This window comes from Geotrypetes seraphini, chromosome 7 (assembly GCF_902459505.1).
Source record: "Geotrypetes seraphini chromosome 7, aGeoSer1.1, whole genome shotgun sequence".
NCBI classification, from domain to species: Eukaryota; Metazoa; Chordata; class Amphibia; order Gymnophiona; family Dermophiidae; genus Geotrypetes; species Geotrypetes seraphini.
Window position 1 is genome coordinate 117,502,151 of NC_047090.1, and position 269,576 is coordinate 117,771,726.

Genomic DNA, 269,576 nt, shown 5'->3' on the forward strand with positions numbered 1-269,576 from the left:
ATGTGTGGACATCGTTTTGCATCTCTGGAAGAGCTTTCTTCCGTCGGTACCCAAGCCATTCGGCAACTGAACAAAAGTGGTGTCTTGGCTGGAATAAGGGAAGCTTCCCAGACGCTGGGACTCAGTCATTGCAAAGCAGAGAGACTATATTGAAGGATTGTAAAGAAATATTTGGGGAAAAAAAACCCCAAATAAATTAAAAAAAAAAAAAATAGTGTGCATTATTTATGAAATGACCCTCGTATTAATATTGGATTTTCATTGTATCTATGTCATTTAGGTCAGGTAGATATTAATCTTCCATAAAGACAGAAACAAATAATATATCCTTCTCTCTACTATGGTCTTATCCATAGTAGTGCCCCCTTTGCTCAATATGATCCAATGGTCCCATGGATTCCCTTAGGGTTTCCGTTTCTGATGTGCCTGAAAAAGTTGTTACTATGAGGTTTTGCCTCTTTGGCAAGTTTCTCTTTATATTCTCTAGAAGCCTTCCTTGTCAATGCTTTCCATCTAACTTGCCAGTGCTTATATTGCTTTTTATTTTCTTCATTTAGATCCTTTTTTCCGTTCTTTAAAGGATGTTCTTTTGCCTCCAATAGCCTCTTTCCCCTCCCTTCCAAAGTAGTGCTACGTCATGGGTTGCTATATACAAATGGTATTGTTCATTTGACTGTTATCTGAAGATTTAAAAGTCACATTGAAAATATAAAACCTGTTACTATGTAACCTATCTTGTAAACAAAAAAGTCATAATAGCAGATAATTTACACATCGTGTCTTTCTCTGCTTTGAACAGAAGTGATGAGTCATAAAAAGATTATAAATCAAAAGGCCAGATGCCTATTCATTTCTACTGTACTAACCCCATGCCTAGAAATGAAAAGTATTAAGAAATTTATAAAAGCAGAAACCACGATGGAAGCTTACTTGCAATCTTATCACATTCCTTGATCAGGCAGCCACAAAAACTTCTGACACAGTTTAAATTATATTCCAAAACAGAGAAAGTGTGGTTATCTCAAACTTCTAGCCTGGGACTGGCAGTTACATAGTACATTTTTTTCAGAATGTTTATTAGCATCCCTTGATAAAATCCTTTGGAGTCCCATTCAGCATAGTTTACGAAAACAATGTGCAATGGTCTCAGCTCAGTTCCTGAGGGTAACATATCGATGCAGATCAGTAGGAGTCAATTGCTCGTCTTAGTACAGCAGGTCAGGAGTATGACAAATTCCAGATGTTGACCATCTTTCAAAGTAAAGTAAAGGCAGGTTCTCTACGCCGCATCCTTCTGTTCTTCATTCCATTTTCGATCTTTCAAAGTGTGTAATCATTCTCTCCTAACAAGATATAAAAACAGACTCATGAAAGGCTCATGTCTCACTTGCTTGAAAACAACTGGGATGCAGTAAAAACTTCCAGAGGAGCAGCAGCTGGTTAGGGTTTCAGGGTATCCACAATGCATATGCACAGGAGAAATCTGCTTGCAAATCTTATATATATTCACTGTAAATATACTGAAAATCCAACTGGCAGGTGCTCCCCTAAAAAGGAGTTTAAAAATCACATAAATTTGTAATGAAATGTTATACTTAATGTATTATATGAGAGTTAATCAAGTGTGTATTTTAAGTTAATATGAGTTTATCTGCTACACTTGTTGTAACATGCAAAAATTAATAAAGAATTTAAAAAAAAAAATCACTGCTCTGTGCTTTCAAATCCAGATGCTTGTACTCAGTGTTGTATGAATTTATATGATTAATTTTATCCACATTCAAAATACACAAGCATCAAACTGGATAGATATGTAATACCAGAGAGAAAGTGAGAGTTAGGGCTCCTTTTACAAAGGTGCGTTAGGGCCTTAACGCGCGAAATAGCGCACGCTAGCCGCTACCGCCTCCTCTTGAGCAGGCGGTAGGTTTTCGGGGAGCACACACTAATCCGGTGCATGCGCTAAAAACGCTAGCGCACCTTTGTAAAAGGAGCCCTAAATTAAAGTTCTTAGAGAGGAGGTTATCACAACCACAGATGAACATATTTTAAAAATAAATAAGCATCCTGGTCTGGACTATGTCCAATTCTTTCCAACCTCAAGCTGCAGATCACTCTGTTAGGGGGCAGGTTTACTAAAATGAGCTAAGCACATTGCAGGTTTTAGTGCATAGTAACTTTTTTTTTTTTTTTTTTTTTTAATCTTTATTCATTTTCAAAAATTACAACAAGTGTACAACAGTCATTCAGAAATACCTCAATTCATCACTTGACATTCTTATTTGTATTATTCCAAATAAATAATTATATAAGAAACCCACCCCTCCCGCCCATATACCAATAAATAACAACTATCAATTATTATTCGTCATAATCCCACCCCCCCTTATCTTATCCAATATTCTGGTGTTTAAGATGTCTGATCACTAGAATAAATCGTCAATGGCCCCCAAATCTTTTTAAACTTATTATAATTACCTTGTGCATAGTAACTTAATGCAGGCCTGCACCAACAGTTACCACAAAGAAAACAGTCAACCTAGTAAAAATCCCTTATTTGCAAGGCACGGATGGAGACTGACGTGGACTGCATAGAGTAGTTAGTGTATGGTAATTAGCGTGAGCTGTCAAAAGTGCAGATTACACAGTTGCACTTAGATGGCACTTAGATGACATTAGGTCTATTCATGCTAACTGCAATTGACATTAATGCAGAAGTAGGAAACTCAACTGTGTAGTAACTGCATTCTCTCTTACTGTCACATACAGTGGTACCTTGGTTTACGAGTGCACCGGTTTGCGAGTGTTTTGCAAGACGAGCAAAACATTTGCAAAATCGGTGCCTCGGAAACCGAGCATGGCTCGATTTACGAGCCCCCCCCCCCCCCCCGCAATACGGCACCCCCCCCCTGCGATCCGGCACCCCCCTGCCAAGATCCGATCCCCCCCCGACATGATTGGACACCCCCCTGCCACGATCCGATCCCCCCCGCCATGATTGGGCACCCCCTCGCCACGATCCGACCCCCCCCCCCCCCGACACGATTGGGCACCCCCCAGCCGCTTCTTACCCTCATCTGGGCACTCTTGAAGACCGGCCCTCGTCTGCTGGGCCTTAAGCATGCTCAAGGCCTGCGAGTTCACGTTCTGAACGTGAACGTGAACTCGCAGGCCTTGAGCATGCTCAGATGCTCAAGGCCCAGCAGACGACGAGTCCGATCTTCTAGAGTGCCCAGATGAGGGTAAGAAGCGGCGGGGAAGTGCCCAATTGTTTCGGGGGGGATGTCGGATCGTGTCGAGGGGGGTGCCCAATCGTGTAGGGGGGAGGTCGGATCATGGCGGGGGGTGCCGGATCGCAGGGGTGGGTGCCTGATCGCAGGGGGGGGGGCTTCGAGGGGAGCAATGCCGGTTCTCGGGGGGGGGGGGGAACGCATCAAAGCGAGTTTCCATTATTTCCTATGGGGAAACTCGCTTTGATAAACGAGCATTTTGGATTACGAGCATGCTCCTGGAACGGATTATGCTCGTAATCCAAGGTACCACTGTATTTAACAGCTAAAATTAACTTGTGCTAAGTGTAGAATTTGCACTTGCACCTTAGGAAGCATACCCCTTAGATCAGGGGTAGAGAACTCCGGTCCTCGACAGCCATATTCCAGTCGGGTTTTCAGGATTTCCCCAATGAATATGCATGAGATCTATTTGCATTCACTGCTTTCAATGCATATTCATTGGGGAAATCCTGAAAACCCGACTGGAATATGGCTCTCGAGGACCGGAATTCCCTACCCCTGTCTTAGATTATCATATTACAGTAAAAAAAATGTTATGTGGAAGATTAGGAGATTATGAATATATTAATTTAACTTTGGAATTATTTTATCATGCTTAATGTTTATTCTGTGATTCTTTATGTCCTGATGTTTCTCTTATGACTACTGTTTTACATTTAATTTCAGAATGGTTGGCTGATAATAAATTACATCTTAATTCTTCTAAATCTCTTTGCTGTTGATTACAGGTAAGAACAGTATCTCAAATATATCACCTACTCTTATGTCTAATCCACTTTCTATGGTAACTCAATTTAGGTATTTAGGTGTTATTCTTGATCAGCTTTCTTTTGAACGTCAAATATCAGCAGTAGTTAAATCTTGTTTTAATTCTTTAAGGCAATTTTTCTCAATTCATTCATTCCTTAAACAGGAATTTAAAAAAATAATTATTATTATTTATTCCTCGATTCTTTCAAAACTGGATTATTGTAACAATATTTATGCAGGTTTGCCGGTGGCTCAGATTCAAAGATTACAAATTGTTCAAAATACAGCTATTTGTCTTCTTTCTAACACATCACATTATGATCATCTTACTCCCTTATATCTTCAATACCACTGGCTTCTGATTCTGTTTTCTATTAAATTCAAAATTCTTATCTTGACTTTTATATCAAATCATTGAGACAATCCATCATATCTTTCCTTCACTTATTTGTCTTTATTGTTCAGTAAAGAGATTTACGCTCTCTGAATGATCAAAGTCTTTCTAATCCTTCTCCACGTTCAATTCACTACGAACTTACTAGAAAGCGCATTTTTCTGTCTTTCACCTTCTCTTTGGAACTCTTCCATCTTCAGTACGTCTTGAACTTTCGTATTGAAAATTTAGATCTCTCCTACAGCCTTATCTTTTTGAACAGGCCTTTTCTATTCAGTTGGACAGCTCTGATATGGTTTGGATTTACTAGCATTGTAGTCTGCAATTTTTAATTTTTTAATTTCTTTTTTATCTTAAATTTTTCAAAAAAAATTTTTTTAGAAGCTAATTTTATTGTATACTTTATTGATTCTGTGAACTGCTCTGTTATTGTATAAGGAACAGCAGTATACTAAATAAAATAAACCATAAACCAAACCATAGTATTAATTTGTAGTCTGAATTCTGGATTCCATATATTGTCATATTGTCTCTCTTTTGTGACCCTCCTTGAACCCTACTTGAGCTAAATAGGATATAAATGCCTCTGCATAAAGTGCTCAGACACATCAACACTATCTTGGCTAACATGCATAATTGACTAGTTTCCTTTCAAAAGTAAATGGTGTGGTAGCCATGTTAAGGAAATGGAAATAAAACAAGACAAAAAAATATGTATACCTCTTTTAATGAACTAACTTAATACATTTTTGATTACCTTTCAGATCATGAATGAGCAAATGTTGACAAATATCAGAATATATAAATCAGGAGTGTTCAACCTTTTGGCTTCCCTGGGCCGCACTGGCCCCAAAAATTTTTTCTGGGGCCACACAAACGCTGCAGCAAGACAGAGGAGGGAGCCGGCAAGACGATAAACACCTGGGGGCAACAGAGGAAAACACTGCATCGCCCTCAACCGGGACCGCACAAAATATTTCACGGGTCCGCAGGTTGGACACCCCTGATATAAATGAAACATAAAAGTATTCCAAAGACAGTTCACAGGAAAAGGGCAGGGGTGGGTTATATAAGAAATCAGGAGAGCTGGGTGGCTGAAAAGAGGGTGGCAAAGCAGTACAATTTTATGTTTTACTAGTGTTTAAGCCCGTTACATTAACGGGTGCTAGAATATATGCCTGTCTGTCTTTCTTTCTTTATGTCTCTCTCCCTGTTCCCGTCTCTTTCTTCCTTCCTTTCTGTCTCTCTCCCTCCTGCTATTTTTCTCTCTCTCCCTGGCACCCTTTGTCTGTCTGTCTTTATTTCTGTCTGTCTCTCCCTGGCCTCCTTTGTCTGTCTGTATTTCTTTCTGTCTCTTCCCCCCCCCCCCCCACTTTCCTTTGCAGAAGGAGCAGCGGTATTTCCGTTCCCCTCCAGGTCCCTGTGAAGCTCCCCCACTTTCCTTTGCAGAAGCAGCAGCGGTATTTCCGTTCTCCTCCAGGTCCCTGTGAAGCCCTCCCACTTTCCTTTGCAGAAGCAGCAGCGGTATTTCCGTTCCCCTCCAGGTCCCTGTGAAGCCCCCCCCCCACACACTTTCCTTTGCAGAAGCAGCAGCGGTATTTCCGTTCCCCTCCAGGTCCCTATGAAGCCCCCCCCCACTTTCCTTTGCAGAAGCAGCAGCGGTATGTCCGTTCCCCTCCAGGTCCCTGTGAAGCCCCCCCACACACTTTCCTTTGCAGAAGCAGCAGCGTATTTCCCTTCCCCTCCAGGTCCCTGTGAAGCAATTCCCTTCTCTTACGTGAGCTGTCCTGCTCCGTTCGGCCCCTCCCTTCTCTTCATGCGATTTGGCCTGCTCCGTTCGGCCCCTCCCCCTTCCCTTCCCACGGGCTGGCCTGCTGCAGTCGAAGGTTAGTTTTAAAAGTGCGGTGGCGGCTCCTCTTACGCTGCTGATCCTCCTGAAGAGCAGCCTGCGATGGTGGCCGGCTTTAGCAAACCTCGCAGGCCGCTCTCCAGCCTCGGTAGCACGTTCCCTCTGACGCACGGGATCGCGTCAGAGGGAACGTGCTACCGAGGCTGGAGAGCGGCCTGCGAGGTTCACTAAAGCCGGCCACCATCGCAGGCTGCTCTTCAGGAGGATCAGCAGCAGCAGCAGCGGCGGCGGCGAATGAGGGCCGAGGTGTGTTCCCTGCCGAGGACGCGGCAGGAAGAGAGCTTGCCTGGCTTCCAGCGTGAGTGAGGGCGGGAGGAGGGGAGTGGTCAGAGTGATCGTTGGCCGGGTTCTAAAATGGAACACGGCCACGGATCACACACCACAGCGGCAGTAATCACGCTTTTTTAAAAGCGCATGCGCCGCTAACCTTTTATTATATAGGATAATGTGATCGAAATCCCAGATTTTAAGTCTTGTCTGGTGGGTGTCAAAATATTTCAACATTTTGACAAAGGACTTAGGTTCCTGTGGGCTGATGCTCAGAAATTGGGTGCTCCAGTGCTGAAACACAGCCCAACAATGCTTAAAGTAAACTTTACTTTAATAAAAGTAAATTTTACTTAAAATTATATGTGTGCTGTATATGGGGGAAAAACTGCCTGGCAAATGTGCACAGGAGTTTTGCAGTTAACACAGCTCTTGTGAAGGCAATCACAAACCAATGGCACTCTCAGGGCAGGATTAATTCGAGGGCCCATAGGCACACAAGTACACTGGGCCCCCCTGCCCTGCCCCACCCCACCATGCGCCCAGGCGGAAACAGGAAGCTGCGTCAGAGGGAAGCTTTGGGCAAGTAGCATCACTTGCACAATTACAGTTCCCGTTGCCTTTCTTACCCACTTTGCTTGCTTGTCTTACTTTCCATCGATAGTGGGGGGGAAGCGTTGCCGATCGGGGTGGGGCCCACATTGCCGATCAATGCTGGAGGGGCCCATCGCTGTTTGGAAAAAACAATGTTGATGCCTTCCTTCATCGGGCCCCCCTGATCATTTCGGGCCCTAGGCACATGCCTACTTGGCCTATTGGTTAATCCTGCCCTGGGCACTCTGCTGATCAAGTCCACCCCCACTCAATTACCCTCTCTATACCAATAATCAACTTCACAAAAAAAAGGATGAAAATATAATGCCGTGTATCCTGGATGAGCTTTATAAAAAAAAGAAAAAAAAAAGTTTGCCAGCAATAAACACGCATATACACGTGCATGCATACTCCGCTCGGGCTTCCTTCTTCCAGCTATCAAAACTGTCAGATTTCAGAAGAAATTCTCTCTTGAAACACCCTAATACTAGCTCTAAGCTGGCATTAGGTTTCCAGCGGGAAAGACAGGGTTCAGTTTGTGCACTATTTGAGCCATCTTTGTCTTGCACTTTGTGCCCAGTGATGGTGCCCTCTGAACATTCTGCGCACCCTAATGCAGGCACTATTCAGCGTTAATTGCCTCTAGCATCAGTGTTAGGTTCTGAGTATTGGCCTGCTGGGTGGGTGAGACACAAGGAGAAACGGATGAGCAATAAAATTATACAGCTTTGTCACCCACTTATCACCCATTCAGCTCTCTCTGTTTCTCACATAACCCACCTCTACCCTCTTTCTACAAGCCTTTCACTTACATATTCTGATATTTGTCAACATTTACCCATTTCTGAAGAGGAAGGTATTGCCTTTGAAAGCTAATCAAAAAAGTATTAAGTTAGTTCATTAAAAAGGTATCATCTTATTTTCTTTTCTGTTTTATTTCTATTATTTTCTTCTTCTTTTTTTATTTCTTTATTTTCAAAAGTAGAACTCCCTGAGCATTTTGAGTAGTGAGAAATAAACTAAGGAGTTTACTGACCTCATCTGAGTCCAGAAGAGAAGGGAGGGCGCTACAAGAAAAGGAGAAAGATTAACCAGATTTTCTCAGGATAATATACATCGTTGGTATTTGACAAGTGGAACATATAGCACCTACAATTCCTCCCCTAGAATGGAATACGAGCGGTGGAAGTCAGATGCAAGATGACTAACTCTCATGGAATCATAGGATCAAACCATGGAGGGGGAGGGAGAGATGCCAGGGCATGGGGGGAGGGAAGGAAACTTGCTCAATACTAAATTTCAACTGTTATACTGCACCCTGCCCAGGAAATTTTACAATGAATTCAGTTTAACAATAGAAAATAAATACACTGCACAAAAACTATGTAATGAAGATTCTGTCTACAGCCTTGGTAAGGGAAGTAAACATATGAGTTGCCCATTTACACCTAAAAGTACAAACCCAAGATTAGTGGAGAGCAAGAATATCTCACTTTTCTCATTAGATGTGCTACAAAGAAGTCTATATCCTACCCAATAGGAAATCTCATGACAGGATGCGCAAGCACATTTGACAGAGGGCCACATTAAATGAACCAGGCATTGGAGAGGGAAATGCAAATTGGGAAGTGGGAGCGAGTCAACCTTAGATCAGATTACGGCAAAGTATACTGAGCAAAAACATTTCAGCTTTCCTTAAAATCTTAAATTCAACAGAAAAGGGACTATACAGAATTTATTTTAGACAAACTAGCATCATAGGCTACACAGGAAAGAAACCCACTAAAGGAGATACTTAAAGTGTATTATGACCATATAGTGCACGCTTTGTCCCTTCAACATGTATAAGTAACAATAATGTGCGTTATATTACTGTAATGCTCTTTAAAGCACAGTTACTTACCGTAACAGGTGTTATCCAGGGACAGCAGGCAGATATTCTTAACGTATGGGTGATGTCACCGACGGAGCCCCGGTACGGACCTTTTTAACTAGAAAGTTCTAGTTGGCCGCATCGCGCATGCGCGAGTGCCTTCCCGCCCGACGGAGGAGTGCGTGGTCCCCAGTTAAGATAAGCCAGCTAAGAAGCCAACCCGGGGAGGAGGGTGGGACGTAAGAATATCTGCCTGCTGTCCCTGGATAACACCTGTTACGGTAAGTAACTGTGCTTTATCCCAGGACAAGCAGGCAGCATATTCTTAACGTATGGGTGACCTCCAAGCTAACAGAGAGGGAGGAGGGATGGTTGGCCAATAGGAAAATAAATTGTGCAACACAGATTGGCCGAAGTGTCCATCCCGTCTGGAGAAGGCATCCAGACAGTAGTGAATAGTGAACGTGTGAACTGAGGACCAAGTGGCAGCCTTGCAGATTTCCTCGATGGGCGTGGAGCGGAGGAAAGCCACAGAAGCAGCCATAGCTCTGACCCTGTGGGCCGTGACAGCACCTTCCAGTGAGAGACCGGCCTGAGCATAACAGAACGCAATGCAGGCAGCAAGCCAGTTGGAAAGCGTCCGTTTAGAGACAGGACGACCTAGACGGTTAGGATCGAAGGTCAGAAAGAGCGGAGGAGACGAGCTGTGAGCCCTGGTACTGTCAAGGTAGTATGCAAGGGCACACTTACAATCCAGCCTGTGTAACACCTGTTCCCCAGGATGGGAATGGGGCTTAGGGAAGAAGACAGGCAATACAATGGACTGGTTGAGGTGGAAGTCCGAGACCACCTTAGGCAGGAATTTAGGATGGGTACGCAGAACCACCTTGTCATGGTGAAAAACAGTGAAAGGTGGGTCGGCAATCAGTGCATGCAGCTCACTAACCCTCCTGGCAGAGGTGATGGCAATGAGGAAAAGCACCTTCCACGTAAGAAATTTGAGTGAAGTTGTGGCAAGAGGCTCAAACGGAGGTTTCATGAGGGCTGACAGAACCACATTCAGGTCCCAGACGACTGGAGGAGGTTTCAGAGGTGGTTTGACATTGAAGAGGCCTCTCATGAACCGGGAAACCAGGGGATGAGCCGTAACAGGTTTTCCGAGGATAGGCTCATGAAACGCAGTGATGGCACTGAGGTGGACTCTGATTGAGGTCGACTTGAGGCCAGCGTCGGAGAGAGAGAGTAAATAGTCCAGTACAGTTTCCACCGCCAATGAGGTGGGATCGTGATGATGAAGTAGACACCAAGAGGATAACCGGGTCCACTTCTGATGGTAACATTGGAGGGTGGCCGGTTTCCTGGAAGCATCCAAAATACGACGGACAGGCTGAGACAGATTCTCTGGAGAGGTCAGCCCGAGAGAAACCAAGCTGTCAGGTGGAGCGAGGACAGATTGGGATGCAGTAGAGACTGATGCTGCTGCGTAAGTAGAGTAGGAAACACAGGAAGAGGAATGGGCTCCCTGGAGCTGAGTTGGAGCAGGAGGGAGAACCAGTGTTGGCGAGGCCACCGAGGAGCGATGAGAATCACGGTGGCTCTGTCCCTGCGGAGCTTGAATAACGTCCGCAACATCAGAGGCAGTGGAGGAAAGGCATAGAGGAACTGATCCGTCCAGTCGAGCAGGAATGCATCCGGGGCCAGACGATGAGGAGAGAAGAGTCTGGAACAGAACTGGGGCAGCTGATGGTTGTGAGGAGCTGCAAAGAGGTCCACCTGAGGAGTGCCCCACCGAGCAAAGATGGAGCGGAGTGTGGGAGGATCCAGAGTCCACTCGTGAGGTTGAAGGATGCGGCTGAGATTGTCGGCCAGGGAGTTCTGTTCGCCCTGGATATAGACAGCCTTGAGGAAGAGACTGCGGGCCGAGGCCCAGGTCCAAATGCGGATGGCCTCCTGACAGAGGAGGGGAGATCCGGTGCCGCCTTGCTTGTTTATGTAGTACATGGCGACTTGGTTGTCTGTGCACAGGAGAAGGACCTGAGGGCAGAGAAGGTGCTGGAAGGCTTTGAAAGCATAGAACATGACTCTGAGTTCCAGGAAATTGATGTGATGTTGACGCTCCTGAGGGGTCCAGAGTCCCTGGGTGCGAAGATCTCCCAGGTGGGCTCCCCACGCATAAGGGGAGGCATCTGTGGTTATGATCATGGAGTGAGGGGGTAGATGAAAGAGTAGACCCCTGGAAAGATTGGAGGAGTTGAACCACCATTGAAGAGATTGCCGAAGAGACGATGTCACAGAGATGGGATGAGAAAGAGGATCGGTGGTCTGTGACCATTGGTTGGCTAGAGTCCACTGAGGTGTCCTGAGGTGGAGTCGCGCCAGAGGAAGTACATGGACCGTCGAGGCCATATGGCCCAGGATGATCATCATCTGTCGAGCTGGAATGGAGTGATTAAGGAGCACCTGACGGAAGAGGTGGAGCAGAGTTCGATGACGGTTGGAGGGGAGAAATGCCCTCATTAGAGTGGTGTCGAGAACTGCTCCAATGAACTGAAGTCGCTGTGTGGGAAACAGATGCGACTTGGGGTAGTTGATCTCGAAACCCAGAAGATGGAGGAACGAGATGGTGTGGTGAGTGGCTTGTAGCACAAGCGGAGACGTAGGTGCTTTCACCAGCCAATCATCCAAGTAGGGGAACACCTGAAGATCGTGAGACCTGAGGAAGGCCGCCACCACAATAAGGCACTTGGTGAACACTCTGGGCGATGATGCGAGGCCAAAGGGTAGCACTTTGTACTGATAGTGATGGTGCTGTATCTGAAACCGTAGATAGCGACGTGAAGTCGGATGGATTGAGATGTGAGTGAAGGTCTCCTTGAGGTCTAGGGAGCATAGCCAGTCGTGGTGGGAGAGAAGAGGGTAAAGCGTGGCCAGGGAGAGCATTCTGAACTTCTCTTTGACTAGACACTTGTTGAGGTCCCTGAGATCGAGGATGGGACGAAGGTCTCCTGTTTTTTTGGGAACCAGGAAGTAGCGGGAGTAGAATCCCTGACCCCTTTGGTCCGGAGGTACTTCTTTGATGGCATTGAGAAGAAGGAGGGATTGGACCTCCCTCAGGAGGAGGGGGGTTTGGGAGGAGTGAGAAGCAGACTCTACGGGAGGATGGTCTGGAGGAAGAGTCTGAAAGTTGAGAGAGTAGCCGTGGCGAATGATGTTGAGGACCCACTGGTCCGAAGTGATGACCTCCCAACGGCTGAGGAAAAGCTGAAGACGTCCTCCGATAGGTTGAGGGAGAGGTAGCAATGGTGGAAGACTGGCTATGCTCTGGAGAAAAGAGTCAAAAGGGTTGAGACGGCTTTGATGAAGGAAGAGGTTTGGCAGGTTGAGTCTGTGGGCGAGCCTGAGTCTGATGTTGGTGGCGAGGACAGCGAGACTGTTGTTGAGGTGGGTTGAGAGGTCTGGCCGAGAACCTACGCTGGTAAGAAGACTGTGGTCTGTAGGGACGAGCAGGTGGAGTCTTCTTTTTAGGTTTGATCAGAGTGTCCCACCGGGTCTCATGTGCTGAGAGCTTCTGGGTTGTTGAGTCCAGGGACTCTCCGAAGAATTCATCGCCCAGACAAGGTGCGTTAGCCAGGCGGTCCTGGTGGTTAATGTCTAGGTCAGAAACTCTCAGCCATGTCAAACGGCGCATGGCCACCGCCCTGGCAGATGCGCGAGAGGTCAGCTCAAATGAGTCGTAGATGGAGCGAACCATGAATTTCCTGAGTTGGAGGAGGCTGGAAATTTGTTGCTGGAAAAGAGGGACCTTACGTTCAGGAAGATATTTCTGTAAGGAGGAGAGCTGTTGCACCAGATGCTTCATGTAGAAGGAGAAGTGGAAGGTGTAGTTGTTGGCTCTATTGGCTAGCATGGCATTTTGGAAAAGTCGCTTACCAAATTTATCCATGGTTTTTCCCTCTCTGCCAGGAGGGGTGGAGGCATATACACTGGAACCCTGAGATTTTTTCAAAGTAGATTCCACCAGGAGGGACTCGTGGGGCAATTGAGGTTTGTCAAACCCTGGGATTGGAATATCCTGGTACAAGCTATCCAATTTACGAGGGGCTCCGGGAACAGTGAGGGGAGTCTCCCAGTTCTTATAGAAAGTTTCCCGTAAGATGTCGTGGACGGGCAACTTTAGAAATTCCTTGGGAGGTTGCTCAAAGTCTAGGGCATCAAGGAAAGCCTGAGACTTCTTAGAGTCGGACTCTAAGGGGATGAAAAGAGCTGCTGACATCTCCCTAAGGAATTTAGAAAAAGAGGATTGCTCTGGTTTTGAGACGGTGTCGGTCATGGAGGGTTCTTCGTCGGTTGACGAAGCGTCCTCTTCAGTACTGTGAGGGGAGTCTTCCCACAAGTCTGGGTCCCTAATGTCGGGGTGCGTACGTTTGGACATCGGCGTGGAGGGCTCGGCATGGCGGGTCTTTGAGAGAGATTTGCCTGAGCGCATCGAGGCGGTACCGGGTGAGGAAGACCGATGTCGATCCTGAGACCGGACAGGGTCGGCAGCAGTACGGGTATGCACTGTAGGTGTTTCAGCCAAGAGCACCGGCATGGAGGTATTAATCGGTACCGAGGGGGTCGACACCGATGGAACAGTGCGAGGCTCGGACCGGTCCTGTACCGGAAGGTGCGGTGCCAGCAACGCCGGTAACAGTTGTTGGAGTTGTTGTTGCAGCTGCTCCTGTAACTGTGTTTGGAGTATGGCTGCGATGCGGTCATCCAGGGGAGGCACCGGTACCACTTTTTTCTTCTTCGGTACCATAAGTGCCGCTCTACGCTCCGGCGATGAGGAGGCACTCACCGAGATCAGAGCGGAGCGTTTGCGGGGCCTGTGCGGTGCCGGAAGGGCCGGTGTCGCAACCGTGGCAGGAGGGCGCTCGAGGGAAGTGGAAGGCTTCTTAGCCGGCTTACCTGGCCCCAACGACCCCGAGGAAGGGTCCGGTGGTGTCGACGTCGTTGGTGTCGACTTTTGGGGTGCCGTCAACGTCGCGGCAGGTTCCATGGCAGATCCGGTACCAAACAAAATATTTTGCTGGATCTGCCTATTTTTCAAAGTGCGCTTTTTAAGCGTAGCACAGCGGGTGCAGGTGTCAGCCCGATGCTCTGGACCCAAGCACTGCAGGCACCAATTGTGCGGGTCGGTGAGAGAGATCGGGCGTGCACACCGCTGGCACTTTTTAAAACCCGGTTGAGGGGGCATGAAGGGAAACACGGCCTCCGCAAAATCAAAGCCGGAGGCCTGTATGGTGACAACAGGCCCCGCCGGGGCCGGCGCAAAAAATAATGAAAACTCGATGAGTTTTTATTTTTTGTTTTTTTTTAAACAAAAGCAAAGGAATCCGAAGGGAAAAAATTCAAAGAACAAGAAAAATTACGCGAGCGGGAAGGCAGAAACTAGTTTTTCAACGGCCGTTGAAAACACATGCGTCTTCTTCGCTCCGCGGAAACGAAGAAACTGGGGACCACGCACTCCTCCGTCGGGCGGGAAGGCACTCGCGCATGCGCGGTGCGGCCAACTAGAACTTTCTAGTTAAAAAGGTCCGTACCGGGGCTCCGTCGGTGACGTCACCCATACGTTAAGAATATGCTGCCTGCTTGTCCTGGGATAATATTAGTTACCATGGCATAAAAAAAAAAGACACAAATCCTACAAATTCATGCAAAACACCTCATTATTATGCAAATTGAATACTGCTGCAAGATGAGTTATTCCTGGAAAAATTCCTGTTCAAGAACACTGACCTGCAAAGCTATGGCCCAAAGCTTTGGGGCTGCATTTAGTTAGGCCCCAATGCCTCCCTAATATCTGATCCCCTTCCCCAAAAGGGTTCCTCTCTCTATTCCCAAGCTCTTTCATTCTCCCACAGTCCCTCCCCCCCCGACCTATCTTTAGTAATCCCTGGATGTCAGTGGTTTGGGGCAGGAGAGAGATTCCCAATAACTCTTGTCCCTGCTGGCACCATCAAGTTCAAAATGGTATTGGTAACTCCTGGTACTACCACCAGGGGTCATCTTTATAAGAAAAACTTTAGCTTCTCCCTGGAAATTAATATCATCTATTGCAGCGGTCTCAAACTCGGCCCTCTAGGTGCTATTTTGCGGCCCGCGGTCTGCACGCGATGATCAACTGCTCCCTTGCTGCAGTTGATTTTTCCGGTCAAAGCTGCGGCGGCGGTGGCTCCTCGCGCCATCTACACCTGCATCGGAAGCCTCTCTGATGTCACAACATCAGAGAGGCTTCTTACGCAGGCGCGGATCTCGCGAGGAGCCACCACCCGCGGCTTTGAATGGAATGATCAACTAAGCAAGGGAGCTGGCCAGACGTGCTGCTGCTCCACAAGGAAGGGAACGGAAGGGGAGGGGAAAGAGAAATGCTTCTGCTGCATATGAAAAAGGGGACCCTAGGGAAATGCTGCTGCTGCTGCTGCACAGGGAAAGGGAGAGGGAGGGAAGGGGGAAGAGAAATGCCTCTGCTGCACAGGAAAGGGGGAAGGGAAATGCTGCTGCTGCATCCAATTGGGGAAAGAGAGGAAAGGAAGGAGAAGGAAGACAAGGGAGAGGAGAGGAACAAGAGATGCCAAGTTCATGGGAAGGAGGGAAGGAAAGAAGATACCAAACCATGGAGGGGGAGGGAGAGATGCCAGGGCATGGGGGGAGGGAAGGAGACAGATGCCAGACCAGGGGAAAGGAAGGAAGGAAGGAGGGATGGAGAGAAAGGAAGGAAAGAGATGTCAGACCATGGAAATAGGACGGAAGAAGAGAGAGATAGGAAGGGAAGGTAAGACATGGAAATGTAGATTTTGATAAAGCAGAAAAATTGAATATTAAATTAATGCCAAAGATGAAAGGCAGAAAGTGAAGATGGAGAGAAAAACAGTCAAAGGACAAGAAGGCCCTGGAAACATAGTTAAAAGCACAGAAAAATAAAGTCACCAGCCAACAAAGGTAGGAAAAATGATTTTATTTTAAATATAGTGATTGAAATGTGTCAGTTTTGAGAAAGAAAAGATATTAAACTTTAAATGTGAGGGCTGCAGAAAAAATAGAGTACATGGAGGGCCGCAGAAAAAATAGTTAATGTCTTATTAAAGAAATGACAATTTTGCATAAGGTAAAACTCTTTATAGTTTATATATCTTTCCTTTTAACTGTTAAAGGAAAGTTTTATAAACTATAAAGAGTTTTTACCTCATGCAAAATTGTCATTTCTTTAATAAGACATTAACTATTTTTTCTGCGGCCTTCCAAGTACCTACAAATCCAAAATGTGGCCCCACAAAGGGTTTGGGTTTGAGTTTGAGACCACTGATCTATTGGAACACTAACTTCTCCAAATCCTTTTAAAGCAGCTCATACTGCCCAGGTCTTCCTATTTTCCATCTGCTTAAGACTAAAATACTGGCTAGATGCAGATGCTATTGAGTTATGTCATCAAACCAGAGGTTCTCAATTTGTCTACTGAAAGGAATGATCTTGGCTGAAGGGATGATTTTTCTGTATTAAAAGTCTGATTTCACTTGCAGTTTAATGAAAAAAATATATATATAATACAATCTTGGTCCAGCAACACAAGGTTTCTCACTAATTATTGAACATTCCCATAAAGCCAGCTGCTAGTTAGTACAGCACTTTTGTAAGGAGTTAGATTCCTAAATTTAAGGGAAAGGAAAAAGGGATTGGGACTTGTATAACGCCTTTTTGTAGCTTTACAATCATACTCAAAGTGATTTACATGCAGGTACTTCAAACATTTTCCCTATAAATTTAGGAGCTCAGAAGGGAGGAGATTTTCATAGAATTAGGTTCAAGGTATTGCTATTAACACACAAGGCATTATATAACGTATTTTTCACTCTATGATGCACCCACCTGTAGAGGAGGAAAAACCAAGAAAAAAAAATTTGTTTCAGAATTTTTTTTTCTTGTTTTCCCTCCTCTATACGTAGGTGGTCTGGTGCTGGGAAGCCCCCTGGTATCTTTTTTTAACTGGTGTGGTCGGTGCTGGATGGCTGCCTTTCTCCCTGCAGAGCAGCGCACTTTGTACTTCCTGCCTGTTCCCACTCCGCTCCGTGATTGGCTTGCCGTCAGTTCTGACGCATCGTGAGAACTGATGGCAAACCAATCACAGAGTGGAGCGGGACCAGGCAGGAAGCGTAAAGGTCGCGTTCCTGCCTTATGCGCCACTCTGCAGGGAGAAAGGCAGCCGTTTTTACAGAGAGCAGAGTACTTACACATCAGTGACTGAAGAAGGAACATTCTCTTCCACCCACTTTAAATCATCCTCCTGCAATAGACACCAAACGAGACATTGAATATCAGAATAATAATGCGTAACAGCATTAAGCAATGTTATTAATAAAATGAGGGCATAAGATTTTAATTTGATGGAATACAGGAAAGCATTATGTTGGTTTCACGCTCATCCCCCAACCCCTAAAGATACAGTTTCCACTGCACCTTAATTTCTGAACTGCAGCCACCCCTTGGGCCTGCCAGCAAGTAAAGTGGGTTAGAAAGTCACTGGACAAATACTAGTTTAGAAGAACTCCCTAAATATATCAGTCCTTATTCCACTCACGAAAAACAGACTCCATAGAAACAAAAAACTCTGCTCTTTGTCCGGGTTTTGAAAAGCTTCAAGCTCGGGACCATATTGGGAGGGCTTCTGTGCATACACAGATGCAACGTGGTGATGTCATGTGCATGAGTATGACGTCATCACATCACACTTGCACATGCTCGGAGGCCCACCAAACTCAAGAAGAGGAGGTTTGGGGGGCAGGGCTGGGGCAAAACAGGGCGTGACTTGGGCAGAACAAGGCAGAGCTGGGGGGGCGGAGTCATGTCTCCAGATTTTACAGGCCTAAAATCTGGTAACCCTAGCTTAACCGAACAGGAGAGGTTCCCTGCCGAGGTGGACAAGCTGCTGATAGTTTCAGGTTTATTTAAAATTTGATAATATCGCTTATAATACTTCTAAGCAATGTACATTATAAAAAACAAGGATACCATATTACAGGTTAAAAACATGAGCTAAATCAAAGACTAACATGATACAAGAGGGACCGGATAGAACTATAATAATTATAAAAAAGATATAAATAAGGGAAATACAAATAGGATAGCAAAGGAAATAACTGGAACCTCCTATAATTTCAAAGGAGTAATTATATTTCTTTTAAAGAATGAAGAGCTAAGAATAGTGATTTAGTCTTCAAAAGCGTCTTTATACCCAGTAACCACCGCTAACCAGCCATTTCCTAACTGTTATGTTAGGGGCTGTTTGTGGCAGAGTTTGGGTGGGGCCACAACTTAGCTGGTTAGGTGGTGATATTTGGTCTGCTAACTGGCTAATTATGCACTAAATTAGGTTCTTAACTTTGCTAATTTTCTTTCTTGTAAATCTACACTTTATTCCTACAAGAGATCTCGCAAGAATAGAGTGGGATTGTACAAGTGAATATTGGCAATGCACAGTGAAATTAAAAGGAGATCGATTCAAAAGTAATCTAAGGAAATACTTCTTTATGAAAAGGGTGGTGGATGTATTGAACGACCTCCCAGTGGAGATGATAGATATAAAGACCATTTCTGAATTCAAGAAAGTTTGGACAGTCATGTGGGATCTCTTAGGGTAGGGGTGTCAAAGTCCCTCCTCAAGGGCCACAATCCAGTCGGGTTTTCTGGATTTCCCCAATGAATATGCATGAGATCTATTAGCATACAATGAAAGCAGAACATGCAAATAGATCAAGCATATTCATTCGTGAAATCCTGAAAACCCGACTGGATTGCGGCCCTTGAGGAAGGACTCCGACACCCCTGCCTTATGGTGGATGATATGTTTGGGTAGACTGGATGGGCCTTATGGCCTTTATCTGCCGTTATTTTCTAGGTTTCTATGTAGTGACTGCTGGATACCTTTAAGGCAATAGAACAAATCATAAGAATTTATTAAGGCTTATACTTTCTTCTTCAACACCATATTAGAAGATATAGGTTTAAAGCTTCTTAGTTTTATTGCTGCATTAGAGAGATTGTGACAGATAGGGGAAAATGCTTGAGTACCTTAATAAATTCATGTAAACTGTTCTGAGCTCCCTTGGGAGAACGGTGTAGAAAACTGAATAAATAAACTTCCAGGTCAGTGCGCATACCTGGATATTCAATGCCAGGAGCCACACATTCCCCACCAGGGATTAACTAGAGTTTGTTCAGCCTGTGGCTGCAAGTGGCTGAATATTACCCACAAAGCATATGGCCATTTTTTGCTCCCTAGATATCACTCATTCCTAGATATAACATATTCCAAACTAGTCCCAGACAGTTTTGAACACAGATAATGTCCTTGGCCACAACTACAAAGCTTTCTAAACTGTTCCCTCACCTATGCACCTGCAATCACATGAAGCAGTCTCAAGTTATATGAAGAAACAAGAGTTGGTTCACTCTATAAAAACAAAAAACTTACAGCTTTGCTTGATTTCACATTTCCATTTGTTTCTTGTTTGGAGCTTCTCATTTTCATTCCTTCTATACAGAGAAACAGAATAGTACTAGAAAGTCAGCTTACAAACACAAGAGATATGCAAAGCCACTAACATTAGCAAGAATGCTTCCTGGCAGTGCAGTTATTGCCCAGTCTGGAGGTGGCACTCATCTTGGACCTTTAACTCAGAACAAAGCTTTAATCAACTACAAATCCCTGGCCCACAGTAGGTTAACTGCTGCAAGCTAATATTTTATTTAGGGATTTTTTTTTTTAAAGGTGTGAAAGGTAATTTTATAAGTTGTTGCCTAAATTTAGGCAGTACTATAAGCTGGCACCCATATTATAGAATAGAAGTACTTATGTGCACGATCATTGCCAATAATTGGTAGTTACACATGTAAATGCTAGGAACTATTTTATAAAACAGTGCACCTAAATCACTTAGGGAGAAATTCTAAAACTGGCACCTAAACGCCCTGCTGATGCCTAAGTTAATTAAAAAACACCATTAGAAATGGTAAAAAAACATTAAGGTTTAAGCGTCTACCGGCACTTAAATAAAAGGCGCTGGAATCAAGACTAGGTAGCCATTTTAGGCCGCAGAATGTCAAAGTAGGTGTGGCCAATGCCAGAAGTGGCATTAGGTGGGCTAAAGCGGATACCTAGTCACGATTCACACCAAGATAGGTGGCTGAAATGTAGGCCCAGAAAACTCTGGCCTATATCTCAGCCACCTGTCTACGCCGCGAGATTCTAAAGCCAGCCTGCAGCTGCCATAAGCTGATCATGACAGGGGAATTGGACATGGCAGGACTCCCTGAAGCACCCGACACCTTCTTCCAAAAATTTTTGAATCCTATGGCCAAACTCTAGCAGCACCATAAAAGACATAGTGGATGCTGTGGATGGGCAGAATGGATCGGCCATTTGGCCTTTATCTGCCCTCATTTCTGTGTTTCATAGATGCTGTGGATCTCAACCTGAGAAGGCAATGAGAAACTAAAGGAAACGACGACTTCTGTTCTACAGAAGGTAATGCATAGCCAAGGTTGAGAAGAGAGTACAGATAATACTGATGGCCAAGACAGAGAACATCTCAGATGAAAGAAAAGGTGGCAAAAGCATAATAGCTGAAAGAGTGAAGCCTTCTGAAGCTCTGAAACTGACCGTGCAACTAATCCCATGAAGCAGAAACGAGATCTGTGCTCCAAAATAGTTAGGGATGGTTCATAGCACAGGCTTCTAAATCATGTTCATGCAAAGCCACCATAAAGTGAAAACAAAAGAGCCGAAGCTCTCTACAGTATAGGTAGTGAATGGTCACAGAAGGAAACATACCTGAAAAGTGAAACTGAGAAGTTGCAATAACCTCAAAACAGTCTATATCACATTAAAAAAAGAAGTCAATAGCCCTATGAAGAAACATTTAAGAGCAGCTTCATATAAATTACAGCGGCAACCAGCTAATATAACAGAAGTTAACAGAAGACATCCAGTGTTGAAATAAATACTGCTCACACAGGTGAAACAAAATCTGGCTTGTACCAATATAGCTCCTGGTGGCAAAGGAAACAACTGCTGCTACTTCCTGACAGGATAAGCGACAGCTGAAATCAATGGGATACAAGTCACTTGAAGCAGACTACAGTATAAACAAAGCAGGATGATGCAAAACAAAAATTCAATATAGCGACAGAAAGACTAGATGGTAATATCATGAGTATCTGCCACTGAAACTCCCGCAACAGAAGAGAGGGCAAACCTCACACGTTGTTATGGAAACTAAGAGAAAACACAGAAGGAAACACACAAAAGCAAAAAAAAAAAAAAAAAGTTCAACTTAGGAAAGATCTGGAGCTCTGCCCTTTAAAAAAAAAAATCACATAAGCAAACATCCTTCTAGCAGGCTATAGATATCACTAGACCATTATATGAAGGAGTTAAAAACACTCTGAAGTGTCTGGCAAAAAAAGTTCCCTCCACCCCAAGATAAGCACCTTTTACTTTTACTAAGGTGCACTCGTAGTGTGCGCTAAATGCTAAGACACATAGGAAAATAAGAGGCATCTTAACATTTAGCATATTCTAATCATTAACATGCGCTAAATCGGTTAACACATCTTAGGGCTCCTTTTACAAAGGAGCGCTAGCATTTTTACCGCGCGCTACGCTTCTAGAACTAACGCCAGCTCAATGCTGGCGTTAAGATCTAGCACACGTGGCAACGTAGCGCGCCCTATTCCGTGCGTTAAAGCCCCAACGCAGCTTAGTAAAAGGAGCCCTTAGTAAATGGGCCCCCCTCCCAAGAGAAGAAATACGCTCTGAAATGAGTGGGAAAGAGCAGTCAGCTGAAGAGGCTTGTTAAACCAAGCACATACAATAAAGAAAATAGCAGACAGGAACTCGGAATTCTGGCAAGGAGGAGACAGGACAGAAATAAGTAATGTCTGCATTGTGAGAAATACTCTTACAAGCAACTAAAAAAGGAAAGTTGCTGCTTTAGACTATTTTGGTGTCGGGTCAAAAGCGCGCCGGGACAAAGGCGCGCGCAGACAATTGAGCGCAGCGCGGAGGTGCGCGCCACAGAAAATTACAGTTTTTATGGCTCCGACGGGGGGGGGCATAGGGGGAACCCCTCCACTTTACTTAATAGAGATCGCGCCATGTTGTGGGGGGTGTGGGGGGTTGTAACCCCCCACATTTTACTGAAAACTTCACTTTTTCCCTGTTTTTAGGGAAAAAATTAAGTTTACAGTAAAATGTGGAGGGTTACAACCCCCCAAACCCCCCACAACGCCGGCGCGATCTCTATTAAGTAAACTGGGGGGGCTCCCCAACAAAACCTCCCGGAGCCCCTAAAAACTGTAATTTTCTTCAGCGCGCGCCTCCGTCTTGCGCTCAGTTGTCGGCGCGCGCCTTTGTCTTTCACGGGGTTGTCTATGAACCACTATTTTTTCTAAAAACAAAAAAACCCCCACAAAACCCAAGTAGTACCAAAGTGATTGCTTTGACAGAAGAGAGAGGAAGAGCCACAATGCTAAGCACACCAGCTGACATAAAAATGAGCAAACATTGAAAACGAGAACAGAGTTAATATACATCCAAATCTGAGTGTACCTCACTCTACATATTTAACCTTGAAGTTTCAGAAAACAGCTTTAGATGGGAGCACTTCAAGGCAGTAGTAAAGAAGGAATCTCAGCATCACTGAGTATTGCCCTCAAGATATAATAAACTCCAGTAAAGAACTCCCTATACTCAACTAGGTTCCAGCAAAGAAACTGGTTCAGGAGTAACCCTTAGATTATAAAAGTCTGGAGGTTTTTCAACCCCAAGGGACCTTCAAGTTATTTCCTAAATGCTAATGCCTTTAAAGGCCACAAGAAGTTTTAGCTTTTGAAAGCTAGAATATAGCTCTGGATATCAGGACTAGGTAGCCAAGTAATTGCACAGTCCACTATCACCATCCAGTTAAGATGGAGAAGTACTGAGAGTTCTATGACTGCATGGTACCTTTAAAAGGCAAACCTCTGTCTCCATCTGCTGACTGATGGACATAATCTACAAGTTGTGGACTGATCTGTAGGATGCTAAGGAAGCAAAGATTTACAAGACAGGGTTTAAACTAGCCTTTCAATCACCTAGAAATCCCTTTCCCAAGGGTTCGATAAAGCAAAGAACCAGCAATGCACTGCAGTTTGATAAAATTATTTCAAGCCATTATATATGAAATTTAAGCAGCTGTAACCCCCTTCCCCCTTCAATTTCTCTTAAACTTTTGAAGTAGTCAGTTAGCATAGGTGTCACACACTACCTTACAGCCTTTGTCAATATGGTTTACGGTATCACAGGGGAATTCACATCCATTGCATGATATAATCGCAAGGTAATGGTGGAATAAGAAACACTAATGTAATGTAATGTAATAATCCACCCCACTCCATATAAGGCTGTGCCCAATGGTTCAGACATGTTTGTGGGAACTTACATTTCTAAAATTAATGATTTAGCAGAAGCCTACAGCATTAGCATTATACCACTGTGTGTATGTGTGAGAAAGAGCTTAAGAGATTATTCCTTTTCCTTGCTTGACTAGTCAAATGTTAGCCAACAGAAGTATAAAAAGGAAATTTGTGAAATCCATTTTTTTTTATAAGGACGAGTGTTGTTCATGCTTTGGCAACCTTTTTTAAACACATTATCTCCAACAGCAAGAAGTCGTGTTTTAATTGATCATTGTTGATTTTTTAAATTATTTTTAGCAGTTCTGGGAGAGGGGAGGGAAGATGATGTAGGTATATTATATTTTAATATTGTATTGTTATAATGTTTACATTTATAATGATTATATTATTATAATGTGTGTTTTGTTGATATATTATATATTGACATATCCTTATAATGTTTCTAATTACATTTGAAAACTAATAAATATAAATATAATAAGGAGGATTTGCATATCCTACCAAAGCTTTCTGTTAGCATGGGTTCTTTCTGTTCATCCTCTTCCTCTTCCTCAGTGAGTGGTGAGAAAGCAAACCTAGTGGAAGCATAATGCAGATACTAAATATTTTTTAAAAGTCAAGATCTGATAAAATGCTTTTTCCTTCTTTTGTTTAGGGCCCTTTTATCTATTTTAAATCTTTATTCATTTTCAAACTTTCATCAAGTGTACAGGCATTAAATAAACAACATTAAAGTACAGCACTTGCAACTCTTATTACAGTATCTAATAATATGTTTAATTATAATTAAACCTCATCCCATCCCCCCTACCCATTATTCTTTTCTGAGATAAATAAAATGTGACCCTCCCCCTCCCAGCATTAGCTGGTGTATCTTTCAATAGATTTAAAAAAATGGCATTTAATCATTACAATAATTCGTTAATGGCTCCCAAATTTTAATAAAATTCTTATAATTACCATGTTGTATAGCTAATGATCTCTCCATTTTATATATGTGACATAGTGAATTCCACCAAAACTTATAACTTAGTCTACTATGATCTTTCCAATTCCTAGTAATATGTTGAATGGCGACTCCTGTCATTATCAATAAAAGGGCCTTTTATCTTGTCTGCAGGAGAGACTTTACACTTAGCAAAAATGTAAAGACTACCACCTATAGCTTGCTTTCAGCCCTGTATCATCTCCAGTTCCAAGAAGGGCTGCTCCCAGAACAGAAGTACCTTGAAAAGAGCATCCTACAGTATAAGGCCAATGCTGAAAAGCTAGAAATTAGCCTGTGGTTATTTGCTTAGGCCTGGATTCTGTAACTGGCACCGTGGTCGGCGGAAGTAGGGAAGGAAAAACAACTTACAATTACAGATTTCAGACTTCAAAGACAAAATACAGGTTTTGCATCCTAACCAAGCTGGCTTTCGCAAAAACCATTCCACAGAACACTCTCTTCTAGGATTAACCACAATGATACATTACTACCTTGATCAACACAAGACTGTTCTACTTATCACATTAGATCTTGCTGTCACTTTTGACACAATAGATCATCATTGCCTTCTTCAACGACTCGCATCCATTGGTAAATCAGATCAAGTCCTTCAATGGTTCAAATCGTATTTTTCTGACCGATGTTCCTCCGTACATTTTAATAACTCAATCTCCAAATCTTTCAATTCGAATTTTGGAATTCCACAAGGTTCTATATTATCCCCCTTACTTTTTAATGTCTATTTAGCCCCTCTCTTAACCCTCTGTCAATCGATAGGATTTACAGTATACGCTTACACAGATGATCTACAACTTCTGCATACCCTCGACCCCACCTGCCAAAATGATATTTCCATCATCAATATCAAATTAGCCAATATCCACGATTGGCTAAATGACAATATGCTTTCTTTAAGCATCATCAAAACCAGTACAGTGTTCTTTCCATGGAAAGATGGGTTACAGTTAATAGCCCCAATTTCCATTAATACTGTTCCTCTTAAACAAATCACTACAATAAAAATACTAGTATTTTAATTGATAATAAACTTTCATTCCGTCCCCAAATTAGTGCACTGGTTAAAAATTGTTTTTATAAACTAAGAATGATTAGATCTTTAGCTCCTCTCCTTGACGCTAAATCTCTTAATGTGTTAATTCACTCGCTCGTAATAGCTAAAATAGATTATTGTAATTCACTATTAAAAACGTACATGTCTAAAAGATATAAAACATCTCCAACTCATTCAAAATACGGCCATAAAAATTATAACGGGTTCAAATAAATTTGATCATGTCACTCCACTATTACAAAAAGCACATTGGTTGCCCATTTTACACAGAATAACATACAAAATCACCCTCTTGATTTTTAAAACTCTACAAGCAAACTCCCCGGCATTTATGGACAGACTTTTGATCCCTTATGATCCCCCTAGAGCCTTAAGATCAGCATCCCAGCATACCCTCAACGTCCCATCTCTGAAGATAATTGGCACTCGTTGCCCCCTTATTTTTTCAGTAACCGCCCCTTTGACTTGGAACTCTCTTCCTTTATACCTAAGAACAGAATGTAATTTGCAGAAGTTTAAGAGTGGTTTAAAGTGTTTTCTCTTCAAGGATGCATATAATTGCTAATGAGTTATCTCCTTACCTTAATAATTCCAAATGTTTTTTTATTTTCAGGCCACTAATTTTCTAATCATTTTCATGATTTTAATTCCCTTCTCCTATTGTATTTTCCTTTCCTATATTCTTTCTATAAAATTGTATTTCTGCCCCTTCTCTTATTGTTTCAAAGATTAGTGTTTCTGTTTAGTCCTGGCTTATCTAATAATTTAATACATATATGTTTAATATTGCAGATACGTCTGTCTTTCTGTAATTTTTAAATTTTGTTCAACGCTTTGTACTGCTGGATAAGCTTTTAATTAAATATTTTAAATAAAGATAGAATGAATGTTAGAAATATTCAATAAATATGGACCGATGGAAATAGAAACAATCAAAAGAAATGTGTGCCCGATTGTATTCTGAAGGTCCATACAATAAAAATAAGGATACCAAACTATAAGATTTGCCCTATAGTTTGGAAGAATGGATTCAGCAGTACAATTTTATACGAAGCCGCGTTAGCGGTTTAACGTGCGTAATAGCGCGCACTAATTTGCCGGCCGCGCTAGCCGCTACTGCCTCCTCTTGAGCAGGCGGTAGTTTTTCAGCTAGCGCGGGGGTTAGAGCGGGCTAAAAAGGTGCTTCGTAAAAGGAGCCCATAGTATGTAATTGAGAGTGATTGTACCAGTAAATAGTGGCTCTAATTTTCAAGCAGTATCTTCTGATCAAATACAACATATCTTCACAGAAAAAAATGTACTGGTATATGAATTAGCTAAATGAACCTGAACCTTCAATCTTGCTCTTCCAACATCTTCAGTTACTAACATGGGCTACCCAATTAGTATATGCTAAGTCTCATTACAAAAAATGGGATATATGGTACACAAAATTAATTAATATTTTAGTGCACATTACTAACTCTGAAATGAAGCTAAACATACTACAGTAGAATCTCAGCTATCCAGAACCCACGGGGATTGGTGGATAGAGAATGACACAGGGACAAATTTTTCCCCGTCCCCGCGGGAACTCATTTTCCCGTCCCCGCGGGAACTCATTTTCCCGTCTCACCCCCGCGAGTTCTTTTCCTGTCCCTGCCCCATTCCTGCAAGTTCCAACTTCATCTGCACAAGCCTCAAACACTTTAAAATCATAAATGTTTGAGGCTTGTGCGGTTAAGGCAGAGTTTACAGGAATGGGGCAGGGACAATGACGGCGACAAAACTCATGGGGACGGGACGGGGAAATTGAGTTTCTGCGGGGACGGGGACAAATTTGTCCCCGTGTCATTCTCTATACTGGATAACTGTTTACTGGTTAATTGAGAATGTGTTAGAAACCTTGTCTAACACAGTCAATTCCCTTCCCCCTCCCGCCCCAAAGCACAGGCAGTCCTGAGCCGCAAAGCCCTCCTCTCAAGCCCCAAAGTGGCAGAAGCAGGCAGTGTCCTAAGTGAACCCCCTTGCTCCCTCTCTTACCCGAGTGTAGCCTGTCAGGAGGAGGCAGCATCAAAACAGGCTGCTCACTGCCAGCCCCAGCAAGGCCTTTCCTCTGACGCGTCGAAGTGATGCGTCAGAAGAAAGGCCTTGCCAGGGCTGGCCGCAAGCAGACTATTTTGAGGCTGCCTCCTGCTGACTAGCTGCGCTTGGGTTAAGAGAGGGAGCAAGGGGGTTCACTTAGAACACTGCCTGCTTCTGCCAGTAAGGGGCTTAAGGGAAGGAGTAGAGCTTCGCGGCTCAGGATAACTGTCGTGCTGGTGCTTCAGGATAGCAGGAAGAGGGTGGGGTTGTCTCTCGGCTGCTTTGGGGCTTGAGGGAGGGAGTGGGGATTTGTGGTTCAGGATGTTGCCACGCTGGGGCCTCAAGTCAGGGGGGAGATGGGGATCACGGCTCAGGACTGCCGCCATTTGTAGTTCTTCGGGGCTTGAGGGAGGGAGGTTTGCAGCTTGGGACCACTGCCACTGCGGGGGACTTTTTTTTTTTTCACTGGCTAATTTTTTTTGCCGGTTGGGTGAAAATACCGGTTAACTGAGATTCTACTGTAGTTGCTGAAAGTGGGCAGGATGATCTAGGCCAGTGTTTCTCAACTCGGCTCTGCAGTACCCCCTTGTCAGTCAGTTTTGCAGGATATGCACAATGAATATGCATGAAAGAAATATAATGGAGGCAGTGTAAGCAAATCAAGTTTATGCATATTCATTGTGGATATCCTGAAAACCTGACTGTCGAGGGGGTACTCCATGACAGAGTTGAGATACACTGATCTAGGCTATACACATAAGATCAGAACATATCAACATGCGACTCCTTTGGCAAAATGAGAAAGGAAATTGAAGTGCTGTGGAAAAACTTACAATGTGCAACATGTGCAGAATGAAGTGGGCATGATCATTTCAAAATGGTCCCATTCTAATCCCATCCCTAGTGTTGCTCCTTTTTCCCTGCAAGGGCAAATAGTTGAAGGGTTTTGGGGGTTTTTTTTTGGGGGGAGAGGGTTTACACATCAAAATCCTATTGAAAATTACTCCCATAATAAGCTGCACCAAAGGGAGCTGGAAGATAACTATGCTGTACTTATTTCCTCTTTAGTTTATGGATACAAACATGAGTGAATATGAACTTTCTAATGTATAGATTGAGCTTTCTTAAATCCTGACCTGGTAACACTATAGCCAGCTGGTTTTCAGGACGATTGTGATCCAATCTACTAAACCTCACACTGATTTGCACCAAATGATAGAAAACCTTAAATTGAGAAAAGCAGATATCACACCTTTGATTGTTTGCAGATGGTCTCCAAAGAATCATAATCACAAAAAGTATCATGGAGAATAACAATCGCCAGATAGCATCATCTACCCAAAGTTCCTGCCAGTCCTGGCGGAGAAAGCAGAGATAATACGGTGAGAGAGAAACTCACTGTCACACATACACAAAGAATTTGCCTTTCAATTTAGAGAGAGATTTCTATTGTGATCACTAATATTTCATCACCTGACAACAGACCTCCATTCCATAATATTAAAAAATCCTTCTTTTTTTCTAAATTGTTGTCTCTAATAATACTTTCTCCTTAAAAAGAAATCAAATTTAAAAAAGGGATTTCAATTCAAGACAGGGTGGATTTGATTTCAATCACTAGTCAAAAAGACTTGATTTAAATCATGTTTTTATACAGAAACATTTGCACTGTGAAGAAAATGGTTTATCTTGCACAAATTCATAGAGAAATGCAAAACCAAGCATCAGTGATATCTCCTAGATAGAAAAATTGCCTTGACACTATGAATGGATTAATGGAATTCATTTACCCCAAAATTTAAACATTGCATAAATATACATTTTAAAAACAAATCCATATTTCATGATGAATAGCTTTTGGACTGTAATAGATATTAAATAGAAAACTATCTTTAGATAGATATTTCATCAAAAAAGCATTTTATTTACAACAATCCAATTTAAAAGATCAGATTTTTTTTTATATATATTTTTAAAATCATTCCACCCCCCCCCCCAATAAACACACACATTTTTACTAAGCCACGGTAGAGGTTTCTACCGCAGCCCGAAGCACTAAATGCTCCACTGCTGCTCTGATGCTCATAGAATTCCTATGAGCAATGGAGTATTTAGCACCCTGAGCTGCGGTGGAAATCTCTACCATGGCTTAGTAAAATGTAGTAAGACGCTGTTAGCTCCTGAAAAAAATTGCTCGGTTAAAGTCATCTTTAAGGCTCAGGATTGTTTATCGGTGCTACAAAATTTGTTACACTGTTCCTGAGGAAGCTCTATTGATTCTAACAGAGCGAAACGGAAATCTTCCGTCAGGTTGGCCGGGTTTACTAAGACCTGAGCTAAGTGTCAGCATAGCTATCGCTACCATTCAGCATTTTTAGTTGGCATTACTTATGTCAGCGAAGGCCTATGGGAAATTATATCAATCTGACTCTGGCATGTGAATGCAGATAGACCCTGAGGGCAGGGAAACTGTTTTAAGTAGCCCTGATTGAGGTGAATCTTCAGTGAGGGAACTGAACCTAGGACTGGGCGTTTGTCAGGGCGCCTCTCACTTAACCCCTACCACCTAATATTGTGGGGGCCACTAACAAACCTGACACTAAGTACCTTTATATCACTAATAGATGAAAAGTTCTGAATGAAACTAGTGATTATGCAGTGCAACATAGCTATAGACATAAAGAGATATATATATATATATATATATACATACAGTATATAAAAATATAAAAAAATTTTTTAAAGTGTTTAATAAAGGAGATTTTGAGAACATAGTTCGAGTTAACAAAATCTTAACAATTCTATGGACCGATGATAGTTCACGATTCAGTCTTACGCCGGGACATGTTCTAGTGGTGTTATGACTGAACACTTGAGATCCATTAAGATTGTTATAGATAAGTTAAATCTTATATATATTTGAACTGGTGACTCTGCAGTAGCCTACATATAGTATTTTTTAGTAAAAGAGAGCCATTGATTTTTTTTTTTTTTTTTTTTTAATCTACCCCGATTCAAGAAGCACAGAATTCTACAAAATATCACAGAATGAAGTGGCATTCACCACCTCTTTCACAGAGGCAGCTCTTTGAGAAGACACAGGCAGTTTATTCTAAAACTAATGTCACAAAAGACCACATCTACAGCAAGAACTCAACAGTCCACCATTGACTCCGAACCAGTATGGCATTTCCATAAGCAGCTGGAAGGGCTGCAGTGGAGATGCTTTTTTATTTCTATGTTCTGAGCTGCTAACTTACTGACTGGCAATCCACTAGCCGAAACTTCATGGTGGTCCAGATAATGAATACGATTGAAGCTGAAAAGGCAAAAAAATTTTTAGCAATCCGCTCAGATTAATTCAGAAGCATAAAATGCACCAAAACAAACCAATAGTATCTCCCTATAAACGTTCAACAACTTTGAATTATGTATTCATATTCCAAGACAAAGCTCTAACATCTCACTTAAGCTATTATGCACAAAAAGAAGCCCTGTTATAAAAATTAGGTTGATGCACTTACCATGCTTTAACTGCAAAAATTAACAGGTGGTAAGTGCATAGGCTATACAATAACTGTTGAGGATCTGTTCTCTGCAGTTACTGCATAGAAAGTTCAATGCACAAAGCAATAGCATGGCTTTAACCCAGTATTACTGTGAGCTAAACCAGTGTTCTTCAACCTTTTGACACCTATGGATCAGCGGAAATAAAATAATAATTTTGTGGACTGGCACCGGTCTGCGGACTGGCAGTTGAAGAACACTGGGCTAAGTCGTGCCCATCTCCACCCCAGCGCCCCCATAATAGTACTAATTGTAACACCATTTTTTCCATTCATTTTTCATATATACACATACACAATATAATCGTACTAATAATACATAATAGTTAACCACACAATTAAAATACACAAAGCACACTGTGTGCTTTTCAACATTCATTCTTACCAGAAAACAGATAACCCCATGTAAATGCAGGACCAAAAACTAAAAGTACTAATATTTACAAACAAACCCTAAGATGCAAGACTCTGCAAGCAGTACAACCCCAGAGGAAAAGAAACAAATGCATTTCTTCCTGAACAGACAGCAGATGTAAATCAATCACTAAATAAAAAAATAAAAGCATTCCCCCTACCGTAGTCTCTCTCCCTCCATGCTGTGCCTTGCCTTCTGGCCTGCCCCCTGATATTATCTTCGTGCTGGTCCACAGTGCGATCAACGCGGTGTCTTTGGGCTGGCTCCCTGAGTGCTGCATTGCACAAAGCTGTGGGCAGCGTCCCGCGCCTTATCTGGAAGCCTTCCCTGACGTTGCGACATCAGAGAGAAGGCTTCTGGTTCACGCGCAAGACACATGTAGGAGCCTTTTCCCATGGCTTTGTGCACTGCAGCACTCGGAAGCTGGCCCGAAGATGCCACGTTGATTGCACCGTGGACTGGCGGCTGAAGAAAACTGTCTTCTGCCTGATGGATATGATGGCCCTGTGGACCGGCAGAAAATTTGAAGAACACTGGGCTAAACAATGTTCAAATGGGTTCAGTGAAGGTATTAACTTGTGCTGAAAGAAGCCATTATCACAGATTTCATTAACAAATGGCCCGAAGGCTGCTTCAGGAGCTTGAAGTACTCGGTAGCTACCTGGAGCCTGTGAAGGAGAGCAAATTTTGGCCGGTTCTGGTGTAAGCACTTTATATACCAATCTGGTCTTGTTTTACAGTACTTCAAAAGCCCAAGGCAGCCTTTGAACAAAACTTTACCGTCGAGCATGGTTGGGGTTTTTTTTAACCCCTCTAAATCTGCTGCTCAAATAAAGTGTTTGGACCTTTTTGGATTGCTTATGATTTTCTCCAGTCTTATAAATTTTGCTGTTCTAGCTCTTGTGGACTAGTTGACTATCAAATGGTTACAACAAACATAGGCCTCAGCCAGGCTTTAAAAAAAAAAAATAAATAAAAGGGTTCTCCTGCACAGGAAACTTTTTGCCACATCTGGGGCAGCATATAAGGGTTGATTCCTTCTCTCCTTCCACCCCACCCAGGACTAGTTCATGTTCTGGCCCCAATCTTGACCCTATTCAAAACACTTCCTCTCCCATCCCCAGCTTAACCATGGTTCCCCCCTCCTTACCCAACCCCCCTAAAATAAATCCCCCTGGTGGTCTAGTGTCCCTCTCTAGCCCCTCCTTCATAAATTCCTTGATTGTTTAGTAGTGCTCTTCCCCCAAGTCCCCCCCCCCAAATCCCTGGTAGTCTTAGCAGGACCCCATCCACCACAAGTCTAACCCCCAGATTCTGTAACTTGAACAAAGCAGGAACGATGCCTATTCTCTCCTACCTCCAGGTGCTGTCATCTGTAAAATAGTGGACCACCACCCTGCTATGTGTGGTGCACCTTCCTCTCAGTCGCCCCACCCCCCCCCACACACACACACTGCTTCCGTGCCTCTATGCCACACTCGCACCCTCCCTAGACCTCTTTAAATCTTCACCAGCCCAAGCAACTTCTTCAGCGCTGGTGTTGGCTTTCCTTCTTTGGGTCCTAGACATTTTATCATGTGGATTAAAAGATTGTATCTTCAATAAAGCCTGCATCTTGGACATCTTCTCCACGTTGTTTTTGTTTTCACCTGTCCTCATCACACATAGCTGTAAGTATGGGTAATTTAAAAAGGAGCACTTTATATACTGGCACATATGCATGAAAATGCTTTTATGAGATTACCCTCCTACTGGCTATTCTTGCAAACAACTATTTAAAATATTTGTCCATTATGAACAGCTTAAACTTAGTTAACACAAGGGAGAAAATCCCAGATCTCTTCATAAACTCTCTTCAAGAACCAATGTAATTTCAAAACCAATTCCACAAAATCCTTTGTCCACTGAATATTAGTGCTTGCTACTTTTCACTGCTGGGAAGGACGCCATTTTACATTTTCTTTAGTGTTGCATTCATCTTAACAGGTTATAACTTATTTTTATGCTTTTATATTGGGTTAATTTTGGCTTTGACTGGCATTTGATTAAGTTACGATAGATGTTGAATTATGATATGCATTTATTGTAAGCCACCGCACAGAAGAGATTCTTACTGCAGACTGGTGAGGTAAATGCTCTGGCGTTCATGGGAATTGAATGAGCATTGGAGCATTTACTTCACCGGCCCGAGGTAAGAAGCCCTTCCGCGGTTTGGTAAAAGGAGCCCTAGATCAATAAAGCAGCCTATAAGAATCTTTAAATAAATAAAATGCCATTAACAGCAGACAAAAAGGACATTTCTAAACGTTTTCAGAATTTTAGCTCCGGCACTTCTGAGCACATACATAGCTGGAACTCACCTCCCACTGCTAGTATAAGCGTATTGGTGAAATGCCGGTAGAGTGACAGCTTCACAATGTTCCTCCGCAGCCTCAGGAGCTTCATAGTTTGAGTAAGGCTGATGAAGATGTGCAGAGGTGGGTTAAGGAAAGAAAATAGCTTAGAGGAAAACTAAAGAACAGCAAAAGGCTATCCTACTGCAGACAAGTATGTGTGATCCTATGGATCTGTACAGAACCATCCTTCCATCACAATGGAAACACATCCTCAATGTTACTCTCTCATTATTTGTGCATTTTGAGTAAGCATAAAAAGCTGGTAATCATGATTTTTTTTTTTTTTTACATATTCTCACAAAGGTCCTGCCCCTATGTTCCCTCTAAGCTGAGCATGTGAGCAATTGCTCATACATTCTAGGAGTGTCACTCACAGATTTTACATGGTCGCTCACAAAAATACTTGCAAATTTGGAAAATTGCTTTTAGATCTTGTTACTCACACAAAAAAAGTTTTTAGAACTCGTCACTCACGTGAGAAAAAGTTTGCACACACTCGGCCAATCCTTAGAGTATTGGTCCTGCCTCAGAGGATATTTAACTACATCTGCATTAATTTGGGAATCTAAACATGCCGAACTTGTTGAGGAGTCCTTATTGAAATGACTCTCTGTTGCCAGCCTGCGCTTACAGTTCCTGCGACTGGAGAGTAATCTCCTATGGATTTAGCAAAGAGCTGCTTGCAAGCTCTGACAGTAGGCCTCACTGGTTCATATTCATACAATAAAAGTTTAGTTTTCAGTTTCAGGTGAAAACAGGCAAAATGTTTCTGCTGCAGTTTTGATGTCAGAAGAAAGTGGTTAGATGATTTCAGCCAAAACTGTAACAACTGTTACTATTTTAGTCAGCCTCAAGAGCTAATTGACGTTGGCAATGCCAATCAGACATTTGCTGTCACACAAAAATCATATGAAATACATCCTAAGTAATGAGAGACAAAAGGCAGACAAGAAATACAGTGGTACCGAAGGCTGGCTGAAGATGATGGCACATTGGTAAAACTGTCTACATATCATCAGGAAGGATTAGGTTTGCATTAGATAGAGGACGGCAGGTATGGATTAGATTTGAAGTTTGAGTTGTGTTTATGATGTTATTGCCCATGACCTGGTTATGCTATTTGTTTGATTTATTTAGAATGTATTTATGTACCAGTTTGGGGGTTTTTTGTGGGGGAATCAGGAAAAAAATGGAGAATAAGGTTACTTACCTGTAGCGGGTATTCTCAAAGGACAGGATACAGATTCTCACAAACTGGGTGATGTTATCTGACAAAACTCAGTGCAGGAGCTATACTCCAGGACTAATATACAGAACATTTGAGTCGGTTCAACCTTACAAGCAAGCCCATTTCCTACCTGCTGCTGTCCTATAGGATCGCACCAGATGATTTACTAGCTTAAGGATACAACACTTTGTAATGAGGGAAGTTATAGGGAAATTTAACACACACCTTTTAAATTTTCTTTCCTTGAGTCCTGCCAGACCAGTTCAGACAAGTGGGTTATGTCCCCTTGCCAGCAGATGGAGATAGAGAACAGCTTAAAACTACCGCATTTTTCGCTCCATATGACACAAGAACTGAAGGCAAGCCAATCACAGAGTGGAGTGGGACCAGGCAGGAAGTGCGAAGGGCGCTTCTGCCTCATGCAGCGCTCTGCAGGGAGAAAGGCAGCCGTCCAGCTCTGACCACGTCAGTTCAAAAAGGTACCGGGGGGCTGCGGGCATCAGGAGCAAGCTGCAGGTTTCCCAACACCAGACACACCAGACCACCAGATGCACCTACATGTAGAGGAAGAAAAACCAAGAAAAAAAAAATTCTGAACCAAATTTTTCTTCTTGGTTTTTCCTCCTCTACAGGTGGGTGGATGCGTCTTATGGTCCGGTGTATCTTATGGAGCGGAAAAATAAGATAATTTTTTTGTTTGTTGGTTTTATATTTTTTTTGAGAAATATTGCTGGAGGGCTGTCTGGTAAGTTTTATCTCTTTGCAGATACCACCAAAATCTGCAATAGGGTAGACACACCTGATAGTATAGAGAACATGAGGAAGGACCTAGAGAAGCTTTAACAATGGTCTGGAATCTGGCAGCTAAGATTTAATGCTAAGAAATGCAAGGCCATGCATCCAACTACTCAGTGAGAAGACTCCACATGATTCCATGAAAAAGCACAGCCACAATGCAGCAGTTTGCAATAAGGGATCCATTCCAAGCAAATCTTCTGTCCAGGGAAGAGAGTTGCTACCTGTAAATTGGTGCATCAAGACCCTTGAAACATAGGGGAACAGACAGGGGTGTCATGGAAGTTTTAGCAATCGGTAGAGAGTTGTGAAGTGACTCTGCCCCTGCCTGTGATGATATCAGCCTTTTGGAGAAAATAAAACCCAGTCTCCCCTGAGCACAGCATTGCACCCAAAGGGGAACTTAGAGTTCAGTGCCAATCATATCAAACAAAGATGAATTCCATCCTTTCCTCAAACTTCATCATGAGTTTTCCCTTGAAGACTGCCACAATAAAAGGTGTGGGCTTCATAGTAGAAATGGCCATATCCTCCTGAGATACTTGGAGAGCATCAGAAGTGGAATCTCATGTTCTTGGAGGCTGCACACTCCTTCTGATAACACGGATAATGAGCAGTCTTCATGTTGGGGGTGCTTGGAGGCCACCAGCAAATTCAGTGCCTCTATACTTTTGGAGCCATGCTTGGCAACCAGCATCACTATCTTTGCACCTCTTTTTTGGGCAGAAAATCAAAGACATTGGATTGATCCTGATGGACTCGATCAATCTTCAAAATGTCAAGGAAGGGGTCTTTTGTTTGAGATATTTTATCTTTGAAAACAACTTGATGATGAAAAAGGAAAAAATATCTGCAAATCCTAACTAGAAGAGCTATCAGGTAGAGTAACCACAACAGAAATATGAACTTACACAATTTTGTGTACCAAACTTTCAGCAAAATCAAAAACAGGGATGAACAGAAAGCTGAAGAAAGAGTGCTATCATGGCTATGCAAAAAAAATGAATGGTGTGATCTCACGTGGTAGACAGGAAATAGCATATGTATAGCTGAACCAACTCAAAAGTTCTACTGTATACATTAGTACAGGAGTAAAGTTCCCACGTTAGGCTTTGTCAGATGATGTCACCCATGTTGTAAGGATTTCAGTATCCTACTTGTCCTTGGAGGTTTAATGAATCCACAGAAGTATAAATATAGCAATACAGAACATGCAGAAGAGGGCTGGAGAAAGCATCTGATTTATATAGGTCCTCATTTGAAAAGGCCTAAAGACATCTTCCATAGATAGGGTCAAGATGCTAAATCAAGTCTGAAGACTGTTGGTTATGCAAGAGCCCATCACAAAAATATAAACCTCCCACCAAAAATTAAATTAAAAAAGATCAAGAAAATGATATATAGAAGCTAGATAAATATAACAAACTAGAAAGGATATCCACCAGCAGAGAGCAATGTCTAGAAAAGCCAAGGGGATAAAAGCCAAGGAAGCAAGATCAGTCTGTGCCTAGAAATAGTGAAACAGACCATGAAAAGACAGATGCATGCCACCTCAAACATGTCACTAATATCAAAGGAGGTATACAGACTCCATATATGATCCTTATTTTGGTGAGATTTTCTTGCACTTTATTTCTGCCCCACTTTTCATGAATGCTCTAAATTTGTCTTATGTAAGGTAGCAACAAACCGCACAGCAGGCAAAAAAAAAAAAAAATGAATACAGCAAGGAGCCATGAACAGGTACCACTCTCCTGAATACATACGAGTAGTGGCATAGTAAAAGGGGGCGCAGGAGGGGCGGTCCAGCTCGGGCGCAGTCTTGCTGAGAGTGCGGCACCTCTTCTCCCCTCCCCCACTCCTCTCCTTGCTGGGCGCGGGCGCCCCTTGCCTTCCCCTGTACCTTTTTTTAACTTCCCCGGCACGAGGTTGCTGCCCGCTTCGGCATCAGTGCTCTCCCACATCACTTCCGTGACCTGCACCTAGGAAGTGGCATCAAAGGGTGAGCCAACACCAATGTGAGCATACTGTTAAGCTGGAGAAGTTAAAAAAGGTATGGGGCACGGAAAGGATGCACGCGTGGCAGAGGGGCATGGAAGACTGTGTGGGAGGGGGGCCACCACCCCATGAGTCTCTTACCCTTACTACGCCACTCTATACGAGACCCAGAGTTTAGGACTGTTTAAATATGCAACATCATACATTTACCAAAACAAAGAGGGTTGGGTTTTTGGGTTTGTTTTTTTTAACAGTTTGAGATACTCCCTCTTTATATAAATAGTACATAGATGCAAGGATCAGGCACAAGAATTATATATAAATGGCAATGTTCAAAAGGATATCCACAAAATAATACAGGAATCCGTCAGAGAGAGGCCTACATCTACTACCACAACTGTAGTGCTAGACAAAAACTAGAGCAAGAGCAGCAAATGCAAAATAAAAATAGAATGTAAAGGTCTTTAATTGTTATGATAATGGGTATGATGAGAAGAGGCTTAATATTGTGTAACAGTAAAGACAATTGCCCTAATTGGAATTCAGTATACTGAACCAAAGGTTAGCGCTCATTCTACAAACCAAGATAACATACGAGGGTCATTTCATAAATAATGTACACTATTTTTTTAATTTACATGTTTTTGGGGGTTTTTTTTCAAGTATTTCTTTATAATCCTTCAACATAGTCTCCCTGCTTTGCAATGATCGAGTTCCAACATCTGGGAAGCTTCATTATTCCATCCAAGACACTGTTTTTGTTCAGTTGCCGAATGGCTTGGGTACTGGCGGTTGAAAGCTCTTCCAGAGATGCAAAACAATGTCCACACATAGGTTGTTTCAACTTTGGAAAAAGGTCGAAGTCTGGTGGACTCATGTCTGGACTGTAGGGAGCATGAGGTAACACCTCCCAGCCGTATTCGTGTAGTTTTTCAATGACGAGTGGAGAGCTTCATTTTCCCCATGACCAAAAAAAATTTCGACGAGCTCAAAAGTCAAAAAATGATTTTTGCTTATGATCATGAAGGCATCATCATCACAGACAAAGTTCCATGTGGAAGAAGTGTCACAGCAGTGTATTATCATGATTTTTTGCAAAAAATGCACAAAACCAGACCTCAGTTGCTCTTGGCTGGGCCACTCATTCCTTCACGACAACGTTCGCCCGCACATAGGGAATGTCGTCCTTGAAAAACTACGCAAATACGGCTGGGAGGTGTTACCTCATGCGCCCTACAGTCCAGACATGAGTCCACCAGACTTTGACCTTTTTCCAAAGTTGAAACAACCTATGGACATTGTTTGCCATCTGAGAGAAGAAGATAACCTAGTCAGATTCAAAGGAAAATTAAAATGTTTTCTGTTCAAGGATCATTTGATTCATAAAAACATTAATGACTAACTTATACAGTTAGGGCTCCTTTTACTAAGCTGCACTAACGGTTTTAGCGCACAGTACAATGCCCCGTGCGCTAGACACTAACGCCTCCATAGAGCTGGCGTTAGTTTTTCTGCATAGCGCGGGGGTTAGTGTGCGCTAATCTTCAGTGCACGCTAAAAATGCTACTGCAGCTTAGTAAAAGGAGCCCTTAGTCATAACCTGGTGTTTTTTTCTTTAATGTTCTCCTTTCCTATATACATTGTAGTTCCTCCCACTTCCCTTTTTTGCTTTTTGTCACTGTCTACGCATTGTTTGTATTTATGTCTTTTGTTCCCTAAATACATCGTTTGTCTTTCCCTTATTTTAAATTGTACATCGCTTGGAATTTCTGATAATGCGATTTAATCAAATTTTAGTTAAACTTGAAACTCTAAACTTGATAAGATGACATATGTAAAAAAATTAGAACATTTAAACCACATCTCTATCAGGCCAATACAAAACTCAAATAATGAGAGCATTTAGCTTCACAGCCAAATGGTATCTAACCCCTCAGGCAAACCTTCAGCCAAATGTCTACCATCTTCCCTTTCCCTTTCCATCCCTAGCTGCATGACCCCCCTCCCCATGTCCACCATCTCCCCTTTCCCTTCCTAGCTGCATGCCCCCCTCATGTCTACCATCTCCCCTTTCCCTTCCTAGCCATACACTCTATGCCCAGCATCTCTCTTTCCCCTGAAGCATCCACCTTACCACTTCCCAGCTGTTGCAGATGTGCTCAGTGTCGGCATGGAATCTTTCAGTAGAGAACCAAGCTCAAATACTACAGTGTCCTGCCCTCCCCCCAAGCATTTCCTGTCAGGGGAAGGGCAAGATGCAGCAGTACTTGAACACAGGCCTCTACTGAAATGTCTTATGCTGGCACCGAGTACCTCTGCAGTGGCTGGAAAGAGAAGGCATCTGCAAAAAGGGAAGAAGGGGGAAAAATGAGATACTGCTCTACCACCTCCCCACTTCCAAAATGTTGCTGCCCTAGACAGATGCCTAGTCTGCCTGGATATAATTGTCCTGTGTTTCAGTAGCTCTAAGCTCTATTAAGTCTATTTCCAATCCTATGACAGTAGAATAGAACATAACCACCACACAAAACTAGTTTCTAAAACTTAGGGCTCCTTTTACAAAGGTACACTAGCGTTTTTAGCGCGCACACCGAATTAGCGCGCGCTATAGCACGTGCTACCCGAAAAACTACCGCCTGCTCAAGAGGAGGCAGTAGCGGCTAGCAAGCGCATTAAGGCCCCAACACACCTTTGTGAAAGGAGCCCTTAGTGAAGAAGTCCTTAACCAAAAAGGGTTAAAAAAGCATATTCAAAGTGGAGGGGAGGGGGGGTGAAAGAGAGACCTAAGCTACTAAGTAGCCAACATAAGCAATAAGCTTTACCGGCAGCTAATCAATGCCCAAAAAGCAAAGGCAGAGAACTCACTGACTAAATCCACTGGGAAAAAAAAAAAAAAAAAAAAGGCGGTGAATCACATATCCAAGTTGAAAGTTGCAATAAAAAGAGCTACTGACATTTATGTGAAGAAAATAAAAATAAGAGAAAAAAGAAAATGATATGGTTCTCCAAACTAGTGGCGGAAAAAATAAAGGCAAAATAATTGGCATTCATGAAATATAGAAAAACTCAAGAAGAGTACAGAAAGAAATAATCAGATGAAATTGAAAGAGGTCAAGAGAGATACGTCTGGCAAAAGTGCAAGCGGAAGAGCAAATGGCTATAAATATAAAAACGGGAGACAAAAATTTTCTCAAGTATATTAGTGATAGGAGATGGAGAAAAAAATGGAATTACGAGACTGAAAGAATGTATGAACCGCTATGTGGAGAGTGATGAGGACAAAGCAAATGTGCTAAACAAATACTTCTGTTCGGCATTCACAGAAGAAAAACATGGAGAAGGACCGCGATTGGTTAGCAAAGTTACACCTGGAGTGGATTCCGCACTGTTCACGGAAGAAAGTGTTTATGGATAACTTGAAAAACTAAAGGTGGACAAAGCTATGGGACTGGATGAGATCTATCCCAGGATATTAAGGAAGGTCTGAGAGGTTCTTGCGAGTCCTCTTGAAGATTTATTCAATAAATCTTTAGAGACGGAAGAGGTTCTGCAGGACTGAAGAGCAGATGTGGCCCTCTACACAAAAGTGGTTGAAGAGATGAAGCGGGAAACTATAGACCAGTAAGCCTCACTTCAGTTGTTGGAAAAATAATGGAAACATTGTGAAGGAAAGAATTAAATTCTTAGAATCTAATGGATTGCAAGATTCAAGGCAACATGGGTTTACTAAAGGTAAATTGTGCCAAACAAATCTAATTGAATTCTTTGACTGGGTGACCAGAGAATTGGATCAAAGACATGCACTAGATGTAATTTACTTAGATTTCAGCAAAGCCTTTGACACGGTTCCTCATAGGAGGCTCTTAAACTCCATGGGCTGAAGTTAGGGTCCAAATTGGTGAACTGGTTAAGAAGCTGGCTGACAGACAGATGCCAGAGGATGGTGGTTAATGGAGTTCGCTTGGAAGAGGGAAAGGTGGATAGCAGAGTGCCTCAGGGATCGGTGCTGGGACCGATTCTGTTCAATATGTTTGTGAACAGATGTGGGTTTATCGATTGGACACTTTGGAGCCGAATGGTCAGCTTATATATATAAAGATTTTTTGAAAATTTTGAAGACCCAATGATCTTCCTCTTTTTTCCAACCCTCATTGGTGATTGGTGGTTGTGCATTCAAGGTGTGGCCATGTAGTGTTTTAAATTACATGGCTCTGGGTTTAATGCCACTCTTCCCTGTGCTGCCATGGTACAGGAGTGAAAAATTTCCTTGACACAGGTAATACAAAATAGGGATTCCCTGTCAGATGATTGATCTCTGGCAAGTCATGTGAGCTCCATGAAGAATCCTGTAGGCTACTGGAGGTGAAGATAAGTGATTTTTATAATTGTTAGATGTGTTATTTACATGAACTTTGTTTTTCCTGTGGCTATAGCGAATTCTCTGCCTTTGCTTTTTGGGCTCTGTATTTTGATTAAGTGGAGTTGTTTTTTGGGGGTTTTTTTCAGAAACTTTGACGTTTTTTTGGCTGCCTATTAGCCGAGGTCTTTTTTATTCTCTACTTTGAATGTGCTTTTTTAGCTCTTTTTGGTTGAGGACTTCGTTGCTAAATTTTAGAAGCTAATTTGTGTGGTAGTTATATTTAGGCTTCTTTTTCCGTGTATGTTTTGTCAGTAAAATAAAACAAATATTCAGACAATAAACAAAAATATTCACTAACCAAAACTTTGTGAACTGCTAATCAAAGCATGTCATTGTAAAAAGGCTACCCATAACTTAATCTGGGAAATATATAGGAAACAATTTCTTCTCTCTGCAGTAAAGGATCTATAGCTGAAAACAAGATAACAAGATAAACAGCTGTCAGACAAATACAATTAGACATTTGATCCACTTGTACAACTTCCGTTGTGATTACTAACCCCAGTGACTCGGAGAACACCCTCCATGCCAGAGAAAAGTAGATAAAGAACTCCTGCTACAACCACTTTATGAAGCACGGCTCCCAGTCGAGGCCTGTAGAAAAAAAAGGACAAATATTAAAATGCAAGCACTGAAAACAAGCAAGAATTACTACTATGACTTATTTCTATAGAACTGCTAGTCAGTAAGCAGAGAAAGAAAAGACCCACAAGATGATGAAAACTATGCTTCTGGGAACAAGAGTCATTATGATTGAATATGTGAGATGAGCAAAAGTGGCAGGTACCCAATTTCAGGGATAAGACATTTCAGAATGTCATTAACATTTATGCTCATATTTGATCATTTTACTATTGTTAACAAAATTGTAAATTTTAACGCCAAGCTATATTTGTTGTATACTGCCTTCTATGACATATCTTTATAAACGCAGTTAAGTCCTAATAAAAAGTCCCTGTTCTATTATGCTACACTACAATTAAGACCTCTGACTGTGCTCATAAAATTTTAAAGGTGTCCAGGGGAAGAGACCTAAAAACTCTTTGAGAGGAAGATTCTCAAAACTCACTGGTAAAATTTGATGAGTCGATGAAGTGCCCGTATTGGAAGTGACTTATTTTATGGGCAATTCTCAGCATAATAGCATGCAAATTATATGCACACTATTTATGCTGAGAATTGCCAGTAAAGAGTGTGAGGAACTGTGCATAGCGATTGCTCTTCTGAGCAAGCGCCAAGAACAGCTCCTCCCTTCTGTCAAAGCTGCTCTCCCTGCCCCGATCAACTGAGCTGCAGGTCTCAAGTCCTGTTGGCTCAGTTGATTAACCAGCAGGGTGAGCAGCAAAACGAAGAGTCCCCCATTCCCTCCCACTGCCATTCCCTCCCACTGCCAGCGCCACCCCTCCTGCCGCTGGTGATCCCCGACAATCCCTCCACCCCACCCGACAATCCCAACAGGATGTTGACTCAAATATCCCCATCCTGTCCCAGTGAGTTTTGTCACTGTCCCTTTCCTATAAACTCTGCCTTAACCGCACAAACCTCAAACACTTATGATTTTAAAGTGTTTGATGCTTGTGCAAATGAGGACAGAGCTTGCAGGAATGAGGCAAGGACAGGAAAAGAACTCGTTGGGATGGGAAAATGAATTCCCGGTGTCATTCTCTAACTAATGCATGTTTACTACAGCATAAAATGAATTACTATGGGATAAGCCGAGGCATCCTGCGATAATTTCAGGATGAAAATGTTATAATGCCCTTGTATCGCTCTATGGTATGGCTGCACCTCGAAAATTGTGTGCAATTCTGGTTGCTGTATCTCAAAAGAGATATAGCGGAATTAGAAAGGGTACAGAGAAGGGCGATAAAAATGATAAAAGGGATGGGACGATATTCCTATGAGGAAAGGCTAAAGCGGTAGGATTCTCCAGCTTGGAGAAGAGACGGCACAGGGGTGATTTGATAGAGGTCTATAAAATACTGAGGGCAAGATTCTCAAAAGTTTTGCGCCATCGCTAAACTGTTTTCTGGTGGTTTAACCTGTACGCAGTTTAAGGGCGGATTATCAAAGTCTATAGCAGGGATCTCAAAGTCCATCCTCGAGGGCCGCAATCCAGTCGGGTTTTCAGGATTTCCCCAATGAATATACATTGAAAGCAGTGCATGCACAAAGATCTCATGCATATTCATTGGGAAAATCCTGAAAACCCGACTGGATTGAGGCCCTCAAGGAGGGACTTTGAGATCCCTGGTATATAGCGAGGTTTCTAGCAGTCTCCAACACTGACATTGAAATGAGCCCTCCGGTCAGTGGCATACCTAGGGGGGAGTGTGGGGGGCGGTCCGCCCCAGGTGCACGGGCCCAAGGGGGTGCACAGCTGGCCTGCCATTGCCGTCATCAGAAAGAAGCCAGCGCCAGTTCTCCCTCCCTCCGAATTCGCCCTGCTTCATTTCCCGCGAGCCGACCAACTATAGCCGTTCGACATCAATTCTGACGTTGGAGAGGACGTTCTGGGCCAGCCAATCGCTGCCTGGCTGGCCCAGAACGTCCTCTCTGACGTTAGAATTGACATCGGACAGCCAGAATTGGTCGGCCCACGGGAAACGAAGCAGGGCGAATTCGGCGCCGGCCTGTTTCCGATGGCCAGTGGCAGCCTTTCCCCGGCGGTGGTGGCAGCATGGTGGTGGTGGCAGCGGTGGCATGGGGGAGGGCAGGGAGAAATAAAGAAAGGGGGGGGCAGGGATCCAGAAAGAAAGAAAGGGGGGGACTGGGATCCAGAAAGAAAGAAAGGGGGCAGGGTGAAAGAAAGAAAAAAAATGGGGCATGGGGAGAGAGAGAGAAAGACAGACATAGAGAAAGAAAGGGGGCATGGAGAGAGAAAGAAGGGGGCAGGGTGAAAGAAAGAAAGAAATGGGGCACAGAGAGAGAGAGAAAGACAGACAGAGAAAGAAATGGGGCATGGAGAGAGAAAGAAGGAGGCAGGGTGAAAGAAATGGGGCACAGAGAGAGAGAGAAAGAAAGACAGACATACAGAAAGAAAGGGAGCATGGAGAGAGAAAGAAAGAAGGGGATAGGATGAAACAAAGAAAAAGTTGGGGGAGGGAATGAGGTCTGGAGGAGAGGAAGCATACAGGAGGCTGAAAGAAGGGAAGAAATATTGGATGCACAGTCAGAAGAATAAAGTGCAACCAGAGACTGATGAAATTACCAAACAAAGGTAGGAAAAATGATTTTATTTTCAATTTAGTGATCAAAATGTGTCCGTTTTGAGAATTTATATATGCTGTCTATATTTTGCACTATGGGCCCCTTTTACTAAACTGCAATAGCAGTTTTTAGCGCAGGGAGCCTATGAGCGTTGAGAGCAGCATGGGGCATTCAGCGCAGCTCCCTGCTCTAAAAAACGCTATCGCGGTTTAGTAAAAAGGGAGGGAGTATATTTGACTATTTTTGTATAGTTGTTACTGAGGTGACATTGCATAAAGTCATCTGCCTTGACCTCTTTGAAAACCCGCAGAATATAAATGATAATTAACATTTTCTCTGCGTACAGTGTGCTTTGTGTTTTTAAAATGTTATTGTTGGTAGATCATTTTGACTTGGCCACGAAGATATGGGGGGGGGGAGGGAGGGGAGCTGCTGAAAGACATCTAGTAATCCTTGCAGGCTTGACTGTGCAGGGAATTATTTTTGTAAAATCATGTTTTGTTATGTGATTGGCATTATTTAGACTTTAATTTCTATGAATGAATAGAATGAAAATAATATAAAATTATTTGCTTGTTTTTATGTGCGTGCGCTGAAGGAAAGTGGAGAGAGAGTGGGCTGAGGACGCTGAAGGGAAATGGGGAACAGAGAGTGGGGAAAAGACGCTGATTTATAAATTGACAATTGTACAGAATATTGTTTCTTTTTATACTTTAATATAATAAGTTCAATATAAAACAATTCAAGGCTTGTGTGGATGGAATCAGGTGGTTTGTGGGGATGAGGACCGAGCTTACGGGGATTAGTCCAATAAAATGGTATTTTCTTATTTCTCATTATTTGTTTTATTTTTATTTGTTAATTTGTAAAGTGGTGATTGTTATGTATCAATTTTTTCAAATTTACATCTACTGTCTTTATATTTTGCACAGTATTAGTGGACATGTATTACTGTTTTTGTGGTGTTGCATTGTATGCAGAGTCTGGTTTCTTGGCAGTTCAGTTTAACTTTTGTCTACATATTTTTATTTTTAGTTTGTGATTATTCCATATTGGGCAAGGGTGTATCTGTCTGTGTGTATGAAAGGGACATGGCTTTCTGATAGCATTGACTGTATAGGATCAATTGACTGTGCAGGATCTGGTTTATTTAGTTTTACAATGTATGTGTTGGTGTTCTAGTGCTCACTGCAGTGTTTAAGATGCTGCCTTTTCCTAGGTACACTCTTGCTGTGCGATATGTGGATTATTACTAAAAATCATATTTTTCATATAGATGTGGTGTGTCATAAAATGATGGGCCCCGGGTGTCACATATGCTAGGTACGCCACTGCCTCCGGTGGATTTTTAAACAATGCCGAGCCATTTTAAAAAGCGACATAAAAAGCAACTGATCCAGGGGTGACGGTCAGTGTCAGAGACTGCTAGAAAGCCCTGTGTTGTGATGCAGCAGGAGAGATGCCCACTAAATTAAAAAAAAAAAATCCTGCAGTGACCTGACTGCCCCCCCACCCACAGCAGGAGAGATGCCCACTCTCTCTTGCTGCACTAAATTTAAAAAATCCTGCTGCAACCTGACCCTAATGCCCCCCCCCCCACACACACACACACAGCAGGAACGATTGACTGAGCACCCCAGGATACAGAGGGAACCAATCAGGGACTTCCTTAGGCTCTCACTAGTATCTGGAATACAGAAGGAGCCTAAAAAATTCCCTGATTGGCTCAGACACCGAGGCGTCTTAGCCAATCAGGGCCTTAGGCCCCTCCCCGTGCATCACAGGATGCACTGGGGAGGGGCCTAAGGCCCAGAATTGTCTATGCGGCTAAGGAACAGGAGGTACCTAGCAACCCTCCTGCTCCCAACTAAAGGTAGGGGGGAGGGGATGTTTGGGGGGGCCCTCCAGTGGCAAGAGGGAGCAGGCATCTCTCCTGCCATTTTGCGGAGGGGTTTGAGTCGGGGGGGGGGGCAAGTCAGGATGGCAGGAGGGAGTGGGCAATGCAGAATATTGGGGGAGGGGGAGACAGAGCAATGCCTGATATAGGAGGAACAAGGCAACACTAGATGGCTTAGAGTGAGGAGAGAGAGAGATGGGGTGATGCTGGATGGTGGTGTGTGAGATAGAAAAAGATGGGAGTGGAAACAGAGGGGTGATGGTGGACACAAACAGAGGGTAGGAGAAGGAAAGAGAGGGGAAATGCACATAAATGGAAGGGAGAATATGCTATCTATGTATTTGAAAAGGAAGCAGAAAAATGTAAGGAATTTGAACTTAAATGGATAAAGGGAAGGGCCTGAAGAAGAAAAGAGGAGAGTAAAGAAATAGTGAATGGACAGGATGTCCTGGAAACAGTTCAGAGCGCAGAGAGAGAGAAGTAGAATAAGAAAAGGGAAACAAGATGATTAGAAAAATTAAATCACCAGACCAAAAAAAGAGTTAAGAAAAATTATTTTCAGTTTAGTAATTGAAATAGATGTATAGGAGGAAATGTGAGGACACTTTATGCAATCAATAGTGCGATTAACAATCAACGTGCAGCCATAATAAAGCCCCACAAAGACACAGAACACAAAAACAGTTAAGAACCTTAAGTCCCACTCTGTTCCTGCAACAGTGCCATAACTGATAGGTACACAAGCCACCAGAAACGGGCAAGACAGATTCTTCTTTGAGCTACTATATGCCACTCTGCTTTATGCCTCTTTCTGAACTGAAGTTGTTGCACTTCCCTTGTGAACCAGGTAAAAGGATGTCACTTACTTGACAATGCCATATCCCAGGCTGACAATAATCACCAGGATGCGGGCCAATGAGCGCTTTACTGCCGAAAGCAGTTCTGCCAGAACAGCAGCTCCTTGCACTGTCAACAGCAAAGAAGAGGAAAGAAAATTGTGAAGGCAGCAACAAGAAAACTATTCCTGCAGTTAACTAGTGTTGGGTGGATTTCCCTCACTCCTTTCAACTAAGTGGTACGTCCACATTTGCACACAATGAACTCTGACTCTCCCAAGTCTGGATCCAATTTATAAAAAGACATGATGCAACATTTTCAAAAGATTAACCAGACAAATCTTAGGTTTTTTAAATTGCAGCTCAAAGACTACATTTTATCTGGAGAACTCACTGGCTGGACAAAATATATCCAAGAATGGGAGAGGAAAGCATGCTAAGGGCTCTGTTAATTTTACCCTGACTTTGCTATATATCTGTGCTGTGTAGGTAAAAGTTATTTAGTTAGACAGTTGTTTATGCACGCCAACTTTATATTTTTAATTTTTATTGGGCCTTATATCTTAATACTCCAATCTAATCATTTCAACATACATGGCTATCCTAACTTTAACCAGAGAAAGTGAGGAGTGGCCCAGTGGCGTACCAGGGCAGGGGGTCGGGGGGGAGTCCGCCCCGGGTGCAGGCTTAGGGGGGTGCACAACCGGCCTGGTCCGGAAAATTCAGCGGTGAATTTGAAACAGCTCCCTTTCTCCCTCCCTGCCCCTTACCTTCGTGGCCGCGAGTCTAAATTACCTTCTTACAACAAGCTGGAGTTGTGTGTGGCTGCCGTAAAGGTCATCTCTAACGCAACTGGAAGTTGCATCAGAGACGACCTTTACGGCAGCCATACAGCAGCCGGCTGCTGTACAAAGGCAGTTTAGACGTCGCCGGCCACAGGGCAAGGACGTTTGTCGGACCGTGCCTGTTGTCCGGGGGGGGGGGGGGAGGGAGGAGAAAGCGCCACGAAGGTAAGGGGCAGGGAGGGAGAAAGGGAGGAAAGGTGGGGTGGAGAGGAAAAGACGCTGAAGAGAAATGGGTAAAACAGAGGGGGGGAGAAGGATGCTGAAAGCACATGGGGAAGACAGAGTGGGGGAGAGAAGGACGCTGAAAGCACATGGGGAAGACAGAGTAGGGGGGAGAAGGACGCTGAAAGCACATGGGGAAGACAGAGTGGGGGGAGAAGGATGCTGAAAGCACATGGGGAAGACAGAGTGGGGAGAACGCTGAAAGGACATGGTGAAGAGAGAGTGGGGAGAAGATGCTGGCAGGGAAGAAGACAGAGATGCCAGACTATGGGGGGAGCAGAGGGAAGAAGATGGGTGCCAGACCAATTTGGAAGGGGGGAGAAAGGGAGAGGCACAGTAACAGAGCAAATGGAAGACGCAGAGAGAAGAGAGACAGTGGATAGAAGGAATTGAATGAGAAGATGAGGAAAGCAGAAACCAGAGAAGACAAATGTAGAACAAAAATTTTCTATTTATTTATTGCTTTAGGAGACATGTGTCACTGTTTCTGTGGTGTTGCACTGTATACAGAGTCCAGCTTCTTGCTGGTTCTATTTAACCTCTGTCTATGTATTTCTATTTTATCCCCCCTTTTACAAAACTGTGGAGCGTTTTTTAGCGCCAGACATGGTGGTAGCAGCTGTTACCACTGTGGCTAAAATCCACACTATAGTTTTGTAAAAGGGGGGAGGGGTTAGCTTGTGATGACATATTCCATATTAAGCGAAGGTGTTTTCTGTGTGTTCGAAAGACAAGGTTTTCTGTTAGGATTGATCTGTACTAGTCTGGCTTGTTTAGTTTTACAATGGGTGTATTGATGTTGTACTGCTCACTGCAGTATGTAAGATGCTGCCTTTTCCCATGTGTGACGTGTGGCTTGTTACTAAAAATCATGTTTTTTGTACAGATTGGGGGGTGCCAAAAAATGTTGGGCCCCGGGTGTCACATATGCTAGGTACGCCACTGGAGTGGCCTAATGGTAGGGCTGCTGTCTCAGCACCCTAAGGTTGTGGGATTGATCCTAACTCTGCTCCTTGTGACCCTGGGCAAGTGTGACAAACTGTGGCCAGCTTTGTCCCTGTAAGGGATAAAAGCAGAACACGGTCCTTGGTCAGAAGGGCTGACCAGGTTAAAAGTAAAGGTTTGGATTTGGCTGACTACCCCTCAGACATTGAGGTAGGGCAGGAGAGACAGGAATATAGGTATACCCAGCAGAGAGCGCTATCTCAGTACAGGTACTCCAGAAAGCCTGATAGGACTCTTATTGAGAAGTGGAGTCCCAATGCTGGAAAGTATGCTCATTACCAGCCTAGGAGAAACCTGAATTATTTCCCTAGGGATTTCCTGCCTAAAACAGCTGTTCCTAGGAGAGAGGGGTGGGGCTTTAACCCACATAAAAACAGAGTATGGGATCTCAGTAGGGGGAGCAGGGAGAGCCGGGACGGAGCTAGAGCTAACGAGCTCAGGCAGCGGCAGAAGCAGCAAGGCTTGGAGGCAGATAAGGGGAAAAGTCTCTCTCCTCCAGCCCGCAGCAGTGAGGACGTGGAGATGACCGAGGACTACCTCAGCTCCACCCCAGAGGCTGCTGAGCAGACAGAGGCTATGGACGTCTCTGAACCACTGCTGGAAGCTGGCTATTTCCCCACTGACATGGAGGTTAGTTGCTAAGGGGAAGGAAGCAAGGCTGTGTTTGTGCTGGCTCCTGTAGCCCAAGCCCAGCTGACAGTGATTAGGGGGAGAGCAGGAAAATCCCTTGTTACACTGTGTGACTGCCCGGAGAGCATTGTTTGTTCAAGGAACTTTATCTATAGGGGTGTGAAAGCTCCTTGGGAAAAACCTAAGTAAAGTTCACAGCTTATCTAATGCCATGCTGTGTTGTTTGAGAAATTCATTGCTAGGTTTGGGAACTGTAATTACTCTGGCTGTGTTCACAAGGTGTTTGCAAAGTTTGAAAGTTTATTTTCCTGATATTTTTCATTTACCTTTACCCCTGGTGAAGAGGACTATAGTTAGACTGAAAAGTCCAGGGTATTGAACTGTATGTGGCATTTGTAGCAAGCCATTCTGACAACTACAAGCTATTTTGTGTTTTATATTTTTACCATGACATGCGGGTGGCTGATGGTATTCAGACCCCCCGGGTTCAATAAAGTACAAGAACATTCTTTTGTAACAAGACTTACCTGTGTGGTCTTCTCTTTACAAGCTACTCTCAGTGTGGCCTGGCAAACTAGGCAGGCGCCTAGGTCTGTTATAACCTGAAAAGCCTTCCTCCAACCTGAGGAGGCCACGCCGACAGGCCAGAACTCAACACACCTAATCCCTCTGCTGGTTAGAGCAAGGGATAAGTGTGTCACACAAGTCACCTAACATTCTATTGCCCCAGGCACAAAATAAGTACCTGTATGTATATAAACCACTTTGAATGTGTAACCACAAATATACTTTCTCTAAGTATATTCTACAACCTAATATCACCACATAAACCTCAGTAAAGCTTGTCAGGTTATTTTATCCAGATACTGGGCCACAGATCGGCCTGCAAATCTGAGACAACCAACAGTGCCAGCTGGTTACTGTAAAATGAGTTTATCTGCATTATCCCCCCCTCACACACACACACCTCCCTTTTAAAATATTTTAAAAAACCAAATAGTTAAATAAAGGAGAAAGACCAATGGACAATGGACTCATAATCGGGGGAACACTGTTCAATTCTCACTGTGGCTACCATGAGCAAGTCACTTAACCCTCCACTGTCCCAGGTACAGAAAAGATTGTGAGCCCACTAGGGACAAAGAAATTAATATGTAAAATGTTTTGGTTGTACCATAGAAAGCTCAAACGTTATATAACCAACACACAAACAGGTTTCAAAACACAACTGTGATTAAATACTAAACGAGAGGAAAAGACCTCAGATTCCTGCACCAACATGGAATATAAATTCAAAGTGGTTTAAAGCAGGGACAGGTTTTCTATCATCGGTCAAAAACCTCTCTTAACTAATCGAAAAAAAAATACTTAAAGCCAGTGAATTATACACTCTAATTGCTCATACGATCAGCTATAACATTAATGCACTTATCTTTGATGCTGATAAGAGCCCGACGGGACCCGTTTCGCCAAAATATTTGGCTTCGTCGGGGGACTTTTTTGAAAACTGCAAAGAAAAAAGTGCAATCACACATAATGTATGAACTTAACAGTTGTTAAATCATTCAGAAGAAATAGTACTCACTGCGTTCAGTTTAACTGCTACTGCATATCAAAATGGCGCCGGTAACTTACTAAATGCCATTTTTGATATGCAGTAATAGTTAAACTGAACACAGTGAGTACTATTTCTTCTGAACGATTTAACAACTGTTAAGTTCATACATTATGTGTGATTGCACTTTTTTCTTTGCAGTTTTCAAAAAAGTCCCCCGACAAACCCAAATATTTTGGCGAAACAGGTCCCGTCGGGCTCTTATCAACATCAAAGATAAGTGCATTAATGTTATAGCTGATCATTTGAGCAATTATAGTGTATAATTCACTGGCTTTAAGTATGTTTTTCGATCAGTTAAGAGAGGTTTTTCCACTGATGATGGAAAACCTGTCCCTGCTTTAAACCACTTTGAATTTATATTCTATGTTGGTGCAAGAATCTGAGGTCTTTTCCTCTTGATTAGTATTTAATCACAGTTGTGTTTTGAAACTTGTTTTTGTGTTGGTTATGTACCATAGAGAGGCAATTTATCAAATATATCAACCATTTGGTAAATCCACGGGGGGATCAGCACCAGGGGTGAGCGACCTTGAAAGAGACCTGGGAGTGATGGTAGACACAACATTGAAAGCGTCGGCACAGTGTGCCACGGCCTCAAGGAAAGCAAACAGAATGTTGGGTATCATTAAGAAGGGTATCATGACCAGGACAAAGGAAGTCATCCTGCCACTGTATCGTGCTATGGTGCGCCCACACCTGGAGTACTGTGTTCAGTTCTGGTCGCCGTACCTCAAGAAGGACATGGAGGTACTTGAGAGGGTCCAGAGAAGAGCAACTAAGCTAATAAAGGGCATGGAGGACCTCTCATATACTGACAGACTGAAAAAGCTAGGACTTTTCTCCCTGGAAAAGCGGAGACTTAGAGGAGACATGATAGAAACCTTCAAGATCATGAAGGGCATAGAAAAAATAGACAGGGACAGATTTTTCAAATTAAGGGGATCAATAAGTACAAGGGGGCACTCAGAGAAATTGAAAGGGGAGAGGTTTAAAACAAACGCCAGGAAGTTCTTTTTCACACAGAGGGTGGTGGATACATGGAACGCGCTACCAGAGGATGTGATAAACAGGAGCACGCTACAGGGGTTCAAAGAAGCTTTGGATAGGTACTTGGAAGACAAAGGGATTGAGGGGTACAGATAAGAGTAGAGGTAGATTATAGGGATGGGATTAGAGGTAAGTTACAAAATTAATCAGGGACCACTGTTCAGGCACTAGGCCTGATGTGCCGCCGTGGGAGCGGACCGCTGAGCAAGATGGACCTCTGGTCTGACTCAGCGGGGGCAACTTCTTATGTTCTTATCTCTTGGGTCTTATTCCTGTCTATAATTGTGCCGTTATAAAGTTTTATGTTTCTGGGGAAAACAAATCTATATCTTCTACTATGACAAGAGCCCTGAATCTGAAAATTTTCCCTTTTCAGTCCGCTCTTGAGGTGCTCAATTATAACCTTACATTACATATGGCAGTAATGCTTGCATAGAATTCAGATACAGATCAGCAGAACTGTAACTTGATATAGTTTCAAGTTTCAAGTTTATTTATTCTTAATGAATCGCCTATTTTAAATCACTAAGCGATGTACAAAGCCTTAATACATACAGATTGAAACCTTAACACATGCAAATTAAATGTTATTGACAATATAAAATAAAATTTTCTTAAATATTAAACATACTTAATTACATACGTATATTAAAATGTTAGTTAGGGTATAGAGACATACTTGAATTGTGAGGATAAATAGGGAAGAAATTACAATAATTGGATAGGAAAGGAAGAGTAATAACAAAGGGAAAAACAAATAGGAAGGGGAAATAAATTTATAGATGAATAAAAAAGCATGATAAACTATTAAAAATCATATGCATCTTTAAAGAGAAATGTTTTTAGTGTTTTTTAAAAAATGGATAAATCTTTTAATTCCCTAATGTGTTGCGGTAAGAGATTCCAAGACTGAGGGGCAATAACAGAGAACATGTCGTTACGCCTAGTTCCAATCACCTTCAGCGAGGGGACCGACAAAAGGTTGGAAGAAGATGAGCGAAGTGAACGAGACGTGTTATACGGGATTAACCATCTATTAATGAATTGTGGCTCGTTGAAAGTGATGGTTTTAAAAACTAAAAATAAAAGTTTAAACGTAATACGGTGTGTTACCGGTAACCAATGAGATCTGATAAGAAGGGGAGTAACATGATCATATTTTTTTGCATTATAGATTAATTTGACGGCTGTATTCTGAATTAATTGTAGTCTTTTTTTTTCCTTTTGTGTAATATTAATGAAAAGGGAATTACAGTAGTCCAATTTAGAGATTATCAAAGAATGAACCAGGATATTTAAGGATTCAGGCTGAAGGAATTTGGAAAGCGAACGAATGAGACGCAATTTGTAAAAACATGTTTTAACAGTATTACTAATGTGGTTATGGAATGTAAGTTTATCGTCAATCAAAATGCCTAGAATTTTTATGGTAGTAACCAGGTCTAATGCGGCGTTATTAATAGAAATTGGAGTAATTAATTTAATATCATTTTTCCAAGTAAACAACATTGTTTTTGTTTTTTGAAGGTTTAAAGCTAATTTGTTTGAGAAAAGCCAGTTTTTTATCGAAAGAAGTTTATTGTTTATACTTGTTATATGGTCCAAATTTTCAGGATCCAAAGGATGAATTAGTTGTATGTCATCAGCATAAGCAAAAGTGGTAAAACCTAAAGACTGTGCTAAGTTTAAAAGTGGAGAGAGAAATATATTGAAGAGGAGGGGTGAAAGTATTGAACCTTGTGGAATTCCATAATTTGTAGAATAACATTTAGAAATATTATTATTAAAGCTGATGACAGTGGATCGATTTGTAAGAAAAGAGGAAAACCACTCTAAAACTTACCGGTACTGCCTTTCCGTGATGACAATGAAAGTGGTTTACAAACTGGTTCTTATATCCGGAGCAAATGGAGGATTAAGTGATTTGCTAGAGTCACAAAGAGTGCAGTGGGAATCAAACCCGGTTCAGCCGGTTCTCAGGCCATGTCTCCATTCCAAACCAAGTAATTATTTTCTTCATTCTAGTCCCTTTCTTTCAAGTTTTGGAAACTTTGTTTCATCACACCCATTACTCAGGCCAGTGCACTAACCATCAGGTGATGTGGCCTGATGGTTAGTGCACTAGCTGAGAACCAAGTGAACTGGGTTCAATTCCCACCACACTCTTTGTGACTCTTGCAAATCATTAAACCTTCCATTGCTCCACACAAAAAATAAGAATCTGTATGTAAGCCACTTTCATTATAACCACAGAAAGACAGTATATCAAGTCCCATTCCTATTCCCCTTTCACCTAAACAACGTTGCCCTTGGTTCTATAACTCCAGTAAGCTTCATTAATGGCTAAGTATTTCAGACATCCTGCACATCACATATGTAAAAGTTATACATTAGCCAATATTTTTCTTTCCTTTAGTCTCAACCAGACCAGTCCAGAACCTGTGGGTAATGCTTGTCAACCAGCAGATGGATATAGAGAACAAATTATTGCGAGTCTTATCCTAAAGGGGCTTCATAGAAGCTTAGTTGTGGATGCTATTTTTTTTTTTTAATTCTTTATTTATACCATTCTCAAATACAAACTGAACACTCAAGTCAAAACACAACCAGCAATCAAAGAACAATAACAGAATATACAACTTGAGATGCACCAAGAATACAGTCCTCGGCCCCTCACCCCTCTCAGAACCCCCCCAACCTCGGCCCCTCACCCCTCCTCTATAACCTTCCTCAAAGTTCCAACCCTTCCTCCCCCCTCAAGACAGCCAAGAGACTCCACACCTCCCAAACTCCCCATCCTATACCAACACAAAAATCTACCCCTCCTCCAATTGATATTGATCCTGAAGATCAGGAAACACTTTGATATTGTCCCCCTCCTGAGCTGACCAAAGCACTGTAAGCCCCGACGGTCCCACTGCCTAAAACTACCCCCATCCCTGCCCGGTTGAAAAGATGGCGCAAACAAAATCAGAAAAAGTGGACCCTCCCTGGGCTTTACCCACCAGCTTCGTAAAGTCCCCTTTCCACACCCTCAGGGTCCACCTAGTAAACGGATTAGATACCGCCCCCAGTTCCCTCTCCTCTAAATCCACTCTAAATCTAAATGCGCCAGGGTCCCCTTAATAACCCTTGTTCTACCTGTACCCATAATTTAGTTGGAAAAGCTTGCTAATCCACCACAGTCCATAACTTGGCCACACGCTAATAAATAGCCAAATTAGGAATTCCCAGGCCACTCTTCCTCTTAGACTTAAACATGGCATATCTGGCCACTCTGTGGTGTTTACCCCCTCTCCCCCAAATGAATCTCAAAATACTCCTATGCCAGCATAGGCAGAACTTGAAATAAGTTTAGAGTTATGTCTGTTTAATATCCATGACAATTAATGTTATGTTTTATTGATGATTACACTTTTGGGGTTTTTTTTGTATATTGCCTAGAAATCGCGATAGGTGGTTAATCAAAAAATTATAATAAACTTGAAACTTCAACCTTTACTAAGGTGTCCTAATACTAAGCTACAGGAAGCATTAGCACGTGCTTACCACAGGTTAAAATAGATTACCACAAGACTCGCTCACACGTCCTGCAGTACGTTTTAGATCCATGTGTGCAAACCACATTAACAAATTTTAAATTTTTCTGGGAGGGAGGCATGTCTGAGCTAATCAGCTCATCTGCATACTGCACACTGATTAGTGTGGGATTGGATTGGATTATTACACTTGATATACCATTAAGACAAATGTATTAAGCGGTTTACAATAATACTATATCACAGCCAACAATTGCACAAAATAATTAGAAAAAAACTTCTTCATATACCCCAAATCAATACATTTTCAGATCCATAATATTACTGAAATAAGATCGACTTCAATTGTTTACAAAAAGCACAGCAAGACCAATCATAGAAGCCATTATCAATGAGTTCCATAGAGCTGGCCCAACATTTAAAAAAAAGCTCTCTTTCTGGTTAATGTCAGTTTGATTTCTCTTGGACCAGGCATCCTAAATTGATCTCTTTGTGGCAATTGCAAAAAATCTCCCAGTTGAGTATTTGGATAAATTTCTTACACAAATAATCAGGAGACGAAAAATGCCATGCTTTGAAACCAAACAAAGCAACTTAAAACTCAGTACAAATAAGACTGGAATAATATGGTCTTTTCTTTGCACACCAGTCAAAAGCCTAGCAACTATATTTTGAATCAGCTATAAATGATGCAGGTTAACCTTACTCGATTTCCAAAACAGAGTATTACATTAGCCTAAACGACAAATGAAAGCATGGTTCAATTTAGTGAGATTCTCCATTGTCAAAACTGGCTTTAATTGCCACAGTAATTTTAAATGGGGAAAAAAAGCATGATTTTACAACATGACTTGAGGTTTATAACAATTCTGAATCACAATGCACTCCCAAAGTTGTGATTTCAAAATGGAGCGACAACGGTTTACCACCTATCTCTGGTATTATTCTCAGATCTGAATGTCTACGAGAGAGCCACATGGCTGTGGACTTTTCTGAATTTAAAATGAAATGATTTCTAGCAAGCCAAGTGATCCATGGGAGCCTTTACCACCTACAAAATAGGAGTCAGTAAGTGCTCATATGCTAATGGCAAAATTTATGCATGGCCATCAATTCAACAAATAGAAAAATTGGCCCATTTTCGATAGTAGTTAAAAAAAAAAAAAAAATGGCCTCAGCACATGAAAAAAAATGTGGGTAAGGTAGCGCCAAAGCCACTTTTTTATTGCAGCTTAGTATAAGGACCCCTAAGTGTGCTAAATACATCGGATTTAGCATGTGTTGCTGGCATGGGACCACAGAATGGCTACCACATGCTAAGAACAGTATGCTAAAAAAAAATCTCATGTTAACTACTGAGGAATAGGGTGAGAACAGTATGGGGAATGGATAAGGATTGTACATTGCAATTAGAACACAGCACTCGCAAGATGCTGTCACTTCTGGAGTTAACATAGGTGCACTTATTGATTAAGGCCTCCTTTTATTAAACTGTGCTAGCAGGTTTTAGCATTGGGAGCCGCGCTTAATGCCTCGCAATGCTCCCGACAGAGTGAGTGTCGGGAGCAGTGCGAGTTCCTCTGAGTTCCTAGAGTTCCTGTGAGTGTTGGGAGCAGCGCAGGGCATTCAGCGTGGCTCCCCGCGCTAAAAAACTGCTATTGCAATTTAATAAAAGGGGGTATAAAATTTAAATGTGTAGTAAAAAGTCAACATTTCTGTGCGATAACTACAGGGAGCATACAGGACATGCCCCCAGTAGCACACAGCCTTTGCACTTACACTAATTTTGGTCTTAAATGCAAAAAAACAAAACAAAAAAAAATGCCTACCCACACTTTAGTAAACATGCCCTAATCTAAAAACCATTCAAGACACATTTTAAGTCTTCTACGCTCACTCACCAGACTCTCCCTTGTACTGGATGTTCTGAAATTCTGCATAGAATACCGCTTTCTCCAGCATTCCCAAGAAGATGACAGCACCAATCCAGAAATGGATTCTGAGCAGATCCCGCCAGTAGCATGCAGACCAGGCTAGCCAGAGAACGCCAAACAGCACATACACGACACACATCACCATGAAGAACTAGAAGAGCAGAAACCAGCATCAGTGTCACAGCCCATTCCAAGTACAAACTTTACAGGGGCAACAGTTTTCCTGATGAACTGCAGCTCTCAAGGCTTCAATATTTTGACTAATGACACGCCACAAAAAAGTACATTTATGTGTGCCTATTTATTAGATGTATGGTGACAGCAGCAGGGATGAAATAATTGGAAAATTTAGGTGCCAGTCAAAACATTTGATCGGCTAAGGAAAAATGGTTTTTTTCATTTTATTTTGTGTTTTACAACATTGAAAATACTGGAAAGAATTATTTTAGGTGCCAATAACTTGCTTCCAAATTTTTCCAGTCCTTTTCAGGCAGAATTCCAAAAGAAAACAATTTTCATGTCCAAACATCAAATTGTCTACAGAAGGAATGATACATATTAAACACGGTATGTAAAGTCCCAAGATAGTGTTGCTCATTTAGGACACAACTATGTAAAATTTCATTTCACTAACAAAAGATATGAAATAGAAACGGGAAAAATACTTGCACAAATATAAACAATCTCTGCCACCAGGGCCATCTTGAGAGCTGTGAAAGCAATGTGACCTCACTAGGCGCAATGTGGGCAAGGTTGTAAAAGTTGCTCCTCCTCCATTGTCGCCCTTATTTGGCCCACAGGGCAGGGCAGTTCAGACGTGATTCCAGCTCAGAACACTGTCTTGCCACGCAAACACATACCAAGCAAAAAAAAGATGGCACTGGAAAATTAATTTCCACACTTCAAAGACAAAGGAGTTTAAACACAGCCTAAGTGCTATTAAAATTGTTTTCTTTACACAAATCCAGATCCAGATGCAAATGCAATATGAAAATCACTGAAGAATCACTGTTTACTTACGATCATTAGTGGATATTCTCCAAGAGAGAGATAATTGTATGGACCTTTCACTTCCACCACCACTGCCAAAACATAAGAGAGCAACTGGTTTGCAAAAAAATAAAAGTAGCTATCATGGAGACTGATTTCATTTATGCCTCAACAAGGAAGAGGAAGAGATTGCACAGATCTTCCCCACAGACAGAAATGTCAATAAGAGAAGCTTAAATCCAACATAACCCTTTTCTCAGTTATAACAGACAAAAATCAATAAGCAAACATGAACTTTCCAGGGACTGCTAAGAATGAGTTGGCTGTGTGTGACTTCTGCCTGCTCAATACTAATTCAGTAGGGCACTATGCAATTCAAGCTCTCAGTATTTTTCTATCTCCAGCAGATGGGAGGATAGATTTCTGTGCAGCTCCTGGGCTGGTTTGCTGAGGCTTGCTCTTGGACCAGTTAAGTAACTGGTTTCCAGTAAAGCAAAGAGTTAATTGCTGGACCGGGGGTCACGATGGCTGGTTCACGAACGGACATCTGTTCGCTCAGCTCTGCGCTGCCTGCCTGATCACCTCTATAATTACTATGGTTAGACCTCGCACATCTTTTGTTATTTGAGACCTTACTGTTATTTCTCTTTAATTTGTTATTGTGGGGTTTACTACTGTTCTTGTTGTTGAGAATGTATCGAGGTGGTCGGGGATGACAGGGGTATGAGTGTGTCGAATGGGGATTCTTTCAGTGTTATGACTGTTAGCGTGTGTGTGGGGGTGGTTTGATACTTGGGTTGTGTGTGTTGGGCTGGGGTGAGTTGAAGGTGAGGGATGATGATTGGGGTTGGGGGAGGGAGGGATGGGGGGGCAGGGACCTGGGAGCTGAGTAGGGAAGGGAGCTTATGAAGACTATTGTTCCTGCAGAGCCTAGCTGTGCTGCACCATTGCAGGGGGGGTGGGTTTCCAGCTGGGAGGCCGACCCTTGCATTTCTTCTTGGTTTCATTTTGGCTGTTTTTAATTCCTTTGGCAGGCTTGGAATGGCTGACCATCTCGGGATAGCCTCCCTGAATGTCAACAGCCTTCATTCCCCTGTCAAATGCACTAAGGTGCTTGCCCATTGTAGAAAATTGCATATTGAGATCTTGATGCTGCAAGAGACACATTTTCGCCAGGTTGAACATCTCAAACTGAAAGTGGATTGGGTGGGGGAGTTGGTGTCTTCCTCCTTTTCTGGCAGGCAGCAGGGAGTAGCCCTGCTGTTCTACAAGCACTTGTCCTGTACGATCCATAAAATGTTCCAGGATCCGGAAGGGAGATATGGAGTGTGGTAGGGAGAAATCATGGGGAAGAAATTTTCTGTGTGTTCGAGCTATGCCCCCAACCTGTACTCTCATCAGTTTTTTTCCCAATTGATTGCCAGGTTAACTGGGAGGCAGGAGTACCAGCTCATTGTTGGGGGGAGATTTCAATATTACCTCAGACCCCACAGTAGATTGCAGCCCTCCTAAGCAGAGATCGAAGGGGATGGGAGAGAAGGGAGTGAATTTCCTTATGCATGAACTTGAATTGATTGATATTTGGCGGGTACTCCACCTGGAGGACTGTAACTTTACCGACTTCTCTCATGTACACAAAGTTCATGCTAGATTGGATTTCATTTTGTTGGCACAGCCCTTACTGGCCCACATTAGAAGGATTGATATTGAGGCTGAAGTCATCTCAGATCATGGGTTGGTATGGGTAGATTTGTGGGTGGTAGAAAGTAACATTACACGGGCATGGAAAATGAACCCCACACTCTACTTAGACAAAGACTTCCATGTCTTTCTCCAGGAGGCCTGGACCCAATTTTTGTCTGACAATCCTACAGAAGGGATTCACCCTGTTGCCTATTAGGAAGCCGCCAAGGCCTTAATGAGGGGCAGAATACTAGAATACCCAGTCCGTACTCGGAAAGCTCGGGATGCTGATTTGCTCTCCCTCTTTCAACAGTTGCACTATCTCCGGCGATCCTACTTGTGGCAGCCACAACCTAGCATACATCAATGTTGCGTTCAGGTGCAGAAGCGGCTCAACGAGATCTTGGACCAGCAGGCTCAACGGGACATCCAACTTTACAAGTACTGCCTGCACAGATGGGGCAATCGAGTGGGTAAACTTCTCGCGCATCTTATTAAACCTAAATCTTCCAAGCAATTTATTTTGAGGCTGAAATCCTCTTCGGGTGCCCCCCTAACGGATTCGTCCACTATCCAAGCAGCTTTTTTAGAGTTCTACCAATCTTTATATGATGCTGGCAGTTGTAATGTGGAAGCGCGGAGTCAGTTTTTTCGGAACCTTTCACTCCCTTCGTTGACCCTCGAACAGACGTAATGGGCCAGTACAGGGCCTGGAGATCCAAAAAGCATTTAAGCGACTTAAACTTGCAAAGGCGCCCGGTCCAGACAGCCTGGGCCCAGAATTTTACAAGATCCTGGGGACACACCTGTTTGGCCCATTCTGGGACCTTTGTGGGGCCTTGTGCACACCAGATATGGACGTGGATCGTTTAACTCATGCCACGATAGTGGTTCTTCTGAAGCCCGGTCAAGATTACGAGCTGGTAGGGGTCCTATCGTCCCATTTCCCTATTGAATCAGGACATTAAACTCTTTGCTAGTATACTTGCTACTCGACTGGGGGGATGTCCTCCCTTCCCTAATATGTCCTGACCAAACTGGGTTTGTCCCTGGACGCTTGCCTCCACAAACGTGCTTCGGGCGCTGCAGGTGCTGCAAGCTGGGGGAAGGGGTATCCCAGGAGATGCCATCATTACCAGTTTAGAAGCTGAGAAAGCATTTGATAAGATACTCTAGGATCACCTCTTCTGGCTTCTACTGCAGGTCGGCATCATGGGTACCTTTTTAGCAGGCGGGGCGTTCTCTGTATTTAACCCCATGGCACAATTTTGATAAATGGTGACCTAATCTCTTCCTTTTCCTTGTACAGGGGTACCAAGCAAGGGTGTCCACTATCTCCCATGTTATTGGTACTGGCTTTGGAACCCTTGGCTTGTAAAATTCATCAATGTGATGACCTGCAGGGGATAACGGTGGGCTGTCAGAACTATAAAATTAATCTTTTTGCAGATGACATGCTAATTTTTCTCAATTCTGCAGTCCGTGATGTCCCCATTCTTGTTTCCTTGATTCAGGACTTTGGATCCTTTTCGGGTCTGTGAATTAACTTCGAGAAATCAGAGGCCATGCTTGTTTCTGCCTCTAGTAGGGGAGGGGCCCTGCTTTCTTGTCTGTTCAAATGGCTGCTGGGTTCCCTTAAATATTTGGGTGTTCACCTACACAAAGATCCTTTAGTTCTCTACTGCAAGAATGTACTTGATAAATTGGCTCATATAAAACTGTTATGTCAGAGGTGGAGGGACCTGCCGGTCTCTTTTCTGGGGCATGTTGCCTTAGTGAAGATGGTCTTACTGCCCAAGGTGCTCTACCCCTTATAGATGTTGCCCCTCCGGGAGTGGCGCAAGGATGTCGACGTGTACTGTGACATCATCTCCTCATTTCTTTAGCGTGGGCGTCTGGCATGAATTGGTTATCATAAGTTGATAAAGGATAGGCCTCGGGGGGGGGAGGGGAGTGTGGTTGCCGGATCTGCGTTTATATAATGTAGCGGCCTTAATGCACTGGCTGCATGAACTTTATATGGTGTATTACAAGATTGCCCCCTCTCACATGTGGCATCTGGAGGCTCACCCGCATTCGGTGTTTACTGTCTTGCATATGCGAGACCGCCGGATCCAACTCACACCTCTGCTTCGTGCCTTGCAGAAGGCGTGACATAAGAATTGTCGCTTTAGGGTCAGCAGTCCGCTCACGCGGCAGCCCCTAGGTCAAAGACCAGTGCTCCAAATGAGTCCAGCCACACCTGCTTATGTTCCGGTTCAGCAGGAACTTGTCTAACTTTGTCTTTAATCCCTGGAGGGTGTTTTCCCATACAAAAGACTCCAGAAGAGCGTTCCAGTTTTCTACCACTCTCTGGGTGAAGAAGAACTTCCTTACGTTTGTACGGAATCTATCCCCTCTATCCCCCTTTGTGGAATTTGTGGGCAATCTGGCTTTCCCAGCTGGCCTTTCCGGTTCACCGTTTGAGCTGTGGATGCAGCTTGGGTGTTGATTTATCGGTCAGCTGACCCAGGTGGGAAGTGGCACTCTTCTTTGTTTCTCTGCCTGTCGGCAGACTTGGAACATGCCTTCTACTCACTTTTTGCTTACATGCAGGCCATGCATTACATCCTGTCCCTGGGCTGGGGACCTGATACTTGCCCCATATTTACAGAGCTAGATCAGCTTTTTATGGGAACTCCAGCTTCTCATAACAGATTGGTGGTGTGGGTCAAGAGAGGTGCATCGTTACCTTTTTCTCCACTTTGGTGACTTTTTGAGGGGGTGCCCTGGGAGAGGAAGTCTCGAATGGTGATCTTGCCCTTAGCTTCCCAAGGTCCTAATGTAGGTCTTCAGGACCTTCAATACAAACTTCTTCATGCTACTTATAACAGCAGATGCCGGGGTAAGCAGATGGGACTGTAAAATGACGACAGTTGCATTAAGTGAAAAACTGGTAGGGGGAACTCTCCTACATCTTTTTCTGGAATGCCCTACCTTGGCGTCCTTCTGGAATGGGGGTCTTTCGGGTGCTGGGGACAGTGGTGGGAACTTCCTGTGAAAGGTCCTATCAGATTCTTATGTTGGGTCTCCCTTCTGAATTGGAACAGCAGGATTACAATGACAATAATGCTGAGTTCCACTTCCTCACAGTGGGCACCCTTCTGGCTAAAAAAACATTTTACAAGTATGGATGAACGAGGGGCCCCCAGTTTTGCAACTCTGGACTATCACCTTGCTTGAAATGATGAACTGGGAGTGCCTCCGTTGTTCACAGGGGGGGGGGGCAGTCACTTAATGCTTATGTTTCTCTCTGGAAGCGGTTTAGGACTCTGAATACCTCTCACTCTACAGCTCCTGGGGGGAGGAGGGGGGGAGGGGTACATGTGAAAACCTGTCATACATGCAACAAGTCCTCATGCTAGTAATGCTTTTGTTTTCACTGGTGTTCCGACCTCTGTTATTCATGTATTGGTTGCTGTGTACTTGCACTTGTTGTTTTTTGTACCTTGTTTCGAGTTGACTTAAATAAAGTAAAAAAAAAAATAAAAAAAATTTGCTGGACCACTTTTAAGTGTTAAGGAGTTATCCAGAAGACTCTGGTTCTCCCCCACCCCATCTCCTTCCTTCCCAGAAGCTGCACAGAAATCCAATCTATTTAAGCCCCAGGGACATAAGTGCAACTTTGTAGAGCTATATGAAGTGAGAAATAAGGCTTACTAGTAATGCCAACATTTTCCGGCATAGTGGTGCTATCAGAGCTCTTGACTTTGCCCATAGACTCTTTGGGAGCACTAGATGAAGTCTCAATTTGCAATATGAAGTTGTATGGCCCATCCCGCAAAGTTTTGGTCACAGCATTCACTGCCTGAAAAGCAAAGCAAAAGATATAAACATTAGAATTTTTGTCATTTGATGTTTCTTTGTTGTTATATGTGTTTTGTATTTCCCTCTTTATGCTTATTATTTATGTAAAGCCACTTTGAAATTTGAAAAGGCGGGATAACAATTTTAATAAACTTGGAAACTTAGATTATTCCAGGGTCAGAAGTCCATTTGATTGGATATAGGTCAAGAAACCTGTACTGTCCTGCTAAGACATATTGCACAGAACATACCTTTTCAAAGCCCATGAAAATTACAATTACATGCTGGAGACAATAAAAATGGCTTCAAACTGTTCTGTAAATACAAAACATGGGACTCCTTATAGAAACATGATGGCAGATAAAGGCCCCTAAATTGTACAAATACTAATTTATGTTTCTCAGACCCGCTACCAACCCCCTACCCCACGTTAACACTCATTAGTTCAATCTTTGTTATTAAAAAAACAAACCCAAAAACCCAAAAATACACCCGCACCTGTGGTTTCAGCAGCTCAGTGCAACTAGGAAAGAAAAGTGAGGCCAAGGTATAAGATTCAGGTCCTGCTGGATGCTTCTCTACACTGGATGTGAAGTAGTGCCCCGCTTGCTCATCCTGTGAAAGAGGAAAAACCACCAGCTTTAAGATGGCAGTGTGCCAAACAATACTGTTTCTGAAGAAGGAATAGTGAGAAAACTGCACCTAAAGATTTTTTAGTACTGACCAAAGCACTAGCTGGGTTACATGTTTCAGAAGTACAGTGGTGTGCAAAAGTCCTGCATTACATGGTGAAATTTGAGTATTTAGTCATTTGAGACTCAGCATAATTTAAGCTATTAACTGAACATAATTTTGTCTGAAAAGTATAAGTCCATGTAATTTCATGAAATTTCTGGTAATTCCTTGATAACTGACTATTCAGTTACATCAGATTGATCAGAATGATTTTGATAACAGGCATAAGAGTTTGTGTGAAAACTGAATCGAAATTCACCAATCAGCAGTGTAGCATTTGCAGCAAATCAGAAGTGATATTTTTGCAGCCAATCAGCATTAAGCTTCACTATATGTCGGGAAGTATAAATTTCTGGGATTCCTGCAACTGGTATCATTCAAACTGATTGACCAGCGACATCAATAGCAATGAAGTCCAAATTTCAGTTCTTGTCGGAGGAAAAACGGGTTCAAACAGTGGTTTCTTGGTAGAGTATTCCAGCAGGCAGATTGCACAGAGGGTGTGATGCAATGAAAGTACAGTTATCAGGGTGCTTCAGAAGAAGGAGACAGGAGGAACACAGGATAGACAGCATTCAGGTTGACCAAGACAGACAAGATTGAGTGTTGAGACACACATCTCTTGGCAATAGGAAGCGGACGTCACCTCTGTTGCTGAAAGTGGCAGAACAAGTGCTCAGCCATGGTAAGAACAAGCACAGTGAGGTGCAGGTGCCTGGAATTTAGTTTTGAGAAGATGTAAAGCTAAGAAAAAACCACCAACTGTGCAGCAAAGAAAGCTAAGAATGGAATGGGCTGTGAAATACGGCAAGTGGACAAAGAAAATGTAGAACATGTTATTTAATGATGAGAGAACTTTCTGCATCTTGGGTGATCAGTGCAGAATGTATGTATGCAGATATCCAGGAGAAGAATTCAAGCCTGAATGCCTTAACCTGTCGGTTAAGCATCCTACAAAGGTCATGGTATGGGGGGATGTATGGCAGTAAGTGGTGTTAGTTGGCTTCAAGTTGTAGAGGGCATGGTGAATGCAGTAAAGTACGTTGAAATCCTACAGAAATGCATATTGCCTTCATCCGAGAACTTGTTTCCTGGTGATTACTTCTTTCAAGATAATGCACCATGTCATCGAGCAAAAACTGTACTCAAATGGATGAGAAAGAAGGGAGTGAAGACAATCGATTGGCCTGCTCAGTCACCAGATCTCAATCCAATTCAGAACCTGTGGCACAAGCTCTCACTGGAAATATCAAAAAAAGTCAAAAACAAAGGAAGAGCTGATTGTGTCCTTGATTGAAGCTTGGAATAGGATTATCGCCCACGAGCATCTGGTGAAGCTGGTCCACTCTATGCCCGAAAGGTCGGCTTGTCTGCAAGAGCAAAGGCTGGCCAATCAAATATTGAAAGCAGTAGACAGGACAAAACAGTCCTCTTCAGAGCTAATTATAGAAATAAAAGTAAAACTAATAGTAATAACCAGAATCTATTACTACAATTTAATATCATAGCCAATGTTCAACATCATTTCTCTGGACTGAAAATTTATTTAAAGGCACACCTTTATCAAATATACATGTACATTAACTGAACATATGATAGTGGAATGGATAAATTAAATAAGATAATACATAACAAATGGTTACATAGCTTAAAATGCATTAACCAAGTCAAGTGATGCAGGACTTTTGCACACCAATTGACTTGGTTAATGTGTTTTAAGCTATGTAACCATTTGTTATGTATTATGTATTTAAAAACCACTGAACACAAACAGGCCAGGCTGATGATCGTTTCGTGGCCTTGGTGCCAAATCCAGGCTATCCTATAACACAAAACACAAACCCAAAAGGGAAATGAAAATGCTCACCTGCTGAAAGTTGAAAAGAGCATAAGTTCATTCAACTACTTACAGTACGCAGATCCTAACTGCTGCTTGCAACCACAACTTCCAAAGCACTGTTGTCGGGAGAAAAATCACATGACTGGTCAGCTGAACGCGAACCAGCCAATCCAGGCAGACCATTTTAGTTTTATCTTGTCTGCAGCATTTCTCTAGTATGCTCTCTTTTGTGTATCAGCCGTTTTTAACTCATGTGATTTCAATCATTCTGTTTTGAGAATGAGCCAACATGGTCTGCCCGGATTGGCTGGTTTGCGTTCAGCTGACCTGTCACGTGATTTTTCTCCTGACAACAGTGCTTTGGAAATTGTGGTTGAAAGCAGCAGTTAGGATCTGCGTACCTGTTCCCTCGGGTTTTTGCAGCCCAAATGCATGACTTTGCATTTCTTAGCATTAAATTTTAGCTGCCAAATTTCAGACCATTCTTCAAGCTTCACCAGGTCTTTCATATTATTCATATCATCTGGCATTGTCTACTCTACTGCAGATTTTGGTATCATCCGCAAAGAGGCAAATCTTACCAGACAACCCTTCAGCAATATCACTTAAAATCTCTAGGCCACAAAACAGATCCCTCCTGGGCCTTTTTGGATCTCGAATCCACAGTATTAACAAGTGCAGGGTAATCCCAAGAACAAGACTGTAGTTATAGAAAATGATATGCTTGGGGGAGGGGGTAATTTATTAATAGTTAAACACATGCTTTTAGTAAATGAATGAAGACAAGATAATTGACCCAATGATCTCCACCGACAAATCCAAGAAGAAACAAAAACAAAGTGGAGAAATGATATTCCCGAGATGGACTTTATTAATATTAAAATATTATTAAAACTTAGCAAACCACATAAAAACCTCTAGGACGCAGTTCGCTGAAAAGCTTTGGACCCTGGACCCAACACGGTCCGTGTTTCGACAGACTGTCTTCTTCAGGAGTCCCTATGAAGTCCTATAGTAAAGATAAGTGGATAAAAAATGCCAGTCGGAAATAAACTGTTGGGTCCAGGGTCCAAAGCTTTTCAGCGGACTGCGTCCTAGAGGTTTTTATGTGGCTTGCCAAGTTTTAATATTATTTTAATATTAATAAAGTCCATCTCAGGAATATCATTTCTTCACTTTGTTTTTAGTAAATGAACCCCTTAGCTATGCAACTAATGATACTTGTTCACAGCTACCAACGCAGAGCACTGCATTCCAGACCTCAGTACCAATCTGGGAATTTCAGAAAGCAGACAGGAATGCAAGGGTGGAGATTTTTTTCCTTATGCTTGTGAGAACGTACAGAGATGTAGCAGAAAGCAGCACCATGAAAGATGCTTACCCCAGCATTAGAAACGTCATTGTAGCACTCCAAATATCGAAGAGACCAGGTGAGATTGTAACTCAGGGAGGTATCACAGTTCTTCTCATCTTCAACTACAAAACAAATATGGCTTTAGAAGAAAGCTGGGCTGGTTGATCTCTAGCCTTCTTTCAGCCCGACTAGCTATGCAACAAAAGTGCTTAAACATTATTGTAGAAAATGTATAATAGATCTCCAATAGCTGACAGGAATGACATAATCCAAACTAACCGCCTCTTTTACTACAGTGCACTAACCAATTAGCACATGCTAAACGCTAACATGTCCATAGACTAACATGCACGCGTTCGCTAATTCGATTAGTGCGCACTAATCAGTTACTGTACCTTAGTAAAAGAGGGCCTAAGTGAAAACCTCTTGGCAATACTAAATGTTACTTGGTGCTTTAAAGTTACCTTTTAATCTGGCGCACTGTCCTGCACGCATTTGTCTTAGCGTCTTTGTCTGCGCGCGATTGTCCAGCGCTGCTTTCGTCCAGTCACCTAAATTTCTTATTTCACATATAATTTAATTAACCCATTTGTTTCAGAATATGTTTTACTTTTAGAATATATTTTCATATCAAGTTCATTGATTATTACAAAACATAATATATTTTATGATATTTATATTAGTGAAAGTGGCACCTAGAGAATGACACAGGGACAGAGTAGATCCCCACCCCCATAAACTCCTATATAGATATACTGTATAAATAAAGGAGCTGAAGTGGAGATACCATAAATACAGAAGTCGAGTCAGAAAGTTGTGTGCATCAACTCCAAAGCCCTGGTTGTAGTGCTGGTAAATTTTCCAATTTCAAAAAGACAAGCGATACTGTAAAAATTGCATGCAAATGAGATCCATGGAAGTACACAGAAATTCCATCAAATCATACGCAGAATAGTCCACAGAAAGAGGAATAAATGTGAACATATGTCCATAAATGCTACGTTGTAGGCACACACATGAGCATCAATCACAGGCATGCCTTATTGTAGCGCATCATGGGCACACGTCATAAGCATCCATCGATGGAATCGGAAGAGGGGAAGAGTGGAGAACTACCAGCAAACCATGCAAATGCTTTTTTTCTACTCTGCTTTTGTGGGACAGATACACTGCCCCTGTATTATTTTTTTTAGTGTCACGTAGTGGTTAGAGCTACAGCCTCAGCACCCTGAGGTTGTGGGTTCAAACCCCACGTTGCCAGGGCAGGATTAACCAATAGGCCAAGTAGGCACTTGCCTAGGGCCCGAAATGGTTAGGGGGACCCGATGGAGGGCATCAACATTGTTTTTTCCAAATGGCGATGGGCCCCTCCAGCATTGATCGGCAATGTGGGCCCCCCCCCCGGGACCCCTCCATCGACGGAAAGTATGACAAGCAAGCAACACAGGTAAGAAAGGCAACAGGAACTGTAACTGTGCAAGCGGTGATGCTTGCCCAAAGCTTCCCTCTGATGCAGCTTCCTGTTTCCGCCTGGGTAGGGCCTTGCTGTTTACCACCCAAGCTAAGTACTAAAATATGCATAAATGATACACCTGAGAATTGGTGATAACATTACTAATCTCATTTTTGAGTGAAAATCTATTATAGTATGACCCAGTGAAGATTGAATGTGTAAAGCCAGTTGTTATGAAAGCTAGTTGAACAACTGGTGGCATTTCTGAGGGCCAATTAAGTGATTCTAATAGAAGGTTTTACGGAGAGCTGAAAAACACCTTCTATTTTAATAGAAGTTTGTTGAACGCCACATATCAAATTAAAAAAATATTGGCATGTCTTGCATCATGATGAGGTTTTTCAGACACTGTCTCGTTTTGCATTTTTCCGCAGCAAAAATTTGTAGAAATTACCAGATCTTGTTTGTTTTGAGTCAGCATGAGAGAGACCACACAGTGAAGGGTCACAGCAGGTGTGGGCATTGTTCAATATGTTGTCATGCTATGGAAATCCAATCCATTATACATCGAAGATTGCAACGTGAGCATTTTTTGACAGCCCAGACAGGCTGAACTATGATTGGGGTAGTGTACCTTATAAGGTGTCCCTGTGAGTTATGTTGGCTTAGCACCAGGGCCATTAGGACCTGAATAGTTGGACATCTCAGCAACACTCAGCAAGCAGACATTACAGCTCCATTAACTCAGCATTGGCAAGAGAAACAGCATAGTACAGCAGATTGGCAATTTGTTGTGTTGGAGGCTCCAGTTTTGCATCAGGGAGGAAATTTGCTGTGGAATAGGGAACAGTAATGGATCTATCAGTGGCAGACAGCGATCCCTTTGGGTCTTAAGCATGAGGTTGAATGGTGTGCTGTCTTGAACTATTACATTTTTTTAAATTTCCTTTTCTTGGTGGGGATCTAGTAATGTAATTTCCGGTTTCGTCAGCTATTCAAATAGAAGCGGGGCGTCTGATGGCAGTTTGTTGAAAAAGATACTCAATAGTTTAAGTGTGAGATACCACCTGAAGCCTCCAAGAAAATTGATTTTTGAAGGGAAGATTGTACTTTTGATCTGGATATTGTTTCACAGGTTTTTCTTTTTTTCACAGACCAGAAACTTAATGCAGTAAACGTATGGGTTCTTTGAAGCAGCCAGTGGCAAAATACATCAGAATCCAGAAACGATGTAGAATAAGAAAGTACATGAAGTTTATATACTGTACTTATTTTGAAGCATTTGATTTGGACACTTTTTGACACATGCAATGATTGAGAGAAGTTGCACAGACTTTGTTCATGTTTTAACCGATGTTTGGTCTGGTTATTATAACCTCTGAGTACAGTTCAAAGAGCATTTTGTATCAATTGGGAGCTATTATCAAGCCCATTTCTTCTTTGGCTGGAGGAATGTACAGCCTTAGCATACACAAATTCTTATAAATGAGTTTATGTACATGAAGAAGTTTTCTTTGTACATTCCCTCGTATATGGCCTTATGGGGATTAATTGAATGGGAAAGAACAGTATGTAGGGTACAGAAAGGCACCTTTACAAGTAGGAAAAGATAATCACATCCCTCTAAAACTTCTGTAGAAATAAAACTGATAATCAAAATTTTTTATATACCTACCATAAGCAGAAATTAGGTCTTACCAATTAATTTTCTTTCCTTTAGTCACATCAAACCAGTCCATAAACCTGTGGGTTGCATCCATTGATCAGCATATGGAGAATACAACTGCAAGCTCTGCCCCATAAAAGAGCCCTCTGCGGGTGCAGCAGTTCAATATTTTGTTAGCAAAGCAGTCTAATTTCCCAAAATATGAACACACTTCCTTCCTTCTCAATGCCTCAAAAATAGAGACATGTAAATCGGGTTTCTAGTTCCTCCTTGATAAGTCATGATCAGGATTAAATGACTCCAAACAGAAGACTGATACTAACACCTTAAGAAGTAATCAAGAGCAGGAAGTGGACTGGTCTCGTGCAACTAAAAAGGAAAGAAAATTAGCAGGCAAGATCCATATTTCTCCTTCCCTAGCATCCACATATCCAGTCCAAAATCTTGTGGGGACATAAATCAGTGATCGAGTTGGAAGAGCAGACACTCCAAAGGAGGCTTCTGCTCTTGCTGCCACATCTAATTGTTAATGCTCTGTAAAGTATGCAAAGTAGACCATGTTGCTGCACAGCAGATGTCCATTGCAGAAACTACTCAACTCTGCCCAAGAAGTAGCTACAATTCTCATGGAATGGGCCTTCAAAACAGAAGGGGCTTGTTTCCCATTAGAATATATGCTAAAGCAAATGTTTCTTTGATCCACTGTACAATAATCGCCTTAGAAGTCAACACTTCTTTCCTGGAGCCTCCAAAAAGGACAAAAACAGCCCATCAGAAGAATGGAATTCTTGGTAATTTCCAAATATGAGGACAGAGTGCACATCCAGAAGTTCATTCATGTATGAGGAAACTACCTTAAGCAAGAAGGGACCATGCAGATAGAAACTCCTGCTTCTATAACATACAGAAAAGGATCCCTGAAAACGAGTGCTTGAATTTCATATGCTCTTCTGGTAGAACCAACAGCCACCAAAATAAAGCTATATTAGGGAAAAATCCATAACCACAGTTCAGTGGTGTAGTCAGGGTAGGAGGCTCCCCGCCATCCCCACTACCTCTGCTGGCATGAGCAGCATATCCATCTGCTGCCAGCACTGGCCTCAGCTCTCCCTCTGATGTCACTTTCTAGTCCCATGGCCAGAAAGTGACTTCAGAGCTACTAAGGCTGGTATGAGCAGCAGGTTGGAAGAGCCAAAGAGGTATGGGGTGGGGGAGGGGGGAAGAGAAGAAGCCAACTGACAGCTTTCTTGAGCCCCTCCTTTGACACCTCAAAAAAGAAGTCTACATAGGCAGCAACATGCCCACTGAAATGCACCAGATTAAAGAGGGGCTAAATTTCATTTTGAAAACCACTTGAAACCTGAACCAGATTGCAAGTGCATTTTTAGCTGAAACCAACCCCCCTTATTTCTCACCCACGTGATCACTCTCCACCCACGTGATCATGCTCCCTTCTCAAAACAGCAGCCATTTTTGCTGTGGTACCAGAAGGGGCAAGAGTGACTGGGGATTCCTTTTGCCCTGAAAACCCACTAAACTACCAAGAGGTTTAAAGGCAGGCCCTGGGAAGGCCTTTGGGTATATGGTGGGAGATAAGGAGGAGTGCAGAAAGTGATTGCAGGGGGTGGGGAGACAGGCTATACCAGCAATGAGAGTGATTGTAAGAAGGTGGGGGCTGCTGAGAGTGATCATTAGGAAGGGGGGGGGGGGGTCGTTTAGGTCGAAATTAAACCACACATTTTGGTTGCTGGTTCAGTTTCAGTCAAAATCAAGAATCCTGGTTCCAGGTCAGTCTCTATACCAGATCACTCTAGTTGATACCTTTTAGCATTCTTAAAGAGTTGGTGACTAGCAGAGATGACACAGGGACAGAATTTGTCCCCGTCCCCAAAGTTAACCATTCCCAAGTCAATCTTTAAGGAGAGGGAAGAATCAAGAGTATGAATGGGCATCTCTTCTTTGAAAACGCACACACTGTTGACAACTAACTTGAAATACCTAATATCATTAAATCCCACACACTACTCAAATGCTATACCAGTACAGCCATAGAACCTCCTTTTCTCTTCCCTATTACTCTATTCATAATTCTGCCCTTCTTAAAACTGCTAAAATGTAGCATATACATTCTGTAATTCTTTATATTTTAAGTCACTTTGAGTCTGTTTAAGCATAGTGCGACTCAAATACTAGATTAGAATGACACAGGATGGCTTCCTGCGGTTATTCATGGGGACAAATTTAGCGCCCGTGTCATTCTCTAAATGTCAGGAAGAAGCTCTTGGTTTAACTTCTGGAGGTCTTTGAGGCTTCATTCTCAATAATGTCCTCTTAAATCAGTGGTCTCAAACTCAAACCCTTTCCAGGGCCAAATTTTGGATTTGTAGGTACTTGGAGGGCCGCTGAAAGCAGTGCAACATGCAGAAAGTGAAAAACTATCAAAGTATTAATTGCATGAGACAAGATTTTGGACCAACTATTTTGAGGCCCTCAGTATTATAAAGAATGATTCTTTATGGAAATCTTGTGCCTTAAGTATCCGGTGGTCTTGTCTGCAACCGCCTTCAACTCTCACCTCCTCCAGCACCGGACACATGCACAAGCTGCACTGCCTCCAATGGTTATCTTACGTTCTGGAACATTGCTCGCCTCACTGCTGTAACCTCATGCAAGCGCTTTCCTGCATCTGTACGCGATTATGAGGAGGAGTGGAGAGGACAATCACGTATATCAAATTAATAAATCCAATCCATAAACATATTTACCAGATATGTAAGGCATGTTTCCAGGCAAGCAAGATCTCCTGGCAGGCTGGCAGTGTCCTATGGATTCAACGCACTCAATTGCTCACCCCAGCAAAGGCCAGCTCTAACTATATAGGCACTACATAACAAAGCTTGTAGTGACAGTCACCATTTCAAATGTTTGTATCTTGCGATCTTGTAGATCCTTGGATGCAATAGCACCTCCTACTGGAATGGCAGTCTTCTTCATCTGGGAAAAGCTGCCCTTCCTCAAAGAAGTCTTTCAAACACAAATTCCAAAACAGTAAAGGGGTATGTGTGGTTGGGGGGGAGGGGGAAATCAGAGCCTCTAGTTGAAGTCACTGCAGAGACCAAAAAGACTCTACATCCCATTCCTCCATGTTATCTAACCCGCTATGTTTGGTAAATGAGGGAAGGGGTGATCCTGTGGAGGCCTGTCAGATGAAAAGGGTTTCTGTTTGTGCTCTGCCCTATATCTACACCTGCTGATCAACAGAGACAATCCACAGATTTCTAGACTGGTCTACTGTTGACGATAAGGAAGTTGTTAATCTTACAATAGTACTATATCATAGATAGGTTTCAGCATTTTTTTTTTGTATCATGATGTAAATGGATCTGATTAACATAGTAACATAGTATATGATGGCAGATAAAGACCTGAATGGTCCATCCAGTCTGTCCATTAGTTATTCGCATTAGCTGTTTTCATGATATGAAAAGTCTTTATTTTGTCGCTGAAAATTTAACAATCTGATTGACTTTTGGCTCAACAGTAGTTGTATTCCTGAGCATTTGGATAGGAGAGATCTTGAGTGATGAATATTAAAAGGAAAGGAATCCAACACTAATCATCAACAACAATATTCCACAGATCATAAAGTGCTGAGGGTCCCCATGTATTTCAGTTTCACTCTCTTATTACATCAGTTACTACTTATTCAAATATGATTATCTGAAAGTGACTAACTTGAGGGATTAAATCTCTCATATAAAATCAAATTACCCTATGGAAAGTTCCTTTGTGCCTCTTACCACCTTATACAAGAGGAAGGATACTAAAAGGAAATCACCACAGAAATTAAGACCGCATTTCACTTATTAACAAAATTATATGCTGTACTAGCGTCCTTCATAGAAATTAAATGCTCATTACAACATGACTTTATTAGTATGCTGTTGTATGTCATTTGCTACTTATGACACTTACACTTAATGAAAACTGTGGAGTTGCTGAAAAGGATCTTCCCAAAGCTGAAATATTTCTTTTCCTGTGAGAGAAGATGGAAGAGAAAGCTAGTAGATTGGCACTGTGCATTTCCAGTAGTTGTGTGTTTTCCTCATGTTTAGAAAAATTTACCAGTGAAACTGGTAATACACACCTCATAGATAGAGGAATTTGTAAACATTAAATATAAATCGTTTATTACCAGGACTTAATTTCTAGGGGAATGGCCTGAAGCAGTTGTACTATTGTTTTCATTTTCTGGGGCAGAAGGGTGTTCTATACCAGCCCCTCTTTCAGGCAGCCTTCAGAGGGGGGGGGAAGGTGAATTTGGAGCAGAGCAGAAAACAGTCAGGTTGCTCCCTAATCTAGAACCTCTTCTCTTGTTGCCTGCCTGCCCCAACTCCAGAGTTCCACTTCCTTTCAATCTAGTCCTGGCCATTACAGTTATTAAATATAGAAAAATATGGGATGGCTCATTGTCATTTAGGTGGTGGTCCTCAGTTCAATCCCCAAGTCAAGGCTTCTGCTCATTTGGAGATGCTATAAAGGTAGTCCTCGACTGTCCTCAGGGGGCAAGGGGGAAGAGCAAGGGATTCCCGATTGTCACTTAAGGGAGACTTCTAGGGTTCCAGAAGAAATCTGATGCATGGCTCCGTTCTTGAGGCAGCCATGTGCAACTAGTGAGAACAGCTCCCCCATCAGAGAGAACTTTGGTTTTGGAAAGCGTCCACAACGGTGAGGGGAAGGGAGAGAGATGGTCCGATAAGGGGAAGAGGTTGAGTGGCATTTTAGGTTTATTGTGTGGAGAAAGAGGGGGACAGATGCTGAATGGAAGTGGGGGTTGGGTGAGAGAGGGGGGACAGTTGCTGAATGGAAGTTGGGGTTGAGAGAGAGGAGCAGATGCTGGAAGTGGGGAGGAGAGAGAAAAAAAGGGCACATGCTGGATTGGGGGTAGCGGATAGAGTTAGATACTGAAAGGGGTGGCAAGCTGTAGGCAGACACAATGAAAGAGGCTCAATCTGCAGGGACCCCAAGAGAGACAATGAGATACCCATGTGAAATACAGGGCACTATCTTACTGCTGATCTCACTGTGCCGTGATTTACCATACGTCGACCCAGTCCGGAGACAAACCGAGACTGGGTGACCTAGCACAGGTCAGAGTCTCTCTAGTAATCCCCTTGAGTGCTAACCCTAGAGTCCGATAAACTAGCAGCTTCCTTCAAGTGAATACAGCAGGAACACAGACATAGACATATAAATCTGCCCAAGCTTGTCCCAAAGCTGGTGAAACATGTACAACTTATCTGAACCGGAAAGGAGAGAAGCCACAGCATACCCTGACCAAAGTCAGCTGGAAATAAACTAACGGAATGCTGTAGCTCTCCCGCCATCACCGGAGACCCAAACGAGCGCCTGATTCTCGCCAACACATGGCCGCTACATCAACACTCCTAGAAGCAAAGTCGGATTCAAGCCCTGAAAAATTTACCCTGCCGTGGCCTGCATAGAAAGAAAATCAGACTCAGGGAATATCTAGAAGAATGGTGCGGTGCTTCCCACAGTGCCGGAAAAAACATGTCCCATCTCATGTGCGCTGCTATAAACCGGCACCTGCACAATCAGCTGCACATGGCCACGAAAAACACCGACGAAAGAGAGCCTCAGAATAAACAGGACTACTACTGCTGCACTGAAACCCAACGAGGAGAACAAGTGCGAACATGAAATTGCACCGCTACTGCAGCACTGTAACCAACAAGGAAACCAAGCGCATGCATGCAAAAGGCTGGAAAGTTCCAGCTCCCTCAAGGGATTTCTAGTCATAAAACTTAGCCTCAATAAAATATCCATTCCTTAAACGTATGTTAACCGAAAACCACAGTACTAAGACTCCCAAAAAGAACCTGAAGTTCAAACAACAGTAAAAAAAAAACACATACATACTCACAAGCTTGTTGTTAGGGCCGGTTGAAGCCAGTAAGAGCTGGTTGTGCAGCACTAACAGGGCAGAATGTAGCAACTGTGGTCCCCTTTTTTTTTTTTTTTTAAACAGAGAAGGGAAAGAAAAAAAAAAAAAATCGAGACCCAGTTGGGAGGGTGAGGCAGGGACCTGGGGGGCCCAGGTGTAACCCGTAAAGCCGGCACCGTTCAGCCGGACACCCCTGTCTCACTGAAGAGAAACCTCAACAGGAGAATAAAATGGCCATCTCATTGAAGAGAAACCTCAACAGGAGAAATAGAATGGCAGTCTCACTGAAGAGAAACCTCAACAGGAGAAAATAACTATCCAGTCACAGCCAGAATTCAGGAGCTAGTTGAATTGCGACTATCACCTGCTGGGAGATAGAGCATACTGAAGATACAGGAGGAGTGCCAGCCAATAGGACCACCTGTTAATCAGTTTCTCTATCTCTGCCTGCTGGTAGATGTGTGCTATCCCATTGGTCTCTGGATTCATCTGCTGCTGTTGCTAGGGAATGGTATTTTTTTCTCCTTTGGTTCCTGTCTCATTTAATTCACAAGAAATCTCTAATTCTAGGAGCTCTCGGAAATATAAACTTAGTTTTCCCACTGTTAAAGGAATAAAAACTATGGCCAATTTTTGTTGATCATTTTCTTTTTTTATTCGTAAAAGTTTGGAATGAGCTGCCTTCTCTAATTAGAGTTCTCTCTCATATACCCACTTTTTATAAAGTACTGAAGATATATTTATTTCTGAAATTTACTAATGATCCTTTTTTTTTTTTCAAATCAATCATAAAAGATAAAATTCTAGCCTAAAAATATAGGGCTCCTTTTACTAAGCTGCGTTAGGGCATTAACACACGGAATAGCGCATGCTGAATTGTCGTACGCACTAGACCTTAACGCCAGCATCGGTATAAAAAAAATCAAAGATTAGATTAGATTAGCAGCACCTCTCTGTTCTGCTGCTCCAGTGGCAAGGCAGCCATGGCACTGGCTGGAACTTGGAAGCCAATGTTCCTCTTCGCCAATGATGCCCAAGCGACATGTTATTGCAACAGCAGGACCTGGCGTAGATGTGATGTCATCTGATCAGCACACTGGACCCGAGCCAAATGCTTACTTTGCCTAAGCATTAATCAGGCCCTGGCCTTAACACACTCTTATGCGGGTCTTTCCCATGGACTAAGACCATTTTTAGTGCTGCAGTTAAAAGTCCGATGTTTTATATTTTCAGCTTTAATGGCCACATACTAATGATGCCATTAGCACATGGGCCTTTAACACCATGTATTTTGTAGACAAAAAGGGTTCATGTGCCAGCAGTTGGCACACAGAAATGCCAATACACTAACATCTGGTGACCCTGGGCAAGTCACTTAACCCTCCATTGCCCCAGGTACAAAAATCTAGATTGTTATGACGGAAAAGTACCTGCATATAATATGTAAACCGCTTTGGTTGTACTACAGAAAGGTGGTATATCAAGTTCATGACCCTTTACCCTAACTGATTAGCATAGACATGCCTCCTCAGTGAAAAAATTTAAACAAATTTTAGCAAGTGGGTAGCACATGCACATTTGAAACTTACTATGGAACGTCTCAGCGTGCTCCACAGTAAGTCCTTTGAAGCTGTAGTGAAACACATATTACTGTTTACAACAGCTTAGCAAAAGGACTCCCAAATCTGGCATCCTCTGGAAGTGTTACATTAATCTTACACTGAAAATGACAACATGGTGTCCAGAAGCTAGTCATTTCAACAAGTGAATTTCTTCCCCAAGATAAAGATAGTGAATATTATTGTATGTATTATGTATTTATGAAACCTTTGACTATGGTTAATTTGCAAATACAACAGTTTTAAATGCATAAATAAAAATTTGACTGTTCTGTTATGGACTGATTATTAAGGACTGGCATGGATTTCAAACCTGAAGGTATATCAAATTACTGAATAAGAATCATCTTCTGATAAATGCAAAGCAGTTTGCAAGAACCAAAATATAAATTAGGTTTACACTATAAATATGTTTCTTATATGCCAAACTGACTGACTGGTACTACCCAGGATGCACCACATGGAACAGGGTGCTGCCATTTTAAATTTGCCGTGGTGGAGGCAGAGGCAAGTGGACATTGCTCATGTCTCATTTTAAGGTACATGGTCTGGTAGGGGAGGAGTGAGAGGAGCTCCCACTAGATACTCTTTTTTTAGTCCTGTCCAGTGGGTTTGGTCTGGGGGTTGTTAGACAACAGGGAATTTTTCAAGGGTTTAGTGGGGTGCTACTACATACCAGGAATATATTTTTTGAGAGTGCCTGAGCCATTCAGGGATAGGAAAGGTAATCTTTAGTAATGAATTGCTACCAATATTAAGGTAGCAGTAATTTGCATGCTCACTGCTTACAGTATTTTTGTAGTGCCAATTTTGCAGTAGAGTGCAGCCTCTGCTACGAGGCTTTCTTGCATGGGCTCTTAAAAGGCAGATGCTACCATGAGAGGTGTGCCATTACCATGAGGTGTATTACATTTGTACATTATGGGTACACAATGTACAAAGGGGTTCAAAATCAAGTGCAGAGTTAACCGATTGGAGGAGGAATGGAATTGAGTTAGTCTAGAAATTTGGATTGTAGGAGAGGTTTGTGAGTTGAGTTCATAAAAATGAGGTTGTACTTTGTTCCCTCTATTCCTGCTTCAAAGTTTACCCTTTTATATTGGGATGGTTCTCTAGTTTTGTATGAGCACAGCCACTACCTTGTTCTGTTATGTTTTATTGCATTGTGCTGCACATCATTTCAATAGCAGAGCACACCTTGTTAAATGAAAGAAAATGGTAAAGAGACATTAGGTATTTTTCTGCAACACACATAATAGGAGATTCCAACACATGCACAATATGAAGAATCAGGTCAAAAGCAGTGTAGAAGGGTTGAGAGGACTGAATGACAGATTTGGGGATTTACCTCCAGTTTTGTTTTTCGGAGGTTTGTTTTTTTTATTGTGACTATAGCAAGTACTGTGCCCACAACTTCAAAAAGAAAGGATAAGGGCAGAGGTAACTGTTCTAAGAAAATGTCTGAAGGGAAAAGTACCAGCACATCTGCACATGAACCAGAATGTTGTTCTGCAAAAATTTTATGTACAAGAAATTTTTGTGAGGCTATTTATCCTATGATGAACTGGTGCTTTTATTTTCTTTAGACATGGTGAGTACAGTGAAACCGCCCTTATAGCGGAAGGGGTAAAGCCGTGTCCCCTGATTAAGAGAGCAACTTCTGCCTACTTTACATTTAGATCTCATTTGTTTACTGCATTGCTGCAGAAGTTATTGTCATTTATGTTGCAGTAAAAATCGCACACTATTGCATTTTCTGTCTACATCAACTTTAGACAAGCGAGAAATTAACCTCTAGCACTAAGGTATAAAGTGAATATGGATTTCCTTGTGTGTACCCCGTCTAACACTACACAGTGACATGACAGATCTGGGCAAGACGAAATCACACTATGCCTTTAGACCAAAGCCTGACACACAGCTATGCCAATAAAAACAGAGCCAAACCGCTGCCGACCGTCCAAACACACATAATTACAAATGCACTGAATCACTGGAGCTCGCCAACCGCAGTCAGCTTTAGTGTGTTAAGTGTCTGTCTGGGGAGCCGCTGGCCCTATTCCCCAAACACTGCTACTAGCCAGCAAGACCCCGCAGAGTGACAGCTTCCAAGAGCCCCAGCGCTCTCCCACTTTCCCTTCATTTGCTTACGTAGCACATCCTGCATCCGGGACGAGCTGAAGCAGCTCCAGCTGCTCTGCTGCCTGTCAGCAGGCAGAAGAAACCGAGCGCTACACCACAACTCGGAGCCTTCCCTTGACCGGACCCAAGACCCAAGACCCGAGGACGCCAAGACCCAGCCCCTCCCTCTCCAGCCAAGCTGGACAGACGCTCACCCGCAAGGGAAGGGAGACCCGCCACTTGGAAAACTCCGCAGCGCTGCTCGCCCCAGGCCCGGAGCCCGGTAACAATGGCCCCCAAAGAACGATCAGGATGAGCGCTACAGAAGCAGCGGACCCCGCAGAGGAGCAAAGAGCAGCCATAGCGAGAGCCGCAACCGGCAGTCACTGTTATCTATTCTAGCGCACGGCCGTGCGCCACGCCCCTTCCGTTCACGCCTACGCGTTCGGCTAGGTCTGGCTGCCAGGCAACGGCATCCAGCCTCTTCCTCCTCCTCCTGCTGCTGCTACTACTACTACTACTACTATTATTAATTACTGTATTTCTATAGCCTACCAGACATACGCAGTGCTGTACAGAGTCATGAAACAGTCCCTTCTTGAAAGAGCTTACAATCTAAACCAGTGGTTCCCAACCCTGTCCTGGAGGACCACCAGGCCAATCGGGTTTTCAGGATAGCCCTAATGAATATGCATGGAGCAGATTTGCATGCCTCTCACTTCCATTATATGCAAATCTCTCTCATGCATAATCATTAGGTCTAGCCTGAAAACCTGATTGGCCTGGTGGTCCTCCAGGACAGGGTTGGGAACCACTGATATTCTAAACAGCCAAGACAGACAAACAGGATGTCATGGATGTCAGCCTAGCTGTCGCTACCATTCAGCATTTTTAGTTGGCATTACTTATGTCAGCGAGGCCTATGGAAAATTATATCAATCTGACTCTGGCATGGGAATGCAGATAGACCCTGAGGGCAGGAAGACGTTTTCAAGTAGCCCTGATTGATATGTTTTAAGTATCCCTGATAGCCCTGATTGAATCATGACTAGCTAAAAGGTGTTAATGTCTGATTAAGAGGGTGCTTAGGACAATGGGTCCAGGTGCATGGAACAAAGAAGCCAGAGACTAATCCCATCACCATGCTTGCAAGTATCACACCCTCCTTAGCAATTAAATTAACCATTGTTTCAAACAGTTTGCAAATTCTAAAAGAAAGATACTAGGGCATACAGGTTTCTATATTCAGCCAAGGTATAAAAGCTCTCTGCTCTATCAATCTAGCTATCAATCTGTGGAGGAGAGGGGTCTTGGCTCTCTTTCTCTCTCTCTCTCTCTGCCTTTCCCTGAAACTTCACACTTTCTTCTGGACTCTGTAAGGCAGGGAAACTGCTCTGCTCTCTGCTTAATTGTAATGCTTATAAATATTGCTTTTCTGTAAGCCTATTTCTATAATATATTCTTTATGCAATCACCTCTGGCTGTGCCTATTATTCTACTTCCTGGTGAAACTTCAGTGAGGGAACTGAATCTGGGACCAGCGTTTGTCAGTACGTCTTTAACTTAACCCCTACCACCATACATTGGGGGGGGGGCCACTAACAAAACTGACAATGGATACAGTTAATCTGCTGGCTGGGTTGGAGGGCAGAGGAGTAGGGTTAAGGACTGAAGGCTATATCAAAAAGGTGGGTTTTCAGTCTGCTTTTAAACAAGGGAAGGGAAGGGGCTTGACAGACAAACTCGGATAAATTATTCCAGGCATAGGGGGCAACTAGATGAAAGGAATGAAGTCTGGAATTGGCAGTAGAGAAGGGTAAAGCTAAGAGCGGCTTATCTGAGGAACGGAGTTCTCTGGGAGGTGTATAAGGAGAGAGGAAAGATATTGAGGGGCAGCAGAATGAATACACTTGTAGGTCAGCAATAAGAGGGGGGTGACATTGATATAGTGCAGGAATCTCAAAGTCCCTCCTTGAGGGCCACAATCCAGTTGGGTTTTCAGGATTTTCCCAATGAATATTCATTGAAAGTAGTGCATGCACATAGATCTCATGCATATTCATTGGGGAAATCCTGAAAACCTGACTGGATTGTGGCCCTCAAGGAGGGACTTTGAGACCCCTGCTATAGTGCTACTAGACATTTGTGGTGCTGTACACATTCTTTGCAGGTACTTCTTCTATCCTTGGTGAACTCACAATCTACATTTTGTACCTGGGGCCATGGAGGGTAGGTGACTTGCCCAAGGTCACAAGGAGCTGGAACTGAACTCAGGCAGTCCTCAAGTTACAGATGCCTAAGTACGACTTGTACTTAAGAATGCGGTTGCGGCTTCATTTGATTTCACTGAGCAGTATTTCCAGTGGCATAGACTCCTACACCTCTCCTGCAGCAGATTCAGGAATGATGCATGGCCATATTAAGAACAATGTGTGGTTGTGCATACTGTACCTTAGGGAACACTGGTAGGGACAACTGGCCCTTTTCTCAGCTGGGAGCTGAGGGAAGCAGCAAGAATCTTAAAATCTACAAGTTCTGGGTTACATACAAATCCGACTTAAGAACAGCTTTAAAAACATAACTCATTTTTAACCTGGGGACTGCCTGTACAATTAACCCTCTGTTTTACTAAGGTGCGCTAAACGTTTTAGCACGCGTTAATGTGTCCATAGACTAACATGCACAGGTTAGCATTTAGCATGCGCTAAAATGCTTAGCACATCTTAGTAAAAGGAGCCCTAAGTATATGAGATGTTATAATCATAGACAGATGGTTCAATAGGTTTTCCCTTCAATTCACACCAACATAGAGGTTCACACATTTAAATATTTGTATTTATTTTTTGCATAAAATAAATAATAATTGAGGGTGAAAGAAAACTAAATAAGTTTGTTCATAATTGTTATCAGATGTTTAAACAAGGTAAATTTAATTTGCCACGTTGAAAATAGCACCATGTTTGTTAAAAATATGCCTTGCCATGTTGGCAATGTTTGCTTCCAAATAAAGTTTCTAACAGTTGCAACAGAGCATCAACTTGTTGATCTCTGTAATACCTACCCTGCAGTTTCATCAGCACTGTAGCAGGTTGTAGAAGAGGCCATCCCTCTCGTCCCTCTACACCCTGCAGCTGGAGAGTCACTAATGGGTGGCTGACTCATCCTGCTTGTCCATGAAGAAAGCAAGATTACTTACCTATAAAAGGGGTTCTCTGGGGACAGCAGGATGAGTCAGCCACACAGTCCCATCCTCCTCCTCTGTGCATGAACCTGCAGTCTATAGCCGGGGAAACTTTGAAGCAAGGGTTGGCTAGCACAGGACTAAGTAGGGCTACCAATGCATACTCAGAGAAGGCTCTTCGAAGACTTTCCTATGAGCACTGGGAGAACAAATTCATTTTGAGTTTGTCAGATGATGTCGCCTAATATGTGATGACAGGCTTCTCAGAAGATGTCACCCAGAAATGCAAGGTGGTCACTGGCATGGCAGCAATTCTCTAGCGCTTCTCCCACCTGAGCAATGTGTAGATGCACCTTCTTGCCCAATTTGTCTGTTAACTAGATAATAAGCTCTTTTGAGCAGGGACTGTCTCTTCTATGGTTTGATGTACAGTGCTGCATATGTCGAGTAGCACTATGGAAATAGTAGTAGTAGTAGAAGTAGCACTGCCCATAACCTCCTCGTCGCTATTCCTTTACTGTTGTCTGCCCCTCTGATACTTCCTGCTTCTGTTTGGGTGAACAGTGGCAGAGGAGGTCACAACCTCCTCTACATTTTTACAGGCGAGGAGAGCTTCAAAACTGGATGGGGAGTAGGGAATGACATCCCGGCCCATGGGAGTCCCCTGGAGCACCTGATTTTAAAATGAAGGGAGGGATGCTGGATGAGAGGGCATTTGGTGGGTGAAGAAATCAGGAGAGGGGGCAGAGAGGAAAGGAATGGGGAAGGGGAAGCATGTCTAACACCGGCCCTGCTTCTGAAATAAGGAAATAAACCACTGCAGGTGGATACTGTGATGATGGAAACAGAGGTCATGGAATTTGGAGAGAAGGTAATCAAGAATTGAGATTGAGAGGAAATGACTGGTAGGGAACACCAAGGGAAGGCTGCTGTAGCAAGCAGGACAGAAATAACTGAGCAAAGAGAGGGGGAGAACAAACCTGGAAGTGGAGGAACAGTGCAGGGTTTGTACTAGAGAATGACACGGGGAACTCATTTTCCCGTCTCGTCCCCGCAAGTTAATTTCCTGTCCCTGCCCCATTCCTGCAAGCTCCGTCCTCATCTGCACAAGGCTCAAACACTTTAAAATAATAAGTGTTTGAGGCTTGTGCGGTTAAGACTGAGCTTACAGGAATGGGGCAGGGACAGTGACAAAACTTGCAGGGACAGGACTGGGAAATTCCTGTGAGGACGGGGAAAATTTGTCCCTGTGTCAGTCTCTAGTTTGTACCCACAACCTCAGGGTGCTGAGGCTTTAGCTCTATCCACTACACTACACTCTCCTGCCAAGGTTCCCGTGCGACCCTTCTTATTGCACATTCTTGCTGCCTAACCCCATAAAGCCAAAATTCTGTATACCTTTCTTCTAAAGAACAGCCTGGTTTATTATATTCTGCATTTTGCAAAGCTATTCTAAACACACTTTTTTGGGGGGGTAAAAACAGTCTTTTAATGGAACAATATTCACAAGCAGCTCTACAAATATCTTCATCCTCATGGGAACACATTCACTCTGCATGGCCATGAATAAGCAAAAATGCCCCTTGAATAGGCAAGATGCGTTACACTTTATTTTGCACAAATTCGTGAACACAGAACTTGCGGATAACAAGAACGCACTCAAGGGGGTAATTTTGAAAAGTTGTTTCTGTGTGTAAAGGCATTCTAGGTGCCTATTTTGTAAAAGCACATAGGCGCCTTAGTTGACTTATTACAAGCATCTGTTTTATTAATTTTGGATTGGTCACGTAGATTCCAAATTATAAAATTACCTCCATAACACCTTTCCAGTATTGAGGATGAATGCTTCTACATGAAATCTTCAAATCCTGTTGATCAGCTTAGGAAGGAGTACAAAAGCTACTCCCATTTCTGAGCCATTTCTTTTATGTCACAGTTCATAGTAGTATTACAAACTGTGCAAGGATCTTTATAAATATTTTAAGAAAATCTATTGTAGTAAATATTTAATATTCAGCTAATTTGAATTATACATGTCAAATATTCCTTTGGAATTTTTATGTTTTACTATACTTTGTTAAAAGAAAACAATTGTACATTTTTTAAATGACGTTTTTATCTGAGTAAATTTAATGTACTGAAGATAAAATATTGTAAAAAAAAAAATAAATAAAAGAAAGTTAACAGCTAAAAAAAAATATATCCCGTTGTTTACTATAGGCGTTGAGGTTCTTACAGTGTTTAAATTTACATGGGTTATCAAGTGTGCTAATCTAGTTTATTTTTCCTCTGACCAGCGACACCTAACCCAGCTATAGCCGCCAACAAAACATTGGCAGAATTGTCCGCCTTACTAACTCTTCTCGTCTCACAAATGCTAATCATAACCCGCTGAAACTGTAGTGAAGTTAGGCACAGTGTTCACTGTATCTCGCCTTTGCATGTTTGTAACAGATCTGGTTAAACAATTAATGCTAATAAATATGAATGTCTATGAAATTGTATTATAGTGTAGCTGTCTAAAGAACTACATTACCCATAAACCTCGAGAAGCAGAGGCGGAGGATGTAAACTCGGGCTGGATAAAGTTGTACAGAAAAGAGAGATCATGTCTACTTCAGACACCGGGGTGCAGGCTGTGAGTGCCTGTGAGGACGTCAGGTAAATGCTGAGTTATACTCTTGCTCTTCCGGCACCGGTGCCCTCGGGAATCTACTACTACTATTTATTATTTCTATAGCGCCGAAAGGCCGCTCTTTCGGGTCACTGTGCCACACCCAGACACTTTCTTGCACGGTTGCATAGGTTTTACTCGGTACCACTTAATCTAGGAAAAGCAGAGAACTTTGCTGCGACTAGCTCTGAGGCCTGTGATCCGCGGAACATGATAAAAAAAAAAACCAGGATTTGCAGGATTCTCAGGATCTCCAGGATGTAGGGCAGACCACCTTAAGAATGGAATGCTCTTTTTTAATGACAGCAACAGGCTGTCTTTCAGTGGGGAATTTCTCTGTAAAGCCCCGCCCCCTGTTCTGATCTAAACTCATGATCTGGACCTGATCCTGGCTGTGTCCTTCGCAAGGACGTTTAGGAATTGGACTGCATGAAAGGACTGTTTGGGTTATTGTATATGGAAATGAATGAACTGCTAGTTTTCTCTTGTACCTTTGGGCTTCCGGGACAATAGTCAGATCTGGCATCGTGAAGCTAGCCAAAGATTTGTTTCCTCATGTTTTAAGCCTCTTCCAGTTTATTTTAGTCTTATCATTGGAGCAGCAATTCTTATCTTCAAGTCCTGCACCAGGGCTCCTAGAATTCCAATGAGTATGAGTAAGGACTCTGTAAACACCTACCTGCAGGCTGCAGCACTCTTCAAACCCAACTGGTTGAGGGGAGGGGGAAGGAGGGAATGCAAGATGCTTTGCATTGCAGCCATGCTAAAAGCCAATTTGAAATAAAAACAATTTATTCATCAGGACAGCTAGCATTTATAATGAAATAGACAATATTTTTTTAAAAATGTATGGGCTACAGTGTACTTGTAAGATCATTTATTTATCCAGTGTTGGACTGCAGTGGATCTTTACAGTTTGAAAAGTGTCTCTTGAAATTGTTTTTGACCGACTTAACCAAAGCGGTGCAGTCTGAGATCTGACCCTCTCCAACACAAAGTTCCATTGAAGGAAGAAGTCTGAAAGAGCCTCAGTCACTTCAATTTATGATATTCATTATATCAGCACAATATAATAAAACATCTTAATAGGCAACAGAATGGACATGTGTAGTTGGGAGAAATAGGCAACATGGATATGATAAAGGCATTGGGATAAATAAAAGTAGGTGAATAAAGTGAGGGTAAAATTGTATGTATACTCAAATACTCGTAAAGTATGAGCAACTGGTCTCCGTTAGAGACCAATTATTGTTGATTTACACAATATCTGAGTTTTTTTGGCTCCATTAGAGGTTATACATAAGGTGACCATATGTCCCATTTTGTACGGGACGTCCCGTTTTTAGATCTCCTGTCCCGTTGTCACCACGCACAGCTTTGTGACGCTGTCTCTGAAAATGGGACATTTCGGTGTCCCAAAGCTGTGCGTGGGGACAAAGGGACAGGCAATCACTTCCCCTCCCTACCTGTCACACCAAAGCCAGCCTTCCTCCCTCCCTCCAGCGCCGAAGCCTGCCCCCCCCTGGACCGGCCCCCGCTGCTGTTACCTACCTGCCGAAGCCTGGCCTACCGCCGCTTCAAACCACCACTCCCCCGGTCCACTGCCACCTGCCGCAACTAAAGAAAAGGTCCAGGCGCCGGGCCACAAACCTTCTTCCTGATGTAAATTCTGATGTCGGAGAGGAAGTTCTGGGCCAGCCAATCGCTGCCTAGCTGACCGGGAACTTATTAATTAGTCAAGGGGGCAAGGGGAGCTCAAATGTTATAGCTTAGGGGCTACAATACTTATAAATCTGACCCTGCTTCTCCCCCCCCCCCCCTTCCTCCTAGTGCACCCAACTAATGTCAGATGTCCAGGGCAGGATATTGAAAGTATGGGGACAAGACAGTCAGTATGTATATTGAATATTTTTTTCACAAGACAGTCATCCCAATTCTACCCCTCAGGTATAGCCCTGGGATCAAAGGTGTTGAACCCTCTCCAGATAGTCAGCCCTGTTCTCTTAAGTCTCCCATCAGGCAACTTTCTGGTGTAGTAATAATCGCCCTGCTGTTTTCTTATAGCGTCCTTGATGAAGCTGTGGACAAAAGCAAGTTCAAGTCCTGCAGCCAGCTTTCTTTCTACAGGTAAGGCTCTGCTAGAATAATAAATGGGAGTCAGTGTTGGCTCAAGGGGCTGTAGTTAGGGTTACCAGCCGTCCGGATTTATCCAAACATGTCCTCTTTGGGTTTTGAAAAGCTTTGCGCTTGGGGCCGCGTATGGAAGGCAGCTGCGCATGGGCGGATGCAACACGGTGAGGTCACATATGTGCATGCTCAGAGGCCCTCTAAACACAGCTCCGAGCTCGAGGAGAAAAGGTTTGGGGGTGGGGCTGGGTGGAACTGGGCAGGCTGGGGGCAGGGCCTCATGTCTGGATTTTACCTTTATAAAAAACATCTGGTAACATTAACTGTATTGCCCTGAGCCAACTGTTCCTCTTTCACCTCCCCTCCCCAGTCTGAATCAGTGCCTCCTCTGTCAGCATCAGGGCCCTCCCCCCTGCTGATTCAGCTCTTATCTTTTACAACAATGAGAGCCTATCACTTTGCAGGCCTCTGCAGTTGGCTGCCAGCATGGCCATAGGTTTAAAACATGAGAACAGTGGCCTTACAGAGAAGACAGCACAGCAGTGAGCACAAAACATTTGTGGTTAGTGTGAATGCTGAGCTAGTGAAGCAGGCTTTTGGCGGCCTGAGCCAGTGCCACGTTTGGCTCATGCCTTGAGCTGGCCCTGATGGTAGTTACTCTTGTCCTGTGCTGTGCTAGAATTTAAAATGTAAAGTATCTGAGAGAGTACCACCTCTGCTTTATATCTGAGATATTTTTCAATTTAATTTTGGTGATCGCCTTCTCCCTGGTATCAGGGCTTCTCAATGCAGTCCTTGGGACGCACCTAGCCAGACAGATTTTCAAGATACCCATGTTGAATATGCATGAGAAAAATCTGTATGCGCTGCCTCTGTAGGCAAATATATATATATATATAAAAGAGGCAGGTGGTAGAGCCCCAGCAACTGAAATAAAAAACAGGACTGAGACGCAACACAAAGCAGCCTAAAACTAATGTTTCAATAGATTTATTAAAAACTCTTGTGTTTGTTTGGACTGCGTTGTGTTGTGTATTAGTGCAAATCTATCTCATGCATATTCATTGTGGGTATCCTGAAAAAAACGTGACTGGCTGAGTTTGTCCTGAGAATTGAATTGAAAACCCTTGCCTGGTAGTGATCTCAGAAAACAGATAGGCAATTGATCTGCAATGATCTTCACATCCAAGAACAAAACAAAACTGTGGAAGCGATGATCTTGATAAATAGTTTGTTGTAAAAAGTCTGATAAAAGCAATGCGTATACTTGACAAATCCAGACAGTACACAGTATTATGTTATGGACCTTTAGATCTTGTCATCTGAGGAATACACAGAAATATAAGCTATCTTCCCTTCTTTTAAGGGAATCAAGTCTACTGGGAAACCTAGTCATTCTTTTGTCATCCGGAATGGACTTCCTGACTCTATTAGACTGATAGGCCAACTACATCTATTTCATAAAGCCTTGAAAACTTTGTTGTTTTTGCAATATTTAAATGGCTTAACCACAATATCAACAAAATAATAACATTATAGCTCTTTTCTCTCACGTTCCTCTTCTTTGTATTCTAGTCTCAATTATATGCAAACCGAGTCGAGCTCCGCTGGGAGATGGCCCGGTATATAAACTGAACATTAGATTAGAAACAACCTTCTCCTGGGGTCCATTCTGTCAAAAGAAAACCAAAAAAACTCTGGAGTGACGATGTTCCTAAATGGACTTTATTTGAAAGTGTCAAAGTTCCAAAGGTACACTGAAATCATCCACATAAAATAATTTCATCCACATAAAAGCCTTAAAGGACCAAGTCCGCTAGGGATACAGGACCCAACACGGTCCGCGTTTCGACAAAAAGTCTTCTTCAGGGGTCCCTGGGGGTCCTATAAAGGTGAATACGTGGGAAACAATTGTGGGGTGAGCCGGAAGTGAGACACTGCTTGCATTTGCAATAAAAAGTTGGGGTTTTTTTTGGTTTTCTCTGGATTTTCTTCTTTGTGGATATTTTGGGGTCCATTCTGTCAAAAACCACAAAGAATAGAAATGCTTGAAATCATTCAAATTGCTGTGTGATAAAAATTGGAGCGCAGCCACTGCAATCTAAATCCAGCAATTATGGCGATCTGAAAAAGCTCTGATTTTTATCACACAGTAATTTGGATGCTGTCATGCAGCAGTGACAATCAAATGAGATGGAACAGCCAAGGAATCCAAATCAGTATTTGTGAAAAGTCAGATGTTCTAGAAGCTGCGGTTCTGTTGGTGAATCAGCTGATGTTTTTTCCAGCCTCATTAGAACATGTCCATTTGGATGCAATATTGGATTTTAATTTGTTAACTCCCGAAGAAGGCGTTTTGTTTTGTTTTTTCCATTTAAATGTGACACTATTGGGTTATGAATCTGAACAGGATGTTATAATAAACTGGACTTGTTGGATACTATACCCAGGAGTCAAGTCAACCTTTTGACCTTATTCTTTCTCTGTACCTGTTCTAGAGGCTGCAGCAGCACTCTGATTGTGTAAAAAAAGGGCTCCTTTTACGAAGGTGCGCTAGCGTTTTTAGCGTGCGCTGCAGTGCCCCGCACGCTAACCCCACGCTACGTGGAAAAAACTTAATGCCAGCTCTATGGAGGCGTTAGGGTGTAGCGCTCATGGCATTGTAGCGTGCACTAAAACCGCTAGTGCACCTTCGTAAAAGGAGCCCAAAGTCTTGCTGTGAGTTTTGGATCAGATCCTGACATGTATGTATCATTGCTGATTAGGACAGACCCCTGACGCAGGCAACACATGCCCAAATACAGCCATATCGGGTCTCTTTCACCAGCTACCTTTAGTAAACTAGGTAGGTTGTTCTGATTTGGATTCCTTGGTTGTTTCATCTCCTCATTTGATTGTCACCGCTGCTCCCTCACTAATCATTTCTAGAACGCTAATAGACAAGCACAGCGCTATACACATTACAGGCCATTTTTACTAAGCACGGTAACGATGCTGCTGCGGTAAACGCACCAAAACCCATTTAATCCCTGCGGACTTTGGTGCACTTACCACACCTGCCTGCACTATTTGGCTTGATAGAAGAGGCCCTCTATGAGAACAGGGGCGTGCCATAGGTTCACTTAACTTTAGGTTCCTAAGTTAGGCTTGGGAAATCATTTTCAGAGGCCTAAATTTAGGTGTTCGGTTGGGGCAAATTAAAAAGTTTCCTGTTTGTTAATAACCAGTGTTTTTCCTAATCCAAGCTCTGTCTTTATGGCTGTAGGCGCCAGAAGCGACTGCTGCCTGGGAAGTCACTATATAGAGCCCTGTTGGACTCGTTCACCTTACACAATGGCATTGCCAAACTGCAAATCATTCATGAGGAGACGAAGGTGAGGCCCAGCACTGCTCATGGAACAGTTCTGCAATATGTACTGCCCTTATTTCAAGTTTTCAAGTTTATTTAAAATTTCTTATACCGCCCAATCAACCTTCTAGGCGGTATATGAAAACATACTTTAGCTAAAATACAAATTTAAGCTGACAACGCATCACCAAAGAGTAACAATAACTTACGAAGACTTTTAAAAACAAAAACACACAGGAACAAAAGGTAAAAAGGCAAGAACTACAATAGTCAAAGTAAAAGAGAACAATTAGGGAAAAAACAATAGGAGGTTCTGCTATAAATATAAACAGTTAGGTCTCGAGGGCATCAAGAAAGAGAAATGTCTTTAGCTTCGTCTTAAAATTATTAAGAATTGATTCTTCGCGTAAGTAATTTGGGATACCATTCCAGAGAGAAGTAGCAGTAACAGAGAAGATAGTAGATCTCATTGTATTTATATACTTCAGTGACGGAATAGAAAAAAGGTTATTGGCTGTCAATCTTAGAATCTTAGAAGGATTATAAGGGGTAAGAAGATTATTAATAAATTCGGGTTGATTGTTTTGTCTGGTCTTAAATGTTAACAGACTGTACCGGATGTATTATGTGCTCAGAGCTAGTTGGATCACTAGAGCCTTTGAGATGTTCAAAGCACTGCACATAGCTAAGATATTTAAGATGGTTTTACGTGGACCATTTATGGCAAATTTCTTATCTGCCTCCCTCCTTTCTCTAAGGGGACCACCATAATGATCAATCCATTGCGCGTATAGTACTGTTCAAGATCAACTGGTGTGTTGTTACATCCTGCGGTCTTTTAGTAATTATACTGTAGTTTCCATCATGTTCAGTGTCTTCTTTTTTTTTTTCCTACCTCATGAGCCTTGCTGCTCTGTTATTTTAATATTACTTATATACCGTATATAGTACCTACATTCTTAACTTTTTCCCTACTCTGTCCTTTCTGAATAAATTGTGGCATGAAATAACTATATCCTAGTCACGATTCTCTAAGTATCATGTCTCCATGACACCACTAAATCAAATTCAACTTCTTCCATGAACATCTCTAGATTCGGATACCATAATGTCATCATTTACCCTTCCATGATAACTTTTCCCATATCCTAGTTCATAGAAGGTGTAACTTAGTCATTTTTTTAATATTATTTCACTTTTGTTAGATGATTACTAACATTAGGCTGCTCCTTTAATTATTAGTCTAGTTCTTAATATACAGTATGTACGAGTCTCACAGTTATTTAATTAATATATGCTTTTTTACATAGCATACCTTTTACTTCATGCATGCACATTTTTTTATTAATAATAATATTTGCAAATCATGAGACATTTAAACCATATTACAAATGCATATATTTGCCTTTCTATTTTAATTATTATAGTTATCCTATCTCATTCCATTTTCAACTAATTATTTTTGCAAATCAAAGCATGTAAATCAGTCTTACGTCCATACTCGATTTCCTTTATTTGATTTATGACTTTTCTTATTTGTTTATATGTTCATATTACGGTGTAGATTATACTAGGGGGCTCATTTTCCAAAAAGATAGATGTCCGAAAGATGGCATTAACCGGCACTTGGACATCTTACTAGTCAAAACATCTAAGTGGGCATTTTCGAAACTGCCTTTTTAGATGTCTTTCTGGCCTTTTTGTGTCCAGTGCATCTAAATCTTATACAGGTGTGTTAGAGGTATGTTTTGGGTGGATTAGGGTGGACTTAGCACTTGGATGTTTTACAGCGATAATCAGAATATTTTACAAAAGGTCCAGGATGCAATTTGAATGTTTTGGGCTAGACCTGTTTTTTAAACGAATAAGGGCCACAAAGGTACCCAAACTGAGCAGATGGCCTCTAGAAGGATGAAAATATGGCCCCCACCACTCCTCCAGTGGTTACTGACCCACTCTTGCCCCCCAAATATCTGCATGAAACAGTACATATCTGTCTCTATGATAGCTGCAGATTCTATGGCCAGTTCTAGGAGAGCTGCAAACAGGTTTCTGGAGTAGCCTGGTGGGCAGTGCAGTGGAAGGGGACCCAGGCCCATATGCCACCTTAACTAGTACACTAGTGATGGAAAGTGTGAGCCCACCAAAACCCACTGTACTGCCATATAGGTGACACCTGCAGGCATAAGGGCTATTGAGGTGGTAGACAGGTGGGTACAGTAGGTTTGGGGGAAATTTAGAGGGTTCACCATACCCCCCTTTTAGAAAATCCTTAGTGCAGTTTTTAGCGCCGGCCACGGCAGTAACAGCTCTGACGCTCATAGCAGGAGTGATCTTTTACAGTCCTGCCCTGTGCAGAGCCATGAACAAAAATGGCTGCCATGAGTTCCCATGTTTTCACTCTGCTTGCTTTCAGGTTCCTCTGCTAATAGAAATTTATGGAATAGAAGGTAACATATTGAGGCTCAGAATTAATGAATTGTCTCCATTGAAGCCAAGATATGAAGTCCCCGATGTGTTAGTCACAGAACCTGCTCTTCATAGGTAAGATCATATTTGCTCTCTGTCTGCCATAAGGGATCTGTTGCATATTTAGAGGTTTTAAGGACAGAGCATAAGAGCACATGTATTTAGATGTGCTTTTGATCATGAAGTTAAGAAAGGAGATCTTTGAATCATAAGAGCATAAGCATTGACATTCTGGGATAGACTGAAGATCCATCAAGTCCAGTATTCTATTTTCAAGTCACAAGTACCTGGCAGGATCCCAAAAGAGTAAAATAGATTTCATTCAGCTTACTCCCAGGGATAAACAATGGATTTTCCCACTTTTAATAATGGTTTTATGGACTTTTCTTCTAGGAACTTGTACAAACCTTTTCTATACTCCGCTAAGCCAACCACTTTTACGTCATTCTCTGGCAAAAAATTCCAGAGTTTAATTACACATTGAGTGAAGAAAAACATTCTCTGATTTGTTTTAAATTTACTACTTAGAAGCATCATTATTTGCCCCCTAGTCCTTTTATATCACTTGTTTACTTTTTCAGAAAATATATCGAACCGTTCCTAGGGTTACCATATTTTTCTGCCTCTAGCCCCACCCATTCTGCCTCAGCCTCATCCCCAAAAGCTTCCTCTTTTCTTCCAGATGAGCTCCAGTTGCATCAGGATGGCCTGGAGCATGTGCGGATGTGTGTAACATCATCTGTACATGCTCAGAGTCCCTTCAAATGCGGCTGGAACTCATTGGGGCTTTCCAAAACTCAGACAAATGCCAGGTTTTGGAAAGTCTGTCCTCTCAAAAAAGAGGACGTGTCCAGGTTTTCCTGGATGTCTGGTAACCCTACCCATTCTACTCCACTTAGGGCTCCTTTTACTAAGCTACGCTAGCGGTTTTAGCATGTGCGCTAGATGCTAACGCCACCATTGAGCTGGCATTAATTTTTACATGTAGCGCGGGAGTTAGCACGCACTAATCGGCAGCATGCGCTAAAAACGCTAGCGCACCTTAGTAAATGGAGCACTTAGTATTTTATAGATCTGTGTCATATGGTTCATAGACAGTAACGCGGAAGACAAAGGTGCGCGCCGACAACTGAGCGCAAGACGGAGGCGCGTGCCGAAGAAAAAGACTGTTTTTAGGGGCTGCGATGGGGGGGGTTTGTGGGGGAGCCCCCCTACTTTACTTAATACAGATCGCGGCGGCGTTGTGGGGAGTTTGGGGGGTTGTAACCCCCCACATTTTAGTGAAAATTTAACTTTTTCCCTAAAAACAGGGAAAAAGTTAAGTTTTCAGTAAAATGTGGGGGGTTACAACCCCCCAAACCCCCCACAACATGGCGCGATCTGTATAAAGTAAAGTGGGGGGTTCCCCCCCACAACCCCTGTCGTAGCCCCTAAAAACAGTCTTTTTCTTCGGCGCGCACCTCTGCGCTGCGCTCAGTTGTCTGCTCGCGCCTTTTGACCTGACACCGTGTCATATCTCTCCTCAGCTCATATGTCTCCTCTCTGATCTCTTTTATTAGAAGATGATACTCCTATGACTTTGATATGAAAATAGTGGGCTTTGTGTTTTTATGTAATTTTACTGTTTCTATGTTGCTTATTCTCGAAGCTTATTAAGGATGTCCTTGTGCTTGAAGCTTCCAAATCCCGATTTTGCAAAAGAGGATTTGGACATCCAATACTGCTGTATATCCAAATAGCAAAGGGGAGTGTTGTGGGAATGTTTTGGACAGGATCAGGAAGAGTCCAAGATCAGGAAGTCCAACAGTGATTACTGAAGGGAAGGAAACATCCACATCTAAAAAGGATGACGTCCTTAGACCTGCTTCAATCACATCTAGGGTACAAAAAGGTGCTCTGAAGGAGCAGCTGGCCACTGGAGGGAATAAGGCATGACGCCTCCTCAATCCCCCAGTGGTTGCTGTCCCCCTTCCTCTCCTTTGAAAGTGAAACTGGCAAGGAATACTAGGCTGTGTGACAGCTTCAGGTATTATGGGCATGCTGAGCAGAAAAGCTTACAGATCTGAGGAATAGCCCTAGTGGTTAGTGTAGTGGACCAAGGTTCAAATCCCCCTTTAACTGTTTTGTTTTCTTAATTGTGTGTCCTCTGAGAACAGAAAAATTACCTACTGTACTTCAATATATAAGCCACTTGAAAGCCTGAAGGCTATTGAAGAGGTATACATTCAGGTACAGTAGCAGTGGCATGCGGTCAGGGCCTTCAAGGAATTTGCCACACCCCCTAAAAGCCCTGAGGGCACTGCTCTGAATTTGATTGGTTGAGCAGGCAACAGGCAGATGCTGCTCAGCCAATCAAATTCAGATCAGTACTGTCAGGGCCTTCAGGGGTTCGAAGAACTGAAGTTATGCTTGTGGGACCTAACCTAGATGATCTACAAGTAGATTCCTTGGATGTGCTGGGGTTACAAGTGCAGATGAAACAGGGAATTGACAATTTGGGGATGTTTGTTTAGACTCAGCATTAACATTAAACAAACATCTGTAAAACTATCCAAGGTGGATACGCACAATTGCGAACCTTGTACAGACTGAAACCGATGCTTACACCCTATGATTTTAAGATAGTGGTACAGGTTTGATCCTGCCAAAAGTGGATTATTATAAATCACTTTACCTAGGACGGACTCACGTAAAGAACAAGGCTTTACAGCTAGTGATGAACTCGGCTGCAAGGCTGATTACAAATACACCAAGAATGGCACATATTTCACTGGCTTTGAAACATCTTCACTGGCTCCCAGTAAGGCAGAGAGTACAGCACAAGGTCCTTACGATTGTCCATCTGGTTTTGTATAAGTCGGTCCCAGCCTGCTTTGGGGCATTGTGGGAGATTACAGACCGGGAAGAACATTAAGATCAGAGAGAGGGATGAAATTAACAGCAATAAAGGAAGTAGGAGTGCGATATGTGACCTCAAAAAAGAAAATGTTCTGTATCGCTGCTGTTTATCTATGGAACAGTCTTCCTGGGCATTTGAGATTGTGCACAGAATGTGTCGCTTTAAGAAACTATTAAAATCTCAATTATTTGTCGATGCCTATATGTGAGAGATAGAATTGATTCCACGCTGTTTTGGATATGTGCCTGACATAATGTATGCGAACTGTGAATGATGGTCTTGTTCATGTACTTATTGGCATGTGGATAATGTGTGATATTCTGTCTGTCTGTTTTACGGATTTTATGATTGCTTTGATACTGAAAACTGCCTAGACTTAGGGCTCCTTTTATCAAGCTGCGCTAGCGAGGTTAACGCGCGTGACTTTTCATCACGCGTTAACCCCTGCGCTGGCCAAAAACTACCGCCTGCTCCAGAGGGGGCGGTAGCAGCTAGCACGGCCGGCGGTTTAGCGCGGCTTGATAAAAGGAGCCCTTAAGGCGGTATAGAAATAAACAATGAATTAAGTACACAGTCAGTAGCTCCTATATAAAGTTAGCTTGGTACAAGCCATATTCTCTTGCTACTATCTGATTCAGTCTAGCATTTGTTTGAGCATTTGTGTTTTGGCTTCATGAATAAATGGAGTTCCTAGCAGGTTTCTTAACATCACTTCTTTCATGACACAGATTGACTGTAATCCAAGAGGAGGCTGATGTTGTAGTCCTGGGCTATGACGAGGGTGACCACAAGGTACATATCACAGCCAGTCCATTCCAGATCGACGTGCTTTTTAAGGAAGACGTAGTCCTAAGGATTAACTCCCTTGGTCTGTTGTACTTTGAACACCTACAGCCGCCACCCAAGAAAAGGTATTGTATTCTGAATACTGGAGACGCAAGTTCTCACTAATTATCAAAATGCCACCAGAGGTTATAACCATCTGACATAAATGATTGCACCACAATGACGCAGAGAACCCAGAGAGGAAATAAATCCTTGTCCGACAATGTACAGTTTCTACTTGCGAATCATACTCCTTTTGTTCAACTCTAATAAAGGATAAATGATCATTTTTAAACAAGGGAAAGTAACATAACACATTAATGATACATCTGCACCAGCTGCCTCCCAACCAGCTGTAAGACAAAAGACATTCTGGCCGATATTCAGTGCTGTTTAACCAGGCAGACACAGTGCTGACAGTTAAATAGCATTTAACCAGCCAGTGGCATAGTGAGGATGGTAGGCTCCTAGAACGGTGGCATTCCTCCGCCCTCTTCTCCTCCATCGTGCGCACGCACCCCTTCCTTTCTCCTGTATCTCTTTAACTTTGCCAACAAGAGCAGCATCTCCAAACTGCTGTCCGTGTCGGCCTCAGCTGTCCCTCTGATGTCACTTCCTGGTCCTGCAACCAGGAAATGACTTCAAGGGGAGAGCTAGTGCTGGGGAGAGCTAGTGCTGGGGAGAGCTAGTGCTGGTGCGAGCAGTTGGTTGGAGCTGTTGCTTGCACTGGTGAAGAGTTAGAAGCACAGGAAGGTGGGGAAGGACCAGGGAGGGGCAGAGAAGAGAGGTGCCAGTGCCCCCACCAAGATGCGCCCGGGACGGTCTTCCCCCCGCACCCCTTACTATGCTACTGTAACCAGCTAACTGTGAATATTTAGAGTGAGATAGCCACCAGCTATATCTCTGCTGAATATTCACAGTGGCTAAAATATAACTGGCTATACTGCGTGATAACTGTCAAATTGTGCGCTGACTGGCCAAGTTTAGCGGCCAAATCAGGCCATGCAAATTGCAGGTCTATCTTTGGCTGCTATTAACTGGCCAGCACTGAATGTTGGCCAAAAATCCCTCCCTAGATATTCAGTGCTAGTCACCAGAAATGGCCTGGAATTGAATATCCACAATAAGTGCCGATCACAGGAGTTATCCAGGCTGCCTTCTGTGGTCTGAATATTGGCCCCTTTGTATTTTAGATTGCCAGCAAAATAGGGCTACCCTAACATTAGGTTTTTAGGTTTTCTGATTTTAGGTTTTAACTGAGAATCGCTGATTAAACCACTCCAGTGCAAAACAATTTAAATAGGTGTTTTATTGGGTAAACATTTTTTTTTTGTAAATCTTTATTGATTTTTAAACTTTGATAGTGCAATACAAATGGTAAAACATACAAAGTGCATAAAAAACACTATTAACTATACAATTATTACATTAAACAATCATTTTCTCCGCTTCTTATCTTAATTATTAAAACAATAATACATATGATATGATTTCAATATTATAATGAAATAATTTAACTCCTCAAAATACGTTTCCCTCCCCCCACCCCTCCACTCTCCCTGGATGTGCAAGGACTCTAATGGAAAAAGAAAGAAACATCACCCTAATTATAATGCAATAAAATTTTGTCCTCTCGCCAGGGCCGCCTTTTCCAGACTACTTGGGAACTTTTCTGGACTACTTTGACCCCTCTGGCTCGTAGCCGGATACTTAATTGATGCTTTTTGTAATGCATATTCTTTGTTTACTTTTGTGTGAAGTTTGTTCTTTGTTTATTTTTGGTAATTGGAAGGAGGACCCAGGGGTGGGACTGGGTGGGGGAGGGGTGTCTTGGGTTGGGTGGTGGGGAGGGAGGTTCTTTGGGGGGAATACTTCAAACTCTTTTGAGCTGGTTTTGCTCTTGTTGTGGCATTCTGTTGTTTTTCTTGATTGCTCAATAAAATATATTTGAATAAATAATGCAATAAAATTAGTTAATGGACTCCATACATCATTAAAGGACTTATTAGTCCCCAAACATTCCGCCATCCTCCTTTCATACTTATATGTAGTACACACAGTTACCCACCAAAAAGTAAAATTAATCCTATCATGGTTTTTCTAATTATGAGTAATCAGTTGAACCCCTATTCCTGTCAAGATCATGAAAAGGTGACTTTTATATTTATCTAAAGTAGGTTTAACATGAAGTAGTGTACCACATATTATCGCCTCATATGACAAGGGGATAGATGATTCAAGAATGAGATTAATTTGTCCCCAAATTGACTTCCAGAAACCAAGAATCAATGGACAAAAATATAACAGATGATCCAAAGTCCCTATATTAATATGACAATGCCAGCATCTATTAGATTTAGAATTGTCTATGTTTTATAAATGAAATGGGGTCCAAAAAATCCTATGCAATAAAAATAATCATGTTTGTCTCATAGATGCTGACGCTGTACATTTCAACCTCCAAGTCCAAATTCTTGGCCGAGATACAGAAATATACTGTTTTATCTCGATGCTCCAAATATCTCTGACTATTTTTTGACTTCTTATTTAAAAATTCAGAAATCAATTTGTACCACTGGGCGGCCTGATGCCTTACTAGATCTGTCTGGTAGCAGAGGATCTGCAAGCTGAAATAAGTTTTTAATTTTTTCCATTCAGGGAACCTATTGGGTGAACATTGAAAATACCCCCTCCCCAAGTGCTCTCTAACCTCTCCTCTTGCCTGCTGTGGATCTTCCATCCATTCAGATTTTGTTCCTTTTCTGCCCACAAATGTATGAATTGGTCCTACTGGAAAAATAATCCAGCAATGGCATGAACACTGTGAAAACACTGATAAATGCAGATTTTTTTTTCTACTCTTGAATAACCCCTATTTAGCTTGAAAATAAACACAATCATAGAATTGGCCTTTATGAGAACTTCAAGGCCCATCATAATTGACAGAATTTGAAAGTTTAAAGATTTGGTTCTGTAGAAGCATTTGCTCTCAAGACTAGAAAGGTGTTCTTTAAGGTGGTAATTTTACAACTGGTCACCTATATGACAAGTCTAGAAAGACATTGGTTTTGTTAAGGTGACCTAGGTGCCTAAGTGCTTTTACAAAATAGGTACCCAGAACCAGTTGAAAATAAATTAAGTTTTAATAAATTCCATCAGAGACTACTTGAGAGAATCTATTTAATAAACTTGCCTATACCATATACAGTATTAATAGTCTATGGCAGTGGTCTCAAACTTAAACCCTTTGCAGGGCCTCATTTTGGATTTGTAGGTACTTGGAGGGCCTCAGAAAAAAATAGTTCAATGTCTTATTAAAGAAATGGCCATTTTGCATGAGGTAAAACTCTTTATAGCTTATAAATCTCTCCTTTTGGCTAAAAGTCTTTTGTTTTACTTTTGTGATTATGATAAACATACCGAGGGCCTCAAAATAGTATCTGGCGGGCCATGAGTTTGAGACCACTGGTCTATGTAATAGAATAAACACAGATTGCAGTTTAACATTTTGGAAACATACTGAACAATATAGCTAATAGCAAGAAAAACTATGTTTCATCCCCAGTCTTATTATACTTGAACATGTAGCTTCCATTCTTCTTAAGTTTAACATTTTTTTATTAAACTGCAAATGTGATGTAGTTCAACATTTTCCATATTCCATTTCCAAGCCCAATCCTCCATGCATCCAACCTTACCCAACCCCCAACCCTTCAAATAACAAGGCATCAAGGCTTGTGTAGATGAGGACAGGGCTTGCGGGAATGGGGCAGAGACAGGGACGGGATGGGGATGAAGCGGGAACAAATTTGTCCCCATGAAAATCGCTTACCCCACCCGCAGAACTTATCTCACTGTAGTAAGAGTTGTCTTTACACGAGAAGTTCTAATTTGCCATGGTCTCCAGATCCTGCTGCTAAGTGGCCAGGCAGGTAGACATGGAAGTTAACAGCCTGAGAAGGCACTTTTAAAAAGCTGAGATTACTGGTATTATTCTCTCATAATGTGGGGTTGATGGATTACTTTAGTATTAGTTAATCATTTTGTTTAGTATATTTCCTTTTGAATTCCATATCCTGTATCCTAAGTGGATTAATTTGATAAAATGAAATTAAATAAATAAAAAGCTGAGATTTGTTTTGTTGCTTGTTTGTTTAGTAGAGATCAATCAGAAGAGAAAAGTGATGTGCCTGCCATTTCTTCTGAGGTAAGCTGTGACCTTCACTTATTGGTTCTGTTACTATTATTTATCATTTCTATAGTGCTGAAAGGTATACGCAGCGCTGTACATTTAACATTCAATAATTTGTCCCTGCTCAGAAGAGCATATAATCTAATTTGGACACGCAGACAGGACATTTGGGGAGTTTCTTGCAGAGAAAATGATAGGATGGACTTAGGTATCTTAAGGTGAGTAGGAGTTAGGTGTTGAAAGCAGCCTCCCAAAAAAGTGGGCTTTTAGCATGGATTTGAATACTATTAGAGACAGAGCTTGACACGTTGTTTTAAGCAGTCTGTCCAGGCATGGGGTGCAGCAAGATAGAAGGGATGAAATCCAGAGTTGGCAGTGGAGAAGAACGGCAGGGATAAGAGCAGGGGTGTCAAAGTCCCTCCTCGAGGGCCGCAATCCAATCGGGTTTTCAGGATTTCCCCAATGAATATGCATGAGATCTATTAGCATACAATGAAAGCAGTGCATGCAAATAGATCTCATGCACATTCATTGGGGAAATCCTGAAAACCCGACTGGATTGCTGCCCTTGAGGAGGGCACCCCTGGATAAGAGGAACTAACTCAATGAACAGCATGGGGGGGGAGATAAGAGAGATGTTGAGGGGCTGCAGAGTGAATGCACTTAGTATTTAGATCAATGCTGTCTTGTTAAAATGTTTATTTTATTTTTATTTTTCCTCTAACTCTACTTTTCACTTCTCTATTACCCTCCAGGTACTTTAGTTAGATTGTGAGCCTTCGGGACAGTAAGGGAATTTTTCAAGTACCTTTCTTATTTCTAATCTTAATGTATATTTTCTGTAAACCGCTTAGAACCTAACGGATGTAGCGGTATATAAGAAATAAATTACATTACATTACATTACACTTGTTAGTCATTAAGAGGAGTTTGAACTATTCTATCTTTAGGAACGGTCACCGTAATGGCAGATCTAAGTAAGAGGCAAAGCTCCAGGGCTCCTGGAGCCCTGCACTCAAAGAGTTTTAATCCCATCATGATACTTGGCACCCATACCATGAATAATAATATCACAGTACTGACACAGCCAGGTAGCCATATCTGTATATTTAACCATGCCGTGAGGTCAGTTCTTCTCAGTGCTTTCCTGGAGAAACATCTAGTCAGTTGAAGTTTTAGGATGCATCATGAATATGCATGAGATAGATCTGCAGACATCGGAAACCCATTGGATGCCAGTTCCTGTCATGTATAGTCACTCTGGGAATCCTGCTGATCGAGCTAGCTAGATATGCTTCCAGGAGAATATTGAAAGCACTGAACTAGTGACACTGTTGCTCAAGAGCTATGACACTTATCTCCGTATTTGTGAGTGTTACCTCAGCGACATTCCTAAACCTGGGGTGTCAAACCCCACATCTTAAAAGCTGGTTTCTTCTTCTTTTCAATTTCTGTGGTTATTTTCTTCAGGTTTTTTTTGGTCTGTGTGCATGAACCAAGTTTATCTGTATTTTGTACATCAGCAAAGCCATCTGAGTGGTTCACAATCTGTTCAGGTACTCTTGAGCACTTGACTAGAGTCTCTGATCCTCCTTTTGCCTGCACCATGACAACAGCAGAGATCAAGGCATTTCTGAGCAAGCCCATGGTGGTTCCAGACTGGCCATCACACAACCAGTCCATAGCAAAGTATATAAAAATGACAACTGAGGCTGCTGGTCATTTGAACATTCAGGAGAGGAGGGAATATTATATTAGAGGTCAGATGGTCAGCAGGGAGCTCATGAGCCAAAACTGAAACAAACAAACTATGGCCTCTTTCAGTGGCATAGTAAAGGGGGAGGGCGGACCACCCCACCACCATCTTGGTGGGAGTGCCAGCACCTCTCCACCCCTATGCCACACTCGCACACTCCCTTCCCCACCCCCCCTTGCATCTCTTTAAAATCTTCGCCAGTGTGAGCAACGACTCTAGCCTGCTGCTTGTGCCAGCCTGAAATTACTTCTGGATTGCGGGGCTAGGAAGTGAGGTCAGAGGGAAAGCCATTGCGAGCAGCAGGCTGGGGGGTGGGAAGGGAGGGCACAAGTGTGGAGCGGAAGGAGCGGCGGGTGCAGAGAGGAGGGCACGGGAGGGGGGTTGGCACAGAAGGAACGGGAGGGTGGGGGGAGGGCACTGCCCCAGGTGCCTCCTACTCTCACTACACCAGTGGCCTCCATGATGGAGTTTATTGAATAACATTAAATTAACTGCATGAATGAAATTATAAAGACGATTATGTGGCTTCAGATGTAGTTCAGAAAATTTGTACGTTCAAATATTACTTAATTTCTACGTATTTCAACAGTGATTTGATTAGGTAAGACCAGGGTTTTCCCTTAGGTTTGGGGTGGGGAGGAGGTTGGGATCCACTGGATCACCAGGACCAATTGTGAGTGAAGTCATTATTCTGAGCTTTCCTTGGTAATTTTGGGGCGCAGGATTCGTGGTAGAATTTGATTCTACTGCAAAAAATTGAGCAGCAGCCTTTCGGAGAAGTTTTAGCATGTGTGCTAAATTTTGTGCTGGTTGCCACTAAGGCCCAGGTTCTCTAAAGTTTAACTGTTTTCTGATGGTATAGCCTGCACTCGTTGTAGCGGCAGATTATCAAAACGGCTTAGCTCTGCTTTTAGCGAGATTTCTAGCAGTCTCTGACACTGACATGCAAATGGGCTCTTCAACATTAAAATGAGAACTCCGGTAGATTCTTAAAAATCGCCAAGCCATTCTCCAAGAGTGGCGTCAGCTTTTGGCGACAAAAATCTGAGATTGGTCCAAGTGTGCCGGTACAGTAAAACCTCGTTAGAAAAACATACAGGGACTCATGTGAATACTAGTCAGTAAATTAGATGAAATAATAAGTAGGAGACTGACTATACTGATACTATATACCAGTGGGAAGAGAGCAAATGACTCCTAAAAACGCTCAGAGAAGTGAAACTCTGAAGGGGAGGTGGATACCTTCCCTTGGGACAAGAGTTTGCCGTCCAGTTATTGCATTTTACTTTACAGAACTTCACTTTCTAGCCACTGGTAAAATTGTGAACAGTTTAAATGTTTTGTAAATTGACAAAAAATGTTCAAAAATATTATACAAAAAGACTCTTGCTCATTGGAAACTGTACACTTATCTGTGCAAGCTTTTTAAAGATTGTGGTTGTACAGGCTCTTAGGGGTCTGATACTATATACCAGTGGGAAGAGAGCAAATGACTCCTAAAAACGCTCAGAGAAGTGAAACTCTGAAGGGGAGGTGGATACCTTCCCTTGGGACAAGAGTTTGCCGTCCAGTTATTGCATTTTACTTTACAGAACTTCACTTTCTAGCCACTGGTAAAATTGTGAACAGTTTAAATGTTTTGTAAATTGACAAAAAATGTTCAAAAATATTATACAAAAAGACTCTTGCTCATTGGAAACTGTACACTTATCTGTGCAAGCTTTTTAAAGATTGTGGTTGTACAGGCTCTTAGGGGTCTGATACTATATACCAGTGGGAAGAGAGCAAATGACTCCTAAAAACGCTCAGAGAAGTGAAACTCTGAAGGGGAGGTGGATACCTTCCCTTGGGACAAGAGTTTGCCGTCCAGTTATTGCATTTTACTTTACAGAACTTCACTTTCTAGCCACTGGTAAAATTGTGAACAGTTTAAATGTTTTGTAAATTGACAAAAAATGTTCAAAAATATTATACAAAAAGACTCTTGCTCATTGGAAACTGTACACTTATCTGTGCAAGCTTTTTAAAGATTGTGGTTGTACAGAGACCCCTAAGAGCCTGTACAACCACAATCTTTAAAAAGCTTGCACAGATAAGTGTACAGTTTCCAATGAGCAAGAGTCTTTTTGTATAATATTTTTGAACATTTTTTGTCAATTTACAAAACATTTAAACGGTTCACAATTTTACCAGTGGCTAGAAAGTGAAGTTCTGTAAAGTAAAATGCAATAACTGGACGGCAAACTCTTGTCCCAAGGGAAGGTATCCACCTCCCCTTCAGAGTTTCACTTCTCTGAGCGTTTTTAGGAGTCATTTGCTCTCTTCCCACTGGTATATAGTATCAGTATAGTCAGTCTCCTACTTATTATTGGTACAGTAAAACCGGCATGGCAGTGTCAGAGACTACTAGAAAAGCCGTTTTGAGAAGCGACCCCCCTCCAATTCTCTCTTGCTGCCACACAACAACCCCACTGAAGTGAAAGAGATGCCCACTCTCTCCCACTGCCAAGCGAACCCCCACCTGCAGTGGGAGAGATGCCCACTCTCTCCTGCTGCCAAGTGAAACCCCCCCTGCAGTGGAAGAGATGCCCACTCTCTCTTACTGCCAAGCAACCCCCCCCCCCAGCAGTGGGAGAGATGTGAATTCACTCCCGCTGCATCACAACATCCACCTAACTCCAAACCCTCCAGCCAGCTGTCCTGCCTTTTTCAAAATGGGCCTTCCCTTTGCTGGTGCATCCTGAGATGCACCGATGAAGGGCCTGGGGCTCTGATTAACCTGGACACATAAGGCACCTCCTATTGGGGTTTGCTTGGCAGCAGGAGAGAGTGGTATCTCTCCTGCTGCAGGGAGGGAGGGGTTCGCTTGGCAGCAGGAGAGATTGATCATCTCTCCTGCTGTTGTGGGGGTTTTTTCTGTGCATGTGCCCATCATTATCACCAGCGATGGGCACATGCAAATTTAGCAAGTCTTCGCTACTCTACGCAACATCATTAACATGAGTGTTTTTTTAAGAATCTAGGTCTAAATTCATTCTAGCATATATTTTAGTGCTTAGGCCATTAGGTGTGAAACTGAGATGGCAGGATAGAAACAATTAATGTTAAGAAGGTTTGTTTCTAGGCAGTTTACATTTTTTTATGTGAACTGGATCATGTATGGATGTTCTGAAATTACCATGTTGTAGAGAATATAAAACCTTATTTTTCTAACAGGATGGTGAAGAAGATCTTGGCCTGTGGAAAGAAAAGTTTGGCAGTTTTGTAGATTACAAAGCCAGTGGTAAGACTGATTCTAGTTCAGCATTCAAAGCAATCCTTCAGGCTTTTCTCTGTGTTTCTCTGTATTTCTGTATCATCTTCAGGCCCCAGCTCTGTGGGACTGGATTTTTCTTTGCATGGATATGAACATGTGTATGGACTACCGGAGCGCACAGAGCCACTGCAGCTCCAAAGCACCAGGTAAATAAACAAAAAATTGTTCTTCTGCATTTATTTAAACTGGCTTAGATTCAGGCCCTGATTCTATAAAAAGCACTATTGTTAGATGCCTAGATCTATGTGCCTACCCAATCTAGGTGCTTAACTTAATTTTTTAATTGGTGCAATCAGATACCACCCAGCATTGAATTTCTGGGTTGACTGTGGGAATTGGCCCAGCTAACACCTGCAACTATTAATTAATGGTGAAATGGAGGGATAGAGTCTTTTTAGAAGCAGCACCAGAATGGTGGAATAAATTGCTAGGGGATATAGATGTGGAGATGAATAGCCCATCATTCCGGAAGCAACTTAAGTTGCAGTTTTTGTTAGTGGATGAGGTTTTGGGTTTTTTATTTAAATAAAATCTTTTACGTTTTGTAAACTGCTTTGAATGACTTTTAGCCTATATGGGCAAGCCAGGGGTGTTCTGAAAAGTTACACATTGTTAAAGAATTTGGCAAAAGCGTGCCTAACTTGTGCGCAAGGATTTACACCGGGTTTCAGCTGGTGCAAGTCCTCACGACCAAAGTTAGGTGTGGGACTCGGTACTCTGTGTGATTCTATACAAGAGCGCCCTGTACAGCAGCGTTTCACAAACTGTGTGCCGTGGTAAGATTCAGGGTGTGCCGTGAGATGCTGGTGAGGAGGAGAGGCGCCGGCTGACTACCTACAGGATGTGCCTCTCACAGTGAGAGGCACGTCTTGTAGGCAATCAGCCAATGCTGGCACCTCCTTTTCCTCTCTGTGCCTCTCCTCCCAGGGTTAGCAAGACTCCGCACATGTGCAGAAGGCAGCGTGATGACATCACACATGCGTGTGTCATCACGCTGCCGTCTGCGCATGCGCGGAGTCTTGCTATCCCTGGGAGGAGAGGTGCCAGCGCCCCCGCCAAGATGGCACCCGGAGCGGTCCCTCTGCCCCCCTTGCTATACCACCGAGTCCTGGTGAGACCAGTAACAATGAGTTTCTAGATCTTGCTAGAATGACTGCTAACATACAAATTATATAAGACATATTCCCAGACTTTGAGAAATGACAGATGATAAATTCCCGTTTTATTTTTCTTTTGGATTCTTTTTCTTGTTTGTTTCAGTGACTCCAATGCATATCGGCTGTATAATTTAGATGTTTTTGGGTATGAGCTCCAAAGCAAAATGGGTCTTTATGGTTCAGTGCCCCTACTTCTGGCACATAAACCAGAGCAGACAATTGGCATCTTCTGGCTGAATGCCTCTGAAACCTTGGTAGAGCTTAGCACAAAGCCTGTTTTCATTGAGGTAAGATGTCTACAAAACTTCTGGGTAGAAGATAGTAGGGAAGACAACCCATTCTGCAATGACTTCAATAACAGCAAATAAACAAAAGAGTAGGAATGAACCCTTGCACTTCCCAACACAACAAAAAACAGAATTGCTAGAAAGTAAGGCCTATTAAAAGGCCAACAGACTTAAAATGATAAACAATATAACTTCAGCAAGAGGCTTGCTATGATGGATGGACTAGAGAATAACACAGGGACCGGTCACTGTGGGGAACTGCGGTAGATTGCAGTAAATCCATGGTAACGGGAAAATCAGAAGCCACATCACTGCGAATACAGCGCTAAAACATTTTACCGCCCATGGGAGTAGTACAAAGCTTTGTTTCTGCAGTAAAAATAAACCGCCTGCTGTTCACCGTCATTTACTGCCTCTGAATCCTGAGTGAGCTCTTTAGTCTCTTACCTTCACTGGCATTGGCCTTGTCTTCCTCCTACCCTCTCGACTCCTCCCCCTTAAGTGCAATATCGAGTTTCAACATCAGAAGAAGAGGGCTGTCCAATTGGCCATGTGTTCTCTCCACCTCCTCCTCCCAAGTGTGATGTTAGCATAGAAGGCCCAAGGTTGGAGCTGGAGTGAGCTTAGGTGAGCTGAGCGAGTTGGGTCTTGCTGTTCATCTTTCACATGCTAGGCGTTCCAGCCTTGTGTCGTGCAACATTGAGTGATTGAGGCAGAGAGAGCAGTAGGTGCTATACCGTCATATCTAACAATGAAGACGAGTGAGGATGGAGATCGGTTGGGTCAAGTGTATGATGGGGAATGAATTGAAGCGGCTGCATGCCGCCAGTTAATTTTTTTTTTTTTAGTAAAAATGGGTCAAAAAGATGGTCAAAAAATAATTTCTATTGTCACTATAACTTGTTAAATGTAAACTCATTTCTTAGCATCATCCTCAAATCCTTCTCTCAAACCTGCACATATTTCCCTTTTGAACACTTAAACTTTTAAATAGGTAGTGGGAATATCATAATGATACAAACATTAGATCATAGGATCTCTTATGATTTAGATATCATTTCAAGTCCGCATCTTGTGTTTTTATTTTTGTTTCATAATCATTTATGCCCACCACCTCCTGCCAATCCCTAATTTTCCTTTTCCTTTATAAATACCTAAACTTTTAAACTCTTTATATCACAAATATTACGAGCAAAAATCCTTCAGAGTTAACTTATGACTAAAACATCCTTATAGTGAGAGAGGCAACACTTATCTTGGTGGATCCTGCCACAATCAGTACTGATATGCAGTACAGAGATTATTATACAGTACAAGTCCAAAAATCTGGACTCTTGGGGAAGAGAGAGAGAGAGAGACGGTGATGCTGGAACGTTTATAGTCAAATTACAAACTGGAAAAAATGAATATTCAAAATTAAATTTTACAGAAAAATACCTATGACTTTCCTAATATGGTCTGATTCAATGAGACACAATATTTAAGTTTCTTTGTATATTTTTCTGTAAATATATCAGTTTTGATAAATGACGCATTCTGTATTTGCAAGTGAATAATTCAACATAATTGTCTTGTTCATCTCTTCTTTATTCCTTAAATCTAAAATTTAAAAGTACTACCTGTGAATCTGGAAAATCTGGATTGACCCAATCCCTGAGTAGTTTGGATTTTTTAAACTTGTACTGCAACCTTCTTATACTGTAAGATTAGCTTGTTCAATCAGAAAATAATATTAAAAATTGAACTAAGGCCAGTACTGGGCAGACTTGCACGGTCTGTGTCTGTATATGGCCTTTTGGGGGAGGATGGGCTAGAGAAGGCTTCAATGGCTGGGAGGGTGTAGATGGGCTGGAGTAGGTTTTAACGGAGATTTCGGCAGTTGCAACCCAAGTACAGTACCGAGTAGAGCTTTGGATTCTTGCCCAGATATAGTTAAGAAAAAAATTTAAACTGAATCAGGTTGGGCAGAATGGATGGACTATTCAGGTCTTTATCTGCCATCATCTACTATGTTACTATGTTACAATGTTTTGCTGAAGGAAACGCACAGCACAAGGAAGTAGGCCTAGTATGATTTGGCCAGATAGATGGCCGACGGACATGTGGCTGGCATTTGTGAAATGTCCAACAGCTAAACATCCTTCGGCCATCTGTAAACATTAACAACCTTGGCGTGAGGACATCAACAAGATTAAAACTGCCCCATAAGCAACCTGAGAATAGCCTGAAGGCAGGGTGCAGCACCGCAGACAGGGGTCCTTCTACTAAGGCGTGCTAGCCGATTTAGTGTACGCTAAATATTAGTGCGCGCTACATGCTAACGCGTCCATTTATATTCTATGGACGTGTTAGCATTGGCATGTGCTAAATTGGCTAGCACACCTTAGTAAAAGAGGGGGACAGATAGAAGGGGGGGGCGACATGGTAGACCACTGGGGATAAGAGAGGAGAGCTCCCTGAAGAGGAGTGCTCAGTGGGTGAGGGTCCATTTGGCAAAGTGGTATTGCTAATGAGGTAAGAAATGATTAAAGTGTAAAGATGGCCAGTAGACATTCGACCTACGGACATTTCATCAAATGTCAGCCAAATGTCCCGGAGTTTAATTTGGGGGGAATGGGGTAAATTCAAAACCATTTTTTAGAATGAAAACTTTGTCTTTTTTATTTGGGATCCTCCTCCCCCACCCCCCATCCCCTCACAAAAAAAAAAATCTGTTCCAAGCATCTTTGCCTTTCTAATTCAGCTACCTGAGGACATATTTATTATATCCTACTTAAAGCACTGAGGAGGATTCATCCCATATCTGCTTTTTTTTCCGACACCCTGAACCATCGGTTTGTTGCAGGGTATTTGATTTTAAAATTTGTTTTTTGTTTTTCTATTTGAAACCTGCATTGCACAAGACTACTACAGACATGACTAAGAAAAGAGTAGTGCCTGAAACGGATATACGCTGGATATCTGAAAGTGGAATTATGGATGCCTTCCTTCTCATGGGACCCTCCCCTTTTGATGTCTTCAGGCAGTACACACAACTCACAGGTACTGTGTTTCCCGAAAATAAGCCCTAGCATGATTTTTTAGGTAGGTCTTAATCAGGGGTCTCAAAGTCCCTCCTCGAGGGCCGCAATCCAGTCGGGTTTTCAGGATTTCCCCAATGAATATGCATGAGATCTATTTGCATGCACTGCTAATAGATCTCATGCATATTCATTGGGGAAATCCTGAAAACCCGACTGGACTGCGGCCCTCGAGGACGGACTTTGACACCCCTGGTCTTAATATAAGCTCTAACCCTGAAAATAAGCCCTAGGGCTGCTTTTACTAAGGTGCGCTAGCGTTTTTAGCACGTGCTGCATTGCTGTGCGCGCTAACCCTGCGCTAGGCACCAAGAACTAACGCCAGTTCAATGCTGGCATTAGCGTCTAGCGTGCGCAGCAATGCAGAGTGCGCTAAAACCGCTAGTGCAGCTTAGTAAAAGGAGCCCCTAGTCTCCGGTGGCAGCAGCGCTCCCCCACGACCCTTTCATCTCTCCCACTCCTCTGAACCCCGACCGCGAGACCGAAATACAGTACCTTATAACAAACCACATCGTCGGCAGCAGAGGTTCCATCGTGGCTTTCTCATGCCCAGGCGTTCCTCTGCCGCGTTGCTGATTCCTTCCATATTCTTTTTTTTTCTCCTTTTCTTGTTGTTCATCTTAGGTTTTATTAGTTCATTATTTCTTGCTCTTTGGGTGGGAGTGGGGGTTCCTTTATATTCAAATATGGACCATTGTACTACATGATTCGATACACATATATGACTGGGTGGCTACTTTTAAAGCCAGCCTGATAGCTTATCCAGGATTCATAAGACACCAGGGTCTTGGAATCCATCTTCTTTTTCTTTTCCCATGGTTTAGAGGGAGGTGCGAGGGTTAGGTTGCTGCAGCTAACCCAATTGTGTAGGCTTCCACTGCTGCTATCCAGTTGGGATCATGTTGTGGCACACTTTTTCGTGTTTTGCTCCGTTGGTGTCTTTGGGGTATTTTCTGGTATAGCCAGGTCCTTGTTTGCCTTGGTCCTTTGCACCTTGTTTTGTTTTATAGGGGAGGAGGGGCGGGGGTATGGAGGGGGCAGAGGAGATTTTGGAGAAATATGGATGACAAACTTTGTATTGTATTGGCTGTTGTTCTTTTGCTGTTTTCTATGGTGTCATCAATAAAAAATTGTTTAAAGATAAGGTACTGTATTTTGGTCTCACGGTCGGGGTTCGGATGGGTAGGAGAGATGAAAGAGTCAGCAGGGAGAGGGGGGTGGGATGGGAGGGATTAAAAAATGCTCCACGGGGGGATGGGAGGAAGGGAGGGATATAAGCTGCAAGGGTTCTGCTGCACAGGGGGATGGGAGGGAGGGAGGGATAGAAAGATACTGCACAAGGGGATGGATGAGAAGGGAGGAAAGATGCTGCACATGTGGTGGAGAGAAAGGAAAGAGGAAGAATTGGGGTGGAGGAGAGGAAGGGAGAGATGATCATTGTACATGAAAAAAATAAGACATCCCCGAAAATAAGACCTAGTGCCTTTTTTGGGCCCAAAATGAATATAAGACTGTGTCTTATTTGGGGGGAAACACGGTATTTCCTGGGTTGGGAATAGACCTGCAGAGAACCACTGTTTTCTATGGCATTCTTTTACAAAGCTGGACAGTTTTTAACATTAATCCAACTGTATTATCTCATACAATGTTTCGGTGCTGGCTCAAGATCTTGTGGTGCCCTGAGACAATTGTTGGTGTAGCAGCCCCCCCTCCCCCCATGTCATCTGCTTCAGTGACTCCACCCTCTGTTCCACCAGTGTTGGCTCTGCCTTTTACATCATGTGAGAGAATATCACTGTGCTCTCCTCCATGCTCAGCCCCTGCTTCAGATTTAAATACAAGAACAGACCTTTTAAGGCAGGCATGTGATGGCAGCGTGGAATGCTGCTACTATTTGGAGTTTTGCCAGGTACTTGTGACTTGAATTGGCCTCCACGAAGACAGGATACGGGGCTAGATGGACCTTTGGTCTGACCCAGTAAGGCTATTCTTTTGTTCTTAAGTACCATTTATGCAGTGGCGTAGCGAGGGTGAGCGGCACCTTGTGAGGGACCTTAAACATGGGCCAATCAGAGCCCCAGGCCCCTCCCCAGTACATCCCAGGATGCACTGGGGAAGGGAAGGCCCATTTTGGAAGAGGCGGGCCAGCTGGCCGGAGGGAGTAAGCATCCCTACTACTACTACTTATCACTTATGTAGCACTGAAAGGCATATGCAGCGCTGTATATTTTGACATTTAAAGACAGTCCCTGCTCGGAAGAGCTTACATTCAGCCATCTAATTAAAGGTATGAGGGAGAGGGGTCGGTGGCAGGGGGGTGTTGTGATGCAGTAGGAGAGAATGGGCATCTCTCCCGCTGCTGGGGGGGGGGGGGGCGCTTCTCAAAATAGGTTTTCTAGCAGTCTCTGACATTACTATGCCAGGGTTTTAAACAGTGCTGTCACTATACCGGTACCCCTGGACCAGTCACTGATTTTGTCACTAAAAGCCGACACTGCTCTTAGAAAATGTCTCAGTGATTTTAAAGAACCCACCAGAGTGCTCGTTTTAATGTTGAATAGCCCATTTGCAGGTCAGAGTCAGAGACTGCTAGAAGCCTCGCTGAAAACAGAGATAAGCCGTTTTGATAATCCGTTGCTAAAATGCATGCAGGCTAAACCATCAGAAAACAGTTTAGCGACGGTGTTAAACTTTTGAGAATCTGGGCCTTTATCCTCCCTTTCCCCATGTACCACTTTGAATGTATAATTACAAAAAGGCAGTATACAAGCCCTATCTCCTCTCCTCTTATTTTCCTGCTCCTCTCTTATCTATCTATATGTTCCATCTTTGCTTACACCTTATACTGTTCCATCTTTGCTTATACCTTCACATGTTTTCCATATATTGTGTGGACATTGTAATATAGCACAATGTTATTTGAACATTTTTACTGCTGTAATTGTCTCATGTAAACCGTTCTGAGCTCTCCAGGGAGAAAGGTATAGAAAATTGATTAAATAAAATTTTTAAAAAATATTACTTATATTTGACTTATTCTTGCTTTACACTGCCTTGAATGAATTCCTTCAGAAAGGCAATAAATAAATCCTAATCAATAAATCAATCATTACCCCTAAAGAGTCAGACATGTTTATAGTACATTACTACTAGTAAAATCCAAATTAAATCTGATTTGTCACGCTATATTGCACAAACAGTATTTTCATCTGTACCTCTATTAGCAGTAAATAACAGAGATTTATCCTTCAAGGACAGTACACAAGTCAGCTTTACTGTTGCCAAAGAACCAAGTTTGCACCTTTTTAGCATAAAATAAAGTGACTGATCTTGGTGTCCCTTTGTTCCTTGCCAGGTTCCCAGTCTCTGCCTCCACTGTTCTCTCTGGGCTACCACCAGTGCCGCTGGAACTATGAGGATGAGGAGGATGTGAAAGCCGTTGATGATGGCTTCGATGAGCATGATATCCCCTATGATGTGATTTGGCTTGACATTGAGCACACCGAAGGAAAGCGATACTTTACCTGGGATAAGGAAAAATTCCCCAGTCCCAAGAAAATGCAGGAGTCTCTCCAAAGCAAAAAACGGAAGGTGTGGCATAAGGTGGAAAGACAAGAAATTCAAGCAGAATACTAGCTGGACAGATTACATAGAAACAAGACAGCAGATAAAAGCCAAATGGCCCTTTTAGTCTGCCCATCTGTAGCATCCACTACATCCTCCTCTCCATAAGAGATTCCATGTGCCTGTCCCACGCTTTCTTGAATTCAGACAGTTTTTGTTTCTACTACCTCTACTGGAAGACAATTTCACGCATCTACCACCCTTTCTGTAAAAAAGCATTTTGGCCAGTTACTAGTGATCTGGATTGGCCACCGTGAGAACGGGATACTGGGCTTGATGGACCATTGGTCTGACCCAGTAAAGCTATTCTTATATTCTTAGATTACTCCTGAGCCTATCATCTCTTAACTTTTTTTAATTTATTTTAAAGATTTTTAGTCAGCCTATCAACTACGTGGTTTACAAGTTCACATACATAATGTAAAAAGGCATACTTAAAAATGTACAAATTCAAACATCTACACTCAATTGAAAATCATTCTCATTCTAGATATTTCCTTCATGTAAAAAATACTCACCTCCTATACATTAATGCCACAGAGATATTTAGACATCTCTGTCATATCTCCTTTTACCGCCTTTTTTCCAGAGTATACTTATTAAGGTCTATATGTCTGTCCTCATATACATTATGACAAAGACCACTAACCAATTTTGTAGCAGCCCTCTGGACCGACTCCATCTTATTTATATTGTTTTAAGGGTGTGGTCTCCAGAATTGCATACAGTATTCCAAATGAGCCCTCACCAGAGACTTACACAATGGTAGTAAGGGGGTAGTGGGGCGGCGGACTGCCTCAGCCTCCATCTTGATGGAGGTACCGGTGCCTATCCACCTTCCCCCATATACACAATGCTTGTACCCTCCCTTCCCTCTTACCTCATTAAATCTTCACCAGTGTGAGCAACTTCTCCGGCCTACTGCTCACATTGGCCTGGCTCCCTTCTGAAATCACTTCCTGGTCACGAGTCCAGGAAGTGATGCCAGAGGGAAAGCCGGCGTGAGTAGCTGGCCGGAGAAGCTGCTCAGTCGATTTAAAGAGGTACACGGGGAATGGGAGGGCGTGAGTGTGGCATGGGTGGCACAGATGAAGTGGAGAGGAGGGCACCGTGGGGAGGCCGCCACCAGCCCAGGCGCCTCCTACCCTTGCTATGCTACTGCACAATGCATTATCACCTCCTTTTTCCTATTGGCCATTCCATTCCCTGTGCAGCCGAGCATGCTCCTGGCTTTGACTGTTGCCTTTTCTACCTGTTTTGCTATCTTTAAGATTGTAAGACACAGTCACCTCCAAGTCTCGCTCTTCTTTTGAACACAGAAGTTCTTGACCCTTGTACTATACCATTCTTTTGGATTTTTGCAGCTCTGGGGCATGACCCTGCATAAATTAGCATTAAATCTTAGTTGCCAATTACCAGACTGTTCTTCCAGCTTCTCTAGACCCCCACCTCATGTTATCCACACCCGCTGAGGCATCTACCTTATTACAGAGTTTGGTATCATTAATATCGCATCTGACGAAGCCCGAACTCTCTTTATTCTAGGCACTTAACTGGCTATGAAGAACCTCATAAAGATAGGACCATGTTGTACGCAATCCTTTTTATGCGGTTATCTTATGGGAAAGGGAAAAAGAAGGTAGCAAGCCTCGAAGTAAACAAAATCCAAACAATAAGAGGCACTGGAGATGTCAAATCCAACCAAGTGGTCAGAGATCCTTTATTAGCAATTTATATCAAAGATAAAAAAAACAAGCAAAATGCCTGAAGGCAGAGTCCAGACTAGGATCAGAGTTTCGGCGAAACCATAGCCTTCCTCAGGGGACAATTGTAGACGTGCTGGCGTCTCTGCAACCAAATGAAATCCGACACATCTACAATTGTTCCCTGAGAAAGGCGATGGTTTCGCCGAAACTCAAATCCTAGTCGGGACTCTGCCTTCGGGCATTTTGTTTGTTTTTTATCTTTGATATACACTGCTAATAAAGGATCTCTGACCACCTGGTTGGATTTGACATCTCCAGTGCCTCTTATTGTTTGGATTATGCGGTTATCTTAGCCCAGAGGTGTCAAAATCCCTCTTTGAAAGCTGCAATCCAGTCGGGTTTTCAGGATTTCCCCAATGAATATGCATGAGATCTATTTGCATGCACTGCTTTCATTGTATGCTAATAGATCTCATGCATATTCATTGGGGAAATCCTGAAAACCCAACTGGATTGCGGCCCTCGAGGAGGGACTTTGACACCCCTGTCTTAGCCATTTAAGTACAGAAAATTTGTACTTAATCAGTTAAGTGGCAACTCCACCCCTAGAATGTCCCCAAAATAGATGGTTTCAGCTCGATTTATAACTGGGCATTTTCAGTAGCACTATCTGATTTAAGTGCTGCTGAAAATGTGTGGTTAGCCCCGGACAGGAGCCTTTCTCAGCTGTTTTAAATTGCTTTGAAATATCAAGCTCATTGGTCCTACATACAACAGGATTCTTTGCAGATTATCATACCTTCTATCACACTGAGTGGCGCCCCTCCCCGCTCTCTTCCCTGCCCCCTTCCCTTTCCCCATATCTTTTTAACTTCCCCAGCATGAGCAGCATGCCAACATCGGTGTCTGCTTGCTCTTTGACATCACTTCCTAGGTGCTTGTCCCAGAAGCGACGTCGGAGAGAGCGCTTATGCTGACGCAGGCAGCAATCTCATGCCGGGAAGTAATAAAAGGTACGGTGGCAGGCACAGGGCACATGCCCATGGCAAGGAGAGGAGCGGGGGGGGGGCAGCAGAGAGGAGGATGGGTGTTGTGCCCTTAAGAAGACCACGCTTGTGGTGGACCGTTCCCCTCTGCACCCTCTTACTACACCACTGGGCATACTAGAGTGCCACAACGAGATTCCAGGTGTGCTGCCAGGGATTAAAGGACACAAGATTGTCACTTCTTGCATTTGTGCCTCTCCTCCTCTCCGCCCCCCACCTGAACTTCTTATCGTTTTCCCTGGGCTTGGAACCATGTCTGGAGGACCTCTGAGCAATGTGCAGACGTCGAAGTGATGACATTGTGTGCAACGTCAACATCTGCGCATGCTTGGAGGCCTTCCAGACACAGCCCCAAGCTCAGGGAAAACAAGACGAGGTTCATGTGGGGTGGGGATGGGAGGGCGGAGCAGGGTCAGGTTGGGGGCATCCCACAGAAAAAATATTTGCTCCATTAGTAAATAAAATTTTGCGGGACGCTGTTCTATCAGATCAACCTAAAAGTTATTCAAAGATGCTACATGAGCTTTATGGATGACTTGGATGTCTTGTTCAGATGAAACATCTCATGTGCCACAGATATAAAGGAGACCCTGATTAATGGTCCCAGAACATCTCTACATGTTGCTCCAGTGGAAGGTATCACAATCTGCAACACATTCTTCTTATGTTTTTAGAAATCGCTTTAAATGATGCTGGAAATGTTGCTGGAATGTGTTCACAAAAAAATTCTCTTTGGAATGGTGTTGGAGGTATTTTTGATGTGGTGTTAATGTCACTTTCTCATGATAATGTTAATACTGACATTGGTCTACCTTGGTGATTTGCAGCTTGTGATCATCTCTGATCCCCACATCAAGATTGATCCTGAATATCCACTGTATTCCCAGGCTAAGGAGGGGGGATATTTTGTGAAAGACAGACAAAGCAAGGATTTTGTGGGTGTCTGCTGGCCAGGTAGGAAAACCAATTCTCATCAATAGCATGACGTCTTGTAGATGTCAGGAGCACCCCAAAAGATCAGAGTGTTTGGGATGGGTATGAAGGAAATAAAATTAAGGGCCTAATATTCAAAAAAGGCTGAGCTCATAAATTTATACTCCTAATATGATATAGCTCACTGACACTGGCCTGCTCTACCTCTTTTGTAAATCTCAACTGCCAGACTTTATATATATATATATATATATATATATATATATATTTTTTTTTTTTATTTTTTTTTTAATTTCTATACTGTTTTTGACCAAAGCGGTTTACAAAACTGTTACATACATAAAATCTTAAAACAAATTAAAACAACTTTTCAGTACAGATCAAGACAGATACACGTGGAAGAATTCAGTTCTTTCTAGGAATCGGCAGACAAGTAGCTTAAAGGAAGGCATTTACAAATAATTGTGTTTTTAATAACTTTCTAAATGCCCTCATATTCCTGCATTTCCGGACTTGCCCTACAAGAGAATTCCACAATTTTACTCCTGCACAAGAAAAGGTCATTACATTGGTTTCCATAGTAGTGCAAAGTTTTCAGAACGTAAAGATCTTCCTGGTTGGTAACTAGACATTTTATTCTTAAAGAATTCGGGGATCGTATCGTATAAGAACTGATGGCAAATCATAATTGCTTTATGTTGAATTCTAAAAGCAACTGGCAACCAATGCAGCCGTCGAAGGTAAGGTGTGATCTGCTAATATCTCGGTGTTCCCGTTATCAATCTTGCTGCGGCATTTTGTACCACCTGCAATGCCCTGCACCTAGTTTTGGTTATCCCCAGGTACATGACATTGCAGTAGTTAAGCCGCGACAAATCAATATGGGGTCAAATAAATAATTTGTTAGATAATCCGGTGGCATTATCCTATGATACTGTATTGTTTGGTATGTCAATGAGGGCAAAAAGCCAAATATCCTCTAATAACAATAAGCTTCTACTCATTATGACAGGGGTTGCCATATAACAAATTACAAATAATTGGAAAAATTGGGATAGGCTGAATTATAGTTTTTGGTGGAACTCTTTGTGTCACATTTTCAAAATGGAAAGGATAATTGCTGTGCAGCAAGGAAATTTTAAGAAATTTCAGGTTATTTGGGAGCCATTAACTAGATACTGTAAAGATTGAAAGTATTGCTTAGAATAAACATTAATTCCCTTTTGTTCATACACGTCTAGGGTGGGGTGGGAGGGTGGGAATATTTTATGATTTCTTCGGCTTATGATTAATTGTTGGATATAAGGGAGGGGAGATATTTGATGAGAGCTACAAATTAGGGGGGGTATTGTTGGGAGACAGCAGACTCGAGAGAGACTTGGGTGTGCTGGTGGATGCATCACTGAAGCCATCTGCACAGTGCGCAGCAGCCTCGAAAAAAACCAACAGGATGCTGGGCATCATAAAGAAGGGCATAACAACCAGAACACGGGAAGTCATCATGCCATTGTATCGAGCGATGGTGCGTCCACATCTGGAATACTGCGTTCAGTATTGGTCGCCGCACCTCAAGAAGGACATGGCGGTACTTGAGAGAGTCCAAAGGAGAGCAACAAAAATGGTAAAAGGGCTGGAACACTGCTCATACGCCGAGAGGCTGGATAGGCTGGGGCTCTTCTCTCTGGAGAAAAGGAGACTCAGGGGAGATATGATAGAGACCTTCAAGATCATGAGGGGCATAGAGAGGGTGGATAGGGACAGATTCTTCAGACTGAAGGGGACAGCAAATACGAGGGGGCATTCTGAGAAACTGAAGGGAGACAGGTTCAAAACAAATGCAAGGAAGTTTTTTTTCACCCAAAGGGTCGTGGACACTTGGAATGCGCTACCGGAGGAAGTGATCAGGCAGAGTACGGTACAGGGATTGGATGGATTCCTGAGGGATAGAGGGATCGTGGGGTACTGAGTAAACCAACCTGGTCATGCATGTGCAAGACCGGAGGGCTAGGACTTCGATAGGAGGTCAGAACTTAAATGGGAAACCAAGGTGGCAGGGGAGCCCCTTCTGATGATTCAGACAGGCCTTGACCTGTTTTTGGCCACCGCGGGAGCGGACTGCTGGGCAGGATGGACCTGTGGTCTGACCCGGCAGAGGCACTGCTTATGTTCTTATGATATAATAAGTAATGTTAAAGTATAAAATGATTGTATTTTGTGTTATACCTATTGTGAATTTAAAAAATGAATAAAGAGTAAAAAATAAAAAAGACCATCAACTGCACAACTGTTTACTGCTTTTGCCAAGTTATGTGGCAGTTCTATGACATTGGTCATTTCTATCTCTTTGTAAGTCTATACTGCCAACCACCTTTGTAATTCCACTGTTAGCCTCCTTTGCCAAGTTATGTTAAAGCTTGCTGACTTTGGTCTGTTTTACCTCTTATGTAAACCACATAGAACCGAAAGGCTTATGTGATAGATAAATAAATATTTATGTTACGTCAAGTTACCCACCTCTTTTACAAAGCCGTGCTAATAGCTGCCAAGCAGCAAAAGCCCCAAAGCCCTTTAAATCCCTTTGGGCTTTGGGACAGTTACTGCAGCGGCAGCTTCTAGTGTGGCTTTATGAACGGTGGGGGGTTAAGTCTCCTAAATTTGTGTCCTATTTTCAGTCAAACTTAAGAACATACATTTTTAGATGAGAATTTATCTTAATTTAGGAACTAAAAAGTTATGCTTATAAATTTTGACCTGTCATTCAGGGGGTCTTTTACGAAGGCGCTGTAGCTGATTTAGCACGTGCTAAATGCTAATGCATCCACAGAATATAATGGGCGCATTAGCATTTAGCGTGCTCTAAATTGGCCAGTGCGCCTTAGTAAAAGACCCCCCTCATTTCCTTAGGTTTATGAGCCTAGGGCTGAAAATTGGTGCTAAACCTTTTAACTTCTTTTCTCGGCCCTAAATCTGCCCTTGTTGCCACCCACTTTTTATGCTCCTAAACTCAGGAGTTCAATGAAATTTCGATGTGTAATACAAGAGTAGTGCAGCCTCAGCACCCTTTGGTTGTGGGTTCATATCCCACACTGCTCCCTGTTAGAGAATGACACGGGGAAAAATTATGTCCCCATCACTGCCCTGTCCCCGGACCACCATCCTCTTCACCGCGCCGTCCCCGCCATCCCCTTCACCGCCCCGTCACCGTCCCCGCTCTCCCTTTCACCGCCCCGTCCCCGTCTTCAGCGTCTTCTCCTCTCCATCGCCACACCCCCAGCACCCTTCACGCAGTCCAGCAGTTCCCTCCCACCGGCCAGCCGTGCATTTCTCTCCCTCCCTCCCTCTTACCTTCTCTTGTTGCGAAACTGGCAATTTGTATAAGGCTATGCGCTGTATTACAGCCGAAGCCTTGAAGTCACGTCGGGTTGCCTGCTAGAAAAGTCTCCTCTGATACAACCGGAAACAGGAAGTTGCATCAGAGGAGATTTTTCCAGCAGGCAACGCGACGCAACTTCAAGGCTCCAGTTGTAATACAGCTCATAGCCTTATAGAAATCTCCAGTTTCAACAAGAAAAGGTAAGGGAAAAGGAGGGAGGGAGGGAGATGCATGGCCAGCGGGAGAGAGGGAGCTGCCGGATCGAACGCTTGTTCACCGCGCGTGCTAACCATTCACTGCTCCACAGGGCGGTGAATGGCCTTGTCCCCAATCTCGCGGTGACCTTTTTTTTTTTGGTCACCATTTTGGCAAGTTACCCGTGGCTAACTGCGGGTAACAACCACCGTGTCATTCTCTACTCCCTGTGACCCTGGGTAATGCACTCAATCCTCCATTGCCCCAGGTACATTAGATAGATTGTGAGCCTACCAGGACAGATAGGGGAAATTCTTGAGTGCCTGATTGTAAACCGCTTAGATAACTTTGATAGGCAGTATATAATACCTTAAATAAATAAAAAAAATTTAAAAGCATAACTCTCAGGAGTATAAATCCTTTGAATATTGGGCCCTAACTTTCTGGAATGATATAAATATAAACTTTATTGGCCAGAGTGATTCTAAATCTGTTATGTGCCTGCAGGTTCATCCTGTTACCTAGACTTCACCAGCCCTGAAGTACGAAAGTGGTACTCTGCTCAATTTACATTCAGCTCATATAGGGTGAGACTTGTACCATTTCTCTTTCTACATACCAGCCCTTTGGGTTGCAGCGCAAACTTTCCTACTGCTGTCTCCTTCCCCTGGAGTTTAACCAGAAGTGGTTGATTGGCCACTGATTGATAATTCTTCTAACAGGATCTATCGAAGGCATCTCCTTTCACCATCTGCCTTTTCAGTTCTTCAAACACAACCCTTAATGCTAAAGATTTATTTGTGTCAAATATGACAAAAGCTCCAGACCTAAATAATTTTTTCAAGCTAACAGAACAGGGGTCTAGCTAACAATGTTCCAACTGAGGGCCAGATTCTCAAAACTTAAGGTTGCTTTTAACACGGTCGCTAAACCGGTTCCAGACGGTTTAACGTGCATGTATTTTCATGGCGGTTTATCAAAACAGCTTACCGTGGTCTTTTCCGAGCTTCCCAGCAGTCTCTGATTCTGCCATGCAAATGGGCTCATCAGTATTAAAATGAGCACTCTGGTCGATTCTTCATCATCGCCGAGTGATTCTCCAAGTATGGCATCGGCTTTTAGCAACCAAAAATCACCAACTGTTCTGGGGGTGCCGGTACTGTGAAAAGAGACAAACTGAAAGGCAGTATAGTCAACAAGTTCTGAGAGTGGTATTCTGACTTTAAAATGTGAAGCAGGGTAACAAACTCTCAATAAATAAATAACATATTATAATTATAAAACGGGATATCCTCAGTGTGAAGGATTAGCGAGGGGAGGAGAACTCCAGCGCTTAACACACCAAGGCAGAGGCAAAATACCCTTACCTGCACACCATCATTGGATATCTCACCTGTGCCCAACCAAAACTGGTGAAAAATAGTAATTACTAAATTCACACAAGTAAATATAATTAAAGCAAAAATACCACTCTGAGAACCCCCCAGCACATCTCTGGCGCATGTTTTGACTGTAGCTCATGAAAAAAAAATTACGATTCACATAAATTGTAGTCCTTTTTTGGGGGGGGAGGAGGGCACAAAAGCATGCTTCTTGAGCACGTGTATTATGTGTTTCTGGCTGTGGTTCATGATAAAATTCGACATTAAAAACAATTTACAAGATTTACATGACTTATAGCAATTTGGGGGGGGGAGAAAAGGCATGTCTTATACGTGCTTGTTGAAAGCCGACGTTGCATTTCCCCTCCCTTCTCTTCGTCCAATAGCTCTGGCACACCTATGATTAACACACTGCTTATGGCATTGCTTTTCTCAGCACAAGCGCATATTTACACCTCTTTTGTGATGTATTCTGTGCATGTGCTGATCACTATCACTAGTGACTCATCTCATGTAAATTTAGCAAACCTTTGTTATTCTCCACCAACCTCATTTGAATGCACGTTTTTTGGAGAATGACTCGCCTTTTTGAAATCGCTGCAATAACAGCCCATCGTTTTTTACTGCAAAGTTTTGAGATTCTAGCACTTAATGTTCTGTAAATGAAATTGCAGATCCTGAGTTAAAATCTGAATAAAAGTAAAAAAGGTAAAAAAGGGAGGGGGGATTTCTCCCTCTGGGACTATTAGAAACCAAGTCCTGGGGGAGTTTTGAGTACGGCTTTTTGAGGGGATGGGAGGTGGGGTGGGTGGTTCTTTGATCTGTTTGGGGTTGGTGGGGGTGGGTTCTTGTGAGGGGCAGAGCTTGGGTGGAGGTGGGAAGGGAATCATAGGACATTGTTTGATGGCTGGAGACATTCTCTGCTGAGGTTAAAAAATTTTCTATACTGGTTTGATTGGTTTACTGTACATGTGAATCTCCATTGCTATCAATAAAAATGTTTGAAAGTAAAAAAAAGTATATAGCTTGAAGAGGTAAATCTTTGTATCGGCTTTTTTGATTCCATGGTAGATGCATACTTCCATGAGACTGTCTTGGTTTATAGTGTGTAGCATTAATACTCGGGTCAATCTAGCTAAGTAAGAATTACGAGAGGGGATGGTGTTCTGGAGGATACTAGACGGGTTATTACAGTATAAAAGTATAATTAATTACATTTAGAAACATGCTTCACTGTAGGGCTCTACTGACATCCTCTTTGTATGGAATGATATGAATGAACCATCTGTCTTCAAAGGACCGGAACTGACTATGCCGAAGGACAACGTACACTGTGGTGGCTGGGAGCACCGAGATCTTCATAATCTCTATGGCTTCTATCAGGTATAACAGTCTTCTATAGAGTACACAGGGAGCATAGCAATTAAAGGCCAGGGAGCCCTCTTTTAACCAAGTAGGGCAGGATTAGGGCATAGGTAAGTTAGGCATTTGCCTAGAGTCCAAGGGGTCAATACTGAAAACAATTTAACTGGCCAGAAAGGGCTGTTAATTTTCAGCAGCACGTAATTTAAACATCTTAATACATTCTCTTGTCATCGCTAAGCTTGACTATTGCAATTCGCTATTGTTAAACATTACGCAAAAGGAAAAAAAACGCTTACAAATAATCCAGAACACAGCAATTAAAATTATTCATAACGGAAAAAAATATGACCATGTAACTCCTTTTCTCATAGACTCGCACTGGCTTCCCATTAATCAACGCATAACATATAAAATATTGCTTCAAGTATTTAAAACATTATCTACTAACGAACCTCAATTTATCGACCGACTACTAATTCCATACAACACGACTCGTTCTCTTCGTTCCACAACTCAAGGGTTGCTTATGGTTCCTTCCTTAAAAATTATCGGAACCAGATGTCATGATATATTCTCAAATATATCAAAGCTCGGAAGCTTTGAAACAGGGCTTTCTAACAAAAAAGGAATTTATGTTTCTCACTCCTCAATACTTTAAGGTCCCTATTTTTTATTTACTTCCCAAAATCCACAAAAATACGCAGCGAGTAGCCAGTGTTCCCGCTAAGCTGCGCTGGGGTGCGCTGACGCACAAAATATTACCTCGCAGCGCACAAGTTTCTCGTCACAGCGCACACAGTGTAGAGCACAGTTCTTCAACCGCCGGTCCGCAAACAAAATCTTGCCGGTCCGCGAAGGATTCGGTCCCCGCCGCAACGAAAGGCCGGCGTCAGCTGACTTGCAACTTCCTGTTGCAGTCGCTGTGCCGGGACTCCTGCCTTCGCCGGGACTCCTGCCTTCCACCGCGTTTGCCTCCTGCCTTGTCTCCGCACCTCCAGACCAGCAGCGGCAGCTGTGTATGCTTTTAACTTCGGCACAGAGCTGCCCCTAATCAATAGTTTAGCGCGGTTTCATAAGGCAGCCTCGGGGCCTTTGCTAGGCCGGCCCACATCGCATCATCGAAGCGGGCCGGCTATCAAAGGCCCCGAGGCTGCCTCATGAAACCGCGCTAAACTATTGATTAGGGGCAGCTCTGTGCCGAAGTTAAAAGCATACAGAGCTGCCGCTGCTGGTCTGAACTCTTGGGCTGCTGAAGGAGGGCAAAAAGCAGCTGTCCTGGAGGTTTCCCTTCCTCTCGCCTTTACAGGTTCCTTTTTTCCACCTTTTTTTTTCCTTCAAACGGCAACGGGCCCCAGCATCGACATCAATCAAGTAAGTTCCACTGTCAATCAAGCGGTTCTGCTCGGCCAAAGCTTCCCCTGTGACATGAGCCACCCTCAGGGGAAAGAAAGTGACCCACAAAGGTGAGGGGAAGGGGGGCAGATGATGGAAGTTGGGGGGGGGGGAGAGAGAGAGAGAGAGAGAAGGGGCAGATGATGGAATGGAGGAGATGAGAGAGAGAGAGAAGGGGACAGATGATGGAAGTGAGAAGAAGGGAGAGAGAGCAGAAGGCAGATGGATGTCAGTTGAGAAGGGAGAGCAGATGCTGAATGGAAGTGGGGAAAGAACACATACTGGATGGAAGGAGGAGATAAATAAAGGGGGAAGAAAATAGTAAGATAATGGAGGGGTGAGGGAAAGGGGTGACAAGCTGTGTGTAGACACAGTGAAAAGAGGGAAACGGGACTAAATAGTAAGAAAGAATTTAATTTAGATGGAGGCAGAAAATAGAGAAGGAAGACCAGAGAAGAAAAGGGAAGAGAGAGCAGAGAATGATCAGATCTGAGTGGAGGAAATGAGAAGAGAGATATGCTAAAAACCACAGGGGGGAGGGAAGGATAGAGATGCCAGACCATGAGGGGAACAGAAGGAAGATGATGGATGCTAGACCAAATTGTGGGGTGGGGGGGGGCAGGAGGAGAGATGGCAGGGAAAGACAGACAGTGAATGGAAGGGGCAGATGCTGGACTGAAGAGACAGAGAAGGTTATCATGCTGCTGTACCGGGCCATGGTACGCCCTCACCTGGAGTACTGCGTCCAGCACTGGTACTTTAAGAAGGACACGGTACTACTCGAAAGGATCCAGAGAAGAGCAACTAAAATGGTTAAGGGGCTGGAGGAGTTGCCGTACAGCGAAAGATTAGAGAAACTGGGCCTCTTCTCCCTTGAGCAGAGGAGATTGAGAGGGGACATGATAGAAACATTCAAGGTACTGAAGGGAATAGACTTAGTAGCTAAGGCAGGGAGAACGAGAGGGCACTCTCTAAAGTTGAAAGGGGATAGATTCCATACAAACGTAAGGAAGTTCTGTGGTAGAAAGCAACATATTTATTTGGCTCATAACTTGCTGGCGCCCGATATTTTTAGCTCACAGTGAAAAAAGTTTGCTCACAACACCCGCCCGCTTAGAGGGAACACTGGCAGCGACCCCCAGGACGTCCAATCATTTCTGCTCGAGACTCTCTGCTTGAAAGGACAAGTAAATATATTGATAAGAAATTAATTTGTTTCTTGAAAGATATTAGATCATACATTCTAGATACTACACAGTTCCTCAGAATGTTAAATGATCTGGAACCTGAGATTCCAAAAGATTGTATATTGGTTATGCTCTTTATACACAAGCATACCCCAAGAAGAAGCTCTTCAGGTTTTAGCCAAGTTATGGAATCCTCAACTTAACCCTGATAATTGTTTTGCACAATTTTTGAAAGAATTATGTGCCATAGCTTTGAAGAATAATTATTTTATCTTTAATGGTGAATTTTTCAAGCAACTTTCAGGTATCGCTATGGGTGCGTCATTTGCCCCTACTATAGCGAATTTATACATGGCTTGGTTCGAGGAGACATTTATTTATAAGTTAGCAGAATTTCAATATATGCTGAAATGGTGGCGTTTTATAGACGACGTATTTGCTATTTGGGTAGGGACCCTTCAACAACTCCAAGAATTTACCTTGCTACTAAATCAATGTCATGAGTCCATTAAGTTTACTATGTCATATAGTAAAAACAAAATCAGTTTTTTGGATGTATTAGTGCAATGGGACGGAATTCATCTGGCAACATCTATCTTTCGAAAAAATACCGATAGAAATACTCTATTGAGATTTGACAGTATGCATCCTGCACACTTGAAGACTAGTATCCCCTTTGCCCAGTTTTTAAGATATCGGAGGATATGTAACACGAAAGAAAACTTCCTTCAAGAGGCTAAAATATTGGAACAAAGACTATTGTCCAGGAATTATCCTTTTCCAATAATTAAAAAAGCGAAGAAACGGGCATTGCATAATCCTAGAGATATTTTATTGGATTATAACAAATCTCAAGAAAAAATTGATTTGATCCCATGCATAATTAAACAAACTTGCACATCTCCACAGATTATTAAGAGATATAAAAGACATCTTCTATTGCTTAAAACACTTCCTTGTTTTGAAAATAAGAAATTTTTTTTTCCTCAGTCTAGAAATAGAAATCTGAGTGATTGGTTATGCCATACATCTAAAGAAAGATTTGATATTGATAGAACGGAAACCATTTCAGGACATAGCCCGTGTGGACATTGTTCGAATTGTATGGTTATGGCTATGATCTCTAGTTTTATTAACCCGAATGATGGAAAAAATTATGTTTTACGACATACTTCTACATGTCAAACAGCCAACGTCGTGTATGTAATACAATGCCCCTGTGAACTGTTTTATGTGGACTAAACATCACGTAGGTTTACTATAAGGCTAACAGAGCATAAAAGCTGCTTAAATACACGTAACGTTACAGCCCCCATAGTGGCTCATTGTTTGGATTTCAAACATAAATTTGAAAATCTGAAATGTTGGGTTATTGAGAAAGTTGTTCCATCTTTAAGAAGAGGAGATATCAGGAAGTTGTTGTGGCAGAAAGAACAACAATGGATAAATCGCTTACACACCATAGAACCGCAGGGTTTAAATACGGTGTATGAATGGCAACCTTTTTTGTGAGAATGCAGTTTATTTTTCATCCGGATTTTCTATATTTTGCGTAATGTTGTATATCCTGGTGCTTAGCCTATTACACATCACGTTTTTGTGATGATGTCATGACGCCCGGCTCCTTCCTCCTTTTTGAACGAGTCGGGCGCGTCTCGCAGTCCCAGGTCCATTTTGAGAGAAGCCAGCTTTTCGTTGTGTTGCTAAGAAGCGTGGAAGTAACCTATATAACATGGATTCCCTGAAGTAGCCTGCTTTCAGGCGAAACAGAAAGCCTTTTCTGTCGGGACGAAGAATTGTTTCATCTTCAGATGAGTGATATATTTTCTTAGAGATATTGATACTCGGGTCTTACAGGCTACGCAACCGTTCTGAATTACTTACAGCTGAGCTGATTGCCATAGTGTAGTGAGTTTGGGATTTACTCACTATCTTATAAGACATTTTTGGACGTTGTCATTCAAATCACTAAATATTTTGAAAATACTTACCTTTTGAAAATCTTTTGAGATTATATTTCAATGTATGAGAGTGATTTATATTTGTACGGAGTTTTTTTATAAACCCGTGATGATGTGGGGGGCTTAGGGCACTTGTATAGTCCCGGCAGCCCACAATTGAGGTTTATTTTTTCTCCATTTTTTCTATGATTTTGTCAACAGTTCTTTTTGTCATTGTGGTGTGAATGAATCCCTGCTGCTATTATTATTTACAATACGTTCACAACTACATTCTTTTCTTAATTGAATACGATTGTACCTCTATTATAGTTAGATGATATATTCTCAGTAATGGCCCCTCTTACCTGGAATTCCCTGCCTTCATACATAAGAGAAACAAAAGACCTCAAAACATTCAAAGCCTATTTAAAAACTTTTCTCTTTAAAGCTTCATTTAATCTTTAATCAATATCTTTCTTAATAATTTTATCCCAAACTTCATGTTTTTTCCCTGTCTGGTTTTTCCTTTCTTCTCATCTGAAGAACAACAATTTTGTAACTTTTACCCTCCCTTTTTCCTTTCCGTATGTACCTGAGTATGTTTGTTTTGTCAGTTTGTTTCCCTTTTTTTAAAAAACTGTACAACGTATATTTTATTATTATTCGCTTAGTATGTAATAAGCGATTCATCAAATTTGATTAAACTTGAACTTGAAACTTGAACTTGAAACTTGAACTGGTTGCTGCTACTGAAAATAACCAGTTAGCGCCAAAACTGAAAAACAGCTGTAGTGGGTACATTCCAGGGGCAGAATCAGCACTTAACCGGCTACACGTTAGCCAATTCCGGAAACCTGGAAACTTAATGCCAATGTCCGATCGCTGCCAGCTGAATTGGGCTTCAGATGTTTAAGAGGCGCTCTCTCTTATGTGCTAATTGAGTAGTTCCCAAGCAGGATTATACAGAGCTATATCTGCACTCTGTGCAACTGGTCCACTTGCACCCCTGCTCTGCTCGCTTCACAGTGGACAGTGGAGGAACGGGATCAGCAGCAGCGCAGACGGATGTCGGCAGACGAGACCCAGGATCCACAAGGCGACACCGGGGAAGGACCTAGCGGAGGGACCACGCAAGAGGAGGAGACCGTGACTCACCAGGACCCCGAGGGAGAGACACCACACTACACCGAGGACACCGACCTGAGGCAGAGGAGGTTGCTGAGGAAAGGAAAGTCTGCTATTGTGGTGGGAGACTCGATCTTGAGAGAGGTAGACAGTCACGTAGCAGGAGGAAGGGAGGACCGGCTAGTGACTTGTCTCCCAGGGGCCAAGACACGAGACATCACTGATAGGATCGAGAGGATCCTGGACGGAACAGAGGCAGAGGAGACTGCGGTAATAATCCATGTCGGAACAAACGATGTGAGCCGGAGGAACTTCAGCATGGACGCACTGACTGACCAGTTCAGGGTCCTGGGACGAAAGCTGAAGCGGGGCACACGGAGGATAGCATTCTCGGAGATCCTGCCTGTACCGAGAGCAGATGCAAAGAGGCAGGCAGACCTCCAAGCTGTAAATGCATGGTTGAGGAGATGGTGCCAGGAGGAGGGCTTCCGCTTTGTGAGGAACTGGACGTCCTTCTGGGGAAAGAGCAAGCTCTACCGGCGGGACGGCCTGCACCTGAGCACAGCGGGAACCAGACTACTGGCAGCCAATGTGAGGAAGGAGATCGAGAGAGCTTTAAACTGAGGAGAGGGGGAAAGCCGACAGCTGATCTCATGTTGACGCTTCGGACAACAGTATCCAGAACAGATGCTGAACGGGCTGACTGCAGGGAGGAAGCAGAGGAACCGGAAGATCTCAAAATCAGACAGCGAGGGAAACATCAGGTAAAGGGAGCTTGCTGGGAGAAGACTAAGGGGCATGGGGACACAGGGGGACTGGGTGGCATGAGGGCGAAAGACGAGAGTAATATAGAGGTACCACAAGGCGAGGGGGATCAAACAGAGGCTCAAGGGGTGATAGCCCAGGAGGGGGCCGGAAGGGCTAGAAATCCCAGAGGAAAAGCAGGGAAGTGGGGTGGCAGGAATGTGGGGAAACTGAAAGCTAAGAGGGTAAAGGCTGAGGGCAAAGCAGAAGCGCAGAGAGCGGGAAAACTGCCAGAAATCCAAGGGCAAGTGGCCCAGATAAATGCAGAGGTGGAAGAAAAACGACGGGACCTGCGGTGCTTATACGCAAATGCAAGAAGCCTCACGGCCAAGATGGGTGAACTAGAAGTCGTGGCCAGGGAGGAGGACCTGGATATAATTGGAATTGTAGAAACCTGGTGGACAGAGGAAAACCAATGGGATGTAGCGCTGCCGGGGTACAAGCTCTATAGGAGGGACAGGACCCACAAGAAGGGGGGAGGCATAGCACTATATATAAAGGACTCTATCCACTCGATCGGGATGGATATGGCAACGAAGACAGAGGGGCTGGAATCGCTATGGGTCAAATTACCGAGAAACAAGGGTGCGGCCATAAAACTGGGGCTGTACTATCGACCACCTGGCATGCCAGAGGGAGTCGGACATGACTTGGAAGCGGAATTGAGACAGGAGTGCAGGACTGGAAGTGTAACAGTGATGGGGGACTTCAACTACCCGGGGATAGATTGGAGTACGGGTCACTCCAACTGCACTAGGGAGACAGGATTTGTAGAAGCGGTGAAAGACTGCTTCATGGAGCAACTAGTCAAAGAACCGACGCGAGGGGGTGCTACTCTTGACCTCATCCTAAACGGATTAGGGGGGCCAGCGAGAGGGGTAGAAGTGGGAGGACCACTAGGCAACAGTGATCACAACATGATTAGATTCACACTAGAAAGAGGGACACCCGTGGTTAGGAGGACTGCAACAACTGCGCTGAACTTCAAGAAAGGGAACTATGCTGCTATGAGGGAAATGGTGGGGAGGAAGCTCAGAAACATCTTTAGGATGGAGACTGTGGGAAGCGCCTGGACCCTATTCAGGGACACCCTGCAGAAAGCGCAGAGAATGTACGTCCCCAATTTCAGGAAAGGCTGCAAGAACAAACGATCAAAGGACCCGGTTTGGATGTCAACAGAAGTAAAAAGGGCGATAAAAGACAAAAAAGTATCTTTCCGGAGGTGGAAAAAGGACCCAACAGAGGAAAATCACCAGACGCATAGGAAATGCCAAAAGGAATGCCACCGAGAGGTAAAAAAAGCAAAGGGGAAATACGAAGAGGGGCTGGCCAGGGAGACGAAAAACTTCAAGGCATTCTTCAGTTACGTTAAGGGAAAGCGACCAGCGAGAGAGGAGGTGGGGCCGTTGGACGATGGGGACAGGAAGGGAGTGATTAAGGAGGATAAAGAGGTAGCTGAGAGGTTGAACACGTTCTTCTCGTCGGTTTTCACGAGCGAAGACACAACTAATATACCGGACTCAGAGGAGCTCATGAGTGGGGAACAGGCTGAAAAATTAGAGCACATAGAGGTAAGTAAGGAGGATGTCCTCAAACAGATAGACAGATTAAAATGTGGCAAATCACCGGGCCCGGACGGGATCCACCCAAGGGTTCTGAAGGAACTAAGACAGGAAATAGCGGGCACAATCCAACATGTTTGCAACCTATCTTTGAAAACTGGTGAGGTACCAGAGGACTGGAAAGTGGCAAATGTCACACCTATCTTCAAGAAGGGATCGAGGGGTGACCCCGGGAACTACAGGCCGGTGAGCCTGACTTCAATTATAGGGAAGATGGTGGAAGCTATGATCAAGGACGGCATTTGCGAGCACATCGAGAGGAATGGCCTACTGAGAACAAGCCAGCACGGATTCTGCAAGGGAAGATCATGCCTAACGAACCTTCTGTACTTCTTTGAGGGAATAAGCAGTCGGGTGGACAATGGGGAGCCCATAGACATCATTTACCTCGATTTTCAAAAGGCTTTCGACAAGGTGCCACATGAAAGGCTACTTAAGAAGCTGTGGAGCCACGGGGTGGGAGGGGATGTGCACAGATGGATCAAGCACTGGTTGTCAGGTAGACTGCAGAGGGTCGGAGTAAAGGGTCAATATTCTGACTGGCGGGGAGTCACGAGCGGTGTGCCACAGGGATCGGTGCTGGGGCCGTTACTCTTTAATATATTCATCAATGACCTGGAAAGGGAGGTAAAGTGTGAGGTTATAAAATTCGCAGACGATACCAAACTGTGCGGCAGAGTTAGGACCAGGGAGGAGTGTGAGGACCTGCAAAGGGACCTGGACAAGCTGGAAGACTGGGCAAACAAATGGCAAATGCGCTTCAACGTGGACAAATGCAAGGTCATGCATATAGGGAAAAAGAACCCGCTGTTCAGCTATAAATTGGGGGGGGTATTGTTGGGAGACAGCAGACTCGAGAGAGACTTGGGTGTGCTGGTGGATGCATCACTGAAGCCATCTGCACAGTGCGCGGCAGCCTCGAAAAAAGCCAACAGGATGCTGGGCATCATAAAGAAGGGCATAACAACCAGAACACAGGAAGTCATCATGCCACTGTATCGAGCGATGGTGCGCCCACATCTGGAATACTGCGTTCAGTATTGGTCGCCGCACCTCAAGAAGGACATGGCGGTACTTGAAAGAGTCCAAAGGAGAGCAACGAGAATGGTAAGAGGGCTGGAACACTGCCCATACGCCGAGAGGCTGGATAGGCTGGGGCTCTTCTCTCTGGAGAAAAGGAGGCTCAGGGGAGATATGATAGAAACCTTCAAGATCATGAGGGGCATAGAGAGGGTGGATAGGGACAGATTCTTCAGACTGAAGGGGACAGCTAATACGAGGGGGCATTCTGAGAAACTGAAGGGAGATAGGTTCAAAACAAACACAAGGAAGTTTTTTTTCACCCAGAGGGTCGTGGACACTTGGAATGCATTACCGGAGGAAGTGATCAGGCAGAGTACGGTCCAGGGATTCAAACAGGGATTGGACGGATTCCTGAGGGATAAAGGGATCATGGGATACTGAAGGAGGAGCTGGGATGTAACACAAGTATAGAAAGTTAACCAGGTAATGAGTAAAAACCAACCAGGTCGTGCATGTGAAAGACCGGAGGGCTAGGGCTTCGATAGGAAGGCAGGACTTAAATGGGAAGCCAAGGTGGCAAGGGAGCCCCTTCTGATGATTCTGACAGGTCGTGACCTGTTTGGGCCGCCGCGGGAGCGGACTGCTGGGCAGGATGGACCTGTGGTCTGACCCGGCGGAGGCACTGCTTATGTTCTTATGTTCACCACCACCAATGTTTGTTTATTCAAATTTGATATACCGCTGAATCTTACAGAGTTCTCAGTGGTTTACATATCTTTTACAGGTATTTTCCCTATCTGTTCTAGTGAGCTCACAATCTATCTAATGCACCTGGGGCAGTGGAGGATTAAGTGACTTGCCTGGGGCCACAGGAAGCAGTGTGGGGTTTTGAACCCACAACCTCAGGGTGCTGAGGCTGTTGATATTTACCGCACTTAAAACTTTTTGGTATAATAAATATAGCCTGCATCCTTGTATGTTTGCCTGCAGTTTTTCTTCTTTTTTTAAATTCTTTATTAATTTTCAAAACTAATACAAAGTGCCATGAATTTTACAAACATTAATAAACAAAATAAGCACTTAAATTCCATCAATAACACTGCAGAAGAAAAATATCCCACTCCTTTCTTCCAACAATTCAATCAAGAAATAAACCAAAAAGATATCCCCCCACCCACTCACCCCATCCTGGATATGCATAAAAATAAACAAAAAATTAAATAAAGACAATTATGTTGAATTAACAAAGGATGTCAACGGGCCCCACACCAATTTAAATACTTTGCTATGCCCCAACATATCCGCCTTCATCTTCTCATATTTATAGCCTAAACATAAACTGGCCCACTAAAATGAAAAATTGAGGCGGTCACAATTTTTCCAATTGCGTGTTATCATTTACATCGCTATCCCTGTCATAATAAGGAAAAAGCCTGCATTTGTAATGATCCATAGGAGGCTTGATATGCAGCAGTGTTCCACTTATAATTGCCTCATACGTCGGAGGGATTGTTTTCCCTTGATCTAACCACTGCACCACACTGGTGGGTTGCAAGCACTATTTATGAACTGGGATATGAGATGGCTGCGACACCAGTGGGTCCAGGGCCTCAGTGTGTGGGCCCTCAGCATTCTCAGTAGAAAGCGGTCCGCCTCTTTTTTTTAAATATAACAACAGAAACTGCAACTGCTCCCAAGGCAGATTTTTGTTGATGGCAGAAAGAAAAGGGTGTGTAAGTGGGGAGGGCAGAACCAGAGCCATAAGTGTAGGGTTACCAGATTTTTCCCGAAGGAAAATCTGGACCCATGGCCTTGCCCCCAGGCCCGCCTCGTTCCGTCCCTAGACGGCAGCTGTGTATGAGTGGACACGACTGCGTTGCGTCCGCGCATGCCCCTTTCTGATGCAATTTTGATGGGAAGCTTTACAAAACTCAGATAAAGTGCCAGGTTTTAAAAAAAGTCGTCCGAACCCCTGGACGTGTCCTCGAAAAGGAGGACATGTCCAGGGAAATTCAACACGTAGTTTACTTTCGCTATTGAGTGCAACTCATCAGCGCTGGAGCTTTCATTTTTATTTAATCCACAAGCCAGCTTATAGGACCTATAGGGACCCCTGAGGAAGACAATAGTGTCGAAACACAGACCGTGTTGGGTTCACATGTTTCCAGTGGTTCAGGCCCTAAACTTTTTTTATGTGGATTATTTGTCAGTTCTAATAAAGCCTTGGACATCAACTCTCCACAAGTCTTTTTGCTTCTGGTAATTTTAGACCTAACCAGTAATCAAACCCAAAATATTGATGGAAAAACACACATTTACCTGTGTTAAAACTTTTGTTCACTGCCCCTAAGATTTTTCATTATATCTAGAATAGAAAAGAATACTTTTGTTCCTTTTTTGATTCCCTTTCTTGCCTCATTGCAGGTCAGGTGAGATTAATGAATGTGAGAAATGCATTTTCACATGGGAGGTCTGCGTTCTGTATCGAGATCAGATTTTTCCCTCTTTGATGAATAAGAGTTGTGTAGTCCCACAAAGAACAGAGAGGTTCAGATGAACCTCTCTATTGCTCTCAAAAGCAATCAGCAGATGTTATATTTTCTGCAGAGGATTGTTAGAGATATATCTGCAGTATTTAGAAAGAGGCGAGTTGCTTTCCACTGAGAATGCTCACACACTGAGGCCCTGGATCCACTGGTGTCACAGCCATCTCATATCTGATCCCCAACAGTCTTTGATGTTTGAGGGATTGGAGAAACTCCGCATCCTATATAATAAAACTCTAAGTGCGCATGCGCACTTAGGGTTTTGTGATCCCTGCTGCCGTGTTTTCTGATCCGTGGCCGAATTCTATTTTAGAACATGGCGGCAGGGAACAGCATGGAGAAGGAGAAGGGCAGGCAGAGGAGCGCCGTGAGCAGGTCGAAGAGCGACAGGATGAAGGCGTTGGTGACAGTGCGGAGCGGGAAGGCCATGGGGGGGGATAATAGATTACCATCAGAGAAAGCAGCACACTGAATGGAAAGCCCATTCTGCTCTCATGTCATTTGAAATTGCTGGGTTGCTAGGGAAAGAGGAACTGGCCGCCACGCAAAACGCGACTATGCTCGACCGTGTCTGGTTTCACCGACTAGAAAAGCGCAGGGAGAAAAAGTCCCGCAAATACCGCTTCAAATCTTGCACATAAAGCTAACTCGGCCCGAAGAAGTCGCTCCCTGTTCTCACAATAAACGCCCCTTTGCGTACAATTGCCCGAGTCTAAAGAAAATGGAAATCAAGTATTGTCGCTTTTTTATTATTATTCGCAAACAGGAGCTAAATCTACCCCCTCCCCCCCCCATCACAGCAGTTCAAATATTACACAAACTTGACTGCAAAGAATTGCAAAGCTGTGCAGCAGCTTACGAGGAGCTGACCATGTGCTTTCACAGCTCCTTTATTAGTAGGGACTGGAAGGAGGCTGCAAACTTTTCTGTTGCCATCAAAGACTAGCCAATGACTGTTGTAACCATCCTATATAATAAAACCCTAAGTGTGCATGCGCACTTAGGGTTTTGTGATCCCTGCTGCTGTGTTTTCTGATCCGTGGCCAAATTCTATTTTAGAACACGGCGGCAGGGAACAGCATGGCGAAGGAGAAGGGCAGGCAGAGGAGCGCCGTGAGCAGGTCAGAGAGCAGGAGAGCAGGAAGATGATAAGCAGCACGAGCGCCTGAGCCACTACGGCCAGCCCTTGCAGGAGGAGGCCCCCGCCGCCAACCGCCAACGCCTTCCCGGTCTCCTGAGCCGCGTACTCACTGCCCCGATTGCTGGCCACAGTGTCCGCCACTGCGCTCAGGGTGAAACCGCCCAGTACTGCGTGGATCAAAGCTGGGCTCGGGGTCAGCTGTAGCGCGCACTCCGTCAGGTTGGGTGGCAAGGCAAGGTGCACCTGCGACTCCATCGGGTGCGGTGATGGCAGGACGCGGGCGCAGGGAGGCGGCATCACTTGGTGATGCGGGAAAATTCTGCATCACACCCACCGCGGTGGCTGCTCGCTCGCTGCATTTAACCCCCTCCCCCTCTTTTTCTTCTGGGTGGTTTGGATGGCTGGCAACGTAGACAGCTGTTGCCAATGCAAACAAAGCTTCTATTACCGCAGGGAACTAGGGCTGGGGTGGGAAGGAAATTGGACCCAGATAGGAGAAGGCAGGAACTCAGTTCAGGTAGGTCGTTACTTCACTGCCTCAGGTCACACTACTAATGCCATAAGAGGGCTGCATTAAGAACCAACTCAGAAAAGGCTAACTGTATTGTAATACCTTTACAAAAGTACAAGTATTGGTTAAGGTTTAATAATGTATTGATTATCCTCTATATTAAGCGTGCATGCACACTTAGGGTTTCGTGTTCCCAGCCACCGTGATCTCTGGGTCTGTGCCGAATTCTGTTTTAGAACACGGCGGCAGGGAACACTCTGGCAACTCCCCCTCCCGCCCTCACTCACCAACTGCAGCTATAGCGAACCTTGCTGGCCACTCTCCACCTGGTAGCATGTTCCCTCTGACGTGATCACGTTAGAGGGAATGTGCTACCGAGGTGGAGAGTGGCCTGCGAGGTTCGCTACAGCTGGCCAGCAAACCTCAGCAGGCTGCTTTGAAGAGGAGCGGCAGCGGTTCATGCCAGTGGGAGGGAGGGTAAGAACAGCTGCTATCTCAATAAAAATTATTTTTAAAAAAGAAAAACAGGCATGGCACAACAGAGGGTAGGGGGAGAGGGACCAGGGAGAGGCACAGACAGAAAGAATGACAGACAGACAGCATCCAAGGAGAGAGAGACAAAGAAAATAAGACAGACAGACTCCACTCTAGCACCCATTAATGTAACGGGCTTAAACACTAGTAAAGCAATAAGGAGCTAAGAATGCTTTCCTGAACGGAGGTTTCACTTGGAGGTGATGATTGGCAGAGGTTTAGAGTTGTGGTCAGTGAGACCAACGTGAAATGAAGTTTGGTGCTGGAAAAGGGCGAACCACTTTCCATCGACCCAGAGCTCAAGCTGATAAATTATTGTGAGGCATCCAGGATGTCCTGGGGCTGGGTCAGAAACAAAATAATAATAATAATAATAGCTTTATTCTTATATACCACCATACCACACAGTTCTAGGCGGTTCACAATAAAGAGAACTGAACACTCAGTGAAAATACAAATGTTAAGGAAATACAAACAATGAGGACAAAATCAAGCAACAAATTTATCAAACAAATAGGTTTTCACCAATTTTCTAAAAGGAACAATAAGACGAAGCTTGAGGAATAATTGCACCCAAATAGGCGTTCATCTTGCCTGCCTGAAAAGCCAATGTTTTGTCCAAAAATCTCTTATAACGACAGGATTTTAGTGACAGGTAAACGAATAGAAGTGTGATTCGAGTGGATTTAATAGACCTATGTAGCTTGAAATGAGAGGAAAGGTAAACTGGAGCTAAACCAAACAGCGATTTAAATCAGATGCAAGTGAATTTAAAAAAAGCTCTTGCCTCAAATGGCAGCCAATGTAATTGTCAGTAGTAAGGACTAATATGTTCATATTTTTTCAAGCCGAAAATCAATCGGACCTGTTTTGAATTAACCTCAATCTTTTGAAAATTTTCTTGTGGGACAGTAGTCCAGGATGGACAGAATTGAAGACTAGTACAACATGGCAACTCTTGGAGCTTAATATACTTTAAAGACAATATGGTAGGTAGGACTTTGATTTGATGATTTACTTGTTTATTTTCTCCTTAATTTCCAAGCAAATGGCAAGTGCAGAAGGACTAATCCAGCGCTCTGGAGGGATAGAGAGACCTTTTGTCCTCACGCGGTCTTTCTTTGCTGGCTCTCAGCGCTATGGTAAGCATCTGTGTTCTTTATAGTAGTGTTCTGAAGTGGAAACCACTGATTCTCTGTGATGAATGAAAATAGAATATCCTATGTTTCCCAGACTGTGTCTGTGCATGAGGTAGGACTAGGAGCGCTACCTCCTGGTTGGCTTCATCTCTTATCCCCGTGCATTTTTCTCCTTGGATTAATGCTCGTGCAGCTGGTTGAAATGGACAAGTCTTAGAAAGCATTCAGCTGATTAACAGTTCCCCATAACTGTATCCATGGCATCCTGTTTGTTTGTCTTGGCTGTTTAGATGGTAAGCTCTTTCGAGCAGGGACTGTCTTCTTTATGACTCTGTACAGTGCTGCGTACATCTACAAACTTTAATACTATTGCTGTTTTGTCCAGCTTTTCATTATTGTTAACCACATAGAACTGAGAGGTATTGCGGTATAAAAATAAAATTTATTATAGAAATAATTAATAATAATAATAATAATAGTAGTAGTAGTAGCTTTTATCTATAAATGGGGACAGTTTACAAAATGATTTGGTCAAATTAAACACCAAAATGAGCATTGTTTTAAAGCACTGACCATCGTATTTAAATAATCTATATATATCCAGTGCTGGTAACTTGTAACAGTATGTGGTTGCATTAATGTAATTGCAATGTAATGTAATTTATTTCTTATATACCGCTAAACTCTGTTAGGATTCTAAGCGGTTTACAGAAAAATAGACAATAGGGTGCATTAAAATTATAAGTAAAATAGTACTTAGAAATTCCCTTACTGTCCCGAAGGCTCACAATCTAAGGGCCTGATCCTGGAAATGGCATCTGCCATGGTAGTCACCAGCAAAACGGGCGCCTACCACATATCAGTCACCGGTAGGCGCTTTGTCTAGAAACACATCTATTTTCTTCTATAGACACCTTAAATGTAGGCCAGTATTTTACAAGCCCACATTTAAAGCGTCTTGACTCGCACCTAGGAGAAGCACCTATGGAAGCCTAAAGCCGATTCTGATGTAAATCATGCCTACGCCGGCCTTAGACATCCATAGACGTGCCTAGATGTCTCCGTACATGCACGAAAGACACCTACATTGTAGACATCCTTCGCCCCATCAGTTTTTGTTAAAAACGTGCATCCCGATTGATCCATTAGACGGCAGTAAGACTCCTACTGCCACCTACAATTGGGACACCATTTTTAGACTCAGGCCCTAAATGCACATGGACAGCACTTGCTAAAGCCAAATGGAGGGTAATTCTATAACAGGGTGCCCACTGTAAGTGCTGGTTATGGTGCCTATTTTAAGCCTGTTCTCTATATTAAGAGATGCCTCTTCTTTGTAGAATATTAGTGCAAATGGCCAAAAATGTGCATACATTGACTAAGGCATGATCATGTAAATGCTCATGCTTAGATGTCCCTTATAACATCCCAGTGATATCACATATATAACAACATATACTTTCTTAATCAGCCGGTCACCACTTATAGAAATATTTCCAAGATCATCAGAGGTTATGTAAGGTTCCCTGCATCAATGTTGAAGTCATCTGGACTACTACTAATAATAATCATTTCCATAACACTACTAGACATACGCAGAAGAGACAGTCCCTGCTGAAAAGAGCTTGCAGTCTAGTCAAGATAGGCAAACTGGACAAGAAGGTGCATCAGGTGGGGGAATTACTGAGGCATACAGTGCAGCAAGGTAGAAAGGACAGAGTCTGGAGTTGGCTGTAAAGGAGAAGGGTACAGATAAGAGAGACTTATCCAATGAGCGGAGTGTCTAGGGAGGGGGGAGGGTAGTGTGTGGAGAGATGAGAGAGGAGAGATATTGAGGAGTGAATACACTAGTAGGTCAGTAAGAGGAGTCTGAACTATGTGTGGAAATGGATAGTGACCCAATGAAGTGACTGGAGGAGAGGGGTAATTTGGGCATAACGACATTGATGTGCTTAGCCTTAGATATCCTGTTCTAACTCAGATGGTTCTCCTTCTTTATATAAATTGTGTCTCCTTGGAGACACTGTCCATATAGCTTAAATTGCACCATTGTATATCGAACCTCCAATCCTGGGCTCTCACCGTTCAAATGAAACTTAATGAGACCAAAACAAAACTTCTTTGGCTAGGCCCAAAATTAGATCAGCTGCCCACCCTCATCCCACTATCCTCAGGCACCAAACTGCCGCTTGAGCACTCAAGCAAAGTTCTGGGAATCATCATTGACTCTACACTGTCCTTCAACGATCACCAACTCCTTAGTAAAAAAATGCTTTTTCAACCTTCACATGCTAAGGAAAGTCAGATCCTGCTTCCACCAACAACACTTCGCTGTCCTCGTTCAATCCATTATTCTATCTAGACTGGATTACTGCAACTCCATCTACTTAAGCCTAACAAAGAAAAGTCTTCTCAGACTCCAGCAGATTCAGAATACCGTGGCTAAATTAATTTTCGCAAAAAGCAAATTCGACCACGTCTCCCCGCTTCTATCTAAGCTTCACTGGCTCCCAGTTCTCCTCAGGGTCCACTACAAATGCACCTGCCTAACCTTCAAGTCTCTACAAGGCATCCTTCCTCCCCTGTTTCCACTATCCTGGCTCTCCGCGAATCCTAACGCCACCAGATCCTCTCAAAAATTCATACTATCATTCCCCTCTTTAAAAGGCATATCCCATACAGGAAAACTTGGAACATCCCTCCTCTTCAAGATCACCGAGCTGTGGAACAGCTTATCTGCCCCTCTCCGGAGTGCGACCTCCCTCCAACGCTTCAGAAAACATTTGAAAACTTGGCTTTTCTCTAAAATGTAACCACTCCCTCCCTCTCCTCTACACTTAATCCCTTCTCTCTCCCCTTTTTACCAAGCTTCCCATTGGAGTTCCTTTCTTTTGTAATTCCTGTAAACTGTGTCGAGCTCTACTTCTGTGGAGATGATGCGGTATACAAACTTAAGGTTTAGTTTAGTTTAGTTTATATATGGGACTGGCTCAGCCCTCTGCTGGCGCCAATGTGGATGGTAGGGGGATTATTGTCACATGTGGTGGGGATGCCCAGTGATAAAATCCTATTGGCAGGAGGTGGGCAAATTGTTGGCGAGTATTCTGCGAATACATTGCCCACTCCTACCGGAGTGCTGTTTGTTAAACTAAACTAAACCTTAAGTTTAAACTTATATACCGCATCTTCTCTATAAATATAGAGCTCGACACGGTTTACAAAAATTAAAAGGGAAGTACAGTGGGAGTGGTGGTAGGGAGAGTGGTGGTAGGGAGATTTACAAAATAATGTCATCTGTTTGCCATACAATTATTCACAGCAGCCCACTTGGTTCTGGCTACCACTTGGAAGTATGCTTCTAGGCCTGAAATACATAGAGTCCGAGCTAAGTTAGATTATGTGCATCTGGTGTCGAAGTTGACAGCTATTAGACGACATATCTTAAGTGTTTACCATAAAATATGGGACAAATATGTGAAATGGAAACAATCTTAGTATTGAATGGACTGTAAGAAATTTTGGGGAACTTTGACTGCTACTAATAGCTTTTCATTTTCCTTTCCTCTGTTTCATTTTGATGGTTTAGAATTGAGATCCTCGTTATTATGTAAGGGGAGAGGGTTGAGGGAAGGGGGGGTTCTAGAGGGGATATTAGCTTGCATATCGCACCAGTGTATGTCTGTAGTTCTGTTTCATTGACTTAGTAGATAAAGACAGGTTGTTCACCCTCTCCAAGGTAGGGAGAACGAGGGGGCACTCTCTAAAGTTAAAAGGGGATAGATTCCGTACAAGCATAAGGAAGCTCTTCTTCACCCAGAGAGTGGTGGAAAACTGGAACGCTCTTCCGGAGGATGTTATAGGGGAAACACCCTCTAGGGATTCAAGACAAAGTTAGACAAGTTCCTGCTGAACCAGAACGTATGCAGGTAAGGCTAGACTCAGTTAGGGCACTGGTCTTTGACCTAAGGGCCGCCATGGGAGCGGACTGCTGACACGATGGACCTCTGGTCTGACCCAGCAGCGGCAATTATTGTGTTCTTATCTGATGGCATTGTGATATGTTGTATATGAGGGCAATCAAGTCCATGCCTCTTGTTTATATTTCAAAAATTGAATAAACAAAAATATATATATTAAAAAAAAAATAAAAATTAAGAGGATGGTGTGTGACACAGCAAACTCATCAAGCTGCTAAATGCACACCCTTTAAAGATGAAATTATCTAATTGGTGTTTTCAGGTGCAGTATGGACTGGGGACAATAACTCTGAATGGGGTTACCTGAAAATCTCCATTCCAATGCTACTTACAATCAGTATTGCAGGCATTTCCTTTTGTGGGGGTAAGTGGCCTTATACAAGGGACTGTGCTTTCCTATATGTTATGTTAATCAAGTTTTCTGTTCCACCTTTACCTATTCAGTTCAAGGTCGGATTACATTACAAGAGGTTGAGTCAGTTATCCAGGAAGTTCTAATAGACAGTTTGACAGGGCCATTCAATAGAGTTGCTAGTACAGGTAGATCAGTCCAGTTATTAATATAGTTAGGTCATACATGGTCTATCCAGAATAACCGCCTCTTGCAGCACGGATGGTTGGGGCTAAATTCTATATGGTGCCAAAAAAGTAGCATAGAAAAAAAAATAAACACTAAGCCCTATTCTATAAACCGTGCTCCAAGTTGGGCACCATTAATAAATAGCATGTAGTACTGGGATCTGCGCCTAATATGTGGGTGTAGTGATTTACACCAACTGAAATCTGACGTAAATCCTCATGCCTAAATTAGGCATGGATCTGCCTTATGTATAAAACTGTATGCATATTCTAGGAATGCCCCTGACCCAGCCGTGTCCACAGCTACACCTCCTTTTCAGATCCATGCATAAAAATTGACACATGAATCTTTATAGACTACCAATTATAAGGATGTGTATGTAAATTCAAATTATTAGTATCCATTTATTGGAACTAGTTGGCTCATTATGCAGTTAAATTGCACACACAAATTGGGTGTCTGCCCAAATTTGCACATGCAGTTTTGAATGCCTTATATAGAATTAGAAACATGATGGCAGATAAAGACCAAATGGCCCATCTAGTCTTCCCATCCGCAGTAACCATTATCTGTTTCTCTCTCCAAGAGATCGCACGTGCCTATCTCAGGCCCTCTTGAATTCAGACACAGTCTTTGTCTCCACCATTGGAGAGATGATGAGCTTTCTTTTATTTTTGGGCTTATTTTTATTACATATGGGACCAAAGTTCCTCATATACATTTCCCTCATGGTTTCATTCACTTTCTCCATAAATACAGAGGGTCCAGTGCAATAAAGTATTCTAGGCCTTGCACATAGGTTAGCTCGGCTTTTGTGTCCAAGATCAGAAACCAACTACCTGAGCTTTAGAAGAAAACTGAAAATATTCCTCTACAGCAGTGTATCGCAAACTGTGTTCCTCCTGAGATTTCTGGTATGCAACATTTAGACAATCTGTCTCCTTGCATATAAAGAATCCAGTAGTAGATAGATTAAATTAATATGGTTGCCATACCAACTCAAAATTGACCCCATTGAGTTCACAGTTTTGGACAACTGTATAAAATGCACTGGATGAATGCCTATCTGTTTCTAAATGTGTTTCATAGCTCTTTGTATTTAATGTATTGTTCACAATAAACAGCCGATGTGGGCGGGTTTATTGGCAATCCAGATCCAGAGCTCTTGGTTCGCTGGTACCAAGCTGGAGCATATCAGCCTTTCTTCAGAGGTCATGCCACCATGGACAGCAAACGACGTGAGCCCTGGCTCTTTGGAGCAGACAACACGCAGATCATCCGAGAGGTCATTCGAGAGCGCTATGCCCTACTGCCCTATTGGTATCTGTTGTTCTATCGGGCACACGTGTCTGCTGAGCCAGTCATGAGGTAAAAAAGCAGACCCTAACTTCACAAGGGCACCGTTCTTTGACAACGATCTTTCCAATGCGTACAGAATTTGAGCAACTTCTGCAAAATGCCTACAATGCTGTGAATAAATATGAAACAGAATGAAAGCAATTTTCCCTGAAATAGATCAAGTCCAGCTCTAACAGGGCTAATGACATTTTTGTGATAAATAAATCAGGATTTCCCATTATAAGTTATAACCCCAAGCATAGTCAAGTTCTATCTAGGTCAGTAATAGGATTTCTTTCCATATAGATCCCACGTAAAGGATAGTGGTGGGAGCAGAATGAGTTGGGCAGATCCATGTCACAGTTCTGAAGGGTTTGACCAAACAGCACAGTAGTTCAAGTTAAATTTTCTGTGAGAGTATAGTCCAAACTTCAGATTGGAAGGGTGGATATTCTCTTACCCCTCCTAACTCTCTTCACAGTAAATAGTACAACGTTTATAGATCCTCAGAAGTACCACCTAGCACTCATACAAATTCATTGTGTCAGGCTTTATGTACTACTTCCTCACCGGATCTTCCATACTTTGCTATTAAATTTATAAATACTTTTTTCCACCTTAGTGTATAAATAGTTTAAATACTTAGCTTAAAACTTGTGGTCATGGTTTCAGGGATTTATACCGCCAACCTGTTTCACCCGAAGGGGTTTTATCAAGGCACCGTATCCCTTTCTAAAGCTTAATGCCACTGTACCCAACCACTGAATAGTTAACTTTAGAAAGGGATATGGTGCCTTGATAAAACCCCTTCGGGTGAAACATGTTGGCAGTATAAATCCCTGAAAGCATGACCACAAGTTTTAAGCTAAGTATTTAAACTATTTATACACTAAGGTGGAAAAAAGTATTTATAAATTTAATAGCAAAGTATGGAAGATCCGGTGAGGAAGTAGTACATAAAGCCTGACACAGTGAATTTGTATGAGTGCTAGGTGGTACTTCTGAGGATCTATAAACGTTGTACTAGTTACTGTGAAGAGAGTTAGGAGGGGTAAGAGAATAAACACCCAATCTGAAGACAGCTCTGAAGGGTAACATTCTATTTTCTGGGTAGCACTCTCATAAACCAGTTCTCACCAACTTGAGTGTATTTTTATTAAATTTTTCAGAACAAATGACTAAAAAAAGAAAAGAAGACAAGCAGAACAATATTTGCCATAGAAACTCTCTTACAGAGTCAAATAGAAGGCTAATTCCTTTAACTATAATCCCCCACCATCTCCCCATTCCTAGCTATCATTTGTTCTAATCTCTCTCTCTCCCAAGTCCAACTGTATACTTTACTCAACTTTTTTAAGTGTAGTATGTTAACTCTTGATTAGTCACAGTGATGGAAATCTTTAGAAAAGATTCAGAAAGTATTTTAAAACTCACCGGGGCTAATGCTTAGGGTTTCCACATGGCTCCAGAAAAAGGAGGACAGATTGAGACATCCGGGTTTTACTTCCATTGTTTTCAGTGAAAGTAAAACCCAGATGTTTCATAAGAACATAAGAATTGCCACTGCTGGATCAGACCAGTGGTCCATCGTGCCTAGCAGTCCGCTCCTGCAGCAGCCCCCAGGTCAAAGACCAGAGCCCTAACTGAAATCAACCGTACCTGCGTACTTTCCGGTTCAGCAGGAACTTGCCCAACCTTGTCTTGAATCCCTGGAGGGTGTTTTCCCCTATAACAACCTCCGGAAGAATGTTCCAGTTTTCCACCACTCTCTGGGTGGAGAAGAACTTCCTTATGTTTGTACATAATCTATCCCCTTTTAACTTGAGAAAGTGCCCCCTTATTCTTCCTACTTTGGAGAGGGTGAACAACCTGTCTTTATCTACTAAGTCTATTCCCTTCAGTATCTTGAATGTTTCAATCATGTCCCCTCTCAGTCTCCTCTTTTCGAGGGAAAAGAGGCCCAGTTTCTCTAATCTCTCGCTGTATGGCAATTCCTCCAGCCCCTTAACCATCTTAGTTGCTCTTCTCTGGACCCTTTCGAGTAGTACTGTGTCCTTCTTCATGTACGGCGACCAGTGCTGGACGCAGTATTCCAGGTAAGGGCGTACCATCCTCCTTTTTCAGGAGCCATATGGCAATCCTAGCTTTAATAGCACCTCAGTGAAACAACTTCTAGGCCTCTAGGAGAAAGAGGTAGGATATAAAAAGCCCTCTCTGTGTGGTAGATCAGGTGGTAACAGAAGTGTGGCTACAGTAGGGCTGCATTACTCTATGGTGACAGCAAGCAGTGGCCAGAAGGTAACTGTTAAGGGCTCCTATATGAGTAGAAAGGAGCCTTAAATATTATTAGCTAGGTAATGCGAGGGATTATAAATATGGCTGTCAGTTCTGTACAATTTTTATGGCTCTTGGTTTACAGGGTAAAAGCACAATGACAAAAAAATATACCCTCTTGCTTTTCACAGGCCACTGTGGGTGGACTTCCCTCAACAACTTGAAACGTTTGGCATTGAGGATCAGTACATGGTGGGTAAGTGTGACAGGTTCCTTGGTTTTCTCTTTCAGGGTACTACAGGGCTGTGGCAACCTTCAGGGTCAGCCTCGAGCAGTTTTTAAGTCAGAGGATAATCTCTGCTGGCAAGACAACAGTACAAAGGAACTCTGGTTTCTTTTTGCATTTGGTGCAAAATGTTAAAGATTATGGTGCTGCCACAGATCCTGGAAAGTTAGAAATGTGCAGCTTCTATTTAAGTTTTTATGTGATCAGTATAATAGAGGTCTATAAAATCCTTAGAAGAACAGATAAATGCAGATCGATTGTTTGCTTTTTAAAAAAGGACAAGGACTAAGGACTACTTCATGAGGTTACTAAGTAATATATTTAAAACAAATAGAGGAATGTATTTTTTTCAGACTGTTTATAGTTAAGCTCTGGAACAAATTGCCAGAAGATGTGGTAAAAGCAATTAGAAGAGTTGGGTTTAACTACCAATACTAATCATTTCTTGTACAGTAAACATGTAAGAGACAGTCCCTGCTTGACAGAGTTTACAATCTAATCAAAACAGGCAAACAGGACAAATAAGGGATTAGGTAATTGCTTATTCAACTTATTCATCCATCTCTAATTGGACATTATTGCAGATTAGCTCACACTAAATAAACTTAAAGTTAACTCTCAAAAAACTGAAGTGTTGCTCTTTTCTTCAAGAAATACACCAGTAAATAACTTAAACTTCACCAAGAAAGGAGTCCCCTTAAAATTCTCATCAACAACCAAAATCTTAGGTGTTGTAATAGATAATACCTTAAGCTTTCATTCTCATATCTCTAAGGTGGTATCTTCTTCCTTTTATGCTCTCAGTCAAATTTGATTCATTCACTAATTCCTTCAACAAAGTTCACTCCGTATTCTTATACATTCCCTAGTGCTGTCCAAGCTCAATTACTGTAATTTCATCCTCATTGGTCTTCCGAAATATCAGTTGCACCAGCTACAATTAGTTTAGAACACTACAGTTAGATTACTTCTTCGTTGTTCCAAGTTTGACCACGTCACACCACTCCTAAAAACTGAGCATATCCTTCCTGTCTCCTATCGCATCTTTTTCAAATACAATATTCTTTCTCATCAAATATTATTAAGTGGATTTCCTTCTTTCTTATTTAGTTTCCTGGTTCAATACTCTCTACAAAGAACCCTTCGATCATCCAAACAACAGTTACTGGTTGTTCCCTCATTTTGACAATTATTTCTTGATTTTTCACAGAAACTCTTCATTCTCCATCATGGCTCCCACTCTTTGGAATTCTTTACCTTACTATTTCCACACTGAAAGTTCATTCTCAACATTTAAGACGCAATTAAAGGCATATTATTTCTCTCTGGTATTCTGCTCATAACTCACTGCACTGAAAGTTTATTCTCGACATTTAAGACGCAATTAAAGGCATGTTATTTCTTTCTGGCATTCTGCTCATAACTCTCCGGTATTTCCTTGTACTATCTCTGCACTGAATGACCTTTAGACACAACTACAGGCAATTTATCTTTCTCTGGTATTCTGCTTATAACTCAATAGCGTGGGCAGAAATCAAACACGCTTAAAGCTATGCCCTGACCTTATATGCTTTTACACTTTCCCTGTCTTCACTCCTCTGTTTTTATTGTAACCAACCCTTCTTTCCCTTTCCATATGTTTCTAATTTTGTTGATTTGTCTATGTTTGACCCCTTCCCCTTTTTATTTTTTCATATATAAATATATATAGTGAGCCTTCTGGACAGATAGGGAAGTTCTAAGTACCTAATTTAATTTTTATTGTAACCCATTCTGGGCTCCTGGGGAGGACAAGCTATAAAAAGGAATAAATATATGTACATGAGTATATATATTGATGAGGTAAATATAATTGAGCCTGAAGAATTTGCGGGAATGTTTTGCTCGTCTTGCAAAACACTCGCAAGATATATATATGTCAAACTTCGGTTTGCGAGTGTTTTGCAAGACGAGCAAAACATTCCCGCGTTGACTCGATTTGCAAGTGGCTCCCTCCCCCCTGCGATCCGGCGTCCCCCCCAGCAATCCGGCATCCCTCGCCGAGCACCCAAACAGCATCCCTTACCTCGATTTGGCACCAACACCAACACACAAGACATGCCGGTACCGGTGCCTGAAGATCCTCCCTCTTGACTGGGCTGGGCCTTCTGGTCTCACTCTCTCCGAGATTCAACACTGGCACTTTCCGGGACAGACTGCATGGACCATACTGATCTTTATCTGCTGTCATTTAATATGAGTTATATGACAGACCCAATGAAATCTAAAGTACTGAAGCCATGTAATTTTAATTTAAACAATTTTAATTGATGACAACAATACAGCGAAACAATAAACCATGCCCACAAAAGGCGACACACATTGTCAGAAACCCGCTGAATGCAATTTAATATCTAAACCAGCCCTATACTTTTGCCTATACTCTGCTTCTCCAGCAGAGGGGATGCCAAGGTCAAGGGGAGAAAAAGGTGCCACTCCACTGAAATATTTTCCCATGGTATGATAATATTTTTAGTGGGCCTAATATTGAAAGCAATTTAATCGGTCGGCAACAGCCACTGACCGGTTAAATCACATGACTATACAGTAGTAGATACCAGGTTATCTCTGCTGAATATTTGCGGATAGTGCCTAACTGTGAGCTAACTATCTTGGGGGCCTCCAGTATTCAGGACCTGATATTCAGCACTAACCGGGCAAGGTTAGCACTTAATAGGACCATATAATTAGCTGTCTTATCTTTATGCACTAACCAATGGCCACTTATTGCTGAATATCAACTTAACCATTTATTGACTGGTGGCCAGAAATGAAACTGGATGTTCAGTGTCGGTCACTGGAAAAGGCCCAGCATTGATTGAATACCTGGGTTCAGCACTGGCAGCGGGCAGTGCAATTAAAGCCCATCACTGGCTAAAATATAGCTTTGCTCTCATGTCAGTCTATTCTAGAGCAATTTACTGGTACTGAACATATAAAGCTGTACTATAATATGAAATGATAACTCCATATTTATTGCATGATTCTTTGTGAAGGGAATGCTTTGCTGGTGCATCCAGTCACAGATCCAGAAGTCATATCTGTTGATGTTTTACTTCCTCGATCAGATGAGGTAACTATAATTGAGCCTGAAGAATTTGTTCTTGGATAAGTTCAGTGTCGGACTCATTACTGTCCATACTGCTATATTTTTCTTCCTTTATGGAAAACATTGCTGTATCCTTCCTAAATTAAAGGTTTGTCAAGTTCCTTAATGCTCATTCTCACTTTGCATTCATGCTAGATAGCAGGCTAGTTCACCAATAATCTAGTACAGTGGTTCTTAAAACTATTTTGGGGGCCCCGCAGCCAGTCAGGTTTTCAAGATATCCCTAATGAATATGCATGAGGCAGATTTGCATGCCTGTCACCTCTATTATATGCAGATATGCCTTATGCATATTCATTAGGGATATCTTGAAAACATGACTGGCTGGGGGTCCCCCAGGACAGGTTTAAGAACCCGTGATTTCTAGTACATCTGGAAGCCTTTGCAAAATTGGGATTTTGTGTGCATGTAAAAATTTAGTATACAGACATTAAATTTAATGAGGCAGTGGCAGCTATCACAGAGTCTGGTATCCATTGCCAGACTCTGGTATCTATTGCCAGACTCTGGTATCTATTGCCAGGGAGGAGTGGACATCAACCACTGAGGCCCAGATTCTATAAAAGATGCCAAAATTTAAGTGCTTAGACAAATGACCAATCAGTGACTTCCTTAGGCATCTGAGCCAAGCAGGGCTTTAGGCTCCTCCCCATGCATCACATGATACACCAGGGAAAGGCCTAAGGCCCAGTGTTGTCGCGAAGAGGAGGAGGAGCAGGAGAAGGAGGTGTTTTCAGTACCTCCTGCTCCCAACTTTAAGGTACAGGGCATGGGACCTGGAGGGGGGAGGGGGGCCTCCAGTGGCAGGAGGGAGTGGGCATCCCTCCTGCCTTTTTCTTCAGGGGAAGGGGGGAAGTCTTTCCAGGCAGGAGGCAGTGGTCATCCCTTGCCGTTTTGGGGAGAAGCAGGGGAGTGAGCAAGCACCTTCGTGTCAGGAGGGAGTGAGCATTCCTCCTGCCTTTTTCTTCAGGGGGGGAGGGGAAATGGGAGGTCTTTCCTGGTAGGAGGAAGTGGGCATCCCTCCTGCCCTCTTTTTGGGGTTCGGGGGGATGGTGGCTCAGGGGTGCTAGCGTGGGGGGGCTTTTTTAATGGGACAGATGGTGAATGTTTAAGTCACGCAGAACATCTGTTCCATTAAAAAAGCAGAAGCCATGTGTCAATCGCTCACTGAGCGATTGAGTCGGTGGGTTTGCATGCAAATGATTTCCATGCAAACTTGATAGTGAATCAATCGCTGTTGGAAATTTGGTCAGAGAATCGGCCAACAGCGATTGAGTCGCTATCTTTAATGGACCTAGCTCAAAATCCATTTCTCTCCTGTGTACCTGAGCTGATCAAATGGCTAAAAGAGACAATTACTTTCCTAGAGAGGTCAATCCTCTCGCATTGCTACCTGGGTTGGGAAAATAAAGCTACTTATTTACTAATTATGTAACCAAAAATCAAATAGAAGATTAAAATGTGTTTTTTGGTTGCCCTTCTCTTGACTTTTACTCTTCCTTTGTAGATTTGGTACAACTTCCGAACATTTGAACGATTTGTGGGTCTCAGCACTTTGAAGGTCCCAGTCACCTTGGATAGTGTAAGTACACAGGTCTCCTCTTTGGCTACTGACAAAATTAAGCAGTGGGTCAACAGACAGGTCTGTGTGTCTGTATATACTAAAAATATATTCTCTCAATGCTTCTCTTCATAGCACACAGACTAAAGGTGCGGTTTAACAGAAATCAGAAACTTGAGAACAATAATAGTAGCTGTCAAGCTTTGCTAAACTTGAAGTATCAGCAATTAGAGCTACTTTTAACAAGTTTAAAACCCATTCTGATGCAGTTAATCAAAACTATTATTAGATCTACAATATTGATTTCAATGGATATAATCAGGAAATACAAATACCGCACATCTTTGGGATATAAGTTCAAACCAGCACTAGGCAAAAAGTCCTCCTTTAATTGGGTAATTTGGAAGCTCTGCTCATCCCCTTCTTAAACTATAATAAGTAGAAAATCCCTGTATAGTGAACAGAGTCATGTTTCTTGTTCCTGAATATGTTGGAATAATCTCAATCTATAACCAAAGTTAAGCATTTAGAATTGGTCAGGTTTAGGGTCATTCCAGGTCTGGGGCTTAAAAATTATAGAGACTAGTCAGTTATTCTCCTTCTAACTTATCCATACGAGTATAAGTTCCAGCAGTCAAATAGCAGGAATAATGTTACATGAATAAGTTATCAGTTCAGAGTTATCCATGTGTATTCAATGGTAACAGGGCAAATTAGGTTTGGTAACCATGATGGATCCTTGATGAGAGACAAATGAGAAAGGAATAAAGAAAACTTGAAAATCAAAGTGTGTCTCTACAATTAGTTATGTCTAAAAGAGGCATTGTAGAAAAATACACAAAAATCTTACAGGTGAACTAATGTGACTTCAGCAGCAGTAAACTCTGTTCAAGAAATATAAGCGATTTTGCAAAGAAATATCAAATTTTAAGGGCTCTTTTCTCCGGTCTACATTGGGACAAAGCTCATGAGTACACTTACCAGTTCTGAAAGAGAAAGTTGGTGCATTCTTTTATTTTGCATCACAGACGTCTGCGCGTTGCTTTTTACACTGGTATCTTTTTCATGGTTCATAGGTTTTGAAAATGTTATCTAGGTGCATACGTTATTTTCCTTCCTCACCTGAACTTTTCCTTGGCAGTGCCTTCTCATAGGGCTCCTTTTACGAAGCCGCGTTAGGGCTTTAACGTGCAGAATAGCGCACGCGCTAGACCTTAGTGCCAGCATTGAGCTGGCGTTAGTTCTAGCCACGTAGCGCTGGTTTAGCACGCGCTAAAATGCTGCGCGCACTAAGAAAAGCTAACGCAGCTTAGTAAAAGGAGCCCAGAATGTTTAGAATACCATGTGCATTTTACATTAATAGTTTAGAAATTTGTCCTTCCTGTGTATTAGGAGCAGGCGGCTCTTGGAATTCCTTAAAATCTAAAAAGCACGTGGTGTAGCATTACATCAGAGATGAGTGCCTACAGCTGAGCATCAGAGCACTGATAACAGCAAAATAATATATTCATTCAGGATCATTTTACATTTAGGAGACTAACTTAGGAGCAAAGATTTAGGAGCTCAGCGTTTTCTTAATATTGGGCCCATAGTTTTTTAATGGGTGTAGTTTGTGTTGTCCAAAAATTATACATTATCCCAGGACAAGCAGGCATGATATTCTCACATGTGGGTGACGTCATCTACGGAGCCCCGGCGCGGACAGCTTTTCAAGCAAACTTGATAGAAGTTTCAAGTTTGCACACTGCACCACGCATGTGCGTGCCTTCTCGCCCACTAGAGGGCGCATCCCACCTCGTGGTCCTCAGTTCAAATTTTTCCGCGGAGCAAGAAAGCCCTGTGGATCTGAGCTCCAGTGTTTTTGCCTTCTAGCTGCCGCGTTTAGTTTGTTTTCCCTTCGAATTAGTTTGCGGTGCTGTTTTTCTTTTCGGTTCTTTAAAAAAAAAAAAAAAAAAAAAAAGTCTTTCGTTTTTCCTCGGACTCCGGGGGCTCCCGGAATCCGTGGCCGCGGGACGTCGGTACGTTCCCGGCCTTCTTCTTTTTCTTCGTGGATGTCCCGTCCTGTTACGGGATTCAAAAAGTGCAGCCGGTGTGAGAGGTTGCTTTCCATCACTGACCCTCACCGGTGGTGCATTGTCTGTCTTGGGCCCGAACATCCGACAGACTCGTGTGATCGCTGTGCTACCTTCCAAAACAGGGCCCTCCGTCGCCGAAAGGCCAGAATGGCGGAATTGTTCGCCGTCGACACGCCGCCTAAGGCCTCGACGTCGGCCTCGGCTTCGGCCCCGGCCTTGACCTCGGCCTCGGCGTCCTCGGGGGCCTCGGCCTCGCCTCGGCCCTCTTCCTCGAAGGCGTCGTCAGTGAAGCAAGCTTCGGGTAAGTCCTCTGTTCCATCCCCTTCAGCAAAGAAGCCATCCTCGAGTCAGGCCAAGGCGGGTGGGTCGACCCCGGCCCCGCATCGGACCTCGACTCCGCACACCCCGAGGGAATACTCGAGACCGAGGTCGCCCTCCAGGGAGTGTGCCCCGGACTCGGAACTCCCCACCTTCGTGGGGATTCCGGCCTTCCAGGATCTCCTCCGAGCTCTGATCTCCTCGGAGCTGTCGGGAGCCCTGGAAGTGTTGCAGCGTGCTGCGGTTCCGGCGGCCTCGACCTCGGCCTGGACGCCTTCGGTCTCGGAGGCCCTGGCCTCGGCTCCCTCGGGAGCCCCGACCTCGGCGACCTCGGTCTCGGGTACTGTGGCCCCGTTCACCTCGGTCTCGGCCCCGCCCCGGACCTCGACCTCGGGGGAACCCCCTGAGCGGAGTGTAAGGCCCAAAGAAAAGTTGCGCAGAGTGCGCCGTCTTTCCTCCTCTTCCTCCGGGTCTTCCAGACACGCCTCGCCCTCGACGCGACCTCGGACGGGGCGTCGATCGAGGAAGTCTAAGCGGCCCCGAGGCTCGCCTCGGCGCGACCGTTCCTCGTCGTTCGGGGGCGAGGCGCTGCAGGTGTCGGAGTTGCGCCTCGACAACCCGAGGCTCCTCCGCTCACCCCGTGGGAAGTCTTCCCGGGCCGCCTCGCCGAGGAAACGGGAGAGTGTCCCACGAACCCCGGGGTCCTCACCCAAGGGTTCTGCGAGGAGGACAACTTCCCCTTCCCCCTCGAGGGCCCTCGAGAGGGGATCTTGGGATTCGGGATCGGTTCGGGACCCTCATTATTCCCATGAGGCCTCCCCCCTCTCCTCGGTAGGGCGGTCGAGAACCCCCTCTCCCCAGGCTAGGCCGTCCTCATTTTCATCCTTCGTTCAGGACATGGCCCAAGCCCTGGGGATTGACCTGATGGTAGGCTCTCGGTATTCCAAAGAATTTTTGGAGGAACAGGACCTCCCCACTCTTCCTAGGGAGGTGCCTAGACTCCCTCTCAACAGTGTCCTTCTGCAAACCTGGCTGAAGAACTTGTCAAACCCTCTTACAGTCACGTCTGTGCCTTCAAAAATGGAATCGAAGTATAGGACGATTCCCCCTAAAGGGTTCGATAAGGCGCAGCTCTCACACCAGTCTCTTCTGGTGGAGTCTGCTCTTAAAAAATCACAGCCCTCACGGGTTTCTGCGGCGGTTCCACCAGGCAGGGAGGGGCGGACCCTGGACAAGTTTGGCCGTCGCCTCTATTCAAATTCCCTGATGGCCACCAGGGTTCTAAATTACGCCTTCACCTTTTCCTCCTATTTGCGTGGTATGGTGAAGGACCTTCCTCAATATCGAAACTCGTTACCGGACTCCCAAAGAGCAGGATTCGACAAGTTTATGTCCAACCTGTCTCAGTTGCGGCTGTACCTATTCCATGCAGTGTACGACGCTTTTGAGCTGGTTTCGAGGGTGTCGGCCCTCGCGGTGGCCATGCGCCGCTTGGCCTGGCTTCGCACCCTCGACATGGACCCAAACCTGCAGGAACGCCTGGCAGACTTGCCTTGTGTGGGGTCCGAGTTATTCGACGAGTCATTGGATGCGGCGACCAAACGCTTGTCGGAACAGGAGCGCTCTCTAGCATCCCTGGTCCGCCCCAAACCTAGGCCCCCGCCGCAGAAACCCTTTCGGCCTCCGCCGCGCCGTTACCCTCAGAAGTCGACCCCGGCTTTCTCGAGACCGCCTCCGAGACGTCCGTCTCAGCGAGGCAGAGGGGGACAAACCCAAGCCCCGGCGCAGGGCCCTTCTAAGCCAGCGCCTTCCTTTTGACGGGCTGAGCGGACGGGGCGGGTTCCCCTCCGCACTTTCACAGGAACCCCTTCCTATCGGGGGCCGTCTCCGGTCCTTCCGGGAGGCATGGACCGGGATTACCTCAGACGCTTGGGTGCTCCGGATCGTCTCCGAGGGCTACTCGCTCAACTTTGTGTCCTCGCCGCCGGACAGTCCCCCAAGTGTAGTCCCCTGCAACCGTTCGCAGCTACCGACCCTTATAACCGAAGCCAAAGCCCTCTTGAAGCTTCGGGCGGTCGAGCCGGTCCCCAAGGACCAGTGGGGTACGGGGTTTTACTCCCGCTACTTTTTGGTCCCAAAAAAGACCGGGGACCTGCGCCCCATACTGGACCTCAGGAAGCTCAACAAATTCCTGGCCCGGGAGAAGTTTCGAATGCTATCTCTCCCGGTTCTGTATCCCCTCTTGGAGGAAGGGGACTGGATGTGCTCCCTCGACCTGAAGGAAGCATACACCCATGTTCCGGTGCACCCCGCCTGTCGAAGATTCTTACGATTCCAGGTGGGGGACCTCCACCTCCAGTACAGAGTACTGCCCTTCGGCCTGGCCGCGTCCCCACGAGTATTCACGAAATGCATGGTGGTGGTTGCAGCAGCCCTCAGGTCACGTGGACTCCACGTGTTCCCTTACCTGGACGATTGGCTCATCAAAGCCCCGACCAGGGAGGGGGTTATCTCAGCGACCCGACAGTCTATTACCTTCCTGCAAACTCTCGGGTTCGAGATAAACTTTCCAAAGTCTCAGTTGAGGCCGTCGCAGTCTCTTCAATTCATAGGTGCGGTGCTGGACACGGTGCGCCTACGCTCCTACCTGCCGACCCAGCGGTTGGAAGCCTTGGTACGGATGAGCCGCCAGGTCTCTCAACTGTCGAAGGTGTCGGCCAAGCGCATGATGATGCTGCTGGGCCATATGGCCTCGACGGTACATGTCACGCCGTTTGCGAGGCTACATCTGAGGATCCCTCAGTGGACCCTCGCATCCCAGTGGCGTCAGGAGTGCGACCCGGTGTCCCGCCTCATTTCGGTGACTCCGCTTTTGCGGAAATCGCTACGTTGGTGGACAGACTCTTCAAATCTGTCCAGGGGGCTATTGTTCCGCACTCCGCCTTTTCACAAGGTCCTGACCACGGACTCCTCGGAGTACGCGTGGGGAGCCCATCTCGACGGTCTTCGCACGCAGGGCCTGTGGTCGGCAGAAGACCGTCAGTGTCATATCAACGTGCTAGAGCTGCGGGCCATCTTCCTAGCACTTCGAGCCTTCGTTCACATATTGCAGGACCAGGTGGTCCTCGTCCGCACGGACAATCAGGTGGCAATGTATTATGTGAACAAGCAGGGAGGAACGGGGTCATGGCCCCTCTGCTCCGAAGCTCTTCGCCTCTGGGAGTGGGCGGCCTCCCGGAACATCTTCCTCCGGGCGGTCTACATCCAAGGAGAACGGAATTGCCTGGCGGACAAACTCAGTCGACTTCTGCAACCGCACGAGTGGACTCTACACTCAGCAGTTCTACGCGAGGTTTTCGCTCGCTGGGGAACGCCACAGGTGGATCTGTTTGCCTCTCCGGAGACACACAAACTACCACTATATTGTTCTCGGATGTACTCGCAGGACCGTCTGGAAGCGGATGCCTTCCTACTCGACTGGGAAGGGAGGTTCCTGTATGCATTCCCTCCGTTCCCTCTGATCATGCGAACGTTGGTACACCTAAAATCGTCCACGGCCACGATGATTCTCATAGCACCTCGGTGGCCGCGTCAGCACTGGTTCTCCCTGCTGCTCCAGCTCAGTGCCAGGGAGCCTCTTCCCCTGCCTGTCTCTCCTTCTCTGCTGTCTCAGAGTCAAGGATCCATGTTACATCCCAACCTGCAGTCATTGCACCTGACAGCTTGGTTTCTTGTTCCCTGACTCCTCCGGACCTGTCTCAATCGGTGAAGGAGGTGTTGGAAGCCTCCCGCAAGATCTCGACGAGGCTTTGCTATGCGCAGAAATGGACCAGGTTTTCCACCTGGTGTTCGTCTTTTCACCTGGATCCGGTATCAGTTCCGGTATCCTCGGTCTTAGAATATTTATTTCATTTGTCGCGCTCCGGCTTGAAAACCACTTCGGTGCGGGTTCATCTCAGTGCGATTTCTGCTTTCCACCAACCTCTGGAGGGACGCCCTCTGTCACTCCACCCCTTGGTGACACGCTTCATGAAAGGGTTAATCAGGGTTTGCCCCCCTCTTAAGCCTCCGTCTGTCGTGTGGAACTTGAATGTAGTTCTGGCTCAACTGATGAAACCCCCTTTTGAACCACTCAACAAGTCCCTCTTGAAATTTCTGACTTGGAAGGCGGTGTTTCTGATTGCCCTCACCTCCGCCAGGCGGATTGGGGAGTTGCAAGCCTTGGTTGCGGACCCTCCTTTCACGGTCTTTCATCACGACAAGGTGGTTCTCCGCACCCATCCTAAGTTTTTACCTAAAGTTGTGTCTGACTTCCACCTCAATCAGTCCATTGTCCTTCCTGTGTTCTTCCCGAAGCCCCACTCCCATCCGGGCGAGACGGCGCTTCACACGCTTGACTGTAAGAGGGCGTTGGCATATTATCTTCAACGCACCAGGTCTCATCGGAAGGTCCCTCAATTGTTTTTGTCCTTCGATCCCAATCGATTAGGGCATCCAGTTTCCAAGCGCACTCTGTCTAACTGGTTGGCCGCTTGCATTTCCTTTTGCTACGCTCAGGCTGGCCTTCCTCCCCCGGGTCGAGTCACGGGGCACAAGGTCCGAGCAATGGCAGCTTCGATAGCCTTTCTCCGATCCACTCCAATGGAGGAAATATGTAAGGCTGCCACTTGGTCTTCGGTTCATACATTCACCTCTCATTACTGTCTGGACACCTTGTCCAGAAACGATGGCCGGTTTGGCCAGTCGGTGTTACGTAACCTATTTTCATAATTTGCCATCCTCCCACCTACCCTTTTTTGGTTGGCTTGGAGGTCACCCACATGTGAGAATATCATGCCTGCTTGTCCTGGGATAAAGCACAGTTACTTACCGTAACAGGTGTTATCCAGGGACAGCAGGCATATATTCTCACAACCCGCCCGCCTCCCCGGGGATGGCTTCCTTGCTAGTTATGGAACTGAGGACCACGAGGTGGGATGCGCCCTCTAGTGGGCGAGAAGGCACGCACATGCGTGGTGCAGTGTGCAAACTTGAAACTTCTATCAAGTTTGCTTGAAAAGCTGTCCGCGCCGGGGCTCCGTAGATGACGTCACCCACATGTGAGAATATATGCCTGCTGTCCCTGGATAACACCTGTTACGGTAAGTAACTGTGCTTTTTGCAATGACAGTAGATGATGGGAGGTCTTTTACTAAAGATTAGCACATGTTGTCTGCAGCTGGGTCCATAGGAATTAAATAGGTCCTATGGCAGATAACATACTACTACCAATAATAATAACAGTTTATATACTGCAGGACCGTGAAATTCTATGCGGTTTACAATGATTAAAAGGTGTTACAAATTGAGTAGAGTTAACAAAGTTAAAAACCTAGTGATTAACAGCTCTAGAAATCAGTTATTGTGGAATAAGATTGTACAGATCAGTTACCTAAATACTTCAGGAACAGATATGTTTTTAGGCGTCGCCTAAATTCCTCATAGGTATTAGCAAGCATAAGTAATTGTTCCAGATCTTTACCCCATAATGCTGCCTGATATGAGAAAAGCTGTTGATGATGTTTTTTAAATTTACATCCTCTAACCGGTGGAGAAAACAAATTCATGTGTAAGCTTCTCTTATGTCTATTGGTTGAGAAAGAGAAAAGGTCAGTTAAATATTTAGGGGCTAAACCGAATAGTACCTTAAAGCAAAAACTTAAACTTCACACGTGCCTCCATCGGCAGCCAATGCAGAAGTCGGTAGGAAGGTGTTACATGATCGAACTTCTTCAACCCAAAATTGAGCTTGACTGCCGCATTTTGCACCAGTTATAATCGATGCATATTCTGGGAAATTGGCAAATAGGCGACATTACAGTAATCAAGTTGACTCAGTATAAGGGATTGTACCAGAATTCTAAATGATGAAGCATCAAAATATGCTCTAATGGACCGAAGCTTCCAGAGAGTGAAAAAAACCTTTCTAACCAAGGAGTTTTGTTAGTACTATAATTTTAAAAGGTTCTCTCTTGCCATGTATACCGTATTTTCACGCAAATAACACGCACCCGTATAAAACGCGCACACGTGTATAGCGCGCAGAAATCACGATGATAAGCACAAAAACTTTGGTATAACGCGCTCACGATTATACCGCGCATGCTGCCCGACTCTCCGTTCACCCCCCTGACTTCCGTGCACTGCCCCGCCTCTCCGTGCGCTGTCCCGACTCTCCGTTCACCCCCCCTGACTTCCGTGCACTGCCCCGCCTCTCCGTGCGCTGTCCCGACTCTCCGTTCACCCCCCCTGACTTCCATGCACTGCCCTGACTTTCCGTGCGCTGTCCCGACTCTCCGTTCACCCCCCCTGACTTCCGTGCACTGCCCTGACTTTCCGTGCGCTGTCCCGACTCTCCGTTCACCCCCCTGACTTCCGTGCACTGCCCCGCCTCTCCGTGCGCTGTCCCGACTCTCCGTTCACCCCCCCCGACGTCCGATTCATCCCCCCCCCCGGCAGGACCATTCGCACCCCCACCCCGAAGGACCGCCGACTCCCCGACAATATCGGGCCAGGAGGGAGCCCAAACCCTCCTGGCCACGGCGACCCCCTACCCCCACCCCGCACTACATTACGGGCAGGAGGGATCCCAGGCCCTCCTGCCCTCGACGCAACCCCCCCTCCCCCCCAACGACCGCCCCCCCCAAGAACCTCCGACCGCTCCCCCAGCCGACCCGCGACCCCCCCTGGCGACCCCCACGGCCCCCCCACCCCCCTTCCCCGTACCTGTGGTAGTTGGGCCAGAAGGGAGCCCAAACCCTCCTGGCCACGGCGACCTCCTAACCCCACCCCGCACTACATTACGGGCAGGAGGGATCCCAGGCCCTCCTGCCCTCGACGCAAACCCCCCTCCCCCCCAACGACCGCCCCCCCCAAGAACCTCCGACCGCTCCCCCAGCCGACCCGCGACCCCCCCTGGCGACCCCCACGACCCCCCCACCCCCCTTCCCCGTACCTTTGGAAGTTGGCCGGACAGACGGGAGCCAAACCCGCCTGTCCGGCAGGCAGCCAACGAAGGAATGAGGCCGGATTGGCCCATCCGTCCTAAAGCTCCGCCTACTGGTGGGGCCTAAGGCGCGTGGGCCAATCAGAATAGGCCCTGGAGCCTTAGGTCCCACCTGGGGGCGCGGCCTGAGGCACATGGTCGGGTTGGGCCCATGTGCCTCAGGCCGCGCCCCCAGGTGGGACCTAAGGCTCCAGGGCCTATTCTGATTGGCCCACGCGCCTTAGGCCCCACCAGTAGGCGGAGCTTTAGGACGGATGGGCCAATCCGGCCTCATTCCTTCGTTGGCTGCCTGCCGGACAGGCGGGTTTGGCTCCCGTCTGTCCGGCCAACTTCCAAAGGTACGGGGAAGGGGGGTGGGGGGGTCGTGGGGGTCGCCAGGGGGGTCGCGGGTCGGCTGGGGGAGCGGTCGGAGGTTCTTGGGGGGGGACGGTCGTTGGGGGGGAGGGGGGTTTGCGTCGAGGGCAGGAGGGCCTGGGATCCCTCCTGCCCGTAATGTAGTGCGGGGTGGGGTTAGGGGGTCGCCGTGGCCAGGAGGGTTTGGGCTCCCTTCTGGCCCGATATTGTCGGGAAGTCGGCGGTCCTTCGGGGTGGGGGTGCGAGTGGTCCTGCCGGGGGGGGGGGGGATGTATCGGACGTCGGGGAGTCGGCCGGGCAAGAGGGCTTGGGCTCCCTCTTGCTCCGATCGTGGATGCGGGTGCGGGTGGGAGCGCGTGCGAGTGGTCGTTCGGGGTGGGGGTGCGAGTGGTCCTGCTGGGGGGGTGAATCGGGCGTCGGGCGGGGTGGGAACTATGTTTGAAAACTTTCGTATACCGCGCTCACGCATATAACGCGCGAGGGGTATGCGCGGTAGGTAAAAACGCGTATAACGCGCGCGTTATATGCGTGAAAATACGGTACCTGCTTCAAAGCACACGACATACAAGGGGCTGCTGAAAAGTTCTCAGCTTAACCAACAAAGTTGGGGCAGTCTCTTGTTTCTGTCCCTAAAACACTGTGTGAAATACAGAATTTTTATAATCTGAAAACTCCCCTCCCTCCTAGTCCTTGAACACATTTGAATTCTTCTGCATCAGCTGTGCTGTTATTTGCAGATCCCGGTTTTCCAGCGTGGTGGGACTGTGATACCCTTGAAGACAATAGTTGGAAAATCCACAGAATGGATGAAAGGAATTTCCTATGAACTCCGTGTTGCTCTAGATTCCAAGGTGCAGTATATCAGGCTATTCTTTCATTTCACAGGGTAAATATGTTTCACATATCCTTATTTCTCCTCTTAGCAACAAATGGGACAGATTCTTTCCTGTATCACAGTTCACAATCTCTGACATTCCTGTGGAATTGCCTCTCCCATGCTACACATTCCCTGAACTGAAATTCCCTCTGCTGTCACCAAACCTTATACACTAATTCTCCAATTCTATATAGGTCACCCAAAGTTGGGCACAGATACGATTTACGCATAAACTAATTTGTGAATGAGCCATTAGCAATCAATAATTGGTGTAAATTGGCACTCATTTGGCTTCACGGGTTGATCTGCCCTGTGCCCTATTCTATAAAATGCATGTTTAAATTTTATAGCATGCAACTTAAAAAGGGGGGGGGGGGTCATGGTTGGGGCATAGGCAGGTTAAGGGTGTTCTACTACTATTTATCATTTCTCTAGCGCTGAAAGGCGTATGCGCGCTGTACATTTAACATGTAATAGACGGTCCCTACTCAGACGAGCTTACAATCTAATTTGGACAGACAGACAAGACATATAGGGGTTGGGGAGTTTCTTGTAGACAGAATGGTAGGATGGACATAGGTATCTTACGGTGAGTGGGAGTTAGGCGTGATGTTATCGAACATAACATGAAATTTTATTTTTATCTCTCAATACCTTGTAGTTCAATGCAGGTAACAAACAATAAAAGAAACTGTTCATATACAGCGAATTACAAGTATAACTCAAACAATTAATAAATTGACATTCCCACAGAGGCAGCTTTATAAAGGCAGGGTATTTTTGTCTATGTTTGGAAAATGGCCATGGTTTCATCATTAATTTGGTTGGAGCTATTCATGCAGCCACAGTCACCTGTGGATTTGATATATATCTTCTTGCCCTTTATGTGGCCCTTGACGATCACAATTGCAGGATCTTGTATCTGATATTGTATGTTATCGAGAGGAAAATAGTATTAAGGTTGTTTTTGAAACATAGGAGGGGCAAATAGATAATTTCTATTATGTTAGCATGTCATCCTGACACCTTCCTTTTACTCTGTGGTCTGTTGAACTTGAGGAGGCTTCGTTCCGTGGTAAGTCTCCATTTCTCATTTCCTGCACAGCGCTCTGCAACAGGCGAGCTCTACACAGACGATGGACATTCATTCCAGTATCTCCATGAGGATCACTTCCTGTACAGAAGGTTCACGTTTCACAAGAATATCCTTTCCTCCAGGTAACAGGAAGTTTCAAGTTTATTTGTAATTTCATATACTGACCATCACAAGTATCTGGTCGGTTTACAATAATAAAAAAAAAAAAAATAAAATATATATATATATAGATAGATAGATAGATATTTAAAATTGCATAAATAGCTAAGAAATAAATGAGGAAAGTTAATGATCAGACAAAGACATAATTGAGACAAGTGGGTGACGAGGCCTGTCACAGCTTCATTGTAGCATCAGTAGAAGCTTATTGTTTCTTTTTAGCTACAGTATGCAGAAAACTAGGTGGGAAGCAATCGTGTGTGTGTGAGGGGGGGGGATCAGTATAATATGCAAGTAAAACAAGTTGCTTTCCTGTTGCTAACGCGTTAGCTTAAGAGTTCCATGTTGAACTTTGACCAAGTACAAATTACAGTACAAGTCCAAAAATCTGGTTGCCAGAAATCCAGGCCACCTGAGAATCTGGGCCCTTTAAAATTGCAATCCAGACTGCCCGAGAAGCCAGACTCTTGGGAAAGAGAGCGAGAGAGATATTGATGCTGGAACTTTCACAGTAAATGTTACAAACAGGAAAAAATGAATATTCAAAAACAAATTTTACAGTAAAATACCTATATTTTCTATGACTCTCCTAATATGATCTAATTCAATGAGACATGATCTTTATGTTTCTTTGCATGTTTTCCTGTGAACATACCCAATTTGATAAATGAAGCATTCTATATTTGTTAGTGAATAAATCAACAAAATTGTTTGTTCATCTCTTCTTTATTCCTTAAATTAGAAGTTTAAAAATGCTACCTGAGAATCCAGAAAATCTGAAAATCTAGACTAACCCAATTTGCGAGCAGTCTTGAGTTTTGGACTTGCACTATAGAGACATAATGGCCCTCATCTATATTTCTGCTTAATATTCTGAGGCTTTTATGAGATTAAAATATTGTTATAAATTTTCAAAGATCCATTTTGTATTTTTTGATACTTTGGGTGTCCTTTTACAAAGCTGCAAGTGTTCTTAGCTACTTATGCGGGTCTTTCCCACACGCTAATGCCATTTTTAGAACAGCAGTAAAATAGCAGATTTTTAAAAATAATTTGTGTGGCGTTCTGTTCATACCAATAAAAATATTTTCCCCAAAAAATTGTATTAATAGCCACAAGCTAATGTTCCATTAGCGCATGGTCATTAAAAAAGATTACATAGATGAATGGCAGCTTTCCAATATATATTTTTGTGAGGTAATCAAATCAATATCAGTATAGGTTATCCTTACTCAGGCAAATAGTTTCCAAATATATCAAAAACTCAATTTGTGTTTTATCCAATACACTGACTTCAATAGTCTCAAAAACTTCAAAGAGATTTTAAGTAACTTCAGAAGACACATTGTCAGCTTTATTCATTCAACAATAAGAGGTCTATTCCTTCTTATCATTGAATGAATAAAACATCTGCCTAAGGCCTTCTGGCTCCCGCTCTCTCCAAGAATCTCATTAGAATCTTGGAGAGAGTGGGAGCCAGAAGGCCTTGAGCATGTGCAGATGCTCAAGGCCCAGCCCAGCAGAGATCAGCAGCAAAAGGCAGGTTCTTCCAGCACCGGCACCGGCATGTCCTGTGGGTTGGTGCTGCGTGCCGGTGCCAGATCACGGTAAGGGTTTGGACGAGCGGGTGATGCCGGTTGTCGGGGGCTCGCAAATTGAGTCAACGCTCGGTTTGTGAGGCATGATTTTCAAGAGTATTTTGCTCGTCTTGCAAAACACTCACAAATCACATTACTTGTAAACCAAGGTTTGACTGTATACAGTTTATAGGTTATAATTTGCAATAGTTACAATGCAAAGCTTAATACAAGTTTTTATCCTAACTCAACAGTGGAGGGACCTGTTTGGCACATACAGAGGAAGCTTGGTTGTCATATAGCTTATCGCCATGTGCAAGGATTTGAATGCCAGCATCAGGCCCTTGAAGACACAATGTTTGGCTGTAGGCAGCCAGTGAGCTGACAATAGAGCCTGAGAGACAGGGTCTCAGGCATGGAGGTTTTTAAAAAGTCTGATTACTGTGTTTTGTACACACTGGAGACGTTGTATTAGTACCCAAATGACTATCCAGGCAAGCAGGAACACATCTGTAGCCATCATATCTTGCCTGGATAGCTATCTGGGTACCAGCACTGATATCCTTCCAGCTCCACCACCTCAGCTCTGCCTTCAGACTGCCCCGGTACTAACCAGATAGTGATGTGACGGTCACACGATATTCAGTGTCGCCTATCCAGTTAAATGCCATTGAATCTCATCTGGGGAGCTGGTCAGTGGAAGTTAACTGGGAAGTCGCTGATCCTGCCTGTTTAACCCTCACTGGATGTTAACCACAGAATGGCTTTTTCTGGACTCCTGAACTGTACTTCTTATTAAGCCCTCTGTGTTTCTTACATAGTTGTGCAGATGAGAAAGGGCGATACAGCACAGAGTGTGTGATTGAAAGGATCCTGATTCTTGGACTTAGGAAGCAACCTGCATCGGTAACCACCATTGAGCCTGGTAAGGGAAAATGCTCTATTTTGATCACCGTAAACTTTCAAGACCTGTGTTTTTAAACAAAAAAACTCCAGAGATGCAGAAATGTTCATTTTGATGTGACGGAAGTTTCTGGGATAGTGTCATGGATCAGGTGTCACTGATTCTTATCGTGATGGTCACTAAATTGTGGCTGATGTGGGATTGCCACTGTAGAATTCTGACACTTTTTATAGTATAGGGTATGTAGAACAGTATTTTACCTGCTCAAATAGTTGCTTTATAAAGTTGCCCAGCTTAGTTTCTGGGGGAACACATTTCAGATTCCAGGGCACTGATGGGGGATGGGGAGGACTACTGCTCCAGTCCTTTCCTTCTAGGCAGCCCATAGAGAAGTAAAGGGGAGAGAGTGAGCCTGAAGGAGAGCAGAGGCAGACGCCCTGCTCCCTAATCCAGCCCCAGGAGTAGGTTTTTAATGTTAGATTTTAGTGTATAGGTTGGGTTTGTGTGATGTGTGGTATTTGAAGAGGTTACTTTTGGGGTTGGGCTTTTTCTTTTATTATGAAGTTCTTTTCTAAATAATTTTACCTGCAATTTTTTTTTTTTTTTGTAAACCACTTTATGAAATGAATAAAACCTGTAAACCTCTTGCTCCTGCCGCTGGCCTTTCTGCCCCCTAATTGGGTTCCACAGTTCTACTTGTCTACAAATTGTACACACATAAAAGTATGTACTCGGAAAACATAGGGGGCAATTCTATAACTGGGTACCACAATTTAGGTGTCAAGATGCAATGGGCTGAGCACTAATTCTATAAACAACATCTGAGAGCCAAAATTCCATTATAGAATACTAGTGTAAATTGGCATCAACCCACCTATATTTAGGGGTGTCTGCTTACACCATGTCGTAGGAAAGAAGAGGGATTTAGAGTACAAACCACAAAGAAACACAAAGTACAAAGGGTCTAAGATCCTGGCAATTCTACTTTAATGATGGATCCAACAGCTGTAAGCAGTGTTCCCGCTAAGCTGCGTTGGCCTGCGCTCACGCACAAAATATTACATCGCAGCGCAAAGTTTCTCTTCACAGCGCACACACGCGTCGGTAAGGTAAGGGGACGCACTGGGGGGATTGCACTTCCCCACAATTGCCATGCTTCGGTTCCTCTTCTTCCTTCCTTCCTCCCCCCCCCCCCCCCCGCGGGACCCTGCGGCACCATCAACTCTTACTCCCTCTAATGTCGGCCCTGCAGCTCCAGACTTCCTCGCACCTTCTCCCCTCCCCCTTTGGATCGCTATTATTTTAAATGTTATAGCCGCGGAGCTGTATCCATCAGTGGAGATGTCTAACCTCGGCCTGCCCCGGAACTCTTACTGCAGCAGCCGCCCGTCTAGGCAGGAACAGGAAGTCACTGTTGCAGTAAGAGTTCCGGGGCAGGCCGAGGTTAGACATCTCCATTGATGGATACAGCTCCGCGGCTATAACATTTAAAATAATAGCGATCCAAAGGGGGAGGGGAGAAGGTGCGAGGAAGTCTGGAGCTGCAGGGCCGACATTAGAGGGAGTAAGAGTTGATGGTGCCGCAGGGTCCCGCGGGGGGGGGGGGGGGAGGAAGGAAGGAAGAAGAGGAACCGAAGCATGGCAATTGTGGGGAAGTGCAGAGCTGCAGGGAAGAGTGTTGCGGTACCCAGCTGGAGGGAGAAGGAAGATGAGGGAGGGAATTAAAGGAGATGCCAGGGCTTGGAGCGTAGGAGGAAGGTATGCCAGTCTAAGGGAAAAGGAAGGGGGAGATGTGAGAGCATGGAGGGGGAGCGAAAGATGGAAGAAAAGGAAAGGAGAGAGATGCCAGAGAATCAGGGAAGGGGAGATACCAGACTATGAGGAGAGGTGTGGGAGAGGGAAGGCGAGGAGAGAGATGCCAGACCAATGGGGTGAAAGGAGAGATGGAAGGGGGAGGCATACAGTTTCTGGAAGGGGCATAGAAGGAGAGAAGATGCCATATAGGGGAAGAGAGACGGCAGACAGTGAATGGAAGGAAGAGAGTTACAAGAAGATGAGGAAAGGAGAAACCACAGAAGACAAAGGTAGAAAAAAATTTCTATTTATTTATTGCTTTAGGAGACGTGTCACTGTTTCTGTGAAGCATTGTATGCAGAGTCCAGCTTCTTGCTGGTTCAATTTAACCTTTGTCTATGTATTTTTATTTTATCCCCCCTTTTACAAAACTGTGAAGCGTTTTTAGCACCAGCCTTGGTGGTAGCAGCTCTGATGCTCAGAATTTTATGAGCATCAGAGCTGTTACCTCCGTAGCTAAAATCCACACTACAGTTTTGTAAAAGAGGGAGGGGTTAGTTTGTGATTACATATTCCTTACTAGGCGAAGGTGTTTTCTGTGTTCTGTGTGTTCGAAAGACATGGTTTTCTGTTAGGATTGACGGTGTAGGATTGATCTGTGCTGGTCTGGCTTGTTTAGTTTTACAATGGGTGTATTGATGTACTGCTCACTGCAATATGTAAGATGCTGCCTTTTCCTAGGTACTCATGTGTGACGTGTGGTTTGTTACTAAAAATCATGTTTTTCTTACAGATGGGGGGGGTGCCAAAAAATGATGGGCCCCGGATGTTACATATGCTAGGTACGCCACTGTATGTAAAGATACCAGAAAGCTGGCGTAGCAAAAACTTCTAAGTTTTGAGTATTTAACCCTCCCACAATCTCACGGGCACTCGTTTCAAGTTTATTGAGATTTTGATTTAAACGCAATATCAAATATTTTCAATGCGTATAACAAAAATAAATTTGGGGAAATAAATAAAACCATTTGAACCAGTGTTCCCGCTAAGCTGCGCTGGCGTGCGCTGGCGCACAAAATATTACATCGCAGCGCACACGTTTCTCGTCACAGCGCACGATCGGAAGAGGCGTACGGCAGATGGCAGGGCGGCGAGAGGAGAATCGGGCGAGTTGGCTCATAACTTGCTGGCGCCCGATATTTTTGGCTCACGGTGAAAAAAGTTTGCTCACAACACCCGCCCGCTTAGAGGGAACACTGGCTGTAAGTGCTCGTTTATTGGGGCAGTTTGGGAGACAAAAGTTTGGTGAGTGTTTTGCTCATCTTGCAAAACACTCGCAAACCCGTTACTTGCAAACCGAGGTTCCACTGTACATACAGTATACACACATCACATCTGAGCCGAACTTTCTCTCTAACGCTGCAGGAGTATAGTGACTATTCTAAATGAGCGAGGTCTTGCAATAAAAGTACGCATAGTATTTTGTATTAAAGTTTTTGGGTTGTGGAACGAATCGTCCGAGTTTCCATTATTCCCTATGGGGAAATTTGCTTTGCTATACGAGTGCTTTGGATTACGAGCATACTTCTGGAATGAATTATGCTGGCAAACCAAGGTTTGACTGTACTGCAAATAGAAAAGTTGGCTATTTTACCTCAGCAGTAAAAATAGCCTTAGCCAGTGGCATAGCAAGGGTGAGAGGCGAACCGCCTTTGTCTCCGCCCCTCTGCTCCTTCCTCGACCCCCCCTTGCTCTGCACACACCCCCTTCCCTTCCCCTATACCTCTAGCTCACCGTCGCGAGCAACAATTTCAATGTGTTCCTTGCATCCCCAGCAGCTCTCTTCTACACTTAGCACCCGGAAGTGACATCAGCGGGAGAGCTGACGCAGTTGCCGAGAAACACGTTGAAGTTGTTGCTCACGGCGGTGAACTAGAGGTATGGGGAAGGGGAGGGGGGCACACGCATGCCAAGGAGAGGAGTGGGAAGAGGCAGAGAGGAGGAGGGCTGCTGGCTCCCCTACCTACATGGCATCCGGGTCAGACTGCCCCCCCCCCCGCTCCCCCTTTCTACGCCACTGGCCTTAGTGCATGAGAATGAGCCACGTAAGTACATGCTAAAGCCACCTTTTACTGCAGTTTGATTAAAGGGCCCCTAAGCTTTTACTAGTGCTTAATTTATGTACCAAGTTATAGAATTAGAGGGCTAGCTTCGGCTTTTCTGCAATGTATGGGTGGAGGGAGGGTAGGATACATGCATAGAAACATAGAAACATAGAAAAAAGCAGCAGAAAAGGGCTATAGCCCACCAAGTCTGCCCATTCCAAGTATCCCCTCCCCTGAATTTACTCCCTTAAAGATCCCACGTGAGTATCCCATTTTCTCTTAAAATCCGTCACGCTGCTGGCCTTTATCACCTGGAGTGGGAGTCTGTTCCAATGATCCACTACTCTTTCGATGAAGAAGTACTTCCTGGAGTCGCCATGAAACTTTCCTCCCCTGATTTTCAGCGGATGCCCTCTGGTGGTCGAGGGTCCCATGAGCCCGAAGATATCATCTTCTGACTCGATGCGTCCCGTGATGTACTTATATGTTTCAATCATATCTCCCCATTCTCTTCTTTCCTCAAGTGAGTACAGCCGCAATTTTTTTAATCTTTCTTCATACGTGAGATCCTTGAGCCCCAAGACCATCCTGGTGGCCGTTCGCTGAACCGACTCGATCTTCAGCACGTCCTTTCGGTAGTGTGGTCTCCAAAACTGAACACAGTACTCCAAGTGAGGCCTCACCATGGCTCTGTACAAGGGCATCATAACTTCAGGTCTCCTGCTGACGAAACCTCTGCGGATACACCCCATCATTTGTCTTGCCCTGGAGGAAGCCTTCTCCACTTGATTGGCAACCTTCATGTCCTCACTAATGATCACCCCTAGGTCGCGTTCCGCCGTGGTCCTAACCAAGGCCTCACCATTTAGTACATAAGTTCTACGCGGGTTTCTCTTACCCAGGTGCATTATCTTGCATTTTTTAGCATTGAAGCCTAGCTGCCAAGTAGTTGACCATTGTTCCAGCAACAGTAGGTCGTGTGTCATATTATCAGATAATAAGCTTTTGCCTACTATGTTGCAAAGTTTGGCGTCATCGGCGAACAGTGATACCCTTCCTCCAAGTCCTTGCATCATATCTCTTATGAATAAGTTAAATAGAATCGGGCACAGGACCGAGCCCTGTGGCACTCCACTGATCACGTCCGATGCTTCGGATGAGGTACCGTTCACCACCACCTTCTGAAGTCTACCGCTCAGTCAATCCCCAACCCATGTAGTTAGAGTGTCTCCTAATCCTATCGATTTCAGCTTGTTCAGTAATCTTCGATGAGGGACGCTATCAAATGCTTTACTGAAGTCCAAATATACCACGTCCAGTGACTCTCCAGCGTCCAGTTGTCTAGTAACCCAGTCAAAAAAGCTAATCAGATTAGATTGGCAGGATCTACCCTGGGTGAACCCGTGTTGGTGTGGATCACGCAGTTTTTCTTCGTCTAGGATTGTGTCAAGATTCTGTTTGATCAGTGTTTCCATGAGTTTACACACTATAGACGTGAGACTCACTGGTCTGTAGTTTGCTGTCTCTGTCCTGCAGCCCTTTTTGTGGAGTGGGATTACGTTGGTGGTTTTCCAGTCCAAGGGGACCCTTCCTGTGCTTAGGGAAAGATTGAAAAGAACAGATAATGGTTCTGCCAGGACTTCCCTTAACTCCCTGAGCATTCTGGGGTGTAGGTTATCCGGTCCTATGGCTTTGTTTACCTTGAGTCTTGATAGTTCGTCATAGACGCTACTGGGCGTAAATTCAAAATCTTGAAACGGGTCTGTCTGGTTATCTCCCGTCTGCAGCTGTGGACCAGCTCCCGGCGCTTCGCGGGTGAACACTGAACAAAAGTATTTGTTTAGTAGTTCTGCCTTCTCAGAATCTGATTCCGCAAAGTTACCGTCCGATTGCTTCAGGTGTACTATCCCATCTTTGTTTCTTTTCCTGTCACTAATATTGCTGAAGAAAGATTTATCCCCTTTCTTAATTTTCCGTGCTAGCTCTTCCTCCATTCGGAGTTTGGCTTCTCTGACTGCTGTTTTGACAGCTTTAGATCTGTCTAGATAGTCCTCTTTCGCCCCATCTCTGCCTAAATGTTTGTAGGTGATAAATGCGTCTTTTTTCTGTTTAACTAGGTCTGAAATTTCTTTACTGAACCATTGGGGTCTTTTGTTTCTCCTGCGTTTACTTACTGTCTTTATGTATCGGTCTGTTGCTTCGTGTAGGATGGACTTCAGAGACGACCACATATCCTCCACATTGTCAGATATTGCTTGTTTATGTAGCTCCTGATGGACAAAATCTCCCATGCGGTTGAAGTCTGTGCCTCTAAAGTTGAGAACCCTTGTTGCTGTGTTTGTCTTAGGGAAACCTTTCTTGAGGTTGAGCCATACCATATTATGGTCGCTGGAGGCCAGTGTGTCTCCTACTGAGACTTCTGTGACGCTATCTCCGTTGGTGAGGACTAGGTCTAGAAACACCTGGTCCCTGGTGGGCTCCAATACCAATTGCTTGAGACGTGCACCCTTTATGGAGGTTAATATTCTTTTGCTGCTACCCGTAGTCGCGGAGAGTGTGTTCCAATCTGCATCTGGCATGTGCACTGATCCTTGCTCACACACACACACACAGTGGCATACCAAGGGCAGGTCAGTGAGTGAGGTCGCCTGGGTGCAGCCATTAAAAGGTTGCACGGAGAAGCCACAGGGCCTCAGCCTACATACCCAACCATCAGCTTTGCCAGCCCCTGACCCTTCTGATGTCAACTTCATGTTCCAGGGCAGGGGACCGAAAGAGCTGATAGTTACACACATGTAGAGCGCAGCCCCATGACTACTCCACCCCCCCTCCTCACTGCCTGGAGGGGAGTGCTCCGCCACAGGTGCAACTGCACCTACACGTACAATTACTCCTGCTTCAGACCAGAGCTTTGGGATAAACTATTTTATAAAAGCATACACATACCTATAGTACCTTTGTTAAATAGGTGCAATATATGCAACCATTGATGTGTTGGAGCTGGTTTGCACTAGATCGTGAGAGTCGGTTGTTAAGTTTTCGAGAATTTTGTGAGCTGGTTGTTAAACATAGCCAGGACCTGCGTTAGACATGATGAATCTCTGAGCGCCCATCGGCATGCGTCAGTCACTTTCTCCAACGACTGATTGGATGGAATTTGCACGGGCCTCTGCAAACCTCATTCGCATGCAAGGTTCTTTGAGTATCACTTATCATTTTCAAATCAGACGATTTACTGCCACTACATTGAATTTAAGGATTTTAGAGCATCGGGGGCCTATATCTGGTAATAGGTGAGGAAATCAATGTCCCTTTTGAGTTTGGGGTTGATCTTTTTTTCTGTGGATTAGCTGGCACCCAATGTATCTTATTTATTTGTAATGTAATATGTAGAAAAGCCTAAGGTGCTGACAAAATTGACAATGTGTGCTTGTTCCTGCTGAGAATTTGAATATCTAATCACTCTTCTTTTCTTAATCTCACTAAATTTTAGGAAGAAGACACCAGAAAGTGACTTTTGCCTACAACCCTAGAACCTCTGTTTTAACAGTAGAAAAACTGTCGTTAGGCCTTGGTGCTGACTGGAAGATGCACGTGGCATGAGAGGAGGGGCTGATGCATTACATCTCAGGCTACCTCTACAAGACTTTGGTTCTCAGCAGTAGAGAATGGCACGGGGACAAATTTTTCCCCGTACCTGCAGGAACTCATTTTCCCGTTCCGTCCCCGTGAGTTCTTTTCCTGTCCCTGCCCCATTCCTGCAAGCTCCGCCCTCATCTGCACAAGCCTCAGACACTTTAAAACCATAAGTGTTAGAGGCTTGTGCAGTTAAGGCGGAGCTTACAGGAATGGGGAAGGGACAGGGACAGCAACAAAACTCGCAGGGACAGGAGGGAGAAATTGCGTTCCTGTGGGGATGGGGACAAATTTATCCCCGTGTCATTCTCTACTCAGCAGCCTCTCTCTTTTCTTCAGACATGCGAGAAATGTTTTATTGGAAAATCTCTGGCTGCTCAGCATCTTCCACACCTGGGGGTCTTTTTTAACTAATATGTGCTAATATATTGGCACGCACTAAATGCTAAGAAGCCCTTTTTTTTACCTATGGGCTTCTTAGCATTTTAATATGTGCTAAACCCACTAGTACATAGTAAAAGGACCCCGTGGTCTGGCTGTTCCCTGGTGCATTTGTGCTGTTTGTGTCTTAGTGGGAGTAAATTTACAAAGCATTTTGTGTGTGTAAAATTGGTTTAGACATGGGGCTCCTTTTACGAAGCCGCGGTAGCGGCTTCAGCGCGCGTGACTTTTCATCACACGCTAACCCCCTGCGCTAGCCAAAAAACTACCACCTGCTCAAGAGGAGGTGGTAGCGGCTAGCGCGGCCGGCGGTTCGCGTGTTAAACCGCTACTGCGGCTTCATAAAAGGAGCCCATGGACATGGACTCCTAAAAAATTGTAACTCTGAATGTGTGTGTGCCTAAGGTTGCATATATATTAGGAGTACTTACAATTCTAAACTATATGGAGTATATCGGTAAAAATTTCCTGAGATTTGATATTAGTTCAATGCTGGATTACACTCAGGCTCTATGAATTATATAAAAAAATCCACTGTATATTGTGTATAATAAATAATGAATAATCAATCCTTTGCATAAACAAATAATCATGGGTATTAAAGACTGTGTTCAGATCCACATACCTCATTGCTCAAATTGGAGCAGAGGTTGCTAGCTGGGACCATCATAATCACAGTGTAGTCCCATGTAGTGCGCCATATGTAGCTTATAAAACCCAGATAAAAAGATGTACTTAATCTGGGAGCGATGCAACATTTCTCTGATGAATATCCTCTGCTGTAGAAGTGAACAAGATAAACCAAAAACACCACAAAATCAATAGTGCACACCCGAAGGTGCCTAAACCTGGGTGCCTAAACCCTCGACTTGAGTTTCGCTCTACGCGTCATTAGATGGGAGTAAACAGTCCTGAAAGAGTTAAGATGTATATTGGAATTTTTTAAAAATAGATGTGTACATGCCTACATTTACCTCTTCTCTGGAGCAGGTGTAAATTTCTGCAAGAGGATTTATGTGTTACTCAGGGTAACTGTAAGCCTGAAAAAGCACTTAGGCATATATGATGAGCCTTTATAAAGCAGGCAAAAAATAGGGGCACTTTTGAGGAGTTTTTATAGGTGCTCTGTCATAAAATTACCTTCAATATGTCATATCTATGTATTCAACTTTCACCAAATCCAAACTTCAGATCCCTGGCCGCATCAATGAAACAATATAAATAACTCTTTAAACTAATGAAATGCTATTTAAAAAAAAAAAAAAGCAGCTATTTCATAATCTTTCGGTGCTTTAATTCTCTCACATTTAAAACCAAAGTTCTCTACTTCCAGAGAATTTAGGAGAGTCTCAAAATACATTGAATTATTAGCTTCTTGACCACACTGCAAATGGTCATTAAAGTACTTCTCCCCATCAAGAATTTTTTTAAAAACTGAGAATTACAAGTGTTATTGTTGTTACTAATGATATATTCCTGTACGCTTGCTGTAAGTTTTCAAAATAAATAAAGAATATTAAAAAAAAAAATTAAAAAAACCTGAATTATACTACTACTAATAATTTTATTTTGTCCTTATTTCCTTGGTTACATATACACAAATACTGTAAAAACTCAGGGTAAATGATACATAAATGCTTCTTATGAATATGATGAAATTCTGAGGGAGAAGAGCAATTACAGACTTGTAACATGTCCCTGTTCTACCCTAATGAATACGAGGGTACAGTCATATATACTAAGCAAAAATTCAAAAAAAGAAATGTACTGTGGATTTGTTTAGCAGAAAACCACATTCATACAAAACCAAAATCGACAGAAAATAATGAGTACCAAAAACGGAGAAAACAGACCTCAGACACGGGCAGCCGGGACTACACTGTACCCTAAGCCACCTGTATCATCACAGGTCTGAAAAAACTCCGTACATGTATATTATATCAATCTTTTATTTCACTCAATAAACTTATTTTTCAAAGCTCATTTTCTGTCATTATATTAAAGCTGGATGAAAAAATGATTTACTCTGCATAAAACATATTGCAATGATTTCAGCCAGGAGAAAGATATTTTTCAGTTCATATTAGAGCATCCAAAAGCGTGAAAGACTTATCTTGAAGTTGCCTCTCTCAGATGTTAATTGTTTCTTCATGAATTTTGGAAAATCCAGTGGCATTAACGTATGATACCATTTTATTTGGTACGTTGATGAGAGCTAAAAGCCAAATATCTGTTCGAAATAACAAACTTCTCTTTATAATGACAGGGGTTGCCATACAGCTCATTTTAAGGAATTGGAAGAACTGGGATAGGTTAAATTATACTTTTTGGTGGGAATCTCTGTGTTATATTTTTAAAATGGAACGTACAATGGCCATACAACAGGGACATTATAAGAAGTTTATGGATGTCTGGGAGCCTTTGGAAAAATTTTGTAAGGAGTGATTGTTGATTTTCCCCTTTTGATGATACACGTCCAGGGTGGGGAGATACACGTCCAGGGTGGGGAAAAGATTTTGTTCTACGTTAATACCCTTCAAGTATCTGAACGTCTGAATCATATCTCCCCTGTCTCTCCTTTCCTCTAGGGTATACATATTCAGGGCTTCCAGTCTCTCCTCATACGTCTTCTGGCGCAAGCCTCCTATCATTTTCGTCACCCTCCTCTGGACTGCTTCAAGTCTTCTTACGTCCTTCGCCAGATACGGTCTCCATAACTGAACACAATTTTAATTTTCTGGATATGTAGAAAGGGGGGGGGTGATATATGTATTTGTGATATTAAGTCGGCACTTCTGGTAGAATGTGCTAGGATTTCTTCATCTAAACATGAGGCTACTAAAATGTATAAGATGCTGAGATACCATAAATCTTCCTCCATGTCTGGCTTTTCAGTCGGTTTGGGAAGAGGACACTGGAATCAGCATTGATGATCATATTTGGAAGCAGATATGGTCTGAGTCTCTCAAGTCCCTACAGTCTTCGGATAATTCCAATTCTGAAGCAACTCTCATGTACACAGATGAAGCAACTCTGAGCTAGGTCTGATGTTCCATCAGATCCCTTGGAAAGCAGTGCCCTTTCATATCTGGATTGAGTGTAACTTCAAGGTAATTTTGGCACAGTAACTGCAAAAAAAACACATATTGCAGATAGGCCCCTTAATATATCTTTGCAAAAAGTAAATTTGACCATGTCTCCCCGCTTCTGTCCAAACTTCACTGGCTTCCAGTAATCTCCAGGGTTCCCTTTAAATGCTTCTGCCTAACTTTTAAGATCCTATACGGCATCCTTCCTCCCCTTATTCCACTATCTTGGAATTCCTCGAATCCTGATACCACCAGATCCACCCAAAAATTCAAACCATCCTTCCCCTCGTTAAAAGGCGTATTCCATGCAGGAAAACTAAGGACATCCCTCTCCTTCAGAATCACAGAGCTCTGGAATAACCTTACTATCCTACTTCGGAATCTGGCTCCCTCCAACTATTCCGAAAACTTGGCTATTCTCAAAAATGTAATACTTCCTCCCTCTATGGTATTTCATCTTTATACTAAGTCCCTCTAAACCTTCTTTATACTAAGTTCCTATAACCCTTACTTTGGAGTTCCTTCTTTATACCAGTTCCTGTAAACCATGCCAAGCTCTACGATTGTGGAGATGATGCGGTATACAAACTTAAGGTTTAGTTTAGTTTAGATTATTTTAGTAAACAAGGCATTTGTATTTAAAAAGAGAATTGACAATTGTAAATATTTTTCACAGGAAAAAAAAATGTCAACCTGATATTGGTGTATGTTATGCGGACATAAGACTGGGTATTCGTAAGATCACTGTCATTGCCTTGAAAGAAAAATGACACCCATACTGCTATACACCTCCCAGTCATTGAGCCAAACTAATTTGTCATGTTTGAGAATCAGTTTGCTGTGGTCATGAGTCTTGACTGTGCTGCCAAAAGAATTACTGAGCATAGGGAAACTGCAAGCATAACATTTCAGCAGGCAGCTGGTGTTACCAAAAAATTTCCCATCCTGTGCAAACACTATAAATATTGCTTAAGGGCAAAGGGATCATTTAAAATCTGGAGGGACTCTATCCAAACCTGAAGGCGGTTTACCTTAATCCCAATAAAATTAAGATGGTGAAAGCCTAATACACAATCTTTAAATAAAGGTGGTTCCTAGCCTCCGTCTGGTGGTGGCACAATATCCTATATTTGCCCCTGCGAGACAGACCTGGCGTTGGATATGCTGATGTTTGAACATATCCCCCAAGATCTCTCCCTTTCTCACGCTTTAAGGGAATGGAGACTTTTTGCCAGGTATACACTCTATATACTTTCAGAGATGGGTCTCTTTGGGGTTATGTTATATTTTTCAGATGTATACAGAAGAGGGGAGATTTGCTTCTTTTGCTTCATTACAGCATACATTTGGACTTTCTGATGTTGACATTTTTGCATACTTTCAAGCCTGTCATTATATTCGATCTTTGCCTGCTCGTCACTTGACGGACATTTGTCATGAGACTCTTTCTGAAAGAGAAGACTGAGAGGGGATATGATAGAGACTTTTAAAATACTAAAAGGTTTTGACAAAATAGAACAAGAAGCATCATTATTGACGTTGTCAAATGTGACTCAGACGAGAGGTCATAGACTGAAATTGAGGGGCGACAAGCCCAGGACTAATGTCAGAAAGTTTGTTTTACACAGAGAGTGGTGGACGCTTGGAATGCTCTCCCGGAGGAGCTAGTGATGGAAACCTCCATTATGGGATTCAAGTGCAAGTTGGATGCACACCTCCTTGCAAATCACATTGAGGGATATGGGAAAATAAGGTCTTCATCATGGAACGCCTAGGTCTGAAACAGGGAACACCTGGATTGGGCCTCCTCGTGTGCGGGTCACCGGACTAGGTCTGATTCGGACCAAAGGTCTGATTCGGTGAAGGCATTTCTTATTTTTTATGTTTAGTTTATCTGCACAACAATTGATTCCTCTTTGCTTCCATCACGTGGGCATTTGTGACAGTCAACCTGGCCCCAACTTTGATATTTTAGCAGTAACCTGGGCTGAAGATTTACAATGTATTATTACTTCTCATCAGATACAGCAGGTTGTAAAAAAACTTGAGAAAGGTATCCTCCAACATTCAACATTGGGAACTGCAGTTAAAGTTTATTCTTTGCCTTTACATATCGCCCATACGAGCTTACCGGATGGGCATTACTCAGAGTCCTCAATGTCCTAAATGTTCTCATATTTCTTCACCGAAAGGGTGGTTGATCGCTGGAATAATCTTCCGCAACAGGTAATTGAGGCCAGCAGCGTGCCAGACTTTAAGAAAAGATGGGATTGGCATGTGGGACCACTTCATGGGCGTAGTTAGGGGGTGGGTCATTAGTGTGGGCAGACTAGATGGGCCGTGGCCCTTTTCTGCCGTCATTTTCTATGTTTCTAAGTAGACAGAATATCGTAGATCCCCATACAGCTTCAGCTGCGGATTATCAATCTATCCCAACATTCATGGATAGAGTGGATGAAAAGAATATTGGGTTACAGGAATGACATAGTAACATAGTAAATAGCGCAGATAAAGATCCGTGTGGTCCATCTAGTCTGCCCAACAGGAGGTGTAATGGTTAGAGCTAGAGCCTCGGCATCCTGAGGTTGTGGGTTCAAACTCTGTGCTGTTCCCTGTGACCTTGGGCAAATCACTTAATCCTCCACTGCCCCAGGTACATTAGAAAGATTGTGAGCCCACCATGATGACAGATAGGGAAAATGCTTAAAGTATCTGATGAGGAAAAAGCAAATGTGCTAAACAAATACTTCTATTCTGTGTTCACAGAAAAAAATCCTGGAGAAGGACCGAGATTGTCTGGCAAAGTTACACGAGAAAATGGAGTAGATTCTGTGCCGTTCACGGAGGAGAGTGTTTATGAGCAACTTGAAAAACTGAAGGTGGACAAAGCGATGGGACCAGACAGGATCCATCCCAGGATACTAAGGGAGTCAGAGAGGTTCTGGCAAGTCCTATTAAAGACTTGTTCAACAAATCTCTGGAGACGGGAGTGGTTCCTGGGGATTGGAGGAGAGCGGATGTGGTCCCTATTCACAAAAGTGGTCACAGGGATGAAGCAGGAAACTACAGGCTGATGAGCCTCACTTTGGTTGTTGGAAAAATAATGGAAGTGTTGCTGAAAGAAAGGATAGTGTACTTCCTTGAATCTAAGAGGTTACAGGATCTGAGGCAACATGGCTTTACAAAAGGTAAATCGTGCCAAACGAACCTGATTGAATTTTTTGATTGGGTGACCAGAGAGCTGGATCGAGGACATATGCTAGATGTAATTTACTTAGATTTCAGCAAAGCCTTTGATACGGTTCCTCATAGGAGGCTGTTGAACAAATTTGAAGGGCTGAAGTTAGAACCCAAAGTGGTGAACTGGGTTAGAAACTGGCTGTCAGACAGACACCAGAGGGTGGTGGTTAATGGAAGTCGCTTGGAGGAAGGAAATGTGAGTAGTGGAATCCCTTAGGGCTCGGTGCTGGGGCCGATCCTGTTCAATATGTTTGTGAGAGACATTGCTGAAGGGTTAGAAGGAAAAGTGTGCCTTTTTGCAGATGATACCAAGATTTGTAACAGAGTAGACACCAAAGAGGGAGTGGAAAATATGAAAAAGGATCTGCAAAAGTTAGAGGAATGGTCTAATGCCTGGCAACTAAAATTCAATGCAAAGAAATGCAGAGTAATGCATTTGGAGATTAATAATCGGAAGGAACCTTATTTGCTGGGAGGTGAGAAGCTGATATGCACGGACGGGGAGAGGGACCTTGGGGTGATAGTGTCCGAAGATCTAAAGGCGAAAAAACAGTGTGACAAGGCGGTGGCAGCTGCCAGAAGGATGCTGGGCTGTATAAAGAGAAGCATAGCCAGTAGAAGGAAGAAGGTGTTGATGCCCCTGTACAGGTCATTGATAAGGCCCCACTTGAAGTATTGTGTTCAGTTATGGAGACCGTATCTGGCGAAGGACTTAAGAAGACTTGAAGCAGTCCAGAGGAGGGTGACGAAAATGATAGGAGGCTTGCGCCAGAAGACGTATGAGGAGAGACTGGAAGCCCTGAATATGTATACCCTAGAGCAGGGGTGCCCAACACGTCGATCGCGATCGACCAGTAGCTCAGGAAGGCAACCCGAGTCGATCGCGGAGTGTTGCCGTCCTGATCTACAGGGCCGATCAGCCTTCCTCTCCAGTGTTCTCTCTAGGGCTTTTTAACTGGGCGGTCCGCTGCTGAACATTAAAAAAAACAAAAAAAAACGGCTTGGAGATTTTAGCCCGTAGCGAACTTATGCTCCGTGGCTCTAACGTGTGCGTGCCGGCTTCCCTTCTCTTCCCTCTGAAACCGGAAGTTATGTCCGGGGGGGTGGGGGGAGAGAAGGGAAACCGGCGCGCACATGTTGAGAGCCCTGAAGCAAGCGTTCGCTACGGGCTAAGGCGGGAGACAGGTTAGTGAAGCATTTGCTCTTCTTGCTGCCGGGTCCTGCCTACTTTCTGTTTCTGCGAAGGCAGGACCCGGCAGCATTTCCCCAATAGGTCCATCGCGATCTTGGGCCAATCAGCCTTCCTCTCCTCGACGGCAGAATTGACGTCGGGGAGAGGAATGCTGGTCAGCCGAAGCAGGGACAGCCTGGGGCGTCGTCGGCTTTCGGGCCTGTTATTGGTGGCGGTTTGGGTCCTGGTCCCCGATGGCAGTGGCTTGGGGAGGGCAGGGAGAAAGAAAGAAAAAGGGCAGGCAGGGAGACAGAAGGAAAGAAGAGAAACAGAAAAAAAGAAAGGGAGGCAGAGAGAGAGGAAGGAAAAGTTGGGGGAGGGAACGAGGTCTGGAGGAGAGGAAGCATACAGGCTAAAAGAAGGGAAGAAAGATTGGATGCACAGTCAGAAGAAGAAAGTGCAACCAGAGACTCATGAAATCACCAGACAAGGTAGGAAAAATGATTTTATTTTAAATTTAGTGATCAAAATGTGTCTGAATTTATATCTGCTGTCTATATTTTACACTAAGGTCCCCTTTTACTAAACCGCAATAGAGTTTTTTAGCGCAGGGAGCCTATGAGCGTCGAGATTAGCGCTGGGCATTCAGCGCAGCTCCCTGCACTCTAAAAACTGCTATCGTGGTTTAGTAAAAAGGGAGGGGGGTATATTTGTCTATTTTTGTATGGTTGTTACTGAGGTGATAGTGCCTAGAGTCATCTGCTTTGACCTCTTTGAAAAACCCTGGAATAGGAATGATAATTAACATTTTCTATGCGTACAGTGTGCGTTGTGTTTTTTTTTAATTTTATTGTTGGTAGATCATTTTGACTTGGTCATTTTAAAAGTAGCTCGCAAGCCCAAAAAGTGTGGGCACCCCTGCCCTAGAGGAAAGGAGAGATAGGGGAGATATGATTCAGACGTTCAGATACTTGAAGGGTATTAACGTAGAACAAAATCTTTTCCAGAGAAAGGAAAGTGGTAAAACCAGAGGACATAATTTGAGGTTGAGGGGTGGTAGATTCAAGGGCATTGTTAGGAAATTCTACTTTATGGAGAGGGTGGTGGATGCCTGGAATGCGCTCCTGAGAGAGGTGGTGGAGAGGAAGACGGTGACTGAGTTCAAAGAAGCGTGGGATGAAACAGAGGATCTTGAATCAGAAAATAATATTAAATATTGAACTAAGGCCAGTACTGGGCAGACTTGCACGGTCTGTGTCTGTATATGGCCGTTTAGTGCTGCCCGATTCAGGAAAAAACTTTTGATTTGATTCAGCCTATTGAATTAGTTTTTCGATTCGATTTTCCTGCCCAATTGGGTGTTTTTTTCAAACATCCTGGTGGGTTTATTTTACAGCCTCTTCACCCCCTTTGCCTTCTCCTAACCACACTGGCACTGTGGTGTAAACAAAATAAACAAACAAAAAATACTTTTCCTCTCTCTGTTAAATCCTAGCTCACGTTTGTGGTCTAACACCAGCTCTAGCAGGATACACGTTTCAAATCTGACCTGTTGTAATCATAAAATGGAAAATAGAATTCGTTTTTCTACCTTTTGTTGTCTGGTCATTATTCAAATCTTGGTCCCAGGCTCTGGTTGCCGTCTGATAACTTGCTTGCCAGGGTCTCCTTCTTTCTTCTTTCTCCCTGCTAACCATCCATCTTCCATCTCTGTCCTCCCCTTCCGTTTCCCTTCCCTCCCCCGGAGGTCTGGCATCTTTCTTTTTTTTTCACCTCCATCCACAGATCCACCTTTTCTTAACTACCCTTTCATCCAGCATCTCTCCCTCCTTCCCCATCGCCCCAGGGTCCACCATCTCTCTCTTTCTTTTTCCAACTACCCTCCTATCCAGTATCTCTATCCTCCTCCACACCATCCCTTGTGTCCAACTTCTCTCCCTTTCTGTTCCTTCCCTCCCTAAATCCCATTGTCTCCTCTATTTTTAGACCCATTATTTATTCCCCCCCAAAGTCCGGCATATGCACGTCTCTTTGAACCTCCTCTTCCCTCCCTCCCTCCGTGTACTTCTACACCAGGGTCCCCCTCCCCTGTAGGCCTGTTCCCCCCTTGAAGGCCTGTCCCTCCTGAAGGCCTATTCCACCATCCCTAGCCTGTCCCCCCTTTGAAGGCCTGACCCCCCCCTTGAAGGCTTGTCCCCCCTGAAGGCCTGCCTGTCCCCCCTGAAGGCCTGTCCCCCCCTTAAAGGTCTGCACTCCCCCCCTTGAATGCCTGTTCCTCCCTTGAAGGCCTGCCCCCCCAAGGACTTCCCCCCCGAAGGACTGCAACCCCCCTCCCCCCCCAGGAAGGCCTCTGTGTTCCCGCAACCCCCCTCCCCCCCCAGGAAGGCCTCTGTGTTCCCCTGGCCTCCCTGTAGTGTTTACCTTATAGTTTCAGCCTGCAGTGAAGATCGTGGTTACAGCGTCTTTGCAAAGTGCTGTGAGCTGTTTCCTCTGCTGCGGTCCCACCCCTCCTCTGACGTCAGAGGCAGGATCGCAGCGGAGGAAACAGCTTAAAGCACTTTACAAAGATGCTGTAACCGCGATCTTCGCTGCAGGCCAATGGCTTACCAAGAGGGGGAGGGGGAGCGTTCCGCCCTGGGTGCAGGCTTAGGGGGGTTTCACAGCTGGCCAGGTCGTAAAATTCAGCGGTGAATTTGAAACAGCTCCCTTTCTCCCTCCCTGCCCTTTACTTCGTGGCCGCGAGTCTAAATTACCTTCTTACAGCAGCTGGAGTTGCGTGTGGCTGCCGTAAAGGTAATCTCTGATGCAACCGGAAGTTGCATCAGAGACGACCTTTATGGCAGCCATACAGCAGCTGGCTGCTGTACGAAGGCAGTTTAGACGTTGCCGGACCAGGCCTGTTGTCCGGGGGTGGGGGGAGAAAGGCCACGAAGGTAAGGGGCAGGGAGGGAGAAAGGGAGGAAAGGTGGGGTGGAGAGGAAAAGACGCTGAAAGGAAATGGGTAAAAGAGAGGGGGGAGAAGGACGCTGAAAGCACATGGGGAAGAGAGTGGGGAGAAGACGCTGACAGGGAAGAAGACAGAGATGCCAGACTATGGGGGGAGCAGAGGGAAGGAGATGGGTGCCAGACCAATTTGGAAGGGGGGAGAAAGGGAGAGGCACAGTAATAGAGCAAATGGAAGATGCAGAGAGAAGAGAGACAATAGATAGAAGGAATTGAATGAGAAGATGAGGAAAGCAGAAACCAGAGAAGACAAAGGTAGCACAAAAATTTTCTATTTATTTATTGCTTTAGGAGACATGTGTCACTGTTTCTGTGGTGTTGCATTGTATGCAGAGTCTAGCTTCTTGCTGGTTCAATTTAACCTTTGTCTGTGTATTTCTATTTTATCCCCCCTTTTACAAAACTGTGGAGCATTTTTTAGTGCCAGATGTGGTGGTAGCAGCTTTGATGCTCAGAATTCTATGAGCATCAGAGCTGTTACACCGTGGCTAAAATCCACACTACAGTTTTGTAAAAAGGGGGAGGGGTTAGTTTATGATGACATATTTCATATTAAGCGAAGGTGTTTTCTGTGTTCTGTGTGTTCAAAAGACAAGGTTTTCTGTTAGGATTGACAGTGTAGGGATTGATCTGTACTAGTCTGGCTTGTTTAGTTTTACAATGAGTGTATTGATGTACTGCTCACTGCAGTATGTAAGATGCTGCCTTTTTCTAGGTACTCATGTGTGATGTGTGGCTTGTTACTAAAAATCATGTTTTTCGTACAGATGGGGGGGTGCCAAAAAATGATGGGCCCCGGGTGTCACATATGCTAGGTACGCCACTGCTGCAGGCTGAAGCTATAAGGTATATGGTGCGGGGAGGCCAGGGGGAACACAGAGGCCTTCCCGGGGTGGGGGATGCGCAGTCCTTCGGGGAGGCCAGGGGGGAAGCGGGAGGCCAGGGGGAAGCCGACAGTAGCACTTCCTGACTGATCCTCTCTCCTTGTCCTCTAAAGCAGATGTGGCAGCGGCCAGCTAGCAAGAGCAGCGCTGCCGCTCCTACTTTAGGGGCAAGGGGGGAGGGTCCGAATCGGGAAGCCGATTTTTTTTTTGTTTTGAATCGATTCACCCAAAGTGAATCGGTGAACCGATTTGAATCGTGAATCGGACAGCACTAGGAGGAGGATGGGGGTGGAGAGGGTTTCAATGGCTGGAAGGGTTTAGATGGGCTGGAGTAGGTTTTAACGGAGATTTCGGCAGTTGGAACCTAAGCACAGTACCAGGTAGAGCTTTGGATTCTTGCCCAGAAATAGTTAAGAAGAAAAAAATTTAAATTGAATCAGGTTGGGCAGACTGGATGGACCATTCGGGTCTTTATCTGCCGTCATCTACTATGTTACTATGTTACCTGTATGTAAACCACTTTGAGTATGGTTATAAAACTACAAAAAGGCGGTATAGAAGTCCCAATCCCTTTCCCTATTATTTTTTTCTTTGATATTTTTGCCGTACAAGTCTGCTTGGCACTCTCATTTTATTTATTTGTTTAAAACATTTATATCCTGCATATCACAAAATCTAAGCGGGTTACAAAATACACATACATAAATTAATAAACACTTTAAAAACACATCAATCATCAGACAAAATAGAATTATTAAAAATAAACTATGAGTATATAAATAAGTTTAAAACAGAACCAATGTTATAAAACAACTGGCAGAGCATTTTCCCATCATACATTTCCAAATGCTTCTCTGAAAAAGTGAGCCTTCAAGGACTTATGAAAAGATTTAGAAAATGGTGAAATTTGGTGGATATTGCCAAGTAGTGCATTCCACATTTGTGGACCTACTACACCAGTGTGCCGCAAACCTTTCAGCACTGCGGCACATTAAACCCAGTGCTGCGGCCAGAAGGCATCCAGAAGTGCACAGACATGATGACATCATGTGCATGTGTGATGTCATCACATGGATGTTCACACATGCCTGGAGGCCCTCAGCCATGACCCTAAACCTGTCACTTCACCAGTGGGGGATCCTGGAGGAGGGGAGGTGTGGGCAAGGAGGAGAGTCATCAGCGCCGGCTGACTGCCTGCAGGACATACCTCTTGCAATGAGAGTCACGTCCTATAAGCAATGAGCCAGTGCCAGCGCCTTTCCTCCTTGCCGGCTTCTTGTGGCACACCTATAATCTGTCGGGGCACACTAGTGTGCCACGACACACAGTTTGTGATACACTGTAAACCCTTGCACGAATTGTAGATTTGGCAATAGACTTCAAAGAGGAAATGCCTAACAAACCTTATAACTTGGAGTACAATGTACAAGAAGATATATACAGTACTATTAAATCATTAGAACATAAGAATAGCCTTACTGGGTCAGACTAATGGTCCATCAAGCCCAGTAGCCCTTTCTCAAGTTGGCCAATCCAGGTCACTAGTACTTGGCCAAAACCCAAGGAGTAGCAATATTCCATGCTACAAATCCAGGGCAAGCAATGATTGGTGAACGGCCTTAAATACCAGCACCAGGATCTTGAACTGAATCCTCCAGGAAACCAGTGTAACTTGACCAAAAATGGAATTATATGTTCTCTGTGAGAGATACCTCTGATTAGTCTTGCTGCTGCATTTTGCACAACCTGCAATGCCTTCAATGCATTTTTTGGCAACCCACAAAATAAAGCGTTACAATAGTCCAGATGGGGTAGGGTTACCATACGTCTGGGAAAAGCCGGACATGTCCTCTTTTTAGAGGACTGTATGGGTGCCTGGAGGGATATCCAGTTTGTTCATGTTTTGAAAGTCCTGAGCTCGGAGGCGTTTGCATGGTTGTCACCGTGATGTTGTCATAGGCACAAGCTCATGCGTGTGATGTCATTGCATCAATGTCCGCGCATGTGTGAAGGCTTCTGAATGTGGCCTTTAAGCTCGGGGAGGTTCATGTGAGGGGCGTGGCTGGGGGGGAGGAATAGAGTGGAGCTGGAGGCAGAACAGGGAAGGGTCAGACATCCTCCTTTTTCCAAAGATGAAATCTGGCAACCCTAAGATCAGGTAACACAAAACATTGCATGACCTGTTGAAAATTCTTTGGGGAAAGCAACCTACACAACCTCAGTACTCAGCATTAGGTTCTAATTACTAGAGTTGCCATTCAAGTTCACTCCAGCCTTTCTAAACCATCCCAAATTGTAGTTCCCGTCAAAGCCCTCCCCAGCCCAAACCGTATAGTCCAGGGATCTCAAAGTCCCTCCTTGAGGGCTGCAATCCAGTCAGGTTTGCAGGATTTCCCCCAATGAATATGCATGAGATCTATGTGCATGCACTGCTTTCAATGCATATTAATTGGGGAAATCCTGAAAACCTGACTGGATTGCGGCCCTCAAGGAGGGACTTTGAGATCCCTGGTATAGTCATATACAGTACACTGATCGTGCAACTCTGCTCAGTTCCAACTTCAGTTCTTTCTGACTAGAGATCCTCTGTGTTTGTCCCATGCTTTTTTGAATTCCATCACCATTTTGATCTCCACCACCCTTCATTTCCGAGCTAAACTAAACTTAGGCTTATATACCGCATCTTCTCTATAACAATAGAGCTCGGCACGGTTTACAAAAATTAGAAAAGACAACAAGTACAATATGAGCTCCAAGAAACCACTCTGCTTATAGTACTTTCCTGAGTTTTCATGTGATATTATGTCTATATTTGGGATAGGATTCTGCCTAGGGCTGCCAGATTTTCCTTTCAGAAAATCTGAACCCCCCTAACCCCAACCCCAGGCCCGCATAATTATGCCCACCCCCGTCCTAATTCTGCCCCATGCCTGCTTTGGCCCAGCCCCCGCTGCCTGCTCTTGTGGGGCAGGGAGGAAGTCCACGACACAACTTTTCAAAACCCGGACAAAGTGCCGGGTTTTGAAAAGCCGTCTGGACCCCCGGATATGTCCTCAAAAGGAGGACATGTCCGGGGAAATCTGGACGTCTGGTAACCCTAATTCAGCTGAAGTACCCAGAGAGTGGAATTTTGTAAAGGTACCCCAGTTAGGGCCCCTTTTATATAAGAACATAAGAATATCCTTACTGGGTCAGACCAATGGTTCATCAAGCCCAGTAGCCCGTTCTCACGGTGGCCAATCCAGGTCCCTAGTACCTGGCCAAATCCCAAGGAGTAGCAACATTCCAGCATCTCAAAGAATAGCAAGATTCTGGAACCCCAATAAGAGCAACATTCCAGAGCTGAGATTGTGATGTCATAATGTCTCATTCCACAGTGCCTCAGAGCCAACCTCATCAGTGATGTTACAATGGCTTAAATGTCACGTAAGAACATAAGAATAGCCTTACTGGGTCAGACCAATGGTCCATCAAACCTAGTAGCCCGTTCTCACGGTGGCCAATCCAGGTCCCTAGTACCTGGCCAAAACCCAAGGAGAAACAATTTTCCATGCTACTGCCACAGTAGCAATTCCTGGCACTATAAATGTGACAAAGCCCATAGAAACTGAATGTGCTTCATTACATTTGCCATATTGGGAATCACTACTGCAGTTTTGTAAAAGGGGCCCTTGTAATTTATTCATTTATATCCCGTTTATACAAAGCAAGTCACAATAAATACATACACAGTATAAGAATACAAAAACACTAATACAGACATTACAGGCATAAGAACAGTAAACAAATCAGTGGCCAGCCCCCCAAAACCCCAAAAAACTTAGACCCCCATACTTCATCTTGCAAAATAAATATTTCAATAATCGCATAAAATTGCACAGAATATCCTGCTGCCATATATACATTGGTATCTCATTCTATTCCCGAGTGCCAATACAGGAAAATATACTAGCCCTAGACACCTTCAACTTCAGATATCTAAATTTTACAGGGTGGATGTGGCAGCCAGGCTGGACACTGCTTTTTGTTCCTCAATACTGGCAGCAGGCTCATCTGTCCCACCCTAGGAACCGGGGACTACTCTGATACATCTCAATAGTCAAGACTATTAGCCCTGTTGCACAAGCAGGAATGATTAGGTTCTTACCTTGCTAATCTTCTTTCTTTAAACAGGAAAGGTAGTCTTGATGCCCATCCTCTCTGATGAATATAAGCCTGCTTTCTGTTTCAGACATGCCTGCATACGCAGATGTCTTGTTTTTATCTCCTGCCCAGTAGGATCAGGAATGAAGATGAATTAATTCATGAGAATCATTTTAAATACTGAGCAACAGAACTATTGGTGCAGATGGCACACAGGTAGATGCTTCCTTTTATTACCATCTTGTTTGTTTCGTTTAGTTGTGGTTAATCAGTATTGTTCTTTAATGTTTGCATTTAGAGTAGAACAGACTTATGTAGTTTCGGGGAGTTTCCCCACACCCCTCTCTTATGTTTGTACTCTAGGACTTGCTAGAAGCTCTGGTACCAACTGAGGGGGTGGAGCTCATCCCAGAATGATGGGAGGTGGAGCATATAAACAAACAGTGGGCTCTCTACAAACCTCACAACTAATGGGGGTTTAACCCGATGGTCAAGACTACCATTCCTGTTGGCAATCTTTCCTTCTTTTTTAAATTCACTTGTTTAGACTCTTTTTTGTACCCATTGATTTAATCCCATCTCTATTTTTTATTTATGTCTTATTGATTCCCTATATTATATCATATATTGTTTGTTTTCATTCAATTGCTCATCATATTCTTTTTGGAATGCTTTGTTTTAATTGCTCCTCTAATTTCTGACCAGTCAATATTCAGCTGGTACTGGTCAGCATTTTGTTCTTGCACTAATTGTTGCTGGCTAAATTAGACCTTTTCAAGCAATGTTGGGTCATGTCTCGGCATTGGTATTAGAACTGAATATACAGGTCTGAGTAAACTGCTCTTGGCTACAGGGACTTATGCGGGTCTTGGTCGTTATTCAGTCAGAAATTGCATAAGATATTTATGTGGGTCCCAACTGAATAAAGGTATTTCTACTTGTGGCAACCATGACCTCTAGAGGTAGTCTTATAGTATTGCAGTAGTATCATGAAATTGCCACTAGAGACTGAGGCAGGCAATTTGAGGCTACAGCCAGCATTAGCTAAAGTAACTGGGGATTACTCCTGCCCCAGACCCTGATGAAACTCTAAGGAAGGTTAGAATTGGCCTTGGGAGGTCTACAGGAGTCAGGTGGTGGTGGGCTTTAGGATGAGGCCAATTGTTCTTTGGGGTCTCAGGAAGAAGGGGTGGCAGGAAGGGGCCTATTGCTCTTTGGGGGTGGGTCAGGAGGGAGAGAAGACTATGTGCTCCTTCAGGCCCCTACCCAGGAGTAATGCAGGCGCCAGCCAATTTTCAGTGTTGTCTCCCAGATAGCTATTTAACTGGTTAGCTGTGCCAGCACATGAATAACTCCTAGCTCCTCCCCAACTCCACCCCTGGAATACCTTATTCCTGCTCACCTTGAAAATGACTGGTTAGTGCCAATATTCAGTGGCACTGCCCGGTTAAATGCCACTGAATATTTAGCAGCTGGCCTGCTAAGCATGATTTAAGTGGGATAGACACAGCCTCTCCAACAAGTGCTTTCACTTTTGCAAATGTTACTAATAAAAATTGTAAGTTAAAGCAAATGAGCACCACTGAAGCTGACTGGAAATTTTATTTCATAGTTTTTGTCTGTGATGTAGAAAATATGAACAGCTACCTTTTCATATCTTTAGGATCTGCCTTAACACGTCAGTCCCTCAGTGCAAGCCTGAATAGGAAGAAGCCAGGGTCATGCATTCACGCTAGGTTTATTTTTAGTTTTCCTGGCTCTAACTTCTGCACAGACCAGCGTTCTAAAATCACACACAGCACTGGTGCCAGAGGTACCCCCTATTTCTTATTTACCCCTTACTTGTTTCCTGCCAATGTACACGTCCTCCCTGTAGGTGATGTCATGGGCACTGCAGGGAGGGTCCTAGGGCGATTAAAACAAGTCTGAAGACTTCAACACATTTTAGTGAATTTGAACACAGGCACAACAAAGAACTTCTTGCCTGTACATGTTTAGATTAGAACTTCCTGATGGTTTCTACATACAGTTGAGATTGCAAAACCTGGCTGCTTTTTTTTTTTTTTCTTTTCATTTTTCACATTTGATTTTCGATGCCAGCAGCTGTGAGCACCGAGGTGGCTCAGCAAACAAAAGCTGAGCCAGCATCCACCAGCAACCTCAGCACATCTGCCAGCACAGGTGACGTAGGCACAGGTGGGATATATTCAGCTATTTTGAGCCGGAATTTGCCAATTATTGGATTGAAGGAAAAACCCTTTGAAAAGCTGCACAAAAAATGCCTGGAAAGGAAGATCCTGTTTGAAGACCCTGATTTCCCAGCCAATGATACTTCCCTTTTTTACTCCCAACATTTACCCATCAAATTTCAGTGGAAAAGGCCACCGGTAAGTAACTGATTCAGTCCAATAATTATTGCAAATGTTGCTCATCTCCTTAAAGCTCAATAACACCTGCTACCTTAAAGCTAATCAGAAATAAACTAGGCAGTCTAGTTAGAACAACTGAACTCTGTGGTGTGGAAATATTTCAAGCTTATTTTTAAAAAATCAGAAAATTAATAATTACAAGTTTTAGGAGTTGTGGTTTCTAGCATACAAAACAAATATGTGGAAATAAACGTGTTCATTTATTTATCCACCCCCCCACCCCCGGTTTACAAAAGCGTAGCGCGGTTTTTAGTGCCAGCGTTGGAGCTGTTGTCACCATGGCTGGCGCTGTAAACCGCGCTATGCTTTTGTAAAAGGGGGTTAATTAATTAGTTTTCTAACCCGTCCTCCATAAAGAGCTCAAGAGGGGTAAAAGGTTACGATATGCCTTAGTTATGGTACAAGTTTTAATTTTTTTTCTGGTATAAGTTTTTATCCTAACTCGACACATACTAGGGATCTAATACCAATATCTTTAACATACAGTTTACAGGTTAAATTTGTCATAGTTACAGTACAAGATTTTACAATACAAGTTTTTATCTTAACGCAACACAAACCAAGGATCTTGCATCAATATACATTTCTTTGTAATCTATCCGTCGTGGGAGTTAGGTGAACAGGTATGTTTTTATTGCTTTCCTAAAGTTGAGAAGTCCTTCAAGGGATCTTATCTGTGGGGATAGTCAATTCCAGTGGGTCGGTATGAAGTGGGAGTAGGAACATCGTTTGGCGGTTTGCAGTTGAAGGCAAAGACCAAGGGACGTTTTGAGGCGTATTTCATCCTGGGAATGCAGGGACCTGTTCGACGCTTATGGAGGAAGCTTGGCTGTCACATAACCCGGCGCCATGTCGTGCAAGGATTTGAACACCAGCTTCAGACCCTTGAAGACACAACGTTTGGCTACGGGCAGGCAGTGAGCTGACAATAGAGCCTGAGAGATCATGTCACGGGGTTGGAGGTTCTTTAGAAGTCTGATTGCTGCATTTTGTACACGTTGGAGATGTACGTTCTTCGCCACAAAATTGTTGAATAGCGCATTGCAGTAGACCACGCGGGAGAGGACTAAGTCATAGAGTAGCTGGGTGAACTCAGATTAAGAAAAGTAATTCCTTATTTTCCAGAGCTGTCGCAGATACCACCTGAGAGATGTGGTTGGAGTCAAGGAGTATTCCTAGGCTGCGTGCTTGGTTTTTCGCAGTTATGGTAATTGAGTCCCAACATAGAGAGAGACGGATGTAGTTGCAGTATTATTTGCAGATCCAAAGGAGTTCCGTCATGGATGGGTTTAGTTGTAATTTGTTGATAAACATTCAGTTTTTGATTTCCGAGAGACAGTTCAGGGGTTTTGCAATCTGGGCATCATGGGTTTCTCCTAGCAATAGTTATAGTTGGATGTCATCTGCAAAGGAGTGAATCTGTAATTGGTATTTGCGGTGCGGGCTATGTCTAGGATAGGTCTAACGTAGAGATTGGCTAATAGTGGGAAAAGCAGAGCCCCCTGGTTTCAGTTTCGATAGTGCATTTTGGGATCTATTATTCAGGAAGGAGGTGAAGCATCGTAATGTAGCATCTCTGATACCATTTTCAGAGAGCCATGTAAGGAGAAGAGGATGGTCAATAGTGTCGAATGCCGTACTGAGATTCAGTAGCACCAGAATTTGGTTTACTATTATTCACATGACACTGAAAATAAAGTTATTCTGCTTCTAATGTTTCTTCTGATCCAATGTCTCGCAATGGGTGCATTTTGCACATACCATGATATGAACGAACTGTACTCGTAGACCACTATCTGAAAGGTAAGATCTCTAGCTCTCAAAGTCACTGCTTGTGCTCTTTTTCCTTCAGTTAGTGTATCAATCTTGGTGGGATGAAGGCCTGGTGGCCATCCACCAGGCTGTTGCCTGTAAAGGGATACCACATAGTATGCAAATAACTTTATTGTTTATTGGAAGCTTCTATACCACTATTAATGACTGGGGAGTCAATTCAGAGCGGTTTATATTATATTAGCTTCTGTAATGGTGTTATAATACAGAGTTAGCGTTTTCTGAGATGGTTTTCAATTCAGACATATTTATACCATAATCAATCATCCTACGTATATACACATACAATACTAGTATTATTGTTTTCTAAAAATGGCCATAGGAATGGGTAGTAAGCAACAATATGTACTATGTTCATACAAACTCCTACTTATTTACACACATAATACCTGTATCACATTTTATGTTCATCTTAGATTTGCATACATCCTGATAATTCTAGTTATCTATACTTTATCATATCCTCAGCAACTCTGGGTATCTCTACTGTGTTCACTCTATGGCCTATGGACTTCTCTTTTCGGAAACTATCCAAAACTTTTTAAAATCCCGCTAACTGATTTCACCACATTCTCTGGCAATGAATTCCAGAATTTAACTCCACGTTGTGTGAAGAAATATTTTCTCCAGTTTGTTTTAAATTTACTAGTTAGTAGCTTCATTGCATGCTCCCTAGTACTAGTATTTTTGGAAAGAGTGAACAAGCGATTCACATCTATTCAATATTTTATACACCTCTATCATATCACCACTGAGCCATCTCTTCTCCAAGCTGAAGAGCCTTAGCTCCGCTGTAGCCTTTCCTCACAGGGAAGTTGTCTCATTCCTTTTATCATTTTTGTCACCCTTCTCTGTACCTTTTCTACTTCTGCTATATCTTTTTTGAGATACAGTGACCAGATTTGCACATAGTATTCAAGGTATGGCTGTACCGTAGAGTGATACAAGGGCATTATAACATTTTCATCTTTGTTTTCCATTCTTTTCCTGATAATTCTTAACATTCTATTTGCTTTCTTAGCTGCCGCTGCACATTGAGCTGAGCATTTCAATGTATCCTGAACAATGACACCTGGATCCTTTTCCTGGGCAGTGACTCCTAACATAGAATCCAGCTACACGTAGCTAAAATTTGGGTTCCTCTTTCCAACATGCATCACTCTGCACTAGCTCACATTAAACGTCATCTGCCATTTCGATGCCCAGTCTCACAAGGTCCTCTTGAAATTTTTTCACAATCCTTTGGCGATTTAACAACTTTGAACAACTTTGTGTCATCAGCAAATTTAATTATCTCACTAGTTATTCCTATCTCTAGATCACTGATAAATATGTTAAAAAGCAGCGGTCCCAGCACAGACCCCTGTGGAACTCCACTATTTACCCTTCTTCATTAAGAATGTTGACCATTTAAACTTACTTTGTTTTCTTTCAACCAATTATTAATCCATAATAGGACTTTATCTCCTATCCCATAACTTTCTAATTTCTTCAGAAGTCTGTCATGAGGTACTTTGTCAAATGCCTTCTGAAAATCCAAATACAGTGGAACTTTGGTTTATGAGCATAATTCATTCCAGAAGCATGCTCGTAAATCAAGTTACTCGTATATCAAAGCGAGTTTCCCCATAGGAATGAATGGAAACTCGCTTTGATTCGTTCCACCAAACCCCCCCCCACCCGAGGCTACCGGCGCTGCTCCATCACCCCCTCCCCCCACTCTAACCGGCATCGCACCCCCCCGAACCGGCATCGCAAAAAAACTCCCCCGCGAATGCCCCCCCCCGCGAGAACCGCATCGCACCCCCGTGATGAAAGCATCATCTGCCCGCTCTTCCTCTCAAACATGCTCCTTACCCCTTCTGCTGGTTGTGAGAGTGAAAGCAAGCTCCCTCCTCTTGCCTGGGCCGGGCCTTGAGCATCTGCACATGCTCAAGGCCTTCTGGCTCTTGTTCTCTCGAGAGCCAGAAGGCCTTGAGCATGCGCAGATGCTCAAGGCTCGGCCCAGGCAAGAGGCGGGAGCTTGCTTTCACTCTCACAACCAGCAGAAGGGGTAAGGAGCGTGTTTGAGAGGAAGGGCTGGCGGATTCCGCTTTTAGCATAGGGGTGCGATGCGGTTCTCGGGGAGCGGAGGGCGTTCGCGGGGGGGGGTTTGCAATGCCGGTTCGGGGGGTGCAATGCCAGTTAGAGCGGGGGAGGTGCTCGCATATCGGAACATGCTCGTTTTGCAAGGCAAAAGTTTACTGAGTGTTTTGCTCGTCTTGCAAAACACTCACAAACCGGGTTACTCGCAAACCTAGGTTCCACTGTACATAACATCAACTGGCTTACCTTTATCCATATGTTCATTCATCCCTTCAAAGAAAAGCAGTAGATTGGTGAGGCAAAATTTCCCTTGTCTTAAACCATGTTGGCTTTCTTTCATTAATCCATGTATATGTTCTGTCATTTTGTTCTTTATGATAGTCTCCACCATTTTGCCCAGCGGTGAGGTCAAACTCACAGGTATTTCCCAGATGAACTCTGGAACCCTTTTTAAAAATTGGCATCACGTTGACCACCTTCCAGTTTTCTGGTACTTTGCTGGATTATAAAGAAAAATTACAAATTACTAACAATAGCTCTGTAAGTTCATTTTTCAATTTTATCAGCACTCTGGGATGTCTTCCATCTGTTCCAGGCAATTTACTACTGTTCAGTTTGTCAAATTGACCCATTACATCATCCATTTTTGCAGAGATTTGTTTGAGTTTCTCTAATTCATCAAAATTGAATACCATTTCTGGCACCAGTAGCTCTTCCACATCTTCCTCAATGAAGACCGAGGCAAAGGATTCATTTAATCTCTCCACTATGGCCTTGTCTTCCCTGAGAGCCCTTTTTATCCCTCAGTCGTATAGCGGTTCAACTGATTCTCTTCCTGGCTTCTTGCTTTTAATATACCTAAAAAAGTTTTTACTGTATGTGTTTGCTTCCAGCGCAATCTTCTTATCATGATCTCTGTTCAACTTCCTTATTAGCGCCTTGCATTTATGACTTGACATTCCTTGTGTTGTTTACAATTAATTTCACATTCTGAAGGATTCTTTTTTAGCTCTAATAGCTTCCTTCACCTCACTCGTTAACCATGCTGGCTGCCATTTGGTCCTTCCTCCTTTTTTAATACATGGAATATATCTAGTCTGGGCTTCCAGGATGTTATTTTTTAATAACATCCATGTCTGATGTATATAAGACTGCGAAGATCTGCAAAGGGACCTAACGACGCTAGAAGAATGGGCCAAAAAATGGCAAATGAACTTTAATGTAGGGAAATGCAAGGTCATGCATGTAGGGAAAAAGAACCCGATGTTCAGCTACAAAATGGGAGGATCACTGCTAGGGGTAAGTAACCTTGAAAGAGACCTGGGAGTGATGGTGGACACGTCTTTAAAGGCGTCGGCACAGTGCGCCACAGCCTCAAGAAAAGCAAACAAAATGTTGGGTATCATTAAGAAGGGTATCACGACCAGGACAAAGGAGGTCATCCTGCCACTGTATCGTGCAATGGTGCGACCGCATCTGGAGTACTGTGTCCAATATTGGTCGCCATACCTCAAAAAAGACATGGCGGTACTTGAGGGAGTCCAGAGAAGAGCAACTAAACTGATAAGAGGTATGGAAAACCTCTCATATACTGACAGACTGAAAAAGCTGGGGCTGTTCTCCCTGGAAAAGCGGAGACTTAGAGGAGACATGATAGAAACCTTCAAGATCCTGAAGGGTATAGAAAAAGTAGACAGGGACAGATTTTTCAGATTACGGGGAACCACAAGTACAAGGGGGCACTCGGAAAAATTAAAAGGAGACAGGTTTAAAACAAATGCCAGAAAGTTCTTTTTCACCCAGAGGGTGGTGGACACATGGAACGCGCTCCCGGAGGCTGTGATAGGCCGGAGCACGTTACAAGGCTTCAAAGAAGGTTTGGATAGGTTCCTAGAGGATAAAGGAATTGAAGGGTACAGATAAGAATAGCGGTAGGTTATAGGGATAGTCTGGGACCATTGCTCAGGCAATGGGCCTGATGGGCCGCCGCGGGAGCGGACCGCTGGGCGAGATGGACCTCTGGTCTGCCTCAGCGGAGGCAACTTCTTATGTTCTTATGTTCTTATATTTTTGATCTTTGCAGCTGCACATCTAAATTTTTTGTACCATTCTCCTCATGCTATCATAGTCTCCTTTTTTTTCAAAGTTAAGTGCTGTGAACTTATTCCAGCGATTATATAAAATCTGATCATGTTAAGATCACTTTTATCAAGCAGCCTCAGCACCATTACCTCTTGCATCAATTCATGAGCTCCACTAAAAACTAGATCCAGAATTGCTTCACCTCTTGTTGGTTCCTGAACCAGCTGCTCCATAAAGCGGTCCTTGATTTCATCAAGGAAATTTATCTACCTAGCTTGCCCTGATGTTACATTTACCCAATCAATATTGGGGTAGTTGAAATCAAACCTGGATTATATATATCACTGGAAGAGATATATATACGGTAATCACCAAGCACACAACTCTCTTTATCTCCTGCTGAGATGGAAAACCACTAGCACACAAACAGTGGTTGAGAAAAAGACCTCGCATTTAACCAAGGCACACATCAAACCAGCCGAAGCTGCAAAGCGAGTAAGCCCTTAGGTCATCATAGGTCATTAAAAAAAACTCCACCACCAGCTTTAATGATCAAATTCCCCATTCAACAGCAGAAGTAGAAAAGTTCCTCAAATAAATGAGATGTGAGACAGCGCCCATAGAAGGCAGCAACACTAATTAAGGTCTGGGGGGGGTAGAGCTTTTGCCCTGCGGGCTTTGTGCTCTCATAACATATGACTACACACTGAGGATACACATATATAATTTTTTTTAAAAATTCACAACTGTGACTTGTGTTACTAATTGTATTTCCTGTGAAATTAACATCTCCTTAAAAGTATATTTTGTATTTGAATTTAGTATATTCCTTAAGTGGGTCTTTTTCTTTGTAATGAAACAAACAAAGGCAGAACTGGAGTCAGCAAAGTTGTTGGGTGTGTACTAGAAAACATTCCACATAAAAGTTTGCATGGGTAAAGGTACATATGAAGCTAAGCTGGTACTGGAAGTGCAAACAGATGACTAGAAGCAGCTGACCCTTGCCAAAAGGACTGTTAGCCCTGAAATCTGAGGTCAGGGAATTCCAGTGTTGATTTTGACCTCAGAAAATGCAACAGCTGCTGCACTTCCAGGGTCAGCACTACATCACTGCTAGCGATTTGAATGGATTGGATTTATTTGACTTGATATACCACCATTAACATAAGTATTAGGCGGTGTACAGAATTACAGTACATAATAACGCAACAATCTCTAGTCAGATCATACAATGGTAACAATTATCCGAGATAAAATTACTGCATGATACAAAACATAATGACAGCCTCCCCCAGAACAAAGTTTTAAAATAACCTAGATGTTTATGTGATATTCCTTTTTTTTTTTTAAACTTTATTTAGTTTTTAATGCCAACAGATTAACTCTAGCTCCAAATGAGAAAGGACGCTGAGATAGAGCTCCTTTATGAACCCTTGAAGAAGCCCTCGTGGGCGAAACGGGTCCCGTCAGGACATGCTAGAGACACTGCATTAAAAGGATAAGTAAAAAGAAACATGTGCTGTTGTTTAGTCTTTATTTTTTGAATAATGTGAGAAAGAATACAGCAATAAGCAAATAAGCTACATTTTATAAGGAGGCAATCAGATGAGCCAAAGCTGGACATTCACAAATATTGTGTATAATTATGGCTTTGAAGACCTTTTTGCCATCCTATAATTGAACCCAAACAAGTGAGGTGCACGATTGTTGTGGTTGATCCCAGGTACCTGTCCCACGCTTTCTTCAATTCAGACACAGTCTTTGTCTCCTCCACCTCTGCGACATGACTATTCCACGCATCTACTACCCTTTCTCTCTCTAAAAAAAAAAAAGGTATATCCTAAGAATAGATTACACCTGAGTATATCACCTTCTAACTTCATCCTATGCCCTCTCTTTCTGGACCTTCCTTTCAAATGAAAGAGACTCGCCTCATAGAAACATAGAAATAGACGGCAGATAAGGGCCACGGCCCATCTAGTCTGCCCACCCCAATGACCCTCCCCTACCTTTCTTTGTGAATAGATCCCACATGTCTATCCCATTTGGCCTTAAAATCAGGCATGCTGCTGGCCTCAATAACCTGAAGTGGAAGACTATTCCAGCGATCAACCACCCTTTCAGTGAAAAAGAATTTCCTGGTGTCCCCGTGCAGTTTCCCGCCCCTGATTTTCCACGGATGCCCTCTTGTTGCCGCGGGACCCTTGAAAAAGAAGATATCTTCTTCCACCTCGATGCGGCCGTGTGCATTTATGCCACGTAGATATTTTAACGTTTCTATCATATCTCCCCTCTCCCACCTTTCCTCCAAAGTATACATTTTGAGATCTTTAAGTCTCTCCTCATATGCTTTATGATAAAGACGACCGATCATCATAATAGCCTTCTTCTGGACTCTTACATACTGTCTCTAATCTGCATGGGTTAATAAATATGTTTCTAAACACTTCCCTACCTTGAATTTTGTTCTGATTTTTAATATCACCAGTTCTTCCAGTAACATCATCCCTTGCTATTTCTTTGTGCTAAAAATAAACAAGGTGCTTAGGCTACACGAAAATGAATGTCATTATGCTCAAAAGGTTTTCTGCCACTCAAGATTCCTGAAAGCAGAACCTGTAAAAATTAAAAATGTTAGCGAGTCACAGCCCAATTCAAAAACTTCCCAGAAGGCTGGTGTTGATCGCTGTGACTAAAGGAGGTATTCTGTGCAGTGTCTCCCAATAAATTATTTGCTATAGACACGCCTAAGTACCACATGTGTTACAGTATCTTGTATCATGCTGGGCTGAGCCACTTTGACTGGAAGTTATTAAACCCTATGACAAGATGCCATACATTTCTTTCCCATAATGTGCAGGCCAGTTTTTATTATTGTGCCAGCTCATGGCTTACAGACTAGTTTGAGGAACATACGTCAATCCTGCAGGGTTGGTTGTTGTTGGGTTGGGGGTTTTTTTTTTAAATTAATTTAACAAACCTTCTTTCAGATCTGATGTGGTGCCCTCATATTAGTGAATCTGTTTTGGAGTTCTAGAAAATTCTTCCTGTTTGAGAAGTCTGCAGCTGGCAAATTCTTTTGTGAATCTAGCTGGAATCTGCTAGAATTCCGGCCAGGCGCACCAAAGTAGTTTCAATGAATGTGCTCAGTGCATCCACTGAAAATATTAAAATTTAATTGGACTGTCATTTGTCCGGCTTGGTCTTTTTAAAATATATATTTCTTAAGGTTTCAGTGATGAAAAAGAAGCATAAAATTTAAAGTAAAAGATCACACGTGCATTACCTATTGTATTTATTTATTATAAATATCATGCCTCAGTGGAGGAGTAGCCTATTGTAGTTAGATCAGTGAGTGGAGAGCTAGGAAAGCCTGGTTCAAATCTCACCGCTATTCTTTGTGATCTTGGGCAAGTCTCTTAACCCAGCATTGCAACCATAGGAGCATGTTTACTAACCAGCATTAATCAAATAGATAGGTGTTACTCTGTGTTATCCATGCTAATGTTAAAGGGCTAGATTCACTAATAAAAGTGACTCAATCGCTGTTGGCCGATTTTCCAACAGTGACTGATTCACTATTAAGTTTGCATGTAAATCATTTGCATGTAAACCCACTGACTCAATCGCTCAGTGAGCGCATTGAGACATGCGCAGAGCCCTAACAGTAGTGACAGGGGAAGCAGCCTCCTGTCATTGCTGTCAGGGCTTCTTTTTTTTTTTGATGGAACAGATGTTCTGTGTGATTTAAACACGCACCATCTGTCCCATTAAACTCCCCCTCCCACACACACACACTAGCACCCCCAAGCCACCATCCCCACCCCAAACCTCCAAATAACGGCAGGAGGGATGACCACTTCCTCCTGCCTAGAAAGACCTCCCCCTCCCCCCGAAGAAAAAGGCAGGAGGGATGCTCACTCCCTCCTGCCACCAGAGGTCCCCCTCACCGCCCCGCCTCTGTGCCCCATACCTTAACATTGGGAGTAGGAGGTACTCAAAAACACCTCCTGTTCCTCCTTTCTTCCAACGACACCCACCCCGGTGCATCATGTGATGCACGGGGAGGGGCCTAAGGCCCTGATTGGCTCAGACGCCTTGTGAGGAAGGAGCCTAAGAAAGTCCCTGATTGGCCATTTGTTGCAACAAGGCCAAATGCTGCACTGGTTCTCTGGTGATGCCAATGGCAAAGTCAGTTATCAGTTTAACAACTAATGACACAGCCGAGCAAGGCTCGGGGTAGTGGCACCGATTTGCATAGGTTATCTGCCCCCAACCCCAGAGCCTGTTCTCTGCTGTGTGTACTGTCCCCTTCTGACATAACTTCCTCTCTGCCATGTCCTGCCACAAGGGCGAGACATGGCAGAAAGCAGGCTCTGGGGTGACGGCCTATGCATAAGGTTACCAGATTTAATAAGAGTAAAATACAGACACCGGTCCTCAAGTAGTGGTGGAGCACCGTACCTGTTACGCCAACCGCCCCCCTCCCCCACCCTTGTTGGTACGCCACTGGTATTGCAAGGCAGAATAAGCAAAATCTTTTTTTTTTTTAAAGTTACATATGTAATATTGGTACCTGCTGGGCTAAAGCAGTTTAATGCAGGGTAGTTTAGCTCCGGAGCTGCACAATTATGCTGCCCAGTCTCTCCCGTGCTCCTCTGCACAGCCGCAGGGAGTGGTGGCAGGTATGAGCCAACAAGATTCTTGAGGGGAGGTCTCACTACTGGCAGAGCTCTGCACATTCACCAATCTGGGAGAAAGAGCTGGAGCTTGATGGCCAATCAGGAACACTTTTACAAGGAAGTGGTCCTGATTGACCATCAAGCTCCAGGTCTGTCTCCCTAATTGGTGGATGTACAGAGCTCTCCCGTATGAGCACCAATCAGCAACTGGTGCGCTGAGGGATCAAAGAAACTTAGAGGGAACATTGGAACAAAGGTAGGCCGGATTTTCTGAGGGAACCCTGGAGAACCAGTGTCCATCCCCATGGAAGTTCCGTGGACCTGGGGAGGGTCCCCATGGGACTCGCGTGATTCCTGTGATCCCCGTTCCCGTGCAGACCTCTACTTTAGAACCCAGACCAAGGATACTCACTTTATTTATAAGTTACCTTTTTGAAACTATGTCAAAAGTCTTGCTGAAATCTAAATAATGTATATCACATTTAGTGCTGTATCCCAGATCCACCCCTGAAGTCAAAGAATTTGATCAGATTTGTCTGGCATGACCTACATCTGGTAAAAACCATGCTTCCTTCAATCAGTAGTCCACTGAATTCCAGAAACTGCACTATGCTCTGTTATGTACAGATTACATGAATGTACTGGCCACCAAAGTCAGGCTCACACATCTGAAGTTACCAGCTTCCTCCTTACTTCTGCTTTATAAAAGAGGAACTACACCCATCTCACTTCCAACTATTAAAATAAAAGTGCTGAAAAGGTGAGAATGAGGGCCACGAAAATGTCCCTGATTTCCTTCAATTTTCTTGAACGTATCAAATCTGTCCTCATCCCTTTGTCATGAATGCAGTCTTCTGAAAACTGTTCATATTCTGTGCTCCTTCCGACTCCCAGCTTTTCCTCAGTGAACACTGAACAAAAATATATGCTAGACAGTTCTGCTTTTTTATTTTCCTCTTGACCTTTGAGTCTCACAATGCCACTTTTGTGCACTTCTTTCTGTTATTCATTGCAATAGTGGAAGACTTTAATATTACTTTCAATCACATCAATTCATTGCAATAAGGCAGAGGCAAACATTTTGGATCTTTACTACTGATGAACTGAAGATGCTCTATTTGAAGGCTTGCTTTCTCACGGAAATACTTCCATTTCTACAATTCCTTTCCTATCACAACTTCTGGGAAAGCTCTAGCGCTTCTCTGCAATTAATTCACAACACAAACAGTGAAAATGATTTACCATTCATGTCCACACCACAATGAAGACCAGTTTCTAGCAGAATACGTTTTTGGCACATAAGGCTTTTAGACAGGATTGCCTTCTATCTGTCAAGATCAGCTTAATGCATATGCTCCATCTCGCCCTTCATTCCTCAAACACCAATATCTTCCTGCTGCCTTCCCCTGCTGGATTTTGTCATGACATCTCCCATTAATTTCTTTTTTTTTAAATATCATTTTTATTAAAGAGTCAACAAGAGAAATAAGCAGGGTACAATGAGGAAATAGGAAATATGCAAGCAAAGGCATCCAGTACAAGAACACAATAGCCATCAACAAGAATACATAGTATGCCAGGAAGACACAGGACTGTCCAAGAGCAAAATCAGCCCACTGCCCTCTGAGGTGTTGGCAGGGCAGGATTAATTAATCGAGGGCCCCTAGGCACACAAGTACCACTGGGCCCCCTGCTCCACCCCACCCCACCCCACCATGCGCCCAGGCGGAAACAGGAAGCTGTGTCAGAGAGAAGCTTTGGGCAAGCAGCACCGTTTGCACAATTACAGTTCCCGTTGCCTTTCTTACCCGTGTTGCTTGCTTATCTTACTTTCCATCGATGGGGGGGCTGCGTTGCCGATTGGGGGAGCCTGCGTTGCCGATCGGGGGGGGGGCCCGTGTTGCCGATCGATGCTGAAGGGGCCCATTGCTGTTTGGAAAAAACAATGTTGATGCCCTCCTTCTTCGGGCCCCCCTGACCATTTTGGGCCCTAGGCACCTGCCTACTTGGCCTATTGGTTAATCCTGCCCTGGGTGTTGGCCAACTTGGCCCTCTGGAGGGCATTTCTGCAGCTACCTCTGGTCTCCTGGCTTGGGGGGGGTAGGGAGGGGGGAGATTGACTGGGGAGTGTGAGTGGGGTATGTCTGATTGTTTGACTGATTTGTGTTGCCTGGTATGTGTGCTGTGCCTTGCGTAGGGGTTTCTTGGGGATGGGCGTACCATTAATTTCTATGTTGTCTCCTATGTTTTGTGGAACATTCTACCAGTTGATCTTTGCTTAGAATCCTCGTTTATAAAATTTAGGGAAGCTTTGCAAGCTTGGGGCTCCTTTTACAAAGGTGCGCTAGCATTTTTAGCGCACGCACAAGATTAGCATGCGCTAGCCGAAAAATTACTGCCTGCTTAAAAGGAGGCAGTAGCGACTAGGGTGCACTAAAACCGCTAGCGCACCTTTGTAAAAGGAGCCCTTGGTTTCTCACAAAAGCATTTATGTGAGGGATTTCTTTCTCTTGGGGTTTTTTTTTTGTTAATATCTTATTTAATTCTTTTCTCTGGTTTTTGGGTTGTTGTTTTTTTTATTATCAAGTTTCAAGTTTATTTAGATCTTGACATAGCACTCATGAGCAAACTTTCTGAGCAATTCTTTGTTAAACCACAGTGTACCGTCCATGATCCTTTCTAATCTTAACTTCCGTCATTGGTGCTGCCTTCTCTAATGAAAAGTTCTCAGCCAACCAACAAAGTTGGAAAAATGCAGAATGAAAAAGTAGAAAATTGATGGACTAAGTGTATAGCCCTCGATAGAGACTGCCCCAACTTTGTTGGTTGGGCTGAGAACTTTTCAGTGGCCCCTCGTACACACTTTCTCTCTCTATATAAGTAAATGGATTAATGTTTTTCACAGTGCAGGCTTATGTGGCTAAAAATGGGGGGGGAGGGGGAAGGAGAGTATGCTCAGGAATTTCATTTTGAAAGTTCTGTTTGTATTTTTCCAGAGTTACTTTTTATCCTGCTTCAAAACCAAACACAAAACTCATGGCATCAAGTTTTGTAAGAGAAACTGTGGAGAATTTTTTTAAAAAAATATGGTTCTAGGCTTGTGGGTACAATGTACATGTGAGTCTGCCAGCCCTGCAAGTTCTTTGATTACCACCTCTTATGTACTCCTCTGCTAATGGCACAGCATCAACTGACCCTTCTCTCATGCTCTTGAACAGGAAATATGCAAGAATCCTCAATTTATCATTGATGGTGCCAACAGAACTGACATTTGCCAAGGAGAACTAGGTAAGAAGCTACTTTGTCCTCCAATCATTGCAGAATTGTGATATATATATCTGCTGTATAAAATAAATTACACACACACATACCCTTCCTTTTACAAAACTGCAGAAGCGTTTTTTTAGCACAGGCTGGCATGCTGAATGCTCTGCACTGCTCCCAACCCTCATAGGAACTCTATGAGTGTCAGGAGCAACGCAGAGCATTCAGCCGGCACTAAAAAATGCTTTTGTGGTTTGGTAAAAGGGGGGGGAAATGTGTTGTTGGAGCAGGTGTAAATTTCTTTGAGAGGATTTGTACATTATGGGGGCTCATAACTGAAACTGAAATACATCTTAAAACCCGCCCAAGTTGGCACTTGGATGATCTAAAAGACAGGTTGTCCAAGTGCTGATAATCAAAACGGCTTTTTAGACGTATCCAGGGACTTTATAGGCCTCTGAATGCTGCTGTGTGCCCAGAGCTAAAAGGCGTGTTTTTGGAGGAGTGATTAGGGTGGGATGTGGGCCGAACTAGACTTAGTCGTCCTTCAGGAATAATCAAAGGTTTGGCGAGACTGCCTAGACAGAACTTTTACGTTGTGACTTAGATGATGTAAAGACACATATAAGTGTCCAAAAGGTATCCAAAGTGGCCAGATAACCACTGCAGGGACAAAGTAAATACCCACGGACAAATTTTTGGTCATGAACGTGGCATAAAGAGAGACGTACTGGCAGTCTGGACAATAAAACGCCTGGACATAGATAGATGATTTTCGAAGAAAAAAAAATTTTGGATGTACTTTTCGAGAATGGACATTTTGCCACTACCGACTTTGGGCGAGAAGCATCCTATGTCCAAATCGGACTTAGATGTTTCTTTTGATTATGCCCCTCTACATTCTCTCTCAGGGTTTCTACAGCTGGCACTAGTCTAAGACATTGTAGAAGTGAAGAGGAGCCTATGTTGCCTTTATGGATGAGGCCATTTTGGAGATGTTTAGAGATGCCCTATTAAAAAAAATACCCCTAATTGTGCAATTTTGTTGTAGAAGAAATATAATATTTTTAAGCGAGTAATGTTAAAATCATTTCCTTCTATTTATTCCAGATTTGGATAGTGACTAATAGCCGAGAGGAATGCCTCTTTTTTAAATTTAAGAAGATTTGATAAGGGAAGATTTTATAAGATCAAATACTATAGTAAAGATTAAAGTCTGGCAAAATTTTCAGCAAAATGAAAATTGTGAATTATTTTTTCAACAAAATTAACATGGCAGAAAATAAAATATTATCTCGCTAAACTTCTCCATCTGGGCCAGATTGCTTCAGATGCTGAAAATCCTCACAAGTAATTGCATATGACTGAAATCATTTCATAGCCCTGGGGTATGAGGGGAAGGAGAGAGATGCCAGAGAGGTCAACCTGTCTCTTTCCCCTTTCTACTACTACATCCCCCTACGTGCACACACCAATGGCATGTGGTTACATTTACAATACAACAATCAGTAAAAGGCAGCCCCAATGTAACATTTTTCACCTCCACAAAACCACCATTAATACTCCTTCTCAAGTTCAAGTTCAATTTATTTAATATGCCGCAAATATAAAACCAAAGTTAAAATCTAAGCAGTTTACAATGAATATAAATAGGGGAGGTAAAACAATACAAAAACAAACTCCAATAAATTGAAAGGAAAAACCAATAAGGTTAGATTACAATAAAATTTGCAAGGGAAAGGGGGGGGGGAAGGGAAAGCCATTACCGTATATACTCGAATATACACCGGGATTTTTGGGCCCAAAAATTGGCCCAAAAATGGAGGTCCTGGTTTATATTCGGGCCAACACCCCCTCCCAGAATTTTTTAGGCCGTCGTCGTAACCGCCACCAGGTTCTGCCCCCCTCCTCCTCCCTTCCCTATCCTCATACCTCTGCTGATCCCTGGTGGAGGTACAGCGGGCAAGAGCAAGCTTTCTGAACTCCTGCTCCTCTGCTAACCGGATGCTAAGATCCAGTTTCTTCAGCTGAGCGGCATGAGCAGCAGCGCGATTTGGCACTGCTTCTCGGCTCTGAGCAGCTTCCATACTGGCTCCCACTGCATGTTGTACTCAACAGTTTTCCCCCTCATCTTCTGCTCCTATCCTGACTCTTACCCTGCACTCCCCTTTCTCTCTCCTAGCTAATCCAAACCCCCTCTTCCCTCCAAATTCCATTCTATTGGCTCTTACTCCCATTTCTTTCCCTTCTAACCCACAGCTTGTATTCTCCCCTCTGCTCCCACCTTTTTCTTCCCCTGTCAACCACCCACCCAAATTCCCTTCTCGTCCTACACCTTCGTTCCATGCCCCCTCTCTGTAGTCCTTTTGATTCTCACTCTCTTTTATACCAAATTTCTCCTGCCCCTGTTTGGTTGAAAAAAAATTATCACCATCACTCCCTTCTTGCTACCCAACACCAGTGATCCTCATTTGACAACTCTGTCTCCTCCTTCCTACTGTGTTCAGTGCCCTGTCTCTTTCCCTCTTCTGCCTACTGTGCTAAGGTAAGAAAAGCAACATTAATACCGTGTTTCCCTGAAAATAAGACACCCCAATCATCTTTCCTTTCTCTCCCCCACATGTGCAGCATCTTTCCTCTCCTCTCACCCATCCCCTTGTGCCTTCCCTCTGCAGCATCTTTATATCCCTCCCTCCCATCCCCCCCTGTGACGCAGACCCCTTGAGCAGCATCTTTCTATTCCTCCCTCCCATCCCCCCACGCAGCAGAACCATGCCGACCCTCCCACTGTGAGACTGACATACCTCCCTCCAAACAGCAGTGTCGGCAGCACTCTAAACAGGCTGCTTTGTGGCCTTCTCCTGCCGGGGCCTTCCCTGTGCCACATTGCTGAAGACCACGAAGCAGCTTGTTTAAAATGCTGAGACTCTGCTGTTTGGAGAGAGGTATGTCTGTCTCGCGGTGGGAGGGTCGGCGGGGTTCGGATGGGAGGGAGAGATGGAAAGATACTGCGCAGGGAGATGGGTGGGAGGGTCATGTGGGGGTGGAAGCTCTACTGCCAGGGAATCCAGGGATGGAGTCAGGGACATTCAGGAGGTGCTTCGGGGGCTTATTTTCAGGGTAGGGCTTATTTGGGGGGAAACATGGTAGTAAACACATTCATTCAGTTTCTCCTTCGCTCAAGAGACGCCCTCTCTTTCTTTCTTCTCCTCTACACTCTCAGAGTTGGTATAACTGCAGATGTTGTCTCTGCTGCCTGTTTTTCTTAACGGTTTGGCTCTTCTCTTTGGTCATTTCCTGTTTCTTCAAAACCAGCATCCCTTACTGTTCTCCTGATTCTCTGCCTGCTCAACTCCTCTCTCCTTCTTCTTAGAAGCAGTGGTATCAATGGCGTAGTAAGGGGGTGGGGGAGCGGACCGCCCCAGGCGCTGCCTTTGGCGGGGACACCAATACCTCTCCTCCTCGCTGCCGCCCCCCCCCCCCAGTACCTCTTTAACTCTTCTCTGGTGTGAACAGCATCTCCAGCCTGTTGATTGCACCGGCCTCGGCTCTCCCTCTGAAGTCACTTCCTGGTTGCAGGACCAGGAAGTACTGTCAGAGGGAGAGCCAAGGCTAACCCCAGCAGCAGTTGGGAATGTTGAAGAGACATGGGAGGGTAAGGGAAGGTGCACATGCAGTAAAGGGGTGGGCAGGGGAACGGGAACAGGAAAGAGGGTGTGGGGAGGCCACCGCCCTGGGCACTTTCTACCCTTGCTACGCCACTGAGTGGTATCATGTGTTCTGCTCCAATTTACATCTCTGAATAAGTGCAGAGGCTCATAAGACTGTCCCCATTTCTTTCTTCCTTCAGGCTTATAGCTGGGTTAGTCAAAGCCTTTAATCCCCTCAAAAATGGGATGATGTCAGAGCCAAAGACAGAAAATTCAAACAGAATTCGGGTTTTCTATAAATCCCAGTTTTCCTCCCAAAGGGATCTTCTCCTACTATATCTCACTGGCCAGGAATAGTTCCATAGCGAGGGTAGGAGGAGCCTGGAGGGTAGGAGGAACCTTACATTCCCCTCCCGTACCTCTTTGGCTCTTCACCGGCGCAAGCAGCAGATTGGAGATGTTGCTTGCTTACGCTGGCACAAGGCCAGAGAGGTGCCGGCGCCTCCACCAAGGCAGCGCCAGGGGTGATCCAACCCCTGCCCTCCTCCCCTCTCCCTTTACTATGCCACTGGTCAGGAAAGCCCTCCTTTCTTCCTGAAGACTGCAGGGGTACTCACAAGTCAAAGATCTGTATTTCTCAGAGCAACTAGAGGCTTCTGCCATCCACCTAGAGCAGAACCTTTGAGGTCTCGACAGAGATTTATTACAAGACATTCCTGCAGAGTAATCAACACGACTACAGTTCACTTAGCGAAGGTGAAACTGACTGAACGCCATGTGTTACCAAACATCAGTACAAGATGTCAACTGAAGCTCTGCAGCGCTGTGTTATAAGAAGCCAAGGCACAGAAGCTCATGCTGCTTTACAGATAACAGCTGTCTAACCCAGAGAATGACACGGGGACAAATTTGTCCCCGTCCCCGCAAGAACTCAATTTCCCTGTCCCGTCCCTGTGAGTTTGGTCGCTGTCTCTGTCCTATTCCTGTAAGCTCTGCCTTAACTTCACAAGCCTCGAACACTTAGTGTTTGAGGCTTGTGCAGATGAGGACAGAACTTGCAGGAACAGGGCAGGGACAGGAAAAGAACTCACGGGGATGGGATGGGAAGGGAAAATGAGTTCCCGCGGGGATGGGGACAAATTTGTCCCCGTGTCATTTTCTAGTCTAATCTAATACTGAAAGAACTGCAATGGGAACCAAGGTGCTTCTATTTCTGATCTTTAAATTTAATATTCCAGGGAAGAGCAGAATGGATTAAGGAATAATTCATTTATCTAAAATGCTTCCTAGTCATCTGAAAGAATAAATACTTTTCTATTCTTTTGAGATACATCTTCCTTTTCTCTACTGCCTGACGCTACTGCCTATCATTCCTCCCATGTGTTTTATTAATGCTGGACAGATGTCAGGCAGCAGTATTAGAAGAGATGACATGATTTGAAATCATTATTAGAAATATTAGAAAGGCAGGGCTACATGAAAAATGTTTAGCACTGCTCCCTGCCCCTCTGACCCCAGTCTCTTTATAATCTCTTGCCTCTCCTTTCCCACTCTGAATAGCAGGGTAGTGTCACTTTTCTGACTTTTCATCTGCTGCCAACCAGCTCTCACATTTCAAAAATTCTTCTGCTCTCAGTGACATTGCCCCTTGTAGCCTCCACTCTTGCCCAATTGCCTCTTTGAGGATGATACCAAAATCTGCAATAGAGTACAAACCTTTGATGGTGTGAATAACATGAGGAAGCACCTTGCAAAGCCGGAAGAATGGTCTGAAATTTGGCATCTAAGATTTAATGCTAATAAATGCAAGGTCTTGCATTTGGGCTGCAAAACCCCGAAGGAATGGTACAATATAGGGGGTGAGAACTTATGTGCATGACAGAAGAGAGGGACTTGGGTGTGACTGTATGTAATGATTGTAAGGTGGCCAAAGAGGTAGAAAAGGTGATGGCAAAAGCTAGAAGGATGCTAGGGTGCACAGGGAGAGGTATGGCCAGTAAGAAAAAGGAGGTATTGATGCCCCTGTATGAGACTTTGGTGAGACCTCATTTAGAATAGTGTGTACAATTTTGGAGACCGCATCTTCAGAAAGATATAAACAGGATGGAGTCGGTCCAGGGGAAGGCTACTAAAATGTTGATTGGTCTTCGTCATAAGGCGAATGGGGACAGACTTAAAGATCTCAATATGCATAATTTGGAGGAAAGGCGTGAGAGATAGAGATGTTTAAATACCTACATGGCATAAATGCGCATGAGGCAAATCTCTATCATTAGAAAAGAAAATCTGGAATGAGAGGGCACAGGATGAAGTTAAGAGGTGATAGGCTCAGGAGTAATCTAAGAAAATACTTTTCTACAGAAAGGGTGGTAGATGCGTGAAATAATCTCCTGGTAGAGGTGGTGGAGAACAAGACTACTGAATTCAAGAAAGCATGGGACAGGCATGTGGGATCTCAGGGAGAGGAGGGGCTTATGGATGGACAGACTGGATGGGCCATTTGGCCTTCATCTGCCATCATGTTTCTATGTTTTATTAGTTACCACCCTGTTGAAAGGTAAGGTGACAAGAGGGATGCCTTTTCAAATTGTTTTGATTTCCAAACCTCTTTATGGCAATAATAAGTTATAATCTATGACAGTGGTTCCTAGTCAGTGGTGCCTGCACCCCTAAAATGTAGGGGAAGAGAGGAACCAGGGTGCATGGTAGCATCTTGTAAATTGAGGCATTTTATTGAAACTTTCTAGGTAGAGTGAAGGCAGTTTTAGGACAGTTGGTAGTATAACTGTGTATTACTTTAATTTTCGTGATGTTAACATTTTTAGAGGCCATCAGCGCAATATTGCAGGAATACATTTGTGGAAAAATTTACTGGCGTAGTTATGTCTTGCCATGAATGTGACACAGTTTAAGAGGCCGATGAAAACCTATTTGTGTCTGATGGCATATCCTCTGGTGAAATGGTGTGGTGGCATTGTTAGTCCACTTTTCAAGGTAATATATAGAAATAAATCAAAAAATATAAAGGAAATAAGGTGCTACCTTTTTTAATGGAGAGACTTACCCCCCCCTTTAACATAACCGCAGTAAACTTTTTTTATCGCCGTCCACAGCGGTATTAGCTCAGATGCTCGTAGAAGTCTTATGAGCATTGGAGCTAATACTGCCGTGGTTGGCAATAAAAAAGCGTAATAAGGCTTTATAAAAGGGGGGTAAATTACTCCAATAAAAAAGTGTTACCTTATTTCCTCTCCTCCCCCTTTTATCAAGCCGCCCTAGAGGTTTTTAGCACAGGCTGGTGAGGTAAGTTCTCCAATGCTCATAGAAATTCTATGAGCGTCGGAGCATTTGTTGCGCTGTCTCGGGCTAAAAATCTTTACAATTGCAAAGGGAACATACCACTAGAAAGGAGGAAGCAGATAAAAGCATAACAGCGACTCTGTTAAGGGACGTAACTTACGGCTTATTTGGGAGCCTTTTTGGGCCTCCTTGACCGGGTATGCTCGAAGCCATGTATTGAATATTTGATTGCATAGTATAATTTTTCTATGGAATTTGTGGCATTTCCTCACTTGCTGTCCTGCTGCTCCATGCCTTTTTTTTTGGGGGGGGGTGTTGTAAAAACCCAAAACTTGGTCTGTGTTGATTGTTGTTCTTGTGCTTTTGGATTGTGTTTTTGACCAATAAACAGTTTTGAACATAAAAGCATAACAGCCTCGTGTGTTTGGTTGTCTGTGGGGGTGTTCTGATGCATGATTGTTGTGACTTGAGGCCGGGTGTTAGGGATTTGTTTGTGTTTGCTTGGGGTTTTTCTGCTACTTAAAATGTCAGTTGTGTTGGGCATTCAATCGAGAGGTTTTTTTGTACTAAGACTCATATTTTCTCATGTTTTATTTCTATGTATTACACCATATCCTCTGATCTAATGATAATTCAGGCATAGTGTAAGAAAGTTTTACAGTTTAACCTGTTTTATGTCTAATGTTATGGATGTTTTAATATGATCCACCTATTGTTTAGGCAGAATACAATTTAATAAAATAAATACGTGAGTCACTAGTGGACATATGGTTTAGGAAAGGAGTATGAGGGTTTCATTGATCAGTTAAAGAAGTGCTAAAACCAACTAGTAGGTAAATGGCATTTTATATTTTAGTTTTATATAATAACAGTTTTCTGTCACTATGCCTGAGTTTTGTTTTTTTTAATTTGTTGAGGGTTTCTGCTTGATAGATTTTTCCTGATTTATTCCAGAGGGTGGGTGGGATATTATTAGAATATTCATTTCAGAGACAGCTCCCTTCAGAAGTTTCTTTACAGAGGGAAGATGAATAATATATAATACAACAAAATAAAGCAACAAACCTGCTAATTTTCTTCCTGCTCCTTTAGTGTTCTAGTTTATTAGAGCAGGTCTCTTTTGGGTTCCAGCACCAGAAGCCTTCATTTAAAAGTAGCCAGGGATTATCCCTTCCCAGCTCATTTAGCCAAGTCAATACAACAATCCTTTAGCAATGGACAACACAGTAGAGCAGGGGTGCCCAAAAAAGTCGATGTAATCGACCAGTAGATCGCAAAGGCAACGTTGCCTTTCTGATCTGTTCTCTTTGCTTCCCCGATACCAGGTGTATATAAGCGCCGGGCCCACAGTCTTCCCTTTCCCCTCCCCCCCAACATGTTGGAGAGGAAGTTCCGGGCCAGCCAATCGCTGCCTGGCTGGCCCGGAACTTCTTCTCTGATGTCAGAATTGACATCGGGGGAAAGGCTTGTGGGCCTGGCATCAGGGAAGCAGGGAGAAATTGACAACGGTGGCTTGGGAGGGGAGGGGCAAGAAGAGATAAAGAAAGAAAAAGGGGCAGGGAGAGAGAAAGACTGACAGAAAGAAAGGGGGCCAGGGAGAGAGAAAGACCAATAGAAAGAAGGGGGGGCAGGGAGAGAGAAAGAAAGACAGACAGAAAGAAAGAAAGGGGGCAGGGAGAGAGAAAGAGAAAAAAAAAGAAAGGGGAGGGGGCAGGGATAGAGGAACAAAAAGTTGGACTCATGGAGGAACACAGAGAGATGTTGGTTGGTGAATGGAATGAGGTTTGGAGGAGAGGAAGCATTCAGGAGGCAGAAAGAAAGAAATATTGTATTTACAGTCAGAAGAAGGAAGTGCAACCAGAGACTCATGAAATCACCAGACAGCAGAGGTAGAAAAAAATGATTTTATTTTAAATTTAGTGATCAAAATGTGTCCGTTTTGAGAATTTATATCTGCTGTCTATATTTTGCACTATGGCCCCCTTTTACTAAACCGTGATAGGGGTTTTTAGCACAGGGAGCCTATAAGCATTGGGAGCAGCGCAGGGCATTCAGCGCAGCTCCCTGTGCTAAAACCGCTATCATGGTTTAGTAAAAGGGGAGCGGGTATATTTGTCTATTTTTGTATAGTTGTTACTGAGGTGACATTGCATATTTTAGTCATTTGCCTTGATCTCTTTGAAAAAAAACCCCGAATATAAATGATAATTAACATTTTCTCTGCATACAGTGTGCTTTGTGTTTTTTAAAATTGTATTATTGGTAGATCATTTTGACTTGCTCATTTTAAAAGTAGCTCGCAAGCCAAAAAAAGTGTGGATACCCCTGCAGTAGAGCTCCTTCTAGAGTCCTGCAGTCATGGGCCAAAACAATGCCACAAGGAGGCACCATTGCACAATGACTGGGACTCCTAGGGACAGAAAGCAGAAGGCCTGACCTGAGAACTGAACCCAGTGTTTAGCCAACCTGGGTTTTCTTACCTTTTTACATACATTCTGACAAATATCTAGATGCAGGGATTTACACCGGCTATAGGGCTGGTATAAGTGATTGCACCTGTACTTTCATATCCAGTGTTCACGCTGAGCGGCAGTCCAGTAGAAACATCACAAACTTTACACAACACCGTTGCATTCCACATGGTTCTCCACTAGTGAAGTACAGAACAACTCGGACCCCTGAAGAAGGAGTGATTCTCCGAAACATAGACCGTGTTAGGTCCGGTCTTCATGTAAATCCATCCTTTGGAAAACAACTTTTTATTGACTTCAATAAAAGTTCCTGAATCTTGTACATTCCTCTCTGCAGTTTCTTTTTGTTTTTGACCTTAAGTATGACCACATTTTCTGCCACTCATGCCAGTATTCTGTAGAGAAAAGTAAGCACCTCATACTTTTCTTTACACAATAGGCTTGAAATTGATGCTTGCTTATCCTCTTGTCCTAGAATTAGAATTACCTTCTTAAAAACCTATCATGTTGAGAATATAACAGAAAAAATATGTATCTTAATTTTTCCCTGCTCTTTCGGAAATCCAATTAAAGGTTTTGCATTGGATATAATCACATTTGTTGGCTGAGATAAGAGAGGATACTGTATGTGTCTGCACATTTCATACAGTAGCACTATAGGGAATATTTCTTAGGCAGCCTGAGAGGAGGTTCTAGGGATTGTAGGCCAGGCTCTGGGATGCTATACTTCATTATCGCCTCTGCTAACTTGTTTCCTCAATTTCCTTGCTTATAGGTGACTGCTGGTTCCTAGCTGCCATTGCATCACTGACACTGAATGAAAAGCTGCTTTTCCGGGTCATACCTCAAAAACAAAATTTTACTGACAATTATGCTGGCATCTTTCACTTCCAGGTATAATTTTCATAGACAGAGATGAGTTAGGGAGGTAGTGATGGCTTTTTTCACCTTTAATTATTTAAGGACCCTGTTTACTAGGGTGTGATAAGATTTTGCAATAACTGCACATTAACTACCAAAATAAATACACAGTAGCTGCAAAACTTCAGTGTTAACTATTAGGGATGTTACCATAGGCGTTGGAACGAATGGATGGCTGTGACATCATACCATTGGGCCGTGGCCTCCCCATAAATTGGCGGTGGCTCTGCTCCCCCACCTACCTCCTCTTTTAGCTGCTCTAATATTTTTGTCTCCACCACCTGCACCAGGAGGCCATTTCACGCATTCACTACCATTTTCATGAGAGTATTTTTCATGAGTCTATCCCCTTCTTCGTCTATCCCTTTTTACCTTCATCCTATGCCCCTTCATTCCAGAGCTTCTTTTCAATTGAAAGAGATTCTCCTCATGCGCATTTATGCAATGTGGGTATTTAAACATCTCTCAAGAAAAAAATAGTAGACACAACAAAATCAAAATAATTATCAAAAAATGTTACTCACCAGCAGTGGGTTAGCCCAGGGGTTCCCAACCCTGTCCTGGAGGACTACCAGGCCAATCGGATTTTCAGGATAGCCCTAATGAATATGCATGGAGGAGATTTGCATGCCTGTCACTTCCATTATATGCAAATCTCCCTCATGTATATTCATTAGGGCTAGCCTGAAAACCCGATTGGCCTGGTGGTCCTCCAGGACAGGGTTGGGAACCACTGGGCTAGACCACCAAGATCCACATTAATTGAAAAAGGGTGGAGAAAAAGCTTCAAGGTAAATACTATGATGCAGCAATCAATACTGATTTTAAGTTAGCGTTGTTCTTATCATCGGCATTAAAAAAACCTCACACCCACAAAATGTACAGATCTAATGAGGAAAATTACCCACTCCTGGGCACCTATAAACCTGAATATCAGTATCAGAAAAAAATATATAACTTAGCTCTAAAGCCCAAAGGCTACTGTTGCAGCTGTATTAATGACACTGGCACCATTCATTCTTCATCACCGTGCACCAAGCTACCAAAGCCGGCGACAGAGCTAGCAAACATTCAAACAAGACCTTGTTTCACCAATATATGGTTTCTTCAGGGATTCACAACATATTCCTTCTGTAAATCATGCACAATGGCACAGGAAGACTCAACCGCATGAAATAGCAAGCTCCAGAATCCCATCCGGTTTCACCCGTTCTGGTCATGACATCATCACTGAGTAAAAAGCACACCATTCAATCTTCTGGTTCAGTTCAGATAACCATATTGTCTAATATTGCCTCTCCTTTGGGGATAGGGAATATGTTCTAGGACAGTACATCTGAACTCTTAACACAGTGCCTTGTCAATAAATCCACTTCTTTTTTATTTGAAATATTGGAGCAGTGTTCAAATAATCTTGTTCAAATAATATTAAACGTCAACTTTATCAATGTGAACAACAATGGATTTTTTTTTTCCAAATACAACTGCACACCAATGAAGAATGAATGACGCCGGCATCTTTAATACAGCTACAACAATAGCTAAGTTATATATTTTTTCCTGATACTGACATTCAGGTTTATAGGTGCCCAGCAGTGGGTAATTTTCCTCATTAGATCTATACATTTTTGGGGGGTGAGTTTTAAAATCAGTATTGATTGCTGCATGATAGTATTTACCTTGAGGCTTTTTCTCTACCCTTTTTCAAATGTGGATCTTGGTGGTCTAGTCCACTGCTGGTGAGCAACATTTTTTTGCTAATTATTTTGATTTAAATATCTCTATCATATCGCACCTTTTCTGCTTTTTCTCCAAAATATACATATTGAGATCTTTAAGTCTCTCCTCATACACTTTGATGAAGACATCATAGTAGCCTTCTTCTGGAATGACTCCATCCTATTTATATCTTTTTGAAGGTGCGGCCTCCAAAATTGTACACAATATTCTAAATTAGATCTCACCAGAGTCTTTTATACAGGGGCATTGTAGGTAGATTTATAGGTATAACAAATGATTGCTATATAAACAAATCACGTGTATACTAGTTGCTAGAGTAAACCATAAAATCCTTATCCCGGGGTTCTGTATCCTTTGCCAACTTATACAAAAACAGAGACCAGGACTTTATGAAAGAGTTTTATTATAGATATAAAAATATAATTCATAAGCCAGCAGTAAATAATAACTAATTATTGTTCACAAAATATCCGAATACATATATGAAACTCAGTACATAATTATCACACAATACTTGCTAAATAAATGAGTAATATTCATTCTTACAGACTAAGTAATTCATTATAATAATAATTCCTGATTAGCAGCAATCTATTACAGTTTATCACCAAGAGTAATTAACATCTCCTTTCCTGAAAACCAATCAAAGATCTAACTAGCCCAGCTGATAAGGAAAATATGATTCCTTGCTCACCATCCTTCCGGTCAAGCCTCTGGGAGATGGAATCAGTCCTTTTCCTCAGCGTGGCACGATGTAAAATTTCTTCTGGTCAGCAAGAGTCTGTTATTTACTGAGGTGAGCTGTAAAGTCTGTCAGCAATAGTTCCTTAGGTGATATGAAAACCATGTCTGTATAAAAGTCCTGTTTCTTCACTCCCTGGAAGAGAGCTAATCACAAGAGGTAACTTGTCAGGTCTTAATTATTAGCAGGTGTGTGCAGAGAAGCTATGCATGGGTCCGAGTTCCCTCACATCCAAGCACAGACTACAAATTAATTAGACACCTTCTCCTTAGTTTTCATCAGATGACCTCTCAGAACCAATCCAGAAACAACTTGAATCAATAGCCTTTCTGTGTAAAGTCTCGTACAGGCCTTGAGAGAGAGGCGCCTTCTTAGATAAGAGCATAGAAGCTGATGATTCCTCCAAGTTTACACGGGCTGAGCATGTAGGCATAGTCAGATGTCCTTGACTGGAGAAACACATAGTTCTGGTGAACATACCCAGAATGGAACTGGCAGGCAGCAAAGATGATTTCTTCTTTTTTCTCTTCTTGCATGGTTCATGCTGGAAAGATTTCTTGCAGACAATGGTTCATGCTGGAAAGATTGTTCAGGTTTTATAACATCAGGGAGAGGCCTAACCTTCAGGTGTGTGAGGAAGGAACCACCCCTACAGAATTAATACTTCCTTTTTCTCACTGGCCATCCCTCTCCCTATGCGCCCAAGTATTCTTCTAGCTTTCACCGTCGCAACCCACTCTAAGAGCATCACTTAAGATCACACCCAAAGATGCCTGATGCTACTGGACTCAAATAAGAGCTTACATTTGTGGAAAGTAATCACATCACTCTTCCCTTCTACTTTGTGAAAGAGGGTAAGCATCTCAGCTAATTTTTTTTTATTGCATTTTGTTTCAGTTCTGGCGCTATGGAGATTGGGTGGATGTGATCATTGATGATTTCTTACCTACATACAACAACCATCTGGTCTTCACTAAATCATTCCGTGAAAATGAATTCTGGAGTGCTCTCCTTGAAAAGGCCTATGCAAAGTAAGTTAGTGCTTGGAACTCATAGACTGGACTAGAAAATTTCAGAGGAGCGAAAGCAGATCTGACATCCTGGTGATATTGTTTAAATGCCTGCAGATGAGCTGTCTGAAAGATCTGGCAGACTTTCTACTTAGAGAATGACATGGAGACAAATTTGTCCTCCATCCCTGCAGAAACTCAATTTCCCCGTCCCGTCCCTGTGAGTTTTGTCCCTGCCCCTGCTCCATTCCTGTAAGCTCTGCCTTAACCTCACAAGCCTCAAACACTTATGATTTTAAAGTGTTTGAGGTTTGTGCAGATGAGGATGGAACTTGCAGGAATGGTGCAGGGACAAGAAAAGAACTCGCGGGGATGAGAAAATGAGTTTCCGCGGGGACGGGAAAAATTGGTCATTCTCTATTTCCAGTCATCCGAAAAAATGTAGCCAACCATTCCTTTGTTTGCTGTTGTACCATTGACAACCACTTGACAGGCAGCTTTTAGTTACTTCCCTACATCTTCTTGGATCACCCCTCCTAATAAGATTGAGAGGAAACAAATAATTTGAGGTTTCATAAGGGAGAAAAAGCCTGATTAAATGACTTGGATTTGAAGGGTAATTGTATAGCCAGGCACCTAGGCTGTCAAGACATATAAAGACATATGTTATAGAAAGGCAACATGTGCATCTATATGCTAAGGAAAGCATTTGCATCTGCTCCAAGATGGACATGTTTATGTTTACATATGTGCTGGTATGAATAGGTGTCTACACCTGTATTTTATAAATGCATGCATGCCAGTCTCATCCAAATTCTCTGCCCAGGGAAAAGTAGCACCTACTTTTTAGGCAGCATGCACGTAGGCAGTCCCAGGGAGCAGAGGCAGAGTTACAATGTATCAATATGCTTATTGTAATGCCCCAGTGCCCAATCACCTTGGTGGAGCATAATGATGCAGTGGGCATGCTAAGTGTGGTCATTGGTGTGGCACATACACACTTTTATTACAAATGCTTCCCAACATAGGGCGGACAATTTTCTCAAAGCACTGCTTTACTTACAGAGGTATTTTGAAACTCACCCTTCTTAATTTTGTTCTAGCAATGAAATACCTTTTGGTTTTTCCATTTTTAATTTTCTCAACCCCCTTCATTTCTGTTCTGCCTCTCCAAGGCTGCATGGGTCCTATGAGGCTCTTAAAGGAGGAAGCACCATGGAAGCCATGGAGGACTTCACCGGCGGGGTGACTGAGTTCTACGACATCAAGGATGCACCCAAAGACTTGCTCAAAATTATGAAGAAAGCCATTGAGAGGGGGTCACTCATGGGAACCTCTATCGATGTAAGTTCTTTGAAGGGAGACGAGGAATCGCTTAGGATATGAGGAGCGGATTCATGAAGAGTAGTATTAGTCTGTTAGAAAGGGATTTCAAAACTCATTAATGAGGAGGAACTTTGTTTAATGAAGGGCCTAGTAGTAAGAAATTATACTCGATCTCTACTATTTGTTTAACAACTTAATAAATCAAACCTTTAAAAAGACAGAGTCTGATAGTCAAACTGGCGTAACAAGACAAGAGAAGCTCCTAGGGTTACTAGATGTCCGGACTTCCCCAGATATGTCCTCTTTTTGAGGACTCTGTCAGAAGTCCGGACGGCTTTTATGATACTTTTGTCTGGAGAAACCAGACATCTGGAAACCCTACAGCAGTGCAAAGCCCATGCACCTATCCAGAGTTGTTGTCTCCCCCCCATCCCCACCCCCAGCGAGATCTGGTTCTCGCTCACTATTCTCGATCTCAGTGGCACTGCTCTAATTCTTTGGGCTCCACACAGCATGAGTAAAGCAAACACGCTGCCTTCGGCAACCTGGAAACTTCTCCTCTGCTACTGCCTCTTGTCCCCACATAGGCAAGAAGCAGTAGCAGATAGAAAGCTTCCGGGTCACCGAAGGCAGCGTATTTACTTTGCTCACGCTGCCTGAGGCCCGAACACTTAGAGCAGTGCCACTGGGATTGAGAACGGTGAGTGAGCACCAGATCTCACGGGGGAGGGGTGAATAGCATGGGAAAGGTAAGAAAGATCATCCGCAGTAACCATTATCTCTTTTTCTCTCCGAGAGATCCCACGTGCCTATCCCAGGCCCTCTTGAATTCAGACACAGTCTCTGTTTCCACCACCTCTTCCGAGAGACTGTTCCACGCATCTACCAGCCTTTCCTAAAAAAGTATTTCCTCAGATTAATCCTATGCCTGACCTCCAGGGAAAGGAAGGGAAGGAGCAGATAAAGATGCTAGACCACAGGAGGCAGGGAGAAAGGAAGGAGAGAGATATCAAATCATTGTACCAAAGAATATCATATCCATGACTCTTTATCCTTTTGAAAAGTTGGCAGCCACCATGTGACAATTCCCCTCTCTTTTTCACAGAGATTTCTATCTTACCCTGTGAGTAAGGTTACCAGACGTCCAGATTTTCCCGGACATGTCCTCATTTTGAAGACATGTCCAGAGGTCCGGCAGGTTTTCAAAACCCAGCACTTTGTCCAGGTTTAGAAAAGCTTTCCTTCGGGTAGGAAGGGATGCGCGTTATGTCATTGCATCTGTGCATGCACGGATGTCCTGCCTGACGAGAACAGGCAGCAGGGGGCAGGATTGGAGGCGGGGCAGAAGCAGGGTTGGGGGCAAACTTGAGGACATGATGGGACAGAACTGGGGCGGGACTGGGGTCCAGATTTTCCAGATGGAAAATCTGGTAACCTTATCTGTGAGGAAGAAGCGCAATGTGCTCTCCTGTGTTGCCTTATGAAGTTTTCATATTTCTCTCTCTTACCTTCCTGTTTTTTTTCTTTTTGGTTTAACTTTCTTTTCCCATTCTTGCCACCAGGATGGTAGAGGGTTTTCTTACGGGCTTGCTCCTCAAAGCAATGTGGGAGAATTAATTGCCAGGATGGTGCAGAATGTGGGTGATGGACTGGTCAACAAAGACTCACACCCCAAAGGAACAGACGGGAAACCAGCTGTGGTTCGTATTGTATGCTAACCAAGCAAAGACTCATGCTCACAAGACTAATTTGGCTTTAGAATAATAATAATTTTATTCTTTTTAAAAAAAAATTCTTTATTCATTTTATAACTTACATCAAGTGTACAGTAAATATCAAACAATTATAATACAACATCACTTGAAAAATCTTCAATATCATACACCAATAAGATTTAACCCCCACCCCCTCCCAAATTAATATACAGTGGTGCCTCACACAACGAACTTAATCCGTTCCAGGAGCAAGTTTGTTATGTGAAACGTTCGTTGTGTGAAACGCGTTTTCCCATAAGAATACATGTAAAACAAAATAATTCGTTCTGCAGCCCTACATTTCCCTCCCTCCACCTCACCTTATATGCAGAGTTTGCCAGCTTTCTTTTTCACCCAGCCGCACGCTTTCAAAAAGCTGTGCACGCGCAGCTGCTGAAGTTGATCAATGTTCTCTTCTCCTGCAACTTCCGGTTTCCGGTTGCGTCAGAGGAGAAGATTGAACAACAGAGCATGCGCGCATGTGCTGCTCTTTGAAAGTGTGTGGCTGGCCGAAAAAGAAAGCCGGAAAACTCGGCATCTAAGGTAAGGTGGAGGGTGCTGCTGTTCCCGGCTCACATTAGGAAGCGGCGAGAGTAGTTCCGCCCCCCCCCCCCCGGGCCCCTCGGGCGACTTTGTTGTGTGAAACGAAGTTCGTTATAGGGAGCAAGACAAAAAGTTCGTTATGCGCAGCGTTCACTGTGCGAGGCGTCCGTTATGCGAGGCACCACTGTATAACTAATATATACCATCTGAAAATAATATCTTATGACATTCATATATATATTCTTAATGGAAAACCAAGAAACCACCCCCCCCCACCCCAAATCCACATGTGTATTAAAATTGGGAAAAGTGTAACTTATTCATTACTATAATTTAATAATGGTCCCCACACATCCTTAAATTTATTATAATAACCTTAATAATTTTATTCTTATATACCGCCATACCAAAAAAGTTCTAGGGGATTCACAAAGTGAGCTAATACATGGGATACAGATAAAATACAAATTAGAATAATGGACTTAAAAACAGATAAAGACAGAAAGCATTTACAATATAATGCAGAAAATACCGGCATGGCAGGGAAAGAAGTAAATAATTCTCCAAACTTTTGTGAAACACACTAAAATCTTTAAGACTTGGCTAAAACACAAGTCTTCAACAACCCAAAACAGGTGGTATAGAGAGGTAACCGGGGGTCTCAAGCGCTCACAGCTATAAGCCCGACATTCTTTTCAAGGCTAATAACTACAACGTGAGCTATCATCGGTCCCATATACCGTATTTTCACGCAAATAACGCGCACCCGTATAAAACGCGCACACGGGTATAGCGCGCAGAAACCACGATGATATGTACAAAAACTTTGGTATACCGCGCTCACGGGTATACCGCGCATGCTGCCCGACGCTCCTTTCGCCCGCAATGACTTTCCGACTCTCCGTTCACCCCCCCTGACTTCCGTGCACTGTCCCCCCTTGAAGGTCTGTCCCCATCCTGAAAGCCTGATGCCTCCCCCCCCGACGTCCGATACATCCCTCCCCCCGAAGGACCGCCGACTCCCCAACAATATCGGGCCAGGAGGGAGCCCAAATCCTCCTGGCCACGGCGACCCCCTAACCCCACCCCGCACTACATTACGGGCAGGAGGGATCCCAGGCCCTCCTGCCCTCGACGCAAACCCCCCTCCCCCCCAACGACCGCCCCCCCCAAGAACCTCCGACCGCTCCCCCAGCCGACCCGCGACCCCCCTGGCAACCCCCACGACCCCCCCACCCCCCTTCCCCGTACCTTTGGTAGTTGGGCCAGAAGGGAGCCCAAACCCTCCTGGCCACGGCGACCCCCTAACCCCACCCCGCACTACATTACGGGCAGGAGGGATCCCAGGCCCTCCTGCCCTCGACGCAAATCCCCCTCCCCCCCAACGACCGCCCCCCCCAAGAACCTCCGACCGCTCCCAGCCGACCCGCGACCCCCCTGGCGACCCCCACGACCCCCCCACCCCCCTTCCCCGTACCTTTGGTAGTTGGCCGGACAGACGGGAGCCAAACCCGCCTGTCCGGCAGGCAGCCAACGAAGGAATGAGGCCGGATTGGCCCATCCATCCTAAAGCTCCGCCTACTGGTGGGGCCTAAGGCGCGTGGGCCAATCAGAATAGGCCCTGGAGCCTTAGGTCCCACCTGGGGGCGCGGCCTGAGGCACATGGTCGGGTTGGGCCCATGTGCCTCAGGCCGCGCCCCCAGGTGGGACCTAAGGCTCCAGGGCCTATTCTGATTGGCCCACGCGCCTTAGGCCCCACCAGTAGGCGGAGCTTTAGGATGGATGGGCCAATCCGGCCTCATTCCTTCGTTGGCTGCCTGCCGGACAGGCGGGTTTGGCTCCCGTCTGTCCGGCCAACTACCAAAGGTACGGGGAAGGGGGGTGGGGGGGTCGTGGGGGTCGCCAGGGGGGTCGCGGGTCGGCTGGGGGAGCGGTCGGAGGTTCTTGGGGGGGGCGGTCGTTGGGGGGGAGGGGGATTTGCGTCGAGGGCAGGAGGGCCTGGGATCCCTCCTGCCCGTAGTGTAGTGCGGGGTGGGGTTAGGGGGGTCGCCGTGGCCAGGAGGGTTTGGGCTCCCTTCTGGCCCGATATTGTCGGGAAGTCGGCGGTCCTTCGGGGTGGGGGTGCGAGTGGTCCTGCCGGGGGGGGGGGATGTATCGGACGTCGGGGAGTCGGCCGGGCAAGAGGGCTTGGGCCCCCTCTTGCTCCGATCGTGGATGCGGGTGCGGGTGGGAGCGCGTGCGAGCGGTCGTTCGGGGTGGGGGGTGCGAGCGGTCCTGCTGGGGGGGGTGAATCGGGCGTCGGGCGGGGTGGGAACTATGTTTTAAAACTTTTGTATACCGCCCTCACGCATATAACGCGCGAGGGGTATGCGCGGTAGGTAAAAACGCGTATAACGCGCGCGTTATATGCGTGAAAATACGGTACTCTCTGTTGAAATGATTTTTAAAATTTTTGTACTTTTAACTAGTGTAGTGATCTTAATTTCTTATGCAATACTCTCCCATTGTAATCTGTAATCATGAAGTACTTAGCTTCAATATATATTCTTAACGACGGAAGATCTCCGTTTCGCTCCTATCACTTTTAAAGGGGCTTCATCAGGAAAAGCACCAAAGACAGCACTATTTACGCCGCCAACGCTACAAAGAAAAATTAACAAATTTGAAGAAGAGACTGCAAATTTCAAAGACACAGGATAGCTAAAGTGTCAAGGGAAAGAAGTAATTCATAGAACAGATAAAATACATCAAGTTGAATATAAGGAACTTGATTGAAAAAATGAAGCAGAATGCATTAAGATACCTTATCAAAGAACATCCATACAAATTGAAATGCATGTGCTTCTCTTTCTGGACATCCATTTCCTCCTAGTACCTGCTGCTACTACTACTATTAAATATCTGTTAATACAACCCTAAAAGGTGTACACAGCACTGTACAGAGACACATACGAGACAGTCCTTCTTTGAGGAGCTTCTGGTAAGACAAATAAGAGTATTTGGGCACAAGTTTTAAGAAAGTGGACAAAATAATTGGTAGACAGGAACCAATTCAAATAATTGGAAAAAGCTGCAAGAACTTGTCTGCCTATAAGAAAAACAAGGAGCAGGGTGAATGGGTAAAGGGCAGAGAAGATAGGAGCTAAAGTAAAGCAAATGTATGTTTCCATATGCTTATACCAATGAAATTCTTAGATAACCAACTCTGATCACAGATAATAATAATAATTTTATTTCTTATATACCGCTATACTATAAGTTCAAAGCGGTTTACAACAAGATTCATGCAATGAGAGTATGCGGTGATTACAACAAGAAGCATATGTTTAGAACAAGATACATAAGTTCAGAGCTGTTTGCAAGAAGATACAAGCAATGAGAATACGAGATGTTTGCAACAAGCAACCAATGATTACAGCCGGATACAGAAGTACAGAGCGGTTTACAACAGGGTACATGAGCTCAGGGCAGTTTACAAGAAGATGCATGTAATGAAAATGGGTTTACAACAATATACATGCAATGGGGGTAAGGGGGGGAGATGGGAAGAGAAAGAGCTTTCAGAGATGCAGAATTGTCAGTGAAAGAGAACTCAAATTGTGTTAGAGGCGAGTCTTCAGTGATTTTCTGAAGTCAGTGTTATGACGCGGCCTCGAGTATGGGTTTTACTAGCCATGTGTTCAGTTTGGCTGCCTGGAATGATAGGGAGTGGAAAGTTTCTGCTGTGTCAATCTAGAGATCGATGCAATTTATCACATTGATACACAAAGAATTAATTCAGCATAAACAGCTCCCATAAGTATGGGACGAAGCCAAGAAATGCAAAACTCACTTGTATATCGCAAACACCATTAAGTTCTATGCGGTTCACAAAGATTAATAATACAAATGAATAAACATCCAACTTCTAACTTCCAAAAGATTCCCTAAACAGATACATTTTTAAGGAACGTCAAAATTTGGGAACAATGAATATATGAGTTAAATCCCTAGTCCATAAGGCTGCCTGAAAAGATAGTAGTCATTCCTGAAATTTCTTATAGTTACATCCCTTTACAGAAGGGAATGAAAATAATGAGTGAGATTTTCTAGAATGCGTAGAGTTTGTAATGATACAAGATTCTAGACCAGGGGTGCCCACACTTTTGGGGCTTGCGAGCTACTTTTAAAATAACCAAGTCAAAATGATCTACCAACAATAAAAATACTAAACATATACCCTCTCTTTTCCTACGGTGCACTAGCCAATTATATTCTATGGATGCATTAGCATTAAGCACGCGCTAAATCGACTAGCGTGCCTTAGTAAAAGACCCCCCCCCCAATTATTTATTATATTTACTGTGTGCACTTCTTCTGTCCTCCAGACCTCGTTCCATTCCCCAACTAACATCTCTCTCTGTCCCTCCAGGAGTCCAACTTTTCTTCCTCTCTCCTCCACCCTTATTGGCAACATGTCTCCCTCTCTCTCCCTCCTCTGTTATGATCTTGCATCTCTCTGTTCTTTCTTAGGGTCTCTCCCCCTCTGTCTGCACCTTCCATAGTCCAACATCTGCCCCCCTCTCTTCTGTCTCCCCTTTGTTTCAGGTTTCTCCTCTCTATCTTCCTTCTGCAAACATTTTGAGTCTTCCCACCTTTGGTGCAGATCTTTCTCTCTCTCACTCTGTCTTCCCCCTCTCCAGGGCCTGGCATCTCTCTTTCCTCAGTTCAGGGTGTTTCCCCTCTCTAACTCCTCTAATAGTCCAGGATCTGACCTGTCTTCCCCCTCCCTTTTGGTTCAAAGCTGCTTTCCCCCTCCTCTCCTTAATGTCCTTTTGTCTCCCCCCCCCTGATCCAGTTTCTTTAAGGCAACCCCAATCCCACCAGGGCTCTTGCAATGGGCACAGCCTTACCTCTGCTGCTTCCCGCACACAGTGACTGTCAGGACCTTAGACCTCATGATTGCAACTCCTCGTCTCCGTTCTTCCCTCTGGGCCTAACTACCACAGTTGAAAGTTAATTACGGCAGCCTGCAGAGCAAACGTAGCAGGCTGCCGTCGGCCTCTGTAGCACTTTCTCTCTGCTGCGGTCCCGCACCTCCTCTAATGTCAGGGGTGGGAACACAGCAGAGGGAACGTGCTACAGAGGCCAACAGCAGCCTGCTACATTTGCTCTGCAGGCTGCCGTAATGAACTTTCAACTGTAGTAGGTGCAGAGGGAAGAACGGAGGACAATGAGGGGGAAGCGTGTCATCTGAGCAAGACAGCCGGGCGCTCACCTAAATTAGCTGGGCAGAGCTAAAAGATGCTAAAGATGCTAGGGAGAACACTGGCTCAGCGATTTACCGGCATTACCTTTGCGATTGACATTTTGGGCACCCCTGTTCTATAAGATACTCAGGAATTAAGCCTGTTAGTGCCTTAAAACAAATACAGCCGAGCTTAAATTTAAAACCAAAAAAACAGCATTAAAACAATGACAAAAAGGCATCAAATCCAGTATCTGAATCGACAGTGTCCTGGCATTAAGCTTCTGTATTTCTGCTCTTAACCTGAGGAATATATCTGACTTGCTTTCACTCAGAGTTTATACATTGGTTGACCTTATGATTAATATCTATTATTATCTTACCAGATATCAATGGGTGCATTACATACCTAGTTCAATTGCTGTACTAGCTTTTCATACCTATCCGCAGATTCCAAATGTCAAGCTATATGGAGTCTAAATTGGATACATAGAGATATAGGGGCACTGGAGTTCATTGAGGTGATAACTGCACACAGTTTCCTCATAGACGTGCCTAATCTGGTGCGATGCATGGGAAGGGCCTGTCTTGATCTGCACCTTCAGGCTTAAGTGCTGGTTTCCTTATCTTCTTTTCTAGAATATAGTCTCTCTGCAGTATGAAATCCGGATGAAGAATGGACTCGTCAAAGGTCATGCCTATTCAGTTACAGGATTGGAGGAGGTATGTGTCTCTCTGCTTGTGCTGTAGTTTCTCAATACGTTTATCAAACCCACGTGGTCCAAAATTCACATAGCCACTCACTCACCCCGACACAAACCCAGAAAAAAAATCATAGTGCCTTCTTAAGCAAAAATTCCTCCAAATGAGCGTGACCTATAAAACTATAGCTAGTTCCTTGGTGGCTATTAATACATTTAAAAGGAAAGATTTTGAGAAAAAAAACTAGTTCCCCACAGCTTCAACTGTAGGAAAGCTTTTCATAGACACTGTATAACATGAGCCATTAGGGAACAGAGTAGTGCCTATATATAACAATGTTTTGTCCTCCGGTTTTTCTTTTTTAATTGATTAATGCTATTAAGAACACAAAAACTGCCATACTGGGACAGACTGAAAGTCTATCAAGCCCAGTATCCTGTTTGCAACAGTAGCCAACCCAGGTCCCAAGTACCTAGCAAGACCCCAAATAGTAAAATAGATTTTATGCTGCTTATCCTAGGGATAAGCAGTAGATTTCCCCACGCCATCTCAATATGGACTTCTGTTTTAGGAAATTAGCCAAACCTTTTTTAAACCCTGCTAAGCTAACATTCTTTAATGTACTTTTATGAGTGTGTATGCTTATTGGGGTTTTCTCTTGCATTTTGAGCTGCCATGTATTTTTGAAAAAGTATAATAGAGAAATATGTGAATCAAAAGAGGAGGGTAAGGAGTTTTGCTCATGCTCTTTTTAGCTGCAACTCAAGGCAAATTTCATTCAGGCACAATAGGTACACTATTTTCTGGACTACTACTCAATGCACAAAGGAAAGCAGATGGCTGCTGTGAGATTTGTCAGTTGCAGCAACTCACTGATAGGTTCTCTGGCAAGGATTACAAAATTCTGTCGTACATTTACATAAATTTGCATATGCAAACCATCTCCAAATTGTATAGAAATTCTATCAAGTTTTAAAATGTTTTGTTAAATTAAAATATTTTTCCAACCTGTATTTTTCTCGTGGTTTTGCCTTTTCTGTACATTTAAAAATCCCTGTTCCTGTTATTTTCATGCCCTTTTTCTCACTTCCTTTGAATTTGACTCCTCTTATCCTGCTCTCTCTTCATAATTACTTCTGTTCTTCCAACCTCTCCTTTTCTCCCTCTGCTTCAGTCTTTTCTCCATCATGCCTCTCTTCTCTCTCACATATCCCCTCCCTCAATCATCCCTCCCTTCTCCTTCTCTTCCCCTGGTCTTACACGTCTTAGTCTTAGACCTTCATTCATGCCATTCCTCTTGTAAATACTCTATAATCCCTTCTTCTGTCTCATCCTTCCATCCATACTTCTTTCACATAAACTCTCTTCCATTCCCCAAATTCTCCCTTCCATTTCTGTCCTTACCTCTTTTCTCCTCTTGCTGCCCTAAGTTCATCAGACAGCTCTCCAGAGACTGGCATTGAATATCAGTGATACTCAGATGATGTCTGGCTCTGCCCAGCCTGTGTCCCTAGACCGCCCAGAGCTATCCAGATAAATCAGTGTAGCAGTAGTGATTTTCAATGGTATTATCCAGATAATGTTACTGAAAAAGGACTATGAATCTGGTGAGGGGCATATATTGGGAGGAGCTCTTCCCTACCCATTAAAGTATCACAATAATAATAATAATAATTCTGACTAGGTAACCTACAAAACAGAGAAAGTAAACCTGGTACGTCTCTTGAATCCCTGGGGAAGAGTGGAATGGACTGGATGCTGGAGTGACAGGTTAGTTCAAGGGTATTATGAAAGAAGTGAAATTATTTTATGTTTTAGATGGATTTTCAGCCCATTTGGCTCAAATAGATTACGTTTACACTGTGGTTGGTCATCTCCTTGGATTAGGGTTATGATATGACTCCAGAAAAAGGAGGACGGTTTGACATATCCGGGTTTTACTTCCATCGCTTTCACTGGAAGTAAAACCCAGATGTCTCAATCCGTCCTCCTTTCTCTGGAGCCATATGGTAACCCTACCTTGGATAAAGCCATAAGCATGGGAGGAAGTTAATAATGGCAGTGCTAAGTATTAGGTGAGGATAGAATAACTAGATGTTTGGATATACCCGGACATGTCCTCTTTTTTTAATGGACTGTCCAGGCGTTCGGATGGGTTTTCAAAACCTGGCTCGTCCGGATTTTAAAACCATTGAGCTCAAGGCTGCTTCTGGAGGTCATCCATGCATGCGAGAATGCCCTGCAGATGCAGCCCCAAAGAGACGAGGTTTCTGTGGGGCCGGGATTGGGGCAGGGCTGTGGGCAAGACAGGGAGGGGCCAGGGGCAGAATGATTCATGGCCACACATCCTCTTTTTTGGGAGGAAAAATATGGTAACCCTTGCAGAGGTAGGGGATGTGTAGACTGTAGAGAATTCAAACAAAGGCAGAGACACCACAGCAATGCAGGCCTCACAGTCGTACTTCCGATCATGGTGAAGCTAAGATCAGAGGAGAGAAGTCAGTGCGGACGTAGGATCAACAAACGGTGGGTGCTGGGCAGTAGCAGAGCCAAATTAAAGTGCAGGCAGAAGTAGAAGCAAGTGGCAATGCATGGGCTGAGAATAAGGAAACCAGAGCTGGGTGCAGGATCCTCGGAATTGCACTAGCTAGAAGCGCAGGCAGAAGAAGAAGTTGCCAATCTTAACTGGCTCAATTCACAAATACAAAACAGTCAAAATGTGGATTTAAAGATATGTGATATGAATGCCGTGTAGATGTTTACTACACAAACCTCTGAGCTGAGAAGGTGCAACATGCTAGTTGACGACCAGAATATGAGGTTTAGCAGATACTATCTACTAAACCTCATATTCTGCTCTTCAATAGTCAAGAAAAACCAAGCAGATTTGGATGTTCTTACTATGTAAGAAGGGCAGAGTTTTAAGGATTCATGCTCCAACACCTTTGCAATTGCATCTAATTGCTAAGTATTTCCAAATTATACATGAATGTGAGTTAAAAGTAGATGCACAAGTTATTTCCTGCTTAAGTGGGCTTATCATCTGAGACAATGGAGGGTGAAGTGACTTGCTCATGGTTACAAGGAGAATCAGTGGAAGAAGCAGGATTTGAATTCTGACTTCTCTACAGGTCTAACCATCGCTACTCTCTGCTAACCTCATGTGCTTGCGTGGTTTTTTGAGAATGACTCGCCTTTTTGAAATCGCTACAATAATAGCTGCGACAGCAGCCTATCAGTTTTGAGAATCTAGCCCTCAGACTCAATTCTCCCTCCAGTTCCTTGTGACTCTGGCCAAGTTACTTAACTCTCTATTGTTCCAGATACAAAATAAGTATTATTATTATTCTTTATTCTTGTTATACCGCTTTTTTCTAACTGGCAGGTCAAAGTGGTTTATAATAGAGAATGTCATAGGGACAAGTTTTTCCCATCCCTGCGTGTTTCGTCATTGTCCCTGCCCCATTCCACTTATGATTTTAAAGTTTTTAAGGCTTGTGCAGATGAGGACAGAGCATGCAGGAATGGGGCAGGGGCAGGGGCAGGAAAAGAACTTGCTGGGATGGGACGGGAAAATTAGTTTCTAGTTTACAACACTAAACATAACTAGAAAATAAGAAAGGAGGTACAATAATTTCGATAGGCAAAAAACACTCACACTTAAAATAAATCTTAAGAATTTTTGTGTGGGGAGAGAGGGAAGGCAGAGGAGGGTAGAGGGATAAATCCAGTGATATTCAAAAGTGACCTCAGGCCTGTTTGAACAGCCAAGCTTTTAAACCGAGTTTAAATTTCTTGAAATCAAGTTCTGTCCTTAAAGAAGATGGGAGTGAGTTACAGATTGATGAAGCAACAAAGAAAAATGCTGAATGTCTACTTGACTCTAGATAGTCCATTCTTGCGTTTGGGAGAACAAGACAATGGTCATTTAGGGCTAGATTCACCGTTCAAGTCCTGACCACTTAGCGACCCCTTTGCAACCCTGACCTGATTCACTAACCTTCCTCCTGCACCCGATCTGATCCATGCATATGAATGAGGTGGAACGGCATGCAAATGTAGGCAGGCAGCGATTCACTAAAAAAAAAGAGGAACACTGACTGGGCTGGCCGATCCCAAAACAAGCGACTGCTGAGTACCAGTCGCACATGTCCTTGCTAACTCTCCTACTCCATGCCGCCCTGAAATCCTAGTCAACTTCCACCAGCCCTGCTCCATTTAGCTCTCTCCTCCCTCCCTGCTCTCTGCTGCGATTCTCCTGCCAAAAAAAGCTCTTTCCGTGTGTGTGTGTACTCAGCAATAATATAAACACCCGTGGCGGGTAAGGCTCATTACATATTACAGAAAGCCCTATCATAGGTAGCCCTGGCATCTGCTTTGCGTTGTGCAGAGATTTTAAATGAAATCCTCTGTTTCCTGGATGGAAAAATCAGGCAGCTCTCTTCCCTGCAGCGTGAGCCCGTGGTTTTAACCCACTTTAAACCCGCAGGTTAAAACCACAGGCTTGCACTGCAGGGAAGGGCGGCAGAGAGCAGGAGAGTTGGGGGCGAGTAAAAAAAAGTTAAAAAAAAAGACAGCAAACGCATGTGTCGGGATCGCTCTCCAGCGATCCATGTCGTCGGTGAGGGGCATGCCTCCAATCGCCCCCATTTGCATGAAGATGGCTGGTGAATCAGTCGGCCTGCCTCAGATCGCCCACGGATTGGGTAAGATCGGTGGGCTTAGTGAATCTAGGCCTTAGTGATCTTAGAAGCCGTGTTGGTGAATATGGTATTGTAAGAGATGAAAGGTAGAAAGGAAGACCTACACGTAATGCTTTAAAAGTTAAAGTTAATAAGTTGAATATTATACGCTGTTTTACTGGAAGTCAGGGTATTTTTGGAAAAGTATACAATGTGTAAACCACTTTGATTGTAGCCACAGAAAGACAGTATATCAAACCCCATCCGCTTTCCTAATGATTGAACTAGAAGCACTGGAAGGAAGGAGGGTGGCTATCTGATGTAAGAAAACCCTAGGTGGTTATGAAGGAAGGAAGGAAGTGAACAGACATCGACGCCATAACATCTGTGCATGTGTGGAGGCCCTTCAGACACCGCCAGTAGGGGGTGCAGAACAAGAAGAGGCGCGAAGAAGAGGAGAGACGCCAGGGAGGAGGAGAGGTACTGACAGCAGCTGACTACCTACAGGATGTGCCTTTCGCCGCGAGAAGCATGTTCTTTAGGCAGTTAGCCAGGGCTGGCGCCTCTCCTCCTCCCTGGCATCTCGCGGCACACCTGAAATCTCGTGCGGCACATAGTTTGTAATGCACTGTGATACTGTATCAGAAATATATATATTAAAATAGCAGAGCACATCATTCAAATAACAGAAATGTGATAAATTCCAGAAGTTTAGTTAATAAACAGATGTGGGGAAGGGTTGTGTTCTGACCATCTCTAATAGAATTGGGTTTATTCTGCTTGCAGCAGGTTTCTGGGTCTCGCTGCGTCTTGTCAGGTAGAAACTGGCGTTTCAGCCACCATGCTGTGGTTTTCTTCAGGGTATGCTGTGAGGTCTGCAGTTTGTCTTTGTAAATAGTGGGTTCACAGACCTGATTTGAATTTTGGCGGGAAAGTCGGTTGATCTCTTTTTCCATAGAACGGAAAAGTCTCTGGTGAGTTTAAAGATGTTCTCTCCGTTCAGCCCTGGGTTTATTCTGTTGGTTTTTGGAGATCAGGTAGATTCACAGTGATGAGGTCATGTCATGTTCCTTTTTTCTGCAGCTCCGAAGTGTGGAATAAGATTGAAGAATCTGAGAGAGTGCGTCTGCAGCATCAGATCCATGAGGATGGCGAATTCTGGTGAGCTGACAGCTTGTTCTGCCTCACAGAAAGTGCAAGTCTTATTGTATTCTTTGTACAATTGTTATTTATTCTGTGGGTTGTAAACTAAAGCTTGGTTTTTAAATAAGTTGTATTATATATCAGATGTCAATGCTGTTCATACAGACTGTACTCCTTAAAACATATTGTCTTATCTATAGTAGCCCGGTACCAGTCTCCTTGTTCTCTAGGCCTAGGTTTACCAGATTTTCCTGAAGGAAAATTCAGACCTATGGCCATGCCCCCAGAAGGCATTCGTGCAATGCCATGACATCACATCTGCGCATGCGCGGATGCCCCTCCCGACATGATTTCAAGGGGAAGTGCCGGGTTTTGAAAAGTCGTCTGGACCCCCGGACATGTCCTCGAAAAGGAGGACATGTCAGAGGAAATCCGGAAGACTGGTAACCCTATCTATGCCCAGTTCTTATGAATTCTTCCCCTCTGCCAGACTGTACTATTTGATATATTCATCTCTTAACTGAAGTTTTTTTCATAACAAAAATATTATATTGTCTTTCTCTAGGTAACATGTTATACTTTTATTATTAATATTCTGTATTTCGCTGATTGTCCAGTTTCTCTTTTGTGTAAACTGCCTAGAAATCGTCTGATTGTGGTGGCAGAGAAGAATAAAGTTATGTTATGCTATGTAGGTTCCCATAAAAGTCCTATATGGGCTTCATGGATAGTGGTGCTGCACAACCTGAGGCTTCCCTTAAACTCTTTCCAAAGGGTCCCCACCTCTTCTGACTAAAGCAAGCCAGCACCAGGTTTCTGACCTAGGACCAGGGCAGGATTAATTAGTCGAGGGCCCCTAGGCACAATTGAAAGAGAGTGCTAGATGTGGTGTATTTAGATTTTAGCAAAGCACTTGATAGCATTTCTAATAAACTGAGTGCCCTCAGTATGGGCTTCAAAGTGATGGACTGGGTCAGGAACTGGTTGAGTGGAAGGTGACAGAGGGTAGTGATCAGTGGAGATAGCTCTGAGGAAAGGGATGTTGCCAGTGGTGTGCCTCAAGGTTCAGTTCATGGGCCTATTCTTTTTAACATTTTTGTAAGTGATATTGCTGAAGGGCTGTAAGTTAAGATTTGCCTCTTTGTGGATGATACCAAAATCTGCAATAGAGTAGATACCCCCGATGGTATGAATAGCATGAGGAAGGACCTGGTGAAGCTTGAAGAATGGTCTGAAATTTGATAGCCAGGATTTAATGCTAAGAAATGCAAGGTCATGCATTTGAGCTGCAAAAACCAGAGGGAATGGTTCAGTTTAGGGGTGAAGAACTTATCTGCATGGCAGAAGAGCAGGACTTGGGTGTGATTGTATGTGATGGCCAAACAGGTTGATGCCCCTGTATAAGACTTTGGTGAAACCTCATTTAGAATATTGTGTACACTTCTGGCGACTGCACCTTCAAAAAGATATAAACAGGTTGGAGTAAGTCCAGAGGAAGGCTACTAAAATGGCCTGCGGTTTTCATCATAAGGTGTATGGGAACAGACTTAAAGATCTCAATATGTATACTTTGGAGGAAAGGCAGGAGAGGGGAAATATGATAGAAACGTTTTAATACTTTCATGGCATAAATGCACATGAGGCGAGTCTCTTTCATTTGAAAGGAAGCTCTATCATGAGAGGGCATAAGCAGGGCTGGATTTTCCTATAGGCTAACTAGGCTTCAGCCTAGGACCTCAAGATCCGTGTCACATTTTTTTATAAAGGTTAGTACCAATAACAACATGTTTCATTTAACATATTGATATATATCACAGTAATGATGTATTTTATTATCTCTCATGTAATTTACAAACTTAAAAATGGGAGGTGAAAGGGCCTCATAAGTGGAATAGCCTAGGGCCTCTTTTCATCTAAATACGGCCCTGGGCATAGGATGAAGTTAAGAGGTGATAGGATCAAGAATTATCTAAAGAAATACTTTTTTACAGAAAGGATGGTAGATGCATGGAATAGTCTTCTGGTAGAGATGGTAGAGAATTCAAGAAAGCATGAGACAGGCAAGTAGGATCTCTTAGGGAGAGAAGGAGATAGTGGATGCTGCGGATGGGCAACCTGTATGGGTCATTTGGCCTTTATCTGCCATCATGTTCCTATGTTTCTATGTGTGGAAGGGTAATTGGTCTTTTCTGCCATTATTTACTATGTTACTATAAGTAAAAGGTCACATAACTCAATTTTCTTCATCTCTCTTACTTCCCCAGGATATCATTCCAGGATTTCATGGATAACTTCACAAAACTGGAGATCTGTAACCTCACACCAGATGCCCTCCAGTCTGACAATCTCCAAACGTGGACAGTCTCTGTCAATGAGGGGCGCTGGGTCAGAGGGTGCTCAGCAGGGGGCTGTCGCAATTACCCAGGTGGGTGACCTAACTTGAGCTAGACAGAGATGTGTAGTTTCAAGCTTGCCAAAGACACAGATCTCTGGTGGAGTCAACCAAACTTTACTGCAAACCTGTGTAAAAGAGAAAATTTCTATGAACACTGTTTCTACCTTAATCACACACTGCTCCTTCCTCTTTCCTCTTCCCTTTTTAAGATTTTGGTTTCCCAGGTGTTGGGTAAACTTACTCCCTTTCAGTTCAAATATGCATGGAGCTTTCCCCTCCATTCTGAGATCCTCTTCAGGACACGGACTAACTCCTAATGAGAATACTAGCGTAAACCTTAGGCATGACCACATATGCAAGGCATAATTTGATGCACCTAAGTGTGACATGAAACATGCATAACTGATGTTGTTAAGAACACATAAGAATATAAGAGTTGTCATACTGCGACAGACTGAAGTTCCATCAAGCCCAGTATCCTGCTTCCAACAATGGTCAACTCGGGACAAAAATACCTAGCTAGATCCCAAAGAGTGAAACAGATTTTATGCTGCTTATCATAAGAATAAGCGGTGGATTTCCCCAAGCCCATCTTAATAATGGCTTATGTACCTTTCTTTTAGGAAACTATGCATAGGTTGTTGGTTGTTTTTTTTTAAAACCCTGCTAAGCTAACTGCTTTCACCGGCAACAAATTCCAAAGTTTAATTCTATAAGTTGCATGCATTGCTTGGTGACACAACTATGACCCTCACATGTTCCAGCCCCATAAATGTCCCATTGCAGTTATGCACTATAGCATTTACTTGCTACCTTATAGAATAGTGCAGTTGTGCATGTATGTACCAATTAAGGCACCACCTACTCATGTAAGAGGCTAATAACTGCACATTTCCAGTTATTGAATTGTCATGCACATGCACTTAACAAAGGAAATACATTTATACACAATATTTGCTAGAGGCCCAAACTACAGGTCAACAGAAATGCATTCATCACAGACTGCTGGATAAAAAGAAACCATTGCATCCAAACCAGCTGGGAAAGCTGTTTATATTTCCTTCTCACTACACTAGGGTGATCTGGTCCAGCTGCCAAGGGCATACTGGGCTAGTGTGCACTGCAAAGGGATCCACACATTTTCATGGGCAACATTCGAACTGAGGAACGGGATTGTACATTACAAATCCACACACCAAACATACAAAGAGAGGCAAGTGAGATGTCTTAAACCAACCAAATACTGTACAATATTTATTAGACCATGAAACAATCCAAAGAAGAGAGTTTTCTCTGTTTCATGGACTAATAAATACATTGTGTTTGGTTGGTTTAAGACATCTCACTTGCCTCGCTTTGTATGTTTGGTGTGTTGTTTATCGAGACAAGGTTGTTTGCTTTTCTTCTTTTTTGTTGCATTACGAATCAAAGCAACACGAAAAGACTCCAAAAAGAGGAACTTCAAAAGACACTAACATCTGGAACTGGAAGCTCCCATTCGCCCGTCCCCCACCCCCGCCCCCGCCCCTCTCTTGAACCCCCACACCGTTTAATAACTAACAGACACTGATTTGTTGGAAAAAATTAGGCCGCAGCACTGTTTATTGAATAAAACAAGAAATAACAAACCACAAATTGTTATTGACGTCCGAGCTACCATATAACAATTCTACCTAAATCCCCCAATTCCCCACCATCCTCAGCTAGGGCCTGGGGGTGGCATGACCTTCATGCCCCAATAGCATGCCATTATCTGACGCTCACTCCCCCCGAGCTCGCGTCCTCTTAAGGCTCATCGCCTGATGAGCCCAACCCACAAAACTCTTGGTAGCTCGGGACACCGCCGCTGCGACATCCCTGAACTCCAATACCAACCGAACCACCCACAGAAGGGAGGGAGGGAGGGAAAAGCCGCCCGCAGAAGCCAAGAACCTCCTGACCCTGGAAGATCCCAGCTTTTTATACCCCCCCTCTCTCGAACCTTCCATGCCCCAGCCAATCGGAAGCTCCGACCGGTAGGGGCGGGAAAATTCTTTACTATCTGCTCCCTGCTTGCCTATGCTAATCTCGATGGGCGAAGTCTGGGCCTTCCAGCCCAGTATTAAATTTTGCCCTTCGAGACCAGCTCTCGGGCTTACACAAACGTTAAGGCAGTAAATAAGTCAATAGGTTCTGAGAGTGGTATTCTGAAGATTAGAAAATTGTGTGAACACAAGGCAATAAATAGAATTCATACAATTTTCTAATCTTCAGAATACCACTCTCAGAACCTATTGACTTATTTACTGCCTTAACGTTTGTGCATTACGAATCAAGTCATAACTTAGGGTCCTCCCAAGAATTTTGTCAATTCCATGATCAAAGGATAATGACATAAAGGTAGTATCACTGGCGCAAGTTTGCCTGATCTTCGCATCTTTCCTGTCAAATTTGTGGAGTTCCTTTCTTTGTTTAGTCTGTAAGCCACTTAGCTCCATTCTGACAGTTATAGCAGTATCTGAAATAAATAATGTTTAGTTAATGGTGATTATTTTTCTGTTTTTATTCTTACCTGAAGACTGATTATTTTAATTTAATGTACATATTTGTTTCATGGAGTATATTTATATTTGCTTTATAATTATGGCTTCTGATTCTAGAGCAGAGTGAACCCTACTTGCTCCCGCTACCTCTAGCGGCAACCTCACAGTACTCCCTGCTACCTCTGCTCCCAGCATGCTTTCACTCTTCCCTCTCTGATCCATACCACCCCTTGATGAGGTGAGACCTCCCTCCCATCTTCCACACTTAGGATAGCCCCTTCCCCCCAGGGCTATCTAAATTTAGTCCATGTTGGTCCAGTGGAACAATAAGGGCAGGAGCGAATCCCACTTTCTCTGTGACCTCTAGTACAGTGATTCCCAACCCTGTCCTGGAGGAACACCAGGCCAATTGGGTTTTCAGGCTAGCCCTAATGAATATGCATGAAGCAAATTTGCATGCCTATCACTTCCATCATATGCAAATCTCTCTCATGCATATTCATTAGGGCTAGCCTGAAAACCTGATTGGCCTGGTGTTCCTCCAGGACAGGGTTGGGAATCACTGCTCTAGTAGCAGCCTAACAATAACACCCTTTACCTCTGCTTCCAGCATGCGCTTGCTTTCCCCTTTCTAATCCCAGTACACTCTCCTACCTCCCCTCCTTGACCCCCAACAAGCCTCCTCCACCCCTGCTTTCAGCATACGCTCCTCCACATGTCTCAGATCTACTTTTTTTAACTCACCTGACCTCCTTCCCTCATTGACCCCAGCTCAGTTTTCCTCTTCCTTCAATAATAACATACAATGCTTCCTTGCTACCAGCACAATCTCCTCCTACTCCCCACCCCCACCCTTCAGATCCCAGTACATTATCCTTACTCTTCAGAACTCCGTATGCTCTCCCAGCAGCATGCTCTTCTCCTTTTCCCCACCTCACTAAGATGTGCCACAAGGGGAAATAAGGAAAAAAATCCATTTTACCAGACCTGAGACTTCTGCAGCTAACTCTGCTGTGGCCCGCATAGCTGCCACCATTATTGCATCCTTTCTAGGCCAACGTGATCGAAGACAATGTTTGTTCTTGTGCAGTCCCTCGTACCTCTTACAGCAGGAAAAGCAGGTCTCAATCTGATGATGTCATCCAGTTACTGTATTAGAGAACAACTGAACTTCTTTTTTTTTTTTTAAGTTCAATCATCTTTATTAGTATTTTAAAATATACATCCAAAGGCACGAATGACAGTATCCCTGACAGTGACAACAAAAAGCATGTACGTTGACATTCATGCCGACCACGTCTGAACAACTGAACTTCTAACAAAATTAATAATACACAATCCCTTTAGTATATTTTCTGCCTGTTCTGTTTCTCATTGGAATTTTTACCCTTTGGTACCGCAGATACATTTTGGACTAATCCCCAGTATCGCTTGAAACTTTTTGAGGAAGATGATGACCCCGATGACAAGGAAGTCATTTGCAGCTTTTTGGTGGCACTCATGCAGAAGAACCGTAGAAAGGAGCGTAAACTGGGAGCCAGCCTCTTCACCATTGGCTTTGCAATTTATGAAGTAAATGCACTCCTAGCATTTAGAGGGTAGATTTATCAGGGAGGGGGAAGCTATTTTAAGTGTGACAGCTCAGTTGTATAAGAACATACTGGCTCCTATGTATCTTTATAAAATATAGTGGAACCTTGGCTTATAAGCATAATTTGTTCCAGAAGCATGCTCCTAAACCAAATTGCTCATATATCAAAGCAAGTTTCCCCATAGGAAGTAAGGGAAACTCGCTTGATTCGTCGTCGTTCCCCCCCCCCCCCCCCCGAGGCCACTGGCACTGCTCCACCCTCCCCCCCACTGCGCGAACCAGCATCCCCCACCAGCCCAAACAGAAGCCTTACCCCATCTGGAACCAGCACGCAGTCCCAGGATGTGCCGGTGCTGGTGAACGAAGATCCTTCCTGTTGCCTGGGCCTTGAGCATCTGCGCATACTCAAGGCCTTCTGGCTCTCACTCTCTCCAAGATTCTCGGAGATCTCCGAGAATCTCGGAGAGAGCGAAAACCAGAAGGCCTTGAGCATGCGCAGATGCTCAAGGCCCAGGCAACAGGAAGGATCTTCGTTCACTGGCACGTCCTGTGGGCTGCGTGCCGGTGCCAGATGGGGTGAGGCTTTTGTTTGGGCGGGCAGAGGATGCCAGTTTGCACGGGGGGAGGGAACGTTCGCGAGCGGGGGGGGGAGTGATGCTGGTTCTCGGGGGGCATTCACGGGTGGGCAAGCGGGGAAGTAGTGATGCTCGCAAATCGAGTCAACGCTCGGTTTGCGAGTCACGATTTGCGAGAATGTTTTGCTCGTCTTGCAAAACACTCACAAACCGCGTTACTCGCAAACCGAGGTTTGATTGTACTTGTCTAAGTGATGTGGAGAGTCATTTTCAGTAGAACGTCTAAGTCTGAGTTTGGACATTCTGGGAAAGATGTTTAGAAATCCAGTAGAGAAGAATGAACATCTAAAAAAAATATCCCTGGACATTTTTTTTTTTAAAGATTTAATTGTCCCTGCTGAGCACCCAAGTCCTAAGCCCACCCTAAGTCTTCCTTAAAACACGCCCCCTTAAGATTTAGATGCACTAGAGACAAAATGAGCAGAAAGATGTCTAGAAAGTCTGTTTTGAGAATGCCCATGTGGATGTTTTAACTAGCAAATGAGCCCCATAGACAGCACTTAGGAGGTGGTGTAAATCTGGGCCAAATATTTTAATGTGCACGCATACATTAATAGTTTGTATACCAAAGGTGTCCTAAAATATTAGTGGGGGGGAGGGAGGTCGTAAAATAAAACCTGTGGTGTGGTGGTCAGATGATTTGTAAATGCTAAGTCAAACTAATACAGGGGAAATAGCCGGCACAGATTGCCTGTAAAAATCACTGCAGAGTATCTCTGAAATAAACCTGGAAGGGGGGTGGAGGGCTTAGAAAGAGATGAATAAATGCTGGGCTAAAGGTCGATGGAAGAACAGATTCCAATTTTGGGTGGAGGAGAGAAAGAAAGAAGTAGGGGCAGAGGGAATGGAAGAGAAAAGAGAGGGAAAGATGGATGCAGGAGCAGAGCGATAGATTAAAAAAAATTGCATGTATGTATGGGGGTGGGGGTGAGAAGGACCTGTCCAGGTTAAATCTGGGCCTTCCCAAAATGGCTGGTCTGGCTAAGTCCCTGAAGTATGCCAGTATATTCTCTGGGTAAGATAGGACAGATAGTTGTTTTGGTACTGGCATTGAATATCAGCAGTGCCCAGATAATTTATGGCTCTGCCTTAACTATATCTGGATCTCATCAGCACTAGCCAGTACCACCAAGGCAGTCAGGCTGGATTTTCAGTGGCACTATCTGTCTAAGTGCCTCTGAAAATTTGGGGATAACCCAGTGAGCCTCTCCTACCCAGACAAATCCTGATGAAAATCAGCCTTGCTGTTAATTACAGTTAAATTACGAGAAAATCTTGACCTCTAATGATACTGTTCTCAGCCACTATTCATCTCTGTTTGCTTTTGTACCTTTGTTCCAGAGGCTGGAACAGGGCTGGCATCCTTATGTAAGACTCACTGTGATCCTGGGCATTACCCTTTCTGCCACATGATCCGAACATTGTCTTGAAGTACCCAAAGTTATTGACCACTGTATGAATTCAATCACCCATTTCCTTACAGGGCTTATATTTAGTACGTTCCTACCAGTATTGGTGGTAACTTGATTCTCTTTGTTTTCTCTCCAAGGTTCCAAAAGAGGTATGAAAGAACGGCGAAGGTGAAAATAGCTTGCTGTAATCTGCTCATCTTAACACTTTTTAAAGTCTGGGTGTAAGAGTGCGAAATTGTCCAGTTATGTGTCTCAGAAATGATTAGTATAAGTAACTCAGATAAAGTGAAAATCCAATGTTGATTTAGAATAACACATTCACAAGGACAATGCAGTAAAGGAACAGTACTACAGCACAAGCCCGGATAAACCCCAAATGGGAGGAAAAAGCCTCAGACAAGAGCCCTCCCACCGCCACAGCAGTGGCTTAAGGTGTTCAGGTGTAGAACCTCATAGGCATAATAAACCTCCTGGGGGACCTCACTGGGCTCTGTGTGGTACAGGTCAAACGTATATCAAAAAGTGATCATAGGGTTTAATGTGAAAATTGACTCAAACTTATCTCTTAAAGCTCGGTTGGAACACCAACAGTGGCCAGCGTTTCACATAGAACTGCCTCAGGGTGTAACTTCTAATCATGAGCTGTCAAATAAGGACGCAAAAAGACGTGCCTCCTTGCACAAAAAGATGCCACTTACTTCCTGAAACCATGACTTAAATTCATGTGTGGGCACAGAATCCAAAAGGAAAAGAGTCCACCCCGTAAAACAGAGCACCACAGCGAGAAGGGCAAGTGAGATGTCTAATCAATCCAAGAGGGAAAATGTTATTATATGAGTTCCAACAAGGATCCAAATTTCAACAATATAAAATTGTCTTCTTCAGGGGATACAAAAACAAAGTTTACTGATTCCAGAAAAATGCTGTTCTAATAACGGTGATCGGTTGTGTCCAAATTCGCATTGGAGTCCTGACAGATCACCGTTATTAGAATGGTATTTTTCTGGAATCAGCAAACTTTGTATTTATATCCCCTGAAGAAGACAATTTTATATTGTCGAAACTTGAATCCTTGTCGAGATTCATATAATAAAGCTTTCCCTCCTGGACTGATTAGACATCTCGCTTGCCCCTCTCACAGTGTAAATTCAGGTGTGGCCATTTGTACTAACAAAAATTTGGTGCAAACTCTTGTGTCTAAATTTAAGAGCCGTGAGGTGCTAATTACATTACATTAGTGATTTCTATTCCGCCAATACCAAGGCGGATTACATAAAAGTTTTCAGAGATTACATAAAAGTTTACAGGACTAGCATAAGAGATGTCATAAGTGTTACATAAGAATTACCAAAGAGTTGTCGAGATCTTAAGTGTTGGGTAAATGGAGGCATTATAATATTAGTTGGGTAGTTAGAAACATATTAGAGTATATTAAGGGTGCCTAATTTAAAGGAACACCCCCCGATCTGCTTACAACCCACCCATTTCCACGCCCCATTTTTCAACTCGCGCGTAAAATTTAGGTGTGGATCCTGCACCTAAATTTACAAACATAAGGGCAAATTCTATAAGAAGCGCCCAAAGGTTAGACGCCTATATAGGCACTGGTCAGCGTGATTCAAGTAAAATTGGGTGCTGTTTAGTGAATCACGCTGAGCGGCACCAATTTGGGAACCTATTTTGGAGGCGCCCATTAAATAGGCCAGCTCTAGGCACACTTAAAAGTTAGGCACCCATGCGAGCGCTTAAGCACGCTTAAGAGCAGGGATTCTGTAAGAAGGCACCTAACACAACGCTACGCCCACGCCTAACATGCATAGCGCCTATTTTTTTAAAGGCCGCCTAAGTTTTTAGAGGCGCCTTGTTACAGAATCGCGTTTTCTTGATAGGCGCCTAAGTTTCAATCAGTGCTGATTAAAAAGCTTAATTGGGCTTGTTCTTCAATTTAGATAGACGACTCCAAAAGAGATGCCTAACTTTAGGTGCTGGTTACAGAATTTGAGCCATAATCCTCAATAGATTCTGCATAGTGCCAATAATTGCTTCTTAAAATGCCAGTCATCAGCACTAATTAGCTTGTTACTCAATTTATTTGCGCACACAATTTGGATATGAGACCAAAATTGTGCGTGCAGTTTTTGGCACTTTTCACAGAATTAGGAGACTAGTGTTGAATTACCAAGTTTTGTATTAAAAAAAAGAGGATGTGTGGTCCCCGCCTCGTTCCGACCCCAACCCTGCCCCATTCCGCCCACAGCCCCGCCCCATTCTGCCCCCCCCATCAGGCTCCACACAAACCTCATCTCTTCAGGGCCACGTCTGGAGGGCATCCATGCATGCGACATAACATCACACACGTGTGCGCATGCATGTGACACTGAGTCTCATCTGTGCATGTGCAGATACTCTCCAGACGCGGCCCCGAGCTCAGTGGTTTTCAAAACCCAGACAAACTGCTGGGTTTTGAAAACCTGTCCGGATGCCTGGACAGCCCTCTAAAAAGAGGGCATGTCTGGTTAAATTCAGACATCTGGTAACCCTAGACTAGTGTTAGGAAGGGGTGTGAGTAATATACATATAGAGCAGTGGTCTCAAACTCAAACCCTTTGCAGGGCCACATTTTGGATTTGTAGGTATTTGGAGGGCCTCAGAAAAAATAGTTCATGTCTTATTAAAGAAATGACGATTTGCATGAGGTAAAACTCTTTATAGTTTATAAATCTTTCCTTTTGGCTAAGTCTTAATAATAATATTGTCATTTATAGCTAAAGAGACATATGATCAATAAACTTTTTTTTTATTTTACTTTTGTGATTATGATAAACATGCCGAGGGCCTCAAAATAGTACCTGGCGGGCCGCATGTGGCCCCCGGGCCGTGTGTTTGAGACCACTGATATAGAGTGAGATAGTATGTATATAGTGTTAAGGAAGTATACAAGTATCATGTATATATATATAGGGTCTGAGTTACTATATATACTGCATAGTGTGAAGAAAGGACTTGAGTAATAGCCGTATAACTCTTCAATTGTGTGGTCTAAATATCTATTTTCATACCAAGACAAATGCTTTCCTCTTTTGATGAATAATGTTCAAGTTTTAACTTTCATAGCTCTCAATCTTGTGTTTGTCTGCTCTTTGTCCACCAGGGGCAAATAATTTTCAGTAATTTTATCCCTGAATTGATATTAAAAACTAGCTTTTACAACAGAGCTGTCTTTCCTTTAGATGCATGGTAACAAGCAGCACCTGCAGAAGGATTTTTTCCTCTACAATGCATCGAAGGCTAGATGCCAGTCATACATTAACATGAGGGAAGTCTCGGAGCGCTTTCGATTGCCTCCCAGCGAGTATGTCATCATCCCATCCACTTACGATTCTCACCAGGAGGGAGAGTTCATCCTGAGGGTTTTCTCAGAGAAAAGAAACCTCTCAGAGTAAGTTCAGAACTGTATACTGCACTAGTCCCGTAGAGGAGGGCACATTTCTCTTATTTCTCCAAGGAAATGGTAAGCATAGGCTCTCCCTTCAGCTTGTTCCATAGCATAACATAAAAATGTACCTTTCAGATCAAAGCGGTTCACAAGAAAGTTATACAAGCATAACATTATAAACTCATTTATATCATTTATCAAACAAATAAGTCTTATTTATTTATTCAATTTTCTATACCGTTCTCCCAGAGGAGCTCAGAACGGTTTATATTAATTTATTCAGGTACTCAAGTATTTTCCCTGTCTGTCCCAGCAGGCTACCAGGGGCAATGGGGGGATTAGGTGATTTGCTCAGGGTCACAAGGAGCAGCGTGGATTTGAACCCACAACCCCAGGGTGCTGAGGTTGTAGCTTTAACCACTGCACCGCACACTCCCAATGCCTTTCTAAAAACCTGATAAGAACTAGAATCCTGTATTAGTTTACCAAAATTCCTTTCCCATAATGCAACCTAATAGGCTAAAATTCTTTGAAAAAAACGCTTATAGATGCAACTTTTAACTGAAGGAAATGCAAATGTACTAAGCTTGCACAGTGTTAATTTTCTATCAGTGAAAATGAGGTGATCAATGAAATAATTTGGCCCGATAACATTTTAAAGCAAAAGCGTCCCAATTTAAAGAATATCCATGCCTCGACTGGAAGCCAGTGCAGTATCGGGTAGTACTTTTGTCACATGCTCTGATTTTTTCAACCTGAAAATCAATCAAATGGATAAGCTGCAGTCTTTTGATATTCTGTTTACGAGAGAACATAAGAATTGCCGCTGCTGGGTCAGACCAGTGGTCCATCGTGTCCAGCAGTCCGCTCATGCGACGGCCCCCAGGTCAAAGACCAGTGCTCTAAATGAGCCCAACCTCACCTGCATACTTTCCAGTTTAGCAGGAACTTGTCCAACTTTGTCTTGAATCCCTGGAGGGTGTTTTCCCCTATAACAGACTCCGGAAGAGCATTCCAGTTTCCACCACTCTCTGGGTGAAGAAGAACTTTCTTACGTTTAGAGAGTGCCATCTCGTTCTCCCTACCTTGGAGAGGGTGAACAACCTGTCTTTATCTACTAAGTCTCATTATCTTGAATGTTTCGATCATGTCCCCTCTCAGTCTCCTCTTTTCAAGGGAGAAGAGGCCCATTTTCTCCAATCTCTCACTGTACGGAAACTCCTCCAGCCTCTTAACCATTTTAGTTGCTCTTCTCATCCATGTAGGCACAAACGACACTGCTAGGAATGCCACAGAGAACATCCCCAGAGATTTTGGAGCGCTGGGAAAGAAGTTGAAGCAGATAGGAGCACAGGTGGTCTTTTCATCAATTCTTCCAGTAAGAAACAAAGGCAGAGCTAGAGAAGAGTGTATTCAACGGACTAACGAATGGCTCCGAGAATGGTGCATAGAAATGAACTTTGGATTCCTAAACCACGGCGAGACGCTCCAGGGACTACAAGGACCAGACGGACTCCACCTAACCAGAAGAGGTAGAAACGTATTTGGACATCGATTGGCCCGCCTACTCCATAGGGCTTTAAACTAGGTAAGTTGGGGGAGGGTACATACTTATATCCTAGAGCAGTAAGAAACCACCCTGAGGAGGCAAGTCGCACTCACACTACCAAGTCTAAGGTAAGTACCAATAATATCCACAATAATTCAGGGAGAAATATCACTGATAATTTAGGAGCCACACTAGCTCGTAAAGGAATCTCTTCACAGATATGGAGGGCTATGTATGTTAATGCACACAGCTTGGGCAATAAAATTCTAGCATTAGAGACTGAGATAACAAACGCCGATCTTGACGTGATAGCGATATCCGAAACCTGGTTCATGGAATCGCATGGGTGGGATATGGTTATACCAGGGTACAACCTACTTCGTTGCGACCGAGAGGGTAAATTGGGAGGAGGAGTAGCGCTATACACTAAGGAAAGCATCAAAACCACCAGAATCACAGATGTTAGATACACCGGGGAATCCCTCTAGGTGAACCTGGCCAGAGGGAATGAAAAATGCCTATACCTTGGGGTGATATATAGACCTCCCAGGCAACAGGAGGACAAAGAAAATAAATGTAGAAACCCAACCAGGTCGTGCAGGTGCAAGACCGGAGGGCTAGGACTTTGATAGGAAGATAGGACTCAATTAGGAAACCAAGGAGGCATGGGGGCACCTTCTGGTGATTTAGACAGGTCGTGACCTGTTTGGGCCGCCGCGGGAGCGGACTGCTGGGCAGGATGGACCTATGGTCTGACCGAGCAGAGGCACTGCTTATGTTCTTATGTTGTTCTTAATTAATCGAGGATATAGAGAACATCACACTGCGCGGGGACACAGTAATGCTAGGACTCTTCAACATGCCAGATGCAGATTGGAACACACTCTCCGCGACTACGGGTAGCAGCAAAAGAATATTAACCTCCATAAAGGGTGCACGTCTCAAGCAATTGGTATTGGAGCCCACCAGGGACCAGGCATTACTAGACCTAGTTCTCACCAACGGAGATAGCGTCACGGAAGTCTCAGTAGGAGACACACTGGCCTCCAGCGACCATAATATGGTATGGCTCAACCTCAAGAAAGGTTTCCCTAAGACAAACACAGCAACAAGGGTTCTCAACTTTAGAGGCACAGACTTCAACCGCATGGGAGATTTTGTCCATCAGGAGCTACATAAACAAGCAATATCTGACAATGTGGAGGATATGTGGTCGTCTCTGAAGTCCATCCTACACGAAGCAACAGACCGATACATAAAGACAGTAAGTAAATGCAGGAGAAACAAAAGACCCCAATGGTTCAGTAAAGAAATTTCAGACCTAGTTAAACAGAAAAAAGACGCATTTATCACCTACAAACATTTAGGCAGAGATGGGGCGAAAGAGGACTATCTAGACAGATCTAAAGCTGTCAAAACAGCAGTCAGAGAAGCCAAACTCCGAATGGAGGAAGAGCTAGCACGGAAAATTAAGAAAGGGGATAAATCTTTCTTTAGCTATATTAGTGACAGGAAAAGAAACAAAGATGGGATAGTACGCCTGAAGCAATCGGACGGTAACTTTGCGGAATCAGATTCTAAGAAGGCAGAACTACTAAACAAATACTTCTGTTCAGTGTTCACCTGCGAAGCACCGGGAGCTGGTCCACAGCTGCAGACGGGAGATAACCAGAAAGACCCGTTTCAAGATTTTAAATTTACGCCCAGTAGCGTCTATGACGAACTATCAAGACTCAAGGTAAACAAAGCCATGGGACCGGATAACCTACACCCCAGAATGCTCAGGGAGTTAAGGGAAGTCCTGGCAGAACCATTATCTGTTCTTTTCAATCTTTCCCTAAGCACAGGAAGGGTCCCCTTGGACTGGAAAACCGCCAACGTAATCCCACTCCACAAAAAGGGCTGCAGGACAGAGACAGCAAACTACAGACCAGTGAGTCTCACGTCTATAGTGTGTAAACTCATGGAAACACTGATCAAACAGAATCTTGACACAATCCTAGACGAAGAAAAACTGCGTGATCCACACCAACACGGGTTCACCCAGGGCAGATCCTGCCAATCTAATCTGATTAGCTTTTTTGACTGGGTTACTAGACAACTGGACGCCGGAGAGTCACTGGACGTGGTATATTTGGACTTCAGTAAAGCATTTGATAGCGTCCCTCATCGAAGATTACTGAACAAGCTGAAATCGATAGGATTAGGAGACACTCTAACTACATGGGTTGGGGATTGGCTGAGCGGTAGACTTCAGAAGGTGGTGGTGAACGGTACCCCATCCGAAGCATCGGACGTGATCAGTGGAGTGCCGCAGGGCTCGGTCCTGGGCCCGATTCTATTTAACTTATTCATAAGAGATATGACGCAAGGATTTAGAGGAAGGGTATCACTGTTCGCCAACGACACCAAACTTTGCAACATAGTAGGCAAAAGCTTATTACCTGATAATATGACACACGACCTACTGTTGCTGGAACAATGGTCAACTACTTGGCAGCTAGGCTTCAATGCTAAAAAATGCAAGATAATGCATCTGGGTAAGAGAAACCCGCGTAGAACTTATGTACTAAATGGTGAGACCTTGGTTAGGACCACGGCGGAATGCGACCTAGGGGTGATCATTAGTGAGGACATGAAGGTTGCCAATCAAGTGGAGAAGGCTTCCTCCAGGGCAAGACAAATGATGGGGTGTATCCGCAGAGGTTTCGTCAGCAGGAGACCTGAAGTTATGATGCCGTTGTACAGAGCCATGGTGAGGCCTCACTTGGAGTACTGTGTTCAGTTTTGGAGACCACACTACCGAAAGGACGTGCTGAGGATCGAGTCGGTTCAGCGAACGGCCACCAGGAAGGTCTTGGGGCTCAAGGATCTCACATATGAAGAAAGATTAAAAAAATTGCGGCTGTACTCACTTGAGGAAAGAAGAGAACGGGGAGATATGATTGAAACATATAAGTACATCACGGGACACATCGAATCAGAAGATGATATCTTCTGGCTTATGGGACCCTCGACCACCAGAGGGCATCCGCTGAAAATCAGGGGAGGGAAGTTTCATGGCGACTCCAGGAAGTACTTCTTCACCGAAAGAGTAGTGGATCATTGGAACAGACTCCCACTCCAGGTGATAAAGGCCATCAGCGTGACGGATTTTAAGAGAAAATGGGATACTCACGTGGGATCTTTAAGGGAGTAAATTCAGGGGAGGGGATACTTGGAATGGGCAGACTTGGTGGGCTATAGCCCTTTTCTGCTGCTTTTTTCTATGTTTCTATGTTTCTCTGGACCCTTTCGAGTGGTACCGTGCCCTTCTTCATGTATGGCAACCAGTGCTGGATGCAGTACTCCAGGTGAGGGCGCACCATGGCCCGTACAGCGGCATGATAACCTTCTCCGATCTGTTCGTGATCCCCTTCTTTATCATTCCTAGCATTCTGTTCGCCCTTTTTGCCGCCGCCACACTTTGCGCGGACAGCTTCATCGACTTGTCAATCAGAACTCCCAAAGACTGAACAAGAAGTCTAAATGCAGGAAAATCAAAATGTGCTCTGATTGTCCTAAACTTCCAAATCATGAAATAGCCTTTCTTAACCACAACATTAATTTGAGCATTTAAAGTCTAAAATTGCGATCCAGAAGAATACTCAAAATTTTAAATTTCTGCCTTTCTCCATTCTTCTCCTCAATTAATTCATGTTGCTTGGCCAACTGCACTGGGAGTGGAAGGGGGAGAGAAAAGTGTGAGTCAGAAAGTTTGAGAAAGGAGAAATGGAGCATGATGAGAGCTGTGGAGGGGGAGAGAGGACATACATTGTGAAAATAAGTGGCATAGCCATGGGGGCGGATTGGGGGCTTGGGCCCCCCAAATTGAGGTGCTGTCTGCAACTTTGGCCAGTGGGGGTCCTCAGTCCCTGGCAGCGGATGACATACTCTGGGCAAAGCTAGGGAGGCCTGGCAGTTAGCAGTGCTTTTCTTGGGCTGTTGACATGCTGGCCACTCCCCACACACATGCTCAATTTTTGTGAAACTGAGCATGTGCAAAGGACACCTGTCCCACCCCACCCCACATGCTTTGTTTTCATGCATATGCAGAAGGGGGGAGGGCAACGTCACACTTGTTCAGTTTTTCTTTTTTTAAATGAGTATTTGCATGTAGGGGGGAATGACCAGTTTGGTAGCAACCCAGGAAAAGCACTGCAAACTGCCAGGCTTACGATGGAGAAGGGCTTCTGCTGGCAGGGCTTGGGGACCCTTGCTACTTCCGGTATGTGTTGTTGCGGGGGGGGGGGGGGGGCAGAGAATAGCAGGGACAGAGTTTCCAAGTTTATTGTACACTTGATATATTGCAATTGGAAAACATCTATGTGGTTTTGCATAAAATCACCACGTGTAAAAATAATTAAAAGATAGAACTACAATTTCAATAGTAAATGAAAGAAGAAAGAAAATAAAATTATTAAAAAAAACCTGATTTATATGCTTGTTGTTTTTTTTTATCAAAGTCTGATCCGTCTTCTGTAACCTTAAAATTTCATTGGTCATAAGGTCTGGCTATGCCTCAAAAAGGGAGTAAGGTGAAGGGGTAGCATATTGGGGGGAAAATGTGCCTGTGATATGATGGGGAAAGGGGGAGAGAGAAAAACTTAGAATGAGTAGAAAGGGAAGAAGAGAAAAGACAAAAGGAAAAAAAATCAGTCAAAAACAGAAAGGGACCCTTATAGTAAAAGTCGAGCTTTGGCCCGATAAAGAATGGATTATGAGAATGTATTTCAAGAATAGATCTAAAGAATTTTTGGGACATAAAATCCAGATATACTGTGATGTTTCCAGGGAAACACAAAAAAAGAGGCAACAGTTTTTGTTATTGAGACCTGGTGTAACCTCATTGGGTGGAATCTTTTTTCTTAGATTTCTGTGCAAGTGCATAGTAAGATACCAATCAGTGAAGTATGTTTTTTTGGAGCCAACTCAGTTGTCTAGCTTTATATCTCTCAAACGTCTTGATAAAGAGGAAAATGTAACAGCCTCTAAAGAATAGAAATAACTCTCAACCAACTCCAGACTACAGCCTTTATAACTACATTTATTATTTCCTTTGTCTTATCACTCTGATTTAATCTTGGATCTCAATTTATTGTGGACTTGAGATAGATTAAGAAATGTTTCAATTTCTTTAAAATGTTTCAATTTGATTTGACTTATTCATATCTTAACCTAACTTTCTGTACTAGATGTTCAATGCTTGGTTGATTATTTTTGAAAATATAAAAAAAATTTAAAAAAAACCAACAGAAGGGGAGGGGATTAATAAACAATACAACAATATATTACCATAACACTAGTACAGTCCGTTCTTGTTATTCACACATTCATGATGCAAAAATTTGCCTATCTGCAATTGCATCAATTGCAACCAATAGGCCTCATTCTTGCCACTGTATTTGCATATTCGCGGAACGGTGTGTTAGCCACCTCCCCCCCCCCCAGCCCTTTTGCTTTCACTTTCACCTTGCGATCAGGTTTTGCTTTCAGATATAGTAGCATACTAACATAGTACATGATAGCAGATAAAGACCTGAACGGTCCATCCAGTCTGCCCATTAGTTATACCCATTAAAAATACATGATTAAATTAACTGGTCTCTCCTTTGATATTTCTGGTTTATAGACTGTAAAGTCCACCTAGTATTGTCCTAGGTTTCAGATGCTGAAGTTGCCATCCAAGCTCACTCCAGCCTATCCAACCATCCTGTTTGCAGGATATTTACCATAAAGTCTGGCCAGTAACATCCTCATGTTCCAAGTTAGTGGAGTTCCCATTGATTCCCACCCCAGCCCATCCTACACCAAATCACCACATATGGGACACAGACCGTTCAAGTTTGTCCACTACTGGTCTTAGCTCTTTAATTTACATCCTTTGTTTTCTAATTAGAGATACTCTATTTTTATCCCATGTTTTTTTTTAAATTTCATCTCTGTTTTCCTCTCCACCACTTCTCTCGGGAGGGCATTACAGGCATCTACCACTCTCTCTGTGAAAAATAATTTTCTATCATTGCTCCTGAGTCTTCCTCCCTGCAACCTCATATTATGCCCTCTAGTTTTACCATTTTCTCTTTTCTGGAAAAGATTTAGTTCTATATTAATACCTTTCAAGTATTTAAACGTCTGTATCATATCTCCCCTGTTCCTCTCCTCCAGAGCATACATATTTAGGTCTTCCAGTCTCTTCTCATTCAGTCTCTTCTCATACTTCTTTTGGTTCAAACTTCTTACCATTTTCATCACCTTCCTCTGGACCGCTTCAAGTATTTTTATATCCTTCACCAGATAAGGCCTCCAAAACAACACAATACCTCCAAGTACGGCCTCACCAATGATATATATAGGGGCATCAACACCTTCTTTCTTCTGCTGGTTATTCCTCTTTCTATATAGCCTAGCATCCTTCTGGCTATAGCCACTGCCTTATTTAGATGCCTTTAGATCCTCAGACACAGTCACCCCAAGGTCCCTCTCTCCATAAGTGCTTATAGCCTCTCACCTTCCAGCACATACGTTTCCCTCAGATTTCTACCCCTCAAATGCATCACTCTGCACTTTGCATTGAATTTTAGTTGCCAGATGTTGGACCATTCTTCTAACTTTTGCAGATCCTTTTTCATATTTTTCACTCCCTCCAAGGTATGCATTCTGTTACAAATCTTGGTATCATCCGCAAAGAGGCTAACCTTACCTTCTTACCTTTCAACAATGTTGCTCACAAACATATTGAACAGAATTGGTCCCAGCACTGATCCCTGAGGCACTCCATTATTTACCTCTCCCTCCTCCAAGTGAATTCCATTAACCACTACCCTCTGGTGTCTGCATCCACCAGCTTCTAAGCCAGTTCACCACTTTGGGCCCTAACTTCAGCCCATGGAGTTTGTTTAAGAGGCTCCTAGTTTCCAGAGAGTGAATTACAGGTGCTTCAAGTGCTTTCCAGTGCAGGAACCTAACCCTATTTTCCCAATAGGATCCACTGTTCGCTTTCCATGGTTTTGAAGCACAATGTGTACTGCTGGAACCTAACCTCTATTTTCTCAGACTCAATGTTTGTTATTCATGATTTTGCGGTTTGTGAACATTTTCGGGAACCATACTACCACAAATAACGAGAACAGTCTGTATTACACGTAACTGAGGTAAGGGGGGGGGGAGGAGGGAAAGGAGAGCAGTTACCAGATTATAACTGATGATTAAAAAGCTTTTTGAAAAATAAACAGGTCATAAGTGCTGCTTTAAACTTAGAATAAGACAAAAGTAGCCAGATATTTGAGGGAAGATTATTCTACAGAAATGTACAATACAACAAAAGGCTGTTTGCCTAGAGCCAGATATGAGAAGTGGGAGGAGTCACTAATAAATTCCTATCTGCAGAGCTAAGGAATGAAAAGAGAAGCTAAAGATGACAGGAATTCAGAACAAAAAGCAAAATCTTAAATGGAGTCCTGTAACTAACAGGAAGGCAATGCTGCTCACACAATAAAGGGGAAACATGATTGAACTTTTTTACTCAGAAAGGAAAGAGACAGAAGGAAAAGAATAAAGCGAAATGGAACAAAGGACACTAGAGAGAGAAAGAAGGAAAATAACAAAATAGAGTACAGAAAGACATGAGAGAATGAGGAAAGGGAGAGACACTGAGCCAGAAAAGCAGGCGATCAGTGTAAAACACCCTGAGACCTACTTCAAATGCTCTCATATAGAATCTATGGGCTCCCTTTTATCAAGGTGCACTAGCGGGGTTAGCGTGTCGGACATTTAATCATGCGCTAACCCCCGCTGCAAGCAAAAAAACTAACACCTCGTCAATGGAGGCATTAGCGACTAGTGCGGCGGGTGGTTTAACGCGTGGTATTTCGTGCGTTAAACCCCTACCGCGCCTTGATAAAAGGACCCCTATGTGTTGGGAATAGTTAGATTTGTTGGTTGACACAATATTTCCTGATGTGTAATTAATTCTGTTATGTGCATTACATAGCTTTCAACTCTAAGGCGCTTGAATTAGGTCCAAATGATATAATAATATTAAACCTTAAATATTGTCCCATTGATATTGAGCCTGAGGTAGTCAGCATATTTTTAAAAGCCGGCCGCCATGGGTAAACATCCAGCTATTTGGACAGTGTCTGCCGCTGAATATCCGCAGTCACCATTGACTGGCTGTGTTCTCCAGTTAGTGATAATTTTCAGACTGCCAGCCGGAGAGCTATCCAGATAAATGCTGGGTTTTACAAAAATATGTCATCCAATTAAAATGTTGTGTGTTTTTCCTTTCAGGGAAGTTGAAAACAAGATTGAAGCAGAGTACACTATGGTAAGTAAGTACCTTCCAATCACAATAAATGTACACCACTTTGATTGTACCACAGAAAGGCGTTTATAAATAATCAGATCAAATAAAAATAATTCAGATTACTGGAACAGTGAACGTGGCAGATCCATCTGACCTGAGTCCTCACTTGCCAGTTGTGTGTAAGAATTAGACACCGTTACTAAAACTGAGACAAACTTTTGGCCTTGCGCCTAGGCCTGAATTTCCCTAAATACTTTCTCACATAGAAACATGACGGCAGATAAAGGCCAAATGGCCCATCTAACCTGTCCATCTGCAGCATCCAAGATTTTTAAATTTTGAACAGAACTCTGCCTTGCTAGGACAGAAATTATATTCATTATGTTTAGAAAAATAAAATATTATAGCCAATGTTTTTTGTTTGGGGGGTTCTGGTTTTTTTCCTCCAGAAAAAGAAAAAACACAAGGTAGGTTTTTGCAGTTGGTTTTGAAAGGGCCACGTAAGACTGGCTTGGAATGGAAAGCATGTATTGTGTGAGAGTTATTCTCTCTAAAACTTTAGTGCAGTGACACTGGAACTTTTGCTCTTTCGACTATTTTTTAAAAAATTCTTTATTAATTTTATAAGGGGAAATATGAATAATATTACAAAAAGTACATATGTTCAATAAAGTTCCCCATAATTCCCCAAATTCCCAACCCCCTATCAACTCCCTACATACCATATTTATAATTGTAAAGAAACCCTACACAGTATTATACAAGTACATGTAAATACAGTGGTACCTCGGAATCCAAACTAATTTTTAGAGCAAATTTTGCCCCGGAATCCGAACGCTGCTTTGGAATCTGAATGTACGCCCCGGACAATGAGGAAAAAAAGACTGGAAAATTTAACGTGCCAAGCACCCCTCTTTACATGCATTTGGGGGCCAGTCCCGTTCCCTCCCCTGTGATCCCTGCCATCTCTTACGCCCTCCCCGGCCCGGCATTATCTCCCCCCACTTCCACGATACGGTACCACTCACTCAAACTCCTTCTTCCGTCCTACCTTCATGCTCTTGTCTGAAGTAGGCCGCCACTGGCGCCCTGCCCCCCTTTGACACAGCATCTTCCTCGGCCACGTTCACTTCTGCCGGAAACAGGAAATGCGTCAGGTGCGTGCATATGCAGGAGGAGGCGAGTTTATGAGTGAAAGATGCTGGATGGTGGCTGGAGCTTTGGACTTATTTGTTATCAAGGTTCACTTTACTTTACTTTTACTGTTACTGTATTTGAGAGTGTTCTGAATTACAACAAAATCCAGTGTATTTAGTGTTAAAATTATTTGAAAATCTGAGTTTGTGGGACCAAGGAATGGATTAATCCAGTTTCTAGTATTTTCAATGGGAAAAATTGTCTTGGAATTTGAACGTTTTGGAATTCGAACGTTTTGGAACTCAAACAGGTTCTGGAACGGATTAAGTTTGGATTCCAAGGTATCACTGTATATCCTAAACCACCCCCTACAGAAGTATATGAGTCAAATCAACTCATTACTGTAGACTATACTGGAAGTTAACATGATGAGGCTTTTATAAAATCTTTAAGCAGAGACCAAATTATAAGAAATTGTTAATAAAGGCCTGCTTTTTCAGCCATAATATGTTCATACTTATATGTCAAACACAGTGAATTCCACCAAACACAAAAATTCAACAATAAGGGCTGCTTCCAACATTTAGTTATAGAGTGGCAAGAATTTTTTGAGATCTGTAAACCGAGAAGAGAGCTTAGAGATGTAAATGGGATGAAATTAAGTTTTGAGGGTAGAATGTTGACTATGCATGCTAGGATTGGAGCATCAATGATATCTGTGGCTGGCGTAGAACTATGGAATGCCTTGCATGGTATCCTGCGGTTTTATATGGGAAGGATGAATTTTAAGAAAATGCTGAAAACTCAATTATTTGCCAATGCCTCACCTTTTAGAATTTATTTTGACAGCAATGTATGATTTAAAGCTTGCTTGTATTTCTGAATTGATTGAATTTGCCCTCTATTCCTGTTTATAACAAGGACGATTAATGATGTTGTTTAGACATGTCTTTGTTATATGTGATAATCGTAGGGAAACAAGATTTTATATATGTGATATGGAAATCGCATAGTTGTATGCGATATATAAATTTATTAATAAAGAAATAAATTTTTTTCTACCTTTGTCATCTGGTTTCTGCTTTTCTCATCTTCATATCATTCTCTTCCTTCCATCCAGTCTTCCCCTTCCAGAAAATATCTGGCTCCCCCTTCCATCTCTACTCCTGCCCCCCCTCCCCCCAATTGGTCTGGCATCCATCTTCTTCCCTCTGTTCCCCTCATGGGCTGACTTCTCTCTCCTTCCATCTCTCCTTCCTTCTCCCCTGTGGTTTTTAGCATCTCTCTCTTCTCATTTCCTCCACTCAGATCTAATAGCTCTGTCTATTTCCACCTTCCCCCCATGCTCTGGCATCTCTCTCGCCTCTCTCTTCCCTTTCCTTTTCTTCCCTGGTCTTCCTTCTGTATTTTCTGCCTCTGTCTAAATTAAATTCTTTCTTACTATCCAGTCCTCCGATTCCCTCTTTTCACTGTGTCTCCCCTCACCTTGCCATCCTTTTCCTTCACCCCCCTTCAGTATCTCACTAACTCTATCCTCTTCCTCCCATCCAGCATATGCCATTTTTCTTTATCACCTCCATCTATCCAGTATGTGTTCTTTCTCCCATTCAGCATTTGCTTCCCCCTCTCTCCCCTCCCAACAGACATCTAACATCTGCCCTCTTCTCTCTCCCTTAACCCCACTTCCATCATCTGCCCCTTCTCTCTTTCTCTCCCTCCAACCCAATTTCATCAAATATCTGGCCCCCTCTTCTCTCTCTCTCCCTCCCTCCAGCCCAATTCCATCAAGTTATCCTGCCCCCTCCCCTCCCCACCACTACTGCTGCTTTCCCACATGCTCCTGACGGCACAAGACAAACCTCAAGCACCACTTAATCTCTTCCCTTTGTTGGCCTATCTCAACCATTTCTCTTGCAAGCAGATGCTCGGCCCAAAGCTTCCCCTTTGATACGAACCACCCAGGTGGAAACAGGAAGCTGTGTCAGCGGGAAGCTTTGGGCTGAAAATAATAAAAGAGAAACAGTTGCTGATGCTGGGACCTACCTGAAAAAGAAAATGTTTTGATTTTGAAACAGAAATGCGATCGTGTAGGTGCGAGGAAGGGAGGGAGATAGGCCAACAAGGAGAAGAAATGCCCGGACTGTGGGGCACCCTGAAGCTGTGGGGCACAGGGCAACTGCCCTGTTTACCCTCCCCTAACAATGACCCTGGTCAAATTACCACACTGGTGGTGGGCTCCCTGACATTTTCAGGCCCAAGGCATGTGCCTACTAGGTCTACCCTTTAATCCGGCCCTGATTGTCAAAGAACTTAGGTAATTGGGAACCATTTGGGGAATAGCAGACACATGAGACCAGATCTAACTCCAGAATGAGAAAACAGATGAACAATTAAAAAATAAGATGACCCAAGGTTCCTGGAGCAGACACACAGTTCAAACATTGTTGAGATAGATGAGGGAAAACTTTATGTAGACGTAACAGTGTCCAAAGTAACCAGTGGCCAGAAAGAAAAAGGATTGGCAAATTGATGCTCACTTTTCAAAATTCAGACCATTGATCTAGAGTAATATTTATACCAAGTTCCCGACTTCAGATTGTACGTAAGCCTATTGAGGATTGCAATTGGGTCCATGTGCAGATGCGGTCTCGATAAGCAAACAGGTTGAGGGGGCGGTGGGGGGGCAGGGCTGGGGCAGAACGGGGCATGACTCGGGTGGAACGGGGTGTGGCCGGATAGAATGGGTGGGCCAGGGGGCAGGGCCAAGGGTCCGGATTTTTGTTCCCAAAAATCTAGTAACCCTAGTAGTATTACTACAGTAGTTAATGCATCTGAGTCCTTTCCTGCTGCATTAGCGCTGTAACTAAAGAACTGGTGCCCTTCCTCTGGAGTAGATGCAGTGCAAGTGCTTTGTATCTGCATGGGGATGTGTACTGCATAGCTTTCACTTTCTGTTTGGAAAGAAGGCAGTCCTAGTGCGTTGTTTTTTTTTTGGTTTGTTTTTTAATCTTCAAGGAGAATTTTACTGCAGTGCTTTTGCTCTGCTCTGGAAAGAAGACAGCACTGGTGCTTTTTTTCCTGCATGGGGATCTTTACTGCACTGTTTTCGGTTTCTATTGTGAGCATTTTGACAGCACGAACACTGACTGCTCTTACAGCAATTCCCTCTTCCATTTTGTAATCACTTTCTTTCTATTCCTTTCACTTTCTTCTCCCATCTCTAGCCAATCATCTTTGTTTCTGACAGATCAAACACCAATAAGGAGTTGAATGTCGAAGTGCTGGAGGAGGAAAAGAAAAAAAAGAGCTTAGAAGAGAAAAAGAAAAAAGCTGAGGTTTCTGTTCTCCTGGGCATGAGGGACATGGAACATACTAATGGTGGCATGTGGAATTAGGCCCTGGTCAGTGGCCACATGTCATGCCCATCTATTTTACCAGTGGGCAAAAAGAGCAACTGCCTCGGGTCAAACATAACAGGGGACCCATAAGTATAAGCAGTCCTGAGTACAGGGCCCACTCTGATCCAGCATCTTCCTTCACTCCCTTCGCCTTCCCCGATCCAGCTACTTCCCAGGGTTTAAAGATGGCATTAAGGCACAGAGCCACTGTCAGTCCAATCCATTGAAGGCTGTGCTGGTTCTGCCCCCTTCTAACATCACTTCCTGTTTCTGAGTCAACAGCAGTGCAGGCTGATGTGGACTTGGTGCCTTCATGCAGACCTGCCAAGTCTCCTGCTTTCAGGAGACCACCGCTTTTGCAGGTCTTCTCCCGCACTCCTGCTGAGTGGCATCCCCATCCCATGGCAGCAGGAAATTACATTTTATGAAGGCGTTTCCTGCTACCGCAGGATGGGGAGGTCACTTCAGAGCAATAGATGCAGCTGGGCGGAGTAGTGGGTAGAATGGGATGGGCTAAGGGCAGACCCAAAATCTCTCACTGAGTGTTGGCCCCCTTGGTAGCTTTGTTCATGCTGCCTTTTATCCCTTAGAAGCAAAGTAAGCTGCACTACTGGACTGGGGGATGAGGGAAAGGAACGTAAGTAAACATGGTAAAACAAGACCAATAAGAATGAATGAATGAAAAAAAAAAGAAACTAATTTGTCATGTTTTACTGTTTATTTCAAAACAAACGTACATCCTTATTCAGGATTGCCACTTTGAAAAAGCACTGCAAGGTTGATTCCCTTCACCCATGTCTTTTTTAGGGGTCTAATCTCTGCTGCTTCACATAGGGAAGGTATTCAGATTCGAGCTTACCAATTGCTCTATTTCTGTTCCTTGCAGCCTCCAGCAGCAAAAACCAATAAGGAAACCGAAGAGGAGAAGCAGTTCCAAAATATCTTCCGACAGATTGCTGGAGATGTGAGTGCCTCAGTCAACACATAATCACAGAGCACTAAAAGAATTTCATTTTAGTTAAGTCATGGTTTCCAAAACAGAATAAAATCTAGCTAAGTTTCTGGATGGTATTGAAGAAGGGAAATGTATTCTGACCATTAACAGTAGTGTCACAGTTTTGGAGGTGAAGCTCATAAGCAAAAATTATTCTGGAATCCTTGGCAGTGGCATACCAAGGAGAGGCGGGGAGTGGTCCTCCTCTCCGGGTACAGACCATAAGAGGAGTGCTCCCAGGGTTGGCATCCTGGTCCAGGAACATCCCCCTTTGGCAGTGGCATCCTTCACAACTCACTGCTCTGCCAGTATTGGGCCTTCCTCCCTATCGGGTCCTACCTTTGCGGAAGTAGGAGGTAGGCGAGACCCGGTAGAGAGGAAGGCCCAATGCCGGCAGAGCAGTGAGTTGTGAAGGCTGCTGATGATGAGAAAGAAGCACCTATGGGGGAGGGAGGTAGAGAAATGCTGCATTGTGCACCCAATTGGAGGGAAAGAGGAGTAAGGAAGAAAGTTGTCCAATTGGGGGGGAAGGAGAAGGAAAGGAGAGGAGAGGAGAAGAGGGGATGATTCCAGACATGGAAAAGGGAGGGAGCGAGGGAAAGGAAGGAGAGGAGATGCCAGAGCATGGAGGGGGAAGGAGAGGAGAGTGTGGTATAGTCATTAAAGCTATAATCTCAATACTCTAAGACTGTGGGTTCAAACCCCATGCTGTTCCTTGTGAACCTGGGCAAGTCACTTAATCCTCCACTGCCCCAGGTACACTAGCTAACTTGTGAGCCCACCGGGACAGATGGTACTTGAAGTACCAGTATGTAAACCACTTTGAGTATGGATGTAAAACTATAAAAGGCAGTATACAATTCCTTTACCATGGAAGGGAAGGAGAGATGCCAGGACATGGGGGAAAGAAAGGGAAGGCGACAGAGATGCCAGACCATCAGGAAGAGAGGGAGGGAAAGGAAAGAGAGGAGATTCCAGAGCATGGAGGAGGAGGGAGAGGGAGAGATGGAAGGAGAGGAGAGAGAAGCCGGGGCATGGGAAGAAGGGAAGGGGAGCAGACAGAGATTCCAGACCATGGAGTAGGGGTATGGGAAGGAAAGGAGAAGAGAGAGATGCCAGAGCATGGGGAAGGGAGTGGAGACAGAGAGAGAAAAATGGAAAGGGGGTGAAGCTGAAATTAAATATGTATAAAGGAGAGAAGGGGCATAGAAAGAGGGAAGATGCCATACAGAAGGGAGAGAGGGTGGGAAGTGGATGGAAGAGCAGAGAAAGAGGGCAGATGCTGGATGGAAAGGAGAGTGAAGAGAAGATGAGGAAAAGTAGAAAAAAAGCTTGTTTTTTGTTGCTTTAGATCAGAGGTGTCAAAGTCCCTCCTGGAGGGCTGCAATCCAGTCGGGTTTTCAGGATTTCCCCAATGACTATGCATGAGATCTATGTTATTCATCGGATAACATATAAACTTTGCTTGCTCACCTTTAAATCTCTTTTCAATAAAACTCCAGCATTTATATATAAATGTTTAATTCCATACAATCCAAACAGAGCTTTAAGATCTAATGAACAAAATTTACTAACTATTCCTTCACTTAAGATTATCAATACAAGACGGCAGTTTATTTTTTCGGTAACCGCTCCACAGACTTGGAACGCCCTTCCAATTTATTTACGAAAGGAGCATGATCTGGGAAAATTCAAAAGTAATCTAAAAACATTTCTTTTTAAAGATGCCTTTGGTATTTAATCTTATAACCCTTAGGCCATTGATTTTACTGTATTATTATGCTTTTATTTGTTTCCCTCGTGTACTTTTCCTTTTTTGTTCTGCTTTTCTATATTGAATTGTATTTCGCATCCCCTTTTTACCTTATGGTATGAATATGATGAGCTAATTTTTAACCTTATGTTATTGTTTAAAGTTTGTATTGTATTGTTTCCCACTGAATGTATTTTAAATTGTTCATCGCTTAGAATTATGATTAAGCGATTAATCAAAAAAACAAAAAAAAAAGAAAAAGGCATACAATGAAAGCAGTGCATGCAAATAGATCTCATACATATTCATTGTGGAAATCCTGAAAACCCGACTGGATTGCGGCCCTCCAGTAGGGACTTTGACACCCCTGCTTTAGATAAAGTGATATTGTAGCTGTATTGATAAACATTTATAAATAGAAAATGGAAATAAGGTACATAATCTTTTTATTGGACTAATTTTAATACATTTATTACTAACTTTCAGTGACCAAAACCCCCTTCCTCAGGTCAGGACATTATGGAATAAACTAGCAGGACCATTAAGAGCACTCTTGGGGCTCCTTTTACTAAGGTGCGCTAGCATTTTTAGCATGCTAGCTGAAAAATTACCGCCTGCTTTAAAGGAGGCAGTAGCGGCTAGCACGCGGGGCATTTTAGCGCGCGCTTTGTAAAAGGAGCTCTTAGACTTACAAAAGTTTAAGAAAGTACTGAAAACCACCTTATTTATGGAGGCATTTAAATAAATGACTATTGGAAATTCATGAGGATACCAGCATTGCTATACATATGTAGATGTTTAAGAGAATGTATTTGTTTTATGGAAGAAATTATTGTATATGATTGCATTTTTGTAAGCCGCCTAGCTATAGGCAGGTAAGAAATTTTATAAATAAATAAATACTGTAACAGCAGTACACTGTACTGACTTGAGGAAGGAGGTTTGGGCCTATAAAAGGCTAATTGAAAAATGGATTAGTTCAATAAAAATTGTATTTTCTTATTTTCCATTTTTTGTTTTATTTCATCAGAATTTGTTCATTTGTAAATATTTTTCATGGTTGTTTTCAAATTTACTTCTGCTACCTTTATATTTTGCACAGTATTAGGGAACGTATCACTGTTTCTGGTTTTGTGGTGTTGCATTGCATGCAGTCTGGCTTCTTAGTGTTCAGTTGAACTTTTGTCTTTATATTTCTATTTTTAGTTTGTGATTACTTATTTCATACTGGGCAAGGGTGTTTCTGTGTTCTGTATGTATGAAAGACAGGGTT

The 269,576-nt window shown here is 43.6% G+C and overlaps 3 protein-coding genes across 11 annotated transcripts in view; 2 read left to right on the forward strand and 1 right to left on the reverse strand.

Annotated features, from left to right (window-relative positions):
* Positions 1 to 272: 272 nt before the first annotated feature.
* Positions 273 to 83,065, reverse strand: TMEM87A (transmembrane protein 87A). 2 transcript variants are annotated; one of them, XM_033952878.1, is made up of 18 exons: positions 82,789 to 83,065; positions 76,844 to 76,904; positions 69,777 to 69,871; positions 66,319 to 66,435; positions 65,674 to 65,821; positions 60,322 to 60,383; positions 59,269 to 59,452; positions 48,492 to 48,591; positions 43,019 to 43,112; positions 38,443 to 38,514; positions 34,042 to 34,150; positions 30,961 to 31,019; positions 28,953 to 29,056; positions 24,078 to 24,151; positions 19,591 to 19,652; positions 17,351 to 17,403; positions 8,244 to 8,274; positions 273 to 1,343 (listed from the first exon to the last, which is right to left on the reverse strand). In XM_033952878.1, the coding sequence occupies exons 1-18, from the start codon at positions 82,933 to 82,935 to the stop codon at positions 1,302 to 1,304; spliced, it is 1,614 nt and encodes a 537-aa protein (XP_033808769.1). In that variant the 5' UTR covers positions 82,936 to 83,065; the 3' UTR covers positions 273 to 1,301. The 2 variants fall into 2 exon arrangements, with proteins under 2 accessions (XP_033808769.1, XP_033808770.1); XM_033952879.1 differs by lacking the exon at positions 38,443 to 38,514 and adding an exon at positions 37,539 to 37,607 and having other exon boundaries at positions 82,789 to 83,064.
* A 5,253-nt stretch (positions 83,066 to 88,318) lies between these two features.
* Positions 88,319 to 177,723, forward strand: GANC (glucosidase alpha, neutral C). 6 transcript variants are annotated; one of them, XM_033952377.1, is made up of 25 exons: positions 88,319 to 88,415; positions 90,493 to 90,555; positions 93,821 to 93,929; positions 96,321 to 96,448; positions 100,001 to 100,183; positions 104,256 to 104,304; positions 109,262 to 109,328; positions 109,411 to 109,507; positions 110,622 to 110,805; positions 113,709 to 113,847; positions 117,241 to 117,476; positions 121,089 to 121,215; positions 125,270 to 125,349; positions 127,384 to 127,527; positions 142,380 to 142,476; positions 146,713 to 146,814; positions 148,155 to 148,398; positions 150,834 to 150,898; positions 153,964 to 154,040; positions 155,584 to 155,658; positions 166,167 to 166,280; positions 167,412 to 167,524; positions 169,960 to 170,063; positions 172,630 to 172,678; positions 177,435 to 177,723. In XM_033952377.1, the coding sequence occupies exons 1-24, from the start codon at positions 88,363 to 88,365 to the stop codon at positions 172,650 to 172,652; spliced, it is 2,673 nt and encodes an 890-aa protein (XP_033808268.1). In that variant the 5' UTR covers positions 88,319 to 88,362; the 3' UTR covers positions 172,653 to 172,678; positions 177,435 to 177,723. The 6 variants fall into 6 exon arrangements, with proteins under 6 accessions (XP_033808268.1, XP_033808265.1, XP_033808267.1 ...); XM_033952374.1 differs by lacking the exon at positions 172,630 to 172,678; XM_033952376.1 differs by lacking the exon at positions 172,630 to 172,678 and having other exon boundaries at positions 148,185 to 148,398.
* A 17,671-nt stretch (positions 177,724 to 195,394) lies between these two features.
* CAPN3 (calpain 3) overlaps positions 195,395 to 269,576 on the forward strand; it is a 101,829-nt gene continuing 27,647 nt past the window's right edge. Inside the window, exons 1-17 of one of the 3 annotated variants that reach the window (XM_033952813.1) lie at positions 195,396 to 195,935; positions 209,878 to 209,947; positions 220,120 to 220,238; positions 223,645 to 223,778; positions 224,933 to 225,101; positions 226,646 to 226,783; positions 233,247 to 233,330; positions 234,994 to 235,079; positions 239,075 to 239,152; positions 241,399 to 241,559; positions 245,454 to 245,623; positions 247,827 to 247,838; positions 250,920 to 251,128; positions 261,006 to 261,042; positions 261,471 to 261,488; positions 265,383 to 265,493; positions 266,443 to 266,520. In XM_033952813.1, coding sequence (XP_033808704.1) covers positions 195,642 to 195,935; positions 209,878 to 209,947; positions 220,120 to 220,238; positions 223,645 to 223,778; positions 224,933 to 225,101; positions 226,646 to 226,783; positions 233,247 to 233,330; positions 234,994 to 235,079; positions 239,075 to 239,152; positions 241,399 to 241,559; positions 245,454 to 245,623; positions 247,827 to 247,838; positions 250,920 to 251,128; positions 261,006 to 261,042; positions 261,471 to 261,488; positions 265,383 to 265,493; positions 266,443 to 266,520 — 1,968 coding nt within the window. In that variant the 5' untranslated portion in view covers positions 195,396 to 195,641. Of the gene's footprint in view, positions 195,936 to 209,877; positions 209,948 to 220,119; positions 220,239 to 223,644; positions 223,779 to 224,932; positions 225,102 to 226,645; positions 226,784 to 233,246; positions 233,331 to 234,993; positions 235,080 to 239,074; positions 239,153 to 241,398; positions 241,560 to 245,453; positions 245,624 to 247,826; positions 247,839 to 250,919; positions 251,129 to 261,005; positions 261,043 to 261,470; positions 261,489 to 265,382; positions 265,494 to 266,442; positions 266,521 to 269,576 lie in introns of all 3 variants that reach the window. The other 2 variants (XM_033952814.1, XM_033952815.1) reach the window with 2 other exon arrangements.

Excerpts from the sequence above, each read along its gene's own strand:
- TMEM87A (XM_033952878.1), bottom strand. The coding sequence starts at position 82,935 with ATGGCTGCTCTTTGCTCCTCTGCGGGGTCCGCTGCTTCTGTAGCGCTC. Across the intron at positions 24,152-28,952 it reads CCATCTGCAAACAATCAAAG|GTTTGCTTTCTCACCACTCA; the intron begins GTGTGATATCTG and ends TGCTTCCACTAG. Across the intron at positions 19,653-24,077 it reads CATGCTAACAGAAAGCTTTG|AAGGAATGAAAATGAGAAGC; the intron begins GTAGGATATGCA and ends TTCTCTGTATAG.
- GANC (XM_033952374.1), top strand. The coding sequence starts at position 88,363 with ATGTCTACTTCAGACACCGGGGTGCAGGCTGTGAGTGCCTGTGAGGAC. Across the intron at positions 90,556-93,820 it reads AGCCAGCTTTCTTTCTACAG|GCGCCAGAAGCGACTGCTGC; the intron begins GTAAGGCTCTGC and ends TTATGGCTGTAG. Across the intron at positions 125,350-127,383 it reads TTACATTCAGCTCATATAGG|GGCTCTACTGACATCCTCTT; the intron begins GTGAGACTTGTA and ends GCTTCACTGTAG.